The 274,930-nt window shown below is 39.6% G+C and overlaps 3 protein-coding genes across 8 annotated transcripts; 1 reads left to right on the forward strand and 2 right to left on the reverse strand.

Annotated features, from left to right (window-relative positions):
* The first annotated feature begins 26,373 nt into the window (after nucleotides 1-26,373).
* tle2b (TLE family member 2, transcriptional corepressor b) lies at nucleotides 26,374-155,617 on the forward strand. 4 transcript variants are annotated; one of them, XM_047374017.1, is made up of 20 exons: nucleotides 26,374-27,187; nucleotides 47,632-47,729; nucleotides 48,725-48,788; nucleotides 73,517-73,561; nucleotides 117,095-117,157; nucleotides 120,371-120,445; nucleotides 125,524-125,704; nucleotides 127,440-127,456; nucleotides 130,153-130,293; nucleotides 133,087-133,140; nucleotides 137,866-138,033; nucleotides 138,429-138,579; nucleotides 139,680-139,849; nucleotides 140,286-140,362; nucleotides 144,647-144,896; nucleotides 145,646-145,893; nucleotides 146,357-146,504; nucleotides 147,006-147,156; nucleotides 147,284-147,360; nucleotides 149,805-155,617. In XM_047374017.1, exons 1-20 carry the CDS (start codon nucleotides 27,164-27,166, stop codon nucleotides 149,910-149,912), a joined length of 2,310 nt encoding a protein of 769 aa, XP_047229973.1. In that variant the 5' UTR covers nucleotides 26,374-27,163; the 3' UTR covers nucleotides 149,913-155,617. The 4 variants fall into 4 exon arrangements, with proteins under 4 accessions (XP_047229973.1, XP_047229975.1, XP_047229974.1 ...); XM_047374019.1 differs by having other exon boundaries at nucleotides 139,749-139,849; XM_047374018.1 differs by having other exon boundaries at nucleotides 26,375-27,187; nucleotides 125,527-125,704.
* A 3,991-nt stretch (nucleotides 155,618-159,608) lies between these two features.
* On the reverse strand, nucleotides 159,609-210,800 carry tle2a (TLE family member 2, transcriptional corepressor a). The gene is made up of 20 exons (XM_047374873.1): nucleotides 210,160-210,800; nucleotides 193,497-193,663; nucleotides 178,844-178,907; nucleotides 175,452-175,496; nucleotides 173,437-173,499; nucleotides 172,370-172,474; nucleotides 171,644-171,866; nucleotides 171,265-171,281; nucleotides 169,450-169,545; nucleotides 168,954-168,998; nucleotides 167,845-168,006; nucleotides 166,016-166,142; nucleotides 164,998-165,197; nucleotides 164,566-164,642; nucleotides 163,139-163,388; nucleotides 162,795-163,042; nucleotides 161,218-161,365; nucleotides 160,977-161,127; nucleotides 160,692-160,768; nucleotides 159,609-160,580 (listed from the first exon to the last, which is right to left on the reverse strand). Exons 1-20 carry the CDS (start codon nucleotides 210,181-210,183, stop codon nucleotides 160,473-160,475), a joined length of 2,397 nt encoding a protein of 798 aa, XP_047230829.1. The 5' UTR covers nucleotides 210,184-210,800; the 3' UTR covers nucleotides 159,609-160,472.
* A 27,431-nt stretch (nucleotides 210,801-238,231) lies between these two features.
* Nucleotides 238,232-266,485, reverse strand: plpp2b (phospholipid phosphatase 2b). Of its 3 annotated transcripts, none has more exons than XM_047375730.1 (7): nucleotides 265,929-266,485; nucleotides 265,785-265,845; nucleotides 246,013-246,164; nucleotides 245,603-245,865; nucleotides 245,207-245,264; nucleotides 242,726-242,902; nucleotides 238,232-241,932 (listed from the first exon to the last, which is right to left on the reverse strand). In XM_047375730.1, exons 2-7 carry the CDS (start codon nucleotides 265,843-265,845, stop codon nucleotides 241,774-241,776), a joined length of 870 nt encoding a protein of 289 aa, XP_047231686.1. In that variant the 5' UTR covers nucleotides 265,929-266,485; the 3' UTR covers nucleotides 238,232-241,773. The 3 variants fall into 3 exon arrangements, with proteins under 3 accessions (XP_047231686.1, XP_047231685.1, XP_047231684.1); XM_047375729.1 differs by having other exon boundaries at nucleotides 265,785-265,848; XM_047375728.1 differs by having other exon boundaries at nucleotides 265,785-266,482.
* Nucleotides 266,486-274,930: the final 8,445 nt, after the last annotated feature.

Genomic DNA, 274,930 nt, shown 5'->3' on the forward strand with positions numbered 1-274,930 from the left:
TTTGCCAAGGTTCAAACGTTTCCCTGCTTCAACATACCTGATTTAAACTGAGGGAAATCAGCAGATTTTGGCAGAAATTGATGAGAAGCTCTTGTGATCATTCATTCATTTCCTATGACTTCATGGTTGGTAGTAGAGCCAGTTTTTAGTTGACTCGAGTGAAGAACCGGTTTGCTATTTTCCAAGCTGATGATCTAAAACCCAGCTCCAGACTCATGTTGCTTTTAGCGCTTCAAATATCATCAACCTTCGTTGTTAATGTCACCATATTGGTCATCAGGACATTTCTGTTAACAGTTTGCAGTGTCATGACCTCTTGATGTCAAAGGAAAAAGGTCTGCTGTCTTTAAACATGTGGAAATCATTGAGTGGAACAAGCGATGCCTCATATTTTAAATGTCCTAAAAGATCCTAAGGGTTTGGGACAAAAAGTCCCATGGAAGACCTTAAATAAATTCACATGTGCAGAGCTGGAGGATCCTGTGGGCTGTCTATTAAGACCTAGTTTGATCTTAGACTCAGAATGAAGTCTATATTAATAGTGACTGCAGCCTAATAACCCACAGGTGATATCAGAGAGAAGGGTTTGGAGAACAAAACGTCTTCTCCCTTAACACAAACTTGCCCCTTTGGACTTTGCAAGTGAGTCCCGAATATTAAAAGGTGACAGAAAGTTTTAGCTGGTGAGATTTTGTGGCAGGCATCTCTCTAGACAGAGTGTCCTAGTCTGTGTGGTGATGACTGGGTCTTTCAACAGACGATGGACCTCTACCAGGAGAAGAGCAGCCCTCTTTTGGATTACCTTTGGACCATACATTTTTGATCAGTATGAGTTCAAATGCAATCATGCATCAACGCTATCTGTTTTGTTTGTTGCTCCTATTTTGTTCTTTTCTCGCCCTGTCTCCGGTAGCGTGAAATGTGAATTCTTGTGACTGTTTCCCTGGTCATTTAACATTTTATACAGTACATCTTCAAAAGAGCTGCACAATATATCAAGTCAAATTAGATTTTGATCAAGCGTGCAGATAGCAATTAAAGGCCTTGCTATGATGCTGCAATTTCAGTAGCAGGTGAGCACCCAGTTTCATTTATCACTGCTGAGCAGAAAGCTGCTAAAGTAGGGACTTCCTTGACTTCAGTTACTCCAATATATGCCATTACTTTATCAATCTTCATGATATTTAAAAAAAGCTTTAAACATGCCTGCACTTATCGGCCCCATGCTAAAGTCTGTCCACCCTTTGTCGCAGGCCGCCAGGGATGCATAAATGTGTGATGGGTAGCCAGGCCTGGATTAAAGTTTGGATAAAACTTTATTCAGCAGCTGGCCTTGAACTCGAACATGTCTGCACGAGTCTCTTCTCTAACCAAACAAACTGAATCACAATTTTTGACCCAATGTTTGCTTAAAACTACCCAAATTGCTGTCCCAACAACAAAAACCCAGCATTAGGGTTAAATAAATAACTCTGAAGTTTTTAAGAGTACATCAACAAAAGTTTCATAACGAAAGTTTCATATTTCACTAGTTTTCTCTCTGGATAAAGCAAAGTCTAATAGCCAATATGATGGAGTGTCACATGACTTCCAGCTCCATTATGTAGATAAAAACAGATGGTGGTGCAAAGAAAGTGGAGAAAAAAGGGGAAGATTTTTTTTTTTTCTTTCAATTGAACGTTGTTCCAGCTGTTTAGCATCCTACAGGGAACATTCCCAGAGCTCCCAGTTGGCCACTAATCAACAGACATAAAAAACAATAAAAGTGAACAGGTGCTGGATAACAAATGGGAAAATAAAAATTAAAAAAATAGCGTACATTTCTTATAAAGGTCTTGCTGTATTTAATATGTCAGCAGAGTGAAACTGAAACAACCCGAAAACAAAGAGGAAGAGGGAGTTTGAGGAGGAGAGTTTCCAGCGGGTAAATGCTGGAACACGGTGCAAGCCTTGTTGATTTGATTAAATCTATTTCCGTTCTGTTTGCATTGGGCCTGGTTACTCAGCTATATTTGTGTAGTGCTGTCTGTTGAGTTTTAAAAGCAGATCTGTGGGGAACCAGGGGCCTGCCTGGGATTAGGCTGCAAAACACACTTTACCAAGAACATGCCAAGTTTAGTGAGAGATAAGCCTAGTTTGTTGTTTGTATGGTTTATTTATTGCTGCTAATAAAAAAATAATCCTCAAATCCCTTAGTTGGTCAGGATCTCAACGCTCAACAGTTTGGTATAAGAATAGCAGACTGTGATATAAATAATAAAATCTGACACTTTTTTTTCACAGATTATTGAAAGTGTTTTGTGCTCATTTAAACAGAATTAAAAAAGAAAATCTCAAAACTTTGTAAACTTTTAAAGGTAATTTTGCTTGCGGTTCTTAGATCTCAAGATAAGAGCACATTACTGCAGTGATTTCCTGCAAAATTTATAATGGAGAACTCAAAGCTCAAACCCTAAACCTAACATACAACCACAATTTTTACATTTTATTTTTAAACTCTCCTTTCATTCTAGTAATGGCTGGCAGATAGAACAAATGGTATTTACCCGGAATCGAGATATCTGCTGACACGGGTTCTTTTTTTAAAAAATTTGTTCCTCTTTAGGGCTTCCCGGCCGGGGGTCTTTCTGCATGCGTGGGTTCTCACCGGGTACTGTGGCTTCCTCCCACAGTCCAAAGACATGCCTGTTAGGTTAATTGGTCTCTCTAAATTGACCTTAGGTGTATGAGTGAGTGTGCGCATGGTTGTTTGTGTGTTGCCCTGCGATGGACTGTTGACCTGTCCAGGATGTGCCTCACCTCTCACCCATAGACTGCTGGAGATGGGCACCAGCTTCCCCATGACCCACTATGGAATAAGTGGTAGAAAATGACTGACTTGTTCCTCTTTACTTTCTTCTACAACTGCTGGTATTTGAGGTCACTTTCGGAAAAAAAATCAACCTCCAACCTTTGACATGAACAAAAATATCCTGGATTATCAGTAAAGAATTGGTCGGATTTTTAACATTTCAAACATCTCCAAAAGAGTTGCACAATATATCAAATCAATATAGTGACTCCAATGTCAATGTATGCATAACTGTGGTTGATTGGATTTTGTAGATTATGATAATGGTTTCTAATATCCAGATCTAATCTGCAAATTTTTCCAGCACAGTCCATGACGTAGGTTTTCTCAAGAAAAGGCTTTTAAAATGTATGTAACTGCCAAAAATAAATTGGGAAAACCTCGATGATAATGTCACTATTTTGTAGCTTCTTTTTGACCTTTGAGTTTACAAAGAAGTGAAGTTATATGAAAGCCCAACTGTGTGCATATATTTTTAGGCACATTTCAAACCAAACACATCCTTTCGTGAAATGCTGAAAAAGTTTAAAGAAAACATCGGCAACAGGAAGAGAATTGTCAACCTCCAAAACTCTGGTTCATACTGAATTACAATTTCCTGGATGTCTAAGAGTGCTACGTTTATCTATTCAAACAATTATATACAAGTATAAACAACACAGAAATGTCCAGAAGTCATAATGTTCAGGAAGGAGACGGGTTCTGTGTCCCAGAAATGAACCTGTTTTGGTTTAAAATATGTGACGTAACCCCAAAACAAAAGCAAAAGATCTTGTGAAGATGCTGACTGAAGCTGGTAAGAGACTGTTATTCACTGTGAAACAAATTGTGTACTAAGAGGGGCAAAAAGGCCAATCAGAGAGGAAGAAGCCATTACATGCAGGGCAACATATAAAGGGCATATAAGAGTTTGACTCAAGGACAAAGATCCATATTTTTGGAGACACGTCCTGTGATCTAACAAAATAAGAATGAAGCCATAATGACCATTGTTAAATTTGGAGGAAAAATGGGAACGCTTGTAAGCCTGAGAACATCATCCCAACCGTGAAGTAAAGGGATGTCAGCAACATGTTGTAGTGAGGGCTTTGCTGCTGGAGGGAATGATGAAATGTACAGAATGGATGGCATCATGAGGGAAGAACATTTTGTGGAAATGTTGCTGCATCAGAATCAGAATCAGAAAAGCTTTATTGCCAAGTCCGTTTTTGGACATACAAGGAATTTGTTTTGTCTGAAGACATCAGCCAGAAAGTTAAAGCTTGGGCACAAATGGATTGTTCAAATGAACCACAACCCTGAGTATACCGACCAATTAGTTTAAACTACGAACCTGACTCGGTTACAACAGTTCTGTCGGAAGGAATAGGCAGAGATTTTGGCAAACTATTGTTCGAAACTTGTGGAAGGAAAACGAAAATGCTTTATTCCAGTCATAGAGTTTAAAGGTAATGGTACAAAGGACTTAAAATGGGAAACGTTTAGTCTGATTTAATGTCAGTCAGTGAGAATAGAAAAGTTAACTTTTTCAGACAGATTATGTACATATCTGATATAAATTGTTCATGTGCTCCAAAACACATGAAGAAAAACATGAATACTTAAATGTAAGATATACTGTTTCAGTTTGCCTGTAAACAATGTATGGAGATAAAATATGCAACAGTTTCAACAGGAATGATGCATGCACTTTGTTGCAAAAGAATTAGTTTCTGTGTCAGCGTAACTGTCGATTTGCATCTATTGATATGAAACCTAACCAATTTAAAACTTTCAAGATTTTCTGCAGTGCAATGAAGGCACATTGCCTGTCTATAGATTTTCTGACAATGCTCTTTTTGAAGTATTTTATTCTTTCACCATCTCTGAACCTTTCCATCAACTGAACTGCTTGTGACAGTTTCTCACACTGCCAGTTTTGAGCAAAAAGGCTTTGAAAAACAATGGCCGGTACCTCTGTTTTCATGATATCTTGGGTAGGTCAGGAAGCCAGCTTGATGTAGCCAGGAAGATGCTCTACTGCATCTCAAGGTACAGACACATTTTCCTTTTAGACATTAATGGACAAAATCAACAAAATGTAAATACAATGAACCTCTAAATGTGCTTAAGCATGGTTGCTTCCATTAAGACACAGGATCTATCTATTGACATGAACATATTTATTCATGTTGAGACATCTCTCATTGGGTTAAAGGTCATTACACTAAACACAATCTTATTAAAATTCAGGTAACTTTCATATGTTTTCTATTCGCAGTGTTCAGTGAAAAAATATTTATGAGCATAAGTGACCAGAAAGACTCTCGGTTCCAAGTTTTTCTTAATGTGTTTTTGAACTGATGGAGTCAGCTTGTCCACAGTGAGTGTCTAGCATTCTGACTCAATGTCTGTTGACAGCTCGGGAACAGTGGGCCAGCCAGATCCAGTCCCAGGGGGGACGTTCACTCAGTCACAGGACAGACTGGCTCGATGCTCGCTCAATGTCACTTTGACATTTTCTCTCCCAGCGAACCTTGCTGTCGCAGAGGAAGATGTGTCATAAAAAGAAGGCAAATATTTCACAGTGCTTCTCTGTATTGTTCACGTACTGCAATGCATGAATATGATACAGGAAGAGGTTTTCCACTTCTGGAATTAATCATGATTCCAAGATGAATTTGTTTTGGTAAAACTCAAACGGCATCACATAAAGAAATTCGAGACATTGAGATCAATCAGTCTGCAAAGTGTTACAAAGCCACTTCTTAAGCTTTGGGACACCAGTGAACCACAGTGAGAGCCATTATCCACAAATAGAGAAACCACAGACCAGTGGTGAACCTTCCTGGGAATAGACGCCGACCAAAATAAAATGGTAAATGGCCTGCACTTGTATAGCGCTTTATCTAGTCAAAGGACTCCATAGCGCTTCACACTACAATCAGTCATCCACCTATTCACACACTGATTGTGTCAAGCTACATTGAAGCTGCAGCTGCCCTGGAGCAGACTGACAGAAGTGGGGCTGCCATACAATTGGCACCCCCGGGCCCTCTGACCACCATCAGCAGGCAAAGCGGGTGAGGTGTCTTGCCCAAGGACACAACGACTGAGACGGAGAGAGCAGGGGTTCAAACCAGCAACCCACCAGTTTAAGGATGAACCCTTACCACCTGAGCCACCATCGTTTAAAGGGTGCATCAGTTAAAGTTAGTGTTCCAGATCTAACGAAAAGAAAGAAACGGGTGTCCATAGGAGAGCTCCAAGGATAAAACTACTGCTGACCACAAAGGCCTGTTTCACAACAACAACAAAAAGAAGAAAACAACTTGATCTCATCTCATTGTTCACATCTGGAACAAAACTAACACAGCATTTAAAAAAGAAAATCATCATACGGCAGTCAAACCTGGTGGTCATAGTGTGACGGTCTGAAGCTGCTTTGCTTCTTGTGGACCTGATCAACTTGTTGTAATTGATGGAACCATGAATTGTGCTCTATAGCAAGAACTTCTGGAGGTGATTGTCCAGCCATCAGTTGACAATCTTAAGCTCAAGCTCTCCTGGGGTGGTGATCCAAAGCAAACCGGCATGTCCACCTCTGAATGGCTCAGAAACAAAAGGCGAAGCTTTTGGAGTGCCCTAGTCAAAGTATAGACTTAGATCAGATCAAGATGCTGTGGTCTGACCTTAAACAGACTGTTCATGCTGGCAAACCTTCCATTGCTGCTGAATTAACCCTCCCCCAGTCCCGGAGGGGTCGCTCGGATCCTGCCTGGCCCCTCGAGTTTTTCCCCGTCTTTTTCCTGGTTTTTGCACAGCCCGGGCTACAGGGAGCCCTCCACATCACGTTTCCGACCATTGCCCTAGATTTTTGATCCTGCCGGGGTCAGCGCGACCCCGCTGATGTTCCTTCTGGTGCCTCCCTTGACATCTGCCTCAGTCTGTACTAGTGCTTTGCCAGGACTGCGGGGGGTTAAGACAGTTCTGGTTGATTTGGATCACCTTTTCTCTAACAAAAGAATTCAACATTTGAAAACTGCTGTTTGTATTTATTGAGGTTATTTTTGTCTGATACCAAAAACTGTTTGATGAAACATTTAGGTGACAAAAAAGCATAAATACAAAATCTGTGCGTGTAAAATACTTTTTATGACACTGAACACTTCCTTTTATTCTACTTTTTTTTATTTTTGTGATATTGGATTTTAGACTATTTTCTTTCACTGATTTGTGTGGCTTCAGCAAAGACAATACAGATCAATAGCGTCTGTTTAAGACTCCAAAAACGTTTGGAAAACCTACAAAGCAAAATTAAATTAACTGCACATTTCCACCAAACTTCAGTCTCAGCCTCCAGCTGAAAAATGTAAATTTGGTTTATTAAGACCTGAAGGCTGAATGTAAAACTCATTGCTTCCTCTCAGTTCTCGGAAACACTTTGACTCCTTCATTTCCCCTCCATTATTTCCTTCATGCATCCTTTCCTCCCCTCTCACCTCAGATGAGGCCGTTCTTCCATCATTGTCCATATCAGGTCATATCTACCAGCTCCTGGTGATGCCATTTCCTAAATTCGCTGCAAGTCATCACAGACAGGATTGCCAAGGTAAGAGCAAATATTTTCTCTCAGCTAAATGGGAGATGGTGAGAGGTTTACTGAATCTCGGGTAGGTTTGTATGCAGCTCTGTCTGTGCAGGTTAATGTGACTGAGGTGATTCCTTGGCAGGTCAAACTGTGTGTGTGAGGGCATGTGAGAATGAGTGTTTGGGTCTCAGTCAAGGATAGGGTTAACATTGTGGATTGGGGTGGAAATCCCTTGTGAAATGCTTTTAGAGGCTGAACTTAATTGGCATGACAAGGCCCAGGCTGTGTGCCAAGCTCTGTTTGAGGGTGTGCATGTGTCTGTGTGTAGATATTTTATTATGTCTGTACATTTGCCTGCAGTGACACAAGGAAAGAATTTATGCTTGTGAGTGTGTGTGTGTGCGTGTGTGTTTGTGTGTGTGTGTGTTTGTGTGCCGATAAATGCAATGCAATAATTATATTTGTTCATTTATGCTTATGTTGTAGAGAGCCTATTCTAAAAAAACAAAAAATGGAAATAGCACGCAGTGTGAGGTCCATACGCATCCTAAGATATAAATAATACTTGACAAAACCAAAAAGTGAAAAAAAATCACTAATCAAATTCATTGAGCTAAGCTTTTACCCATTTAAAATGCTACTTTTCTAAGCTGGATGCAGAATGTGTCGACATCAAAAACCTTAATGCAAGAATAAAAAATATCTACATTTTGTTTTGACCTTTATGACTTCTGATTCAGAGGTAACTTACATGCACAGAAAGCCATATCCACCAATGATAACATTGCACTGGTTTGTCTTAGGTATAATTGAGCTATCTTGTGTAAAACAGCTTTTTCTAAACGAGCAAAGCAGTGGTGGCTGACCGAAAATAGTGGAAATAAAGTAGAAAATGGGGCTGTAATGAGAGCTCTGGCTCATATTCAGTTCTCTGTGAGGCTGTGGGTTTGTCACGCCGGTCACTGCCAGTTTCCATTACCTAGTGCAGAGTCCAAACCCGCTCCACTTGGGCTCGGAGTGTGCTGCTTTCTCAAATGATCTTGGCACGCTAATCTCTAGAACGCCTCACTCAACAAACACTGTGTCAGGGGAGGGGCTGCAAAGTAAGGGCTGTAATGTGATTTTTAGGGTCACTTTGCTCGTTCCATGGCTCGCTGGTTTTTTGTGGCTTTATCTCACATGCATTTGATCACAAACTCACATGGAAAACAATACAACATTACAAAAAAATTCTCAGTTTTTTACCTTGACATAACATGAGTGCTTTTTTGTCAAATCATTTTTAGCTGCTTTAACTGTGTGCAATGTTGTTAAACACTTCTAACGGCTGACCAAATGAGTAAACCAAAAACTGTTCCTCTAGATTTTGGTTCATTCAGGTATCTTTGATTATCATTCGGTGTTGCTGTCTGTCTTTTTTTTTTTAGATCAGACAGAAAGGACCAGAAATCATGGTGCATCCTCTCCAGGATACATTGTGAAGCCTCAGGATGGATAACCATAAGTAGCAACAGTATTGTATACCTAAAGTAGCAACAGCCTTTTTCAAACGTAGCAGCAAAAGGAAAACAAAAAGTAAGAAGATTCCGGTTTGGTCGATTATTTGCTTGTTTTAACAATTCTTAACAAGGCTTGTCATCACTGGAGGCAATCTCAATGCAGAGAATAGGGAGATACAATTCTGTATCTAGTTACAATCCCACATGTCTTATCTTTGGGCCAATCTCTATCCTTGATGATGAAATACTTGTCCCAAGAGCAGGGTGGATCATAGATGTTGTTTATTTCAGGGAGGCCAACACAACTATACTGGCTGAACTGCTTCAGATGCTGGTTAACGACTTGGTTGCCATTCCACACAGTGACCAAGCTAGTGACTAGCACACAATGCTTAACCTTAATCCACAGAAATGCTGCCAAATAATGCAGGACACTTATCTTTAAACTCATCTTACAAGCGTGCTGAGCAGTGCACTTGAAATCACATGAGAAGGAGGAGGTGCGCAGCTCTTGTGGTTCTGTCGGGTTATCCTCTGCACTACCAATTCCCCTGTTTGTTAAATAAAAAAATTATCGAAATGCCAAAACATACTTATTCAAAGTTCAATTATCAACAGCAGAATATATTGTTTTGCATTAGGAAACAGGATTTGGCAAGTTTTTCATGCTGCTCAACCCACACATTCATTTTCCTAACAAATGTGGCTCCATTTGAAGGCAAACAAGCAGGGTTTCTTGTGGTATAAGATTTAGTGTCAAGAAGCATTGTTTCAACAAAGAAATACATATTCTTATTTTTTGTGCCAGGACTATATTTTCAAGTGTAAGGTTGGGTCTAGCTTCTGATATAATGTGGATTCCATAAATGACTGAAAGAACAAGCATTTTAAAAGTATTTTTAGCTATCTGGGTTTGCTCTGTAACTGTCCCGCCACAGTATTACATATAAATCTTGCATTTCTATGGCGTAATAAGTTATGCAGCGTTACATAACTAGTGATCCAACATTCCCAGTCTACATGTCTGATATGTAGCGTATGTAATTTGGTCTCCTGTTAAATCAGACTGCTACACATTTGTTTGGACATGTTGCAAATATCTGGAACATTAATGTTATTTCTTATAGACCCCATACATCCAACACATTTGTGCCCCTGTTTAAATTTCATGGCAGACCCAATTATAACATAATAATATGTAACTTCATGCTATGTTATGCAGATGCGCTGTCTGCACTGATGAAGATACATTTACTTCACCCGCAGAAAGGCAGTTTGACCCATTTTCTAATTAATTTAGAAAATTGTTGATTGATAGCTCATAGACTGTGTGCAAAGCTTTGAACTTCCAACTCAAGATGTTGGTGAGGTTTTAGGTATGGAAAAAAAGAAGCGTACTATGAATTTATATTTCTCTCTTCATCCATAGACATACTTCATGTTTTTGACAGGACTAAATATTTTACCATATGTTCTTCTTTGTTACGTTTGGACAAACTGTACATAAAGATCCTTAAATGGGACATGTTAACTTACATGGCAAAATAACAGTCTGACTTACAGTGTGACATCGACTTTAAACTGACTGTGAAGTTTAACCATTCAGAACTATGAAGTGAGAAACTTCAGAAGGGGACATAGAAATACCTGTCTGTGTGACTTTCTGTTGAGCTTTCCCAGTTACAGTTTCCTGGTTTGGTTTCCAGGTCTAACACAGACTCTACAGTCTTTATTCTTTTGCATTTCAGTAATATCATACATTGTGCAAAGTTTGTGACACACTTTGTTGTTGGCAGGTTTTGTTTTAGGTTTGAAAACATTTTTTCTGGTTTAATTACAATATCATTTTATATGTCTGGTATGAAAAATTAGCATGTCTTTTCTGGTAAGACAACCTACGGAAAGTTGGTCTGTAGGGAGAGGGTTGAGTGTCCCTAAGTGCCCCACTGTTGCTACAGCAACCTGATTGATCTAATTATTTTGGAGGACGATTGGTCACACATTTTGATATAGAAATGTATATTAAATTTGCCTGATAATCTTTGATGAATACATGGAAGGGTAATTGTAATCAGTCTCAGCTGCCTTTTATTTTGTCTGTGTATGTTAGCAAGGTTTCAAAATAGTTTTCCAACATCTAACTGTTTTAATTTAAAGTCTTTTTAGTAAAAACAACCACACACATGCATTGTGTGCATGTGTGTGTGCATGTTTATGCAGTGCATGTAGGCTCTATAACCCCAGCTGAACAGCAAGATATCCCCAAGGATTCTCCAAACATGGCATCATGAATTTTTCAGCACTGACATCCACCATATGCAGCTTGGCCAACACACAAACACACACATCTCTCTTTTTATTCGGCATTCCTCACACACACATATGCATCTGCTCCCTCTTAGACCATCTCACCTCTCTGTGTGTTTCTGAACACTCTCAGGCATCTGGCCTGGAAAACCCATGCCAGCACATTTTACACTTACAGTACATAATGCTTTCTATTATCAAAATGTTTAAGGACTGGTACAAACTGGAGGAATATATGGAAAAAGAAAAAAAAAAAACAGGGTAGAACACACTCATCTTCCCATTTAACTAAAGCAACAAACCTTTTTTCTGGCCTGATGAAGCATGCAGAATTTCAAACAGAACTGAAAGTTGCATTAGAACTGGCAGATGGACAAATCAACAAGTCTTGACATTAGCAAAGGGAGGAGCTGCATGGTTTTGTTTTCCTGGTGTTACTGGAAGTAATCAAGAATAGATAACTGGAGAAACATGTGTCTCACACCCCAAACTCATCTTGTGTTATTGAACACACACTACAAGTCGGTCTAGTGGAGGATTTAACTCATTGGGGAGACATTTTAAAAACGTCATTACTTAATTAAAATGTGAATTAATTACAGTTATTTAAGAGGATTCATAACTGTTTGTTTTTCACTGTGCAAGTTATTTTGTGAAGTCGTATTAAGTCCCAGTATTGTTTTGGATTAAAATCAGTACACTATAGCAACTAACAACAGTTGTGATGTTTAACAGATGCAGTTAGCAGGTAAAGCTACATGGGGCTTTAAAATCTGACAACTCCGAAAATTCCCTTGGGGAAGCAGGGGTCTGAGGTGCTCATAAAGAGCTCCAGACACTTTCTTGTTGGCATTCCCACCATAAATAAGCTGAAATCATGTAATAGGGATCTGCCAGTTTTATTACAAATCAGAACCACAGTAACCCCCAATCCCCATATCTGCAATCATTGAATTCTGAGCAGCGCTCTGGACATTTTTCTGTATTGAAGGTATAGTTCAGAATTGTTGAAATGTAGAAATGTTTAAGGAGTATGAATACTTCTGCAAGGCACAAAGCTTTTCCTGCAAGCAATGAGAACACCTGTCCATGTAGTTATTATTTGTGGTCCTGTTTTCTTAAGGTCATAAACCAACTATTACATTGTGCTTCGTGTTTTTTCTCAGTCTTTGTCATGAGATGTCCGAATGTCACCTAAAAGTTGTTGAATTCATGCATGAGCATCGTAGTTTGCTGACTGCTCTGTTATGTGACATCAGCTAACATGACTGTCATGATCACTGGTAAAGATTAAATCCTTCATTTTTCTTCCTGTGACTTTAAAATAATTTCTTATGAGGAATGGTGAAAGTACAGTTTAATGACCCATTTTCTGTAGAAAATACGTGTGGTTATTTTCCGTTTATAGGATAACTTACTTGCCAATGTGGGATGCTGTGGCTGACCTCTCTCTACTTGTTTACATACTTTCAACTGTTACCACAAAACCTCACTCTGTTCAGACAAACATAGAAGGACAACATATAAACTCTTTTTATACACAGCCACACATATCGCATTTTATGAAACAATGTATTTACCTTTTAATCTGAGCCATGTGTGAATGACTGGACTTTGTGACCCCATATGGCCCTTATATATGAAGTCACAAAGTTTCTACAGGAACATTCATCTCATTCAGTGAAATTGCAATGTCAAGTTAACAGAATAAACAGAACAAATAACCTGTAAATCATTCACTTCCTCATCTTGTTGTCCTCTTACTTGTGACAAGACTTGGATTCTGAAGGATGAGCTAATTGTGCTCTATTGAATCCTTACTTCCGGTTGTTCGGATCTTACAGGATTACCTGTATTGCATTTAATTTTGTTTTGCTCTGCATATTAATATGTTTTTGTTCAAACACACAGAGAAGTTGAAACCTTTTGCTAGGGCCAAAATTAACCAGAACAATGAGCAGTAAGTCAAGAACATATCTTTAGGATCTGTTTGTAATGCTGAATTTATATAAAGAAGTTGAGTTACCCAGTCACAAACCTGCAACACCTTGCAATGAACACTTTAAAATTCCTTTTAAATGCCTGTTATGGTTTTATTTAAGATCCAATGTGCTTGACTGTTGAGCTAACACTATGTCATTGACGACATGCACACACATGTTCTTTCCTGCAGACAGCAGCAGGAAATACGCTGGATGAAGCTAATTATGGCACCGAGCGTTGCTGCACACCACCATCCAGGAAGTCAATGTGATCTTGCAAAAACATACACAATCACTCTCTGACAGGAACATACATTCACAAGCCTCCCACACATGTGTATCCACACAAAAAATAGCCAAATGTTTGCTCTACAAGTTCAGGAGACCACATGTGTTTGCAGGCACTTGGGGACCTTCAACACACCACAGGTACATACACATGGCAGTTTTATTCATCCCATGTGTGTGTGTGATGCTGCTTTCCGCCTTGTGTGTTGGAGTGTAAATAGGCATCTATTTATCTTGCATCAATCAGGCTGGAGTTTATCCAGACTCCAACATCACAGGCATCGGGTTTCTCCCAGCGCGGCGTCCTGTTACTAGGTGGATTTGTCAGTATGGATCTGTAGCTCATCTCACGGACGGACATCTCAGTTTTTAGGAGTCTCTGTGTGCATGAGAAAGAGAAAAAAAAGAGAGAGAGAAACAGAGAACATCACTTGTTGATAGATATCTGTACAGTTCTTTTAACTCATATCTTTTTTAAAAACAGACAGGAGAGCATCATATAAAAGTATCCATGGTGAACTTAAAGTCCATTCATGCTGTGATCGCTGTTTTCAAGCCGCTCCTCAGCATCTTCATCTGTCATGAAATCTACTCACTTCTGGAAACAGGCTTTCCAGTAGTGCAAGAGGAGGTATTTTGACCCATTACTTATAATAAATGATCAGTAAAGCAAAGTCAGTAAATCTACAGTTCTTTAGGTTGTCTGAAGATCTTTGAAAATTTCTGTTTGGAGTTTTTGCAGGTTTTTAATACCTTCTCTGTTCCATCCATGTACCTCATCCATCCATTCATCCATCCATCCATCCATCCATCCATCCATCCATCCATCCATCCATCCATCCATCCATCCATCCATCCATCCATCCATCCATCCATCCATCCATTCATCCATCCATCCATCCATCCATCCATCAAATTTGATTGTTTGCTAAGCTAAGCTACAACAGAGATTTTAGACATGCTGAAAAAGGTGAAATAAGCATGGCAATTTTCAGACAAAATATAAACGGCACTCGGGTGCCACTCCATGACATTTATGCTAATATCTATGACACAGCAATGAGCCCAGAAATTGTTAGTTAATCTCAGACTACAATATGAATATGCTCTTTCTGAAATGATGAATCCACTTGGAGGGACTTCTATACTGTGTATAGAACATTAAACTTTCAACCCAAAAGGGTCATGTAATCATTAGATATGGAAAAGGACTAGAAAAACAAGAAGGCAGAAAGAACAGCAAAAATGTACATATCCTGATAAATAGCACATTGCATCTTACACCATCAGTAAGCTTGAAATAAGGTTAAAGATCCATTCACAACATTAGCAGCAAAATAAAGAATACGGGTTGCACTTCCATTAGACAGCGAGAAAGTTAAAAGTTGTGATTTTTTAAAATCAGAGTTATGATTAAAATTAAAATAAAAAAACTAAAACTTTTGTCAAACAGCAAATATGTTTCAATTCTAACAGTTAAACAATATAATTTCCACTTCCACTTCGATTTCCAGAAGTTGCAATTAGGTAGTTTATGAACAAGGTGCCTCAGTCTGATGATCTAACAAAAGGAAATTTCTCATTGACAGCTACAAACATATCAAATTAAATATTTTAAAGAACACGGTGCAGAGACTTTGATGTCATGCAAAGCCACAAAGAAGTTGATACAGTATGCTCCTCAGTCAATAAACCAGAACAACAATAATAAATATGAGATTCAGTCACCCATCCAATTTCAAAAGAAGTTCAACTTGATCCAGGAGAGAAAATGAGGCTAGTTTCTTTATTTTCAGACTACCATGCAGGTGTTGCAGCCTCATAAATGTTTTGCTGTTGTATCAGAAAAGCATATCTGAACCCAACAATGGGTGATCTGGCTGATCCCCAGCAGGTATGTTTCCATCAGTACGTTTTTTTTAAATTATTTTTGTTCATGCATACTGCATTCCATCACCACACATTTATAAATATGACAGAATCCCTTTGAGAGGGAAAATGTAAAAAAATGTACCCTCTCCTTAAAGCTTTATGTCAGCCTTCCACATGAATAAAGACAGACACGGTGAATAAAATGGGAGTCAGCAGCTTTTTTATTTTTACTCTGCAGCAGCAAAGGTATAACACATCAGTAAGTGGATTCAAAATTCAGGCTGAGGAGACTTTTTCTTTTTTGAGACACGACACATATGACAGCAGCAACCCTTAAATGAGGAGCGTACAACAAGCAGAGAGCTCAGAGGAAAGGTGAGTATATATATATATGTATGTATATATATATATATATATACTGGTCCTTCTCAAAATATTAGCATATTGTGATAAAGTTCATTATTTTCCTTAATGTAATGATGAAAATTTAACATTCATATATTTTAGATTCATTGCACACTAACTGAAATATTTCAGGTCTTTTATTGTCTTAATACGGATGATTTTGGCATACAGCTCATGAAAACCCAAAATTCCTATCTCACAAAATTAGCATGTCATTAAAAGGGTCTCTAAACGAGTTATGAACCTAATCATCTGAATCAACGAGTTAACTCTAAACACCTGCAAAAGATTCCTGAGGCCTTTAAAACTCCCAGCCTGGTTCATCACTCAAAACCCCAATCATGGGTAAGACTGCCGACCTGACTGCTGTCCAGAAGGCCACTATTGACACCCTCAAGCAAGAGGGTAAGACACAGAAAGAAATTTCTGAACAAATAGGCTGTTCCCAGAGTGCTGTATCAAGGCACCTCAGTGGGAAGTCTGTGGGAAGGAAAACGTGTGGCAGAAAACGCTGCACAACGAGAAGAGGTGACCGGACCCTGAGGAAGATTGTGGAGAAGGGCCGATTCCAGACCTTGGGGGACCTGCGGAAGCAGTGGACTGAGTCTGGAGTAGAAACATCCAGAGCCACCGTGCACAGGCGTGTGCAGGAAGACTGGGGAGAAGGAAATGCCAAAATGCCAGAAGTCCAGTGTCAAGTACCCACAGTCAGTGATGGTCTGGGGTGCCGTGTCAGCTGCTGGTGTTGGTCCACTGTGTTGTATCAAGGGCAGGGTCAATGCAGCTAGCTATCAGGAGATTTTGGAGCACTTCATGCTTCCATCTGCTGAAAAGCTTTATGGAGATGAAGATTTCATTTTTCAGCACGACCTGGCACCTGCTCACAGTGCCAAAACCACTGGTAAATGGTTTACTGACCATGGTATCACTGTGCTCAATTGGCCTGCCAACTCTCCTGACCTGAACCCCATAGAGAATCTGTGGGATATTGTGAAGAGAACATTGAGAGACTCAAGACCCAACACTCTGGATGAGCTAAAGGCCGCTATCGAAGCATCCTGGGCCTCCATAAGACCTCAGCAGTGCCACAGGCTGATTGCCTCCATGCCACGCCGCATTGAAGCAGTCATTTCTGCAAAAGGATTCCCGACCAAGTATTGAGTGCATAACTGTACATGATTATTTGAAGGTTGACGTTTTTTGCATTAAAAACACTTTTCTTTTATTGGTCGGATGAAATATGCTAATTTTGTGAGATAGGAATTTTGGGTTTTCATGAGCTGTATGCCAAAATCATCTGTATTAAGACAATAAAAGACCTGAAATATTTCAGTTAGTGTGCAATGAATCTAAAATATATGAATGTTAAATTTTCATCATGACATTATGGAAAATAATGAACTTTATCACAATATGCTAATATTTCGAGAAGGACCTGTATATGTATGTATATATATATATATATATATATATATATATATATATATATATATATATATATATATATATATATATATATATGTGTGTGTGTGTGTGTGTTGCATGACAGCGGAGGCATGTCTGCTTCTGTTAGACTTTCTGTAGTAGAGCTGTTTGATTTAACATTATTTAAAATATAGTAATCAGATAAATGAAAGATTTTAAAAAGGAACAGAATAGCTCAAATATTCAAGTGAAAAGATCATGTGTAATAACTGACCTCCCTGCAGGTTCTGCCATTTTCTGTTCCAGGTGTGCTATTTTCAATTTGGCATGGAATTACTTCCTTTGATTTATCCATGTTTGAAGTGAAATAAAGAAAATTAGTTGGAAAAAATCCTCCTGTTTCTCAGAAGAGAAGAGTTTACCTGCTTTGTGTATGTGTAACTGTGTGTGTGTGTGTGTGTGTGTGTGTGTGTGTGGTGTGTGTCTGTGCAGTGGATATAGCGGGATTGAAATTAACGGCAGAATTTACTGAGCATTTATGTAGCGTGACTGACGGTGTGCGTGCATGCACGCGTGCGTGCGTGCTGAATAATTGGAACTTCAATCCCCACAATCCCCCACAGACTCCTCAGCTCTCATCCACCGCTCCTCGCCTACACTCATTTAACAAACCATCTCGGCTCTCGATTGGCCCGCGTTCCAAGTGACGTCAGGACCCAACGTGGGGTTTCCTCAAGGCGATTGGTTGGAAGGATGAAGTGGTTCCTCCAATCAGGACGCGCAGCGAAGCCCTCAGTCAGACGCGGGTTTTAAGGTGGAACTGAAGAGTTGTTGACGTGTTTCCTTACAGTCTAAATTGAGACGTGTAAGTGTTGAGTTTGATTTTCGCTCACTTTTATTGCATGTTGTTGATATTATTAGAAAACACAGCGCACGTGTTGTTAGCTACCTAACAGGCGACCCGATTAGAAAGTAAGTCTTTCTGTTTGGCAACATTTGTTGGTAAAACAGCCAATGAAAACAGCTGTTATTGGTTATGTTTAATTAATCTAATTTCATATTTTAACCAAATATTGGTGTTTAGATCGCAGGATCTTGTATGATTGTTGTCAGTAAGTGCAATACAGTAAGTAAATTTGAATGCTCTTACTCTCTTCAACATGCTTCATGAGTGTGTAATGTTTGGTTAGTTGCGGAATTTTTAGGTTTATTACCACTTGTCCAAATGTAATAAACGTCTGGTCCAGTTTTATTTAGCTTAAAAATATTTTTGTAATGAGTAAAATAGATTACAGAGAACTATAAGTTTTTGTTGCTTTCAGTTGATAAGCTAAAAAGTGAAATAATTGTTTCATTATGGGCCATTTTTGAAGGTGTTTTGCATCATCTAGTCTCTGTGGACAACGCACCACATTCTCTTTCAGTATTATAACCTGGAGTAAAAATCAGTTCTAGCTGTAAAATGATGCAGCCAAGTTCACTTTATCATTCCAGGAGGTAAAATGTTTTATGTGGGAACCCACCTGAATGCATCAAGTCTGACTTTGCAGCGAGGAGGGTTTGTGCTACTTAAGCAACATATACAGTAAAAACCTGCTGAATTTGCAGTTTTTAAAGAACTTTCTGCCCATCTTTGTTGTTTGCTCTTTACTGAGTAAAGAACAATACCAAGCAGATACCAGCTGGCTAATTAGTTGGGAAAACATTCTTGTTATGTCACTTGAAGCTTGTCAGCTGTAGCTTTAAAACATTACTTAAATTACTAAAATGTTGTTCTACATGAGACTGACCATTATTGTTCATATCGTTCTGATTCAGGCACCTCTGATCAAACCAGAATAACCTCCCGCTGGTAGATATTGTTCATTGGAGTCTCTTAAGTTGGTAAAAAAGATCCCTAAAGCAGTTGGTGCTTGATCGATGCAAAACGTCTTGTGGTAGTTCGCTTGTAGGGTGTTCAGAAAATAAATATATCTTAGCAAATAGAACATCTATATAAATGTTTATATATGAAATCTACGTTTATTTTAGACAAAAAAATTTGCCAGTGTTGCGTTCCACCTTTTTCCAATTTGGATGTTGATATTATCAACTCAGGCTCAATTATCTGACAGTTGTTGCTACGGATTCATGTCAAAGAGTAGAGCAGTATTGTTGGTGATTTTAGGAAATTTAATTCCAAGCTTTGAACCTGGGTCCTATCACAACTGATGGCTCTGTCTGAGTTTGTATGCCTGCCCATCTGCCTCTCTGAAACCCAGTGTAAAGAGTCGGGGGAACAATTACCTTCATAATCCATTCTAGACAATTAGATAATACTGATTAGTGAAAAGAGCTACATGGGGAATGGTGGCGGTGTTGGGGGTTTAGGAGCCATGAATGACTGTCTTTATTTTAAATATTTTAGACACACTCGGAGGAAAGACAAAAAGGAAAGTATGAAGAAAGCATGGCTGTCATTCATCATTGGGGAGGTGCAAATTTCCTCTCTACATTTTATGGCAATTTGCCAAGTGGTGTGTAATGTTTCTTTTGAGCGTTCACTGTTGCCTCCCAGCATGACGTCTCTTGGTTTGAATGTTGGCCGGCTTGTGCCTTTCTTTGTGAAGTTCGGTCTCCTGACTCTTTTCAGTGTCTAACCTCCAGCGCTGCAGGAACTACAAAAAAGGATGCTTGTTTTGTGTGTGAATAATTAGGATGGAAGGATATTTACACATGAACATTTTGGAAAGAATGCTGCTGTTGTTGAATGAAATTTTCACCTTTTTTATTCTGTGAATAATTTCCAAGAGAGCTTGTTACTGTCCTTTGGGACATTTCATTTCAATTCATTTCAATTCAATTCAATTCAGTTTTATTCCCAAGGCACTTCACAAAGAGTTTGGAATGGTGCTGTTATGATTTGGGTTTGTTTGGTTTTTTGGTTTTGGGTTTTTTCTTTATGTTTTTCACAGTTAAGGTTTTGAATCGTTCTTCTGTTTATTATTATTATTATTATTATTGTTAGATTTTTGAATCATGTTTCTGTTTGTTTTTTCTGGTCATGCTTTAGTTTTGTCGTCACGTTCATGTTTTGTCAAGTTTGGGTTTCGGATCTGGTTATATTTTTGTTTCATGTTTTTCTAGTTTCTGTTAGTTTGTGTTCAAGAGTCTCTGTTTTGCTCCAGCCACGTTTTGTTCTTCTGTCAATTAAGTTTTTTTGGATCACCTACACCTATTAATCTGTCTTCTTGTTTCACCTGGTCACGCTCCATAAATACACACCTGTTCAGTTATTCATCGCGGAATCATTTTCATATCATGCTCATGTTTAGTTCTCAGATTATGCTCATTTCTTGTTTTGTGGATCATGCCAAGCCTGTCCTGCTTGTCCGTTTATTGTTTTGTTCCTGCCTCTTCTGAGAGTGAGATTTGTTTTTTATTTTTATTAAATCGTTTTGCACTTACCGTCATGCTGCCTACTAGTCTGCATTCCGGGATCCTCTATCTCACAAGCCCTATAAGGTGCGGGGTTGTTGGGGAGGTTAGATTAAACTACTGAGTGTTAGAGTTTGGCTGTTTTAGAATGGGCTATGTGTAGGGGTACTAAGTAAAATAATAAACTGATAAAGTTTGTCCATCTAGGGCCCACTGGTGGCCATCCAACAGGAAGGGAGGAAGGCAGAGGTAAAAATAATTGGAGAGTGTTGTTTCCTGTTGCATTGTGTAATTTTAAAATGGGATACGTCAATTCAATCGAATCATACAAATTTCAAGTCAGGTTCATACATTCCAATTAATCCTAACTTGAACAGTGCAGTCAGATTCTGCTATTTATTCAAATGGGTTAAAAAGTGTTTCTATCTAAGGAAACCCAGCAGATTGCATCGAGTCAGTGACTTGTAGCAGTCACTCCTCCTGGATGAGCATGTAGAGACACCCCACAATTGTTTGTTTAATGATTTTTTTTTTTTTATTGTTCAACAGAGAATATATATCTTATAAATTTTGTTTTACTGGTGCACAATTTTGGTTAAGGTAAAACACAGCCCTCTCTGGCCATTAATGGTAATCCATCATTCAATTTCCAATTTATTTAGAGCCGGCCCAAGTTGGTGGGTGCAATAGAAGTAGATTGCAAGCAGGAAATCTCTTTTGCAGTTTATATTTTGAAGCAAGATAAACAGATTTATGGTTTATTTAAGGCTAACTGAGTGATTTAAGGCTAAGGCTGACTTTTGCCCATATGTAACCAGTCTCTGATTATATTGATGAACACCTGAAAAGCACAAGCCTGATTTTTATTTTTTTTTTAATCACAGCGTGCAGAGTTCTTCAATGCTTATGCACATGTATGTAAGTGTTGTCAACCAGTGCTGCAGGTAGTTTTTGTTAGTAAAATGTGTCATAAAACCTGACAACCACTCAAAAATGTTCTCCTATCATACTTAAAAATAAGACTCAGACAGTGCAAAGCTTAAAATATCCTAGAGCTGGATAGAGAATTGTGAGACAGACTTAATTTTTACATAAAATATCCTAGCATGTTAATATCACGATAAAATTTGCAATAAAACAAAATTGTGTTTCACTTGTTTCATAAATTGATGAAGTAGTGTTCAGACTTTGGTGATCAAACAGGTCTTTGGAGGGGAGCAGCTACTCTCACATCTTCTGACTAAACAGCAGGAGAAGTTGCCATTAGCAATCAAAAGGTGCTCCTTGGACAGCAATGTCTGTCTCCCAGAATGTATAGGAATGTTGGTGAAGGTGTTAGCTCAAGGTAGCTTACAAAATCAAGTGTGTAGGTGTTTTTGTTTCTTGACATTCTGATTCAATAGCCACACATACTGCTTTGATCTGCAGGATTGCAGATAAAGCAAAAGTAAAAAGGTTGAGAGTATATAAAGTGGTAGTAGACACAGAACATCTGCAACTGATGGTACACCCCTACCATCATGCAACATAAACAAATATTTCTTACCACTATCTGATTGTCAAACCCAATCAAAATTGTGTATTTAGATTTAAAGTGGCGACTAGATTCTTCAGAGATTCTTGAGAATGCAATTTGGCCAGAATCTATATGTTGGCAGTTTCAACCTCTGAGCTTCCTGCTGAACTTATAATCACCTGTTATGCAAATTGTATTTTATAATAACAGCTTCAAGTGTATTTTAGGTGTGGTGATGGCCGATAATGGCAACTGCAAAACAGTCTTGTTTATTTGAAGGTTACTGTTTGTTTTGTAAATGCTAGATACCAATCTTACTGACAGTTAACCCTTTAATGTCTGAATTTATGTCGTTTTTTTTAGTTTTTTTTTATGTTTTTGCTGTTGAGCAAATGCTGAAAAAGTTAGAACAATTTAACTTGAATATATCACACACAGTAGATGTACATTTAGGCTTGATATACTGATTTGGCTAAACAGGGTCTTCAAATTGAATTGCACCATAAGCTTCTGTGCAATCCATTTAGGTAAATCACCGGTGTATTTCAAATACAGTTTAGTTTTGTGAAATCAGAAACATTGTCATTCACACTCTGACTGCTAGATGACAGCAAAGTCCTTCCAGTATGATCCTTGGTATGTGTAGAATATGCATCAACAGTCATTTTGGCTTCATCAAGACCAGAATCCGTTTGAGGCCATTTCCCGACAATGGTCTAAAAGGGGTTAAAGGAAAACTGGTGAGTTTTGGGTTAAATTCAGAGGTTCCAGTGGCATTTGAATGCAGCATGAGAATGGTGGTTTGTTAAGGAGGTGAGAGAATACTGTCAGGCATCACACAGAACATGACCAACAGGCATTAGTGATATAAGCTCTTCAAAATATTTTCTACACCTCACATCTCTTTCCTTATTAGACTTGGTTGGTGCCACTTCTAAAACTGAGCTTTGAATTATGCGAGTCAAATTTCAAACAATTTAAAAACATGAAAGCACAAATGAAATTACCCTGCTTAAAAAAATAGAATATGAGTCTATTTCCTGTTATTTTACCACAAAAAGGTGAGCAATCATAATTAACACCAACATTCCTTCAGTAAACCAATAGCAATAATTTAAAACTCACTAAAACAAATTGTTTTATGAGTTGTTATTAAAGTTTGATTTTGAATATCAAAGCAACATATTTCCATAATTAGCGTGTTATGTAAAAGTATTTGCAAAACACCATCACTTTTACACACACAAGCTTAACATCAGAAATAATTGCAGAAACAAGACAGTGACTTTCAGGGTGGATTAGCATAAAGAAAAGGCATTAGGCTCTCCCAAAAGAAACTGTGGTGTTGGGTATAGGATGTCTGTAAATGTCCCTAATTGAGGCTTTGTAGCTGTCCTTTGCCTCACCCTCTTGTTATCAAATGTAGTTTCTGTCTTACTGGAAATCCTCCATGGACGCCATCACCGACTGTGCCTGAGTCTACGGTGTCAGATTAATGGCGGTCTGATCAAGTTCAAAGGCAGAGCTGCCCTGGATAAACTGATTATAACCAGTGCCAAAAGATGTCTGGGACAGCCCGGTGTACTGTATGAGGAAAGTCTTTAAATATCAGGTCTTAGTAGGTTCAGGTCATTTCTGGGTACTCCTGTAAATAACATTTGTTCCAGATCCAGCACTCAGAAGTAGACAGGCAGACACTTTTATCCTGCTGTGGCAGAGATATTTTTGGAGTCTTACGAGAGTAATCCTTGAGATACTCGACCTACTGATTCTGATTACATCCCTGGCAGTAAACAGGCATTGCTCAATTGCAGCACGTACAGTTATGAGAAATATTCCCTTACAAATACTTGGTTCTAAAAGTCATTTCTCTATCTACATTTGTTTCAGTGTTTGTGTTTGTTGGTGGCAGATTCCCTTGATAGATGTTGTTTCAAAAGACAGCTTAAAAAGGTATTTTTTGTAAATTAATTGCATTTTGAAGGTTTTCTTTACCCCGAAGAGAAGATTTTTTCAGCCTGACAAGAAAAATCAAGGTTGTACTAGACAGAAAAATAAAACACAAGTACAATAAGTAGTCATTTCACCACATATACACTACCAGTGAAATGTTTTAGAACGCCTTGCTCATTTAATGGTTTTCTTTATGTTTGTGACTATTTACATTGTACGTATATTCTCACTTAAGACATCAAAACAGTGAATGAACACATATGCAATAATGTAGCAAACGAAAGTCTCTAAAAGAACTTTAAATATGTTTTATATTTTAAATTCCTTAAAGTAGCCACCCTTTGCTGTAATGACTGAAATATTAACATCTGGCCGTCTCTCAATGAACCTCTGGGAAGTTCTTTCAAGACTCTTTGGAAACCATTTCAGGTGACCACCTCCTGAAGCTCACGGAAAGAATGCCAAGAGAGCAAAGCAGTAATCAGAGCAAAGGGTTATATTGAAGAATCTAAAATATAAAAATGTTTAGTTATTTCACACTTTTTGTTTATTACATAATTCCATGTGTATTCATTCACAGCTTTGTTGGCTTTGGTAAGAATCTAAAATTTAAATAGTCATGAAAATAAAGAGACCCATTAAGTGAGAAAGTGTATCTAAAACGTATGACCAGTGTGTACTTCAGATAGTAATAATATTTAGAACATAGCTTGTGTTGACATGTTTCTTTGCGTTTTTTGATGTGAATACTGTGAGTGTTGAACCAAGCTGTGCACACGATGCATGCATATCAATGAGGTTAAACACTGGCCTCATTATCATCAAGATGATGGGATGAAATGATGGTATCCATTCTGAAATAGTTCAATTGAAATGTGTCTGATTGCCAGTAGTAACAGGTTTAGTATCAGAGCCAGAGAAATGAAACAGAATTTCTCTCTCGTAAGCTTCAGAATCATAAAGGGATGGTATTACACTATGCTGGCTCTGGCTGTGTTGGATAATTTTCAGTGGAAGACTCAGGATTAGCTGCCAGCTGTCATGTAAACAGATAAAACTGATAACTCTTCCTGTTGGAGTTGTTGCTGTCAGTTCAAGACTTTGACATGTTTTGGTTGATGAACAAAAAAGTACTTCTTTTTTCCCCTTTCACTGTAATGAATGCTGGTGCCCTTGTCTTTCCTGTTTCTATTAATGCAGGAAAGAAGCATTTTATCTTACTCCTAAAGAAAAGCATCCACATCATGATGCTGCCTACACTATGTTTCTTTGTGGGGTTAGTATATAAATGGTACTATTTTTCTATCACATACATGGTTTTGCCTGCAAGCCAGACAGACATATTTTACTCTAAACTACTATTGCATACTCGTCTACATGCTTGTTGTGTCCCCTGCAGGATTTAAGGTTTCATTTCAGCTATGCCTGTCTTTTGGCCACTTTTCCATTAAGGTCAGATTTGTTGAGTGCATTATTTGAGCTTTGGATCTCTGCAGCTCCTCCAGAGTTGCTGTATGGCTGCCTCTCTGGTTTATTCTCTCCTTGCCTGGCTTGTTGTTTTAACACTTTAGTGTTTAATAATCAGGTAACGTAGGCAATGGACACAAGTGCACACATGAATTTTGACATTTTTATTTGTTAAAAAAAACAAACTATGTGCCAGTTTGTGTTGGTCTATCCATAAAGTCCAGATAAAAAACAATGACATTTGTGGTTCTGACATGACAAAATGTGAAAAAGTTCAGAGGCATGAATATTTTTGCAAGGCACTATATAACCAGATTCATTGTTTGAGAGATCATGTCACCAACAGTCTTTGGTGCAATCTTAATGTGTTTAAACTGGATTACTCTGCAATTAGGCATGATTGGATTACTCTCCGATTATCTCACACACATTTTCTTGCAAGGTGGGAACTGACTAATAAACTTATCACTCTGGCAGACTGATATATGTATGTGTGTGTGCTTGTGCTTCCTTAACTGTCATGAATTTGCATATGCATGTCTGAGCATTTGTGTGTTTGTATCTCGATCCATATCTGTTTGAGCCGGAGTCTTTGTGCTTGACTGATTGCTTTGTGTATCTGACCACAATTGAAAATGAATCCATCTCTCGCCTGCCTCTCTCTCCACCCTCTGTGTGTGTGTGTGTGTGTGTGCCTGTGTGTCTCTATCTGCTCAGTTCCACCTTAAGAGAAGCTTTAGCAGCCTGTCCTGTTTGTGTTGAAGCCAACAGGCACAATATATTACAGTCTAGGGCTTGCTGCTGAAAAGCCCGCTGGATCCTCCACTGACCTGCTGTTCTTTCCTGCTTTCCTCTTGCGTTTTTTTTTCCACATTTAGATTAAAAACAAAGCTCTCACTCTCTCCTCCCTACCCCACTCCTCCTACTCCTCCTCCTTCTTCCTCTCCTTATTTCTGCTGCAGCAGTCAAGGCTTTAGTGTGTCAGAGAGACAGGGTGAAGAGGAGGAAAAAGAAGAGAAGGGGACTATTTGGTAGAGCTGAGTGAGTGTTTATGTTTGTATGTTTCGCCATTGGACTGCTGGGTGAAAGGGCTCAAGGACAAGACACAAGAAGAGTAGGAAGAGGAAGAGGAGAAGAAGTATAAGAAGGGAGCTTGCAAGGACTGAATTCTCTGTGTCATATCAGTACGTGTGGACCTGGACTGATCCCAAGCTGAGAAAAAAGGGGGACTGACACCAAGACAACGAGGAGGAGTAGAGAAAGAGGAGGAGAAACTCTGACTTGGGTTTCACTAGGGAAAGGCGAAGGAGGAAGAAGGAGGCAAAGTCTAGTGCTTTCTTTTATCATGACCCTGTTGGATAAACGAGCCGACGGAGCGAGGTTTCATCTGTTGTGTGTCAGCGGGAATTTGCGTTAGAAGATAAGGACAGAGAGCAACAAGGAGGAGAGAACCCAGGGAAGGAGCAGGGACAGTACTTACTGAGTATCAGAGAGTCTGGGTTTGTGTGTCTGTGTGTGTGGTGGTGTAACCAGGTGGAAGGCAGAGGACTGGAGGGCCAGGGCAGTAACCTGGCCATCAAACGGACTGGAAGCCTCTCCTCTCCTGGGATCATGTACCCTCAGGGCAGGCATCCGGTAAGGTCACCCTCATGTCTCTATTTCCTGTCTGCTTTACTTTTTTGTGCGTCTCTCTCAGCTCCAATCTGTCTGTGGCTTTTAATTTGTCACATTCCCTTTATTACCCCACTCTGTTGTCCCACTTGGGTTTTAATGCTTCAACACTAATATCACCTCAGACCTTCCTTCTTAAAACTTTCTTGCAGTGTTTTCCTCCTTTTTTTTGAATTATTGACCTCTACATGTCTGCATCTCTTTGTAGTTCTGTTTGTTTCAGTCTGTCTCACTTGTGTAGTTAAGTTGACTGCATTGTAACAGGAGAAGAGAGACATGGGGTTTTTGCTCTAAGACTTTCCCCGATATGCACACACTCACACACACGACACCTCCTTCTCTGTCAGCTACAACCAGCTCCCTCAGAGATCCTGTTGATCATTGGCTGTATAGGTGGCATACAACTTAATCTACTCTTCTTGGGTTGCATCTGTATATACACGTGCTAATTATCGTTTATTGCTCTCTGTGTGTGTTTTAGTGTGCAAAAGTGTGTCTTGTGAGCATGCATGTAAGAGCAGATCTTGCTGGTAATGTATATGTGTATGTGTGAAAGCAAACACCAGGGCTGTTTAATCAGTTGGTCAGTTTTTTTCAATTGATTTCTATTATCTTTAGTGTTGCAAAATATTTCTAATCGCAGTCATCCCAATCAGCAATGGGTGCAATATTACAATTGTAAAGGACTGCTTGGATATTTGGTAGGCCGTTATATTTCCAGTGACGTGCATTAATGCTCGTCATTATTGTGCCAATTTTATATTTGTTCAGTCTGATGGACTTTCACTGCCCTTGATGGCCAACTGGTTAGGAAGGTAAAACAAAGATTACATTGAGGAGAATGTTGGTTTTTTTGTCAACCGACATTATCATTCCAATATGCAGTTGTTTTACTAATATTGTATAGCCCTAGTTTCCTTTATAGCATTACGAGTATCCAGTGCTTTGCAAAAGTGCTGTTACCCCTTGAACTTCAAGTATGTAATCATGTAGTGGAAGCTAAATGATACATGATTTTCAGATTTTCCACAAATAAAAGTATAAACTGTTGCATGCATTTGTATTTAGCCCCGTTAGTTAACACTTTGTAGAACCACCTGCAGTTACGGCTGAAAGTCTTTTGGGGTATGTCTCTAGCAGCTTTGTATATCTAGAGACTGGAATTACTCAAGATCAAGCCCAGTTAGATTGGATTCAGGTCTTATGTGAATATCAGTCTTCACATCATGACATAGACTCTCAGTTGGGTTTAAGTATGAACTTGGACTGGGCTATTATAATGCATGAATATGCTTTGATCTCAACTGCTGTAACTTTGGCTGTAAGTTTAGGATCTATTTCCTGCTGTCTTAAGTTATTTGCAGCCTCTATCAGGACTGCCATGAAGAGGAGTGTTCCTACAGCACGATGAGGCTTCCATGACGTTTTACAATAGACATGGTTTATTCAGGGTGGTGTGTGCAATGTGAGTTTTCTGCCTCACATTCACAAAAAGGCCAAAAAAGTAAATTTTGATCTCATCTCACCGAGGGCATATTCTTCTATAATTGATAAATCTCTTCTGGTAAACTGTAAAGTCTTACAGCTTCCATTTAACAACTTTGTTCTCCTTGCTAGTTTTCCATGAAGGCCAGATTGGTGGAGTGCACAACTTTTGCTCCTTGAGATACTGAAAGCTTGGGATATTGTTTTATAACCTAACCATGCTTTAACGTTCTTCACAACATAATCCATGACCTGCCTAGTGTGTTCCTTAGTCTTCATGCTGCTGTTTGTTGCATTTAATTTTATTTAGAGTTATCAGAGTTAGGGGTTAGAACATTTTCAGGACACTGCGCACGTACTTCCCCAGTGATACATCTTTAAAGTCCCTTCCCTTCTTCAACTTGACCCTGAAACAAAACAAAGCGTTTAATGTTACAAAATAATAAAGGTTACAACGGCTAAAAGGCACCGAAGAATGAATTACAGCTTAGACTGAGTCTAGCTTAGGCCAGTTGCTTCACAAAAGCCCTGATCTGGTTGCTATAATCAGATTTGGTTGTCAGTCTCTTTGTATCTGCTACAAATGGGTCATCGGCCACTTTGCCTCACAGCCAGCCAGCTATACTGTCAAACAGCGAACCAATAAGCCAGCCAGCAAGCTATCACATAGAATTATGAATGACATTTTTACAAGAGTAAGGCATGAGGAATCAATTATATGTACAGAGAGAATGCTAATAAGCCAGCTGCTGGAAAAGATGCAGAGAAACGGGTAGAGGTGGAAAACAAAGCAAGAAAGCGAAAGATGTAACAGCCAAGAAAAGAACCCCCAAAAAATAAAAGATGGGAAGAGTTTTTTAAAAGGTGGAAAGTGAAATGAAAATGAATGAAGAGACGTGTATGAACATTCCTCTGTTCTCTTTTAGAGGGGATATCAGAGAGCTTCCTGCTGAGATGCTCTGCGTTTACGATAAAATTCAGTGCCAGACCGAGCCAACTCCAACAGATCAATAGCCCCACATCTCTCTTTTACTATCTCTAGTTTGTATTTGTTCATACATTTTTTTTCTTCTATTTTCTACTTTTTCTGCAGTCGTCCTTGACCAGCAGAGCTTTCTTTCTTGTGCTGCTGTGTACTGTAATCTACAGATAAATATAAAGATGCACAGAACATGTTTGGAAAACCTTTGTCATACTTTTCTCATCTCTGTTTATTTACATATGTGTGTGTGCCTATGTATGTAGGTATACATGCAGTATATGAGCAATTTAAATCACTTTAAAACTATGGTCTCTAAGTTTTGGTTGCTTTCCACTTTTCTGATCCCTCTGTTATTTCATGCAGTCCCTGTTTTTCCTCAGGTAATTGTGTTAGATAATTAGAGGGTTAGGTGCAAACATTGAACCTGACCTCCCAGGATCCCCTTAATTCCCCTTAACATTTTAGCACTCTTTTTGCTTTTACTCATCCAAAAACCAACAGAACAATTCAATAACCCACTAAAATGACTTAAACCATCATACGACCACTGCACATGTTATATTACATATTATACACACACATTATAAGTCAGTCATAATTCCCAGTGACTGAGAACACAACTGTAAAACTTACCATTGGTTAAAGACATATATTAAATCAGTTTCAGTGAGAGCGGTGAGAACTTTGTAAAATATAAGTTTTATAGTTAAACTATGAGCCTCATATTTTAATTTTAAAGGTTGAATTACATTTAATGGTTTAAACAAACACATTGTCAATAGGTTTTATGTGTGGGTGTGATCTGAATTTGTCCTCATCAACACACACAGTTAAACTCTCATCCAGTCTTGTGCATCAACATGATGGTAGGATATCATGAATAGGTATTTATTAGATTAAGAAACTTGAACTGAACCTATCTCTCTCTGGTAACAATTAACATATTTCTATTTGGGAATAAACAGCTGATATAAAGTGAGATAATTCTTGGACAAATCTTAGCTCTTTTGTTGAAAATATTGCATTATTTCCACTGGGGTACAGACTATGTGTACTGTGCATTCTACACGCTTTTCCTCAAACTTCCATCTTTGTGGGAACCTATGGGTGATAAAATAACTAATTTCTTTTAAAATTACATAGCTACAAGCACAATATTTGAACACAAAATAGTTCTCATCAAGGTGAACTCCATCTACGGCGCCTGGGAACATGGGGAGATGACACGAGGGAAAACAAATATATAGCGTGCGCACGAAATACTAATTCGTTCCTACGAAATACTAATTTGTGCTCACGAAATATATATAACGTGTGCACGATATACCAAAACAGCGCATTTTCTCAAACATATGGAGGAACAGAACAACTGGATAGACAGGGATAGTCTGATTGAGTTTTATTTTAGGCTGGGGAGGAGCTACAAAGAGATTCTTAAAAGCCTGGCATCGCATAGATCACGGTCGCCGTCTTGAATACTACCAAAACACACAACCGCACGCACACTCTTCTTCACTCTCTGCACTCTTCTTCGTGGTCCCAGTCTGACAGCGCACAGCGCCACCGCACGTATGAACACATACACATTTACACACCCACCGTACACTGAGCTCCATCACTTATGAGTTACACAACTCCTGCAACACAGGTCACTTGATGCGTACTTTGTGGGAACGAATCAGTTCTTCGTGGGCACAAATTTGTATTTTGTGGGGACTAATTAGTATTTTGTGCGCACGCTATATATATTTTTTTCCCCATGTCAGTTCCCGGACGGCGTATCTATCCACTGAAATACTATCCAATTATTATTAACATTGGACTTTGTCAAAGTTATTATTTAGAGCCAACAATATGCCATGTTGTGTTGGGTTTCCTACAATCCCTAAACTCAGTTCTAGATTCGTTAAGCATTTCTCTGAAAAAAAAAAAAAAAGGTTTCTTCATTTTCTCAAAAATAGTAAAAAAAAACTTTGATTTTCTTGTGTACCCATTACTGTGTGTTTCCGTAAGGTATATTCTTACAATTCTCAACCAGTGACAGGACTATTAATATTGAAAGCTTATGGGGAGTTGTTCCTGCATGATTAGTTCTGTCTGCAGAACTAAATGGGAGCATTGAGTCCAGATCATGCCTTGTTAGTAGTGGAGTAGGCAAGAAGTACAACTGCAAAAAATATATAGTTGAAACCTTCCTCGCAATAGCAGTGTTTGCAATATTGCAGTTGCAAAAGCCTGCTTTAATACAGTATTTTAAGTGTTATGTCTTCGCACAGTGCATGCCAGTAATATTTTTGACCAGTTGGATGGTCTCTAATTGCCCTTGATAAACACCATATGTATATTTTTAGTGGCTGAGATTCTAAAGCTGATAGAAAATGGTAGGGAAATATTGATGATGGAAAAGAAAGAAAAGAGTATAGAAAATGGCAATAGTCAGCAATAACATAATAATTACTTGTTTTTTTTTTCTAGTATGTTGCAACCCTTGTAAGGAGCCTTGTTACATTGTGCATCTTCTAACTTTTTTAGTATACAGTCCAGATGCCAGATGACAACCCAGACGCCTTCAAATTGTGTAAGCAAAGGTTTTGTCAAGATGTGCCTAAATAAAAGCAGGATTTAGTTATATTTGAGTGCTTCCTTGTGAGAAGACTGGAGCAGAAATTGGTTCCCCAGGATTTTTTGTGGCGAGTGTTATCAGAACTTTGCTTAGAAGTTTGTAAATATTCATTGGGAACTTCACTTTGGTTCTTGTATGCATGTTTCATTTTGTAATTGTGCAGTATCTTTCAGTGCTGAAGATGTTTTAAAAAGTCTTTAATAATTTGGGTTTGGTTTATTTTTACTTTTTTGTGCAAACTGCTGAAAACAGGAACAGAAATCAGGTTTTGATGGACCTTCTTCTGGTTTGGACAATAGCAGCTTCTGACCTGCAGAGAGTACTAGGGTGTTTAGTTGTTCTAAAAGGACTTCTTCTTTTGGACTGACATCCTCTGTTGCATGACTATTTCTTTGGCTGTATTTCCAGGCTAGTTATCTTGGTGCAGAGTAAAGGTGTGACCTATCAGACACACCTCCTTCAATGATGTTTTGCACATGTTTGCAGCTATATTTCCTTAGGATAGCATGTGTGTGTGTGCAGCAGTAAAAGGTTTTGTGCGAGTTAACAAGAGTAGAAGGTGAACGGAAAGCAGCAGTGATTTGTGTGTATATGCACTGTGTGCCAACAACAACAATGATAAATAATGTCCTAATGTCCTGGATTGACCTCAGCTGTTGCTGTAAATGTACAAGCCTTGGATTGGCTGCCACACCCCAGCGAGAGCTAAATGTGTGTGTGTTGATGAGGACAAATTCAGATCACACCCACACATAAAACCTATTGACAATGTATGTGTTTAACCATTAAATGTAATTTAATACCTTTAAAATTAAGCAAACAAATACTTGGTTTATTTTGCTTCACTTTTAATTTGATATTTTATCTCACAAGTCTAGAAACATTTGGCTGTACGTCTGTATATTTTTATCTGTGCAGCAAAGTCTTTTTGTTTTATGTCATAGGCAGTTGCTATAGAAAAGTTCCTTCCCATGCAGTATTTTATTAGGATTTTATATCAATGACCAACAGAAAGCAAAACTGAAGAAAAACAATGCATGGTTTTCATTTTTTTTATAAATAAAAACCTGAAGTGTGGTGTGCATTTTTCTTAAGCCACTCTATGTCAATAATTTGCAGAAAAACTTCTTTTGGAGTATATATTGTCCATCTTCGCACATCTAGAGACTGAACTTCTTACCCTCATTCTTCTGTGTAAAAGAGCACAAACAAACAGATTAAATGCTGGATTTTGGTCTGGGTTTTGACTTGGTCATTCTAACACAAGAATATCCTGAGCTAAACCATCCCACGGGATCCCTCACTGTATGTTTAGCATCGTTCTGCTGAAAGGGAAACCTTTGCACTAGTCTCTAGTATTTTTGCAGCTTCTAAAGGGTTTTCATTCAGATTTGCCAACTATCTAGCTTAATCCATCTTCAAGTCATCTCTGACCAGCTTCCCTGTACCTTCTCAAGACAAGTATCCCCACAGCATGATTTTGCCATCACCATGTTTCAAAATGGGGATGGTGTTATGATGTGTAGTGTTATTTTATAATACACATGTAGACCTTAAGGTTCAATTTAGATCCCATCTGACCAGAGCACCTTTATCCAGATTTTTGCTGTTTCCCCTACATGGCCTGAGGCAAAATGCAAACAGCGCTTTCTCTCATCAATGCTTTCTTTTTGCCTCTTATTCATAACTAGTTTAATGAAGCACGGCTGTGAAAGGCAGCAAAATAACGACTGTCCCTTTCATTTAAGATGATGCAACCGGTAATTGCTAATGCTTTGAAGCAAGAGAAAATGAAAAAAAAAAAAGAAAATTAAATTGATGCCTTCCCAAACATACTTCGATTTTCACTTTTTTTTGAGTGTTATTTAACTACCGAAACAAAATAACTTGATGTAAGGAGGAAAAACAAGATGACAGTCTAAAGTAACAAAGACCAACAGATATGGGGTAAAGCTTACCAAATGGAAAATATTTGAAGACCAAGAACTGAGGCAAAGCATTAAAAACGAGCATTAAAGTTTGACTTTGACATGTTTATAAAATTGTTCATTTGGTGTGAGGTGTGACCCAGATTTTTTGTTGCAGAAATAGTATTTAACAGTTTTTTTTTACTGAGTTAGTTAAGCTACTTCTTGCTTACATATGTGTTAAGTTTTTGGGACAAGTCAATTAAAAGTGCCTTTTTCACTCTTACCGTACTTGTCTCTTTCTTCCTACAGCTGTTTCTTTTTTCACCAACATTTAAGGCCGTAATGAAAGCCATGTGCGGTAAACTGCACAGCACCTTGCTGTCACCTACCAGAGATGACATTCTCCCCTCCTACCCGTTGTCCTTGTCTTGTTTACATTTAATTTCACGGTGCATTTCAAAGGCAGCCCTTTTAGAGAGGCAAAAAGCCAAGAAACAACAATACAGCCGCTCTGGCCCACAGAACGGGCCAGAAATCACACAAACAACCAAGAAAGCGTAAGCTCTCTCTCTGATTAAAAACAGGCCATTTTTATGATCAAATCCTGTTTTCTGTTGTCCTTTCTTTGTTGTTAAAAGAAATGATCCGAGCAGGGCTTGGATGGAGTCCAGACTCTCAGTTGTTCCCAGATATGTTCTCCACGACTTGCTTGTGGCCTGAGCTGCAATGTGACTGGTTCTCTGACTGACTTATGGCTGACTAGGTAATTGGTAGATTGACTGTGTTAACTAATGGCATCCTTGCCTGACTTTTGGATTACTGGGTAGTTGGCGTGTTGGATGACTGAGCGTTGGTGTATATTTGCTCTTTGTCAGCAAAACGATAGAGCAGCAAACTGTAAATAGGTTTTGTTTGCTTGGATTGTGATAAGACCCATTTTTTCTTATCCAGGCTGTTGAATAGTTTGTGAAACTGCAGGGAAAGCCAACGTACAGCATTTTGGCTTCAGAAAATGTTGGCTGATAACTTGTATTCCCATTTGTCCCTTCTGCCTTTCTTCTGTCTATCAGAGTCTAAATCAATGAACTGTTGCTTACAGGTCCTTCTCAAAAAATTAGCATATTGTGATAAAGTTCATTATTTTCTATAATGTAATGATGAAAATTTAACATTCATATATTTTAGATTCATTGCACACTAACTGAAATATTTCAGGTCTTTTATTGTCTTAATATGGATGATTTTGGCATACAGCTCATGAAAACCCAAAATTCCTATCTCACAAAATTAGCATATCATTAAAAGGATCTCTAAACGAGTTATGAACCTAATCATCTGAATCAACGAGTTAACTCTAAACACCTGCAAAAGATTCCTGAGGGCTTTAAAACTCCCAGCCTGGTTCATCACTCAAAACCCCAATCATGGGTAAGACTGCCGACCTGACTGCTGTCCAGAAGGCCACTATTGACACCCTCAAGCAAGAGGGTAAGACACAGAAAGAAATTTCTGAACGAATAGGCTGTTCCCAGAGTGCTGTATCAAGGCACCTCAGTGGGAAGTCTGTGGGAAGGAAAAAGTGCGGCAGAAAACGCTGCACAACGAGAAGAGGTGACCGGACCCTGAGAAAGATTGTGGAGAAGGGCCGATTCCAGACCTTGGGGGACCTGCGGAAGCAGTGGACTGAGTCTGGAGTAGAAACATCCAGAGCCACCGTGCACAGGCGTGTGCAGGAAATGGGCTACAGGTGCCGCATTCCCCAGGTCAAGCCACTTTTGAACCAGAAACAGCGGCAGAAGCGCCTGACCTGGGCTACAGAGAAGCAACACTGGACTGTTGCTCAGTGGTCCAAAGTACTTTTTTCAGATGAAAGCAAATTCTGCATGTCATTCGGAAATCAAGGTGCCAGAGTCTGGAGGAAGACTGTGGAGAAGGAAATGCCAAAATGCCAGAAGTCCAGTGTCAAGTACCCACAGTCAGTGATGGTCTGGGGTGCTGTGTCAGCTGCTGGTGTTGGTCCACTGTGTTTTATCAAGGGCAGGGTCAATGCAGCTAGCTATCAGGAGATTTTGGAGCACTTCTTGCTTCCATCTGCTGAAAAGCTTTATGGAGATGAAGATTTCATTTTTCAGCACGACCTGGTACCTGCTCCCAGTGCCAAAACCACTGGTAAATGGTTTACTGACCATGGTATCACTGTGCTCAATTGGCCTACCAACTCTCCTGACCTGAACCCCATAGAGAATCTGTGGGATATTGTGAAGAGAACGTTGAGAGACTCAAGACCCAACACTCTGGATGAGCTAAAGGCCGCTATCGAAGCATCCTGGGCCTCCATAAGACCTCAGCAGTGCCACAGGCTGATTGCCTCCATGCCAAGCCGCATTGAAGCAGTCATTTCTGCAAAAGGATTCCCGACCAAGTATTGAGTGCATAACTGTACATGATTATTTGAAGGTTGACGTTTTTTGTATTAAAAACACTTTTCTTTTTTTGGTCGGATGAAATATGCTAATTTTGTGAGATAGGAATTTTGGGTTTTCATGAGCTGTATGCCAAAATCATCCGTATTAAGACAATAAAAGACCTGAAATATTTCAGTTAGTGTGCAATGAATCTAAAATATATGAATGTTAAATTTTCATCATGACATTATGGAAAATAATGAACTTTATCACAATATGCTAATATTTTGAGAAGGACCTGTATGTTCGTTACTGCACACTTCAACACACACACACACACACACACACACACACACACACATGTGCTCAAGGGCCACTGACACTCTTCTTCACTTGGCATTTTTTTACATCTTTTTTTCCTAAATATTTTACCATGCAATTATTATTTAATACGTTGAATCCAAATGTGTCCTGGCTTGTTTCAGAGAGATGCAAAGAGAGCAAAAGGGAAAAAGAGAATGTAGTGTGAAAGAAAAAAAAAAACAAGGTATAGCTGCAACAGAGAGGGCAGGAGACAGGGAAATAAATTTTTGTGGTTGTTTTGCCTGAGTGAATACATCCATGCACAGACATGTCATCTTATACCATGTGAATGCTAATGTGTTGGTAGAAAGCATGCCAGATTGGGCTAAGAGATTGACAGAGATGACGAACCGACAGATAGAATCATGTATTTTCCAATAACTCCCAGATGTGCATCTGTTTCACAGTTGCAGCCTCATTTCTGAAGCCATCGTCAGTCGTGGAAAAACTGGCGCCTGCTAAAGAAGAAGAGCTTCTTGAATGCAAGACACAAGTACAGATAGAAACAAAAGCCTAAATCAAAGACTGCTTCCACACTGGAATAAAGTAGGATAATCATTTTTAACTTCAGAGAGTTTTTACAGTTTTTAAAATTATTTATTTTTGTGATGATCTTTAAGGTCTTTAGGTCAGAAGTCCATCTTGCCATCACCCTAATCTTTAATATTAATATTAATTCCAGTAAGAACAAATTCAACTATAAAATTAAAAGATTACTTTAAACCTAAATCTAACAAGATGTATGAATCATTTTGTGCTCAGCTGTATATGTTGCAGACTTTGTAAGAGAAGGGCCTGATCTCCACAATCAAATGCTTTAGATCTGTGCTCATCAGTAACCTGTTGTTGTCTTCCTCCCCCACATCTTGCTCATAAATGCTGTTTTACTTGACTTCCATTATCTAGCTCTATTTAATCATGCTCTCATTCGTTCATAATATCTGATGAATGGGCCTTGCCAGCATGCATTCACATGCACTTGGAAATCTGACATTTACACACTTTACAGGTCTAGCCAGCAAAAAAAGCTAGTAAATGTAAAAAATCCTAAATTTAATGAACCTACAGCATCGCTTTTTCACAGAATATACTAAGTTGTAATGCAAATTGTAATCATGAATATTTTCATGTTTAATTTTAGGACACATTCCACTTTGTAACTTCAACTAAATAAAGTTACTTTTATTTTGTAATTGAATTATGTGACGCTGTTGGATGTAACTAGTTACTGGCAATTCTGGTGTTCACTCATGGATATACACATTCACACATACATGTACTTTCAACAGCCCTTTTATTAGATACATCTGTTTCTATTGGTTGGTAACACAAACAGTGAAGCAACCAAAAACATGGCAGCAACTCATTTTGTTTATGCATTTGGACAGAGTGAAGACAACTTCCTGAATTTAAAACCATTCATCAGAATGGGAAAGAAAGCTGATTTTAAGTGACTTTGAATGTGGGATAGTTACTGGTGCCAGACAGGCTATATTTCAGAAACTGCTAATCTGCTGAGATTTTCACACACAACCATCTCTTGGCTTTACTTAGAATAGCTTAAAAAAAAAAAAAAGAAAAATATACAGTTAGCGCTAGCTCTGTGGAAAAATCCTTGGTGATGTCTGAGAAAAATGGGCAGTCCAGTTTACGAGTATAAAAAGCCAACAGAAGCTCAGTTAACCAAACATTACAACCAATGTATACTAAATATGATCACAGAATTCACAACATATCAAACCTTGATACAGATAGACTATAAAAGCAGGGGGCCTTACCAGACCAAAAACCTGAGACCACTGGCTTTATCTGGGAAACATGGAATGTGGGATGGATACGAAGACTTGCAGGAAGGTGAAGACGAACAGCAGACGGACTAATCACCGTCTCAATCTTATAGGGACCAATGAAACGAGCCGAAAGCTTCCTAGACATGGATTTAAGGGGCACATCACGTACCAAACCTTTTGTCCAGGTCGATACGTCGGTGCAGGTCTGCGTTTGCGGTCAGCAAAACGCTTGTTTTGATCTGCAGTGCGATTGAGGCTCTGGACAGTTGAGTTCCAAATGGTCTTAGGGCGGCAGACATGTTGGTGGACGGATGACACAGTGATTTCTCTTTCATCAGCAGCAAACAAGGGTGGCTGATAGCCCAGTGAGGCCTCAAAAGACAAACGTCCAGTGGCAGAGGAGATGTGAGAATTTAAAGCATACTCTACCCAAGGTAGATATGCGCACCAGTCAGGAGGGTTAGTGGACGTGAGACATTGTAGGGTTGATTCTAGCTGCTGATTTAATCTTTCGGTCTGACCATTAGAAGTTAATGAAATCTTGGCTCCGAGAGCTAAACAAAACTGTTTCCAAACCTGCGAAATGAATTGTGGACTTCGGTCAGACAAAATGTCCTGTGGAATTCCATGGAGACGGAAAACGTGTTTATTGAGGAGTTTGGAGGTTTGAAGGGCTGAAGGAAGTTTTCTGAGAGGGATGAGATGGCAGGCTTTAGAAAAACAGTCTACAATAGTGAGAATAGTTGTCATACCAGAAGAGAGGCGAAGACCAGCAACAAAATCCAAAGCTATGTGAGACCAGGGATGACTTGGGATTCTTAGAGGTTGGAGAAGACCTGCAGGGGGCTGGTTACAAGACTTATTCCTAGCACAAGTAGCACAAGACTGAACAAATTCTTTCACATCTTTATGTAATGTTGGCCACCAAAACTGCAAGAGAACTTCTCCTTGAGGGTACAAAAACGCCGCTTCGGCTTCGGATGACCAGGAAAAGGAGATCTTAGAAGAAGTTAGAGCTGTTAGAGGTGCAGCAATGAGATTATAGTCCTCGATGAAACGTCTGTAAAAATTGGTGAATCCCAAAAAACGCTGCAAAGATTTGCGTGAGTCCGGCACTGGCCATTCTAGTACAGCTCTTATTTTCTCTGGATAAGAACGTACCTGTCCGCCCTCAAGGATGTAGCCCAGGAAGGTGACTGATGACTGGTGAAACTCACACTTCTCGGCTTCTCCAGGAGACGTTGAAGAACTTGGCGAACGTGTTTGCGATGCGCCTGCATATTCTTAGAGTAAATCAGAATATAATCTAAATATACGAAGACGGAAATGTTCAAAAAATCCCTGAGAACGTCGTTGACCAAAGCTTGAAAAACCGCAGGAGCATTACACAGTCTAAAAGGCATGACCAAATACTCGAAATGACCCAATGGCGTTTTAAAAGCCATCTTCCACTCATCACCCTGGCGGATCCTGACCAAGTGGTAAGCGTTACGAAGATCTAATTTAGAAAAAACCGTGGCACCATAAACGGGTTCAAAAGCAGATGTGATGAGGGGAAGTGGGTACTTATTCTTAATGGTGATCTGATTTAAACCCCTATCGTCTATACAGGGACGCAATGAACCATCCTTCTTCCCTACAAAAAAGAAACCTGCCCTTAGTGGTGATGAGGAAGGACGAATAATTCCTGCTGTTAAGGAATCATTGATATAGTCTTCCATAGATTTCTGCTCAGGACGTGAAATGTTGTAGAGTCTGCTAGAGGGCAAAGGTGCGCCGGGGAGAAGGTTAATTGCACAATCATAGGGTCTGTGAGGAGGTAATGATAGAGCCTTATTCTTGCTAAACACTCCCTTCAGGTCATGGTATTCTTGAGGTACATGAGTCAAATCAATTCCTTCGTCCTCACTGCTAGCCTGTGGGTGTAGATTTGGTGTGAACGCTGATCTTAGACAAGATGAATGGCAGTTAGCGGACCAGGACTCTATAAAACACCTTGACCAGTCTAGATGTGGATTATGTTGTAACCAGGGGAATCCTAAAACCAGAGAACCTTGAGATACTGGAAATACAAAAAATGATGTTTTTTCCCTATGATTGCCAGATAACAGTAGTTCCACTGGCTTGGTTCATTGTGTTATCTGTTGTAGTCTCTTCCCGTCTAAAGCTAACACTGAACGTGGTGATTCAAGGGATTCCACTTCTATTCCTGCCTGGTTTACCAAATCCAGATCTATGAGATTCTGTTTGCAGCTGGAGTCTATAAGTGCAGATACAGTCAATGTACGCTGATTCACTAAAAGAGTCGCAGGTAAGCTGAATCTGTGGGCTTTACTATTCTGAGCTTGGTCCACCAACCCCCCCCTTCAAAGCGGGTGGACCCTGTCTTTTAACAGCCCAGGGCAGGCAGGACAGGTTGCTACGAAATGATCTGCGGAACCACAGTAAAAACACTGCCTAGAAACTCTTCGTCTTTGTCTTTCTTCAAAAGATAAGCGGGTTCCTCCTAACAGCATGGGCTCAGGTTCGGTAGTTGATTGTTGTCATGAGGCCTTGATAGCAGATGGAGAAATACTCCTTAACTGGGGGTGAAAATATGACCTTTCTGCTTGCACTTTTTTTCTCTCTCTTATTCTGTTATCTATCCTGGTTGCTAATGAAATAACCTCATCTAAAGTAGGAGGCTCCTCTACCATAGTTAATTCATCCTTTAGAGGTTCGTCTAAGGCGTGCAAAAAGGTAGTTTTTAGAGCCTCATTATTCCAGCCAGATGTAGCTGCCAATGTACGGAATTCAATAGAAAACTCAGTAATGAGTCTGTGACGTTATTTTAAGGCCCTTAAACGTCGGCCAACACTGGATTTGTCTAATACAGTGAAAAAGTTTTTCTAAATTCTTTAACGAAGTCATCAAAAGTACAACCAAACTCCCTGCAATCAGGGAAATGGGCTTCAGCCCACTTCAAAGCTTTGCCGGTCAGTAATCCAATTATATATGATATCTTTACATTATCATGAGGCGAGAGTGTTCTGTCATTATGTTCGAAATAGCTTGGACACACATACAGAGAACACTCAGGATGAGGAAGTAAAATAAAGATTGTTTATTGAAGATATAGTCAGGAACGGAACAGACGAAATATCTCACTGTAAGGAGAGAAGTGAAGAGAATGGATGAGTACGGGTAACGGAGGGAAAACGAAACTAAGAGCAAATAGTTATCTTGATACTGAGATCGGCTTACTGAGTTATGATGGTCAGGTCGCCAGGGGGAATGAGATGCAGGATCCAGGTCTTTAGCAGGTATATCTGTAGAGAGTTCATTTGGTGCTGTTCTGTGGAGCTCAGGTTACAGTAAACAAGTTCGATGTGCGTTGGCTTACGTTGGGGTTGTGGACAGGGTACGCTTGTGGCTTGGCTCAGGAGACGAAGAGGACAGCGAATCCAATCGAAGATAGATCACAGGATAGGAATCCTCAGAACGAAGACAGGCTTGATCATCCACAGTAACTTTCAAAAACGTAGTCCAGAAAACTCAGTGACATAGATCCAAAGCTTAGGCTTTCAAAATCTGCAGAGCAGCAAAAACAAAGTTAAACGAGGTTGAAGTACGAAGCACGAAGCATAACTTGGAGTGTGGCTAGGGTTTGTACCACTGTGGCAAAACACTCTCACATTGAAGTGCTGGCAGCTTCCTGCTTAAGTACTCCTCCTGGCAATCAGTGGAATAAGTCGCACCTGTCACCCAGCACACTTGAGAGCTCCAGCACCACCTGAGAATGAACACATGTAGCAAGCACAAAAACACAAACACAAACTCAGATCCTGACACAGATAGGAAAAGGTTGTCAGATAAGTGATGATTTCAGCTGTGAGGTCAGAATTTGTTGTAAAAAAGATTAAAGCATGTATCCATTCTGCTGTGCATTAACGGTTCAGGCTGGCGGTGGCGGTGTAATGGTGTGGGGTATATTTTCAATGAACAGTACTAATTCAGCATTGTTTAAATGCCACAGCCTTTCTGAGTACTGTTACTGACCATGTCCATCCCTTTATGACCCCTTTTAGAAGTTCAGATGATCACAAACTGGTTTAGTGAACATAATAATGAGTTCACTGCACTTCAGTGGCCATCACAGTCACCGGAGGATTCTCATCATGGATGTGCAGGGCCACAAATTTGCATAACTGTGTGATGCTGTTGTGTCAATATGGACCAAAATCTGAGAAAAGTTTCTGACATCTTGCTGAATTTTTCTAAGGTAGTTCTGAGGGTAACAGAGATTCCAAACAAAGTAGCTAATGTGTGTACATACAACCTATGAAACATTAGGCAGAATAATTGTCTTTTTTGGACCTTAGTCAGTTAGGGCTGCAGTGAGGATGTCATATCTGCCACAATACAGGAGAGATGAAACACATTTATGATTCAACAACAAATGTTTGTTGTGGTGTACATATGGCTTTACTTGCTAATGCCTTAATCTTTGTAAACATACCTTCATATCTATGCACACATAGCTCTTGTATCAAGCTTATACTTGAATAGGTGCCCTTAATTATAAAAATAGCCTAATTTGACACCAACTCTCGATATAAGACTTTCTATCCTGGAAGACGGAGCTCAGAATGAGCAGGAAATATATTTCTTTCTTCCTGAGAACTGTCCAAGTTTTTTTTCTTGGATTTTTCATTTCCTTTTTGCACTCCCACAGCCTTATTGCTCCAGGGTCGATTAAACTTATTCAGAAAGGTGCAACTGAAAAATTTATTTGTCAAATTATTTTGTCCAGCAGATGAAAGGAATTAAAATCTTTCGACAGCTTGCACTGTGTATGGCGTGTTGACACCAATGGTTGCAAATCACAAATCTCTTGTATAATCCTGATCTGTGACTATAGGCTTTGTTATATGACTTAGTGCTGATGATGTAACCCACCAGCAATACTCTATATTCATGTGCATTCGCGTGGCTGGCGTTGGTAGGTGCGTGGCGGCAGATGGTTGGAACGGTATTACCACAGGCCGATGGACAGTGCACAGGGCGAGCTGGCTGTGTTGACTACAGCAAAGACACTCTCTGTCTGTTTCTCTCCTGCGCTCTCCATCCCCTCACCCTCTTCCTTCTGTGTCAGCCGAATGAATGGCTGGCTATCTTTCTTAGTCAGCAGCCAAACTACTCTTTCATCATCTGTCCTTCTGCTTGTGCATTCATTCCTCTGAAAGAATGTCAGACTGGTCCATCACTCCCTACATCCATCCCTTCATCTGACAGATGGGTATCTATCTCTTCTCTGACTTTTCCTCCCTTTCAATCCATCCCTGTACCCCCACCCCTCTGAGGTTTGTGTGTTTTTTGTGCGCTTAAAGAGTGAATGTGCATGTGCAGTGGTGCATGTTTGTTTGTTTTCCAATGTTCTTATGGCTGCATGTGTGTGTTTATATGTGCCAGATCAGTATCTATCCCCTCATCCCTCCCTCCTCCTCTTCCCGACTGAGTGTGTATATGTGTGTGTGTGTGTGGTGTGAATCAAGGTCAGTGGGGATCTGCTGGCAGACGCCAACCCTACACCCAACCCCAACCCACCCTGCCCCACCTTCACACACATAAACACACACACACACAGACAGAGGGTTTGTGTGCATTGTGTCCATCCAGCCATCTATATATCCCCGCTTTGCCTGCCTCAGCTCAGTTTAGCTCGGCTCTGCGGATTAATTACTGAGGAACCCGCCGCGTCTCTGACCTCCGCCATCAGACTAATTGAAATCTAATTGAATTGTGCTTGTTTCAACTAATGAAGCCCCACCACTGAAAGCGCCAATCTTTTAGCCTTAGCTGTAAACCGATAACCACCCAGATGCGGCATACTGACGGCATTGTCCGGCTCAGTTTGGGCAAATTATGAAATCATGGTGTATGTTACGTGTCTTGATTCGGATTTATCTGTGAAGTAAATGAGACATCATTAAGTTTTAATTTCTTGAGTTTTCTAAGGTTATTGGATAAGTTTGTAAGTTAAGGGAAAATAACAGTGTTTCAAGTCTGTAGATTACATGGGCAAAATTGTGTAATTTATGACCAGCTCCGATGCTCTTCTGCCAAATGCTTTCCTGTCAAAATGCTGCATTGTGAAAGCATCTTTGCTTGTCTCATATGGCATTATGCTATCTGTGGGGGTAGTTTGAAATTTAGTCCACCAGATGACTCACTTAAGCCTGTTTTTCTTTGGACAACCCTCAAGCCCCCCTCAGTGCTAAAGGTATTTATTAGCACCTCTTTTATTTTTATTTATTTGTACTTATTCATCCTCTATCTGTCTAAAGCAAAACAAAAACTTGAAAATAATTTAACATGTGTTTGGGATGTTTCTTGTATCGATTAACAGGTGGGAAATTATTTTTCCAAAGGGCCTCATGAATATCTACAATTATTTTTGAGGGCTGGATCATTAGCTGAACTAAGCTTTTTGGGATAAACCAACACTGGTGCACAGAGGAGGGTGCTAATAAATCTCCCAAAACAGAGAAGTAAAAAAAACAAAAACACAAAAAAACATTTGTTGAAAATAATAGCTGTGTATGGTTCCTTACTGCCTGAGACTTGTATGAAAATTTTAATATTTCTGTTTTTGTTCTCAATAAATACTTGGCTAAATATTGATATTTCATTAGAAAAAAATAATATCTATATCTATATATAGATATATATAAATTTAGGTGTTTGGTATGAAAAGGAACAAAACTGGGCACAAATTGGCATAGCTCGGACCACTAGGTGGCTGCAAACTGCTTCTAATATAATCATTCCTATGCCTAGAATATTGATCAACAGGAATTATTGGTATACATAAGCCACATCGACTATCAGGTGGTTTGATTCGAATTCAGGACAAAATTTGTGCCAAAGGTTAGCACCTTATGCATTCTTTTAAATCGAATTTCCTATTAATTAATGTGGGTCAGTAAAAGACCAATCTGTAAGATGTATTATATAATTCAATTCAGTTCAGTTTTATTTATATAGTGCCAATTCAAAACATGTCATCTCAAGGCACTTTACAAACTCAATTCAATTGAATCATACAGATTTCAAGTCGAATTATGAAGAGAAGCAATATAAGACAATTGAATTTACATTTTGAGCTCGATAAAATTATGTATACTTAGCGAGTTGTGCACTATACTGAGGAAATGATGTGAAAAACGACCAGCTTTCATCCATTTGTAAATCCCATTCAATGAATAATAGGGCTGCAAATTTTAAACATATATGGTCGCTGTGGTTTTACAATGAATATGGCAATGGACAGTTCTAAATAAAATATTTCTTGGCTCCTATACTGTAAGTGTCCTGAATTCAATGGTTTAGAAGCCAATGATGTATTTAGCCCATTGGAAGCATACTCACACCTGACACAGATGATCGGGACCAAGATGCCAAGGGTCACATAGGGAAACATCATAGGGAGGGAAGGGAGGAAAATGTGAATTAATTGCAATAATACAGACATTGCAATATTCAATAATAACATATCAAATGCATGATTTTCCATTTAGTTGTGGGCTGGTAACAGAGTACAACAAGTCTTTAAAATATTAGTAAATTTTGTTTCTCAACATTCCTGAAATTTAAAATCAGCGTAATAAAATATCAGATAATTTGCTGGACTGCAAAAGGTTACAGTACCCTTCCCTTTCTTACAAGAAACACAAAAATAGTGTGAAACTATGTTCTCTTGCTGGAATGGGTCTCTATTAGCACCTATCCCCCAATCTCAACATATCACACGGAGGCGCCCTTGCTGGTGTATAAAGAATGCAGTGTATTGATGCTCAATGCCAAGCAGCTAAAACCCCCATTTTTTGTTGATGTGCCATATGTGGTTGCATTCTAACTAGCAATAAAAAGAAAGCTAGGTTAGTTTTTTAACTTTCAAGTGATATTTATTAGAAAATGCTGCCTACGTTGCTTGTATTCCCGCTGCTGTAGTTTGCAGTGTTGGTCATTAGAACTGTCCAACCACTTAAGAGTTTAAAAGACATGCATAAACACATTAAACAAGCTTTAAAATGGTTACGACAGGGATGCAGACTGAATGCATGAAATTTGTAGACATCATGAAAGGCAATATTATAAATCTCAGGGGGAAGTGAAATTAACCAATCTGAAAGGGAAGGAAGAGAAAATAAACGACACAGAAACACCTCCTATGAAAACTACGTATTCTGCATACTTCAGCTCTATCTACAAAGAAAACAACTGCAGCATCAAAAGCAACATTGCTTGTGTTTCTCCAACATCATGGAGACTATAGAGGAGGTGGGATGCTATCAGCAGTGCTTTAGACAGACATGGATGGCAGGTGGTGGTAGACCTCCTGGGAGTTGCTTGTTTTGTTGGGTCTTCTTTAGCTTTTAGCAGGTGAGAGATGGTGCGGTGATTGTCTTGAGTCATTCATTTGATGTTTTTTTCCCTTCTCAGCTCCTGGTTGGCTTGAATACATTAGCGGCATGACAGAGTAGAGGGGATGCTAATGTTGAAGTGAAGGTGAAGAGGAGGAGAGGAAGAAAGGATAGAGGGAGTGGAGGGAAGGAGTCAGTCATTAGGGGAGGATGAGAGAGAGGCAGAGGACAAGGCTTTATGATGTGTGGGAAGAGGAAGTGACCTTCCCTCTCACTTTCATCTTGGCTCTTTTCTCTTCTTGCCACACAAGTGCACAAGCACACACTCAGCTTTACTCACCAACAGAACGTGAAGTGTGTGTTGCATTTTTTTTTACAAACACATACACATACACTCTCCGTATGTTTTTTATCCATTCTTTCTTTTTGTCTTTCACCTGTGCAGGTCCCCTTGCAGCCTGGCCAGTCTTTCAAGTTCACAGTCCTGGAAACTCTGGACAGAATCAAGGAGGAATTCCAGTTCCTCCAGGCTCAATATCACAGGTAAACAATGGCGAACATGCATACACATACTCAAATGGGTTTCTGGTCTTTAGCTAAGATAAACTTAGAATGAACCTGGCAAAATTATGTATTTATCAATGTACTTTACTGTTTTTAAGCTATACTCTGACATATCTGCACTGCAAAGTAGCAGCTTTTTAATCTCATTGTACATTTGTATAACGATAGTAAAGGTATTCTATTGAAATCAGCATATTGTAATTAAAGATTAACAAATAAAGATAAGAGCATGCCAGGAGTGTCCCCTTTATTAAGTGTGAACATAATTATCTAAAATTCATGCACACCTGTCTTCTTTGCATTTTTACTGCAAAAATATATCCTGCAAACTTTTAATAAAATTGGGTTTTTGATAGGTTGTCTGCACCTAACCAAATAGAACAGACCAATAAAAGCACAGTGAGTCCTTTGGGAGAGAGGATAGTCTCCATAGCTTCTATCATACAGGAATTTGTAGGAATGGAGATGCAAAAAGTACTCTGAGACATTTTAAACTAGACAATGCCTTTTTGTTTTAGGCATTATTCACAGTACACTGGAATGTTAAGCAAACAACTTTAAATAACTTTCCATTGCGTTTGCTACTATCTTTTGTCACAGCATAGAAATGTAAGCTGAATTACAATCAGTTTTTAAACACTCAAAACCGATTCATGTCTTGAAAACTGGTTGGACTTAATGAGCTTTGTGACACACAGAAAAAAAGAGAAGAACCGTTTTTTTGACTTTAATTTATTATTGACTTGCAGTGATTTTGAAACATTTGAAAGTAATACAGGCAATTATTCTGCAGCCACTGCTTTTGGGTTGATTACATAGCAGTGTACATATAATACAGAATTACACAACTTCTTTATCCAGAAGTCATTATTTGCTAACCTTAAGGAAACTTTAAATGGGAGAAACTCCTTCTGTGGAGTTTATTACAGGATAGAGAGAAACCGTGTAACTTGGATGTGTTGGTGTTTGTGCAGCCTGAAGCTGGAATGTGAGAAGCTGGCCAGTGAGAAGACGGAAATGCAGAGGCACTACATCATGGTGAGTCCTGCCTCATTTTTGGTGGACTTGTATAGGATTTGTTCGTTTGAAAATAATCTGAATTCCTCTGACAAAATTACAGACTAAACTTTTGTTAACTAACAGGGCTGATGATTTGGTTTTACTTTTCTTTGTTTGAAGCAGAAGCTGATTTGAATGACCACCTTAACTTCATTACACCTGCTTAAATAGCATTATCAATCCATGTAGCTTATAGTAAAGGCAATGCAGAGAGAGAGAGAGAGAGGGAGGTTGAAAAATGATACATTACAATGATAAGATATTTCATGTTTAAACTGATAAATTTATTGTTTTTTGTGTTGCATATATTCACTCATTTTCAATTTGATGCTTGCAACACATTCCAAAACAGCGGGTACAGGGGCATGTTCACCACAGTGTTGCATCACCTTATCTTTTAACAACACTCAGTATGGGTTTGGAAGGTGAGGGCACTAATTGTTGAAGCTAACTAGGTGGAAGTCTTTTCCCATTCTTGCTTGATAAACAGCTTCAGTTGCTCAGCAGTCCGGGGTCTCCGTTGTTGTATTTTGCGCTTCATAATGCGCCACACATTTTCAATGGGAGACAGGTCTGGACTGCAGGCAGGCCAGTCTAGTAGCTGCACTCTTTTACTACGAAGCCACGCTGTTGTAACACGTGCAGAATGTGGCTTGGCATTGTCTTGCTAAAATAAGCAGCAGTTCCTGGGTGTTGTTGATATATGGCTTTCGCTTTGCATGGCAGAGTTTTAACTTGCACTTGTAGATGGAGCGACGAACTGTGTTAACTGACAATGGTTTTCTGAAGTGTTCCTGAGCCCATGTGGCAACATCAGTTACAGAATGATGTCGGTTTTTAATGTAGTGCCTCAGGAGGGAGCGAAGGTCACAGGCATTCAGTGTTGGTTTTTGGCCTTCCCGCTTACACGCAGAGATTTCTCTAGATAGTCTGAATCTGTTGATAATATTATAGACTGTAGATGATGAAATCTCTAAATTGCTTGCAATTGTACGTTGAGAATCATTGTTCTTAAACTGTTGGACTATTTAATTAGGCAAATTTTCACAAAGTGATTAACCTTTCCCCATTCTTGCTTGAGAACAACTGACCCTTTTGGGGGTGTTCCTTTTACACCCAATCATGACACTCACCTGTTTCCAATTCACCAGTGGAATGTTCCAAACAGGTGTTTTTTGAGCATTCCTCAACCTTTCCAGTCTTCTGTTGCCCCTGTCCCAACTTTTTTGGATTATGTTGCAAGCAGCAAATTCAAAATGAGTGAATAATTGCAAAAAAAAAACAATACTTTTATCAGTTTGAACAATGAATATCTTGTCTTTGTAGAGTATTTAGTTGTATATTAGTTGAACAGGATTTGCAAATCACTGAGTTCTGTTTTTTATTAGCGTTTTACACAACGTCCCAAATCCACTAGAATTGGGGTTTTACTTTTTTCCAAAGGTTGTGGCTATGAACGTTTTTCATTCCCACTACTTGAATTACTCTAATTCTTCTCTCTATTTCGTATTTCTCATCACACTCATTCCTCCTTTAAACCTTTTATATACATATTTCAACCTGTGTCTGTGGCTCTTGTTTTTCTCTCCTGCACTGATAACCTGAGCCCCCTGTGTCGGTTCATCTAAGCGACTAAAGGCTCACTTCCTTCCTAAGCCTTCGTCTGTGGTACAAAACCCAGAACGAGCCAAGCAGAATACAATATGCACCATCTGCTAAGCTGCTCGCATTTCATAAACCTGGAAGAGAAGGCAGGATCAGGGCTGTAAGCTAGATAGACACACAGATGGATAGACAGAAAGAGGGAGATGCAGACAGGCACATAAGTAGAAGGACAGTGTGAGGAAAAAAGCAAGCAGACAGGAAAACGGGCAGTTAGACAAGTGATTTAGAGTCCCGCTGAGAAGCAGGAGATCAACTTATAAAATACACACGACACATGCACTGAAAAACCCAATGGTGTACATCTAAATAGAACATTGTAAGTCCATATAGGGTCTATCCCAGTGTAAAGTTTGAAAAAGCTTCTATAAAGGTAACTGCATGCTTTATTCCCACTATTAGGTCAAACAGAAAACACATTCTCTTTCAACAAATTGGTTTCTGCTGCTTTCTGCCAACATATTCCTGAATGTCATGAGCACTTTATAATACTGTACTTTATATATTTTAAATACCAGCTCATGGTGCATTCGTTCTCTTTCAGGTGACATGTTGAATTTATACCAATATGATTTCATTCAGCTCTCACATGCAAAGGTGTGTTACTATGCCAACACACGTCATGTAGCTGTGCACCTGACATAATTCATTACTGCAGACTTTAATACTCTCTATTTCCCCAGCCAAATACACACTTTTGTAATGTCTTACCTGTCTGACTTCCTGCTGGTGGAGCATCAGCTTTGCTCTGCAAAACCTGATTATATAACAGATTTTGTATATAATCCATTGCAAGTGATGTAAAATATGTTACAATAGCACAGTGATTACAATCAATGCTAACTGTGCACTCAAAGCAAAAATTACAAGACTGTGAAAAAAGTGATTTAGCAATCAAATAATTTTGTTATTTTAAATAAGTAACAGTCAAATTTCCTATTTGTTTTTATTATTTCCTCTTACTATTTACCACATACAGTGCCTTGAGAAAGTGCTCACCCCCCTTGAACTGGTCAACCTCTTGCCACATTTCAGGCTTCAAACATAAAGATATAAATTCAAATTTTTTGTGAAGAATCATCAACAAGTGGGACACAATTGTGAAGTGGAGGGAAAATTATTGGATGTGTCAAACCTTTTTAAGAAATAAAAAACTGAAAAGTGAGGCGTGCTATATTATTCGGCCCCTTTACTTTCAGTGCAGCAAACTCACTCCAGAAGTTCAGTGAGGATCTCTGAATGATCCAATGTTGTCCTAAATGACTGATAATGATAAATAGAATCCACCTGTGTGTAATCAAGTCTCCGTATAAATGCACCTGCTCTGTGATAGTCTCAGGGTTCTGTTCAAAGCGCAGAGAGCATCATGAAGACCAAGGAACACACCAGGCAGATCCGAGATACTGTTGTGGAGAAGTTTAAAGCCGGATTTGAATAGAAAAAGATTTCCCAAGCTTTAAACATCCCAAGGAGCACTGTGCAAGCAATCATATTGAAATGGAAGGAGTATCAGACCACTGCAAATCTACCAAGACCCGGCCGTCCCTGAAATTCTTGCCCGTTCTTCCTTGCAAAACAGCTGGAGCTCAGTGAGGTTGGATGGAGAGCGTTCGTGAACAGCAGTCTTCAGCTCTTTCCACAGATTCTCAATTGGATTCAGATCTGGACTTTGACTTGGCCATTTCAACACCTGGATACGTTTATTTGTGAACCATTCCATTGTAGATTTGGCTTTATGTTTTGGATCATTGTCTTGTTGGAAGATAAATCTCTGTCCCAGTCTCAGGTCTCTTGCAGACTCCAACAGGTTGTCTTCCAGAATGGTCCTGTATTTGGCCCCATCCATCTTCCCATCAATTTTGACCATCTTCTCTGTCCCTGCTGACGATAAGCAGGCCCAAACCATGATGCTGCCACCACCATGTTTGATAGTGGGGATGGTGTGTTCAGGGTGATTAGCTGTGTTGCTTTTACGCCAAACATATCGTTTTGCATTGTGGCCAAACAGTTTGATTTTGGTTTCATTTGACCAGAGCACCTTCTTCCACATGTTTGGTGTGTCTCCCAGGTGGCTTGTGACAAACTTTAAACAATACTTTTTATGGATATCTTTGAGAAATGGCTTTCTTCTTGCCACTCTTCCATAAAGGCCAGATTTGTGCAGTGTACGACTGATTGTTGTCCTATGGACAGACTCTCCCACCTCAGCTGTAGATCTCTGCAGTTCATCCAGAGTGATCATGGGCCTCTTGGCTGCATCTCTGATCAGTCTTCTCCTTGTTCGAGATGAGAGTTTAGAGGGACGGCCGGGTCTTGGTAGATTTGCAGTGATCTGATACTCCTTCCATTTCAATATGATTGCTTGCACAGTGCTCCTTGGGATGTTTAAAGCTTGGTAAATCTTTTTGTATCCAAATCCGGCTTTAAACGTCTCCACAACAGTATCTTGGACCTGCCTGGTGTGTTCCTTGGTCTTCATGATGCTCTCTGCGCTTTGAACACAACCCTGAGACTATCACAGTGCAGGTGCATTTATACGGAGACAAGTAGTCTAGACAATTCTTCATTGTAAATCATCACCTCTAATTATGTGTTAGAAAATGTTTCCTCTGTTTTTACATTCTCATGGGTGTCTGCTGTCTTCAAGTCAAACTGTTTATGATAACTTTTTAAAGGTCTTGGCCTATATCACCACTGCTCTGCTGGTAAATGTTGCATTTTTAGGTTTATTGCAGGGTTGTTATAGTTCCCCATGGCAGGAGGTCATTGAGCTGCAGATACTGATGATATATTCATGTAGGTTAGCATGGCAGATGTTTAGAACCCCAGGCTGTATTATGTGAACAAGGGCTCACTGTGGTGCAGTGGATGGTTAACACAGTGCTATGCTACCTCATAAGCATTGCTTCAAAATGAGAGGGAGGGAAAGAAAATGAGGGAGAGGAGAGGAGCTCAAAGGGAAAGATAGCTGCAGAGAAAGAAAAAAAAAACGGCTCAGAGAGTGTCAGACAGAAAAAGGGGAGCTTCTGAGGGACAGAGGGAAGGGTACAAAGGGAAGAGGACATAAAGAGAATAAAAAAGGAATGGGAGAGACTGATTGAGACGACTAAGATATATACAGGGAAGGAGTGAGAGTAAAAAATGCAGAGAAGGAATGAGAGAAAAGAAATAAAAAAGAGATACAAGGGGAAGGAGAGAGAAGATGGAGGGAGGGATAAAGGATTCTGCAGAAGGATGAAATGGAGAGATGCAACATGGAGAGGAAGAGAAAGAGATAGCAGTGTGCTAGTGTGAGGTTGCATGAACTAAAAGAAAGAAAGAGAGAGGGTGCATGCACAGACACGTAAATAATGTGAAGCAACAACAGACTCGCTGTGCCCACAGAGGAGATAACCCAGAAGGCTATATTTAGCTCGTTAGGGCTGTCATCCACTGAGGCCTGTTTCCACAGGCTGGGGGTCTGCTCACCACGCTGCACTGCTCCTGCTTTTACTATTCATCACTGCTAAGATGCTAAATATACTTGGCTGGAACATGGACACATGGTTTCAGATGGTGTTGTGCAGGTGATGCATATGAATGTTTTTATGTAAGCGTAATCAGCTAACACCCAGGATGATATGGCCATTAATAAATATACATCTTGCAAATAAAGTGGCTGACTATAATGAGATGCTTATATACAGCAACAAAGTTCAAAGAGACAGAATATCTGGATGATATGCATTAGTTTTGTTCCCTACCTACAGTTAGTGCTGTTTACTATCAGCTCTAACCATGATTGTTTCTGGCTGTACAGATCGGATCATGTCCTGTTGCTGTCCCCTGATTTCCTCTGGAAATGTTTCTACTCTTATACTCGTCACAAACAAAACAGTGTTTTAAACTAATTTGCTACAACATTTAAACCCTAAACATTTAAACAAGATGTTCCTTCAAGGAACCAAACAACTGGCAGGTTCAAAATTGGTTCTATTAAGCAAAATTTTAATTACTGTTTTGGTTACTCAAAGCAAAAGAGCCATCTTTATACATAATTGCATCACTAAAACATCTCCTCCATAAATATTTGATATTCTCACAGTTGTTTCCTGACTTTCTGTAGAAGTCTTTAGTTCTTGGAGAACTTTTTTCAACATAAATCTTAAAATGTATGTCCAGCTGGGGGCCAGCTGGGGACATTAAAGTCCTGGTAGTGTTTTAAATGAACGTTTATAAATCCAGTTCAAAACAACTGGTGTGAGTGCAACTATATGTAATTTATTGACCTACATTCACTGTATGGCAGCCAATGAGCTTGTGTTATTCTGGTGCTGATTTTATATATTTAAAAAAACAATATTGTTGAAGTTTACTGCTTTTATTGCTCTTTTTTCTGAACAAAGTCAGAATTGTTAAACATGGCAAAACATTTAGTTGGCCACAGCCCTTAAAAAAATCGCTTTTTTTGTAGTAACAACAAGATGGTATAAATTATCGGTTTGGTGGCAAAAAAGAAACCTCACCCGGTTATTCAGTGGCAAATTACTGGAAGGTTGCCTTAAAGTTTTGCTGCACTACATCTACTGATTTTTGTTAGATGCAAGTTTTCTGTTTTATTTCATATGTAGCAAAATGTTTAGACAACTATTTCTCACATTTGTGTTTGTGAGATCTGATAATTATTACTGGTAGTCAGTAGTCCTAAACATCTAGTAGACTTAATACTGTGCAGTTTGATTGCAAACAGAATACAGTATAACACAAATGCAACCATGTGTTGGACTGGCGATCTGTCAGGGTTGATAACTCCAGCTTGACTCTGAATGTGATGAAACAGCTACAGAAAACCAGTCATTGTTTTTTGTTAACAGTGTGGAGTTTTATTTATTTATTTATTTGCTAGATGTCAGTTTATTAGATACAGCTTGCTTGCGGTTTGTTTTCCTCACATCTTCTGCTATACTTCTGTATTTGGCTATGTGAACATTTTATACATTTCAAGCTTGAAATAAAATTGTCTGCTCAGATTTCTTCTTTTTGCTGTGTTACAGCAGTGCAACACCCCAGCCAGGTAAAGATGTAGTGCATTTTTGTTTCCTAAACTTTCACTCTGCACTTCTTTTGAGTAGCAGATATAATATATATATAGATTCTACCATTGCTATTGTAAAGAAACATATTTTTGGACAGTGGGGAAGTGGGTGCGAATGGTAGGGGTATTTGCTACAAACGGACACATGCATCAAGTCACATTGTGAGTGTCTGTGTCTACTTTTCCACTCTGGCTGTTATATTTATAATTCATGGCTCTCAGATTTCACTGCTCTTCTGGAATTCCACTGTGTAAATTTAAATAAGGCTGCATTGTAGCCTTGGCTAATGAGGCGGCGTAGATGTGTCGGTCACATGCCTACACAAAGTGCAAGACTTTTGCCTGGAGAGCTCTGTTCTGCCTGTGAGAGGTTGATTTCTAGAAAGATCAAATAGATAGGTTAGTTTAACCTCTACTTTTTTTTCTTCAACCTACTAAAAAGTGTTTTTGGGTCCTACAATCTACCAGTTCTTCATTAAGGTTTTAAGGAATTCTGAACTGTTCTGCAGCCCTCCTCTCATTCCTACCGTCAAACACAAGACTAAACTCCGAGGACAGGGATGACTGCCCCTTTAATATGGAGTAGGGGTTTCAGTGTTAATGAAAGACCAAGTTCCTGGCATGAGGCAAAATATTGTTGCATCTAATTTTAAAACAAAAATAAAATGAGAGTGAGACATGGTGTATTTATTTAAATTTCTTTATTTATTTAAATTGTGAGTCTCTTAAGTTGAGTTTAAATTCACAGTGAAGGAGTTACAGAACTGTATTATGTAGCTGGACATGAGGAATGTAATTATACAGTTTTTAATTTGTGCAGCTCTTCACCTTCCAGCTCTTTGTGAAACCGATTCAGAAAAACTAACACAAACTAAGCCATCGTTAGTTTTGCTACAGTTTTGTGTATTCTGATCTGTATACAGTATTTAATGACCAGTGACTGGTCATAAGGACTTTTGAAAGCAAAATACATGGCAATCAATTCAGAGAAGTTGGGCATTCATAGAAAGTATTTTGAGAAGGAATTAGTGGAACTTTAATTGATCATATTTGTGCTTTAGAACAGGGATAGTGATCCTGAGGACTCACTGATATTTCAGATATTTCCCTGTTTTAACATAACTGACACACAGTTTCATCACGCACCTAGATGTCATATACATTTGGGCTTTCAATAATGTTTTTGAACTCTTGTTTTTTATAATAACATCGTTGAATTTTAATAAAGACTGGATGCACAAGTTTGAATTTATTGTCGATTTTCTCTTATCCACCAATGGTCAAAATTATACATATAGGACTCAGTAATATTTAATTAAATGCTTCATTAGAAGTGGCAGAGGTTTATCTATTGACAGGCTTCTGGTGTTATTCTGGCTTTGATTTGACCACTTTTCTTATTAGGATTGGTAGAAACCTGGCCATGAGTTAGCTTTTAAACATCCTCCACAAATTTCGGGATTTTTGGAAGGCCAGTCCAAAAGCTTAACATTGGCCTGGTTTATTCATTCCAAAAGCAGTTTCTGTTTTTTTAAAGTCAATGTCCTGTTGGAACACATAATTGTGTCTAAGTTGTTCAGCTGTTCATTTGAAGTGAGGTTGAAGAACCTGAAGATATTCCTTCAAATTTCAGTCAAGCATAAATATTTTGATTTTGGAGTACAAGCTTCCTTTTTGGTTGGCACTTTATTGGTCCTCGGTGATGCAATACTTGCATAAATGTAGACTTTGGTTTTCCAGACCCTTCCAGACCCTTCCAGTTCATAGCAGTCTTGGTGGTTCCTGGGTTGTTCCTGAACATCCTAACCAATTACCTTTATTCTGAGGGTGACAGTTTGGGTGAGATTGTTGATACCTTGCTAGAATTGGGTTTTCCCACAGGACAAAGATCCCAAAGATCACATACATCAAAAATGGATTGAAATTGATAAAGAAGGATAATATTAAGCTTTTTGAACCGATTTACCAAATCCCCAAACTCTCTCCATTTAAAAATGTTGTAACCTATGTTTAAAAGGGAGGTCTCTGCTGGGAATCCAGGCCTACTTTAAGATCTCCCAGTTCTTGCAAAATGACTGGTCTAATATAAAGCAAAAAGCTTGTTGATGACTTCCAGAAGTGTGTGGTTTCTCTTCAACACACTAGAGAACATTTAACCATATTGGATGTGTTATTTGTACATATTTGAGCTTGTTTATATGATTTTAACAATGTGTAATTTAGAGATTAGAATCAACGATGAATTTAAACTCCGAATCATCATTCTGCTGTGGAAAATAAACTGCTCAAATGCAGCATGAAAATAATATGACTTTCATGCCCATATTGTGTGCATGTTAATGTTTGAACTATAAATGAGTGGGTTATCAACAATCGTTTCCAATAATTTATCATACTCTTTAGACATTTAAAGATAAGAGCCACTAAGTTAAAATTCATACTTGGGAAGCCATAATAAGACTCACAAAATCTTCTAACAACAGGACAAATGCTACTTATAATTATTATTTTTTACAGTAAAACAGTTTTTTTGATTTGGATTCCCTCCATAATTTACTTCTAAATAAAGAAGTAGTGTATTTTCTCAATGAGTATTATGTGTATCGGGATTTTATCACTGAGTCGTTGGTCATTTATTGAAACTGTGGGACCTTGTGTGTGTGTTTATGCTTTCTCTATGTCCGGCCCCTCAAGCAGGATGAAGGGTGTGTGTGTGTGTGTGTGTGTGTGTATGGATTAATGCAGTGCTCTCAGCCTCTTACTCCTCTCCCAGCTCATCTGTCTGATTCAGGCTGACACACTGTGTTCTCCTCTGCAACATTACAGTCACAGGCTGCTTAGGAAGGGGGGACGTTATATGGGGTGCAGCGGGGAGGGGTGGTAGTTGGAGAGAAAAAAACAGATGAAAGACGTATGAGAGAAGGGGGCACAATGGCAATGACGCAGACGGGAGAAAAATTATGAGAAAAAAATGAGGAGGAAAAATAGAAACCATAATACAGAAAAGACAAAAAGGGCATTTTTTTTTTGTTTCAGAGTAAATAATGCTTAGAAGATAGAGGATGAAATCAAAGTGATTTAAGATAGCTGGAAAGAAGACGTCAGAAGCTGACAAAGGCTTGCTTTTGCTGGGCTAAATATTGCTCTGCCATCCACTAGTGGGTGATGGTCCTGGGGATTAAAGTATGGCCAGATGTAGGGAAGGATTTAGCGGGTTTTAAGAGTCTTAAACCTGTCTGAACTGTCTGAAGGAGGAAAAACAAAGTGTCCATAAAGACAGTCTAGGTCTCCTGTAGGGAACATGCTATGAATGCAAGCATTCTCAAATTCAAGGTTGCCACTTTCTAGTTATTCTGCCCTACACTCACATAAAAGGGTTTGCAAGGAAAAACTTCGAAGGCTGAATGTCAGTGGATTCGGTCATCACCCACTGAAGAAGTCAGAGTCGGCCAAATGTAGGCTACAACACTTTTTGAAATTACACATTTTTTAAATTTTCTTCTTTTTACTTTATTTGCTTTATGTATTGTTATAATGAATGATGTCTATGTCAAAATGTTTTCATGTTTTGAAACAATGAGGAAAAGCTTAACTTCTAAGACCTAAATGCTTCAGATGCCTGTATGTGGTGATCAGCTCAAGGTATAGCACATCCAGTGTACCGTCTACTTACTCAGTGTATGTCCAGATTTGTCCAAAACAGTCTAATTAGTTGTCTTTTATGTGCTTCAGTATACAAACATTCTTTTAATGAGGTCATTTGGCTGAAGAAAAATTATATTTCATTGTATGGCTTTGGTATTTCCTGACAGCGGAGTTGTTCAACTTTAGTCATCATTTTTAGAGAACTTTCCACACATTATCTGTGATGTCTTGCACACAATGATCATTTTGTCCACAGTGACATTAGGCATTTGTCCATATACAGTGTCCCATACTAAATTAAATCAATGCGGTGTGTATTCTTAAAAACTCAATAGCTTTAAAGCGCAGTAACATACTACAATCCTTCAGTACATGGCCTGTGTTAGTATAGTCCCCCTAAATCACATTGTAGAATGTCTTTAGTGACACTGTGCAAAAAATAGCTCAACCTCAACATGCTACTCGAATCGGAGACTCACTCGGTTAAGAAAAGCTGCTTTAAGGTTTAGATAACATATTGCCGGAAAAATGTCTTTTAAATATTTGTTTGTTTTCTGGTGCTATAATGTTTTGACATATATCTGGCTCAGCACATACAGCTACAGTCCTTAGGTATCTAAAGTTTGAGGCTAAAGCTTGCATGGTTACTTTCTGTTTTAAAATGACTTGTTCATCATTCGACCCATAGCATCTTTCATTGTGGTTCCTCTTTATCCACAAAACGTGTTCTCCTCATTCATAATCGCACACATGAAAATAGGCAGGAACTTTTAAAAATTGGCTGTGAAATGCTTCTGTACAGCTAAACGTCTATGGGTGTGAGTGGATATGTATATCTTCCTCGCAGATTAATGAACATATAAATAATAGATTTGGTAGGTGGAAATACAGTATGATGCTGGGAATACTAACCTAGTCTAACCTAGTCAGAAACATTCAGTTAGACACAACCCAACCAAAAAGTGTTATCTCTACCACAAGTCTAGGAAATAAACGTTCTAGGAAAACATATTCCTTTTTCCCATCACTCTTTTTTTGATGATGATTGTTATGACCAGAAACTTACGCCATCAGAAACGGAATTTAAATTGCTTATACTGAATCTGTATTCACGTAACTTGAAATTAAATGCATTGGTTTGAAAATTAATTACACTAAATTGAAACTGAATTTATTTGTTTAAAACTGAATTTATTTGATTTCAAATGTCAAACATATCGATGGGAAATGCAGACCGATACCTGTCCCCGGTAGCAAAACGGTTACAGTTAGTCCAATATTTGTTTACATGACGCTTCTTATAGATGATCACTTGACTTGGTGACTGACATCCGCCAGCTCATGTAAAACACCTGAATTTTGGAAGTGAAACTGAATTATAGAACTGCAAGTGAAAGTAGTCAAGCTGAATTTTCAGTACAACAAAATAGAAGCATCTGAATTCAGTTTTAAATCTTTAAATAGATCTTCAATTTAGTGAAAGTTTTTTTTTTGAAACCACTGCATTTAATTTCAAATTATGTGAATATAGATTCAGTCAGAGCAATTCAAATTCAGTTTCTGATGACACAGGTTTTTGTCCATAGATCGTCTTTAAAAGATTAAAAAACTAAAATCCAATTTAAAAGGACATTATTGTGTTAAAATAATTACAGTATGTAAAGAACACAAGAGAATACTTACATTTTCCATCTAATCACTAATAATTGCAATGCTATTGAAAAGAAAGGTAGCAATAGTAATCATCATAAATAATCATTCTACATAAATATTATTCGATGAGCATTTCAAGCCTAGTTCGATTCACTAATTGATCAATGTAATAGTATAGTATCCCACTATGTTATTGTACTTTAAGTAACTCTCAGTTTGAAAAGTAGCCTAATTTCATTGACCCTTCGCATAGTCTGTGATCTAAAAATCAATCACAGCAGACTTCCCCTCCAGCTGATCCAATACAGGAATTAGAATTAGGAATGGAGATAGATATGAGCAGAATACACCCCATTTAACATTGGTTGTACAGTATGTGTCTGAGTGTGTGTGGGTGGGCAGATGAAAGAGACAACTTCACCCAAGAGACATCTATAAACAATGCTTTTGTTAAGGCTTAAACACTCATCCACACCCACCCACAGACTCCCACCCACATGCCTGTGTACACACAAACACACACTGTATGAATATGAACACGTTTGTAGGTACACACACGCACATATGTCCCATTTAGATAAATCACCTTGGATTAGGCCAACTTCCTAAAGCTTATTTTAAAGTCTTCCAGCATACTTTGCAGAATCTAAAGAAGGGGTGGGAAAAACGACCGAAAAGAGAGAGAAAAAGTCTGGCACCAATGCCTTACTCTCTCTCAACACCATGAAGGTGGAGCTGGGAGGGGAAGATGAAGAAGCACAAACTCCTGACGAATGAAAGAGTGGAAAGAAAGGAGAGAAACAGCAGATTGAAGGCAGAAACAGAACGAGAATAAGGAAAGGATGGCTTGTTGAGAGAGTTTCAGGAATGTTCTTTATCTGTTGTTCCTTGATGACGGCGCTGTGTTGTGTGTTATTAGTGGGTGGTGGTGTTAGATGGGAAGCATGCTGAAAGGCAGAATGCTGTGGAGCAGACACATTGCAACCTTGTCTATGTAAAGTAACCCGGCTGCTAGAATGACATTAGAAATAAAGTAAGGCAGAAGAAATTTAGCTGATAATGACTCCAAGGTAGATCTAAATTCATATTGTGCATTGGTAACAATTTAAAGCTCGAGAGACTTTACCCTGCTCCATTTCTTGCAAATTGAGTTGCATATGTTAGTCCTGTTAAAGCCTGGAAAAGCTTGGTGGCTATACAAGAAATTAATATTAGAAACGGCACAATCTTTGCTTTTGATAATAGACTATGACTTGCAAGTAAAATAACAAGAATAATTTATGAGTTAAGTTCAGCTTGAGGGTTTGGAAGAGTACTATTAGTAGAGTGTAATGTTGGAGTTGGTCTTACTTCGCTCCATCTTTCAAATTGTCCATGAGCATAATTTGTTCCTGCTGTAGAACTTAAATAGAATAACGTTTATTGTGATGAATTGTAGTTTTTAAAAATAAAATTATCTGCTTTTGCAGTGTGTTCAAGTTGGGTCTGATGCTCAGTTGTGCATAACCATGCTGAGTTGCTGGGCATGGATAAACAAACTATATATAATACTGGAACAGTTGAAGGTGGAAATAACGTCTTTCTAAAAATTTGATGGCAACTCATGAAACACATTTAGAATGCTTAAAATCAATGTGACATTTATATGTTTGAGCATTATTCTGAAAACATTTCAATATATGCAGTGTGTGAAAACATCTGGCTTCAGCTGTAGGTAACACTGCTACAGAACTTAATGCTTCTCAGACATCACAGCAATGACCTCATGTCTGATGCTATGCAATGCAACATTCTCCTGCACTGATAAAGATTCACTCACTTTAGCATGCCGAATGCTTGAAATGCATTCAGGGGCAGGGTGCTCTAATGTTTTTTTTGAGTGATTTACTCAATAATTGTTTGACCACTTGGAGGTGCTCATACGCTGTCTATAGGGCACTTAACTGGTGAGGCGCAGTGTGGAAGAACAAAAGAGCAGTGACATCACAGGAAAAGCAACTTGCTCTGTCCTGAACTGTAACACTCTAAATTTTACACCCTTTCTTCTATTAAACACGTAATACACAAAACGAGTGCACTTAGACAACACACATACTTTGTAGAGGGTACAGAACTTTATGTTTCACACAGTTTCCTTAATACCTTCACAATAAGACCCATGTAAAAACCAGTCTTTAGATACGCTAACAAATGTTTCAAGATAAGTGTCAGAGCTCCTATTATGAGATTAGTTTAAGATGAAAATTGCACTGCATCCTTTAATAGTTTAGTTATCAATTTTCATTTGAATATACTTCTGTAGACATGATTTAAATGATTATTAGTGTCGGGAGACAGTACACTCATACCACTCATTGTCCTTGGTTAGTGACATCAGCCATGTGGCTCAATGGCCCTCTGTCTGGCCTAACACACACCACACACAATATACACAGGGTTTCTTCAGCACATGTATCAGAAGCTTCAAATAGAGCATAGATTTTTCACCGAATCCTGAATGAGATCACTGTGACACAACAGAGGGATTATATAAGAGCAGCGAAAAGCAGGCCTTGGAGGTGTAATTAAACATTAGGGAAGCAAGAGGATATGAATGCATTAAAAGGTGACTGAAAAAGACAAAACACACTGTAGTGCTACAGTTAACTGTGCAGACAGAACTGTTATTAGTCATAGCACAAACTCCTGCAGCTGTTAATGTACCGTGATGTAATTTATGTCGTGCACCTGTTACTACAAGGACAATACGCTACTGTGGAGTAATATGCTTTTTCTTAGGTATGTTGGCTATGTCAATGGCTGAAAAAACGTTAAAAGCAAAAATATTTAGCCTGCACTGCAGTGTTGAAATACAAATTATTTTATAAAAAGGTTTTCAACTGTCTGTGTGTTTTAACAGCTTACCACAGTGTGTTGCTGCTGGCTTGCTACACAGAAGGAGCATAATACTACAATAGTCACTCTACTGCTGTCTGGCATACACCCACAGGACAACTGTTACTACATTTCACTTGCCTTATTTTCTCCCACTGCCCATTAAAAGGAATTCCTGCTTTTCCAGACTGGGAAAAACATTGCTATAAAGTTAATACAGCTGTTTGTAAAGACTGAGAAAGTCAGTGCTGTTTGCATTTTGAATTTTAAGTGTTGATCAGTGAAACAAAAACCTGGAAAAGACTATAAGTGCTTCATTGCTAAAACTTGCTTATAATATATCTTCAATATGCACATATACATGTTAAACAAATTCAAATTTTTTTTGTTACAAACGCAAAGGTGCATGCCATCTATTTTGCACATTATATTGCATTGTTGTAGATTATAATTTTAAATGACGTACTGTTTTGTCTTAGTATCAGTATCAATAATATTTAATTCATCCCAGAAAACAACTAATGAACCTTTTTGAATTATTTTGGATATTAATAAGGTGTAGTATTTTTCTCATTAGAATTATAAATATATATTTATGTTCAAAGAAAAATGCTAGAAAGTTGAAAATTGGTTATTGTTGAAACTATACCAGGAAGTGCCATTATTTTGAAGAATTTGGCAATATTTACAAAAAACGTTCTTTATGCTCTTAGTGAATAATCTAGCAAAACATTTGTCAATCAGTTAACTCAGGTGTACCAAAACTTTGCTCAGCACAATCCCCAGATGTTTTTATTGATCTTTTGACTCTTTAGGCCTATATCGATCCGGTGTTCACTGGTTGGGAACCCATAATGATACCCAAAATGATATATAACTGATATTAATATGGGTAGAGGTTGTTAATGACCAAATTAAATTTGAATAGAACAGGCGAAAATCTCTGGGGCTTTTCGATTTCCAAAGATGCTTTCTTGACCTGTTTCCTAACAGGAGCTGCAATCTCATCCTTGTAATCATGGAAATGACCGTGACCTCATTAGCTCCAAAGCTCATACCTTTACTAACCTTTGATTTATCTAAATTATTCACAAAGGGTAAGCTCCAAGTATCGTATTGTGATGCATTATTAGATAGGGTCAGCTGGAAGGCCAGCTTGGTCCTAGGATGCCCCCTCAACTCAGTGCAAGTGGTGGGAGAATTTAGCAAAAATAGCATCGCAGTTGCACAATGTCTCCCACCACATTCATGAAACTGTTGCAGAATTGGAGCGCCTCTTCAGTGAAAGACTGCAGCATCCTAGTTGCACAAAGGAGCGTAATCCCAGATCCTTCCTCCCAGCAGCTGTTAGACCTTAAAACCATCACTGCTGCCAACAAACTCAATAAGTGTTTATATCCATGCTGTCTTTGCATATTTTTCCTATTCCTTGTCAATAGGCTGTTGTTTTTTTATGCACAGTTATACATTCGTATTTTGTACATTTTCAAAATCACTGCACATTTCATTTAATCTATTTATGCATTTTTAAATAACTGTACAGTATTTTTTTCTTTTGCTGTAATTTTTTCCCTTACTGTAAAGTCTCTTATTCTTATGTTTTGTTTATTTGTATTTGTTTTACCTTTGTGTGTATCTGCTTGCTTCCATTTGCCTTTCACTTTGCTGCTGAAACTATTGAATGTCCCCACTGTGAGACAATAAAGGATATTTTTTTTATCTATTCTTCTATTTCTATTGTTAACAAAAATGTAAAACGAACCAGGAAATATGAAACTAAGGTGTCAGAGTTAATTTTGTTCTGATATTGTTCTAACCTGAAGTGATTTGATGCATAGTTCAGTTTAGGAGACATCAGTGTGACATTAGTACGAAGCTAACATAAATTCATTGTTATGAGACAATAATATTCCAAAGTGCCCCGACTTCAAAAACCACATTGTCGTGGGAGTATAAATGAATAAAGCTGCAGTTTGGGACTTACTTCAACCCTAGTTACATGAAATAAAGACTGATAACTTGAGTCAAGTCTTGAATCTTAATTTGTGCAACTGTGACTAAAGTCCAAGTCTCAAACTTAAGTACTTATCTCTCATAATAACTAGTGCAGTCGTGTGTCCTGGAAGAATACAGTAAGAAAACTGAAAACCCAAATATAGTTTTGTGTGTTTCTGTGTCCAAAAGCTGCATGAGGAGACATTAATTTTTCATCAAGCTTTGACAGCACAGAAAAACACCAACACCAGAGAGGAAGCACATACATTTTATATATGTTTATCTGTAGTGTCATAGCACCAGAGATTTGGTGTTTGACAGGTAGTTTGAGCCATAAAAAAATTAAAAAGCACAGAACACCGTGACCTGAGTTCTAATGCTCCTTTCCCACTGGCACTATTTAGCCTGGCTCCACTCCACTCGGCCAGCTTTGTGAGAGTTTCCATTACTGTTTTTTTTCGTACCATTACCTGCCTGTTTTTGGGGCTGAGTCTGGACTACATGTGATGTGAACAGACTGCTGTTCACTGATTGGCCATGGGACCAGGAGAAATGTAAACGTTTTTGGCGGTGTTGTGAAGGAGAAAGTTAATAAAACTCAAAAGCGACTACAATAATATGTAGGGCAATAATGGCAGGAGTGGGTCTAACCGAAATATAATTGTACTATTTACAAATCATAAACCATGCCTAAAGGTTGAAGGAGAAGAAAAAGAACATATCAGCTTACATGCAGACGGGGTTCTGTATTTAATAGCACCCTAAATCAGCTAATAAAACATAAAACCAGCTGTTCAGACGCACAAACATTTTCTCCAAAACACACAAAACAAAACCACCATGAAACAGTGTGTTCGGTTCGGATATTTATTGATGGTCCTTAAGCGAACACCGTCTGCAGCAGGAGGGAGCAGGCAGAGCAGCTGCCCGTAATTAGACTACCTTCATTGGGTCAAACGGGAGGAAGAATCCATGGAGCACAAAAATCCAGTATCCAACCTAAAACTAACTTCACTGCAGTCAAAAGTCTGCGGTTTTGTGCTTTGAAGTCATTGTCCTTGTTATGCAATGGCTGAGACAAAAACTTCCTCATAAAGCCCAAAATTGCAACTTCTTCAGGCAAACGTTGGAGCTTTATCAGTCCAGACAGCAGCGTCTCGCCTCTCTGCTTCAACCCCCTCCCATTAAAACCTCTGAGCCTTATTTTCAGTTCTGGCTGGACAATGGTTCAGATAATTATCCCAGTGGACTATTTTATATATGGAAAAAACATTTAAGACATTCTTGCATGTACAATAATACAAAAGTTTTTTTGTATTTCGTTTATTAATGTATTTATTTATTTATTGACCTATTTTGTATAGTTTCACATGGATTACTTTAATGTGATAATGTCACACAATACGTTAATAGCAGCACAGCACACTACACTGAGAGCTGGAGGTGGGGCTTTAAGCCATAGCTTTAGCCGTCAGTGGGTCAATGGAAACACAACAGGTTCTGTGCTGAGTGTTGTAGAACCGTGCCGCCGAACTAGGGCCAGTGGAAAAGGGGCATAAAAATACCACTCCTAAATTCAACCCCAGTAGGTAGTTCATAGACTTTAATTAATCTCATAATATAAATCTCCACTCTACGGTCACTGGATGTACAACTGAGTGTAAGCACCAAAAAATCTTTCGTTTATTGCATATATTATCAATGCTAAACAAAGATATAGCTAATGTTTAATATTTTCCTCCTACTCATAATGCCCTTTTACTTTGACAGGAAGAATTGGAGAGTAACAATGAAAATGAACTCAAGTAAAGCATGTTTAGAGAGTGTTTTGGCTCACAGAACTTTACAATTAGGTTGGTTGAAGATATTCTTCATCTTTTTTCCATTAGAGGTACATAAACAACTTAATGCAACAACTTAATGCTCACCCTCTACCGATGATCCACATAGCCCTGTCTTTTAGTGTTTAACCCTTTCTCTCTCCTAGACATGGAAATTGACTGAGCTTTTACTGTAACTAATTATATGTGCTCTCTTTCAGACTCTAACCTTGAAAACTGGCTCAGAGTTTATCTGTTCTTTCTTTCTAGGTGAAACGACTAAAGGAGCTACATCCATTAACATTTACTTTTCCTTCCCATAGAAAGTACTCCTGGATCAGTGCTTCATTGTTCTTTTTGTGTCTCTGCTCTGTTCTCTCAAACCCCCAGTCGGTCGTGGCAGATGGCCGCTCACACTGAGCCAGGTTCTGCTGGAGGTTTCTTCCTGTTAAAAGGGAGTTTTTCCTCTCCACTGTCGCTACATGCATGCTCAGTATGAGGGATTGTTGCAAAGTCAACGCCAGTGACTGTCCACTGTCTCTACATGCTCATCAAGGAGGAGCGAATGCTACAAGTCACTGACTGGATGCAATCTGCTGGGTTTCCTTAGATAGAAACACTTTTTATCCAATTTGAATAAAAAACTAACTCCGACTGCACTGTTCAATTGTTAGGATTAACTGGAATGTATGAACCTGACTGTTGTGAAGTGCCTTGAGACAACATGTGTTGTGAATTGGCGCTATATAAATAAAACTGAATTGAATTGAATTGAATAAATAAAAATAACTGGAAAATATAATGACAGAAGGTATTTTAATCAATCAGTTTTCCATCTTCAAGAAAAAGAAACTGCACAGAGGTATTGAAGGCTCCTCATCTGTTGCCTTATGATTTTGTCACTGAAATCTTCATTCCTCTGCTACATTTTGTTTCATAATGTTGTCACTGCTCGTGTGCAAAATCTGTGGCTGCCTGGGTAGTTTGTTTTATCTGGATTTTTCTTTGGTGAAAAATATCCATGGCTCCAGGAAACCCACTCAAAAGCTGCAGCGTGTGATTCTTGAATTAGTTTACAGAGTTTTGGAGAATGCTTTGCCTCATTAGGATCATTATTGCAACAATGAGCTGCTGAGCTATTCTTCATTCTGTCGGGGCTACATTTTTCTGCACTCCCACATGCTCTAAAGTGGAAAATGTGAAACAGTTAACAAGTTATTTTTATTATTAATGTACTTTTTTTTTTAAGTCTATGCATCCATAATACGTTTCTTGTGAATGAATGTGGCATATCTTGATTTTCTTTTGTGTTCTTCAGGTGATGCTGTGTTCTGTTGAGCCTGTTTTGTACATTACTGTTTACTCTAAATGATCCAACATAGTTTCTGCGTCGGCAAAACTTCTAGCTGCTTCTGCTTTATCTAAGTCCAGTTTATCTAAGAGACTCATCTTGATTTCTAATATTTTCCTTAAAGGGATGGTTTAGACTTTTGTTCTGTGAAGGTATTATCAGTCATAGTTCACAGATCTGGAATAGAAATATAACATATCACACTGAGTTTGTAGAAAATGAACTAGACAAAACCTCTGGTTCATTTGGATTGGGAAATTCAAAACAATTGAAATAACTGTTAGCCTTCCATAATCCTGGAAACCATTTTAAAATGTCTTCCCTTTTCTATACAAACTATCTACAATATGACATCTTGCTACTACAGGTAAGGGAACTATTACTTATTTTTAACTTCACAGTATTTTAAAAACCCAAAATATCCCTTCAACTACTTGATTATTATTAAACATACTTAGCATACTGTAGCATTACAAAGGAGAGTTGCTTAACTTAGCAGTACATGACTGTATTTGTATGTCTTTAAGCACCCAGTTTCAGAGAAAAGTCCCATAGATAAGAGTGATGCAACTATGGGTTGAAAAAGAGGGGACAGAAAACAGTGAAAAGCTCATTATTTGCAAGAAAGATGAGGATGGTATGGATAGGAGAACGTGAGGAAAATCCACAGGATGGAAAACTTGACAGCCCACACGAATGACAGACATTTGGTTTCAATGAAGCACAAAGCCAACAGGGTATAGGTTAGGGTCATGGTTTAAAAGAACTGCAATGTGGTTTCCCTTACTGGACAGAAACACTTTTGAATCCACACAGCATCTTCTCCAATTTATCCAGTCACACTGCTGTGTTTTCTGTGCTCTATAAAGATACACAGCTTAAGTTACAAAGCTCTAACATTTCCTTACTATGCATAGATATTTTAGCTTATGAAAAGGGATTATTAAAGTGGACAACTCAAAACATTCTATAGCATTAATATCACAGCTCTGGGATGCCATATACCCTAGAATTCTTTGTCCATTTGTCCTGCCTTGAATCAATTTTAGTTGACAGTGTTTCCGTAAACATCTCAGAAGTCATTTGTCAGCTACTGTTCTTTTTTCCAGCTGCTTTCCGAGTGCAAAAACTAAGTATCTTCTCCTAATCTACTCCCTAGGTTTTTGTGGTAAATGGAATTTGATAAAAGGGGAATACGTAGGTTAGACCTCTAAGATAACTGGAAATGAGTATCGGTGAAACCCTGGTTTGTGCATCTGTTGACACACTCTACTGTTGAGGTTTCGTGGGTTTTCAGTTTTACTGGTTATTCTTTTACTTATTTAATTTTATTATTTAGAAATGTAAGTAATTTCCTATTTAATGGAACTAATTTACAATCATTCTTCTGAATAAAATCAAAACATGTTTTTCTCCCATCTATAGACCTCTGAAATTATTTCCAATACACTATAACATGAATCATAAAGAGAAAGAGATGGTTAGTCAACTGTTCAATATAGTAGAAGAATATTTTATCAGTATTTCAAGACTTTCCATCCAACTGACATATTTCCAACATCCATAAAAGACTTGTGGAAGAGGCTACATAGAAAACAGTGTCTATTAAGGAAAACTGGGATTCAGAACTAGGCAAGGCAAGTTTATTTACAGTACATAGCACATTTCAGTAGCAAGACTATTCAAAGTGCTGTACATGAAAAAAAGAGACATAATAGGAAAAGTACGTTACAGTGGCATAAAGATAATTAAATAATTAATGAACACAAACAATTAAAGAGAATAAAAATTAATAATTAAAATGATAAGATGATAATAAAAAAGATAAAAAATAAAAAATGAATGATAAAATGATTGATAAGAAAATAAAAGAAATGTTGGACTGAAAACTTAACTAATAATGTTTAGATGGCAAAGGCTACTCTAAACAAATACGTTTTTAAACTTGATTTAAAGCAACTTAGGGTTTCAGTGCTTTTACAGTTTTCTGGCAGTTTATTCCAGATTAGTGGAGCATAAGAACTAAAAGCTGCTTCTCCATGTTTGGTTCTGGTTCTGGGTATGCAGAGTAGATTTGAGCCAGATGACCTGAGAGATCTGGCTGGTTGATACACTGACAACAAGTCTGTAATGTATTTTGGTGCTAAGCCATTCAGTGATTTATAGACTAACAGAAGTATTTTAAACTCTATTCTCTGAGCTACAGGGAGCCAGTGTAGGGACTTTAGAACCGGGGTGATGTGCTCCACTTTCTTACTTCTAGTGAGGATGCGGGCAGCAGCGTTCTGGATCAACTGCAGCTGTCTGATCGACTTTTTAGGCAGACCTGTGAAGACACTGTTGCAGTAATCAATTCTACTAAAGATGAATGCATGAATTAGTTTTTTAAGGTCCTGCTGAGACATTAGTTCTTTAAAACTAAATGCTATAGCAGGTAATGTATAGGGAGATCTCAGTGTAAACCATCACAATATAGTTCAAAATCCCTTTTGGAAATAATTAAATTGCACCTTCATCTAAAGATGGACTTGTGTCATTGCATATTTTGGAGTATTAACAGGTTGTACCATTTCAGTTTGTTGTAGTATGAGGTGTCTGCGACTATTGAATTGTATGTTTTGTTTTAAAAACCCCTCATCTTTATGTTTTTCTCATTTTTCTTATCTTCTTTCTCACTTCTAATATGCTTCCAAAGAATTATAGAAATTTTTCTGTTAATTAGAAATGTTCTTTTAAAATTCAAAAAGTAATAAAAATATGATTCGAATTACAGTAATTAAAGGTTGTTCTCAAGCACATTTCTTTCACAGACAGGATGGTTCAACACTATCCTTACCAGTTTTAATAATGTATAGGTCATATTTAAACATAATTTCCTTTGTCAATTAACTTTTCTCATGCTGACTGATAGTTTCACTCGTGCACTTAAAAGATAAACTACAGGATGTGTTAAAAAAATTAGACTGCATTCACTACAACAGTCAGGGTTGACTAACTTGTTGCCAGCTGAACCAACTCAATCACGGCAACATTTTCTAATTAGCTTAATCAAATCTGAGTGTTGCTTTTTGTGTTTATAGTTGTAGGCTCATAGTTCAGGGTTTTTCAGCGAACAATAAAATAACAGGTGTCCACACACTCCCTGACTCAGTTTTAATATATACTTGAGGGAAAATTGACATTGGCACTGAAGCAGTAAAATATGTTGGAGCATGTCTCAGCCTGAGGAGAAAACTAGAGATACAACAAATGAAAATGTATTGAGTCTCTTCAAAATCTTCCCTGAGTTCTGATCTGTATTTGTCCTCTTCTGTAATGTATATTTAGATTCATTGTTTAATTTGTTGTGTGCAAAAAACATTTACTCTATTTAATCTAAACCATGTGCAGTATATAGTCCTAATGTGTTGTCCTCAGTTTTGTAAATAGAAAGAATTTAAATTTAGATGAGAAGGTGCTCACGGATTGATTGAGATACAGAATGATTGCTAGTGAGTGAAACCAGACAGGAAGAAATATCCTGAAACCGGGAGTGAAAGACAAACCTAAAGGCTAAAAAGAAGAAGGAATGGAATAACTAGAAAAAATTAAAGGGAGGGGGGAGGACAGGCTGTCTGACATGCTCTGAAAGATAGAGATTGGAGTGTGAGGGAGGGACTGAATCAGGCGGGGAATAAATGAAGAGAAGGGAGCACTCAAGTGAAAATGAGCAGGAGAATACAGAGAGGGAGGAAGAGCCATGTCTCGCTCTCATCAGTCAGAGTGTTGCCCATCCTGTGGCAGAGGATGCCTCCATCACCATGACGGATCCTTGCTGTCCGTATTCTGCTTACCTCCAACAATATTACTGACGTACACAGAGAAACAGCACACAGGAAGGGACACACACAGTTAACTGCACTTGTGTCAAGAAGCACCCAGATTCACAGACAGATATTCTGACAGGAGAATTAGACCTTTGTCATGGATTTGTTGTTACTGACCTTAACTTAGACTATACTGAAGCTGAGTTCTAGTATAATCCTTCTGATGTTGTTTTTGCCAGCATAATAACATTACATTCAGCTTGTGGCTTGGATGCATTTTCTCTTTGTAGTGCTATAAATATCCATGCCCTGACTGTTGTTAGTGTGAAATAAGTTTAGGTGTGCCTGTGTTATACACACAGATGCAGGGATATCACATTGGTGCAAGCGTCCACAGAGTCTTATTATTCTGATACCGTGCATCATTATTCACTGGCACACCTACATCCATGCAAACATTGGGAAAAGCAGCATATAGCAACTGCACACTGTTGTGCTCATTTGACAGTTGTGCATAGGTCTAGTTTAACTGTAGAATTGTCCGACAAACACACACACGATGAAACGGTGATGCTACATAACTTATTCTAGGCATAAATGCCTCATTACTATGTCACACACACTTGTACTCGACACACACTCTTTCTGTGTGCATCTCAAATCTTTTCACTTGATTATTTTTGCTTTAGTTGAAACCACAGTGATAAATATCAGCATATGTGGCGATGCTGAGCAACAGATGTTCAACTGGAGATATTATGCAAAACTGAATGTCAATGTGTCATGAACTAAATGCTTTGTCATTTGTTTGCTTTTTGTCTCTGCAGTACTATGAAATGTCCTACGGTCTCAACATTGAGATGCACAAACAGGTAGGACAGATTGCTTTTACTATGTTTAGATGTGCTTGTGTTGACAGGTTGTTGCTGGGATACTTGGAGAATGTGTGCTTGAGTGTTAGTCCGTGTCTGGCTCTATGTGGATGCAGCTTTCATTGAACAGGAGAAGTTGTTTAATAACACTCATGGTGATGGTTAGAAATGGGCCAGTGTGAGGCTCTAATGGTAACAAAGTTATAGTTGCAAGATTAATAGAGTATTATTGTGATTATTTTTCTTACAGATTAGTCCCTGGTGTAAGACCTAAGATATACATGAAAAACATCAGCTACATTTAGACACAGTTCTAAAATTAAAGGGAGTCATTGGCTAATTTTTGAGAGCATCACTGTTTAAACACTCCATGTTGGGCACCATCCATGGTCATCTTTTTTATGGCTGTTTCAGCTCAGTTAGTCCAGAAGTAGCTCTAAAGATACACTGAAAATTGAACTTTATAGCCCTTTTGTCCTCTTCAAATGTGGTCTAAACCGACATTTAAAGTTGATCTTAGTTAACCTGTTTGTTGAACGACATTCAGTCATCAATAAACGGCTTTACAGTTAAGCCCAAAATCCTTCATACCTCTGGCAGATTTAGGCTTGAAGTTATTTTCATTCAGCCAAGAAGTTTGTTTCTGAAAGGAAATGAGACAAGTATCTATCAAAAGATAATAAAACAAGGTAAAAGAGTATACATTTTGATAAACCAGGGTATTTTAGTGATGATGTCAGCCTACCAGAAAGAGATTAAGGAAGTTAAGATAATTATATTTCATTTTGAAACCACCCAAAATCATTTCATGCATATATCACTTTAACAGTTATTCGTGTGGTCAGTATTTTAGAGCATTAATAGCTCACAGTATACGAATGTCCAAGGCTAAAAAATGACTGGGAAATGTTTAATTTCCCACTCTTTCCCTAAAAATGTGTTTTCTGAGGTGTTACTTTGATATAGAAGGTTTGAGAATCCCTGATCTACAGGATAATGCATTTAATAATGCTCATACAGCCATGCAAAGACTGCATGTACAGCTGAAGCAAGTAAAGGAAGGTCAATGTAAATTGTGTAACATTTCCACTTGTCCTTGCTGAGATCTGTTAGTCTTGAATGAAGACATTTGTCTCATAAGCAGTGTGTGCTCTCAGGTGCCCGCGGCTGCTTGTCAATCCCGATACTAATTGCTGTCTGGGTCACGCTACAGGAGAAGTAGACAGTCAAATTGCATACAGAGAGCGACAGGCAGACAGTCAGATAAATGTCGACGCAGAAGGACAAAAAGGCAGACGTGAAACCTGTTCTAGTTGATAGACCTTCCTGCAGATAGACAGAATCATTATCCAGTTGAATGGCATTTCCTTTAAGGTGACTGCCTGTGTCTTCCTCTGTCTCTCCCTTCCTCCCTCCCTTCCTCCCTCCCTCTCTATATCTATCCATCTGTCATGCTAACTGGCTCTCTGTGGTGGAGTCAGGCACTGTCATGGAGGACAAGACAAGAGGGGGTTTATTTTTCACTTTTACAATGAGCTCTTGGCATACACCTTCAGAAAATGGCTCATTGTTTGAAACCGTCTCTGAGACGCCTTCCAATAAAAGGTTCTGTGCTCTGCACTTTCACCTCATAATCATTCCCTCATTTAGCTATCGAGGTAATTATAGCACAGAGATGTCAAACATCAGATGTCTTTACAAACACAGAGTTCAGGCTGGGAGCATGCAGCTTCCTGTTGCTCTGGTGGTTTAAGTTGGCCTTTGGTTTGACTTTAAGTCGAGTTATCTGTCAAAGACCAGGCAATACACTGTGACAAATAATTCTTCATTTCTATATTTGCATTTGTGGTAAATTTGCAACTATGGATGGTTTCTTAAGTTGTATTTGTAAAACCATTAAGTTATCTGTGCTGAAAGGATTGAGAGATGTATTTTCACCTTTTGTCCAAAAGTTCCGACATTATTCAAAGTACAACTAATGGGAAACTTCTAAGGCAAAAATTGTCTGGTGGGAATTCAATTCTGAGTGCATTTTTAACAATAACTCCATGTCAATGTTTTGGAAAAGTGATAAATACATTTGATGCTAGATGCAAGCAGTCTAGTGGTTGACAGGCTGTGGTTGACAATGATGCAGGGAGATTCTAGGTTGCCATATATGCAGAAACCTTTCCACATTAAGTTTGCTTTTTCAGGTGCCCACAGTCCATGCTTTTTTATCTGCATCTAAAATGCATGTTTGCATGCCTTTTTAACTTGGTATTTAAATGGATGCTCCATTTCGCTCAATGACAGCTGCAAGAGGTGTTGTTACAGTGCATATATTATTAAAAGTAATTGGTTTTGTTTTTGAGACCATGTTTACAATTTGTGCTACTTTTTAAGGCCCTTTATGTTTGAAAATATATAAGTTCAGTTATCTGAAATCATGTCACACTTCAAGATCCAATTGGAACTATCTAACGTGTGGCCTCTATTTCCAACCCAGTTTGATATTAAATAACGCTCCACCAACTGCCAGACGTACAACATAGACCCTTTTCATTTTGCAAAAGATTTCTAATGTTTGCTCAAATAAGTAAACAAAAAAAAATGTTTTAGATGTGTGTGAAAACATATTGCCTCAGGCAGGCTAACACTCCAGTATCACCTTTCTACATGTGATACAAATGTTGCATGCATATTTTACTCTCCAGTTTATTTCTTTTGACATGTTGAAAAAGTCCTGCGGCATAAGTGTCACAGTCCTAAAATTATGTTAATACCGTAAATGTGCTTCACTGCTGTGGGATTTATCCCAGTGATACTAAAATGTTGCAGCAATGTCTTAATAATAGAATTACCTAATATTATGCTGGACTATGCAGACACTATGTCTTGGCTTAAAATGGTTAATGCTTAAAATGGCACCGATGCCTGGGTAGTCTGACCTATTTCCTGACAATTTCAGCTAATAATCATTTGACCACTTGGTAGGACTGAGGAGCATTGAACATTTATCCCCATATGGTCAGCTGACCCCAAAATAAACCAAGACAGTTGTGTCAAAGCAAAAGTAATTAACCCTGTCTTGACATCGTTAAATACTGTGAATTCTACACCTTTCTTCTGAAATACACAGACATTATACATAACATGGCAGCTAAAAAGCAATATACATTCTAACTAGACATGACAGGACTTGATGTTACTCAAAATGCGCCTCATTTCCTCACATTTAGACCCAAGTAATGTGTTTTCAACATACCAACATAAACTGCAAGAAAGGAAGCAGTGTTAAAGCAGCCTTAAGATTAAATTGGTGTTTCCTGTTAATAGTATAGAATTATGATCTATAAGGAAAGCATAATCTTCATAAAGAAGCATAATAAGAACACAAACTCTAAGAAGAGTGATTGTTTTGTTTTTATCTCTGGCCAAAGATTTTTTTGTTTTATTTAAATTTCCATATTATTTTACAAAAATACCAGAGAACATATGAAGACACATTTTCTCAGCTTGTGAAAAGGGGGAAAAATCCATCTTCTTTGAAGAAGATCATCTACAATAGATTTTACTGATGGTAAATGGCCTGAACTTGTGTAGCACTTTATCAAATCCCTAGAGACCCCAAAGTGCTTTACACTACAATTAATTCACCCATTCATACACTGACAGTGATGAGCTAAAATGTAGCCACAGCTGCCCTGGGGTGCACTGACAGATATTTATTGTGTTTTAAAAACTGAAATATTATCAAATGTTGTAATTTAGATTTGTCTAGATTCCAAAATCAAGTCCCAAACTCATGGATAGACTTGCCTTGCAAGCCTTGACCTCATGTTTGAATGGCTGCTTTGTTGCCAAACAAAATGTCAGCGTTGTAGTTTAGTCTGACTGACTCTGCAGGAAGGGATTAAAAGACACAGAGGGAGGAAGTTGGATGGCTGGCAAAAAAGCCAGGGAGAGCTGGCCAGTCAGCTCTTATTTCCAAAAAGAGGAAATGTACAACAGTGTTGGCTTTACCTCTTAGAGAGGGAGAGAGGGGAGGATGACAGAGGCAAGAAGGCCAAATAAGGGGTGTGTGGAAAATGGAGGGAACAGAAGGAGGAAAAATGAAGATAGAGAAAATGACATGAGTCCAAAGAGTTACAGTATATTCAGGCAAATAAGTGTTCACAAAAGAGAGAGAAAGAGAGAAGTAATACATCAATAGCTAATGAACAAGGATGCAAGAAGAGCCACCAGGGGGAATATGAGATCGAAAGAAAAGGTGGAAGAGTTATTGAAGCAAGGGGAAAAGAAAAAAAATGGACAAAATGGACAAAGTATCTTGAAGAGTATGTGTACTATAAGTAATACAGAAGAAACAAAAGTTGAAACTGAATATATATGAGACAGGGACATAAAGAATCTAATTTATTTATTCTAATCTAATTAATTTATGTTAAAAATAGAGGATAGATTAAAATTTGTATTTCTAGGCTATTTTATGTTCCTTCTTTCCTTCCTTGCTTCCATCCATTCTTCTTTTTTTGCAGGTTTTACATTTCAAGCCTGACCTCCAAGTGACCTACCATTATTTACACTTTAGGAAATGTATTTATGTATTTATACTTTGACGGAGATCTCTGGTAATTTAAGTAAATATAGAATTTGAACATGAGAAATATGTAGGAGCATTGATGAGATAACATAAGAGGTAATAAATTAAAATAAAACTAATAAAGAACTTCTAAGCAAATATAAAAAAGAAAGAACTATAGGCCAAAGAGGGGAAAAATCTGGACGATGGGAACGTACAGAAGAAGACGGTTAGTTTGATTTTAAAAAGAAGACTGATAACAGTAAAAGAGAAAATAGAGCATGGCAGAGAAAAATAGACTTATCCATGGAAGACAAACTGATAAAAGACAGCAGGGATGAGAAGGGAAATAGGAGAAAGAGATTAATTGAATGGATGAAAGAGGAGAGGGTAAACAGGAAGGATGGAGCTTTAGAAATGACAGAAAAAGATCTCATGGAACAGATGAAGCGGTGAAAAAGAGCTGGAGATGAAAATGAGTCAAGAAAAGAAAAGTAATAGAGGGGAAAAAGGGGGCAAGAAGCTGAAAGATAGACATACATAGAAAGACATCAAGGGAGGGAGGGGAGCTTTGAGCTGCCCAAGAAATAATGAATCATGAATAGATTGAACAGTATCTGCTCTTATTTCCTCTCCAGCTCCTTCGCCTCCCTCCCTCCAGCTTACTCTCAACATCCTGTTGAGATCACTGCCGGTAGCCTCCTCCTGCCCTCTCCCTTCTTTTCTCTAACACATGCTCTGTCATTATCAGTGGCAGGGCCATCTCATGACTCGGCATTAATTGAGCTGTAACAGTCGTCTGTCACCTTCCTACCCTTCCTTTGAGTTGCTTTTGATTATTTTCACTCTCCAACTCGGTCTCACTTTCTCTATTTTGGTCTTTAAATCCCCCCCCCCCCCATGCTCTTTATCTGCAGCCCTCATTTCTCTTTTTCACTTTCCTCTTCTCTTTGTCCCCGTCTGTTTGTGACGATTGTATCCAAACTGTACAAAGGCTCAAGGAAGATAGAATCTCCTCTGTTCTTTTCTAAGCTTTATGGATACAGTGACCTGCACACACACATATCACATTATCTCACTTGGTTCACTTCCATTATCATATCATAAATTCATATCCTTGCTGAATCCCCACAAGCAGCGAGGGAGGTTACAAGGACTTTTCACTGCTTTCTGTCATTGTTCAGTTTTCATTGACATAGCACCACTGTGGTGGTTATTCCCTGCATCCCTAGTGATGTGCATATGCACCACATGTATGTTCATTGACTTTATAATTCAGCTGTGGCTCTCAGCTGCTGGAGTTTACAGATGTGATAATGTGTTGTTGCTTTGAGGTGTGTGCTGATTAGATAGAAGCTTTTGTGTAGTCAGATAATTAATGCAGCAGGATGATAGGATGATGGCAAGGGGAGAGGCATGTGTCTTCTGGCAGGTATCAGCAAATAAGTGCAGACTGAGAAAACCTGAACACACAGAAGGAAGGAAGGCTAAAACTCAACCAGTAAGAGGAATATGAACCCTGGCATGGACAGGACAGCACCGTCTCTCCCTCATCATTTTTTAGTGAAAATATCGGTTTTTCTTTCATTGTTTAAAATCTTTCTAAGTTGCGTGTTATTTATTTTTGCATTGCAATATGCCAACATTTCATTGTGAAAAAAGCAGTAACATGGCGGATGATGAATAAATCTTTTGCATTCCGTACTTCTTATAGTTATTGTTTTTGGTAGTGTTATATACTTTAGGCCATGCTCATCAAGGTGTTACAGCATAACCGATCCGTACTCTCACCCCAGACTTATTTAGGCACACCTTGGTAGAACCAGGTTGGAGCTCCTTTTGCCTTCTGAAATGTCTTTATTCTTTATGACATAAATTTAACAAAGTGTTGTTAACAATCCTTAGTCCATATTTATGTAATAGCATCATGCAATTGTTGCAGTTTAATTTCCTGCATATCAGGGATGCAAATCGCATTCTGCAACACATCCCAAAGGTGCTCCATTGGATTGAGATAACCATAGAGGCCAACGGAGTACCATGAACTCATTGTCATGTTCAAGCAGTATAAGAGGATTTGAAGTTGTGTGACATAATGCATTACCCTCCTGGAAGTAGCTGTGAGGAAATGGGTACACTGGGCTCATAAAGTGTATGGACATGGTCAGCAACAATACTCATCTGCCGTGTTTAAACAATGTTAATACTCCTGTCACACTATTACATCACTTTTTCAATTCATTGGTTTCGGAAGACATTATGCCAAAAGAAAATGACACAATTTGGGCATAAAACTTTCAAAAGATTGCTCCACATGAGCAGCGCAGCTCTGAGACACCATGTGAACTCCATATACGCACTATTGTCACATCATGACTAAGAAACATACCCAGTCATAACACAGCAGGAAGATGAATTTAAACGCCATTAATCTTCAGCATACATTATTTTTCACAATGGGACTGCATCAAAAGCAACATATCTATAACAGGACCTGATGTCCTACAAAATCGCCTTAATTTCTTCACATTCAGACTCATTCATCTGGTTTGTTTGAAAACATAGCATCCATGGCAAGATAAAAAACCGTGTGGCAGCAGCTTTAGTTAGTGCTAGGGAGCCCAGAGAGTGCTAAGGAGATATCCCCCACACCTTTATACCACCACTACTACCCTGAACCGTCAAAACAAGGCTGGTTGGATCCATGCTTTTTTGTTTTTTAAGCTAGTTTCTGACCCAACCGTCTCAATGTTGCATCTGAAATCTAGACCCATTGGACCAGGTGACATGTTTATGTTCTATTATTGTCCAATTTAGGTGAGCCAGTGTGAATTGTAGCTTTGATTTCTTGTTCTTAGCGCACTAAAGTGGCACCATGAGATTTTCTGCTGCTGTACCCCATCTGTTATTCTGCATACCTTGGTTGTAACAAGTGGCTATTTGAGCTGCTGTTGCCTTTTCTGTCATCTCGAATCTTCTCCTCTGACCTCTAAAATCAACACGGCATTTTTGTCTACACAAGACAGATTGTATTTTAAACAATATGCAGCTGCAGATTCTCAAACCAACCCCAAGTACCTACTTTCTGAAGCCTTTTCCAGTTCATTTATAACATTCCATCTAATTGGTGGATGTGCTAACAAAAACTTGTCTCTTCTGGTGCAAGACTGCACTGAGGATAGAGAGTATTTTGTCTAATAAATTATAAATGTAGTTTGGGTTTAACATTGGGGGAATGGGTTAGGGTTAGGTGTATAGGCTAGGATTACGTCTGGGGTAAGGGTAAATCAGAGCAAATTATTTAAAGATTTTACAAACCACAAAAATGGCAGGAGTGTGGTGGGGCCTAAGAACACTGGAGCCTGAGAACCATATCTCAGGTGTAAAGATCTTATTCCTTGATAAGTTTATACCTATGGCAGATGTGAGAGGCTGCAGTAGACATAGCTGTTGGGTAATGAACTGCATTTACACTGTATTTGTTGATACAAAACAGCAGAGAATGAACTCAAATGCTCTAAGCTAATCTTGCATTGTATAGCTTTTCTTTCATTTACTAGTCCATAATTTCCCTTAAAAACTCAACTTTTTGTCCTGTACTTCAGCTTGTGGGCTTTGTATTACTAAGTCATAATAATTACTATGTTATGTGTGTTGAGATGTATACGTGGTTTGTTTAGAAATCAACATCTCAAACTTAAAAGTGGCAATTAAGCCTACATGATTGACTTTTTGGCACATGTTTTGAATGTGGTGTAGTACTGAGCTTTGACAGTAATTTCAGTTTTGTGGGAGGCTTTTTTATGTTAGAATATAATGCCAGTTTGGTGTGGTTAAAAGCTGGGTTCATGCAAGTTGACAAATTCAAAAGAATAGGACATTTTTAATGTACTTTTGTTTTGCATGTCAGTTAAATTACAAGTTAAAATATAAATTGAGGAAGAAAACTACAAAAATCTTTTTTCAGGATTTATTCTTTTCCAGATAGATGGCTGAAGATGCAAACTTAAAGTTTTTTGTTTTGTTAGATAAAATTGAAATTACAACTACATAGGTGCTTAAATTCCTGCTAAGACAGACGGTAATGAAATATAACATTGCGGAAAAGAACAAAGATGATACTAAAAACCTAAATGATAGTAGTCTTTGGTAAGTACATCAAAGAATCTTGTTCTGATTGTTATAAATCACAATACTTGCTAATAAATCATAAACTATGTGGAGTGGTTCCTATTTTTTTTATAGATTTATCTCTGTGCCTGAATGATTTCAGCAGTTGCAAAAGTTTACTTTTTTTTAGCTGTCTTCACCAATGATGTCCATTTCCAGTCTCCAAGGGTACACGTTCTGTATGTTTCAGATGTGTAGTTAAAGTAGCACAGGTGTTTTAAATCAATGAGTCTTTACCTGGCTTGTGCAGAACTTGATAACATGCAGTGGAGGTAATTCTGTCACCTGAATCAGCTTTGCAGGAGCAGGAACACACCCAAAATATGCTGGACACTGGACCTTGAAGACCAGGATTGGAAACTACTGAATTTTCAATCCCTTTCAGATCATAGTTTTCTAATACTCACAGAATCACAAACTCCCTCTTTCACTTTGTAATTAGCATTTCTGAAGTCAATCACGAGTCATCTCTGGGCTTTCATGTGCACTTTCAGAACATTTAGCTGGGATTACAGAACCAAAGGGGCAGCAACATGAGCTGTACCCAGTAATAGAGCATTATGTCACAGTCTTGATGCTGACTGTCCAAGATGCATTCAGTGCTTCAAATACAAGCAAAGTTACTGTGCACCATTCTCAACATTTTGTTGTTGCATCAGATACATTTATGTGGATTATGTACATTCAACCAGGACATGGCAATATTTGTATAAAAGGTAAGTAGACTTCTTTTCTCTCTTTAAGATAGAAGACGGGGTTGGGAGACTCTGGCTTATAGTAATGTGATTGTTCTAACTATAGTCTACTGATACTCCTGACCATTCAATATACAGTATATCCTAGATTAGTTGGACTCCAAAGGAACATGAAGTGGCAATGCTTTGTTTATACCCATGATTCCTGTGTAGCCACTGTCTTTCACTAAGTCACAATTGTTCCACGAAAATGGCTTTTATGGCTCTGTGACTTTCGGCGAAAGCAGATAAGAGGCAAAACAGCTGTAGGTCAACTTTGACCACCATTCTATCTTGAGACCTTTCAGACATTCGTGAGGCATGCAGAACACGCAAAGATCACAGATCGAAATAATTATTTACAGGGGCTTGTGTTATGATCAAGGCAAAGCTCATTATCTTAAAAGAAGTTCTCACTACAATTTTAGAATCCTTGGCTTAGGATGCATTTACACTGCTGGTCCGGGCCAGAGATTGGTAAAAGTCAGAAGATTCACACCTTCATTTGGCCCAGTTTGCTTTCACACAGAGAATTTTTTTGATTGGATTAAACAGTCATGAAGTTTCAATGGATTGTTTTAGGGGCAGTATTGCACTGATCAAGAAGAAAAAAGCACAAAAAAAAGTAAGTTGCTGGTTTGGTTTTCAAATTTAGCTGTGTACCTGTGCCACTTCACTACTCCACATACCCCCACAAGACATTTTCAAAGTCTTTCGTCTTTGGATTGGCACTCTTACATTGTTTTTCTTCTACTTGTATGCACTGCTCTTACCCTACATCTTCTCTTCCTAATTTTGGTACACTGACCTAGCATGCATTCTCACTGCAAGCAATCGGTCCAGGGTGAAACCGCGCCAAGACTGACAGATGTAACCGTGCCAGGGTACGGTTCTCTGGTCCGTTTCAGGCTCACACCAGTGATGCGCTCCAGATACCAAACTCTGTCACAGTACAAAGCATTAGAAAGTTAGATGTGAAAGCACGATTAGGTTTCATTTGCCACAAGGGTGTACACCGTGGAAAAAATATCAGTAAATTGTTTTTACAATAAAAAAAATATGTTATTATTTTTCCCTAAGTAGAAATATAGCCCTTAAATAAAAAAAACATTTTTAAACAGGTTTTGTGTAGATTTGAAATAGTCTCAGCCTGACACAGTTTTGCTAAACTCAAAAAAACTGTTATAAACCAGTGTTCCCCGACATACTTGAGTTGTGTCTCTGCTGCAGCACACTGCATGATTCAGTTGATTGAAATAGTCTCTCTCACACTATTTGAATCGAATTGAAGAGACGTACAACTTGCAGCATTCACTTGAACAATGTGCGTAAATTATGTGGTTGGGATTTCGTTTGTATCTGACTAAGCTATGTTGTGGTCCTCATGCAGGCTGTCTAAAAGCATTCAATGGTTTAAATACAAGAAACAAGGCTGTACACTACTGGCTCCACTGCCACGTGTCTATGCTTTGTATTATTACTATGTCACACTCGCTCCTCAATCCCATATTATACCTCACAGTTCACAGTGGATACAGGTTTGTTAATACAGATTTTTATTAATATTGGTGGGTCAACTTTAACCTCCCCATTCTTTGGCGTTTATTGTAGCTGATCGAGAGGCATAAACAACATGTTTAGATCACTGAACGAACGTATAACTTAAAAGGGGCTCCACCTTATCATGACATCAAGCAATGAAGAAACCTACTAATGACGCATTCATTTAAATCAGATGTGTTACAACAGAGAATTTACAAGGTATTTGCATTTTAAACCTTGTATTAAACTGTTTGTTTTTATGTAAGCATAACCCCAATTTGCGATAGACATTGCAAATTAGCTTAGGCTATAAATGTAACGTTTGGTAGATGTTGATACCGATCACTTGTCTATAAAAAATAGTAAAACGGCCATGCAAAGTTAAATGTGCTTCTTAGCCTTCCTGGACTGATTTCACAACCATGTTAAACAGTGAGAATATTGTGAAAGAGCACATCCCATTATTGCAATGTGCTCTAAGTTTAACAGTTGTTCTAGACCCAAAATTACATATAATTCATATGCTCTATAGATCCATTAATCTAGCTCTGCATATATACTTGCATATGTGCAGACACGTATATATTCAAATATAGTTAGTGTTGTTCACAGAGTATGGGCAGGATATTAAAGGAAGCTTTGTTTGACAGTCAGGATGCTCTGTAGCCAGATTGTTTCCCCCGTGGACTCCTGAGGACAGCTGGATGTCCTTCCTTCCTGTTCCCTCCTTTCATTTCATCACCACACATATGAGGATGAGGGTGTGTGAGTGCATGTGTGTGCGCCTCTGTTGGGCAGAAAAAACTGGGGTTAGCCCATACTGTGAATTAAAAGAATTCGAGGAAGAAAGTAAACTGAGAAATTAACAGAAATATTTGTTAAAACAGAAATAGGGAACCAAGCAAGAGTAAGAGTGCAAGCAGATGAAGAAGATCACATGAGAGGTTGTTTATCTAGTTGCATGGCAGAAAAACACTTGTGTGTGCAGGTGCTTATCCAAATGCCTGCCTAATTAGCCAGAACTGTCTGGCCTTTTTATGCATGTGTTTTTGTACGCAGGTGTGAGTGTGTTTGGAAGCATGGGTATGTTTGGCTAAAGTTGTGACCTCGGCATATGCAGGAGACATGCCTGCATTTTCAACTCACTGCTTTGCTTCATTAAAGGATTTGGCTTCTCTCTCTTTCTGGCTTTACTTTCCGACTCAAACCCTCTTTTTTTCCCATGTCCTCCATCACATTTTCTTTTGCTATTCTCACCAACCACTCTGTCAATAATCCTGTGGTTTTAGTTGGATGTTTTCTGTAACTAATTTTATTTAAGGGGAGGGATTAAGAGCATAGTGCACATTTGGGTCAACCAAAGCGGGCTTTGGAGAAGTCACAGCTCGTTAAATGTGTTTGCTTGTGTGTGTTTGCACTCTCTCTGATCAATGGTGTATGCAGTCCCTCTCTGCACATGTTGTAGCATCTGTGCTTTGTGTGTGTGTGTGTGTGTGTGAGGTGTGTGTGTGTGTGTGTGTGTGTGTGTGTGTGTGTGTGTGTGTGTGTAGCTTTGATGTCTCCCTCTCTCTTCAAACTCTAAGTAGCACACTTGTCTAAAACAGAGCTCAGTTGTGAATAATGGCCCGTAGAGGCAGAGAGTATGAATAGCATTGGTGAAACTTTTCTCAGAATTTTAGAAAATAAGTTAAGAAATATTAACCAAGGCAGAAGAAAGGGAAAGATGAGATGAGAAAAAAGGAAGTAATTAAATTCCCAGGGAACGCGTTTTTTTAGTTTAATAGCTTTTAACTCTGACAGAGGAGTACAGAATAGTTTCAGACTGTATTTATTGTTTTATCTGTTTGGCCCATGTGTATGTTTATATGTGTGTATGGAAAAATTCATCATCCTATTTGCAGATTACATTTATTGCCAAATGAAATAAGGAATGAAATGAAATAATAATCATCCAATACACAGTTTTGAGACTAAACAGTAATTAAATTTTCTGTTCATGGACTGCACTTTTTCATAATCATCAGGAAGACCACCATGATGCAAAATATGTATGATAGTATAAGGTCACGTAGACTTTTTTTATTGAGTTTAATTGTAAAACATGAATAGCGCAGAGCAAACTGAAGTCTAAACTCGTGCTTGGTGGAAATACTAAATACAATCCACTCTGCAGTGGAGTTTATTGCTCAACTAGTATGACCTACCATGAACTATCATGAATCATCAGAAGAAAAAGAATATTTCTAAGCCTAATATTAACTGTGTCATGAGTTTTTAAATGAGCATGCACATGTACGTCTAATGTATTGAGTCCTAAATTATACAATGTTGTGTTTATGATGTTTTAATTTTTTGTGCTTTTTGGTAGGGGTTTTATCATGTCATCTAAACAGGATTCATCTTTAGACAGGAAGTAAAGCAGACACAAGAGAGTTAGTCTGAATAGGTCTGACTGCTGCCTTCTGTAAAGCTGAAACCTATATATAAATAAAACATCTACAGGGGTTGGACAATGAAACTGAAACACCTGTCATTTTAGTGTGGGAGGTTTCATGGCTAAATTGGACTAGCCTGGTAGCCAGTCTTCATTGATTGCACATTGCACCAGTAAGAGCAGAGTGTGAAGGTTCAATTAGCAGGGTAAGAGCACAGTTTTGCTCAAGATATTGAAATGCACACAACATTATGGGTAACATACCAGAGTTCAAAAGAGGACAAATTGTTGGTGCAAGTCTTGCTGGCGCATCTGTGACCAAGACAGCAAGTCTTTGTGATGTATCAAGAGCCACGGTATCCAGGGTAATGTCAGCATACCACCAAGAAGGACGAACCACATCCAACAGGATTAACTGTGGACGCAAGAGGAAGCTGTCTGAAAGGGATGTTCGGGTGCTAACCAGGATTGTATCCAAAAAACATAAAACCACGGCTGCCCAAATCACGGCAGAATTAAATGTGCACCTCAACTCTCCTGTTTCCACCAGAACTGTCTGTCGGGAGCTCCACAGGGTCAATATACACGGCTGGGCTGCTATAGCCAAACCTTTGGTCACTCATGCCAATGCCAAACGTCGGTTTCAATGGTGCAAGGAGTGCAAATCTTGGGCTGTGGACAATGTGAAACATGTATTGTTCTCTTAGTCCACCTTTACTGTTTTCCCCACATCCAGGAGAGTTACGGTGTGGAAAAGCCCCAAAGAAGCGTACCACCCAGACTGTTGCATGCCCAGAGTGAAGCATGGGGGTGGATCAGTGATGGTTTGGGCTGCCATATCATGGCATTCCCTTGGCCCAATACTTGTGCTAGATGGGCGCGTCACTGCCAAAGACTACCGAACCATTCTTGAGGGCCATGTGCATCCTATGGTTCGAACATTGTATCCTGAAGGCGGTGCCGTGTATCAGGATGACAATGCACCAATACACACAGCAAGACTGGTGAAAGATTGGTTTGATGAACATGAAAGTGAAGTTGAACATCTCCCATGGCCTGCACAGCCACCAGATCTAAATATTATTGAGCCACTTTGGGGTGTTTTGGAGGAGCGAGTCAGGAAATGTTTTCCTCCACCAGTATCACGAAGTGACCTGGCCACTATCCTGCAAGAAGAATGGCTTAAAATCCCTCTGACCACTGTGCAGGACTTGTATATGTCACTCCCAAGACAAATTGACGCTGTATTGGCCGCAAAAGGAGGCCCTACACCATACTAATAAATTATTGTGGTTTAAAACCAGATGTTTCAGTTTCATTGTCCAACCCCTGCATATATGTCTGGTGACTGTACATTCTTACACTTCTGCAAAGCTCCTTTACATACAGTATGCTCCTTACTTGTAGACTGCCTTGGTATTAAACTCTCTGCTATATATGTGGAAAGTAAATGTTGCACCAAGCTCTAATTTTGCAGCAACTCTCTGGAAACAGAGGTAAAAAAGCACAGAAGAGCTCACCGTAGTTTTTCGTTTGTCAATCCTCTGGACCATCTTTATTAGGCTATTTTAATCTAAATTGACCTGTTAAATAAATTAAAGCATTCAGTTTTTAGGGTTTCATATTTTTTTATTTTATTCCTTCACTCTCAATATTCTAAACAACAGTGTGCCTGTAACATTAAAGCAGTAATTTGTAACAGTGCTGAACTGGACAATAATTTAGGCAAGCATAACCCCACCTTCAGTTCTGTTGACAATATGAGCAGCATAATATCACATTGATTTGCTCAGTTGTGTATTCTCGTGGATGATGTTGGAATTCTTTCTTATTGAAACACACTGTTCAGCCACTTCAGACGCTCTTGCTACTCATTATCTGCTTGCGTTGCAGAAAAATACATTTGAGGATGAAAAGCGTCAGTGCATACAGGCTGGAGAGCTGGCAAATGTCTAAGTAATGCTTTTGTGTATAAAATTATTACAGAGCTAAAAGTACAGAACACTATGCAGCTAGACAATGAACTGAGCCACAGGTTTAGTAATGCATATTTACATCCTTGTAGAGTACAGACCAAACGTTTGGACACACCTTCTCATTCAAAGAGTTTTCTTTATTTTCATGACTATGAATATTGTAGCTTCACACTGAAGGCATAAAAACTGTGTGAAACAACTGAAAATGTCATATTCTAGGTTCTTCAAAGTAGCCACCTTTTGCTTTGATTACTGCTCCGCACATTCTTGGCATTCTGTTGATGAGCTTCAAGAAGTAGTCACCTGAAATGGTTTTCCAACAGTCTTGAAGGAGTTCCTAAAGATGCTTAGCACTTGTTGGCCCTTTTGCCTTCACTCTGCAGTCCAGCTCACCCCAAACCATCTCAATTGGGTTCAGGTCCGGTGACTGTGGAGGCCAGGTCATATGGCGCAGCACCCGATCACTCTCCTTCTTGGTCAAATAGCCCTTACACAGCCTGGAGGTGTGTTTGGGGTCACCAGCCTTGTTAACAAAGCCCGGAAACCACCCTGACACTCTCCTTCCCCCCTCCCCCCTTTTTTTTGCTGACAGGACACTTGTAACTTGTAACTCTATGCGTTACATTAACGCTCAGCTTGGACTCCTGCTTTACTTGCACTGCCATACTTGCACAATGATCACCTGTTGTATTGCTCTTGCATCTTATACTGCTCTATACTTACTCTCACTCACTTAAAACTGTGCACATATATTTATATTATATTGTAGATATGTTTATACTGTTTAATGTGTATTGTATTGCACCAACTACGCCAAAACAAATTCCTTGTATGTCCAAAAACGTACTTGGCAATAAAGCTTTTCTGATTCTGATTCTGATTGTCCTGTTGGAAAATAAATGATGGTCCAACTAAACGCAAACTGGATGGAATAGCATGCCGCTGCAAGATGCTGTGGTAGCCATGCTAGTTCAGTATGCCTTCAATTTTGAATAAATCCCCAACAGTGTTACCAGCAAAGCACCCCCACACCATCATACCTCCTCCTCCATGCTTCATGGTGGGAACCAGGCATGTAGATTCCATCCGTTCACCTCTTCTGCGCTGCACAAAGACACAGTGGTTGGAACCAAAGATCTCAAACTTGGACTCATCAGACCAAAGCACAGATTTCCACTGGTCTAATGTCCATTCCTTGTGTTCTTTAGCTCAAACAAGTCTCTTCTGCTTGCTGCCTGTCCTGAGCAGTGGTTTCCTAGCAGCTATTTTACCATGAAGGCCTGATTCACACAGTCTCCTCTTAACAGTTGTTCTAGAGATGTGTCTGCTGCTAGAACTCTGTGTGGCATTGACCTGTTCTCTAATCTGAGCTGCTGTTAATCTGCGATTTCTGAGGCTGGTGACTCGGCTGAACTTATCGTCTGCAGCAGAGGTGACTCTTGGTCTTCCTTTCCTGGGGCGGTCCTCATGTGAGCCAGTTTTTTTGTAGCGCTTGATGGTTTTTGCGACTGCACTTGGGGACACTTTCAAAGTTTTCCAATTGTTCAGACTGACTGACCTTCATTTCTTAAAGTAATAATGGCCACTCATTTTTCTTTACTTAGCTGCTTTTTTCTTGCCATAATACAAATTCTAAGAGTCTATTCAGTAGGACTATCAGCTGTGTACTGTATCCACCTCCTGCACCACACAACTGATGGTCCCAACCCCATTTATAAGGCTTGAATCCCACTTCTTAAACCTCACAGGGCACACCTGTGAAGTGAAAACCATTTCAGTTGACTACCTCTTGAAGCTCATCAACAGAATACCAAGAGTGTGCAGAGCAGTAATCAAAGCAAAAGGTGGCTACTTTGAAGAACCTAGAATATAAGACATATTTTCAGTTGTTTCACACTGTTTTGTTCAGTATATAATTTCACATGTGTTAATTCATAGTTTTGATGCCTTCAGTGTGAAGCTACAATATTCATAGTCATGAAAATAAAGACAACTCTTTGAATGAGAAGGTGTGTCCAAACCTTTGGTCTGTACTGTATATCCACAGAATAAATTGATAAAATAAATGTTGGCATTTGTTTAAAAAAAAAAAGTGACTAGATATATGAAGTAATCCTTAAAATAAAACTCTTTGTAAGTATTGGATCCTCTGGATTAAAGTAGATCCTGTTAGATCAGGCAAATGCTGTATCAGATGTTTATTCATTTTTTTGTGGGACTATGCAGTCTGATGTATAAGAAATGAAGTTAAAGAAAGTTGAAACTTACAGTTGTGCTGCTTATTAGACGCATTTGAAGGCTCAAGTGTTACAGAAATGGTAACATTTTACCCTAACTGCAATTGCACTACAATAATGAATGCTGAAAAGCCATCTGGTTATATGGCTAAAGACAACTCTTTGAATGAGAAGGTGTGTCCAAACTTTTGGTCTGTACTGTATATTTGTGTCTGAATATGTTCAGTATCCACCTGTGACACCTATGTATGGACTAGGCATCTGTGTCCTTGAACTCACATACTGTATGTGTCTTTGTAAATGCATGTATGACTTTGTGTTTGGGAAACTATAAGTGAGCAGTATTTTATCGCTGTCATGTTGCCGATGCACTGGAGGTTGAATTGGTTTCTTTGTGTGTTTATGTGTCGGAAGTGTTCCTGTGCCCATCAGTTTCATTCTGTGTGTGTTGTCATCCCTGCTTTGTTTGGATGGATTTTTCTGTGTGCCCTTTTGCTTAGTGATGTGTGCGCAACTGTTTGTGGTCGCTTCCATGTGCATAGAGTGTAGTTGTTTAGCACAATGCTGGGTATGTCTGCATGTGTGACTTTGTGTGCTTCTGTATGAGTCTTTGTGCTTTGAATCTCTTCTTTCCTCTTTTTCTGTCTCTTTCCCTTCCTCTCTTTCCAGAATAGAGGGGCCATCAATCAGAGGCAAGGGGGATAGAGAAAGGGAGGGCGGTGGGAGGAGGAGGCTTGGAGTAGAGGAGTTGGTTCAGCGCCAGGAAAGAGAACCTGGCACACTGCCCAGAGAGTAGAGAGAGACAGAGAGAGAGAGAAGAGCTGAAAAGGGAAAATCAAGAGCAAGCAAGAGAAGAAAAAAGAGGTAGAGGGAGACTATTAGGAAGAGGAAGGAGAGATAGATGCAGTATGAAGCAAAGAGATATGGGAGAGAATAAGGAGGGCAGAGAGAGAGAGCGAGAGCAAAAGAATAAGACCAAATGCACCTAGGGAAAACATAGCGAAAGGACACAGAGTAAGAAAGACAGAGATACTGTGGAGGAGGAAACGAGCCAACAGAAAAAGCAGGAGGGATGATGGCATGGTTAAAAAAAGAGGAAGTTGGGAGGAGGAGGTGGTGGGTTTCTGAAAGAGAGGAAATTGGGAGGGTTATTCCCATTGAACAGCTCTGTGCCTGGACCCCAAATCAGAGGATGATTCGTATATCCCTGGGTGCAAATATTTACTTGAGACTGTTCACAGAGGGGATGACACTCTAAATAGTACTGAAGTGGCTAATGTGAAGTATGCACTAACAATGAAGACATGATGCATTGTATGATCTAGAATGAGAATGCCAAAAATCCATTCACAAGAGTGAATTAAAAAAATATCAAAAGTAATTTTTCAAATAAAGATTTTTTTATTTTGGAGTGTTTAAACTATCTCATTTAACCAAAAACTCAACAGAGGAAATTAGAAATATGTTCTATACTAATAGGAGAAGAAACTATTTTCTTAAATTATAATATTTTATTAAAAAGCCTTTTCTTTCTTTTAATAACTAAAACTCAACATAGAGGAGAGATCCATCCATCCAGTGTCTTCTGCTTATTTGAGATTGGTTAGTAGGGGCAACCGGTCCAGCAGGATTCCCCAGGAATTCTTCTTTCCAGCGACATCCTCCAGCTCATTCTGGGGCATCCCAAGGTGTTCCCAGGCCAGACAGGATATATAGTCTCTCCAACAAGTTAGTAAGTAAGTACGTAAACTTTATTTATATAGCAACTTTCACAGACATGGAAAGTCACAAAGTGCTTTACAAAAAAGGAACATAACAGTAATAAAAACAATATCAAATCAGTGAACAAATTTTAGCTAAAAGCCCGCCTGAATAAATATGTCTTGAGACTTTTTTTAAAAGAGTCAGTGGAGTCAGAGCAGCGCAGTGATAGAGGGAGAACATTCCAGAGCCTCGGGGCCACCACCTGAAATGCTCTATCACCACGGGTTTTAAAATAAGTTCTGGGTACCGTCAGCAGCATCTGATTAGAAGACCTCAAAGTCCTAGAAGGACAGAGAGGCTTCAAAAGGTCCACTATATATTTGGGAGCCTCACTATGAAGTGCCTTAAAAGATAAAATCAAAATTTTAAAATGAGTCCTAAAGTGCACAGGGAGTCAAGGCAGAAAGGCCAGAACAGGAGATATGTGAGCTGTCCTGTGGGTCTTAGTTAAAAGCCTGGCTGCAGCGTTTTGCACAAACTGAAGGCGAGTCATGAAGGATTTACTTAGACCCGCTAAAAGGCTGTTACAGTAGTCTAAACGAGAAGAAGTAAATGCATGGATAATCATTTCTAGCTCCTTCTGTGATTAAAAAGTTCCCAGCTTTGAAATATTCCTTAAATGGTAAAAACAGTTACGAACTAACAATTTACAATGACTGTCCAAAGACAATGAACTGTCAAAGACAACACCCAAATTTCTGAGACTATTTTTTACCGAAGGGTTTAAGAACGTAAGATGCTTCCTGATTTCAGTGATTTTACCATCAGGAGCAACGATAAGAGTCTCAGTCTTGTTTGCATTTAACTGCAGGTAGTTGTCATTCAGCCATATTTTGACAGACAGGCAGTAACGAGTTAAGTCAATTTATATAACTCAGAGGATCGAAACAAACAGTATATCTGAATATGATCAGCATACACATAGTATGAGACATTACTGTAGCATTTTAAAATAAAACCTAAAGGGCGTAAATACAAAAAAAGAGGAGTGGGCCCAAAACTGAACCTTGGTGTACCCCACAGCACAGCTGTGCAACATCGGAGTAAAAGTTATTCATAAAAACAGTAAAAGATCTTTCAGATAAATAAGAAATAAACCAATTTAAAACAGTGCCAGAAATACCAAAACAATCTCTCAGTCTGTTGATAAGAACAGTGTGATCCACAGAGTCAAAAGCTGAAGTCAGGTCCAGTAAAACCAACACAGTGTAGTTTCCGGAATCAGCTGCCATCAACACATAACTAGAAACGTTTAATAATGCTGTTTCTGTGGAGCGCAATCTGCGAAAACCAGACCCGAAAAATGTCCATAAAATAATTTTCCTCTAAAAAGGAATTCAATTGTTGTGCTACAACCTTCTCGAGGATCTTTGACATAAAAGGAAGTTTGGAGATAGGTCTATAGTTTTCAGGCAGAGAAGAATCCAAGTTAGGCTTTTTTAGCAGAGGACAGACAGCAGCACTTTTAAAACAGTGAGGTACAGATCCGGAACAAAGAGAGGAATTTATCAAGTTTACTACACTGGGACCAATGCAATTAAAAATATATTTAAAAAGAGATGTAGGGAGGACATCAAGCTCTGTGTCTACTCTGGTGCTCAGATGAGGGTCGGAACGTAGATGGACCGGTAAGTCGAGAGCATTGCTTTTTGACTTAGGTCTTTCTTCACCACAACTGACCGGAGCAGCACCTGCATTACTGTGGACAAAGCCCCCAATCCTCTGTCCATCTCCTGTTCCATCTTACTATCACTTGTGAACAAGAATCCAATTTACTTAAGCTCCTCTGCTTGTGGCAGAGACTGATCCCCAAGCCCAGAGCAGGCAGTCCAACATTTTTCGGTCGAGAACCATGGTCTCAGTCTTAGGGAGCTGAATCACATCCCAGCCACTTCACAACTAACAGAAAATTACTCCACTGCACGCTGGAGGTCATTGCCTAAAGAGGCCAACAGAACCACATCATCTGCGAACAGCAAAGATGAGAGCCTAAGGTTTTCATAACTGGACACCCTTCTCTCCACTACTATGCCTTGAAATCTATAATAAGGTGCAGCGCTGGCGGAGTCCAACACGCACTGGGAACAGCCTTGACCAAGAATGCAGACACAGCTCCTGCTTTGGGCCTACAAGGATTGGATAGCTTTTAAAAGTCACCCAGATACCCCAGACTCCTGCAGCACCCAACACAAAATACCTTTGGGGTACGGTCCTAGGCCTTGTCCAGATCCACAAAACACATGCGGACCAGAGAAGCATACTCCTATGAACACCTCAGCAAATCCACAAGGGTAAAGATCTGGTCCACTTTTTCACAGCCAAGACGAAGGCCACATTGCTCCTCCAGGATCTGAGGCTCTATTATGAGTTGGAGCCTCCTCTCCAGCACCCCAGAGTAGGCTTTTCCAGGTAGGCTGAGAAATGTGATCCCTCGATAATATGAACAGACTCTCCAGTCCTCTTTCATAAAAATCTTCTTCCACAACTGTGTTTTCCCAGTCTTCCATGTGACATTAAAGAAGCGTTTCAACCATGACAGCTCGAAAATGCCCAGAGCCTTCAGAGTCTCAGGCCGAATCTCATCAACACCTGGCGCTCCACCACCAGGGAGCTTTTTAACTACCTTGGCGACCTCTGCCACAATGATGGAATCACATTCTCCCAAGTCTTCAGGCTACTTCACACATTGAACAGGACCTGTTGGTGCGCTCCAACAGTGACATAATCGCGGTGCCTGGTTGTGCAACTCTGAATTTTTGTAACTTGGCGCGGAACGTGCACACCACACTCCGTTCAGAATCAACGAAGTTGAAGGTGCAAACGTTTCATGCAAAAATAAATCAGTTCTTCACGAATAGAAAGAAGAGAGTAACAGAAAAGAAAACAGCAAACAAAAAAGGCTAGAGAAATGCGAGTTACCAAGTTAGATTGTATGCATTAACAGTATTTAAAGTTTTTATAGCTCTTTTTTTGTTACGAGTCCAAAATTGTATTGAGGTACGGTTTTAGATCCTTTACAAAGAGGTCTAAAGGCGGTTTCCTCTTCAATGTTTTACTCTTATAAATCTGAAACTTTGCAAGAAACAGAATCACATTGATAAGAAATTTTTTCGATAGTGCACACAGCCATGTTAAGCCATCCTTCCACTGCCCAACGATGTCCTCAGTCTATTCTCACCCAGTACTTGTCAGCTGCTTCAGGAGTCCCCAAAGACAACGAAGCTCTAAAGGCCTGCTTCTTCAGCATAGCGGCTTTCATCACCAATCGTGTTCAACAGAAGGGTCCTCTGGTGCTAACAGGCACCAATAACCTTCAGGCCACAACTCCTTGAAGCTGCATCCGGAATGGAGGTCCTGAACATGGTCCATTCCAATTTCATATTTCCAACCTCCCTGAAGACATGAGAGAAATTCTCCCAGAAGTGTGAAATGAAGATCACTCGCAGTTTTCTCCTCCAGACATCCCAGCTACCCCTCACAACCCATTTAGGTTCCAGCAACCTCCCCTGCCACTACCAGGTGGTGATCGGTTCACGACTTTGCCCCTCTCTGTCCAAGACGTATCACTGCAGGTGTGATGATACGATTACAAAATTCATTATTGACCTTTGGCCCAAGGTGGCCACTTATGAACCACCTTGTGCTCTAACAGGGTGATTGTTATGGACATTCTGTGCCTCGCATAGAAATCCAACAACTAAACGCTGCCCTGGTTCATATCGGGGGAGGCCATTCTTCCTGATCACACCCCTCCAGGTAACACCATTATGGCCCACATGGCCATTGAAGTCAATCCTTCAGTAATGCTGCCAGGAAAAACGTGAAAAGAAAATCCTGTTTTTACAGTTGCTCTCTTCAGAAACATTACAAGTTTAAGGCTTTTAAGCATTGGCTTCCTCTTTTAAATAAATAAGGCAAAATAAGATTGTTCTATATAATGAAATGCAATGTGAAAAGATGGAACTGATAAATTATTTAAAAAAAACATTTTTTTTCTTTTTATTTGTGCCCCACAGAAGGCCCCAATTTGTTCTGATTGTTAAAGTAAATGGCACAGTTCAATCAGCTGGTCATTCTTTCTTTGAGGTGAAAGAAACCTGCCATTAAGAAAGCATTATTTAAATGTGAGGTAGGCAAAACAAGGCAATTTATGCAACACATTTTGGTGCACAAATACATCCATAAAAATTGTAACACAATGAAAGAGAGAAGGAAAAAACTAAAAATTATACTGCATTTGCCAATTACTGACAAATCAGGAAAATATGGCTTCTAAGGTTAGAATCAACCCCATTATTTTAACCAAACTTTATTTAGCATAGTGATGTCAAGGTAAAATTGATTTTGTCTGCAGTGCTTTGCTTTTTTAGTATAATTTTCTGGGTGTGGAATGTTTTCCTCTACGGCTGTCTGTTGTAGCTTGACTTCTCTGCATTTGTAGATTATATATTTTTTTCCTCAACCATTGTTCAGTCTTACTGCCAGCCTCCACCCAAGGATCCAGACCAGCAACTGCAAGCGATAGGTGCTGGAATAGGGACTAAATGTAAGTTAAAAGTGATGGCAGAGATTTTTGTTGCAAACAAACAGTTTGAGTAAACGGGCATCTCTGACATCCACACACACAGATAAAGCTGGCTCCCTCAGCTATAGTGGGACTCTGAGGCTGGCACAGCTGGCAGTGCCTGAGCACACTGGGCACCATCTTCCTCCTGCTGTGCCAATCTCGGCCCACGCTCATCACGTTCATATTTGCCGAGCTGCATTGGCAGGAAGAACGCGGTCACTGTTGCTCGCCGTCATGCTCTGATACCGAATACAATGCTGCACTTTAACAGAGAAGAGGCTTTCCTGTCTTTTAAGCTGAAGCTCATTTTAATACCAGGAGTGAAAAGCATACTCCTGAGTTGTATTTCATATCTTTATAGTACCTTTACCCCTATCACAGTATTAGGTATCTGCTTTGTTTTGATGTTGTAGGAAGTCACACTGCTTTAAGTATGTAATTTCCCCGCATCAGCTTTCTATGAATTTGAGGCTGTAGCATACAGAAGTTGATGTCCAGCCAGACTGCCATGCAATTTATGGACATGTTGAAAAATTCCACAGCATGAGCTTCACAGCTCTGAGATGCCATAAATATTCAAAATTTAGGTAAGTGGTGCTCAAATGTTGCAGAAATAATAAAATTTATTAATCTCATGCCACACTCTTCAGATGCTCTGTCTACAAAGAAGAATAATTACTTAAATCCACTTTTGACCAGACAGCAGCACGGCCTAGTTTCTAATTAATTTAGCTCATAACTATTTAATAATTTAGGGCTTTCATATAGCAATAAACTTTACGTTCAAGGCTCAACAAATGCAAAGTACCCTGTTGTGTCACAGATCAAATACAGTGAACTCTGGAGTAGTAGTGCAACTACAGACAAATCCTGTACATTTATTTAAATGTTGGCAAAATATGTTCACTAAATTCCATTCAACTTTCTGTATTAGCTGCTCACAGATTTCTCTGAGGTTTGAATTCCAGGAGGTTGAACTGATTTGGTATGTTGCCGAATCACGCAGACACCATTGAGTAACAAATCTTATACCTCTTGTTTTGATCAGCATCTGTGTCTCAGAAATTGATCCAGTCAAATAAAATATCCCATTATAAGAAAGAAAAGTCGCTCTCTGACCAGTTACTTTCACTTTTTTTACAGGATTGAAAAACTATGCAGAATTGTTGTTTATTTAAATGTTTTTGTTGTTTTTTTATTTTTGGGCTGCACGGTGGCACAGTTGGTAGCACTGTTGCCTTGCAGCAAGAAGGTCATGGGTTTGACTTCTGGCGGGGGGGTCCTTCTGCATGGAGTTTGCATGTTCTCCCCGTGCATGCGTGGGTTCTCACCGGGTACTCCGGCTTCCTCCACAGTCCAAAAACATGACTGTTAGGTTAACTGGTCTCTCTAAATTGCCCTTAAGTGTAAATGAGTGTGTGCGTGGTTAATTGTCCTCTCTGTGTATGTGTGTTGCCCTGCGATGGACTGGCGAGCTGTCCAGGGAGTAACCTGCCTCCCGCCCATAGACTGCTGGAGATAACCACCAGCTTCCTTTACCCCTATCACAGAAAATGACTAACTGACTGACTAATGTTTTATTTTACTGTTTGCACCCAATCTTAACTGTCTCGGCACCGCATGGCTCCACTGTGCTCCACCTCACTGTACTCGGCATCAGAAACCTGTTGGGTTTTCACTGACGACTGGAGGTGGGGCTTGAATCTCCACCTCCAGTCGTCAGCGTCATGTCCTGTGCAAAGTAAAATAAACACTGTCGCACATCATGTCCTCCTAAAATAGTGTAGTTGCAGGGTCCAGACCACCCTCCTGTCCACAACTCATGTGCTGATAGCCATAAGTGGCGTCCATGAGTTTGAGCCACCACCATGGCTTTCGTTTTGATTCAATCTGGCCATTGTGGTCCTTAATATTTATGTAGTCGCTTTTGAGTTTTTGGAGCTTTTCCTGACACTGTGGTGTGTGGTAAAATCCGTGGCTTGTCATTCTCTCTGCCACCTCGGCCAACACTTTCTCACGCCACTGACATACGGCTGAACACAAGTAGGGGTTTCTGCAGACGAAGTGGGCGTTTCGCAATCAGGGCGTTTCTCAACCACCAATCCGGATTGGACGAACGAAATCAAGCGCAAATCAAGCGCAGCACATGATTTGATGAGCATATGACTATGGGCGTAACTCAACCGCAACATATGATTGGACGATAACAAGAAGTAATTTTTTTTAATTGACGTTTGCCACTGGAGTTTATTTTCTACTTATAATCTTTGATAACCTCCTTTTTTCATCGAATCTGTTTGAATAAAATAAAATAAGAAAATAAACAAAAAGGTCTCTCTAGGGACTTGTTCAATTTTTTCCTAATTTCAGTAGTTTATTACCTGGCATCGGACTTTTATTTACAGTGCCTTGTGAAAGTACTCGGCCCCCTTGAACTGGTCAACCTCTTGCCACATTTCAAGCTTCAAACATAAAGATATAAACTTCTAATTTTTTATGAAGAATCAACAACAAGTGGGACACAATCATGAAGTGGAATGAAATTTATTGGATGTGTCAAACTTTTTTAACAAATAAAAAACTGAAAGGTGGGGAGTGCAATATTATTCGGCCCCCTTGCGGTAATACTTTGTAGCGCCACCCTTTGCTGCAATTACAGCAGCAAGTCGCTTGGGGTATGTCTCTATCAGTTTTGCACATCGAGAGACTGAAATTCTTGCCCATTCTTCCTTGCAAAACAGCTCAAGCTCAGTGAGGTTGGATGGAGCGTTCGTGAACAGCAGCCTTCAGCGCTTTCCACAGATTCTCGATTGGATTCAGGTCTGGACTTTGACTTGGCCATTTCAACACCTGGATACGTTTATTTGTGAACCATTCCATTGTAGATTTGGCTTTATGTTTTGGATCATTGTCTTGTTGGAAGATAAATCTCTGTCCCAGTCTCAGGTCTTTTGCAGACTCCAAAAGGTTGTCTTCCAGAATGGTCCCGCATTTGACACCATCCATCTTCCCATCAATTTTGACCATCTTCCCTGTCCCTGCTGACGAAAAGCAGGCTCAAACCATGATGTTGCCACCACCATGTTTGATAGTGGGGATGGTGTGTTCAGGGTGATGAGCTATGTTGATTTTACCCCAAACATATTGTTTTGCATTGTGGCCAAACAGTTTGATTTTGGTTTCATCTGACCAGAGCACCTTCTTCCACATGTTTGGTGTGTCTCCCAGGTGGCTTGTGGCAAACATTAAGCAAGACTTTTTATGGATATCTTTGAGAAATGGCTTTCTTCTTGCCACACTTCCATAAAGGCCAGATGTCTGCAGTGTACGACTGATTGTTGTCCTATGGACAGACTCTCCCACCTCAGCTGTAGATCTCTGCAGTTCATCCAGAGTGATCATGGGCCTCTTGGCTGCATCTCTGATCAGTCTTCTCCTTGTTTGAGATGAAAGTTTAGAGGGACGGCCGGGTCTTGGTAGATTTGCAGTGGTCTGATACTCCTTCCATTTCAATATGATTGCTTGCACAGTGCTCTTTGGGATGTTTAAAGCTTGGGAAATCTTTTTGTATCCAAATCCGGCTTTAAACGTCTCCACAACAGTATCTCGGACCTGCCTGGTGTGTTCCTTGGTCTTCATGATGCTCTCTGCCCTTTGAACAGAACCCTGAGACTATCACAGAGCAGGTGCATTTATACGGAGACTTGATTACACACAGGTGGATTCTATTTATCATCATCAGTCATTTGGGACAACATTGGATCATTCAGAGATCCTCACTGAACTTCTGGAGTGAGTTTGCTGCACTGAAAGTAAAGGGGCCGAATAATATTGCACGCCCCACTTTTCAGTTGTTTATTTGTTAAAAAAGTTTGACACATCCAATAAATTTCATTCCACTTCACGATTGTGTCCCACTTGTTGTTGATTCTTCACAAAAAATTTGAATTTTATATCTTTATGTTTGAAGCCGGAAATGTGGCAAGAGGTCGACCAGTTCAAGGGGGCCGAGTACTTTCACAAGGCACTGTATTTGCTTATTTTCATAAAGTTGATCTTTTAATAATCAATGGTATTGATTTATCAGAGATATTGTGAGGGCTAAAAGTACATATTGGGAAAAAATGATTGATACCCTGCTATTATTTTCTAAAAGAATATCCGTTTTGGGTTCGAAAATACTGTGAAACTCACAAAGGTAGTTTGAAACAGATCATAATGAAGACATAAAAATTTATCATTTAAAAAATAATAATTGTAATGAGAGTAGCTTGGAGGCAAAGGATGGTACCCATATTGTCTTGTTCAACCTTTTGAAGCAGTCACCTCTGATAAGTGATTACCCTCATTTTCAATTCCAATTCAATTCAAATTCAAAAATACTTTATTAATCCCAAAGGGTAATTAATTGTTATTGTAGCTCATATTATGCAGGTTTCTTCAAAGAGCTGCTGTAGATGCTGATGGCTGTGGGCAGGAAGGATCTCCTGTAGCGCTCCGTCTTACAGCAGATCTGAGGAAGCCTGACTGAAGACACTCTGTTGTTGTAGGACAGTCTCATGAAGAGGATGCTCAGGGTTCTTCATAATGTTCTTCATTTTATGAAGAATCCTTCTTTGCACAATAATCTCCAGAGGTTCTAGAGGAGTCCCCAGAACAGAACCAGCCTTCTTTATTAGCTTGTTGAGCTTTTTTAGGTCCCTGGCTCTGATGCTGCTTCCCCAGTAGATGATGGCAGAAGAGATCACACTCTCCACAACAGACTTATAGAAGATATGCAGCATCTTGCTGCAAACATGAGATTTCAGCACCTGGAGCAGGTATTTTGGCTCACATCTCATTAGTAAACTCTCAGGCTTGACAGGTCACTTCTTCCCACTCCATGTTTCAGCTAAAACACGAGAGTAAGTTTAGTTTTAGCTTTTTGTTCTGGGTAATTATCTTATAGAGGACTTATGACCTTTGACTGAGACCAGGCAGCACACTTCGCTTTATATGCCATGATCTTTTAGTGCACCCTTCACAGATTCAAGCCAACCTGTGCCAGATACATCCTACAAACCTATAACCATGAATATGAAAGAAAAAGCCTCCCCACCTAACTACACACACAACTCTGATTTTAACATTAGTCTACGATCTAATGCAAACAAGATGTGAATCAGTCTACATTTCTAAATTAGTCTGTAGTTGTCAAATATAAATATATATATTTACAAACAATCTGCATTTTCTTTAAAAGCTGTAAATCATGCTGTTTTGTTTTTATTGGTTGCTCTCACATTTTATTTGCTGTCAGTCCTATTATTCTTTCATTAGAATACATAACTATAAACCTCTTGTAAATTTTGATAACTGTGCATAAACTATGTAAAAAAACTTAATGTGAATCTGTTTTGTTCATTTATAATAAATGTTTTTCACACGCACTTACTTACTTCATAATGTACTTAGCTTTATGTCAGGGTAAAGGCAGATTATCTTTCAGATATGTCTTCTAACAGTAATAATGACCATGCAGAACTGCCTCTTAATGTGCCAAAAATAAATGTAGTGATAAAGCTATTTGCTCTACACTGAAAAACTGTAGTATATTATACACAAAGTCTAGAAATCATCACATTTCAACTAGTTGACAGCCCACATCAAGGGCAGCATTGAGAGACAACATGAGGTTAAAGATGGTCTTTATTTTACATCAAAAAAATTTGCATTTGGTGGTGGTGTACTTCTTAAGTATTGAACTTTTGAAGACATTATGTCCCACATATCTTAAAAGTCTAGCATCTGTTAAAAAAAAACCAACAACAACAACATAGTATCATTAGGGTGTTACTTCATGTGATGGAGGAAATTACAGTAGAAATCTGGGTAACTAACCTTGCATCCATGGTGCAGAAGTGGCCGCAGTACCCCAGAGTGCTGGGTTCCGAATAAAAGCCTCTCAGCTGTCCTTGTTTCTCATTGCCCCAGTAACCTGCACCACAATCTTTACATTTGGTTCCACAACTTAAGCAGTTTTATATGAGGTACGGCTTCCGGTACTCAGCCTGAAATTTTTTAGAGAACTTCTTCCTTCAATTGTAAATTGAAATAATTAAAAACACAACATTTTACAAAGTAGCACTTGCATGAGGACAAGGCCTATCCCTTTCCCAATGTATTCAACATGCAGTGCAAAAGTCCTTTGTGACAGAAAATTTCAATTAACGCCTGATGTTTAAAATGTAACTATAAATGAAGTAATTTGTGGATCCATGTAAAACAATTTAACTTTTTAATGTCGTGCAGCTAAGGCAAATGACTCATTTATTGTTTTATTACGTCTACAAAACCTCTGAAGTTATTAAAATTAAAATCAATTAAAATTAAAATCAACACTACACACATCTCCAAAATATATGACTAAATTTACAAAACTATGTTTAGTTAATACAAGAAATATATATATAAATTCAGTATTAATCCATCCGCAAAACGCAACATATCAGCCAAATTCATGTAGCTGAGCTACGTTATGCTACAAAACATTCTACACATAGGTGTATTTTTGCTATGGTGCCATGCTAGTAATATACCTCAACACAATGCATTAAGACGTTTATGGTCCATGTCTCTCCAATGTGTTAATTGTTTAAGTATAAATAACTTTGAAACTAGCATAACTAGTCTTTTTATTTTATTTTTTTCACTCTTCGACCTCACTGCTTCAATGTCGTTACGATCACGTTTGAAACATTAGTATGATAGATCACCTTTCTTCACTTACATTTTAAACCTGTACTTTTGACCTGTACTTTTTTTACCTACAAATTTGTACATGTAAGCTTCATAATACAAACTGACAACATTAAAAAAATTATTTCGAAAATGATCCTAGAGGCTATGTTGTCTGGGGCCTAAATGCCCCTGGTAGGGTCTCCCATGGCAAACAGGCTCTAGGTGATGGGTCAGACAAAGAGCGGTTCAAGAATCCCTCATGAGGACGAAAATATCGAGGCACGTGACGTCGCCCGGTACGGCGGAGCCGGGTCTCACCCCTGGAGCCAGGCCTGGGTTCGGAACTCGCCGGAGAGCGCCTGGTGGCCGGGTTGCTCCTTGCGGGACCCGGCCGGGCCAAGCCCGAACGAGAGACGCGAGGCCATCCCCCAGTGGGCCCACCACCTGCAGGGGTAACCGTGAGGGACCGGTGCAAAGAGGATTGGGCGGTGGACGAAGGTGGTGGACGAAGGTGGAGACCTCAGCGGCCCGATGCCCGGATCCTTAGGCTGGCTCTAGGGATGTGGAATGTCACCTCGCTGGGGGGGAAGGAGCCTGAGCTTGTGCGGGAGGTCGAGAGACATCGACTAGAAATAGTTGGGCTCGCCTCCACGCACAGCGTGGGCTCTGGAACCCATCTCCTTGAGAGGGGTTGGACTCTCTTCTACTCTGGAGTGGCCCACGGGAAGAGGCGGCGGGCTGGTGTGGGTTTGCTTGTTGCCCCCCAGCTCAGTCGTCTCGTGTTGGGGTTTACCCCAGTGGATGAGAGTGTTGTATCCCTGCGCCTCCGGGTTGGGAATAGGTTTCTGACTGTCGTCTCGGCCTACGGACGTCGTCTCGGCCTACGGGCCGAGCGGTAGTGTGGAGTACCCGGCCTTCTTGGTGTCCCTGTCGGGGGTGCTGGATAGTGCCCCTCCCGGGGACTCCATTATTCTGCTGGGGGACTTCAACGCCCACGTGGGAAACGACAGTAACACCTGGAGAGGCGTGATCGGGAGGAATGGCCTCCCCGATCTGAATCCGAGTGGTGTTTTGTTATTGGACTTCTGTGCTAGTCACGGATTGTCTATAATGAACACCATGTTCAAACATAAGGGTGTCCATCAGTGCACTTGGCACCAGGACACCCTAGGCAGGAGGTCGATGATCGACTTTGTTGAGACTTTGTGAGTTGGATCCGCTGGAGGAGGAGAAAGCCGGACAGACTTGGCAGGCCCAAACGCATAGTGAGGGTCTGCGGGGAATGCCTGGCGGAGCCCTTGGCCAGGGATGTATTCAACTCCCACCTCCAGGAGAGCTTTGACCAGATCCCGGGGAATGTTGGAGACATAGAGTCCGAGTGGACCATGTTCTTCGCATCTATTGTCGATGCTGCTGCCTGCAGCAGCGGCCGTAAGGTCTGCGATGCCTGTCGCGGCGGCAATCCCAGAACCCGGTGGTGGACACTGGCAGTAAGGGAAGCTGAAGAAGGAGTCCTATCGGCTGTGGTTGGCTTGTGGGACTCCTGAGGCGGCTGACGGGTACCGTGAGGCCAAGCGTGCTGCGGCCCAGGCGGTGGCGGAGGCAAAAACTCGGACCTGGGAGGAGTTCGGTGAGGCCATGGAGAAGGACTACCGGTTGGCCTCGAAGCGATTCTGGCACACCGTCCGGCGACTCAGGAGGGGGAAGCAGTGCTTCGCCAACACTGTTTATAGTGGGGGTGGGAGGCTGCTGACCTCCAATGAGGATATTATTGGGCGGTGGAAGGGGTACTTCGAGGATCTCCTCAATCCTGCCATCACGCATTCCGTGGTGGAAACAGAGGCTGGGGACTCTTTCATCACCCAGGCTGAAGTCACCGAGGTGGTTAAAAAGCTCCGCGGTGGCAAGGCTTCGGGGGTTGATGACATCCGCCCTGAGTACCTCAAATTTCTGGATGTTGTTGGGCTGTCATGGTTGACACGCCTCTTCAACATTGCGCGGCGGTCGGGCACAGTGCCTCTGGACTGGCAGACTGGGGTGGTGGTACCCCTTCATAAGAAGGGTGACCGGAGGGTATGTTCCAACTACAAGGGGATCACACTCCTCAGCCTCCCTGGTAAGGCCTACGCCAGGGTATTGGAGAGGACAGTCCGGCCGATAGTCGAACCTCGGCTTCAGGAGGAGCAGTGTGGTTTTTGTCCCGGCCGTGGAACACTGGACCAGCTCTACACCCTCTGCAGGGTGCTCGAGGGTTCATGGGAGTTTGCCCAACCGGTTCACATGTGTTTTGTGGACCTGGAGAAGGCATTCGACTGTGTCCCTCGTGATGCCCTGTGGGGGGTGCTCCAGGAGTTTGGAATCGGGGGCCCTTTATTAGGGGCCATCTGGTCTCTGTACAAGCGGAGCAGGAGTTTGGTCCGCATTGCCGGCACTAAGTCGGACCTGTTCCCGGTGCATGTTGGACTCCGGCAGGGCTGCCCTTTGTCACCGGTCCTGTTCATAACTTTTATGGACAGGATTTCTAGATGCAGCCAAGGGTCGGAGGGGGTGTGGTTTGGGGACCAGTGGATTTCGTCTCTTCTTTTTGCAGATGATGTGGTCCTGCTGGTCCCCTCTAGCCAAGACCTACAGCCTGCGCTGGGGCGGTTCGTAGCCGAGTGTGAAGCAGCTGGGATGAAGATCAGCTCCTCCAAGTCCGAGGCCATGGTACTCAACCGGAAAAGGGTGGCTTGTCCTCTTCAGGTTGGAGGGGAGTTCCTGCCTTAAGTGGAGGAGTTTAAGTAAAAATGGAGCGGGAGATCGACAGACGGATCGGTGCGGGGCACTGTGCCGGTCCGTTGTGGTGAAGAGAGAGCTGTGCCGAAAAGCAAAGCTCTCAATTTACCGGTCGGTCTACGTTCCTACCCTCACCTATGGCCATGAACTTTGGGTCATGACCGAAAGAACGAGATCCCGGATACAAGCAGCTGAAATGAGCTTCCTCCGTAGGGTGGCCGGGCACTCCCTTAGAGATAGGGTGAGGAGCTCGGCCATCCGGGAGGGGCTCAGAGTAGAGCGGCTGCTCCTCCACATCGAGAGGAGCCAGTTGAGGTGGCTCGGGCATCTATACCGGATGCCTCCTGGACGCCTTCCTCGGGAGGTGTTCCAGGCACGTCCCACCGGGAGGAGGCCCAGGGGACGGCCCAGGACACGCTGGAGGGACTATGTCTCTCGGCTGGCCTGGGAACGCCTTGGGCTCCACCCGGAGGAGCTGGAGGAGGTGTCTGGGGACGTCTGGGCGTCTCTGCTGAATCTGCTGCCCCTGCGACCCGGTCCCGGATAAGCCGAAGACGACGAGTACGAGTACGAATTAACTTAATGACTGATAATTGCGTTACCTTCATTCTGCGCTTCTCCGTACAACTTCATGCAGGTTAGCTCTCTGGTTAGCTCTGTATATATACCTCCGTGAAAAACAGAGGACATAAAGCCAACCAATCACTGTTTGTGATCACGGAAGGCCTATAGGTTGAGAAACGCCCACTTTTAGTCTGCAGAGACCCCTGTCTCATTGAACACGCTCATGGCCAATCAGTGAGCAGCAGTCTGTTCATGTCACATTTCGCCCTGCTCAGCCTCAATGGGGCCTGCTGACGAGCAGAGACCAAGAAAGCCAGTAATGGAAACGGTGGCAAAAAATGCTGATGGAGTGGGGCCGGCAAAAGTAGAGGCCGTGGAAAAGGGGGCATAAGAAAGTGGTTTTTGACAGCCTTTACAAAACAGGTAGAACCATTTTATACTTGCTGGTTACATTTAGAATTGCACTTATGCCACTAAGCCCAGCTCTTATTTCCTGAATGCTAGTGTAAAATCCTTTTCGGAGGCCATTTTTTCTCTTTTCTACATAATAAGCCGAAGAATTGTTTTTTTTCTTGAAAATCACTGACCTTTAGTTTTTATGTCTGAATAACATTACTTTTTGTCACAGCCAGCAATCATACCAAGCAATGTTTCTGCTCATAAAACACATACCACCATGTAATTAGGTTAAAGTGATTCACTACATCTTGTTCTCTGCAATTTACAATGTCCTACATTTGTTTTATTATTACCCAGTGTTCTCACATCCAGTTAATCTGTATTTGAGAACTCAAACAGCATGCTCACACAGGAACAATCCATCCCCTAACACAAACATACACTCCACACGTTCGTGCACTAATGTATCCTAGAAGTCTCCAGTAGACACGTTACTTCATGTTTCCTGTCATTATCAACTTGTGGGGAATTGTTTGAGGATCTAAAGTAGAGTCAATGGGAATGGAATTAAAAACTTATGAATACTGAAGTATGTTGTGTTTTTTATTAATTGAAAACAGTTAATTTTTGGTGGTAGCTCTAAGGCTGTGAGGTAAAGAGGACTGAAAGGACAGCGATGCTTCTTATTTCAATAAATAATGCTAATTTCTGTAATCATTTCTGACTTGACCTTAAGAATAAAATTACCAATCTATGTAAACACAATTTAATCCTCATATCCCACAGTTTAGGTCATGCATTAACTTTTTTAGTTTTGCTTTTTTGTTCTTTACTTCAGAGTTTGCAGGGAAATCTTTCTATCTACGATGTAGTTTACAGGTAGTTTTATATTCTTGCAACATCATATTCAAGGTTGCATGGGCCAGGAGAGGCAAAAGACACAACCGAAGTTATCTGTGAAAGGAAACCAGAGCTTCTAAAGAAGGTGCATGAACCACTTCATTAATCCTGAGAACGCCACTGTTGTAAGTAGTCTAGGAATTTAATCTGTTTATGTCTGGTTGCATTATTATGCTGCAACAAGGCTCTGTGATCATTTTAATTTTTTCCTCCCTTCTGATTATCAACCTGTCAGGGACCTGATGAGATGGCAAGCCTGTGCACGCTGACACTGTTTTACATGGAGCCTGTTTATGGAGGTTATTAAGAGCCAAATATTCACCACAGCCTCTCAGAAAGATCATATTTGCCTTCAACCTTTGGCTTGTTATTTCATTTTTGTTTTCTCCTTCCTTTCACCCATCTTCCCTTTATTTGTTTAAATTCTCAAATATCAAAAAAAAAAAAATATCTAGTTGAAAAGCTTTTCTTGCTCTCTCTCACCTATATTTGATCTGTTTCATGTTGAGCCTCTCTCTCACACTGTCACTATCCGTTTCCAGGCCAGCTGGCAGCATATATCTGCCCTCAGGTGTTTTATTGACGAGTTTCTCTCTCCTGCTTTGTACCTACCCATTCAGGCATCCCTCCATCCGGCCAATCTCTGCCAGTGCTCCCTGGTGGCTGTGCTTTGGCCGGCTGTGGAATGAAACTGTGATGTGTTGTTTCTGACACCTGCTTCAGCTCAGACTGACTCACCCCAACACAGAATATTTTTCTGTTTTTTTTGGCTGTTTTATACTTTCAATTGGCAGAAACAGTAACTCTGAAAAGAGCAGGTAGATTACAAACTGTATCTGATATGTGTTCTTGGATTCTATGAATATAAGAAAAATCATAAATAACCATAAGTATCAACCTTATATTCACAATTTCATTATATTATTGCTGGATATCTACTTATAAAATGTGATGATCTTTTTGGAGAAGACTGCAATAAAACTGATTTACATGATAAAAGTCAAACATACAAATCATTTGGCTTTTTTTGAAGAGAGTACTTGTATATTTCTATGTTTAAATGTCTCTAATTTGATTTGACAGCTCCAACTCTTCATCTGTTACCTTTTTTTTCCATCCAGATTTTTATTTTATTTATACAACCTTCATTTTACATGGCACAACCCATTAAGAACATCTTCTTATTGGCAAAATGTTACCAATGTATTAGGGAAGGGTACTCCAGAGCTGGAGTTTAGGGAACTCAAGTTACTGTAATTGGTAACACAATCTTGTATAGTTTTGTAGCACTTGTATTAGTGAGGGGCATATATCGATAAATGTTTATATTGATATATACACTGCTTAAAAAAATAAAGGAACTCTCAAATAACACATCCTAGATCTGAATGAATGAAATATTTTCATTGAATACTTTGTTCTGTACAAAGTTGAATGTGCTGACAACAAAATCACACAAAAATCATCAATGGAAATCAAATTTATTAACCAATGGAGGCCTGGATTTGGAGTCACACACAATATTAAAATGTAAAAACACACTACAGACTGATCCAACTTTGATGTAATGTCCTTAAAACAAGTCAAAATGAGGCTCAGTATTGTATGTGGCCTCCAAGTATGACCTCCCTACAACGCCTGGGCATGCTCCTGATGAGACTGCGGATGGCTTTCAAGGGATCTCTTCCCAGATCTGGACTTAAAGCATCTGCCAACTCCTGGACAGTCTGTGGAGCAACGTGACGTTGGTGGATGGAGCGAGACATGATGTCCCAGATGTGCTCAATCAGATTCACGTCTGGGGAACGGACGGGCCAGTCCATAGCTTCAATGTCTTCATCTTGCAGGAACTTCTGACACACTCCAGCCACATGAGGTCTAGCATTGTCCTGCATTAGGAGGAACCCAGGGCCAACCGCACCAGCATATGGTCTCACAAGGGGTCTGAGGATCTCATCTCTGTACCTAATGGCAGTCAGGCTACCTCTGGCGAGCACATGGAGGGCCCTGCGGCCCTCCAAAGAAATGCCACCCCACACCATTACTGACCTACTGCCAAACCGGTCATGCTGAAGGATGTTGCAGGCAGCAGATTGCTCTCCACGGTGTCTCCAGACTCTGTCACATCTGTCACATGTGCTCAGTGTGAATCTGCTTTCATCTGTGAAGAGCACAGGGCGCCAGTGGCGAATTTGCCAGTCCTGGTGTTCTCTGGCAAATGCCAAGCGTCCTGCACGGTGTTGGGCTGTGAGCACAACCCCCATTTGTGGACGTCGGGCCCTCATACCATCTCCATGGAGTCGGTTTTTAACCGTTTGTGCAGACACATGCACATTTGTGGCCTGCTGGAGGTCATTTTGCAGGGCTCTGGCAGTGCTCCTTATGTTCCTCCTTGCATAAAGGCAGAGGTAGCGGTCCTGCTGCTGGGTTGTTGCCCTCCTACGGCCTCCTCCATGTCTCCTGGTGTACTGGCCTGTCTCCTGGTAGCGCCTCCAGGCTCTGGACACTACGCTGACAGACACAGCAAACTTTGCCACAGCTCACATTGATGTGCCATCCTGGATGAGCTGCACTACCTGAGCCACTTGTGTGGGTTGTAGAGTCCGTCTCATGCTACCACGAGTGTGAAAGCACCACCAACATTCAAAAGAGACCAAAACATCAGCCAGAAAGCATAGGTACTGAGAAGTGGTCTGTGGTCCCCACCTGCAGAACCACTCCTTTATTGAGTGTCTTGCTAATCACCAAAGATTTCCCCCTGTTGTCTATTCCATTTGCACAACAACATGAGAAATTGATTGTCAGTCAGTGTTGCTTCCTAAGTGGACAGTTTAATTTAACAGAATTTTGATTTACTTGGAGTTATATTGTGTTGTTTAAGTGTTCCCTTTATTTATTTGAGCAGCATATATATCATATAAATTTTTATTTGTTTCACATTTCTGTGAAAACACTGTGAAATCATGGTATTTCCTGGGGAATACCATGAGAAGCTTATGCCTATGAGTATTGTCACCTTGTTTTATTTGCTACAGCAGTCTCAAAAGAGATTGAAGAGGCACAGGATACAGTATAGTCAAGCAGCTAGCACTTAAATGCATGAAGATGGTTGCTTTGGCTTAGGAGTAGTCAGGTGTCCCACATTGACAACGACCAGAGTAATCTATTCCCATCTTGTAAAGTATAATTCATAGTCTGCAAAGTTCCTCTTTCTCACTCTCACTTCCATCTTTGTGGTCAGACATGCTTTATTCTTGCTCTTTGTACAAATACACAGAAGAGCAGAGGGACAATCACCCACCTGCACATGCATATGCTGACATATGTCAGATGTGACAGAACAGAGTTGTGCTTTTGGTGACAGCTCCTTTCTGATGTCGAGATCAGTGAAACCGCCACTGACAGGTTGGCTGATTGTGTATGTGTTTCAGTCTTTTCGTGATGCCGTATCTGACCCTGTCACTTATTCGACTGCCCTCAGATGCTTCCTTTGCTGGCTTTCTGTATCCAACACACTCAAGTATTTGGAAGATGTTTTAGTGGAGAATGGAGAGATGACAGAGAAAAAATGCATCTTGGGTAGATGGAGGAAAAGTGTGACAGCAAAGTAAAAAGGAAAAAAAATATATAAGACTGACTGATGATGTGGAGGAAGAAAAGGGGCAAGTGAGGGAAAGGCTGGAAAAATTATACTGCAGAAAAAGAAAATGATACAGAAAAGTAGAAAGATGGGAGAAAAGCAGACAAAGCTTGCAAGCAACGTGGAGAGTAAAAAATGGGGAAGAGGGATGGGAGGAAGAGGATGAATAGGGTAATAATGGTTCAGTGCTAGAGCTGCTGTGGAGAAAGACAGAATGGCTGAGTGAAGAAGAGAACAAAATCAGGCCGAGGGCACTCAGACAGATAGAATTAGACACACCGCAGAGGTTTAGTGTGTGTGCGAGGCACAACCAGGGAGAGTGTGTTTGTATTTATGTGTTTCTGTGTGCTGTGATAAAATGAGTGCAGGCAGCTGGATTCGTAGGAGTGCAGTGCTTTTACCATGTGTGTAAATGGATAGAGGGAAGGATGGGCAATATGTCAAAAATGTTCTTATTAATGTTATTATTATTATTAGATTGTGCAGATTGTAATGCAGAGCCTTAGCTACTATGTTGGTAGACTGAGAAATCTGACAAGTTTCTAACACGTTAAACAGAAAGCAGACAATTCTGAAGCCCACCTATACGTCAAGCTAGATGTTAAACTATTTAGCATTGGCAGAAAGGCTGCATGAGGTCGAGGACTGCTTGTGTCCATAGGCACATTGAACATTGAAACAAGTGGAGCAGCTGCTCCCCCATTTATAAGGTTGGGGAGCAAACTTGTACTTTGATCCCCCATTTCTTGACCCAAAGAAATCTACTCAATTCCTGCATTCAGAAGAATTTATAAAGTATCTGTTGATACTCATTGGACTTTTTACCTAGCTAATTTAAAAAGAGCAATATTTAAATGATTGCCAATACCTGCATCTCTCTCGCTCTCTGTACCTCATGTAAAATACAGTAGAAATCTTTGCATGGCATTCCACTATTCAGGGGGATACTGCAGATTTCTCACAGCAACCAACTTGCAGCAGCAACATGCTAACACATGCCAGTGCCATGCAGTCTGTATCTGTTGCAATGAAATTCCCAACATTCATTGAAACAGCTCCCAAGTGTTAACTTTTAAACTAAAACTAGCTGTAAACCCTTTAAATAGGCTTACTACGCCCCTTAATTGCCTGATTTTTTTTTACAATTATATAAAAAGAAAATATTTAGGTTTTTGCTGTCAGAATTTAAATGAAGTTGAGATGGTTCATTTAAATATAGTACATAAAATGGATATTAATTTAATTATGAAAATGACAAACATAAGAACAATATCTACAAGGGACAGGATGAGAACATTGCTGATAGAGCAAAAACCTGCAAATAAATACTTTCACCAGGGGTCCATCCACCTATGTTGCTGCATGAGCTTGCTGGTCAGAGGTTTGTATGCATGGTGCACATACAAATCAAATTAAAATGATTTTTTTCAGAAGCGAGTGATTTTCTGGAGGCGAACTTGCAGAGGGGTTGGAGTTATACATTTTTTCCAAATGCACTCTCCAATTCCATGACATCAACAAGTGTGCAATTATTTTTGTGTGTCAATCAGTCAATCATATTCTACTGCTACTGTGTTATTTTTGACCAGGACATGTCATTTAAATCCTATATTAAACAGGTTTCTAGGATTTCCTTCTTTCATCTCCGGAACATTGCCAAAATTAGAAATATCCTATCCAGGAGTGATGCTGAAAAACTAGTCCATGCATTTGTTACTTCAAGGCTGGACTTTTGTAATTCGTTACTATCAGGATGTCCACAAAATGCAGTTAAAAGCCTTCAGCTGATTCAAAATACTGCAGCAAGAGTTCTGATGAAAATTAAAAAGAGAGATCATATTTCTCCTATTTTAGCTTCCCTTCATTGGCTCCCTGTTAAATCCAGAATAGAATTTAAAATTCTCCTCCTCACATATAAAGCCCTTAATGATCTAGCTCCATCATACATCAGAGATCTGATTGTTCCATATGTTCCTAACAGAGCACTTGGTTCTCAGACTGCAGGTTTACTGGTGGTTCCTAGAGTCTCTAGAAGTAGAATGGGAGGCAGATCCTTTAGTTATCAGGCTACTGTGGAACCAGCTCCCAGCTTTAGTCCGTGAGGCAGACACCCTGTCTACTTTTAAGGCTAGGCTTAAAACTTTCCTTTTTGATAAAGCTTATCGTTAGAGTGGCTTAGCTTATCAGGGAGGGAACCTTCCTCCCTCCCTGTTGGATGGAGTAAGGGGGAGTCAGGTTTGGCCTAAACCGGCTCAGTTATGGTTGAGGTGCAAACACACCCTCCATTTCTGCTACCTGTGTGACCCCTTCTCTCTTGCGATGGTTATAATCAGTGTGACAGAGAGAGGTACCACAATCCTTGTGGCTTTTAGTATAACAATGACCATCAGTGGGACCCTTTGTGAGGTTCCTTGAAACGACATTGTTGTAAATAAGCGCCATTTAATCTGAACTGAAACTATTAGTTATGCTGCTATAGGCTTAGGCTGCTGGAGGACATAACAACCACTTTCACCCTCTTCGCTACATTCTCACACTACTCTCCAATTTTGCATTATTTGCTGTTATTTCAGCTTTTAACCTTGTTCTCTCTATTGTCTTCCTAGAAGCTACACCTGGCCTGACTCTGTGTCTACCTGTGACACCTTTCTGCTGAAGGAGAATTGTCCGAGCTTCTGCTGGCAACAACTTAATGCTCACCCTCCACCAATGATCCACATGGCCCTGTCTTTCAGTGTTTAACCCTTTCTCTCTCCTAGACATGGCAATTGACTGAGCTTAACTGTAACAAACTGTATGTTCTCTCTTTCAGACTCTAACCTTGAAAACTGGCTCAGAGTTTATCTGTTCTTTCTCTCTAGGTGAAACGACTAAAGGAGCTACATCCATTAACATTTACTTTTCCTTCCCATTGAAAGTACTCCTGGATCAGTGCTTCTGTGTTCTTTTTGTGTCTCTGTTCTTTCTCTCAAACCCCCAGTCGGTCGTGGCAGATGGCCGCTCACACTGAGCCTGGTTCTGCTGGAGGTTTCTTCCTGTTAAAAGGGAGTTTTTCCTCTCCACTGTCGCTACATGCATGCTCAGTATGAGGGATTGCTGCAAAGTCAACGCCAGTGACTGTCCACTGTCTCTACATGCTCATCTGGGAGGAGGGAATGCTGCAAGTCACTGACTGGATGCAATCTGCTGGGTTTCCTTAGTTAGAAAAACTTTTTATCCAATTTGAATAAAAAGCTAACTCTGACTGCACTGTTCAATGGTTAGGATTAACTGGAATGTATGTACCTGACTGTTGTGAAGTGCCTTGAGACAACATGTGTTGTGAATTGGCGCTATATAAATAAAACTGAATTGAACTGCTTATTCCATAGTGGGTTGCAGGGGAGCTGGTGCCTATCTCCAGCAGTCTACGGGCAAGAGTTGAGGTACACCCTGGACAGGTCGCCAGTCCATCGCAGGGCAACACACAAACAACCAAGCACACACTCATTCATACACCTAAGGGCAATTTAGAGAGACCAATTAACCTAACAGGCATGTCTTTGGATTGTGGGAGGAAGCCAGAGTACCCGGTGAGAACCCACGCATGCACGGGGAGAACATGCAAACTCCATGCAGAAAGACCCCCGGCCGGGAATCGAACCCAGGACCTACTTGCTGCAAGGCAACAGCGCTACCAACTGCTCCACCCTATTTTTGTGGGTCTTATGGAAAAATATCTTCAAAAAGCATTCCTTTCACATTCATAAAATTCAAAATACAGTTACATTTAACATGTAATGCTTTTATCAGTTGAAATATCCCAGCATCACTGTCACTGCCTCCTGCTTGCATCTGCAGTGAAGTGTCTTAGACGACAATCAAAAGGCATGCTTTTTATTGCGGGTTAACTCAATATGGCTTTATTGCGAATTTCATTTTAAAATGTTAATACTAACCCCCTGAAATGTTGCTGTGGGATTCAATAAAATCCGAATACATATCAGCTAGTTTATGAAGCTGTAGCATGATGAGGAAAATAAATACATTAGATTATCTCTGCTTTGGTGGATCATCAAACCTCATCAAATCTTTTACAACCTAGTATTGTTATCCACCCCTAACTGAAAGGAAAGTAGCTAACTTTTTTTCAGCATTCTCCAACCAAGACAAAAAAGCACTTTTTAAAAAACTTTTAGGTAATGAACACAATAAATGGAAAGCTGTGTTGCTTTATTTTAACTACATGATGAGAAAGGAGTGATAAAAGGAGTGAGAGACAGAGGAAAGCTGAAGGAGATGGGACTCAAAAGGACTGCAAAAAGACCCGACAATGACAGGTGCTTTAATCTGGTGTCTATCTTGCTTCTTCATTCCAACACCCCCTTCTGTATTTTTCTCAGAGGTTTCCAATTCTGATACCTCATTAAGAACATGTGTGAATGCAACAAAAAGCTTAATGTGCTGTTGAGGTACATGGTTTGCTCTGTGTGTACTTTACACCTTTACAATATGTGACATGATTTTACATCCCCTTGTCTGTCTGTCTGTCTCTCTCTCCATCACAGGCAGAGATTGTCAAACGACTCAGTGCCATCTGTGCTCAGATCATCCCTTTCCTCTCTCAGGAGGTAAGTACTGCCAGACACACTTACAATCGGGCACACAAAATATGCCCACACAAAAAAGAAAACTTGACTATTTACACTTTAGGTCTGTCAGTGGCAAAGAAATGTAAAAAACATCTCTTTCACAACACGGCAAGTTAAAAGGTGAAGTGACTGAACACAAGTTGTAATTTGCCGCATATAGGTGTCAATTGATACATATCATATACTAATACTATATTAAAATACATGCATGGGTGCATATTGATAATAGCAGAGCTCATTAGCGTTGTCTTGTAAATTGTATCTAAAGGAAATAAATGTCACTTTTGTGATTAAAAGAAGAAGAAAATCAGTGCAACAATTCTCAACATTAGTTAAAGTATCAGGTAAACACAACAATTTGCCGTTTTTAAATGAAAAATCACATGTATTCTGTTAAATATTGTGCATGGGTTTGATGTTTAAAGATTAGCTATAATTAATCCTTGCTCACTTTTTTTGTTTTTGATCTTACACAACATGATTTTGAAACATGATTTAAAAAAGAAGTTGAATTTCTTTGGGATGTTTTTGTGTTAGACCAACACAAAGCAGAGCATAAATTTGAGGTGAAAGGTGAGTTTATTGAGCTTTGCTATCACTGCTTAATAAAAATATCTCTAGCATGATGCTGCTACCACCATATTTCACTGTGGGGATGGTGGTTTCTGGGTAATTTGCAGTATTAGCGTTTTGCATGTAGGGTAAAAAGTTCAATTCTGATTTCGTCTGACCAAAGAACCTTCTCCTACATTTTTGCTCTGTCCCCTACTTGGATTCTGGCGAACGGCATATCGGAGTCTGTCTTGCTTTCTTTAAATGTCAGCTTTCTTCTTGCCTCTTTTCCATAAAGGCCAGATTTGTGGAGTGCACAACAAATACTTGTCCTATTAACAGAGTTTCCTACCTGAGTGCTGAATCTTTGCTGCTCCTGCAGAGTTTACAGAGTTACCATGGGCTTCTTGGCTCTGTCTCTCGATAGGTTTGCAGATGTCGTATACTTTTTCCAATTTTTTGGATATGGATTGAGCAAAGCTCTGTGAGATGTTCAAAGTGTGGGACATTGCTTTAAACTTCTCCACAAATTTCTCTCTGACCTATTGGATGTGTGATATCCATGACTCTGCTCGCTCACTTATATTCTTTAAAAACCTTTCTGAGGCCTTCACAAAACCGCTTAAACTGTCTTATGACAGCAATTTGTTGCATTGGATTTTTTTTTTAACGGTGTCAGAGTAGAGGAGAGCTGAATACGCATGCATGTTGTGCTTTCAGGTTTTTATTTGTACAAACTAGTATATTTTTCTTTTCACATCACAACTATGAATTAATTTGCGCAGTCTGTAACATCTAAATTAAATACATTGTTGGTGGTTGTGATGTAAACATATGCCAAAAAGCTCAGGGGGTGTGAATACTTTCACAAGGCATTGTGTTTCTGCTTTCATCACAGTTTACTACTATGGCAGATGTCACATCCAATGCTTTTCATAATCAAAGGCACCATTTTTGAGCCGAAAGGACCACCATCAGTGATGCTTCATATGTGGCCCGCTGATGAAAATGCTACATCCAAGGGAAATGACTGAAAGCCTTGGCTTTGGAGTTAGCTATTAAGGTTTTTGTGACAAAGACATGCTGACATTTAGATTAATGTGTTGCTTTCAGAAAACTTACATTTTTGTGATCTGCAAACTGAATACAGTCATTTCTTAAATACTGCTTTCAGTTGTCTTGTTATTCACTCCTTCATGTGTGTTTTGATCACATTTATCACTTTACGGTATATGTGTGTGTAATGCTTTGATCGTGTGAGTGCATACAGGAAACCCTGCAGACTCCTCTGTTTATCTCCGAATCTGAGTGAGCTCTGATGAATGTGGTACCTGGGGACAGCAAGGTCAAAGCTCTGGCAGGTTGATCAATATTGAGACTGTGTGTCTCCGGGTGTGTATGTGAGAGCTTCAATACACACATATTTTTGTTTGCATTTGTATAACTGATAACATAGGGATGATGAGCAAACAGCTGAGATTTTAGTTGTTGTGGTTCTTACCTTGGGGGAGATCTGCCTGCAGTGTGTGCGCACATTTATGTTACACTTGTGTAAATTTTATTGTTTGTCTTTTGAGTAACCTTTGTGGTTTATTCTATACATTTTTGACCAATTTGTGTAAGAAGGTTTTACACCATTACTGTGCTTACAATATATTCAGTTCCTTGCAAAAGTGTTTACTCTTTTACTGCCAGAATTCAGTGTATTTGAATGTATTTTTTGCAAAAAACTAACACAAAGTGGAGGGGAAATTTTACAATCATTTTTTGTGCATGTATAATTTGTGGCATGCATTGGTATTCAGTCCTCCTCTATAGACTCTGATACCCCTAAATAAAATGCATTGTAACCAGATGCCTCCAAAATTCTTGGCAATAGTAAATATGAATTATTTACATGAACAAAGTTTTTTTTAAGACGTTAGAGGTTTGTTAAAGAACATTAGCGAGCAAACAGCATCATTAAGTCTAAGGAACATAAAAAAAGAGCAGCAAGAAGATAGCTATTGTTTAAAGAAGCCATGTAGGGTAGGAAAGACAGAAAACATGTGGAAGAATGTGCTCTGGTCAGATGAAACCAAAATGTACCTACATGCAAATGCTTTGAAAGCATTATGCTGTGGAAATGCATATTCTTTTCTTCTCACTGACACTCTCCATCCAGTCTGACTGAGCTTAATTCTGCTTTAAACGTCTCCACAACTTTATCCCTGACCTGTTTGATGTGTTCCTTGATCTTCATAATGTTTGTTCTCAAATCTCTGAGGCCTTTATAGATCAGGTATTAGATTGCACACAGGTGGAGTCTCCTTACTAATTAGATGACTTCTGAAGGCAATGTTTTGCATTGGGTCTTGTTTAAGGGTATCGAAGTAGAGGGAAACTGAATAGAAATAGAATAGAAAAAAAAAATTAAAACCATGTATTATTATCCTTCCAATTGAAACATATGGTCTATCACACAAGCTCTTAATAAATACAGTGAAGTTTGTGGTTGCAATGTGACATTTGAAAAAAAATATGAACAAGATATTTTTTTACAATCAACATTAGCTTAGAGCCTGTCTGTATGTGATATTAAATGTGTGTGTATTAACATGTTCTGCTTCAGTTATGCTCTTTGTGTATGTGTGTGTTTAGCACCAGCAACAGGTGGTCCAAGCAGTGGAGAGGGCCAAACAGGTCACCATGGCTGAACTAAATGCCATTATTGGGGTGAGTCACATCAATTCATCAATATAAAACTATATATACTCCTCATGTAATCAAAGATGAGCTGTGATGCATTTTTGCTGGTCTGTTATTTACAAAGAACGTTCAACAAATTATGAGAAAATCTGATCCTGATAAGGACTGAGGTATTGTCTCTTGTCCTGTGGTCACCAACATTCAAAGAAGTACAAAAAATAGAGCGTACATTCCTTAATGAGCTTATCTATCTGAATTGTTGCTAACATTTACAAAATTTTATGATACATAGTATAAATACTGGAGAATGTAGTGTACATGTGAACTTCCTGAGATGGATAAAGCAACTGTAGCTCAAACCTTAGGTGTTGCATTCCCACTAAAAGAACTTTATGCAGTCAGGCAGTGATAGAGAAAAAACACTGATGTGTATTTTTATTTGTTTACTGTTAAAATGCTTTTAAATGTTTTTTTCTTAGTAAAAAAAATACTATGATTGTATTTAAAATGTATTCAGTCAGTACAAATAATTTCAATCCGATTTGTACAAATTCTGTCTAAATATTGATTTAAAATTCATTTCAAAGATATTTTATAGGGATGTGTCGGACCTCTGTATGCTCCTTTGGTATCTTATTTTGAGTAGTAAACTACTTACAATACAGACCAAAAGTTTGGACACACCTTCTCATTTAAAGAGTTGTCTTTATTTTCATGACTATGAATATTGTAGCTTCACACTGAAGGCATCAAAACTATGAATTAACACATGTGGAATTATCTACTGAACAAAAAAGTGTGAAACAACTGAAAATATATCTTATATTCTAGGTTCTTCAAAGTAGCCACCTTTTGCTTTGATTACTGCTCCGCACACTCTTGGCATTCTGTTGATGAGCTTCAAGAGGTAGTCACCTGAAATGGTTTTCCAACAGTCTTGAAGGAGTTCCCAGAGATGCTTAGCACTTGTTGGCCATTTTGCCTTCACTCTGCGGTCCAGATCACCCCAAACCATCTCAATTGGGTTCAGGTCCGGTGACTGTGGAGGCCAGGTCATCTGGCGCAGCACCCGATCACTCTCCTTCTTGGTCAAATACCCTTACACAGCCTGGAAGTGTGTTTGGGGTCATTGTCCTGTTGAAAAATAAATGATGGTCCAACTAAACGCAAACCGGATGGAATAGCATGCCGCTGCAAGATGCTGTGGTAGCCATGCTGGTTCAGTATGCCTTCAATTTTGAATAAATCCCCAACAGTGTCACTAGCAAGGCACCCCCACACCATCACACCTCCTCCTCCATGCTTCACGGTGGGAACCAGGCATGTAGAGTCCATCCATTCACCTCTTCTGTGCCGCACAAAGACACAGTGGTTGGAACCAAAGATCTCAAACTTGGACTCATCAGACCAAAGCACAGATTTCCACTGGTCTAATGTCCATTCCTTGTGTTCTTTAGCCCAAACAAGTCTCTTCTGCTTGTTGCCTGTCCTCAGCAGTGGTTTTCTAGCAGCTATTTTACCATGAAGGCCTGATTCACACAGTCTCCTCTTAACAGTTGTTCTAGAGATGTGTCTGCTGCTAGAACTCTGTGTGGCATTGACATGTTCTCTAATCTGAGCTGCTGTTAACCTGCGATTTCTGAGGCTGGTGACTCGGATGAACTTATCGTCCGCAGCAGAGGTGACTCTTGGTCTTCCTTTCCTGGGGCGGTCCTCATGTGAGCCAGTTTCTTTGTAGCGCTTGATGGTTTTTGCGAATGCACTTAGGGACACTTTCAAATATTTCCTAATTGTTCGGACTGACTGACCTTCATTTCTTAAACTAATGATGGCCACTGGTTTTTCTTTACTTAGCTGCTTTTTTCTTGCCATAATACAAATTCTAAGAGTCTATTCAGTAGGACTATCAGCTGTGTACTGTATCCACCTCCTGCACCGCACAACTGATGGTCCCAACCTCATTTATAAGGCTTGAAATCCCATTTATTAAACCTCACAGGCACACCTGTGAAGTGAAAGCCATTTCAGGTGACTACCTCATCAACAGAATACCAAGAGTGTGCAGAGCAGTAATCAAAGCAAAAGGTGGCTACTTTGAAGAACCTAGAATATAATACATATTTTCAGTTGTTTCACACGTTTTTGTTCAGTATATAATTCCACATGTGTTAATTCATAGTTTTGATGCCTTCAGTGTGAAGCTACAATATTCATAGTCATGAAACTAAAGACAACTATTTGAATGAGAAGGTGTGTCCAAACCTTTGGTCTGTACTGTATATCCACAGAATAAATTGATAAAATAAATGTTGGCATTTGTTTAAAAAACAAAAGTGACTAGATATATGGAGTAACCCTTAAAATAAAACTCTTTGTAAGTATTGGATCCTCTGGATTAAAGTAGATCCTGTTAGATCAGGCAAATGCTGTATCAGATGTTTATTTTTTTGTGGGACTATGCAGTCTGATGTATAAGAAATGAAGTTAAAGAAAGTTGAAACTTACAGTTGTGCTGCTTATTAGACGCATTTGAAGGCTCGAGTGTTACAGAAATGGTAACATTTCACCCTAACTGCAATTGCACTACAATAATGAATGATGAAAAGCCATCTGGTTATATGGCTAGAAATTCAGATTAATGTTGGTCCTTTGTTTGCATTTACTTGCATATATTAAGACCAACTTTAAGAACTGCTTTTATTTTAAACAAATGATGTTAACCCCTTACTGGCTGAATTCATTTACAAAATACATAATAAATTAGGAATTTAATATGCACATTAGCTGAATTGTGCATAAATTGGCAAAACTCTTACCACTAGAGGGTAAATGGACTGAACTTATATAGCGCCTTTCCAATCATACTGGCCACTCAAAGCTCCTGACACTAGAGCCACATTCACCCAGATGCAGTCACTAACATGCACACATTCAGTAGGCAATTTGAGGTTAAGTGTCTTGCCCAGGGGCACATTGACATCGAATCCACAACCCTTGCAAGACGACCGCTCTTCTCAATGAGCCACAGATAGCAGCAAATGTGTTGAACATGCATCAACTGACATTAGTGGATTATATACCCCACCTTTAACAGTGTGGTGGATTGAAACAAATTTGCAACAATGGTCTATAAAGGTTTAAAAGGTTTTGTTTGGCGAAAAGAGGTTTAGCCATTGGGTCTGGAGTTGGAAAACGTAGACGAAATCATACCTCTTAGTCCATTTTACCCTTTGCTTAAAGGCAAATCAGGTCACGAGCTGAAAACAACCATGATGCTTGTTTTTACAACATGCAGTGTTGGGAGACTTGGTGTTTTCCCCTATTGCCTTCTCATCGGAGTAGGCAGTTGACATACCAAAGCACAGTATTACTACCACCTATGGAAAAATTTATTGAAAATGTCCATCAGTGCTCTGGTTTGACTGGTCCAATAATTTAAAAATGGGCACGTGGAAGTCAGCGAGGTGATTAGCATGTTGAGACCATTAGACCTCTCATCTTTCTGCTGCTTCACAGATGATAACCCTTACAATGGAAAGCTCCTACTCTAAAGTAGGAGTATGTACATGGAGTCAGCTGCAAGTTCAGATTTTTAGAGCTATTTAAAGGTTCCGAAAAGAAAAAAAAAATGTTATTCCTGATTTGGGGTTTCTTTTGTCTTCATGCAAGTTAATGAAAGTATTTAAGTATGAAAGTATTTAAATTCCTGCAAAGTGAGGAAGGCAAATGTTGAATGTGTAAACTAAAAAGCTGGACAGAGATTATTGTACTGCTGAGTGCTGCAAGCCTTTGATAGCATGCTGGTTGAAGAGAAAAAACAAGTAATTTTTGTCATACCAGTCAGCTAAAATGACATTAAATCTCATAAGAAGGAACAGTAATTGAACTAATGCCTCCTTTCAGTAGAACAAGAGTATTCACAACTCACTTATAGGTTTTTTTATTCAATTCTGCTTAACATTCACTGAAAGAACACAATTTTACAGAAAACATAGTAAATATTGTATTTACTCTCTGGAAAAAAGTCCACTATCCTGGTACAGTGGGACAAGGTCCGTATGGTGTATGGATGTGCTCATATAACTGCAGGGATGGTCCTGAGTGCTGCAGTAGATGGGGCTTTCTGCAGCTTGTCACAGCTCTGATCACATTACTGTCTACTTAAAGCCCCTTTGTTCCTCGCAGCTCTACAAACACTGCTGTCTCTAAAGTGTGTGTGCTCTAGTGTGTGTGTGTCTAATGTGCTGGATTGAGAAAACAACACATGAAAATGCGTTCTAATGCCCCCCTCAGGATAATAGCCTTGCTTTATCTGTAGCTGCTCCTTTGCTCTCCACTCTCTCTTCCATCGTCTTTTTTTTTGCCATCTGTGTTCATTTTCTGTCTGAATTTTCCCATCCAGTCCTCCACATAATCTTTGATCATTTTCTTCATCTTATTTTGACCATCTCCCCCTTTCTCCTCTCCCATCTTTTTCCTCTTATTTTTTGATCTTTGTGCTCTACACTTTTCCTTTTTTTCTGAACGCATTTAACTCTTCCCTTTTGTCCGTCTTCATTCTTCACTGCCTTTATGATTTCACTCTGTTTCACCTTGTTTGCTCTGAAACTCAAGTCTTTTCCTCCCTTTCTTATCCTCTCTGTTTTCCCCTGGGCCATTTTCCCCTATTCCCTCTCCTGTGTTTTCTTTTATAATAAATCCCATTGCTTCAATATCTTGCACTTCTTACCAAATGTTTCTTTTCTTTTTCTTTCTTTTGTCAGTTTTTGGTTTTTATGATTATTATTTGTTGTTTCCCTTTGTGTCCCTGATGTTCAACTTGGATCTCCTTTTATTTCCTTTTCTTGTTGTCCTAATCAACTCTTGACGCGCTAATCTCTTTCACATCGTGTGTACCCTCATCCTAATTTCCTCTCACGTCATAATTTAATCACATTCATCTTCTCCCTTTTCCACGTCCTCTAACTTATCCTGTTTCATTTTTTGTATCCTACTGTCTGCTGCCCTTATATGTTTAGCTCCTTTTCTCTTTTCAAGTCTGATTTTTCTAATCTCCTTTATATGTCGCTTCCCGTCCCTATTCTCTTCTTTCCCTGTGGCCACAGCAGCAGCAGCTCCAGCACCTGTCTCACCACGCCCCCGGCATCCCCCTGACGCCGCACCCATCAGGTTTGTCCTTGGGTGCGGGGAGCTCGGGGCTTCTGGCACTGACTGGGGCCCTTGGAGTCTCCGCCCACCTCGCTTCCAAAGATGAGCGAAACCATCTTGATCCAGAACATCTCAGAGGTAAAGAGCTGTACATTCTCTGCAAAACCCTAACCCTAAAGGTGGAGCAAAACAAAGCTGAACAATGATCCAAGTTTATTTTGCAACTGTAGTCAGGTGTGTGGGAAGGGAGGTTCTGTAACTAGAGAAAATGATGAAAACTGTTATTTGGTCAGGTAAGATTAAGATTGAGTTTTTTGGTAACAAAAACTATGATTCAAAGGATACATACGTTGAAAAGCCCCTCATTCCCACTATTAAGCATAGTAGAGGATCTGTGTTTTTGTGGGTCTGTTTTTCTTTCAAAGGCCCAGGGAACCTTTGTAGAGTGAGCCGATGGCACCATGAGCAAGACATTTTAAATAGAAATCTGATATTTTCTGCTAGAAACCTGAAAATGCATTGTCAGTGAGCCTATGACCTATAACATATGGTCAAATCAACACGGAAATAGTTCTACAGACACAAAATGGACTTTCTTCCATCTAAGTCCCCAGACCTAAGTCAAATGGAAGAGAAGAGAAACTGAAACTGTAAAATTTGGCAAAACTAAGAGTCTTGTCTTATTTACCAGTGTTGTTTGTATAGGTTGTAGGTTTTACAGTTGAACAGCTTCATATTAGAAGTCCAAAGAACCCCAAAAACATCAAGTACAATATTGTGTAAAATGGCAAAGTAAAAAAAGAAATCATGAAGGGATGTCAAAACATAGCTTTAAAAACTACACCAATCGATTTCTTTATCTGTTCTCAAATGCTTCCAATCTTGTCTGAAACAGAAATGATGCAACAGAGCGGTAAACATGTCTCTGTCCACAAGTCACAAGTGTGCTGTAGGGAAAAAAAAGATTAAATGAGCATATATTTTATGGACTAAACAAACTAAATGATTTGGAAATGGTTGTACACATCATAGCATCATTCTGACTCTGTGTATTTCTGTATTTACATTTTTAATTTTGTGTTGGGTAAATTACTTTTATTTCATACATAAAATGAAGGGAGAGATTTAAACACCCATAGCATTAAAAAGTAGATGGTTTTTATTTTTTCTGACAAGGTAAAATGCAAAACAGCATTCTACCTTTTCTACACGTTACAGTTTCTGACTGGCAGAATCTTTTTTTTTTTTTTTTACCTAGATGCTCACCTTTTGGACTGAATTTAAATTTGCCTGTTCAGATTTGTATCATAAACTGGACTGATGTATTCATGAAGCTTGTGTAGATGCATAAGAAATGCCTTTTCCTACTGAACTTTGGTTGACCCTAGATAGTATATCTTATCTTCGTGCTGAGTCTCAGGCATCGAGCCAAGAGAATTCCTCATGAATAAAAGTCCTAGTCAGAAAAAAAGGCACAAATCAGTAAAAAAGTAGAAATCAGCACTATGAAGATACCAGAATATTTCCATGTTGTCATGTTAAGCATTTGTATACTAACCTATGAATATTTATAGCTCTAGGTGTTAATGTTTTTATGTGAAAGAAAGAAAAAAGAAAAAGTGAAAGAGGCAGCTGGGCAAGCTGGTGAAGGTAGAGAACAGAGACAGGGAAAATCAGAGGGGAAAGGACAACGGTATCAGGCACAATACTGTATCTTTATTGTAGGGGAGAAGTTGTAGTTCATTCTAACCTTGGCTTCTTGTTGTTATTATTATTATCATCAGCACTGACGTCAAACATTCTCTCCTTTCTCTATAAATCTTATTTTCTCTGCAATGCTTTCTGCGCCTTCCCGCCCTCCGCTACGACCCAGAGGGAGCCCCCAGCAGGGTGAGTACTTCTACTTTCGGCTGTGTGTGTGTGTGTGTGTGTGTGTGTGTGTGTGTGTCTGCGTGTGTGTGTGTGTGTGTGTGTGTGCACATTGATGTAAGTGTACGCCCACGTTTCCCTCTGTGAGTGCTTGTGTGACAGTGATAAACTGAGGGAAATTGAGACACACTGTAAAATGGCCTCGAAAAAAAAAGGCAGAGTATGACTGGATCTGGTCCAGGAGTATCACAGCCTGACAGCAGTAAAATAGCTGCTCATCACTGAAAGCCTTGAGCTTCTCAAGGTTTTCGACATCAGACTAACACCGTAGCACTTCACATTTCTCTGAAAGGACTCAAACTACCAAATGGATGAATAGAGACCTGATTTTTTTTTTTTTCTCAGTGCTACATCTACTCCAGTTGATTTAGACAATTAACATAACTGTCTGTAAAAACTATCACTTAGAGATTTAACAACCAAGTGACATCCATTTCATTAAATGTTTCCCAACGCAACCCAGTCTGCAGTATCATTAGTTTACATTAAGAATAGAGTTAGACAACTGTCTTTCAGCTGTGAAGAGAAATCATTGTACCAGAAAACAAAGATTTATTTTACTATGAATGACAGCACTGACATCTCCAATATGATACAATATCCTCTCCAAACCTGCATGTTTAACGAGTTTTTCAAACTAAACTCGCTCTGTTCAAGAGCTGGTAGAGCAAAAGAGTACAAAGCAATGATAATAACATATACATTGTCAGTGAGAAGTTTAAATACACTCATCATGAGCAGGAATGGTCATAAAAACATCTGCAGTGAACTTCAAAACCAAGATCTGGGTGCAAACATTTGATGTTATTGTGGGATGAAAATTATGCATCCAAGATCTAATATATACATACACTTGCACACATGTACAATGTGCCACATGTGGGCAATTGGCCAAATGTGCTATTGCAAGTTCCAGAGAAACTACACACATTTGTAGCCATCAACAAGCTACTGTGTTAAGTCTGGTGGGTATTTAACTGCTCTTATTATCAGAAATTGAAAGTCTTGATTAAATTGATTGTTTTTCTTGTATAGGCTATGCTTTAAAGCATAGTTCAAACATTTTCAATTAGGTTTAGTTTGGGGCCATTCCATAAACCCAGCAGTAGCCTGTTTCATTCATTCTATTATCAGTTTTGGTGTTTTTGGGGACCTTTGTCCTGTTGGATTACCCGATTGTCTTTCGCCTGACCCAAACTGTCACCTTCAGATGAATGAAAATTGGTTAGGATGTTTAAAAATACCCAAGAGCCATTGGAAACTACTGCACCACCAGTGTCACTGTTCACAGTGAAACCATCAAGACAGACCTTCTTCGAAATGAACACCTTCAACCTCGATTAAGATGTGCAACATACCTAGGCGGATAAGTCAAATGTCTTCTGCAAAAAGGTTTTATGGTCAGAGATAACAAAGATTGAGCTATTTGGCCACTGTATGGTGGTGGTAACATCATGCTGAATTCTGTTTAGCTGCCAGGAGTAGTTGTGCATTGGACTAAGTGGATGGGAAAATGGAAATACCCTCAAACTGTCCGACTTCAGCTCAACAGCTTGATCATAGCTCAGTCAAAGCTGACAAAAGAACAGATCAAATTCGACCCAGAAGTAAAGACATTCATGCCCATGATGAGTGTATGTAAACTTTTGCTTGCACTGTATCATCAATAAATACAAATACTACAGCAAAAAAAGAGGGGAAATAAGTAGGATGAGAATTAAAACCAGCTTATCATTGTTCTGCTTTTTACTATGAAATAAATAATGATTTAAAAGAACAGCTGTTTTCACTTTCTCTCTCTGTAAGAGACAAACACGACAAAACCTCCGGCATAATTTAATTTCTAAACACAATATTGATTCTAAAGCACAGGGAAACTATAATTCTCATTAGTTTGGGCTGAACTTACTCAAGCATTGCAACATTTTAAAATATGAGCAGAGGGAAAAATGCACAACAGAAATGCTTGTCAATTAGCTTTTAAAGGTGCATGCCAATAAAATATGTTAGAATAGTAAATTAATTTAAGTTTTAGAAGCATCACTGAGTTTCATTGTGTTGTCACTTTGCTTCTCCACTCCTCTCCTGTGGACCCCTTCCTGTAGGGGCCTCTAAACCCTCAGTGTTCCTTTCCCTGCCACATGGGGGGCAGAGAATGACAAGTGGCCTTCACCGAAGCTCTTGTCCTTACCCACGTGTGCAAACTCAACACAATGGTTTGATCGAATTTCTTTAGAGCTGAGCAGCAGTGCAGGCTGCATTGTAAATATGCCTGCACAGCTTTATTACCCGATAATGAGAGTCATATTTTACACGAGGACTGGTGTGTCGAGGGGCAGAGCAGTAATTAGCTTTATAGGCTGTCCTGTGCGCTACTATGACTACGGCTATACCTGTGCTTGTGTCTGCATTTATTTCTTTCTTTCTCTGTGTGTGTGTGTGTGTGTGTGTGTCTCCCTAAGTGTTTCTCCACACCATTACCTGAATATCTGAGTTGGTGGGTGCGTACTCATGTTTTTATCATGCTTGGTTTTTAAAACATGATTGATTATTTCTTTGTTGATTTTTTACCTTTACCCATAGTTTCATTACCTGTACTTGCTTTTATTATGGACCATGATACTCACACCTTCCTTTGTTTCTCGGCCATTCTTCAGAGCAAGTCGGTGTCTTCAACAGACAGTCAGCCCACCGAGGAGCACCAAGGACCGTCAGGAGGATACTCCGCCTTGCAGGGTGGGGCGGAGGCCAAGAGGAGGCGCTGTGATGACAAAGAGCCACTCCCGACACACTCCTATGTATGTGTCTCTGTGTCTTTTGGCGCAATGTATTTGTACTTAAACTGTTTTCAAACTGTATCTTATCTTGTCATGAATCTAAATGAAGCACATTATGAAAAACATGTTTACTTATGATGCACCCCAGGTTGTAGTGTGTGTAATTGGTTGAGGAGATTAAAGTTCACAATGTTCTACTGCATCAGGACTGCACTACAGTCTCACTTTATTTTGATCCACACCTAATGATTGCCAATGCTCCATGTGCAGTCTAAGAGTGCCCCCAAGTGGTCAAATAAATATGATCTGAAATAATCAGAAAGTAGGTCGTGCTGCCAACAGTTGGAGCCACTGCAAGCATTTTTGATGCTGAGGTGAGTGAGTCTTGATTAGTGCAGACAGAGCTTTAATGTTATTACTGAGTCAATGATACATTATATAAAAAGTTTACTTTAAACCTAATTCTGCCAGGGGTTTGAATAATTTTGTGGCTTAACTGTAAATGCACAATCAGATGTCAGATGTCTTTTTGATGCTTTTTACTGGATATTTACCAAGAAAACTACCGAGAGATTTGAGGGGTGACCAGTAGAGTTTATTTTCACAGGAAAGCAAAAATTATTAAAAATAGGGTTACAAGTTTTAGCCATATAGCAATGGGCAGTATAAATGGTGCTTCAGAGTTGCAAATATTTAGAACAAAGAATCACTGTTAGTCTCATTTTCCTGGTAACTGAACTATGTAAGCTGTAGTATTACTTTGGAAGTTATGTACCCAAGGCAGAGTATCTTGCTAAGCCTCTGAAACACAAGGCAGGTATGCAGTCGTTTGACCTAGAGTTGTGGTATCAGAAGTTGGGATATCAAAGTCTTGAATTGGCAGAATCATCTGGAAGCCCCTGAAAAGTCAGAATTTAAATTATCTCAAAGGTTTCTGACCAATCCAAATCTGAAAATCTAATATGGCTGCCTTCACATAAAAGCAGCAATTGCTTCAGTGATAAACAATTTTTTTTGCATTTCTAATCTGCTTGAAAGGACGTTGGGACTGCTCTGACCTCAAATCAGGGCTATTGAACATGTTGGATTGTCTTGGCTCGATATCCCAGCATGTGGGGTGTTGGGCCAGGACAAACAAGCATACAGCCTGTTGTATGTGTGTATGTGTTGCCAATCAGGAAGCAAGTGCAATTAACCAGGGAAGTTCAATGAAATATCAGAACAGAGAACAATTTGAACGCTGTGTGTAACACTGTTTCCCGAGAAACGGCGTATCATAGTGTAGCAAGTAGAGCCCCTGCTTGCGGTGTCTCAACTACTTCAACCAACGCCTTTTCTTTTTTGTAATGTTTTTTCTTTGTTAAAATTAGTCCACTATCACTGTCACCATTCTTCCTCGTCAGTCCTGTTTATTTACTCGGAACTCACGTTTCATGTCAAGAGGTTTTGCAAGATTTCCCATCTGACATCTGAATGTTCGTGAGTAAAATCTGTTTGTGTGTGGTGTGTTGTGCTTGCTGTGTGGCTGTACACCACACACTGTAGGACCAAACCTGTTATATCAACAATTTTTTTATTGTCATGTGGGGCCTCTCAGGTTTTGAGAATCAACCGACAATTTTAAAAGGTTGTTGTGTGAACCAGGCATTAGGCGTTAATAATGCACAGCTAAATTGTTAAATGGACAGAAAATTGTTAAAATTAAATCCGTTTTTCTTGTTTACACCAAAACATTTTTTTGATATACTTGTTAAAAGAAAGCACACTCTCTGTTTTTGTGTGTGTGAGATGGTGTGGGCAACAGATTGCCCATGACACTACAGGCGACGGGGGGGTCGAGAGCCCATCGTCATTTAGAGCCGTGTTTGGTTTGGATGGGTCTGCTGGGGTGAAGCAAGCAGCCAGAGGGGATGTAATGCCAGGGAAGAGACAGCCAAGTCAGATAGCTATAATGAATTAGATGGTTGTGTGTTTGCAGTCTGGAAGATTGATTGACACAAGGAGTTTTTTGGGAGAAGACTGCCTCCAGGAAAATCAGTTCGGCATCAACAACAACCCAAATCTCTCCCATTAGTCCAGAGCATGAAACAAGCAGGAATAGTTTCAACTCTCCGAATGTTTTTCCTCTCTCTCTTTCTGTCTGTCAAGACATATTTTACAACTTATTTCTCTTGGTTTGCCTGTTGGGCCTCTTGATGTTTCTCAATTTCCTTAAAAATTAAAATTTTTCTGCCTTCTTACTTGTTTCTTTGTATCTCCTTCTACTTTCTTTTCCTCTTTTCCACCCTGTCCGTATGACCATCCTGCAGCTAATGTTTTTGTTCCAGGAATAGACTGAATGACTTGTCTTGTTTGGGCTCTGCATAATTAGCTACTGATGTCAATAGAAATATCAGACCATGATCACATCAAAGCGTTGTTGCCATGGTGACTAAGTGCCATCATTCTCACTCCAGAAAAAAAGAGAGATAAAGAGGGAGAGATGGCTGGACGAAAAGCAAAAAATGTGCCATGGATGGAGCAGAGCTAAAAGAGTATGTGTCTGCAGATTGTAAGAGATAAAAAAATAGTTTGTATAGGGAGGATGCTTGGTGAGAATATAAGGTAAAGTATCTCTGTGTTTAATGTTGCATGGAGGACAGACAGTGAGAGGAAGCAAAAAGCAGCCTGGGATATTGATTTATTGATCTGTGTGTGCACTTGAGCAACTGTGCATGTCTTTCTTTATTAAAGCTCTCTATTTACAAGTATGGTTTACTGAACCTTGGGTGTTGCAGAAAAATAAAATTTCTCATGTTGTCTTTCTATCTGCAGGACAGTGATGGAGACAAAAGTGAGGACAATCTTGTGGTGGACGTCTCCAATGAGGTAAGTTCCAGCTCTAAAATTGATAACCTCATGTTTACTGAGACTCTGCTCAGCATGATAAGCTCACTCTCCCCATTAGCTCTTTCAAGACTTGCAGAAAATTTTAGTTCATTGATTTTTTTCTCCCTAGTGCTCTCATAAGCCGTTTTTTGGCTGCAGCAGATGGTTGTTTTATGTGCAAAAACTTAATAGATTTTTTGTACCCGCGCAACACTGTTTGCCAGACATTCAGTCAGTGAATGTAACTGAGCATTTAGAAGCTTGTTAGTTCAATGTTTCTTGCAGGAACTGAGACTAAAACAAGTGAATCATATCAGGTAAAAGGTTAAAGATATTTCTAAATGTTTTTAAACATGAAAAGAAAAACAACATCAAAAATAATCATAGCTCCTAAAATGGATCATGCAGTATTTTTTGGCTGCCCTGACTTCGTTTTCAGTCCCAACATGCCAACACTTGTTTATTTTTGGTCTTATGTTAGATTCTAATTTTCAAAGAAACTAATTTTGGGGTTCCATTAAATGTAAGTCATAAAAAAATACAATTAATGCTTAAAAGTAAATGCTTGAAATATTTCTCTCTGTGTGCAATGCATGTATACAATATATGAGGTTCACTTTTTGAATTGAGCCACTGAAATGAATTAACTTTTTGATGATGTTCTAATTTATTGATATAGACCTCTACATGCACCCAGGTAGGATGTTAAACATTTACTGGATGCACATCACATTATAAATCTAGATTTATAACTAAAATGAAAGTATTTGATTTTCAGTTAGATGGCTGTAGTTATTCCTGTACGAAAGCACAGATATGTACATGATCATAATGAAGAAGATGATATTGTTCATATAATGACCTGGAATCAAATAACTATGTTATAAATTTAAAAGGATCTGTAATTATAGAAAAACTAACCTATAACATGGAAGCAACTTTCATTGAAAAAGATGATTAATTCACTTAACGGTAAACTCATTCAAAGAGTTCATAGTCTGATAACCCCATATACTGGTATTAAACTTGCTCATAAACAAACATTTTGTTTCAGTTGACCTCTGTATTCCACTTTTACTGAAAATGTTTATTAAAACTTGTTTCAGTAGAGATTTAGTATCTCTTCCCTCCCTTTAAGTCAGTTTACTTGGACAGCTGCAAGAAAATGTCCATCAGTATTGAAATCCCTTTAACCCTTCATAAAACTATTCACTATTCCTGCCATCTGGAAACAAACATTGTGGCTTTGCATCAAGAACAACCACAATGTGCACCAGCTTCATTTCTTAAGCAACAAGCCTGCTGAAGCTTCAATAAAGGAGTTTTTTTTTGTTTTATGATATGTTTCCTTGACACAAGAACTTGTTAAATAAATACTTGTAACCTTATCTCTTCATAGCTACATCCTTGTGCAATATCCACACATTCCTGAGGTAGGTAGATGACATTACTTAATTTCTCAAGAAGTTACATATGACAAGCTCTCTTTATCCAACTGAAGTTCTTTCAGCTGCATCTCACACACAAATAAATCATGAACATTAGGAGGACTGGTGCTGCAGATGTATCTACCACAGCTTGGAACCAGCCCCGTTTCCTGCCTACACTATTTTATTTTAACGTTTTTGTCTATATGTATGTTATATTTTCTGAATGAGTTAAATTTCAGAAATAGATGGGGAAGCACACATTTGAATTTAAGTTGAATATTCTAACTATTAACACATGGTTAAATATACACATTTATTTGATAAAACTTCTGTTAGCATGTTGCAGGGAACCCAGACCCTGTGATAGCAATAAGTGTCCTGGGTATTTGTCTATTTTTCTTATCAGAATTGGCAGAAACTTATTCAAATCTCCAGTCAGAATTATGTCATAAGCATATGTATGTGTACAAAACAGCATAATAAGCATTTATCTAAATAATAGCAACATATTTTCATAACTTTGACCCTCTGTTTATTAGAGAAAATCCACAATAAATCAAACTTGTGCACCCAATTCTTGTTTGCAAAATCTCTAAATATATAGGTTAAATTAATTTATAAAAAGAACAATTCAAATGCATCATTATTAACATAATGATGCATTTGCCCATGATGAATGTATCCAAAGTTCTGACTGGCGCTGTAAATATGCTTGCTGTATCAGAAGATCAGAAGTTGATATTTTTATGTATTTTCTCTTACAGGCGGAGATCATTATCTTGCACTTTGTCAAGCTATATGTCATATTTGTTCATTGAATTATTAATTTATAAAGTAAAAGTTGAAAATATGTTTTGCCAGGTTGTGACATTCAAAACCAAACAGCTAAACTTTTTCATCAAGGCTAGAAGATGCACAAGAATTTATAGTATTTTGAATAAACAATGAGTGTAGGATAGTTGCAGATAAGCCAACCAGATAATAATTTCATCCTTTCTGCTCACAGTTGTTAAAATGTACAGTTTTTGTTTCACCTGTCTTCCTGCTTTATTCTCTCTCTCTCTCTCTGTGTGTGTGTGTGTGTGTGTGTCTGGAGAATGTGAAAGGAGTCAGCAGGTACGCTGCTCGCTCAGCTGTCTGCTGCAGTTTCATTGTAAATAGGGAGAACTCTTGTGTAAGCTCATTATCAGCTGCCACTGTTCGTGCTCTGTGCTTGTGAAACATGTTCACGCACACATGCCCACACACAGACACAACACATACATTCACAAATACTTTCCCCATCGCCTCAAATCTATCTCCTCCGAGTGTATTTTTGTCCTCCGTCTGCACTCTCGAGGCTTCTGTTCTTCTCTCTTTCTGTTGTCTTCTTTTCTTTTCCTCCTTACCTCAGTGTTCCCCCTTCTCCTCTCATTAGATAACTACAGTCTGGTTAGTTTAATTTATGCAAAGCCATTTATGCCTCTGGAAAACTTTAGTTCTTCAAATACCTCACGCTGTGTACCAAAATATGTTTCATATAAGCCTTGTGTACCTTGATTTTGCTAACAAAAGCAGAACTGGTCTTTTGTGTGATTTAGGAAAGTGCTACAAAAGCAGGCAGGAAAATAATGCAACAAATATGTGGGTTATGGAACAAACAGGACAGACCTGTGTTTGCAGGACATCTTTGCAATATAGTGACCCTACATGCAAGTAAATGTGTCTGTGCTGATCAGTGTGACCCACTGTGAGAGATGTGCCTGCTCCAGCTCTCTGTTCTGGAGGAGCAGTGCTGGCTCAACAGTGGCTCTGGTGATGAAAGCATCTGTAACATACCACATTATGTCCATGTCCACATACTGCTGCATCGACACCAGTGACAGTCTCTGCTGTTTCGTATGATGCTCCCTGATCACCACTGCCTTTATGAGTCCCGGTACATACAGCATGACAACAGATCTTATACTGGCTCCACCGTGGTCAAATCAGTAGCAAAAAAAGAAATGGCAATATACGCAGCTAATTTTGACAGTTGATGAGGCGAGGTTTAATGGTGAACCTTTATTCCTCTCCACTATTATCAGATTTGGATATCATGTGGTGTTTTTGTTAGATTTAGGTAACTGTTAATTACCAATTGTTAACTAATTAATTTGGTTAAGCTGATTGTGATTAAATACTTTTCTTTTCCTAGATTCTCATTCATTAAGTATTTGTTGCATGAGTTACTCCATCTTACACAGGAAAAAGTTAGTATACCAGTGCATCTCAGTATATTCCAATATAACCCAAAATCTTGTTTCTCTGAAAATTTTTATAATAAAAATGACCAATATAATACAGAAATCTTTGTCCAAGATTGGTTTGATGAACATGAAAATTAAGTTGAACATCTCCCATCGCCTGCACAGTCACCAGATCTAAATATTATTGAGCCACTTTGGGGTGTTTTGGAGGAGCGAGTCAGGAAACGTTTTCCTCCACCAGTATCACGTAGTGACCTGGCCACTATCCTGCAAGAAGAATGGCTTAAAATCCCTCTGACCACTGTGCAGGACTTGTATATGTCATTCCCAAGACGTATTGATGCTGTATTGGCTGTAAAAGGAGGCCCTACACCATACTAATAAATTATTGTGGTCTAAAACCAGGTGTTTCAGTTTCATTGTCCAACCCCTGTATGTAAAACTGAATACCTGTAATAATTTAACTTTTAGATGATAAATTCTTGTAACTGTATCTGTAGCGTAACATTTTTTTTTTTTTTTTTCTGGTTTTATACAAAGCTGTCTTGAGAAAGATTTTGTACTTTTAAAAGGACCTCTAGTCTGTTGACTCCACAAACATCAAATGTTGCACTTTATAATGCCTTGTTAACACAACTTTTAAATTTGGCTTGTCTTGCATGGACTGGTAAAGTGATTGGAACCAAGTTATTTTTTTCTAAACATATTGGACCACTTTGCACTGCGTAAATTGGGCAGTTAAACTGCTGAGGTCACAGTGAGGAGAGTGAATTAGCTGTTGAACCACACCTACTTTTGCTGTCAGCACCAAGTGTAGGAATAGAAGACTAATGGTGAAATATAACAAGTGGCGACAAGATAGCTTGGATGACGCTGCCACAAAAAACTGTGTTAATCTATTATTGTCTTAGAAAAGTAAATCAGCTGGTTTTGTCTGCCTCATGTCCAGTACATTACTTTAAAATTGCAAGAAATTCAAGTCAATTAAAAAGGGCTTTTTCTTATGTAGAAACACATGTGAACTTTAAATGCTTTAAATGTTTTTGGTATCTTACTTTGTCATTTAGGAACCTAACTCTCCCACTGGCAGCCCGCCTCATTCACCCCATGGGAATGGGCTGGACCGGGCACCAACCCTAAGAAAAGAGCTGCCTGGCTCCTCGAGCACAGGTGAGGCACCTTCCACGCCAAACCCCCGCAGCCCCACCCCAGGAAAGGCCAAGGACCCTGCACAGGTAAGATAAAACTCTTTCGTTTTTTGCACTCAGCTGGTCTGCAAAAGTCTGTTATTATGCTAAAACAGTATATTCAGTACAACAGTTTTTTTACATAATAATGAAACACATAATTATCTCTTTTTGTCTTTAAAACAAATGTATTTCACGTAGTCCCCTTAGGTTCTTTATTATTATTTATTATACAATATTTAATGAAATTTGCTTTAACAATCCATAACTGTAATAGAGAAATTATTTCATGTTACTATCAACCACTATTGCAAAGCTTTTCCAATACATTCACAACAAAATCCAGATAAACTAATGAGTATATTTTTAAAGTGTTGTGCTAGGACAGCGTCAGCATTAAGGAAATATTTTGGTTATTTTTGCTGTGTTTGATGTCTCCACAGATGGATAAGTCTCAGTCTCCACTGTCCAAGTCTGGCACCCCATCCCCATCCCACCGTGAGGCTCTTACCCCAGGATCAACAGGAGCTCCAGGCCCCAGCACCTCCTGCCTTCGCCTGGTCAGCAAAGCAGCAACAAGTGCAGACCCACTTGGTGAGAATCACCAAGTAATATTATAAATATATATATTTTCATAAATGTAATATAACTAAAACTTTATAGATCCTTCAATTCAGCTGTTTTGCAATTTTGACCTGGACCCAGTCTGTCTGTGTCCTCCGTTCCCCTGTTATCCCTCAACATTTGTTCATTTTCATATTCATTTAGGATGTTGCTGTCACATTGCCATGCCTCATTAACTTATGTTTATTTATGCAATATTTGCCATTCTAATGTAGGCAACCAAGAAAAAAATAATAAGTTAGAGTTTTTAAAACCATGAGGACCCAATTTAAAATATCCAAAGTGACCTTTACTGTGAAGGTCTTTAGGAAGACATTAATTTGCTAATTACTCTTGCAGCCAACAGAGAAGACAGATGTTGCCCCTCTTCAATAACGTTGTCAGCTGTTACACAGTGCCTTGCAAAAGTATTTTCTTGGACTGGCCACACTTTGTCAAATGCAACCACAAACCTCAAGGTCTTTTATTGGTATTTATGGTAACAAAAAGAATTGCATGATTATGAAGTAGAAGGAAGATGATATAAGGTTTATAAAATGCTTGACAGATAAAAATCTGAAATTTGTGCCATGCTTTTGTATTCAGCCTCCTTTAATCAACACCTTGTGAACACAAATTTTATTGCTGCCCTGTTGGCTGTGTATCTTCATTTTCATGATGCTGTTTGTTCACTAATGTTGTCCAATAAACCGTGGAGGTCCTCACAAAACATCTGGTTTTATATTGAGATTAAGCTACACACAGGTGGACTCTTTTTACTAATCACGTGAATTTTGAAGACTGTTGGCTGCGCTGGATTTCAGAAGTACTAGAGTAAAGGTCTAAATATATATGAATGCCTCATTTGTCAAACTTGTATATTTTTAAAAATGTGTATAATTTCCCTTCCACTGCACAGGTATGTTTTCTGTTGGTCTAGCACTGAAATTGTTTGCCAGCACTGTATGAAGAACACCTAATAAATGAGGATGTATTCCAACTTCTCAGCTCCTCTGTGACTCTTGTGTTTGTGTGCTACATATGGTTCCCTGTCCCTTCAACTGCTCCCTCCTCTTTCCCTGCCTCCCCAGCTCTCCGCAGTCCCATGTCTGTGCCCCCCGGTTCATACCCGGCTCATTTTGGCGTCGTGTCCCACGCAGGATTGAACGGGGAGCTGGCAAGCCCAGGGGGATTCGGAGGAGCTCTGACTCTCTCTCCACAGATCAGTGCAGCAGCCAGCGCCTACTCTCGCAGCCCCATGGTGAGCAAAAAGCCCAGATTATCCTTCTCTGTCAAGGTTTGATTTATGGTTCAGATCCAGCCTCCCGACTGTCCCGTTGCTGTTGAAATATTTGATGAATTGGCTTTACATTGTCAGTATCAGTGCAGTGCATTCATTATATTCTCAAAGTTGTCATGTTTACACTGTCTAATCAAGTTTCATAGAGAGAAACAGTTGTAGGGAAGACAGAGTTTAGGGTTGGTGGCCCTTGGCAGAAGGTTTTGACTTTTAACATTCCTGCAAGTAATCCTTATCATGTCTGTCTGCTGTATCATGCTTCTGAGCACAAAGGAGCTCTAATCAGTCAGTTATCTTCTTGATTTGGTAACATTAATTAAATTTGACCAGTTCACATTCTGTCATTGTTTTGAAATCACTGTGGAAATTGCTTTTGTTCTCTTTTCCTTCCAACCAGGTGGCATATGACTCTCGATCTCACCTAAGAGCACCGGGGCTGTCCTCATCCCTCCCAGGTTCCTCTGGTGGCAAACCGTAAGTTTATGCTTACATGATTTACACGCTTAGATGTGATTTTTCTCCCTGTTTCTATGCAGCATCAACATCAACTCCTTCATGCCTGGGCGGACCAGGGTAAACACAAAACCACGATTCAGGATGTTTCAAATTCTATTTCTGAGACCTACTTTTATTTAACCTTTTAAGACTTGATGGCTCACTCTTCTCTATTTACCTTTTGGATTTTTTTTGGATTTGTCTTTAAAGCATGGGTCAATATGGGGTATAGCAAGTTTTAAAAAAGCAAAATGTTCTGTTGTACCTCTTCTACAGTATGGAGTCATTTTAATGAGATGGCAGTTAAAGTGACGAAGTGACCAGAGTTTTTATCCAGCTGTATGCAGTGCCAAGTGTGCCCCCCCAACACATTTTGCTGCACACTATCAATCAGGTTGCTGAAACAAAAATACATATTAACCCACATAAAACCGCTGCAGTGTTTTGTTAAGGGGACAAAACACTGCAGCGGTTCTCAGCGGATCTCTGCCCTCCTGCTGTCATTCGAACATGTTAAAGTTTAGCTTAGCCAACGTCCTGGATAGTTGATATGTTAGCAACACAGAGACAGTCTAGGGTCAAGCTTTAACAGATCTCAATGGGAAAAAAGCTAATTCAAAGAAAGACATTGCGGATTTGTCTTATTAAACGTTCTCTCTTCGGGTAGGGTAAGGAACAGCAGCCATTGAAATTTAATTTGGTAAGATTACGTTTTCTTTGTATCAAAATGTTTCATTAGGTGTTTTTAATGGTATGGTTTTATGCCATTAGGGCTGAATACTTAATTACTATGTGGCGAAATAATGGCATGATGCTGAAAGCACAATAATGCTCAAGGTGCTTCTCCACAGCAACCTAGGCTATTAATAGAGGTTAATTTTATCTGTAAGCATGATTTACCTAATAATGAATGACAAAATACTCCATAAACTTTACTTTTAGGACATAACATTAATGTGCCACATCAATACCTTTGTAAATGCTCAAGCCAGAAACATGTTAGCTGTTAACATGACTAGCTTGCTACAATGAACATTTTGTTGTTCTCCGCCTCACTGTGGCAGTATTTACCCATCCAAACCGAACATACATGACACTGTCAGTACTTTAACAAACTTTCATCCTGGGAGATTTGTAAGATGAGGGATTCTCTGCAAGATATACATCACCAAACTGGAGCTCTGAGAAAGACGTTACCACTTTCAGGAATGCAAATAAAGTAGCCTGGACGGTATGTAGATCACTTAAATTTGTTGTTTGTCCTTCATTTTTCTTCCTTGAAAAGGTGGTTAAAGTAGTCTTGGCTTGATCTGGGTGGAGAAATGACACAGTTTCCTGCTGCTATACCACCTGTCCACTATTGGCTGCCAAGATAAAACAATTGTTTTGTCCACTAGGACAGCGAACCGCCCACATGACAAAAAACTTTGAATTAAGGTTCAGTAACACCGTTTTAAAACATATGCTGGCAAAAGGCATAGGCTGGTATGACATGGTATGTAAAACATTGTATGAAAATACCGGGGGGGCTGCAAATCTCTAGTGGTCATTGGGCGAGAGGCAGGGTACACCCTGACAGGTTACCAGTCCATCACAGGGCAACACAGAGACACACAGGACAAACAATTATGCATGCCCAATCTCATACCTTAGGGAAATTTAGAGTAACCAATTAACCTAATAGTCATGTGTTTTGGACTGTGGGAGGAACCTGGGGTACCTGGAGAGAAACCATCATGGATGGGGAGAACATGTAAACTCAGTCTGGAATTTGAATCCAGGACCTTATAACTAACTGCAAGGCAACAGTGCTACCAATCTCAGCCCTGGAATATATCTAAGCAGCTGAATTTGTCTTTCTTGTAACCAAGGTAAAATTGTAAAGGCCATCTTTCAACCAGCTGACCAGGGCAGTGGTTGTACTACACTGAGGTCTGTCTTTGGCAACTCAATATACGGACAGCAGAAATGGTATGGTGTAAAGTTTTTGTGGTTCTGACACAAATTTTTAAAACCTTGGTGTACTTTGATACCAGTAACCGGCCCAAGCCTAGATGGCAAGCATATCTTTAAAGCAGTTAGTTAGCCTGAGTTAATATAAGCCCATTGTGTTACTCCATGACGAGTAAAATGATAAAATTTTAGGCAGACCCCCTGCCTGCACTTAGGATCTCAGAGGAAGATGTGAATAGGCTCTTTCAGTGCTGGAAAAAAAAGAAGTGCCTCAGGACCTGATAATGTCTCCCCATCATGCCTGAAAGTCTGCGTCAACCAACTGGCGCCCATCTTCACTGAGATCTTCAACAAGTCACAGGAGCTGTGTGAGGTTCCCCACTGCTTCAAATGCTCCACCATCAGCCCAGTTCCCAAGAAACCCACCATCAATGGATTAAATGACTACAGGCCTGTCGCCCTGACGTCTGTGGTCATGAAATCCTTTGAGCGACTGGTGTTGAAGGACTGGCAGCAACAGGTGAGGCTGGGGAGCACACAAAAACCATCAGCACTGGCGGCCCCCAGGGGTGTGTTCTCTCCCCACTCCTCCACACAAATGACTGCACCTCAGCCGACCCATCTGTGAAACTCCTGAAGTTTGCAGATGACACCACTGTTATTGGACTGATCCAGGACAGTGATGAGTCTGCTTAAAGACAGGAGGTGGATCGGCAGGACACTGGTGTGGTCAGAACCACCCCGAACTTAATCCACTCAAGACTGTGGAAATGATGGTGGACTTTCAGGGAACACCACCCCCACATACCCCCCTCATTAGCCTTACCAACACTGTGTCTGCTGTGGACCACTTCCGGTTCCTAGGAACCAACATTTCTCGAAACCTGAGATGGTCCTCACACATAGACACTGTTCGGAAGAAGGCCCAGCAGAGACTGTATTTCCTGAGGCAACTCAAGAAGTACAACCTTCCACAGGAGCTGTTGGTGATCTTCTACACTGCCATAATTCAGTCTGTCCTGTCTTCATCCATCTCAGTGTGGTTTGACTCATCCACAGAACAAGGACAGGTCCAGACTGCAACGAACAATCAGGGCTGCAAAGAGAATCATCAGGGCTGACCTTCCCTCTATCCAGGACTTATACAGGTCTAGGGTCAGGAAAAAAGCTGCTAAAATGTCTGCAGACCCCACACACCCTGCACACAGACTGTTTATGCTTTTACCTCCTGTTCAGCGCTACAGAGCACTGTCTGCTAAAACCAGCCGCCACAGAGACGTTTTCTTCCTCCAGGCTGTTTCTCTGATGAACACTTTGACAGAGTTCCAGAATAACACCATGCATACTTGGACTGATCTTACGCTATATCCTATTGTAAAGTCAATTGTGTATATATGTAGATTTAAAAAGATATTCTTTATTATTGAGAGCAAAGTGTACCGGTGTCAACTTCCTTGTTTGTCTATACAAACCTGGCAATAAAGGTGAAACTCATTCTGAGTAGTTGTAGTTGAAAGCAAATCTATATTTAGCAAGTGTTTATTCTATAGTTTTTCAAAGGTGTATGCATAAAAATCCAAATAACAGAAAATAAATTTTATAGAAAGGAGACCCACACATCTTTAGTGCTATTTTTAATAGTTTTAAAAGCTTTTTGAAAAAGGGGCCTGTGGTCTTCATGATGTAAATACACAATGAATCAAAATTTTCCATTGTAAAAGTCAAATTTGTCCCTGTATGTAGTATGCATTAAAATAATTATAATAATTTTTTTTTTTTTACTTACAACTGGCTATAACCAAGTTACCCGTTATCCCACCTCTAAAAACACTCCAGAAGATCTTCAGTGCTCACACACATTTACCATTTTTATGTTGTTTTGGCAGACACAGCTATTGTGATGTTGTTCTTGTGTCTTGCCGAACAGCAATTCATTGTCGTGCTGCTTATTTGAAGTCATAAAACAGGCCTGGCTTCCAGCCGCTATACTATTGATTGGCCATTAGCGGTACCACATGGCCTCTCCGCCTAATACAATCTGCCATTATGCGTTTGCGCCCACAGCTGCTGTGAGCTCAGTAATTACCCCAGATTTAAGTGAATATAGCAGAGTTTACAACTTTCAGACCACAATGTGAGCTTTGTGTGTTCTTATTGAGTTTTATGTATTTAATTGTTGCTCTTTGCTTTCACCTGCCCATTGATTGGTTGATTCAATCTAGTTTCTGAGTGCATTTTACACTACTGTCATTTTTTTGTCCATTTCATTTTAAAGAATCGGTTTTGATCATTTTCCTTTCTCCTTCCCAGCGCCTACTCGTTTCACGTGAGCGCTGATGGCCAGATGCAGCCGGTGCCGTTCCCCCCGGATGCCCTGCTTGGCCCAGGGATCCCGCGTCATGCCCGTCAGATCCACACACTGAGCCACGGAGAGGTGGTGTGTGCTGTCACAATCAGCACCTCCACACGCCACGTCTACACCGGAGGCAAGGGCTGCGTCAAGGTGTGGGACATCAGCCAGCCGGGCAGCAAGAGCCCCATGGCCCAGCTGGACTGCCTGGTGAGACATGACAGACAAGGGGCAAACTGGAATGACATATTTTAAAAAATTATCTTCAGCTTGATAACAATCTTCAAAAAGTTTCTGAATTCTTGAAGCAAAAACATAACAGAAACAAGTAAAAGAACAACTTATTTCTAAGTAACATAATAATAATTACATTTCTGGTCTCGTAATAGAGCTGGACCAAGCAAAACTTACCCCATCATGTGCATTACAGCATGGTGTAAAGGTACTTTGTACTTTAGACTCCCTCCTTGACAGCAATTTACAGAAAATTTTAAATCAGGTCAAACTCAGTTCATGTAGCACAGAGGATCAGATTTAGATGTTTTATTTGAGAAGCTATGTTTGTGATAGTGGCATTGCTAATACAGTGTTTTAATTATGTTTCTTACGTTAAATGGTAATTTGACACAGGGAAGCATATTCCAGCACAAAAACAAGACCCTCCCCTTCTGTGCGTTTTACAAAAAAACGAGTTAGATACTGTCATAACTTGTAATTTGCAAAGCCCTGAAAGAAAATCTGCCATTTTCCAGTATAAATGATGATAAATTATTACATTCAACACTCTGTGATTGTTTTTAAATTGTGTTGAGGTGAAAAATAATCCAAAACATGACAGAACTATTTTATAAACCAATTGAAAAATTCTTATTTTGTAAACCATCCCTAAAAGAGCATCCTCCAAGAATTACTTCTGTGCTAGGTGTTGTAACCTTTTTTTCTTTATCTTGGCAAAGCAGAACAGGGATAACTACATCCGCTCCTGTAAAATCCTCCCCGACGGTCGAACCCTGATCGTTGGAGGCGAGGCCAGCACGCTGTCGATCTGGGATTTGGCCACGCCGACTCCCCGCATCAAGGCGGAGCTGACGTCGTCTGCACCAGCTTGCTATGCCCTGGCCATTTCCCCTGACAATAAGGTCTGCTTCTCCTGCTGCAGCGACGGCAACATCGTTGTCTGGGACCTGCACAACCAAACATTAGTGAGGTAAGTTTAAAAATTGATAAAATACTTCAGTTTGCTCTGTTGTTGAATGTCATGGAAAATGGAGAAGGGTAAGAAAACAACATGGATGGAATGAAGATAATCAATAAGTAATGTAGTAAGGGAAGGGAAAAGATAAGGATAAACTTGCCATAAGGGGTATAACAAGATTAAAACAGCCAGCTTTGGCATGACAGGAGAACACGAAACGCAGGGGGAAGGGGGAGGAAAGGTGCTGAGTTAAGGCTCACGAGGACTGCCAGCAAAAAAAGGATCATGAGTGGGTGGGCTCAGGGCAGTAAATGCCGCAGGGAGAGAGGGAATAAAATATATTCATTCTGACACCTTTAGCAGAGGAGAAGCAAAGACACACAACTTAGGCAGAGTCTGCAGGATTTGAGTATTTGCAGGTATGCGTGTGTGTTTTTTCTGTTCTCTGAAGCTCTCATGTGTGTCTTCTTGGCAGGCAGTTCCAGGGCCACACAGATGGAGCCAGCTGCATCGATATCTCCAATGATGGCACCAAGCTCTGGACAGGAGGGCTGGACAACACGGTCCGCTGTTGGGACCTCCGAGAAGGCCGGCAGCTACAGCAGCATGACTTCACCTCACAGGTAAATAACAATGTAGCTTACAAATATAAACAGTGGACACATATGAATACACCAGAATACATCACACACAGCAATGCCAAAGTTATTTATCACAGGTTTTTAAATTAACATTTTGAAGCTGTCGTTTATTTTGTAATCTGTTGCCCACGGACTGGTAAGGAGTAAATCAGAACTTTTTGATTACCACGGCGCATCCCATCAATTGACTTGCATCGATTTGTGCACTTAACACATATTGCAACAGGCTAACATGTACCAAGACAGGACAGAGTAATGAACCTCAGCCATCTACAAAAGAAAACACAATAAAAAAATAATATACTCATTTCACATCTTAGGTTTAAACACATCTTTTATTTTTCTACATTATTACAACAGTGATTTGCTATTCTTTTTTTATTATTAACATTACCTTTTCCCTCCTCACCCACCATTCAAATTACTTTTGCACTTTTATCTTCTCCTTCTATACTCTTTCCATCTCCATTTCCTGTTTTCCAGATCTTTTCCCTGGGGTACTGCCCCACAGGCGAGTGGCTGGCGGTAGGGATGGAGAGCAGCAATGTGGAAGTCCTGCATGTCTCCAAACCTGACAAGTACCAGCTGCACCTCCACGAGAGCTGCGTCCTCTCTCTCAAGTTTGCATACTGTGGTGCGCACAATAACACGTGCATTTTTATGTGATGCTGCATTTATGCAACCTTGTAGGTCCGAAAGAGCAGCTTGGACATCAGTCCTCTCTTGGTAACATGCTGTGCTGTGTGTGTTTGTTATTTCAGGAAAGTGGTTTGTCAGCACAGGAAAAGACAATCTGTTGAATGCATGGAGGACACCATATGGAGCAAGCATTTTCCAGGTGAGAGATCTGTGGCTGTTTTTTGATCTTTACAAGTTAGATACAAAAAAGTATATATTATTCAGTATATCCAAATTTATGTGCACCTTTGGACCCAGAATTCGGTTTTTGATTTAGAAAAGGTTTATATTTTTAGATTGCTGTTGACACACATATGCACGCACTTTTGTATTCAGACCCCAAAGCAAAAGAGGGATGGATAATCATCCCAAAAACAATTGTCATCAGAGTTGACTTATGGAGGTTTATCAGGGGGTGCAAACCTGAACACACACACTCTCACACACAAACAACAACAACCCAATGTCATATTTCCACTTTGTCCAGGTGCTCCATTCTAAAATATGGTGAATCATGCATATCCAGAGATGCAGTATTTTTAGATGAGCCCGTACATCTGGGTGTGAATGAAACGAGAGAAGATCAATTTAAGCGGTGTTTGTGTGTGTTCAGCAGTGTGGCTGTCATATTTGTGTAATCTACCGTGGACAGCAGGGTTGGCGGCTCCTGTCTCTCTCTGTGGACTGAGAAGAGAAGGCAGGCGATCTTGCTTTTTTGTCCAAATGCCAAACAGCCCCCTCCTTTCAGCATGTTATACAGAGCTACTCTCTCCTCCCCCTTCTTCTTCCTTCTTAATGCCATCTATTTCTGTTTCTGTCTTCTCATTTCTCTTTAAAGACACACTCGTCTTCTGGTTGTACTTTTTAACTTTCTTTTAAATATTTTTCCTTTAGGTTTTTTAAATAAATGTCTTCTTTCATCCCTTTTTTCATTTCCTCCTCAGTTTTGGCAACACAACAAGTCTCTCAAAAAGTACACATTATCAACCCTCTAAATATCTTTGTCGTGCTGCAAAATTATGTTTTGCTTTTTGATTTTAGAGATTGTAACAGTGTTGTGTAAAAAATGGAAGAAGCCTTCTAGTTTGGAAAGTGAAGCCAAGAAGCAAAAAGCTGCATTTATTATGCAAGCCAGCGGGGGGAGTGACTTCTGTTCCCGTGCAGAATGCCTAAGAGACTGAATGCAGCAAAAAGGCTTACTTTGTGATCAGTACCGCAGGGTGTGCATTTAGTTACGATAACTTTGGTTTCAAGTGCTGCAATGAAAGTGTTAATGTCATTGTGGTAATGTAATCTTTCATATAGATTCTCCGTCTTTAGCCGCCTCCCCTTACGTAGAGAATAAAAAGTTGGTCTATAGTAGCAAACAAATAAAGAGGGTTATTCTCCAGAGCATTGTATGCAGGGAAAATGTGACCAAATGTAAACTTTTAAATTCTGTGTGGCGAAAAACTTTGTGAACTGCCCCTAAACATAGCATCCCCATGGTGACACATGGTAGTGGTAGCATTATGCTTTGGGTATGTTTTACTTCAGCGAGGACAGGGAAGTTGGTCCTAGTTATTGGGAATATTTATGGAACTAAATACGAGGCAAACCTATAAGAAAACTGGTTAGACGTATAAGCCTGTAAGAGCAGAAGGTGTATTTTATAAAGTGGTGACTATTGGGGCTGAATACGTGTGAGCTAAACTTATTCTTTCCTTTGGTCATCAGGGTTATGTGATCCTTTTTTCTAATGAGTATTCATTCTTTAGCTTTTTATTAGCATCAGTGGTCAGAAATCAATTTCTGCCTCATGGGTTTGTTTGTAAATGATTTAATCTTTTGTCATTTTTTGTGTTAGTTTACTAAAACTTTATTTAATTTGATGGAAAAAAAATCATTTAACACATTCCTAGAAACACAGGTCCTCACTTTTGTTTCTAAAAATAGGTACGCTAGTATTGTCTCATTTTAACAACTTTTAGAAAAATTGGTGACCTAGGTCTAATGTTTATTTTTTATTATTTTCTCTTTGCTTCGGTTTGCTGTGAGTACATTTCTTCCTTCTGGACTTTCATTTTTCCACCTCCTGCTGTCTTGATCTAATATGAGGAATCCTTTGTAAGATGGCCTCTCCCTGTACACTGATGATTGACAGCCTCACTGTTCATGTAGCAGAAGAGGGTGGAGGAGTTTAGGGAGTCAACAGGAGCGAGAGAGAAAGAGGAGGACAATCTGAGATGAATAGGAGAATGAATGATGATGGAGCAGTTTTAGATCATCTGAAACAAGGGGCACTTACTTTCTGACATGGATGTAGAAAAAGGAAGCAATGTGTGTTTTGCCAGTTCATGGAAACAATTAGACTTTTTGTGATACGTCAACCTGCGCTTAGAGAGGCAGCATTTCACTGGGAAGGAGAAAAATTAACAGATGAATAAGTCAGCATCCTGGAGCTGCAAAGTTTGTCTGTTTGGAGATAATTGCCAACGGTTTTGAAATGCAAATATGTCTTGTGTGATGGAGGATTAACTGATGAGTCATTTGTTATTCTTTCCTAACATTCCTCTCCTTTTTTGTTTCTCTCCATCTGTCACCATCCTTCTCAACCACTTGCAGTCCAAGGAGTCCTCGTCTGTGCTGAGCTGCGACGTCTCTCCAGACGACAAGTACATAGTGACGGGCTCTGGGGACAAGAAGGCCACTGTGTACGAAGTGGTTTATTAAGGAATAGGAGGACATGGGAGACAACAGGATGGAGGGTTTTGTTTAATTTTTTTCTTTTTTTGAGGAACTTATGCATCCACTTCACCTGATCCTCTACATTATCAACACCACCACCCTCGCCTTCATCTTCTTGAATCATCAACCCTAAAATTTCATCACTGCCCTCTTGTTTTGCTGTAATATAAGCTGCTGTAGTTGTTCCCAAATGTACCCACACCCTCCCCTTCCTCCACCCAGTTTACGCTCATTGAATGTGGCATGATAGCAGAGAGAGACAGAGAGAGGCAGAATAAGAAACAGCAAGATAAGGAAGACAAAGGGAAGAGGGTGGTGGAGTGTAAAGATAAAGTTGTGATGAGAAAAGGGGGAAAAACGAGTAGAGAGAGCGATAGTGCGGAAGGAGGAGAAATTAAATGGGGGGTGGTGGGGGAAGGTATGGTAATCAGGGCTGTTTCCTGATTAAGAGCTCAGTGGAAGGGAGGCCCCCAGAGGAGGTGCGGAGCGGCACTGTGGGAGCGGCAGCCAGGAGCACTGATACCACACAATCGATTCATTAGCCAGACAGTGGAGGCCTTAATGAGGCTGACGCTGAAGCTCTATCTCCCCAGCGAGAGGTGTCAGGAGCCGGGGAACGATGACGCTGCAAGATGCTTCAGATTTCCACATAAACTGACATGAAAACCCGCTCAGAAGCACAGAGCCGAGAGTACAAACACTCCGTTACATCCCCCCGCGTCTTGAGGTAAACGTGAGACGGGAAGGAAACACACACAACACACCGAGCACCCAATTAAACATTCATCCCAGCGCCTTCCCGTCTTTCTGCCAAATATCTATTTTATTTTGGTCTGACAAAAGCTGCAGCCTAATGAGCAGGGGAGTCGATGGGATTCTCCCAGGGCCCGGAGACACAAACGGAGAACATCAGCCGATCCGTTGCCTCCAATTCCTCCGGATTGTTCTCCTGACATCCAGCGCCGCACTCACTCTCATTAAAAGGCGCTGTCAGCTAGATGAAGTAGCAGCACACCAAGCTCACTGTGAGGCACACTAGAGGGCAAATTAGCACCATGCGATTACACCATCATCAGTAGCTAACTAAGCAGTGACTAATCCAATTCCTTTCAAATTTTATGCAACTAGTTGCAGTTTTCATTTCCACACCAGTCTCCATCTCCATCTCTGCATACCTGCTCTGTCTAAATCTTGTTATATAAGCTGTTGATTTGATTAAATTATAAGAAAAACACCTTAATGGCATTCAAAAATCTAAATGACTGCACCACTCTCATGTCTGTAAACTAAGTGTCAAGTTGGCTAAGACTGAAAAAAGAGGGGGACTAAGCAGCTGTTTGTTATCTGAGTGCAGCACACTGTGTCCAACAAGTGCTCCTAAGATCACCAATTAAAACGCTGTATCTTGTTTGTTTGATCCTTGGAAATGCCAGAGTGTGAAAATAAATTGCCAGTTTTACATGGTCTGAAACAGTTGCCGTGGCAACAGGTGGCATTGCAGGAAGTTTGTGAATGTGTCCGAGCAATAAGTCGGCACAAAAAGACCTCCGCGCGTCGCTTTTTAAACAGATTTAAGATGCTGCCGATTACTGCAGCCGTAATAAAATTGTTCCCTTGTTCACCCATAAGTTCAATATTTTCAAGATAAAGGTAGCTGTTCAATATGTTCAGACCTACTCAAATGACATTATATCACATATTTATGCACTATATTCCCATTTAATTTCCACACCAATAAACACCAGAGCCTAAATCTGAGGTCATGGGCAGCGTGATTTTGTTGTTTGCAATTATAATCAACATAATCTTTCTTCATAACACAGACACTGGAAATGAGAACAAATAGCACCCTCCACATTTATTGGCACCCCGGTAATGATGTGGTAAAAGCCTTTAAAAAATCTTCTTTTTTTAATCACAGCAACCTATTAGAATTTGCTTCAAATTATTACTTTTAATTAGAGTTATTTTCATCCAATATAGATCAAATAGAATCTCACCTTGATAATTGATTGTTTTTTATTAAATCTCAGAATAAAATATAAAAATGCTCTTAAAGAATTGGCAATCCTATTATCAATAAAAGTACTGCATCATGTTTCAAGGTATAATTTTGTGCCTCAAAGTTATTCAAGGTGTTTAGAGATTTCAATTTATATAAATGCATGTTTCCCTGGGGTATAGATATGATGTGACACATAGGCTCAGTTTTCTTAACCAATCTTGTCTTACCCAATTTGAAGAAATTGGGTAAGACAAGAGAACATGATGTCTAAGTGAAGCAGATGTGTGCTGATCTTCAGAAGTCACAAATGACAGCAAGAAAAAAACTACTAACCTCAACTTGTCCACATTAAGTCAGAACAATACCTAAAAAAGTTTAAAACAACTGGAACTTTGGCAGAAGACCAATGATTAACTGACCACGCATGGAGGGGGATGGTCAGTGGGTAAATCTTGGTCACTGTTAGAAAACTGCTGAGAATTCTTTAAAGGGAAAATGAAATCAAATTTGAAGAAACTGCATGAATATCATTTAGTGTAAAAATTCTACGAAACATTCCAGAGACACATTTTAAGGACCTAAAACGTGTATAACTTGTTTGAGCAGTTTTGTCAATAACTGCCTAAATGGGATGATTATGGGGGACGGAGTTGCTTTCCTGGATTGATGACGTTACTGGTGCCGACACCAGCTCCAAAGGAACACTGAAGAACCAAAAGCACTCTTACTTTCCAGTTGTTTATTAGTAAAAACAGAAGAAGCCTTTTTGGAATACCACCAGAAGACTTCACATTAATGTTGGCTTGAATTTGAAAGGCTCCTATTCCAAATGGTTGCTGCATAACCACAGGTAATTCTCACGTTGGAGCTTACATATCCAAATCTGTGGAAGTATTTTTATCCTTCGGGAAGTTGAAAAATTAAACTCCACTAATATTATCTGGCCATTCAACAATTAATTGCAACATATTGAACCATGTTGCCCCTGCAGTCATCCACTCGCTGTTGAATGGCTGTATGCCACTTATCCTTGCTACTGATTATGTCACACATCCGTGCGGTTAACGAAAATGCAGAAAACACAGAGAGAACTTTTTCAATATTTAATTCTTAAAATCAAGTTAGTACAATTTGTTTTATTTGATAAATTTAGAACAAGCATATTTAATGTTTTTCTTTGAACTAATGTTAGCTTTAAAATACTTTCCATTTCCCTTTTAATGCGAAATGATGCTACTGCAGTAAAAGATGAGTTTATTCCAAGATCTTTTAATCATCGTTTCCAGAAGTGTCAGTAAGTGTGGAAGGTGATGTTAATCACATATTAGTCATATTTTTGGCATGCATCGTAATTTATATTTTATCAATTACCCATGTAATAGATAAAATATACCTACCTCAGAAAAAAAAACTGTTGATTGGTCTCACTTTTTATGCTGCGGTTCGCAACATAACTTTAACCTCTAATGCTGTTTAGATTTGACAACTAATGATTTAAATATGCCTTCAGTACACATTTTCTTCATAGCCTCTAAAAGCCTATGGCTCAAACTGAAGGGAAGATAAATCACTTCACAATTTAGACATTTTGAAGTATTTCTGCGCTTGGGATGTTGAGTATTTTTAAGAAGCCTAAAATTCCCAATTATTAGCAGCCTGAGCTTATAAAGCGCGTTAGCACTGGCACGCTTCATCAGCCCAGGCTGCAGTCCATTAATGTATTTTCTGTAGAAAAAGCCTCAGTTGTACTTTACTTTTTGTGTGCCACCACACATTTCTAGAGCATGACAAATTGGAGTTGAAATTTTTAAGTCCTCTACAAAATGCTGGAGTAAATGATTTAGCAATTTAATCACAGCTTTGTGGAACTTTCGGAGACTATATTTCGGGGCTGTTCAGTCTAGTGGTGCGTTTGATTTGTACTCAGAAGAAACTTTTTGGATTTATGATGGTTTGTACTTCATTAAATTAGTGGCACACAGTACTATACAATCTCTTTCTTTAGGATTTCTATGCATATTATATTAAATTGTATTGCTAATAGTACTAAGTTCTGTCATTGACCACAACAATTAACAATTCCCACTAGTTGTGAGACTTGCAAACACTCAACTTTAGTGTGACGTCATTTTCAGTCCCATGTTCAGACTTCTAAGGCAAATTGAAAGCGGCAGAAGACATTTGGTGTAAAATCTTGCTCTACATACTTTTCACATGTGGACAACACAATTTTAAGAACGTTGAGGCGTGAAAAGACAAAACAGAACTAAGTTGCAAACATTTGTGTTTTCAAACCAACTAGGAGGGACTCAACCACTGCTTTTTTGGCCTCTGGAAAACCGTTTTGAATGGGTCAGGAGTTTTAGTTTTGATTTCACCAATAAAACTGAGGGCTGATGTTTGAACAGGGGCATAGGCTAGTTTTGATTTGTTTTCAGAATGCGCTAAAAGCTAACCACATTTATCTTACAAACTAGTATGGTAATAACGTTTACATCCAAGTATTGAAAATAATTCATTTGAAGATTTTTTTTTACTTTTCAAACCTCATATTCTAAATCAAGAAGAAAACTATGTCAGAGCTCTCTGCTTCTGTGGAGCACATGAAAAAAAAAAAAGACACATTTCAATTTCTTCTATTAATTCACTCCATTTCATGATTTTTATGACTAGTGATTGCTTGTCCTATATGATACTATGTTTATGTACTCGGGTTTCCTGTGGCTTGTTTGGGGCTCAGGGGGAATCCATACGCATGGAGATAGAAAATCAAGGGAAAACAGGAGGGATCAATGGCTATTTTTCTGTTTTTTTCATGCTTGTCAGACAGAGGGTGTACAGTATCAGCAATCCTGTATATAAAAAACATACCAAGAACTCCACTGTTTGCTGTTAATACTTTATTCTCCCTTTGCAAAAGTGGTAATAAGCGTACTTGAGTCTGTTTTTTAGCCCTTATGTTGTTTTCAACTCCTACTTCTGTTGGTTCTCATCTATATTCCGCAGGCACTAAAGATTAGCTATGGAGGAGGCTCCACTTTCACTGCATGCTTGTTGCACTAAAGCTCATCTGCTCAAAATAAAAATCATATTTTATACAGTGGGGATCCTTAATGATCCTCGTTTCAGAAAAGAATGAATGGCAGTATGCAATTTTGTTTACCTGTATTCAATGTTAGCAAGATTTATCTGTTTTGCAGCTGCAGTCCTGAAGCAGAATATAAGAATCATGAGGGCCTTCTGCAATGGCTGACGTACCAGCAGAGTCAGAGATGCTCTGTACAACTTCCTGCCTTGGCCTGCCTCTTTTTTTCTTCTTCTGTCCAACAGCCCCAGGTAGCCATAAATGATTCTCACATACACGAGCTTGTATACTACTCAAAACAATGCTGTATAATGGCTATGCATATGGTGGTTTAGCGTCAGTATTTGGGACATTGTATTTGATACTCCTTTTGAATTAACATTTCCCTGCCCTTCCTGTGCTTCTGTTCCTACAATGTAAAAAAAACAAAAACCTTTGATCGTTTTGTTTTCTTGCTCATGTTAACTTTTCTGTTTTGGAAAGCCAAGGAACCTTTTTTTTTTTTAAATGCACTGTGTCTTCCCCTCCTGATGCGTTTTTTTCCCCTTGTGCTGTACAACAAATGCTATCTGTGAAGAATAAACCAAACTTGTGCTCATCCTTCCAGGTGTCAAAATCTTTCCATTTTACCATATGAATAGCAGACTATATTGGTTAGTAGCACATTAGCATGTAAACATGTTAGTCAGCAGTTCTAGTTTTACACATATTCTTTATGTAGAATTTCTTTAATCATTGCTCACATGGAGGATGCAAGAATTTGTTTTCTATGTAGCCTCACCTTTTAGATCTGGTTCATCATTGTGCCTTAATTATTCACAGTCTAGTCACTCAAAGGTTAATTACTTGCATTTTTACAAAAATAATGAAAAACATTTGTGAGATAACATCTGCTTGTGGCAGAAACACAGTTTGAACAATATTATTTATAAACTGGCAAATACAGTCAATAATATAATTTGCTTATCTTATAGTGAAATTTGCTTGTTTCACACAGGTGAATATTCTTTTAGCCTATTATTATTTTGGTCCCAAAATGAGTTTTTCTTTATTGTTTTTAGAAGTTGATTCAGTGTTTAAAAAAGATGAGATAATTGCTGGTATATGATCCCAGTATCAGTTTAAGTACAGAGAAGTCATTTTAGACATATTCCTCTGTTGTTACTTGATTACATACCTTCTTCTTAGCATTTTAAATAAAATTGTGGCCAAAAGATTTAAGACAGCCAGAAATCTTGTTTTTTTACAAATGTTATTGCTTCGGTTCAAATTACATTGAGTCTAGGCTGCTGTGAAGAGTGATCAAATTCAACATAATTAATACCAGGGTTAATAAAAGTTAAAAAAAATAAATCTACTTAACACATTTGCATTTCCAGTTGGAAATTAGACAAAAACGTTCCCAGAAGTCAGTATTACAACTAAGAAATTTAGAGCTTGCCAAACAGCCCCAAGTTTTGTTTCTAGTATTGCTGCCACTTACTTGAAATGTTGTTAAAGTAGCTGGTATTCCCTCTTCTTTAACACGTCTGATGGTTTGTGTCTCATTAAAGCAGTGACATACATAGTGCTGTAAAATATTTATTTGTGAATATGTTCCTTTAGTTTTTAAGAACATAAAAATTGAAATGATGAGCCTTACCGTGGGGAACCATCATTCTGAAGGCGAAGCCTCCTGGGACCATTTGTGTGTGGGGTTGCCTCTCATCCAACACTGTCAAGAATAAAGAATGGGGTCAAAACATCCTCCACAAGCAGCTTTGTCCAACAAACCAAGAGCGGTTTGCTGATGAACAATGTTCTTCCAGGACGATGGAGCATCTTGATAAAAAAGACATAACTAATAAAGGAATAACTAATAGGCTCAGGGATCAAAACAGAAAGATAGATCTTTGAAATGTATTTTATTTAACCTTTGTTTATCATGAAAACACTTAGCAAAACGATCAGATGACACTGAAGCAGTAAGGCTTGTAATAAAAACTTCATTTGTCTCAAAACCTTTGACCATAGAAATTGTGCCGCTGTTGGTCTGTGATTGGTTGAATTTTGGGTTCATTATTTCATGTATGTTAAAAAATTTTAACATTGAACTTTATTATATCATCAAAACTTCTTTCATAAAGATTTAACAACACAGATGCAGTAAAGGTTATAAAAACATTTCCCTCAGTTGTAAAACTTTCTGCCCTATAAATTGTGCCAGTGCTTGTCTGTGATTGGTTGAACTGCAAGTTTGCCTTCTCTGCTTGTTTGAGTGTTGTTACTAAATGAATAAGCCGGCCCCTCTGAACCAATCAGCCTTTCCTCAGCTCCCCTGGCTGATCATCCGCAGCTGCTTAAACCTCCAAGCAAACGATTATTCCTGATGGCTGAGATTCAGCGTGAGCAGCTTGCTTTTAGCTATTTTTTTTCCTCAAAGTATTGTTTGTTCAGAGTTTCACTTTAATCTTTGGGTCATATGAGGCAGATAACAACACTTCTGACATTCTGTTGAGAGACATTTCTATGGGTTATGGTCATTGTCCTGTTTGTAAAACTTTCCAAGCTCCAAGTTTGAAGGAATACCAGATTTAGTTAACACTTAGAAAGTTTGGAGGTTCCTCACCAACCTCATATCCAACATGGCTGCTGGCCTTTTAAATGGTCAATGATTAATTTGAACAGTACCCATATCTCCTGACTAAACAGAACAATCAGCAGTTACTAATGACGATCTGTAACTGGAACACCATCACAAATACTCCACAATATGTCATAAGTGGATGTTTCAGAGCAGAATGTGACCTGAATGAAAAACCAACAAATGTTTTACTGCTTAAATATTTAGCAGTCCTAGTGATATTTTTGAAATTTCACAAACATTTAGCACCCATTTTTCCAGTTTCCCTGAAACTTTTGTCAGACCCAAGAAACTTTAACTGTTCCTCGTTTCCAGGAGAACGTTTGGTGTGGAAAATGTCCAGCTGAGCCACAGAAACTAAGTCTCCAAGGTGCTATTTTGATAAATATCCCTAAATTGAATTTTTTTCTCAAGGATTGTAGTCAGCATTTCACAAACATCAAGTAAATCAGATAGTGGAGCTCATTTACATTTGGAGAATTGTAAAAAGATCCTCCTATGTTGGGTTGACTTAAAAATAAACAAACGAAAACAACAAAAATTAAACACTCAGCAAATATTTAAAGAGTGTGCAGTTTAACTGATAAACCGCATATGAACTCCTTCTTGGAGAAATCCTTTGGCATGATCAAGTAGGAGCAACCATACAGGCAGTTTCAGATCAGAGGCATAAATAAAGCATAAAGCACCCCATGCAGTATATTTTTAAAAAAGACAAACCGAAGCCCCAAGGCTGACTGTGACTGGGGGTATTCCAACAGGTTAGTTTAATTCAGTGATTTAAATCTCAAACAAAAGATAAATTAGGATAATAAATCCTCTCGCTGCATGCACTCAATATGTATCGACACCCCAGGTAGAAATGTGTCAAATAAATCTTTTATTGCAGCAGGAGCAGTTGAGGCAAAAATCACACATACTGTACCTCTGGAAGATTTGTGTAAAATTATTTTGTTTCTGATAGGAAATGAGACGGGCATCTCTCAAAAGATAAAATAATATTAAAGACGAATCAGTTTTTAGTTTATCTGTTTTATTCAAAAGGTGTCGTGTCGAAAGATTCATACCTTTTTCAATAATCAGGGGAGATCTTTTATTGCTATTACAGCCCTCAAACCCTCATCATTGCTGACCTCTCGATAGACCGACTTGCATCTTTTGGATGCATCCATGGTCCAATTCATCTGAATCCGATATCTAATTTACTTCCTTAGCATACAGCCTGGTTATAGTTTTACTGCAATGACAGAAGAATTTATTGATATACATCTTTACTGGTGGTGCCACTAAACTCCACTTTTCTGTGTTCTCCCTTTACACATTTGTTCCAGTTTTCTATATTGCCAATTCACTACAAATGTCATCTCAAGCACCATGTCAACAAAACATTCTCCACAATCACTGAAGATCGTCCTCTTGAGCATTATTGTAACGGGTTCAGATCGCTGTCTCGCTGATACAAAGCTTCCTGTGAAACTTTGATATCTTACTGCATCGCTATGAACGATAGATGGTTCATGCTGTGCGTTTAAATCCCAAGACAACTTTTTTCCGCTCCGCCTCATCTCTGATCCTCCAGACAATCGAGAAACTTAGTGATCCCTCAGAATGAGAGAAATGCAGGCATCATAGAGGAGAAGAGGCTGCTTGCGCTCACCTTTCACAGCCTTCATTTCTCATCTAAATATTTCTAAGATGTTTCTGACACCGTGCTGTGAAAACATGTTGTTCTGGCTGTTAGGGTTTGAACAAATGCTTCCAATTTTTGTTTTCTCTGCACAGTTTGAAACATCCAAATGAACCCTGCTAAAAGCCTGGCTAGGGAAACTTGCGCTGGACTGTGATCATGTTCATTTCTTCCATCTCACACACACACACTCGGGTCAAGAAAACCATAACAGGACACTGCTAGTTTTTAAAAACAGACGGTGCTCTCAGTGCAACATCAAGTCATACATGACAATCATCTTTGCCTTTAGAGACCTTTATTTACATGTTCATATATAGCAAGGTTCAGGGTTCAGAATGGTAGCTATGAAAATACCGGTCGGTCTGTCTGTATGTGCCATAACAAATACAACAGAAGAACATGAAATACTGAGTTAAAGAAGACGTGTTTATCCTGAAACACAAGAGAACGTGTTGTTTGAGCTGACTTCAGAGTTTTTGTCTTGTGTTTGAGGTTGTTTTCCCCCATTTTTAAGCAAATGATACCAACTAAGCCCTGTTCTGTCACATATGCACAACAAATGTTACAATCATGATGCTGAAATTAAAAAGAAGGAAAACAAGAGCATCTGGAACCTCAGTAGACCACCCCCACATCTGCCAAGCAGGATGGTTTGCTGTGTGCCGAACAGAACCCACAACAGGCGGAACGGGGCCAGGATGAATCAGGCTTGGACTTGCACAGCAGCACATCAGGAGAGCTCTAGTTAAACCTCCTCGATTCAAATCAGTTCAACTGTTTGCAATTAATCCAAAAGGTAAAAAAAGAGATGTTTTCTAATTTCTTTTGCACTAAAGAGGTTTTCTTTTGTTTAAAAAAAAAGAAACAAAAACGAAAAGTTCTTTGGAGGAATCCCACATTAGCGCAGCTATAGACTAACCAGCTTTCTCAGAGCATTTAACACCAAAGTTTATTTTCCAGAGATGTGACTTGGCGTCTCCTTGCTTCCCTCTCGCTCATTTCTCACAAACGCGGACAAAACAACGAGTTGAGTGTCTCTTTCCTCCCACCCACCGCCGACACTCTGTACAGTCACTGGTGCAGGAAGGAGCCTCGGCTTGGCCCCTGGGATTTTTAGCTTTCAGTAAGGAGCCAATCAGCGATCAGTAGATTACTTCATAGACTGTGGCCTTTTTGTCCCCAGAGCCCGTGACGATGAACTGGTCATCAGGTGAGATGTCGCAGCTGAGAACTGACGAAGACTCCTTAGACTGTGCAGAGAGACAGAGAGGAAGCTGTTTAACCATCTACCAGACTCGAGTTTGCTGCCGTTATTCAGGTCAGATCTATTGTGTGTCCTGTGCAAATAAAGATGAGTCTACCTGGAATATGCTGGATCCGTAGGGTGTCCGCCATGCATTCAGGAGGTTATCTTTCCCTGTGCTCACAAACCATTTACCTACAGGACAAAACACACACTGCTGTCAGCAGATAAAGCCTCCTGGGAGGTGAGATATGAAGCAGCAGCTATTGGAAACGAGAAATGAGGATGGTTCTGAACAAAGACTTAAATTTATTTGACCTCCATTTGAATAAATACCCTGAAGTAGTGCTACACAATCAAACAATGCAGGTTTTCAGCATGTAGGAATGATATGTGTGCATACCGCAGTAGGCGAACTTGAGGGAGAGGACGCAGCTCTCGTGGAGGTGCAGCTGGTACTTGTCGGGTTTGGAGACATGCAGGACTTCCACATTGCTGCTCTCCATCCCCACAGCCAGCCACTCGCCTGTTGGACAGTAGCCCAGGGAGAAGATCTGGGACAGACAGGAATGATGAAAAAATCATTTTAAAAAGTTTTTTTTCCAGGCTGCTAAACCTCAGATATGAGAGTCCTTAATGTGTACCTGTGAGGTGAAGTCGTGCTGCTGCAGCTGCCGTCCCTCCCGCAGGTCCCAGCAGCGGACCGTGTTGTCCAGCCCTCCGGTCCAGAGCTTGGTGCCGTCGTTGGAGATGTCGATGCAGCTGGCCCCGTCCGTGTGGCCCTGGAACTGCCTGCAGGAAGAAATACAGAAAACCATCAGATACGGGGCTTTTCCACCAAAGTGGTTAAAGTGCAACACTGGGTCAGGAGCTCGAAAAACTTTTTAAAGTTTCCATAAAAAAAATAAATAATTTAAATCACAGAAAAAACGCTTTTTTTCCACATATAGCAGCACCATGGCCTCAGGTCAGTAAGTCACTTTGACCATTTATTTCAATAAATGTTTGATCCACCATTTGTTGTTGTCTCTCTGTAGTGCATGGAGACAGTTTATCTACACAAATTACTGTGTTTTCTCCTGGCTGGAAACACATACAATCACATTAAAGAAAATGTATTAATGACAGTGGTTGTGAACACTCCTCACACTTCTGACCAGAATTTCACCGCTGATCAGTAAATATGCGCAGGGAGCGAGTAATACTAAATATTCCAAAAAGCATTTGTAAACACCAACTAATGATATGACAGTAAGGATTGATGATCTGGTGTAAAACTTGTATTAGTTTTTGTGGAATTTGTTGCCCCAACGATAAAAGTTCTTATTGATCACACTATTTCTAGCAACACATCTGTCACTGAATACAGCCCTACAAACATAAATGTTATAATAATAAAAAAAATATTTTACCACAAACAGCACAATAGTTTCATTCAATCAGATTTTCAAATATTTGATGCTCTCATGGAACCAACAGTGTAAAAACCAGAATAAAAAGTTTAATAGATATTTCCTAAAGTTTTAATGCAGTGACAGAGAAATATTGTAAATATTCTTAATACCCATTTCTACTCATAGATTTGTGGAATAGCTAACCTATTATTCCTTTCATGTATGAGATCCTGTTAAATCTTGCGCTGTCAGCTTTTTAGATACGAGACAATATCAGGTTATCTTTCCTGAAGCTTGTCAGTATATAAACCTAAATGAAGGGTCCTAGGAGAGTGTGTCCTGAAGCTTTCCTGTCTGTTTTTATGAGAAACAGATGTGATTAGCTGGTACAGCACTGAATCTAGAAGCTCAGGATAAACAACTGAATAAAGGATCCAAATGTCTCTTACAAATGATTTTAGGACCTGCCTGCTCTGGAAATGTGGTGACAGAGGATTTAAAAGTGCTGTGATGATGTGGGGAAGGAAACTTTAGTTTGATTCTCAAGGAGCATTTACTCTTGCTCTTAAGGGTAAAGACCCTTTAATAACTTGGCAACAACTGTCCAAATTACACTTTATAGAGCGAAACACAACCTGTGTTCAAAACTACAGATGCTACTTTCCATCTACCTTTTCCAACAGAACTGATTCTGGCATAACTACTTCTTCCCCCTTCACCAGCACCAATTTACTAAAAACTAATCTGGCTATTTCCTTTGTTTCCATCTGCTCTCCTCATCTGACTGAAGGAAACTATTTAAGACTGGTCTGCGTTTCTCCTCTTACCTGACCAATGTTTGGTTGTGCAGGTCCCAGACGACGATGTTGCCGTCGCTGCAGCAGGAGAAGCAGACCTTGTTGTCGGGGGAGATGGCCAGAGCGTAGCAGGCGGGCGCGGACGACGTCAGCTCCGCCTTGATGCGCGGGGTGGGCGTGGCCAAATCCCAGATCGATAGCGTGCTGGCCTCGCCTCCAACGATCAGGGTCCGACCGTCTGACAGAAGCTTGCAGGAGCGGATGTAGTTATCCCTGTTCTGGTTGGACACAGAGGATTTATTTTGTAGTAATTTAGTGATGCAATAATAAAAGATGCTAGTACATTTGGCTTCCACTTTGCCGTAATGTCTCACCAGGCAGTCCAGCTGGGCCATGGGGCTCTTGCTGCCCGGCTGGCTGATGTCCCACACCTTGACGCAGCCCTTGCCTCCGGTGTAGACGTGGCGTGTGGAGGTGCTGATTGTGACGGCGCACACCACCTCTCCGTGGCTCAGTGTGTGGATCTGACGAGCGTGACGCGGGATCCCCGGGCCCAGCAGGGCGTCCGGGGGGAACGGCACCGGCTGCATCTGGCCATCAGCGCTCACGTGAAACGAGTAGGCGCTGGGAAGGAGAAAGGGAAGAACGGAGGAGAGACGCAGTTAAAATGAGCAGCAAGCAAAACGTCTTATTACAATTCCTTTTGTCACATTATAACCACAGACAATTTACTTTATTGGGATTTATGCAACCAACACAAATTAGTGCACCATGATGAAGTAGAAAGAAAATGACATGTGGTTTGTAAAGTACCTCACAAATATAATTTGAAAAGTGCAACATGCATTTATATTTAGTCCCCAGGTTAATATGAAAAAACCCTTTCTGCTGCAATGACATGGCCAAGCCTTCTGTGATACATCTCTACCAGACTGACACATAGGGAGGCAGAAATGTTTGCCCAAACTTCTATCCAAAATACCTCAAACTTAATCTGTGAAAACCTGTGAAGATACACAATTCAAATCTTGCCATAGTTGGACACAAATATATGTATGGTTTAATCCAAGCCCTCCTGTTATAGCTTTGGCATTATGTTTAGGGCCATTGTCCTGCTGAGAGGTGAGCTTCAGCTACGGCTTCAAATCGTTTCAACTTCTAACAGTTTTTCTTCCAGCTCCATCCATCTTCCCATCAACACTGACCAGCGTCTCTGTCCTTGTGGAAGAACAGCATTTCCAATGCATCACGCTGGCGATGACATGTTTTACAATGAGGATGCTGAGTTCATTGTGTGGTTGTATTTATACAGATATTAAATTCTACATAGGTGGAGTCTATTTACAAATCAACGGACTTCTGAAATCAACTCATTGCACTGGATTTTATTTATAGGTATCAAAGTTAGGGGGGCAAAATATAATTCATCATGCATCATTTTCCTTCCAAATGTGAAAATGTCAAGGGGCATGAACACCTGTGCAAGGAACTGCATTTGGTATTTTGTTAAACTTTGCAGTGAACAAGAAAACATAATTATCAACTTGAATGTGTACCATTTGGAGACACTGCAAACTTATCTTATTTCAAAGGAAAACCAGAGAGCTTTTCAGTATTCTGCCTGTCCTGCTTTGTATGCATCTTATACCCAGAGGAGGACAAATCCAACAAATAACTGAGACCAAAAATAAGAGCAACAAACCAAACCTGAACACAGACCTGAGAATTTATGCTGAACCGATGGGGTAGGAAAGCTTTTTAGACCAGGAACAATTTTAATAATTAGGAACAGGAAACTCACGGTTTTCCGGAGGCTGACTGCAGGCTGGCAGGAAGCCCAGGGACCCTCATATGTGGGTGCGGAGACTCATAGCCCACCTGGAGGAAATAAGATATCTCAGAAACAAAATAAGGCCTAAGGAAAGACTAATACAAAAGTGGTTCATAAAGAGGAGAGTTAGCTCATTAAAACTGATAATAAAGTGACAGTATCTGGATAAAACTATATGGATAAAGCAAAATAACAAAAAAGCAAAGATGTTTTTAAAGGCCAAGGTCACAGACTGTCAGATTCTTAAAGATAAATCACACTGCAGCTGCTTTCCTTCAAAACACTTGTGTTTTTTCCATAAATATCCAGATTTTTTGCCCTTTCCGACAGCTTTATATGCTGAGGCACCACATATGACAGTGACACTGCAAAGACAAATTATCTGCAGAGCGCCAGCCTCACCACAGGGGACCGTCCGTAGCCTGCAGCAGCTGCAGCCGCTGCTGCCGCCGCAGCTCCGTTCATCTGGGGGGAGACCAAGTGAAGGCCGGCACCGTAGCCTGCAGCCCCGGGCAGATCTCCGTTCACCCCTGGAGGAGGCAGGCCAAAAGCCCCCGGAGGGTAGGCCCCCTGCACCGCCAGGGGATTCCTCAGACCCAGAGCTGGGAGAAAAAGAAAAAGAAAAGAGTGTTCATTGTTTTGGAAAACACAAATTCCTGATTGAAGCAAACAATTCACTAAATCAGTAATTCAGGATGCTTCTGTTTAATTTTGTCGTAGGCAGGAATATGATACAACATCTATTAAAATGAACCTTTCAGACAGCTGTGACTGACGAGCTGTCAACAAGCTGCAAAAAACAAAAACAAAAAAAGTAAAGCTAGTCAGAAGCTGCAGGACTGGACCTCTACTGACCCCTGCTGGCCATCCTACCATCCTGCAGTGAGGCTGCAGTATGTGTGTATCTGCATTCTGTATGTCCTCTGTCTGCACATGTAGGTGCATTGTGTATATATGCTTGCTCACAAGCATAATAGACTGTGTGAAATTGGGGCAGGCGCTAACAGGTGATGAAAAAAGACAGAAAGAGATACACTGGAATATAGTTGAAGGTTCATTATAAAGCTGCTCACAGTCACAGTCCATCACCTCTCCTAATCTTTCCATTTAAAAAGTGAAGCATGCTGAATATTTCTACCTTCAGCTGCCTATTAAGTCCAGATGGTGGTCGGTGGTGGGGAGCAGGTTGACACTCATACCAACTACTGCAGCCCAGCTTTGATTGACACTGCATGAAACAGGGTCGCTAGAGGCTTAAACATCCCTCGCTGCACAAGTGTATTCCTGTTTTTTTAAATCGACCCACTATTGTGCAGATTGTTTTCTGAGAGTTTGCAGTGATAGTGGACGTCACTATAATTACAGGCCTACAGTTAGCATTAAAGCACTGAGGTTCTGCTAAGCTCAGAGACATTCTTACCAAGAGGATCTACACCGGGCTTTCCTGGCACAGGTCTGAACTGTGGCGGGCCACTTGGTCCTGGGGTGTTTGACTCCTGAGACATGGGGGTTCCCGGCTTCATACCTGGAGTGCTGGATTTCTCTCTCTGGAGTAGGGGAACAATAGAGAGATAAAGGCAGAGAAGGACGTTGAAGAGGTGCTGGAAACATTTACTGGCACCAGAAAGATAAAGATTTCTTAAAATAATTTTTTTTTAAAATCTGCTATTATTGCAGCAGCATCATCTATCACTATTTAGTGAGTAGATTTATTCAGTGGAGAAAAAGATCTGTTTACTGTTTAACAAAATCACAGGTGGCTAAATATTGGCAGTCAAAAACACACACTAATACTGAATTATTGGCAGGTACTGTAAGTTGGAATTGTCTTGGAAAAAGGGGGCAAAAGCACTCACTGAGCTTTTTTTGATAATTATACAGCTATGACATCTAGATAAATCAAATACAGAAAAAATACTGAAAAAGCACATAAAATTTGTTGGCCATGCTGTGTTGTTATCATGCCAAGATTGTATATTCATGTGAGATATAGAATTAACTACACCATTGATCAAGGATATCTGCAGGACAAATGGCCATTGCCCACCATGACTGCTCTTTCTTGGGACCAGGACTGAATCTTTGGCCTTAAAACTTGCTGTAAGTACATGCTTATCATAACCTGTCACAATAAATTAGAAAGGGGCATGATTAATCACCAGGCAAAATTTTAAATATGAGCACTTAATGATTGATATATGTATTTATTTGTTTATGTATTTATATTTTGGTGACAGCAGCTCAATAAAAACTCATTTTGAAAATTAAAGTTTTTTTTATCTCAGTCAAAGGAGTGGGAAATAAAATCTAAATAAATCCTGGTCATAATTATTCAAAATAAACATTAAAACATTTTCTAAAATGTATTTAAAAAGTTAAGAATTTCTAATTAGTAATTCATGACTTTAATTTTTCCTGGTGTTAAAATATAACATGACACAGACCATATAATCCCATTACTACAAACACTAGGCAAGAAAAAAAAAATCTCTAAAAGGAGTCATCAAGTATCCATGGCAACAATGCGATGCCATCTACATGTCCAGCGGTCGTTTGGAATCCATGTAAGAAAATCACAAGAATAAACCAGTTTAAACTTGTTAGCTTAAAAGTCGCTCTGAGCTACGTGCTTTGGTTAAATGGGACCAACATCAAGCTTTTCAGTAAGAAGAACTACGAGCTGTTAAGTACGGTGGAGGATCTGTGATGCTGTGGACCTTTTGTCTTCCAAAAGCAGTGAGTGCCTTGTTAAGCTTGCATGGCATTATGGACTTTCTGAAACACCGGGACATTTTAATTTTAAACCTGGTGGCCTCCAACGGAATAAATGTACACAAATTAAAGGCTGGATTCTTCATAATTTTATTAGTGTGAGATAGTTCTGCTGAAATAAAAAGATGAATTTAATTTACGCTTTTATGGCTTTGTACATCAAAGTAAAATGCAGAGAGGGAGATAAAGAGAATAAGGGCCAAAAGCCACAACTACTTCAACAGTAAAAGACAGAAAGCAGATGAGCTGCAAAATAACTCATGAAAATAAAGTGACAACACAATCGCTGAGGACTGACTGTGTAGCGCAACAACTGTGAGACAAACTACTGATCCTGAACAAAATGGCAAAATACAGTATGACAGCATGAAAAACTGATGTGCTCAGAGGAAAAGGTTTCACGTGTAGCTGAACATGTAAATGTGATATTAAAGAGGAGCATAGAGATATGTTTGACAGCGCGTTATTTCAATCTACCTGTGGGGGCTCTTTGCCTCGAGAGGGGGAGGTAGCGCTGCTTGATGATGCCAGGGAGGTGGGGCTGGCCTGTGGGGGCCCCTCCTTCCGGGATGGGGGAATCTTGTCTAAACCATTCTCCCTTGACGAGTAGGACTGCACGCTGCGGGGGGAGGATGGGTCCTGAATGTAAAATGCAAATGTTTATTAAACATTACAAAAAGAAAAAAAAGCCATGGCTATCATTTCATTTTTTAACATGATATTTCACATTTGTCCAGCTTTAAAATTGTTCCACACTGTCTTATTGTTGGTTTGGGTTATTCCAATGATCTACAAATCAAAGTCCAGTTAGAGTAAAGTAAAAACCAAATGATGGAGCTTAAGTTTCAGTTTTCCTTTCTACAATATTCAGATTTAAACCTCAGGACCTTGATTGCAGCCACTAAAATGCTTCCTTGAGAAGAAAAAAAATAATACATAAAAAATTTGAATGAGATTCTTTCCTCTACTGAAGCCTTATTTATAGATTTATGACTTTTCTAAAGCATAAAGCAGCTGTAAATCTTAGTTTCACTGGAAACTAATTTGTATAAGTTACCGCACAAATATTATTAATAACCTGGACTCAAATTTTGAACTGTACTGTAGCACAGACACCTTAAAGACATGTCTTTGACAACATCTGCCTTTCAGCTCTGTTTATAAAAATCCTGCAGCCACAGACCCCGCTTATTATTTAAAACTTTTTTCTGTTTGGAAACTAAACAAAAAAAAGTCTGAAAAATATCTAACATTTTTTCCATATCTATCCAGATCTGGAAAATTGCCAAACAAATCCTTCTTTTCCAGACATTTTAAGGCTTTTCCGCAAATGTCAAGACTATAAGTTTTAGCATTGTATGTGCATGCATTTTTTTAACAATGCGACAGCTTGAACTCCGGTTCTCCGGTTCAGATTGTGCACCTGTGTGTTCGTGGATGTGTTTGCAGCTAAATGAGGTCAGGCAGCGGGTGGGGGTTGGGGTGGATTCGTTATTTCTATTCATGTGATTCTGCTGGCTATGTTTACATGGCGCATGCTGATGAAAGCGGTCAAGTGATGCAAACAGAAGCCGGCGGCTGCCTACCTCATCCACCACCAAATTATCATCGCTCTTATCCGCATCGCTGCCCTGCGAGAGAAAAGGGAATAAAAAAATTAAAAAAAAGAAACACACCCCTGCTCAGTTACCTGCTGCATACAGAGGACATATCAACAAACAAACCTGACAGAGTGTAAAGGTGTGCAACTAACATTACAAATGGTAATGGACCCTTACCCCATTTTAACTGTGGGAAGTAAAACAGGTCTCAAATAAACTTTCTACTTTCTAGCACAATAAAGTACAGAAACTGAGCCTCCATCGGCTTTATATATCTGATCTTCCACAGTTACTCCAAGAATACAGTACTGAATATAGTCAGGACTGTAAATATTTCAGAAAGGAGGGCAGTTCCCTAAAGTCTGGTGGTCTTCCACTGCACAAAGACACCTTCTCTTTTATCCGAATCATATTGGAGGAGTTGGGTGAAACTTTCCTGCAGTTACTCAAACATTTAAGAGTGTTATGGATGTGTCCTCACATAGTCCGTCATGAACTCCTTCTCTTCAGCTTTCCTCTTCTTGCCGTTGCTCAGGTAGTCTGTTGGACGACTCTTATCCCCGTTGGACAGGGAGCTCTGCGGATAGAGGGGTTAAATCAGGGGACCCGGGCAAAGCGGCAAAAAGAGTAAGAATTGGTACACGTGAGGATAAAGCAAGAAGAGGGGAAATTAGAGAGAGGAGGAGATGAAGGGAGGAAGTACAGAGGAGTAGAGGAAAGGGCGTGAGGTGGAAATGGAGGAAGAGGGTGATAATGAGGTGAGGGGGAGTGCATAAATCATGTCAGGCTTATGAGCTGCAGAGATGAATGTGAAAGAATATCAGGATGCATCGACTGGCCGATCCACAGAGGGAAGCAGCTGGAGGCAGAGTTTTCCTAAAGCCAGTGAAGAAGACAGGAGAGGCTGGAGAGAGCTCAAATCAAAGCTGAAAACAAATGTGTGCACATTGTGGAATAACATCTAGCCAAATTTGTACTTATTATTTTTATCTTAATTTTATCTCATCTTATTTTCATCTATTTTTTAATTCACCTGTACAGTACCTTGATTGCCTTTTGTTTGTTATAATTAAATAAAATATTAAATAAAGAGGAACTGCTCAAAGATTTAAGGCACTGTTAAACATACAAATGTATGCTTTTGGTTTTTGACCTAATTTGACTAGTTTTAAAATACTTTTACTCTGATTTTTACAGATTCAACTTTTGTTTCTTTAAACAAAACTGAACCTTTGAAGCTGCTTAGCATTTAACTGCTCAACCACACACAAGGGATTCTGTATACAAAGATAGAAATGTAAAAAAGTCTGTTTTAATAGCTACAATTAATGCGCTAAGGAAAAAGACAAATTTGACTTTGAAATAATTGGATGATAATAAATGCTTATTCAGATGGACTAAAATAGTCCCTGTAGTTCCTGAAAACATCTTGTAATGAAAAAAAAAAAATCATTTACCACACCATCCCCACTTTGGTGGTGGCAGCATCATGCTGGGAGGTTATTTTTCTTCAGCAGGGACAGAGAAGCTGGACAGAGTTGATGGGAAGAAGGCTGAAACTAGATACAGGGATCTAAATTAAGAAAAATAGTTAGAGGCTGCAAAGGACTTTGGGCTGGGGTGCAGATTCATTTTTTTCCCTCAGGGTGACAACTCTAACCAAACTGCCAGAGCTGCAATAAAATGATTTAGATCAAAGCATGTTTATTTGTTAGAATGACCTAGTCAAAATCTAGAGCTATATCAGATTGTGGATCTATGACAACCTGAAAATTGATGTTCAGACATGTGCTGCATTCTTTTTTGAAGAAGCTTCAGCTATTTCGTTAAGAAGAATGGGCCAAAAAAAAATCACTAAATGTGCTAAGCTGGTAGAGGCATTTCCCAAAAGACAAAAGGCTGCTGTAATTGGAGGAAAAAGTGGTTCTGACTCAGGGAGCCAAAAAAGTAGAAAATTATTCACCATCCTTTCGCTATCTAATTATTCCAACAATTGTGCTCTGCTTTGTGTTAATATGACATAAAATCCTAATAAAATGCACTGAATTTGTAGTTGTAACGTGACAAAATGTGGAAAGGTTCAAGTTTAGGTCACTGATTTAGAGATTAAATCTGTAGCTCTGCATTTGTACCCTTTAGTTTGACATTTCTAAAGATATAACCAGGCATAATTTGTGGAAAGAAATTTCTTATCCAGATTTGGATCTCCACAATGAAAGACGGGGGAACAAAAAGGTGGGCAAGTATGATTTTGCTTGATATAAGTGATCAATAGTGAGGTATAATTTGCACTCACTGGTCCGGGTTCCCGGTCTGTCGAGCCGAGGAATAAAATGTCCAACACATTCAGGAAGCGTGCAGCAAGGGCAAGGACAAAGAAATACACATAATCACAAAGTTATTCACCATAACTTCATACCATGATGACAATGTGAAGAAGTATCCCTAAGGAGTATTATTACCAGCTACTGTGTCTATGTCCTGACAAAGCTCCAAAGGAAAAATCAATCTTCAGAATCCACCATGCCAGGATTTAATGCTTACTTTCCTCCTACATCAGCATTGTGTTTTTCTTCAAAAATGCTGTCTGACTCATGCCTGAACACTGAACTCATCCACACACTAAGCTCTGCAAAACAAGAATGAAAGAATGTCACACGTCATTTGAACCTCACCTCTGTGGTGCTCTGCTGCAGCAGCCGAGGCTGCCGCGGCTGCGGCCGCCTCAAGGTGCGCCCTTTCATCTTTGGCAGCAAGTTGGGCCCCCAAAGCCCCGGACAGGGCGAGCAGGCCGGACCCTCCGCCGAGCGCCAGGCTTGGATGGGGCAGTCCTGATGGGTGTGGGCCGACTGACAAACCCTGGGCATGCTGGGAGAGGTGCTGAGCCTGAAGCTGCTGCTGTAGACGGGAACATAAATACAAGCCCAGAGAGCAAGAGAAAGAAAAGAGGAAAGAAACTTGGGTGATTTACAAGGAGTGAAGGAAGTGGTTTCACTGGAAGTAATTAAGAAGAAAAGAAGGAAGAAGGAGGAGGGAACTAATTGCTGCGATGTGCACGTATAGAAAAATGCCAAGGTCAATGCAGTGGCACAATTAAAAGCCCTGGGGTGAAAATTTTAATTAAAAAGAAAATACTAATTTAAGCTTTGAAACAATAAAAAGAAAAGTTTCAATGTTTGCAAAAACACAAGCAAACATTTAAATCTGACTGTCATTTTGGGAGCATTCAAGTTTCTTGAACTGATGCTCGAATAAGATGTGAAATCAAATCTTAATATTTGAAAAATAATAACGAGCTGATAAAGTCAGCACATTTTAGAAAGGCCAAAAAGATAGCTTACGCTACAAAAAAGGAAAAGAAAAAGGAGGAAAAATAAAATATGGGAGTATAAGGTACACACGCTCTGAGGCAGAGGGGGGAGCCCACGTACCCCTATCGAAGCATTTAGCTCCCCCATGGTCACCTGTTTGGCGCGCTCCATGGCCTGGACCACCTGCTGCTGGTGCTGTGAAACAAACCATCAAGAAATCAATTTACTATCATACTGTTAACGTTTAATTTAAAAACAGTTGCATCTATACAAATTTAAATATTACCAAATGATCATTTATTTCAGAAGTCCAATTCACAACGTTTAATGGTTTCAGCCTTTAATTTGATACATTTGATTATTATGGCTTACAGTGTAATTAAAACCCAAAATGCGCTTTCTAGGAAAAATATCACGACACCCAAACAATTAAAAACTGAGATTTTAACACAGAAAACCTATGACCATCTTAGGTTCTACATAATCATGGAAGCTGGCTGTTCACAGAGACCATTAGGCAGGCATATTTATGGAAAGTTAGGTGGAAGGAAAAAAAATGGCAACTGGGATACCCATTTGAAGGATTGTGAAGCAAAGCACATTCAAGAGTTATGGGTAGATTCACAAGGTGTGGACAGAAGCTGGAGTCCGTTCTTCAGCAATGCATTCATGCAAAAAGGACCCCCATCCATGTATTGTGCACATATATTGTACAGTACATGGATTTACTTTGGTGTAGACCAACATTTCTGTACAATAAGCCCTTTTTAATGCTCTTAAGTATAATTCTAATTCTGTGTGAAAGTAAAATGTATTTGCTTTAAACCATAATCTTCAAAATCAACAGAAACAAATGTTGGAAATGCATACTGAATTCTTGAACCTTCAAATTTGTTGAGATGCGCCTCTATGAGCACATGACATCTTGGACAATTTGTGTAGACTGAAAAACTTTGATTAGCATCTTTTTTATTTGTGGAAAAATATTGCTCTTTATTCATATTGAATGTATGCAGCCCTTCGTGCTGTCCATCTGAAGCTCTGTGTGTGAGAGATATATTGATAAATGTGTGCATGGACACTTGTTCTGTGTGGGTTCCTGTCACAAAGTAGAGAGAACTGAAGACAGAGAGTGTGTGCGTGTGCATGTGTCCCACCTCCTGCGACAGGAAGGGGATGAGCTGAGCGCAGATCACGTTCAAGCGCTTGGCAATCTCTGTCTGAAAGAGGGGAAAAAATAAAAATATACTGTCACTTTGATGAATAAACACACAAACAATAACACAGCCAAGATTGAGCATGAACACAAAGAAAACACACACACACTTGTGAAGGTTACACGTACACACACAGTTTTGGCCTGCTTCTCACAGGGCCAGAGTGGTAAATATTTCAGCTGCTTACATCTGGTCCATGCAAATGGAAACTGCCAGAGAGTTTGGCTAAAATATTCATGGACAGCATCTGCTGTGGCCGCAACCGGCCCACACAGTTTGTGTGTTTGTGCGTGTGTGCAAAGACAAGAAAAGACACAACAAACCCTATCTTGTGTGTGGTGTATCTTCGCATGTCTGTTCTGTCTGTGCGTGTTTGTATTTATGCATGCATGGTGAGTGTGTGTTCCCTGTTTGGGGGGGTGAGGGGTCGCCTGCCTGGTTACGCTCTAATACCCCGCCAACAGCAAACTTTTCCTCCATCTTCTCTCTATCCAGCTCCATTTAATCGCTCTTTCCATCCATTCTTTCTTACCATTAGGACGGTAATCAGTATGACGTGCACTGTGGTGTTATTTCTAACGCACACAAACATGTTCGTGGCTGGTCCAACGAGGCCATTAGGGCCAGTAATGACATGCATGCAGAGATCATGACAGCATCATTATGGCTGCAGGCTGTTTATCTTGTTGACAGTTACACTTTGAAGTGTGTGTTTGTGTGTGAAAGAATCCACGTGCATGTCAGGATCTTTGTGTGCATGCGCATTTCCACCTCCACACAAACACTCAATCATTCCCCTCTCTCTTAAGTGATTTATTGATGCCGGACTGAACTTCCACCCATCTTTTTTCCTTAGGCTTCCTCTCTTGTTTCTCTGACTAGCCTCATCTCTCCCCATTCCACTCCCAACCCTTGCCCTCCTTCCATCTATCCTCTGAATCCATCACCCCCACCCCCAGGGAGACACAATGATTTCTTGTTAGAGAACTTCAGCTACTAAATGACATCTTCAGGAGAGAGGAAGAAAAGGAGAGAATATGAGCAATTTACAGGAGGAGAATAAGAGGGCAGGATGAAATAGGAGAGGGGAAATGAAAAGAGGGGGCGGAGAAGAAAAAAAAAAAGAGGAGGAAAAAGGGCACACTGGGTTGAGGAAATGAGTGCCGATACAGGACGGATACAGGATGGAAGGAAGAAATTGAGAAATAAGAAACAGAAGGAAGGCAAAGGAGGAAAAGAAATTGAGAAATAAGAAACAGAAGGAAGGCAAAGGAGGAAAAGAAATTGAGACTTGGTGGAGATGGGAGGAGGGGAAAGGCGGCAGCGGCAACGCATCAAAACCGGAGCGATTGAGATGGTGAAATGAAGAAAGCGAGTGGAGAAAGATAGAGAGTAGACAGCAGGAAGGCAGTGACCTGATTTAAAGTGAAATTCAGCATGGACTGAATGCCTACGAAGGAGGCCAGGGTGGAGGAGGGGGCGCAGACACATAGGAGACGGAGAAAGGAGGAGAGACATACACAGTGTAAATAAAAAAAGAGATTAAGAAATAATAGTATTAAAAAACAGATGCAGAAAGACCAAAAACAGAGTGGAAGAAAAAATAACAGTGTAGGAATGAGAGGGATGGGGGGGATGGAGGGAGGGAGGGAGAAACAAACAGGGATTAATGATGGGCAGGAGGGAAGGGCAGAGCGCTCATCTATCTGAGATGGAGAAATGAATTCTGTTTGTGGATCTTATTAACGCCTCCGCAGCACAAACATTGCTAGAAGTCCATCAGAAGATTGAAATTAGCAGTGGAAAAAGAAAAAAATACACTTTTGTTTTTTGGAAACAAGAATTACATGGAGCTGAGAAGAACGTTCGGTCAAAGGATGCAGGAAGCAAGAAAGTAACAAAGCTTTAGGATAAACATAACAAAGCAAAGAGCAGTAGACCGGGAGTTGACTCACCTGTTTGTGCATTTCAATGTTAAGGCCGTAGGACATTTCATAATACTGAAACAAAAGGAAAGGAACAATTAATAATCGCAGATTAATCACAAAGAAAGAATATGACAAACATATATAAAGGTCTGCTGCTATATTTGTTGCAGAATAAAAACAGATGCTGAGTACCAAAACAGGACATCAAAAAGGTCTGCAGATGTTTCTGCAACATTGGCAGACTACTATATTAACTAAGTTACTCAAACAACAAGTCAGAGATCCAAGTTGCTTTTTGTGATATTTTACTGGATACAAATTCTCCATGAGCATTATAGTGTCGCATAACAGACACAAGAGGGCAGAGATTAAGGAAATCAAATAATGTTGGGCTTTAAAAACCTTCCCGCCAGCACACTTTTAGATTTTAACCCAGAAAACCGCTTCGCAGTAAAATATCCAAGTACACATAAAATGACGAGATATTCAACACAAAGAGAGATTTTATGTTTTGCACAAGTCTGCCTAAAATGATTTGCTCCAAAAACGCTTCAAATAGAACTATAGAAGAAATGTATAGTTTTTAATTGTCCATCTTCATACCCTTGCTGCCAGTGTCGTCCAACGGCAGTTCAACCATGTGCACTCTGAAGTGCCGCATGTCCCTAAAAGCACACAGCTATTAATTTTACCTCGACTGGTGAAAAGTCAGAGGCACTGAAACGACTCCGAGACACGTTAACCAAAGCCACACGCAGGGAAATTGTCGCTGGACGAACTACAGCAATAATCAGTTCTAATGTGAGCTGTTTGACCACTGGTTTTATCTTAAAGCACAAGGAGCTGCGAGACATGCAGAATGAGATGAATGCCATGGAGACAGCTGAGGATGCCTTTCTTCCCTTTAGAGATGGACAAAAAGGAGAACATTTTAAAGTCAGATGCCTTGAAAAGTGACAGGCTGACATTTGCTTTTCAGTGTGGCTGGTAGTGGGGAGAGGAGATTGGCAGTCGAGCAGCCAAAACAGGCTGGCAGGCTGGAAGAGGAGATGGCAGGGGTCCTCTGTCTCCAGATATCTTTCCTGGCAGTTAGCATCCATATGTGTGTGAGTGCAGGTGTGTGTGTTTATGTTTCAAGCGCAAGTCTACAACTGTGTGGGCGAGTGCACCTAGAGTATGTGCTTTGCGTGGTTTGGTGTGAGTATGTTTTAAACCAAGCCATGTGAGCGCACACTCCTCTGTCTCTGTGTGTTTGCCTCTAAGCCTTTATAAAAGATGCCTTCCCTGGCAGCTCCGCCTACTAGCTCTTTGCCAAGTTTTGCCTGTTGCTTAGCAACATCCAAACCACCCCAAATCATCAGCCGGCAAAGAACAGCCGATGCCAGCTACCATCTCCTCCCCCTCACAAGTTTAGATTCTGTGCCAAGATCCTACATAGCTGTTTTTTTTTTGGAACGGCAGGTTCTGGGAAGCTCACACTCTGTCAGCTGAGCTGGTTCCTGGCTCAGATCACAGGTAAATTGAGACTGGGGGGTAAGGGGCTCCTTTGTTTATCCAGAAAAATAATCTGCTGGCTGAGTACATGTCAGATTTTTTTCAGACTTTTGAGCCATTTCACTCTACGATTTAATGACATTGTCCTGGAAAACGTATCAGCTCTATAATTAGCTCTAGGCCCAATTTAAGCAAAGATGCAAATCAACCGTAGTGATAAAATAAATAATCTATAACATAGTAAACAGAAATAAAGTAAAAATGACAAAAAAATGTGAAATTGTGTTACATTCTGGTATAATTAGGTAAAGCATCACCGTTATTAAAGTGCAATGTAATTAAGGATAGACACCTGTAGCCGTTTATTGCTTTAGTGGAGTACTTTGAAAAAATAAAAAATAAAAATCAACAGAAGGGCTTTTTGTTTCTGATTTCCAATATTCAAAAATAGGAATGTTTTTGCTTTACCGCTTCGAAAAACTGGGCTGCAAACCCGATGTGAGACATGCATGAACACAATGAAATTGGATTGTTTAAAACTTTGTACGGTTCTGGTGCCATTGCTCCAGTTCCCAACTTATTTTTCGTACGCTAGTAAGGTTAACACACTTTGAGCAACTAATCCATGCTGACATCACAGATCACTTGGCACCCAAGATCAAACTGTGATGATATTATGGTTCTAAACGTGTGTGATGACTCGCCATGACACTAGGACTGCACAATGAAAAGGAAAACATGACATTTTTATACTATTGAGTATTGCTATGATGAGATTCATTGCGATGAACCAACATTTTCCTTGTTGCTCTTTTTAAAAACATCATTATGATCTCTGTACTGCTCTCCTAAAAAAAAAAAAAAAACTTTACATTCTAGATCACAAATATCTATAATATGGGGGTGACATACAGGACAGTGAAATTCCATCCAAGGAATTTCACTGTCAATACTATTGGCAGGAAGAGTTATAATGAATGGCTGCTACATCAACAAGTGTGGGCATCTTAAGTTAAATACATTGGTAACCGATGGTATTTGGTTAATTTGATAATCTTTAAAAAGAGACTTGTAAGCCCAGTTGAGCCCGGTTCAGTTTATTATGTTATGTATTAACACTGAGTCAGTTAAAAGAAATATAATAAAGGCAGAAGCGGAATCAGCTACATTTCCCTTAATGGACTCTTAAAAATTTCTCCTCATCATGTGCATTGATATTAAGCACATCAACTATTCTCAGCAAATAAACGAATCAACATACAATATGTACTTCGATGCACTTTTTATAGTATAAGAAAAAGATATTAGACATTGGTTTTGATGCATAGATGGGGGTAATCTTTCCATATCAACCTGTAGTACCAGTGTCTCTTGTGTGCTATAGTCCTTCCAGCTAAAAGGGCTCAAAATCTGAACTGACATGTCAGACCTGGTGCTTCTATTCTCTTGATTGATTAGAAGCTGAAAAGCTTGGAAACATTCTTAACAGAGTATGGCATTCAAGCGGTCCTTGGATATTGCAGTATTTAAGACCTATACATCGTAATGACGATTGTGATTCAATACAATGTGCAGCTCTAGACGGGACTATTTCTAACACCCCCCCCCCCCCCCCCCCCATTTTTAAAAGGCCTAAATCTATTAAAAAATGGATTCCATTCATTCCCTAATAAACAGTATTTGCAATAATCTCTTGAAAAGATGTAAAGTCTCTCTAAAGGTGGGCTCATAACTTTTACTTGAAACTGATGACTTATGAGCAGACACAAAATAAACATTTGCGTGTGCTGGCATTATTCTGAAATTTGAAATATCAATGTTATTTTTGTGAGTGTTGTATGGGAGCTGTAAGCAGAAGAAATGGATTCATGTGACTTGGTGCTGCATTTGCTTTTGGAAGAGGCATTTGCATTAGTGCGTCTCACCATAACGTAGTGTCTTTGGATCTCGGTCTTCTCCGTGGCCAGTTTCTCACACTCCAGTTTCAAACTACAACAGAGGAGAACAGAAAACAAACTGTTTGGCATATCATCCTCCAAATAAAAATACACAATGCAATTAGCAACATAACAAATTACTCCTTCAACACTCTTCTCATCCCCTCCCCTTTCCACTTCTGTCCCCTCATCGCTCACTGAGGAGGAGGGAGCAGGGTGACTCAAGTGCTGACAGCCCATTATCACCTCAGAGCAGAGCAGAAATAGACAAAGTCACGCTTGGAGCCTGAAACCCAGCCAAGACTGCAGGGAGGCACATCCAAGGTGTCTCTTCCCTCCTTGCCCTTCCTCTCTCTCTCTTTCTGGACAACTTTCAGAACATCCATGGACCTTCTTTCTCATTTGTCTACTTTAGTAATCATCTGCAAACCCTTCTCTCTTTGTGTGTGTCCATTTGCTCCTCAGCAATTTTGATCAAGATGCAGCTTCAGCTTTAGGTGGTGTGAAAAATCAAATAAGAGACAAATCTGTCCATTCTCTTACCTTGCACCCATACGTTTCCTTGCTGTCCTACAAAAACTAGACATATTTGGAGTGTTTTCAGGTCCAGAACCATAAATTAATTCCTAAATGCATTCACCCCGACTCTGCGCTCCATCCCAAGCAAGCAAGTACATTTGGGCCCTTGGCAGTTTACACCAACTTGTTTGCGGGTAGCACATAGATTGATTAGATGGGGACGAGTGGTGGTGGGGGGGTTAAGGGGTGGTTGTTGTTGTGGTGAGGTGGGACACTGGAGGTGGGAGGAAGGAGGGTTGTTTGGTGGGAGAAAATTAGAATATGATTAATACCGCAACATTACCCCCAACCGCAACAGGTAATGGTGTCCCCGTCTGCTCCCCTCCTCCAATGCCGTGTGCACACACACTCATAATTGACTCATTTATCATTGCCAGCCAGTCGAGCAGACAAGGGAGGTGAGGGAGAGAAGCAGGACGAGAAGTAAGGAGGAGGTGGTGGAAGAAATGTAGCGAGGATTAAACCCCACACCCACTCTCGAGATTTTATTACAGTGGAATTGGTTCTCGGCAGGATTTGCTCACAGTTGGGCTGAGAAGTGGTGCAACTGTTTGTGTAAAGCTACCAGTTTTACTTTTATCACATTAATGCTGGAAAAGCTTTGAATAGTGCCCCAACTACCCACACTGGGCATCCATTGCTCTACATTTAAAAGGGTGCAGTTAATAGATGTATTTGGGAGGACAATTTACTGATGTTACACATTTTTTAGTACACCTTTAATTTTTTCACTAATATATTTCATCCAAAATAAAATTCTTAATAGATTTTTTTTAAGCAAATGAAAATAAAATAAATACATATAAAGTGATGCGCCAAGGAAGGACCTGACGACTGTAATCTGCCAGTTCCTGAACTTGCTCAACCTGCACTGCTGACCAGTCATTGAATTTCCAATCAGTGAACACTGACAGATCACATTTATGACAACATTATGTGGAGTGAATGGTATTACAGAGTAAACAAGTAAAAACAAGCAATTTTCCTGCATCGGTGAGGTGATTAAAATGAAGACAAAGAATGCAAAGAGTAGAAAACTATTTAAGAATGAAACTGTTTTCTATTCAATGTTGAGACGTGTGTGTGATTAACTCAGAGAGAACGAGGCGTTGGCAGACAACAGGAAGACTAAACGAAAGGCAAACCCTTATTCCAATATTTTTTTTAACAGTAAAATTCTAAATCACAAGTTTATCATAATTCCTGTACATAAAAGCACAGATCTTTAAATAAAATAAAATTACTGACCACTTAGACTAAAATACATTGCTAATTCTATATTTTGATGTTCGCATTAATATTAGTCGTAATATTTTTGATTGTTCCATTACCGGCACACTCAGAATATCTTCCTCGTTACTTTATATCTGCCAAGCGCAAACACACAATGCACCCTGCATTCAGATGTTTTTACAAGCTGAGAGGATACTCTAGGCTGTTTTGGTTCGTTTTAAAATGTAATATTTCAAGTTCAAACTGCTTTAAGTAAAGGTCTGCTATATTACGCTGTAAAATAGATAAATCCCTGTATTTTAGACCGTTCTACCAAGTAAAGCGACCCTGAATTCAATGGTGATAGTACAACAATTCTGACCAGCTGGTAACATGTTAGACAGACCAGATGATTCTGAACAGTGCAAACGTCCAGCTAAATGTTTACTTGGTTAGCAGAGGTCACTAGGCAGCTAATAGCTGGAGGAGAGGAGTGCTTTGTAGCTTCCCTCTAGATGTAGTCGGGGCACAATTATTCCAAATAGTCTTGCTTGTGCAGTTATAAAGTTATAAATATAAAGATATATCTACATTTAACACCAGGCACTGTATGGTCATTAAAATATCTTCGCTGTACCTTCACTGCCCTCTTCTTGTTTTTCTGTAGCAACAAACCTGGGAACATGAATGTGGACAATCAATAAAATGCAGTCACTGAATATGGTTTTAATGATAATATTTTGTACTACTACTAATAATAATAATAATTAAACCTGATAATTTCATCCATCCTATGTAAAAACTAGTTTATGAAGCTAAAGGAAAAGGAGGAAAATGAAATTAGTGTGAGCAGCGGTATAGTACTAAAACGCATAGAATGTGCCTTACAGATGATTGCTGAGACAACACTTTATATTACCCACACCTAAGCCCAAACATATCACAGCAAGGATGATCTGTTTTCTCCATTCTGTCTGGTGTGGAAGCAGCGGTATTTGGAAATGCTGGCATCCTGTTTTTGGAAATCTCAAATATACAGCAAGGATCTACACTACTGGTGAAAGGTTTTAGATACACTTTCTCACTTAATGAATCTCTATATTTTCATGACCATTGAAATTGTAGATAAGGCAATAAAGCTATGAATGAACAAACATGGAATTATGTAGTAAGCAAAAAGTGTAAAATAACTAAACATGTTTATATTTTAGATTACAAAATACCCACCCTTTGCTTTGATGACTGCTTTGCTGCTGAAAGTCACTAATGATATTCTTGAGAGTGTTCGGTCTTGAGTCTCAACGTTCTCTTCACAATATCCCACAGATTCTCTATGGGGTTCAGGTCAGGAGAGTTGGCAGGCCAATTGAGCACAGTGATACCATGGTCAGTAAACCATTTACCAGTGGTTTTGGCACTGTGAGCAGGTGCCAGGTCGTGCTGAAAAATGAAATCTTCATCTCCATAAAGCTTTTCAGCAGATGGAAGCATGAAGTGCTCCAAAATCTCCTGATAGCTAGCTGCATTGACCCTGCCCTTGATAAAACACAGTGGACCAACACCAGCAGCTGACACGGCACCCCAGACCATCACTGACTGTGGGTACTTGACACTGGACTTCTGGCATTTTGGCATTTCCTTCTCCCCAGTCTTCCTCCAGACTCTGGCATCTTGATTTCCGAAGGACATGCAGAATTTGCTTTCATCCGAAAAAAGTACTTTGGACCACTGAGCAACAGTCCAGTGCTGCTTCTCTGTAGCCCAGGTCAGGTGCTTCTGCCGCTGTTTCTGGTTCAAAAGTGGCTTGACCTGGGAAATGCGGCACCTGTAGCCCATTTCCTGCACACGCCTGTGCACGGTGGCTCTGGATGTTTCTACTCCAGACTCAGTCCACTGCTTCCGCAGGTCCCCCAAGGTCTGGAATCGGCCCTTCTCCACAATCTTCCTCAGGGTCCGGTCACCTCTTCTCGTTGTGCAGCGTTTTCTGCCACACTTTTTCCTTCCCACAGACTTCCCACTGAGGTGCCTTGATACAGCACTCTGGGAACAGCCTATTCGTTCAGAAATTTCTTTCTGTGTCTTACCCTCTTGCTTGAGGGTGTCAATAGTGGCCTTCTGGACAGCAGTCAGGTCGGCAGTCTTACCCATGATTGGGGTTTTGAGTGATGAACCAGGCTGGGAGTTTTAAAGGCCTCAGGAATCTTTTGCAGGTGTTTAGAGTTAACTCGTTGATTCAGATGATTAGGTTCATAGCTCGTTTAGAGACCCTTTTAATGATATGCTAATGTTGTGAGATAAGAATTTTGGGTTTTCATGAGCTGTATGCCAAAATCATCCATATTAAGACAATAAAAGACCTGAAATATTTCAGTTAGTGTGCAATGAATCTAAAATATATGAATGTTACATTTTCATCATTACATTATGGAAAATAATGAACTTTATCACAATATGCTAATATTTTGAGAAGGACCTGTATGTACCCGACTTTGTGAAGTGCCTTGAGACGACGTGTTGTGAATTGGCGCTATATAAATAAACTGAATTGAATTTGCCATCTTGGCATTCTCTCCATGAGCTTCATCAGGTGGTGACCTGAAATGGTTTTCCAGTCTTGAAAGAACTTACCAGAGGTTCATTCAGAGACGGCTAAAGGTTGATAATTTAGTCATTATAGTAAACGGTGGCTGCTTTAAGGAACCTAAAATATCAAACATATTTAAAAGTTCTTTTACAAATTTTTGTTTGCTACATAATTGCATATGTGTTCATTCACTGTTTTGATGCCTTCAGTTCAGTGAGAATCTATGTACCGTATTTTCCGCACTATAAGGCGCACCGGATTATAAGGCGCACCTTCAATGAATGGCCTATTTTAGAACTTTTTTCATATATAGGGCGCACCGGATTATAAGGCGCATAGAATAGAAGCTACTGCAGTCAAACGTTTGACTGGGTTTGCGTTATGCATCCACTAGATGGAGCTGTGCTAAAGAGAATGTCAACAAAACAGATATGTCAGTCAGTCAAACTTTATTAATACACTACAAACCAGCGTTCTGATAACTCCATTCACTCTCATGGTAAGGTCTCCTCTACATAGAATTCTATTGAATAGAGCCGGCCGCACGTTAGGAATGCATTGGAGTCTATGAAGTTGAAGTTGAAATCAAACGTTAGTCAAAACGTGAAAGGGAACTTTTCCCTGATTCAGTAAACACGTAAAAGAAACAGTTTGATGCACTAAATCAAACGTTAGTACTGTTAACCTTTCCTGTTTCTGTCCCCTGACCGTAGTCTGATGACACAGGGGAGACGCTTTCTCCAGGGCCAAAGTTACTAGTTTCCTCGGGGTTAACTCCCTCACTGATACGTTGCTGAGTTGAGCATGAAGAAACAGCATCAAAACACTGAGTTGTTGACGAGATTCGGGGTTCTTTTTAATGACTTTGCAGCACGTAAAAACACAGGGCTTACAGACTCATACACCGCTGCTCCGGTCGCCGTCTCTACCCACCCCACACACACAATAATACAGACGTCACTCCTTCACTCTTGATTCTCAGCTACGGCAGCACACAGCGCCACCTCTGTCCGGAGGAGTAATGTCAACATCTTCCATACACACACACGAAACATACACCCCACACACTGAGCTTCTAATCACATATAGTTCAGGCAATTCCTGCAACAGTACATTCAAACGTTATACACACACAAGTGGTGTTGGACTAGGAGTAAGCACAGTACAGGTGTTTACCGCTATTACTTCGGCGACGCCCCTGACTACGGTAGCCGTAATGCTGCAAGCGGTGTGGCTTTGTAGTTTACCAGTCGTACTGAAACATTTTTGACAGAGCGCCGTGTACAACCAGTATGGATCAACCAATTAACCAATTGATCCATATATAAGGCGCTCCGGATTACAAGGCGCACTGTCATTTTTTGAAAAAATTAAAGGTTTTTAAGTGCGCCTTATAGTGCGGAAAATACGGTACAACATAAATGGTCATAAACATAAAGAAAACCATTAAATTAGAAGGGTGTTCTAAAACTTTTGACTGGTAGTGTACATTCTCAAGAACATGCACATACACAGAGGCTGCCATTTTCTTTGTAATGCTATCTGTGAATATAAAAAGGTGCTGAACCCACTTTTAAATGTCATTACCCACTTGATTCAGCAGGTTTAGTTTTTGGCTACTAAATCTCAACATGGGTCCTATAAAAATAATGCCTCTTTACAACTGTAAAACCTGTCTTTGGCACATGACAACAGATTGAAAAAAAGCTGCACAGCTAATGTATGGACATCCACACACAGACTGACAGCTCTTCTGCTTACAAAAAGACCTGCAGGTTGCACCAAGAAAGCAATAACCTTTCCTCACAAAATGGACTTCAAGGAATGGAATTACAGTGAGTGTGTAACCATTATGCGACTGTGGGAGCACAAAGGAGTTAGATGGGGGGAGTAAATGAGGGAGAGAGGGGAGTAGAGAGGCGAGTAGGAAGTAGGCATTTCTTGTTGGAATGATTGCCTGTAATAATTAGTCTTTGGCAGAGCACCGTTCACTGAGAGGAGGGAGAGAAGTTCCAGAGGACAGACAAAGACGGTGAATAAGGGAGGAAACTAGAGTGAATGAGCGAGCAGGAGGAAGACACGAGAGCAGATATGACACGAGCAAGTGTGTGTGTGCGCGCGCTATAGTGAGCTTGGATCCTCCAATCTTTCACTGGCGGTGACAGGAGATAAGATGATCAGCTGAATGTGCGACAAATCTGCAGGCTGCCAGCCTTTGGACAGCTCTGTTAGTATAGCACAGCGACCACACACACAACATGGGGGCATCAACACATGCACATGGATAAGCACACAGAGGTACAGGCAGCGTATATACACAAGCACATAGAAACTGTGCAAACATTAGCATATATTTAGTATATAGAGAAACACACACTCATACAGACCTGCTAAATAAACAGCAGAGAACACCCACATGGAATAATGATAGCCTGCAGACAGAAGCATCTAATTCTGCTCCTTGTAGAAATTTAGACAATTTTCTCAGTTGCAGCATTTGAAACGGTGCATTTGGTAGAAACATATCCAGTGCCACTAAAGTTCAAAATAATATTGATTTTATTTCCAAAAATGCTTTTTCTGTGTGAACAATGTTTGTCAGGCCTAAATAATTAGAGACTGCAGAGGAAGACAGGGGCGTGTAAGCATTGTTGAAAGTCAGGACCACCTAACCCAAGACCAGGGCATACCGAGACAAGACCAAGATTGTCAGATCATTTTCAAGACCTGGTTGCACTGGTGTACTTAACTTTTGAGTCAGGTGCACTGCCACAACATATTGATGAAACCAAACTTGTACGTGAGCAGACCCTCAACTAATACTCTCAACTGGTCTTGTGAGCAAAAAACAGCACAAACGTCCAGTCCAGCACATTAGAGAGCAAAACAAGACAGAGTAAAAGGCCGAAGAGGTTCCACACTGAAGATGTTTCAAACATAATTAAACTATAAAATATTCCTTCTTGGGCTGCATGGTGGTGCAATTATTATCGCTTCCTCCCATCCAAACACTCATAGAGTTGAAGTCCCAGCAGGTGCTTTTCTGTATGGAGCTTGCACGTTCTCCCTGTGCAGGTGTAGGTTTTCTCCAGGTACTCTTTTTCTTCCGGAAATCAAAAGAAAGAATGATAAGTCAAATAAAACTGCCCATAAGTAAGGCTGGTATGAATGGCGGTTTGCCTCCTTTGTCAAATGTTTCAGCCCTGTGATGGACTGGCGACCAGTCCACAGGAAGTATGAGCCAGTTGGAGATTCCCACAGTATAATAACCTTGATCTAACTGATTTAATTTAAAAACAGAAAAGCAGTAATTATTCATACTCCCACTTAAATATATTAATTGCAGGTCTGTTATTCATTACATTAATTTATTATTTTGATTTTTATCATTTTGGGTAAAAATATAGGAATAACATCTGCTAAATTCAGTAACTGCAACAGCTCTTTAAAAAGTAATACTGGGAGACATCAAGCTTAGCTGGTTTGTTAGTTGTAATATTTGCTCACGTAGCCAACCTGCAATGTTCTGCTCAACACACATCCCTCCTTCATTTGTTCATTAAAAGTGACAAGTGGCGCTCTTCTCGGTTTCACACCTGGACCAGAAGAATTTTTAAAAGACCATAATTGTCTCTCTTGTAAATGAGGTGAAAGTACTCTACGTGGCCATCCAGTGGCTCCAGGATGTTCTCTGGCGTTACATCAAAAGAACTGTATAGCCTATAAACAATTTAGCGGGTGTGAAACTGTAACTCTTTAAAAACTTTGGTATACCTCGTTACCACCTGGCCGATGCCTAGTCCAGGATGTACCACATCTTTCACCCGCTTACCTGTGGAGATACACATTGGAGGCCTTTAATTCTCCAAAATGTGTGTGGGTTTCTCCGGGTACCCTGGGTTTCCCTCAGTTGAAAGCATAAATACTGGGTAAACTGGCGGTGTAGACTGACATTGATCAACCTGTCCACTTGGCTGCAATAGCCTCCAGTGAGTTGTTTGCTGGGACAGGTTTCAGCCCTCAGCTTGTCCCTAAACAGGACAAAACATATGGAAACAATAGATGGAAAGGAGCTGGGTGTCAGTCCTATAATCTTTAGACAAGAGTTTGATCTTAAAACCTGGCACAATATAAGTATTTCTTAGTATTTCAACAGGCACCACAGAATTGTGTAGGAGTCTTTAGACGTTTTCATGGCACAATCTGTGCTTTTTGTGTACAAACTGGACTGCGGCTTCAGCACTAAATAAGAATCCCCAGATGTTCAGTATTAAAAGCTGGCAACAAATGTACAGTTAGCCAATTAAACACAGAAAAAGAAGAAATGCTGTTTTTATCCTGTTTTAAAAAGAGAAAAGACAATTAAACAAGAATCTGTGGGTATTGAGAACAAAATGGCAAAACATGAGGTCTGGAGCTAAAAATCTGTTTACTCAGGACTAGGCATGGACCAGTAAGAGATTCTAACAATATGTTAACCTTGAATAAAAACACCATGGGTTCTAAAACAAGATTATATACCATGATCTAATGGATTTATTAAAATCCGCTAGCTAGCCAGCCTGTAGCTTGCCAAATGTAGTTTTACAACAGAAGCCCCCTTTCAACACTTCAAGGTGGCATTAAGGCATCTTTTTGGAATGATGCGGCGAGGGGGTTTAAGTTATTTTGTTGACCTGCATCAGTTGACATTTATAGGGGAAAGCCGGCTTTGCAGGTCGAGGAAGTGATGAAGTCATGATGGGGTTTGTGCGACCAGCCCGCTGCTCTACAATCATTTTTGACTGAACGAATAAGGCGAGATATAGAAAGTCGACCACTTGCACAGATAACAATAGGATTGCAACATTGAGTACATCCACCATTATTGTTTGAAAAAGAATACGGGGAGACTTTAGAAAGATGTTACGTGTAGTGCTGACGTCCTGCGATGGCAGTCATTTCTGAGCTCACAGTTATTCGGAATATACCTATAATTTATAAGTGGCCGGTTGGTGGCAGCTCATCTGTGCGAGCTTATGACACATTTTATAAAAAAAAGAGGTTAGTGTTACCCAAGAGTGATGGTTGATGTTCCTTAAATTTCCATGAAATGACTGACTGTGGTTGTCATGACCAGAAATATTTACAAACAACCAGAACACAACAACTTCCTTTCAGCCAGCTGACCAGCAGAACACAGCACCATGTGGGGGTATGGGATGCATGCTCCATACAGAGAGAGAAGTCTGGTCACTCCATCACATTAAAGAGGACCTTAAAAGTGCAGAAATAGGATGACAGGAAGATTCAGATGTTTTGAAACCTTAACTTTTGATGACTCGGTATGATCGGTATCTGGCCCATGCCTCGTCAAGACAATACATTGTTTACTATTGGTCTGGTAAAATGATTGGAATCTGATGAACAGTGTCTGTGTTTTAATGTCAATGACAGTGTACCTGTATAAGTTGGTAACTGCATCAATAATGGATCATTTTAGTTTTATTGTTTGTTCTGTCTTTTGTACCGCAGCTCTTGAGATGTGTTTTGAGCACCTCTTTGTCAGGTCATCTTTGCAAAAGACAACTTGATCTCGATGAGACTTTGCTTCGTTAAATAAAGCAGATAATCGAGCAGATAAATTAAACTGAATAAAAATTATTCAGCATATAAAAATAAAAAAAGGAAACTTTAAACTCTTTGAAGCTGAGATTGACCTGTTTACACCTTGATGCCATTTAAGTTTAGTTACTTTTACATTTATTTATTTTTTATTTTTGTTGGCACTGATAAAAAATAACTCTGGTTATCAATTAACATGATCTTAAAATGACAAAGTGCATCAGTTGTTACAGCTGCAATATAGTATTTGGGCAGAGACGAGTGGAGGGGCTCTTTAGTGGTGAGTGGCATCATATTAGAGGTAAGTGGAGAGCCTATCTGACTCTACAAAGCACACACACAAAATAATGCTCACAGTCACCAAGAACAACCTGTTTGTGTGTTTGCAGAGACCGAAAATTACACTAATGAGAGCTCTGTCAGCAGCTCCTCCCGCTTCCCTTCAGATTGCTGATTACAGCCTGTTTGAATAGTTAAAACACACAACCACACACATACCTCCACATACAGGAGTAGCTGGCCCACCATTGACCCTTTAATTAACTCTTCCCTGTCTTTAGCCTAGTTGGATATTTTCTTCCCATCGTTGGTAAACTGAAATTTAGAATTTCACCCTCCGACATAAAGCTTACCACACACAGCCAGTTACAGACAAAAATCAAAGTTGCAACCCATCAAGAATGATCCTCCCTGTCTCTCTCCTACTGTCTAATCCAACATCTATCAGAATACAAACACTTGCCCCTGAAGCAAATAAACACACAACCAAGCACTGCCATTTCAGGACAATATCTATTTGTGTGTGGAGATAATTGGAGGAGTCTGAGTACATGCATTAGACTGGAAGTGTGTCTGAATAGATCACTGCGTCTATTTGTGTGGGCATTGGGGTCATGTTTTGCCTGCGGGGTGAATTGTGTCAATGTGGGTCTGATTACATGAAGGTGCAGTCTGCAATCAGAGATGTGGCTCTGTGCTACAACCTGTTGGATTACACAAGGCTACAGCTAATCCTGCCAACTGCTGCTGGTCTTTTCCAAAACTGGAGCCAAACTGAACTCCATATACTCATGGTCAGCTAGATAATATACATCCAACGGCTTCTCAGAGTTGCACTATTATGGAAAAAATCGAGGGGTTTTATTGCGCCACTTGGCGTGTTAAATAATGACTTTTTTTTTTTTTTTTTACATAATGGATGTTTTATGACCTCTGAGCAGCAGGTGGCCAGAGAGATGTTGGCATGCATGACTGGGCTACTGGGTGATTGAGCACACAAGCATAAAAGCTCCTCAATTTGCATTAAGTGACGCAATATAACCATAGCTGAGTCTTCCAGCATCTAATTAATGACAAGTAGAAAATTTGGCATAAACTTTAAAATCACTGAACGATCAAAAAAAGGAAACATATTGATAAGGCAATATCTGATTTTAGATACAGCTTTATCCAAGCTGCACTGTTGGATGAAACAATTTAGTATTAATTGTGTGAAATTTAAAGTACAAGGTTCTAGAAATGCTCCAAGAAATCATATAGTGCCCAGGATCGGATAATTTTCAGCCTGACCAGTGCCCATTGGTGACATATTTGATCAGTGAGTGCACCAAGTACAAGCAGGGAAAAAAATCAGCACAACGCTCTTCATTGTTGAGGTTGTTACTGCATGTAGAGAAGTTAAAATGAGCTATTTTTGGTATTAGTGAGTTCAGGGACACATATAGGGAAGGTGAAGCTGTTGTTTTGTTTTTGACCGGCTACTCGGCAATATCTAACTCTATTCCAGCCAGATAAAGTAGCAGTTCTGGTAGCTAAATTTTTTTATTTGAGCATTGAAACTGTGACTCTGCTGCATGACCAGAAGAGGCTTAGGTCTTAAGAACTAGACATGCTTGCAAAAAATGACTAAAACTGTAAAATGTACAGAAGGGTCGAAATGCACCGAAGTCTAGCTCACTGCTGTATCAGGCTGAACAAACAGTCAACATGCAGAAAATACAAACACCACTGGCTTCTCTGGGCCCGCGCTCATTTGAAATGGACTGACGCAAAGTGGAAAAGTGTCCTGTGGTCTGACGAGTCCACATTTCAAATTGTTTTTGGAAATCATGGACGTTGTGTCCTCCGGGCCAAAGAGGAAAAGGACTGTCTGGATTGTTATCAGCGCAAAGTTCAAAAGCCAGCATCTCTGATGGTATGGGGGTGTGTTAGTGCCCATGGCATAGGTAACTAGCACATTCGTGAAAGCACCAATAGTGCTGAAAGGTACATACAGGTTTTGGAGCAACATATGCCGATTAAAGCGATGTCTTTTTCAGGGACGCTCTTGCTTACTTTAACAAAACACTGCCAGGCCACATTCTGCAAGTGTTACAACAGCATAGATTCGTAATAAAAGGATGTGGGTATTAGACTGGCCTGCCTGCAGTCCAGACCTGTCTCCCACTGAAAATGTGTGACGCTATGTGAAGCGCAAAATATGACAATGGAAACCCTCTCGACTGTTGAGCAACTAAAGTTGTACAGGAGAGGGTTCCTCCTACAAAGCTTCAACAATTAGTGTCCTCAGTTCCCAAACGCTTATCGAGTGCTGTAAAAAGCAAAGGTGTTGAAACATAATGGTAAACATGCCCCGGTACCAGCTTTTCAGGAACTTTTGTTTTTGGTTTTCTTTTGGTTTTTGTGTGCAAAAAAAAAAAAAAGTTTATGACTCTAAACACTAAGTATCTCATCTTTGTAGTGTATTCAATTGCATATAGGTTGAACACGATTTGCCAATCGTTGTATTCTGTGTTTATTTACATTTTACATGTGTCCCAACTTTATTGGAATTTTGGTTGTATTTCCAGTCCAATCAAACTTTATTTATATAGCACTTTAAAAACAAACATCTAGACTTGAGTGCTGTACAGATTAAAAGCAAATATAACAGACATTTATAGCTCTTGAAGAGAAATGTGAATTGGCTAAAAAGTAGCATTGGCATGTCCATGCTTTCCAAGAAACACGTATTGGTCTTCATCCATAAACTTCTGATTGGGTAATCTTGAAAAGATGCTATGCAATAAAAGTATTTTACTGTTCAGAATCTACAAATCCACTATGATAACATTAAGTGAATTAATTACACAAGAGGGTTTTTAAACTATTTGATGTGACAATATAACCCAGGAAATTAGAAATAGATTTTCTTTAAACTTAACTTTCATCCTAATTTTATGTAGCACTATACTATCTGCTTTGTCAAATAAAACCAGAGCAGCAACCTAAATTTAGTCTTGCCTGATGCTTAGTCATCCTGTTTAACAAGCAAAAACTCATCTCTCAGAAAAAAATAAATCAACTGACCCAACAGATTTTTTTTTTTTAAGCCACATAAAACCTCTTCCAATATTTGTTGGTATTGTTAGGTTTAGAGGTTCAATCATACTGTTTCATACAAAAAACAATTCTTCTCCTGACTTTAGCCCATTTTCAAGTAGAAATACTAAAGTGGTCAGCCTTTAAATATGGAACCTGGGAAAGGGACAGAAACTGACAAATTAATGGCAGACAGAAAGATGGGCAAGCAAACTAACAGATGGACATTTGGACCAAATGATGGATGGGCAAAAGGATGGATGGGTGAAGGGACGGATGGATGAGAGGACTGATGGATAAATGGGTGGATAAGTGAATGGATAAACAGATACAGATTGATAAGACTTTTTGAAAAGTGAAGAAGCTAAAACCATCCTGTAATAATGAAATGTTGAAAAGACATAACAGTCCTGCCAATTGCATCAGTTACTTTTGTTAACCCTGTCTGGCTTTTTTTTTTTTTTTTACATATCTGTGAAAATCAGAGTCAGCAGGGCAGACCTAAAAGTCTAGTCTAAAACTAGAAATTGGTACTGGCTAGGAAAAGCCTGACTGGTACATCTCCAACAGGCACAGTAGATTTTGTGAGAGGACGGACTAGGTCCTGGACTCTGGGTTTTGTGGAGTTTGACACTTGAGCTTGTGAAGAGCAGAGAAGAGAGAGAAATAGGAGCACACACAAACACACACATTTGTTTGAACAGGACAACGGCAGCCATGGGGGATACAGGGTTTTTTTGTGGACACCGGGTGGGTTCACAAAAGAAGTTTGAAGTGGGATAGAAAGGGATTCTGGTCACCTAAAATCAAAGCAGGACAAGAGGAAATAAGTCAGAGGGTGGGGACCCTGTAAAGATGTGCCAAGAGAACAGAGTGGGGGGCTGAAGCTACATAAGCAACCCAAATCCTCACATTCAAAAGCTGTCAGTGCACATTCCTGCACATCAAGTAAACCATACAGTCAGTATATATCTAAAACAAACACAGGGTTATGTGAAAGCAGGGTGTGAGACCCAATAGTATGTAGCAAAACCATAAAGTACAACTTGAACCAACTTTTTGAATGGTATATTGATGCCAAGTCATCAAGCAACACAAATGCATAGAAATGTCTATCAAACATGTTTTCTCCCCATCTGTACCACGAGGAGTAGTGGAGTAAGATTATTTTTGCTCACATTCCAGAGTTGCAATTCACATCCCACCTGCAAGGTGTACTGCACAAACACTCTTTTCCATTCAGCAAACCAAGCACAACAGTACAGTGTTTTTCCACAAGCCTTCGACTTGCTACACACCAACCTGTGATACTGTGTCTGTAGGAACTGAAACTCCTCCTTGATGCGGTCCAGAGTTTCTGGATAGGTTAGTTTCAGCGACTGGGGAGTTCCTGAGGCAGCTGCTGCTGCTGCCGCCGCTGCAGCCACCACCACTGAGGCTGAAGACCCCGGGGGTGCCTGAAGAGGCGCCTGAAAGTAAAACAAAAATCCAATTTATAGTTGTTAATGAGAACAGCGTGTGCATTTATAAGCGCAGGACAGTTGCCAAAAGGGAGTCATTGTTGGCGTCAGAACTCCAAATCCAAATCACAAGTGGCAATAAAACAGTCCCATTTAACTTTAAAAAAGAGCCAATATCTGCAACAAAAATTTCTTTTAAACATCCACAGGAAGGCAGAAAATGTGCATGTCAACAATGTCTATGCTAATAATCAGCATGAGAGTGACGGTCTAATCTAGAAATGTCATTTCCCACAGAGGCAGACTTGGATAGGATGCATGTATGGACTTTCCCGCCAAACAGACCTTGTTCATATGTCAAAATAGTGAAGCAGAATGCCGTTTATTTGTTTGGTTTGGGGGAAGGGTTTTGATAAGCAAAGGGGAAAAAAAGCACCTAATCACTGCTAAAGACCCAGCCCCCAAACCCCTGTAGATAGTCTCTCTTCTCTGCGGGGTGCACAGCAATTAGGAACATACTACTGTAGGGGTAATGCTGCAAGACAGGCAGACAAAAGGGAGCTGCGAGACGGTCTAAGAGGGTGGTCGGGGCTGTCTGTCTGTCTCTGTGTCAAAATAAGGTGAGAGCAGAAGCAGACAGTTTCTGGGACAGCTGGCTCACAAGCTTCACGATGACATGTAACCCAGGTGGTGACGTTCATTTTTACTCAATGGATTCTATTCAGATTTATCTGACATTAATACAATGCTAAGAATTAAAAGGTATATCAAGAAATTTCCTTAGTTTGGGATATTTTCAAGAAATCCAAAAGTCTCTGTAAAGCTTATAGTGGACACCATTTAAACAACAAATTAAATGTAGCTATTGTGTCACTTCCGACACATCACATTAAAGAGTATTGCCGATGTGTTGAATTATATGCAATGTCCAAATTAATTTCAAGACCAACAGCACTAACGATGCCAATTTCTCTTCAGATGTGCAGCATTTGATCACACATTTACAACCTGTATGTGGAGTAGACAACGCTACTTCTCAGCAGTTTAATTTCTTCAATTCAAGCAGACGGAGACAACGTCATTAAAAGAGTCCAACTTATTTTTCTTCTACATGCATTCCTAACTGGTAGTCATCTAGATTCATCTGGCTGCCAGGGGATTAGTTTCAAATATTCTCATCTTTTTGCAAGCAAAAAGGAAATTAGAAAATACTCAGCATTTTATTCCAGTTTGTAGGGAAATTTAATTCCGTATTTGTCAAACCAATACATGTAAAATATATTTATTTATGTGCTTTGTTTCTCTTTAGCATATATCTTCCATTCTTCCCACATTTTACATTTGGTATTCTTTCCTTAGAAGCAAGTGGATAATAGTTCACAATACCCTTTTAAAAGTATTCAGTAGACAAATTTAGCCTATGCAGGTTTTGACAAGTTCCAGTTTCCAAACAATTTTCTGCTTATTCTTCCTATGCTTTAGAGGCCTTTTAACAAAGAAAGTGTTTTATTGGCTGACGTTTTTCCTCTTATATGGAGCAGAAAGTATTGCTGTGCAGGCCTTCAGAAACTTAATTGCTGCACACTTCCAGTCAGCTGGCTGAAAGAAGGCTAATCGGTTTTTCTCATACTTGTCAGACCTTTTTCTCAAACCTGTCTCTAAAGACAGGTCAGCACTTACTCTGCAAACAGAGAAAAAGGTTCTTTCCCTCGAAGTGGAAGAGAAGTAGTATTAACTTCTTACTGGCCAGGCCATTTCATACGTTGCAAGTGCAGAGCTCCTTGGAGGTCCTCGTAGGTCCCACCCACTGCAGGATTTGTCAGTGTGGTAAACACACCTTCAAATTTCTGACCAGTATTTGTTGGAAACCACTGAGTTAATGCTGGTATGACTGCACAATGCATGTGAATGTGAACAGAACTTTTGATAATAGAGCTATACTATACTATACTAAGATTTAGGTTGATTAGGCATAATATGTACCCCATTTGTAATATAAACACGCATTTTTGTTGAAAGAAAAATAGTAAGATGGGTTAACGTCTGGAAATTTCTCATTTCCGAAGGAGTCAGACAAATAGTGCTATTCTAAGAACTGTTTGTGCCTCAGACTTGGTTTACAACAGTGATTACATGTGTTGGAGTAAGTGAGCTGGAGTCCAACTCACTCACCATCCAGTGAACTAGACTGGGTTTAGAGGCTAGTCTCCTTACGGAATGGGAGGACTGTAAAACTATTAAAAAACAGTGTTCTAAATCTACATTTTGAACGCTGGTTGTCAAGTTTAAGCAGTAACCATGTTCTGAGGTGCCTGATGAATTACAAAATAAAGAACAAGGTGTAGCAGACAGAACAAAAGAGAGCATTTAGAATTTCTAAAGTAGCAAAAATGAAGTGCTTTAATTTTGAAGAGCTAGACATATTGTTTGTAATATCTATAACCTAACAGCAAGAAAAACAAAAAGGATATAGGAAAATACTTTTTATTTGTTCTCAAATGACTTTAAGTTATTACAGAGTTTAGTTTAAGATATATCTGGCTTGGTCAATATTATGAAGTGGCAGCTGACACAAACAGATTATTCAGAGCCATTAATATCCTGAAGCCAGCAAATATCCCTGGTAAATAAATCAAACTCAGCCTTTCACAAGACAGAGGATAATCTTTCAAAATTCCAGTCTGTCTTACATACTGGTTTACTTTCTCCGATAAATATGAGATAAAGATTATTCACGAGACATGAGTCTAAGATGGAGAGTCCAAGCAAGCTTTCAAGCCTTTGAAGCATGATTCAGTTCGACTGGGCGAGGAATGCCGAAAAATGTCATGCTTTTTGTTTTGGTTCATTTCCACAATGCAGTTTTGAAATGGAGCAAACTGCAAGACGATGTCATGCAGTTGTTACAGTTGCTCATATTGGGCGCCATCATAAGAAGCTGCCAATTTATCTCTTTGGTTTACTTTGGTCTGCTGGACGGTCTGTTTGCCTTCCCACTGTAAGCAAACCACATCATGACTCACTTACAGGTAATCCAAGGCCACACTATAATGGAAAATCATGCAATGAATAGATTAGTGGTAAATATTGCAAGATGATAAATGTAATAAATTCATGTTTTTACTCACTTCTGTCTTTCGCATACGTGTATCCAGCACTCATGAGAAAGGAACCAATGGACAATGAGTAGGGAGGAGAATTTAAAGATAGAAAATTGAAGACTGGTGAAAAGTAAAAATGACCAGATGATTATGGCACAATTTCAAAAAAATATTCAGGTGAGGATAATCTATAATCTATTCAGAAAGCAGAAAGAGAAGGCTAAATCAATGGACAAAAAAGCTAGTAGAAGACGGGCAGTGGCCTCATTGTTCCTCTTTCTTTCTAACAAGCTGCTCTCAATCGGTCTGTCAGATCCCCACCAAAACCGTGAGCATGCGCGCGCGCGCACACACACACACACACACACACACACACACACACACACACACACACACACACACAGAGACACGGATAATTGATAAACCCAAGCTTTCTTAGTCTTGCTAACACATCTGCGCACCTCCTTTCCTAAAAGAAAACATGATAAAACACACAAACTCCTTTCATTTTTTTCAGACTGAGAGCAATTTATATTCCATGGGGAATATAAGAAGAGCACCAGCGTTTTTGCTGTCTCTGTACCTTATGTATTTTAGCATTTTTATTAAATTGTTTTTCTTCCTACTTTTTTTTTTTTTATACAGAGAGCAGGTTTTCCAAGTGAGATATTAAACATAAATATGTTCCTTCTCCAAAATTAGGAGTGTGGATGGATGGATGGATACATACATTCATATGTGTGTGTCCTTGTAATTGTTGGTGAGTGAGAACCATTTTCATATTTTTTTAATCGCAAAGTGAGGACATTTTGAAAAAATGAGACATTTTCCTGGTCCTCACTTTTCCAAATTCCATTCTTGGGACAAGGGTTAGGTTTAGGACTAGGTTATGAATTGAGTTATGGTTAGGGTTGGGTATGAACTGGTTAGGGATAGTGTTAGGGTCAGGGTTAGGCACCAAAAATCAAGAAAAATGAATGGAAGTCAGTGGAAATAACTGAAGTCCTTGCCAGCTTGAGAACAAACAACAGAAAAACCATTTGCCTGCGAAGAAAGCTCACCTAGATGGACAATTACTGTTGCACAAATACAAGCTAGGTCTTTTTGCTGCTCCTAAACCTGTAAATTAAGCTCCAGGGTACCTTTTTGATTTTTGACCAAAAAAAAAAAGTTTAGAAATCGTCCAATTTAGATCAGAACATGTTCACATGCACCTCTTTAGTTTATGCTGCTCAAAGAAGCTAACCAAGGAGGTTAGAGTCCAAGTTTATGTTACAGCCTGCATGCGTAACTATGCTTCACATGCAGGTTGTTATCAAGTCTGTCCATGTACACAAACACTCCACTGCTCTCCCCTATACAGACCAAAATTTGTTCCTTCCATGGGCTCCTCTCACCACAAAAAGATCAACATGAATTCACTTTACTACTTTCACTGTGACTCAGTATGATTCCTATGACCTTAAACTGGGATTGTGCTGGTAACGGTATCAAACATTTAAGATTTAAACACAAATAGTTTAAAAACGGAAAAATATTCTTACAATACCATGCATATGGTTGAAAGGCCTTATTGAGATGCCAGACAACTTGTTACAGTGGCCAGTTTCCTCTACCTATATGAAGCATAGAGTAATGCAGTGCGACCCTCCCCCACCTCTTGCTGCAAAGTGACTATTTAAAGGAGAGAAACCCATCCCTCTTAGGGTAATAATTCTAAAATACAGTTGTCAAGCTTTCTGATCTGATATTCAGAGTCAGTAACCAGCTAGTATCAGCTTGTGTTATTCTATAAAGAGCAGAATGGTGAAAGGGTATAATAATCTGCACAATAGGAAAGTTTACTTAAAAAATATTACTAAATTCATTAGGCATCAATTCAGTTTCACCTTGACCTATGACTCAAGACCATAATATACATGTTTTAACATCATTATAACCAATAATATTAAATTAATAAAGATAATTTGATCATGTTATAAATTTTTACAGTAAGCTTTTGGGTAGATATAATAGTGCAAAGGTCCTGAGGGTTAATATACTGTGAAAATCATGTTAGCTCATGCCTGCTTTTGCCTATCTTTTCAAGCTCAAAGCTCTATTTTTGAGAACATTAAAAGATGCTTCAGAGAATTCACAACAAATTATCTCACAACAACAGTAGCTTTTACGTAATATTGATAAAAGCAGTGGAAGTGTAAACCAGGGCCAAGTGTTTCCGTTGTCCCTTTTAAAGGCTAAACTGGTCTTCTCTGAGTGGGACATGTAGACGTTTGGGTCAACAACCATTGCTTAAATAAGTGTGAGAGAGAACAGATGGGTTAGTTTACTTGCGAGTTGAAACAGAGACACTGGGCCAAATAAAACAAAAGCAAACATAAACTATATTAGTTTTGGCCACAATACATCTTGGAGAAAAATTACAGGAGTAGAAAAATTGAACTGGCAGCTTTAGAATGAGGGTAATGTGCAAACAGAAAACCAACAATGTATAAAGTGATGAAGAGGTAATGGAGCACACAAAGCTAGCAACATTACCATGTAAGTCTCTGGAAAATTGAAGAATTAAAGAGGAAATACTAGGCCACCAGACTTCATAATTCCAAGACGATGTTTTGAACTGTCTGGCCAACACGTTTAATCTTCAGACTGGTTAGAGCTAGTATGAACAATTTACTGATAAAAATGAGTTTTTGGAAATTGTGAGCAAACTATCTGGTGTAGACGGGATCCTGAAATGGTTTTACTGTTATCACATTGACAGGCTATGCCGTACAATAATCCACGGCCCTGTGATACTTCCCATACATGCTTATGTTTACTTGAAAAAGATTTAATTGTGCCTGCTTTTCAGAGTTCACATAGGTCAGAATATGCACATGCAATAAAATGGATTTCAAGTTGAAAGTTGTCTGTTGTGCAACCTTCTTAGAGTGTATTCAAATATGATTGAAAACAAAGATTCAAACATTTTCAACAATCTGAACACATGCAAAAAAATCTGACATAAAGGGAGCATTAACAGCGTGACATTCCCTGAATGAAATCTGTGTTGTTTTCATTTAAGTTCCCTCTGACTGCACCAAACCACCATGAGCTCACATCCTTGATTTAAACCCCCACCCTTAAAACATGTGCACACACACCCACACATACTCACTGCTGGCATTAAGAGGATCTGTGCATGATGCAGTTTTCCACAAGTATTTACAAGCAGACATGCCCATAGTGTTCATCTGTCAGCAAGTCCTGCTATCCAGTTTCATTATGAAAAAAGGAGCCACTGTTTTGATTTATTGCAGCCATTATTTTGTTTATTTAAAAGCACCTTTTGCAGATTAAAATTCATAGGATAGTTATTAAAGACAGTGCCAGAGGCAATCGACTTTTTTTGGTTCCAAAGTCTAAACATGCCACTGATCTATTGCCCCTCAAATAGTACCACTTTCTAGCTATAAATGGAAGAGATAAAATAACAGAAAGAAATGAAAGAAACATTTGGGCACCGAGATCTTTTTCCAGCATATGTGTTGTTCAGTGTCCAATTACAGCTTCTTCTTGATCACCTCCCGTATTTCAGCATGAAAGACTGAAACAGGAAAAACTAAAGGTTGGTAAAAGATGAGCAGGGAGCAAGATGCTGGGTGAGTGACAAGCTGTCCAAGCACGAATTTGATTTTTAGTCTTTAAATAGCGCACAAGATTTTCTCATATTAAGAGCAGAATACTTCTGAGAGACCAGATTAGCTAGATTAGACAGATTACATAACAATTACAGTTAATGCAGTGGTTTATAAAGAAACAACTGTTATGCAGGACGATGTACGCGAACCAAAGATTGTCGAAGGCTGATGATATTGCATAGGGGATAAAGGTCCAGAAGGAACAGGCAAACCCCACATGTTGAGGCATTCTTAGAGGTGGAGTAACAGAAATCGTATGCCGTCTCATTTGTTGCCGTTTTAATTTTCAAAACCAGGCTCTCCAGGCATGGCTTGAATTATAAGACATCTATAACACTGCTGCCTTTTCCTGATCAGGTTCATCTCTTGGTTAACAAAATGGGTTGTTTAAAGCTGTAAATACACTTTAAGCAGGGGTGCCTACAGGTAAAACAAGGTTGTGCTTTTGTTTTTAAGTGGCTCAACAGGAACATCTGACTTCAAAATAAAGCTGGGTGCAGTAGCACTGCTGAAAGCTACCATTTTACCATGCAGACAATGATACTGTGGTTCTGCTGCATTACCAGTAGAATCTAAAACCCTCAGAACTAGAGATGTACTTAAAAAATGAACTGGTAATCAAAATCAGATGATCTTTTAGCTTGATTTACCCAGATCAGTCGAGAACTTAAAAGACCTAAGACTTATCAAGGCCTTCATCTGATCAATGAATGCACCATACAAAAGCACTACCGTGTTGCACCAACAATAACACTGTGGAAGTGGTGTGGAAGACCTTAGAGCAAAGACGGCTAACAGTCATTTTCAGTATTAGCGGTGCGTTAAAAATGATTGCATCAGAGAAATCTCAAAAGCTGTAATAAGCCAACGGTTTACAATTAGTAAGGCTGACATCACTCATCACTGACATAAAATACAAAGAGAGTTCAAAATTCGAGCTCAAAAATGATTGTATCTTTGTTTTAATTCAGTAAAACCCTAAATAAAAAAAATGAATGAGTGAAAAATATTTTGGATGCGGTTAGTTATAGTTCCCCTAAATCTCTTAAAATCTGTATTGGCAGGTTCAAGCTTTACAAAAACTAGAGAGTGCAAATGGGCAAATTGCAAAATTGATCACACCTTAGAAAGGAAACAGTAAGGACAAAACTCCAAAAAATAAGGAGTGCAACAGTGTTGATATTAGAACCTATTCAACTATTATATAGTTTAACTTAAATTATGACTATTACATGCTCTTTATGATCTTAGCCGAGAGATTTTTTTTTATTTTGTGCTTCAGATTAAATTACGGTAGTAAAATGAAGCTTCCTGTGAAAGGCCATCAAACATTGGAACTATCTTTTAATTTTCCATAATTTAGAAAGAGATGTTCTAATTAAAGCCAAATACAAAGCAAAAATCAGGCTGAATGGTCAATATGCTATTTGTAAAGACTGAAAAGGATAAAGTTTTCTCATACAATTTTCTCAAAGAAGATTTTACTACAAATCAAAAAAAGTTAGACAACATCAACCAAGGCACTGCTGTGGGTCAAAAGGATCAGCAAGATTTATTATAGAAGTTATATACCTCAGTCTTTACCTAAAGCAGTAAGTCAATTGGCTGGTCCTTCAAGCCAAGCCTCTAACGCTGCCAAATTCATGTCTGTTTCCTTTGACTGGACCGAATTTTCGTCTCACTCAGCTGAACAGACGATTTGATGCGGTCTCCCTTCAGATGGCTCAACCCATTAGTCCGGCCACTAATTACACTGCTTACCCACAGAATCGAACATCAGAATAAACACCCACCAAGCTCCCCCTCTCTCCCATTTTCATCAGACAATCAACGAGGATGCAGTGACAAAAGGTCTGACTCAGAATAGCATCTCTGAATGTGTGTGTAAAAAACAAATGTGTGAAAAATAAGATTTATGCACATAAACCCTTTACTCAGACCATATAACTTATCTTTCCTTAGAAGGTATTACAGTCTTGCCTCAAATTATACAAACATGACTGTTATTCAGTGCCAGTCATTTGTATTGTTAAACCAGCACACACACTCATACACAAACCTCTCAGGTCTCCACATCCCCCACCTTATATCAAGTAGCCATCAGCTTGGCCTGCTGCCGAAGAAATTTGCCGGTAATCTCCCAATGATTACTTCACATAGAGGGTCTGCAAGGCACCTGTTTTATTAATGCCACACATCTCTTTCAGCAGCCCCCCCGCCGTCCCCTCATCTTCTTCCTCCCGCACGCCTCGTTATTCAAATTTCCCTGCTGTCAGTCCACATTAGCAAGGCACTACGATTTGTCGGCTGCATTAATTGCTGGAGCTGCCTTCTCTTGTTAGGCAACACCCCCTTAGCTCGTTTGTTCTCTTCCACCGAGGCGCACTTCTGCTGCAGCTTGTGTAAACCTTCAGATTCTTTTCCTTCATTTCCCTTGGCCTTTTCTTTCCCTCTCCCTAATTGCTGGCTGACCGATGTGGGCAGGCCGCTGATCGATAACTGCACTCTCACCACTGGCCAACAGTGGGGATAAAGAGCTAAAAGCATGCGAGGACCATGAGAGGTGAGGCTTGATTTCTGCTGGCACCAATGTTTGTGATTCATATTGGTCACTTAAAGTCACAATGCCTCCCCTGACTGATCTGACCTGACTTCATCAATCAAAAGATTTGATGTCTGAAGAGGATATTAAAGTTTTATTTGTAGTACAGCTGCAAAATGTATTGAATTGCAATGCTAATCACTAAAAGGAATATGTGCAGCATTGCAACTACAAGGGATTGTCTGTATGCAATATTTGGTAACCTGACTTGCTAAATTGACTTTCACTTTCTTTGATGGCCACACAATATAGATTTTAGTGGACAGGATGCTCACAGGTAGGGTGTGGTGGTGAGAAAAATTACCATAAATTCCGGACTATAAGCCGCTACTTTTTTCCCACACTTTGAACACTGCGGCCTCTACAACGGTGCAACTAATGCATGTTTTTTTTTTCATGCCGCCAAAAACATTTTGCCTGGTAACAGTAGACCAATCAAATTGATGAGTAGTTCAAAGAGGTCCAATGAATTTGTGCGATAAATCAAGAGCACTTTCACAATTCAATTACCGGTTTTGTAAATCAGTAATTTATATTCACCCTCATCAACATGGAAAATCACCAACAGGTTTCGAAAGGCTGGACTGCTGTGTGATTAAGGGGATCGGATGCGCTCAAGTGAGAGCGTCAACAAAGAGGCTGAAGTGAGTGACGAGATCCTGAGGCCGTTCAATTTGGACACTGAAGAACAGGACTTTAATGGTTTCAGTTCGCAGGAAGAAGATGAAGGAGGCGATCAATGACTTTTGACCTGGTAGGCTGCAGTGTAAATCAGTTAGGAGATATTAGAATGCTGTTACTGTTCAGTAAAAAAGCATTAGCAACGAAATTTGTGTGTTACTGATGACGTACGTATATTTAAAAAGGTAGCAGTGTTTGCCACTGTTCGAAAAAAAGCATTTGCAATATGCATTTGTTTATATTACCATATGGATTAAGTTAAAAGTAAAAAATTCCTCACATATAATATCGTTCTGTGCAAATCATATTACAACGTGGGACACCCATGGCTTAAAATCCGGTGCGGCCTGTACAAGTACAAAATTGGTTTTCTTTCTAAAATTAGAGCATGCGGCTTTTAATCGGGTGTGCTCTGTGGTCCAGAATTTACGGTAAGTTTAATTACAACCACTAGTCATCAGAATATTCAATACTATTGCAATCGTGTGGTTTTACAATATCGTGCACACCTAATTCCTATGTCTTCCTTTAATGAACAAAAAAAAATATAAGAAGTTAGAAGGGACGGCAAACTATTGTACTGCTTTTCGTTATCAGGAAAACAAATTATTGTTATAAGTGCAATTTATCATTATAACATTAACCTAGGGCTGCACGGTGGCGCAGTTGGTAGCACTGTTGCCTTGTAGCAAGAAGGTCCTGGGTTTGATTCCTGGCCTGGGGTCTTTCTGCATTGAGTTTGCATGTTCTCCACGTGCATGTGTGGGTTCTCACCAGGTACTCTGGCTTCCTCCCACAGTCCAAAGACATGCCTGTTAGGTTAATTGGTAACTCTAAATTGCCCTTAGGTGTATGAATGAGTGTGTTGCCCTGCAATGGACTGGCAACCTGTCCAGAGTGTACCCTGCCTCTCGCCCATAGACTGCTGGAGATAGGCACCAGCTCCCCTGTGACCCACTATGGAATAAGCGGTAGAAAATGACTGACTGACATTAACCTATAGTGATATTTATAAACTGCAAAAACTAACAGTAAACAAGTAATTTGGGTCCATATTGCCAATCCTTAGCCCAGTACCTTAGCATTAACATTTGAACTAAAAATGTAAATGACATGCACCAATCAGACTTTTTACTTGCCAGTTCAGATTTTCTTTGAAGTCTGATCCCGTTTCAATTCTTGCAAATTCTAATTATCTTTTTTAATGGACTATAAAACATAAAAACTAACGTCACGTTGCACCCCAGACTGTCCAGGAGTTGGTGGATGCTTTAGTCCAGGTCTGGAAGGAGATCCCTCAGGAAACCATCCACCATCTCATCAGGAGCATGTCCAGGCGTTGTAGGGAGTTCATACAGGTACGTGGAGGCCACACACAATACTGAGCCTCATTTTGACTTGTTTTAAGGACATTACATCAAAGTTGGATCAGCCTCTAATGTGTTTTTCCACTTTAATATTGTGTGTGATTCCAAATCCAGGTTAATAAATTTGATTTCCATGTGATTTTGTTGTCAGCACATTCAACTTAGTACAGAACAAAGTATTCAATGAGAAGATTTCATTCATTTAGATCTAGGATGTGTTATTTGAGTGTTCCCTTTATTGTTTTGAGCAGTGTAACATTTTATATATAAATATATATATATATATATATATATATACATACACACACACAAGTAGATATTAGTTTGCATCAGCATCTACGGTCTAAAAGCACTTTGTTTAAACACAGTATGCTGTGGATTAACTGATTCTGCTTTGTTCCAGAAGATTGGCAGATCTGGAATATGTAGTAGCAAAACATTTCAAGACTGTAAAGCATTTGTAAAAAGTTGGGAAAATTAACAATTGTTGATCCATTTCTCCGTATCTGTGTAAATAGGCCTCAAACTCCTTGTGAATTAAATACAAACTAAAGTCTGGCCTTTTCTTTTTTTTAGCTCGTTCACACATTGATACCACTTACGCACTTTCGAGTGTATAGTGGGAGCTTGTTACAGCAGCATATTGCACTCAACTGTGCAATGTCACTTGGTGATGGTGGGGAAAATTGCAGGGTCAAGCGACCTGCTTAAAGTCACTTATTTAACACGGCATAACATTATGAAGAGTAGAGTCAAATCAATGAAAGATCTTCTGGGAAAAAGGACCATTTGATATAGTTGTACAGTTTCAGACAATTATTGTTGGCAGCAATAACACACTAGAGGATGAAAACAGCATTGCTTCAACAATGAGTTCATAAGTTATTTTTTTTTGTTTAGGTGAATCGGTTTAAGTGCACTTTCTCCTCTGAACTTGGATAAATTATGTACATGCGCACCATAAAATTCTCAAATTTTTAAAGTACGTCTGTTTTAACTTGTCGGAAAAAAATGCAATTACGCCACAAGTGTAAATAATGATTTTCATTCTTTAGATACTTAGCTTCTACATATTAATAATCACCTTAAATAGCATGTGTAGAGCTTCATGTCATTGGGGTGGCACTAGCTGGAGGTTACAACAAAATAAAAATCTCACCATGATCTTTCCAAACTAGTAGAACAAACTAAAACCAAAGCATGCGAAAGGGCATAGTTTACAACTAATGTTTGGGTTGTTCCTTTACAGCTTCAACATACATTTCTGGATATGAAGAAGGGCGGCATGATATCAGGAAAACATGTAATTGTGATACCATTTCTGAAAATTTGATAAATTAAATGACGTATTTTTAACCTTTTACCCCCTCTTTCTTCATGAATTTTGTCATAAGGTTTAGCATCTCAGCCACTGAAAATATACATAATGTGTGGGCATCAAGAGCAATTAAAGTCCATCCAACTGGCCAAATATACCATTTGCAGAATTTGTATGTATGGTACTTACAACTTGCATTCCAGCAGGTTTTTGCAATTACTATTTTGCAGATACCAATAATGCAATGAAAACTGTATTCAATGCTATATTGGAATGGGTTTATTGTAAGGTAATAAATACTTTAACAGTCTTTAATGAAAACTTAAAACTACACTTAGAATTGTGATGTATAGCTTAATCTTCCATTTCAAAATAGTTTTCCATTCCATGTGGATTTTAAGGTAAATGCTTATGAGGTGTTAGGAGATACTGCTATTTGGGTCACCACACTAACACAAAACGTATGTGTTTCTGCTTTGCTATTTAATTCTGTCAGCATTTGTCTGAAAAAGCCAAAGAATCTAAACCAGCAAGTCATGCCAGCCACATCCTGTACCCAATCCGTGCTCATCTACTGCTTCTGGCGTCAGACTGAATCCCAAAGTCATCTGAGAAAATACAAGGATATAAAGAATTCTTTCATGGTGCCCCTGAGCCTTTGGTGCCATGTATTATTTATCGTTACCAGACAAGCAATATGCGTATTGGAAAAATTAAAGAGTTACATTTTCTCTCCCTTACACAGATGAGTACTTACTCTCTAAAAAAGATTCAACAAAACAGCGTTCCAATAAAATATATCACGTTTCAATCCAACACACAAAAAAATTCTGTAAGAGGTTCAGTTGTGTGGAGCTATAAAGATTAAGGTTAAATTACATCCAGTTGGGTGTGACCACAAAGTCTCTTTGTGTGTTTAAAAAAATGCAACTAAAGACCAGATTAAGAATAAACCAATACACTGCTGTAATTTGATTGAAGATTCTAGAACATATGTGCTAAATATTTATGTAGTGCATGGGTCCGGTTCTTTGAACCATTTAAACAACCAGTGATGACAGGTTGCTGCCACCCTTGCATTTGCAGAAATTAAACAGTTTGCTGGGTTGAGTGGCCCTTGACTGCGTGGCACAGACGACAGCTGATGACGGCCAGAGCACGTGTTGGCGTCGTGATCTGGGGCGAGCTGATTCAAAACGTGGGGGCCGCTGGTCAGATCGTCCCACCCAGACCCGCCGCAGTCTGCTCCGCTCACCCCGGGATGCCCGCCCATACATTAAGATGTGGTTTGGAGCTCTCACAGGAACACGGCGTGGAGAGGTTGGATGAGAGGGATCAGGTTTACAGTGCAAACCACAGACCCACAGTCCGCCTCCTGTGCTGCCTTCCTGCACTTAGCTGCACTAAATACACAGCTGCTGGTGTGTGCACGAGTGCGTCGTTACTGTATGTGCTGTATAGTTGGATTGTTTTGGGGGGGGCTTTTGTTCATAAGAATAATTTCTTATGAACAAAGCATCTTACTTGTTTCATGTAGCATGAAACACATATTTAAAGTTAAGTCACAATGAGCCTGTAGTGATTTCAGTACACCAGCATGAAACTCAAAACACTGCTGGGGGTGGGGTGGCATGGCTGAGGGATGCAGAAGAGGGTTAGGCAAATGAGCAGGTCTTAATTGATACTTCTCACAGTCAGAGGACCAGTGTTTATGTATTTGAGTCTGTTCAAAAACCTCTTCACCCAAACTCCACTAAAGCAAATTAAGGCCACTGCAGCATGAAATTTGCTCTCCATCTTAAAACAACATGCAGATTTCATATATTTGTTAACTTTTAGAGCCATATATTACCAGCTCTTAAATAGCGCTGTGTGGGTTTAAATCAGATCAGGTTTCACATTAGATGAGGAGATCATTTAAGGGAGGCAACAAGGCACCGGCTGCATTTCCTGTATTAAAGTCAACCATGGTTTTAAAACCACAAAAAATGTCCCTTCATAGGAATCCTATAGTTTAATGTGCTTATATTCCACTGCAGTTTCCTTTGCTTTTATGGAGTACAGAGTAACACGATGCTCTCACTTCCCCACATGTTGCTGCACACTGCTGTTCAGGTGTCTGAAAGAAAAACCTACAAGACCTTTCCGTCAATCACAAGACAGCACATTTAGTTGTTTAATAACATTTCTGGCATCTCGTGGTACTCTTTATAATTTTGCGCTCTTTTAAAACTACAGTTGGTAAGCCACAAGTTTTTCTGCTAAGCAGCAGAGCACAGGCTAGCTACTTGAGCAGAGAACCTGACAAACTGAACAGCTTTTATCAGTTTGTTAGACTCTCCGCATATTACATATTAAAAATGAGCTGGAAACAGAGATCCGCCAAGTATTCAGCTGGCGGCTGGAATTGGCCCATTTTTGGCCTGACTGGCTCCCAACAGTTTTTTCCAAAACTCAAAACTCTGATCTTTTTATGATCACTGAATGCACCACACTTTCAGGTTGAGCTGAAAACAGCCATTGGTGTAGATGTTGTTAATGATGCTGAAGACAGTTTAAAATGTCAACTCTAATCATTTTGGACTTGTTTTTAAATTTTAGTAAAACCCATATCACAGAAGCTCTCACACACTGCATGGTCCTAAAATATATGAGTGATCATGACTGAAAAGCTACAGAAAAAAAAATATATATATATATATATATATATATATATATTTTGAGTGCTGTTTCCAGTTCTAAAAGAGAAACCAGAATTTGATAAAATAAAGTCAAATCAAAACTTTACAACAAAAATTAGGAACAAAAATCTGCCTGAAAAATCATTGCATCTTGAAATATGCAGTGCTATAAGCATGTTTACTTGAAAACTTTAAAGTTAGCAGGTAAGCCTTTGCTTAAGCATATCAAAAGTTATTTTGGCAGCATTATGATTAATTCATGGCTTTCTGTATGTGAAATGAAACATTTTTATGTTAATACTGCAAGGTCATGCAGCTGCACGGTGGTGCAGTTGGTAGCACTGTTGCCTTGCAGCAAGAAGGTCCTGGGTTCGATTCCCAGCCGGGGGTCTTTCTGCATGGAGTTTGCATGTTCTCCCCAATGTGTGTTGCCCTGCGATGGACTGGCGACTTGTCCAGGGTGTACCCTGCCTCTTGCCCATAGACTGCTGGAGATAGGCACCAGCTCCCCTGCAACCCACTTTGGAATAAGTGGTAGAAAATGACTGACTGACTGCAAGGTCTTTAAATTTATTTATCTTTGTATGTTGAGACAAGTTAAATTCACTTCTTCTCACAACTCCTGATGAGGAGAGAAACATACATGCACTTCATCCTAACTGTACAACAGTGTGCAGATAGACAGTAGGAGGCAGCACGTTTCTGACCTGCTGCTGGCCTCCAACAATCATGAGATCTACACACAAAGACAGTCAGGAAAGTTGGACATTGTTTGAGGGGGTGGGGGGTGTTTCTCTCGCAAAACCACACTGACAATCTACCTGGCCTCCATGAGCAAACATTATTTCCACTTAGAAAATGAGCAGATAAGTCAATGTTTTAAGTTTAGCCTAATACTTTTTTTTTTTCATAAAATAGATTTGAAATATATAATGAGGAAGAAAGAGTCAAGCAGTTTCTACTTTCTATGAGTCTCAGTAAGGTTTGAGAAACACCTATAGTGTTATGTAAATGTGCTGTATTTTCAGCCTGAAAGACGTATGGACTGGAACATAGGAGCTAGCCTACTTACCGGTGGTCGGTTTTGAGGAAACATTGTAGCCGCCGACTTGCGTCTCTCCTGGTGCGTGTTTTTTTTTTTTTTTTTTTTTTTTTTTTAATTCCTCCTTCCTATTTTGTCTCCGTCTTCGGACTGAAATCTTCGTCGATAAATACAACAGCAAGCCAATGTACTGCTGTGGCTCTCAGAGAGGCATCTGGCCGGGTTTCAGAGATAATGGCAGAGCTAGTCTCGACTCGTTCCTTCTCCTGCTCAAGACTCCTTTGTTCTGGGTTATATCTCCAGCCCCACGCCACGCCACGCCGCGCCGCGCTCAACGCGCAGTACAGGACCGGGGGAGAGGAGAGAAACCCGGACACAGGGAACTCTCTTCCCAAGTCCTCAACTCCGCTTCCAACGATTCGGTGTTTTCTAATTGTCTCCTTCTTCGATATGTGTTTCTCCGTCTGAAACGTAAAGGCCAGAATGAGGAGGTGGTGTTGGGGGAGGAAGAAGAGGATGCGGTTATAGCTTGTGGCTTCGTAGACGGACACACCACCAACTCACTCAATACAGCCGCAGCCTCTTTTGTCTCCCTCTCTGGCCTGCACTCTTTTCACGCAATCTTCCCAGTGCCTCCACTTCTCCCACTCCCCCTACTCTATTCTGCTCTGATCCCAGCCTCCATGGGACCTTGGATTTCAGTTGTCTTTTTTTTTTTTATAGATCAGGAAACCTTAAAATGCTTCTCCTCATACCCTTCTGTGATATGTTTTATAAAAACCTATCATCTTTTCATGATTTTGGTAGTACTTAACAGCAAAGGTAATTCACCAGAGCACTTAAATGTCGTTTTTCTTCAAATGGCCTGGTGATGTTTGGAGAGAAAGAAAGTGTCTGGTCTTGTTAGTGTTACTACCAGGTTCAGCCCTCATACGAATATATAATTGAAAATATATCCGTTCATATGCGACATTTCAATAAAATAAAAATGACCGAAATTCCTTATAAAGAATGGATTGAAAGGAATTGTTCGGGTGATTGAATGAAATCTCCACGTGGGGCTCGGACTCGGCACGGTAAACACTGGCGGTAGCGAGCCAATGAGCGTCGAGAGCCCCCACGTGGGGTTAAGGTGACCGTTCGTTGATTGGACAGCATAGCCAGCACGATGGTTCAGCCCGTCAATCAAGGAGAAGCTACAACAGCTCTGTGAGGTTAACCCTTTCATGGATGCTTGGAGTGATTGAAAATGCGAGTAGGACGTTGTGTGGTTGATGTATCAAGATTCTGTGGTTTCCCCTTATTTCTCTCCACAAACCCGGCGATGCATTTAAGAACACCCTCAAATATATTCCCCAATTTATGGAGATAAATTGACTTTGCAGTAACGTGCTTTACTCTTTGACACTGACAAAACAAACGGTTAGAATTTAACAACAACAAAAAAGATGTAACACTTTGCATACCCTTTTGGGGTTGATTTTAATCTGCATGTCCATGTAGGAATAATGTTTTTTGTTTTGTTTTTGTTTATTACTTAAAACAAAACAAAGTTGGTTAAATTCTAATACTATCGTCACACCTTTCCATATCTGTCTTTTTTTCAAGGATGTATAAAGACAACGTGCCACAGGAAAAAACACTTCACCATCACCTTACTCACCTAAGACCGTAAAATACTTGATTTGATCACCAGATAAGACAGGCTGCAACCGATTTTTTTTTTTTTGGACATGTCAAAAATTTGCTTCTCACACACCATGTATACCACACATGTGTACGACTGTTACAGAACTGACACAACTGTGAGTTAAATATACTGCAATTACCTGATGATAGATCTACTTCTTCTCAAACCACACTATGCAGATGTTTCCCTCACCTCAGCAAACCAGATGCCTGGAACAAAAATGTAACTGATAGCATGAACTACTTTCCAAAATTTCATCCCCAAATGGTTAACTGTTTAGATGGATGATCCCTAAATATGAAAATGAAAAAAACCCACACACATTTTATTTCAACAGTATGATAAAGTCATGGTAAAAGTAACACACCCTGTCCTGACACAACAGAACTCTATACATTTCTTCCCCTTACCTCAATCACATCACACTAATGTACACGATTTAGAACAGGAACACATCAAAGCAACACACCTACTTCCAAAGCATGACAGGACTCACTGTTCCACAAAATCTCCTTACTTTCTTATCAATTAGACCCACAAAGTTAAATAATTTTCAACACACCAGCATACAGTGTCTTACGAAAGTATTTGGCCCCCTTGAACTGGTCAACCTCTTGCCACATTTCAGGCTTCAAACATAAAGATATAAAATTCAAATTTTTTGTGAAGAATCAACAACAAGTGGGACACAATCGTGAAGTGGAATGAAATTTATTGGACTTGTTTAGCAAATAAAAAACTGAAAAGTGGGGCGTGCAATATATTCGGCTCCCTTGCGTTAATACTTTGTAGCGCCACCCTTTGCTGCAATTACAGCTGCAAGTCTCTTGGGGTTTGTCTCTATCAGTTTTGCACATCGAGAGACTGAAATTCTTGCCCATTCTTCCTTGCAAAACAGCTCGAGCTCAGTGAGGTTGGATGGAGAGCGTTCGTGAACAGCAGTCTTCAGCTCTTTCCACAGATTCTCGATTGGATTCAGGTCTGGACTTTGACTTGGCCATTCCAACACCTGGATACGTTTATTTGTGAACTATTCCATTGTAGATTTGGCTTTATGTTTTGGATCATTGTCTTGTTGGAAGACAAATCTCTGTCCCAGTCTCAGGTCTCTTGCAGACTCCAATAGGTTTTCTTCCAGAATGGTCCTGTATTTGGCCCCATCCATCTTCCCATCAATTTTGACCATCTTCTCTGTCCCTGCTGACGAAAAGCAGGCCCAAACCATGATGCTGCCACCACCATGTTTGACAGTGGGGATGGTGTGTTCAGGGTGATGAGCTGTGTTGCTTTTACGCCAAACATATCGTTTTGCATTGTGGCCAAACAGTTTGATTTTGATTTCATCTGACCAGAGCACCTTCTTCCACATGTTTGGTGTGTCTCCCAGGTGGTTTGTGGCAAACTTTAAACAAGACTTTTTATGGATATCTTTGAGAAATGGCTTTCTTCTTGCCACTCTTCCATAAAGGCCAGATTTGTGCAGTGTACGACTGATTGTTGTCCTATGGACAGACTCTCTCACCTCAGCTGTAGATCTCTGCAGTTCATCCAGAGTGATCATGGGCCTCTTGGCTGCATCTCTGATCAGTCTTCTTCTTGTTTGAGATGAAAGTTTAGAGGGACGGCTGGGTCTTGGTAGATTTGTAGAGGTCTGATACTCCTTCCATTTCAATATGATTGCTTGCACAGTGCTCCTTAGGATGTTTAAAGCTTGGGAAATCTTTTTCTTTTCAAATCCGGCTTTAAACTTCTCCACAACAGTATCTCGGACCTGCCTGGTGTGTTCCTTGGTCTTCATGATGCTCTCTGCGCTTTGAACATAACCCTGAGACTATCACAGAGCAGGTGCATTTATACGGAGACTTGATTACACACAGGTGGATTCTATTTATCATCATCAGTCATTTGGGACAACATTGGATCATTCAGAGATCCTCACTGAACTTCTGGAGTGAGTTTGCTGCACTGAAAGTAAAGGGGCTGAATAATATTGCACGCCCCACTTTTCAGTTTTTTATTTATTAAAAACGTTTGACACATCCAATAAATTTCATTCCACTTCATGATTGTGTCCCACTGTTGTTGATTCTTCACAAAAGATTAGAATTTTGTATCTTTATGTTTGAAGCCTGAAATGTGGCAAGAGGTTGACCAGTTCAAGGGGGGCGAGTACTTTCGCAAGGCACTGTATTTGCCAAAGTAGGAAATGGTGTGACAGCAGCTTAATTGATCATTAAGATCATTTGGTTTGTGCCGAGCAATGTGCTCAAATTCGTTTGTGTTTAATGCATAAAAATAGTGAAATAGCAAAACGTATTTTATATCTATTTTAACAAGGTGTTATGTAAACCTTCTTCCTTGCAACCAAGGTTGAGTTGTTTGGCAACATCGTCAGCAGCTTGCTAGCAAGTTGGGGTGTAGCATTCTCACTGTTGGTCAACCAGCTAAAACTGGATACAAACTTAAATTTTTGCTCTGACACAGAATCTTGGTGAACCAAAGGTCAAGCCAGTTATTTACTAATTTGATATATTCAATCAAAATACAACCCACCAAAACCTTCTGTTCTTTGATGAAAAATGCATTCAACAAATAACATGACTGACTGAACCAGCATCTTCGTTTAAATTCTAATCAAATGCTTTGATAAGATGATGTTAAAGTTGTTAGAATTAAACTATTTTTGAAATTTACATTCAAAAAACGTGATATACTTGATTACATTTGAATTAGTTTTAATGATATATTATATTAATATTTTACAACCTCCAAAATAATTTTTATAGTGCAGTGAGGTAATAATATTATCACCTCAGGAAGCTGACCAATCCTAAGAAGTGCCAAACAAACTAAATAGGATCTGAATTAAGCACCAGAGGCACTTTAGATATAATGATTCAATATTTGCAAGGGTACATACAGTTTGTGCATACTGTTAGAAAAAGAGCACTATTTAAGAAGAAAAAGGTAGGAAACTGTGAAAAAAATTGGTATTCTGGTGGCACGACCCCTTTAGCTGGGCTCATAATTAGAGAAAGAGATATTGAAAAAGCAATTTCTGACAGTGGAAATCACAACCTGCCAGAGGTGGAGTTGGAAAATATAGATGGGTGTGTGCGTATTTGTGTGAGAATATGTGTATGTAGGAGAGAGAGAGAGAGAGAGAGAGAGAGGCAAGAGGGGGAGGGAGGTAGGGAGGAGGAAGAGAATAAAGGATGAAGGACGGCAGGGGGGATGCTGAGAGAGACGAGCCGGTGGGAGGGTTAGTAGATTGAACGAGAGCGGGAGTGCACACGGGTGATGGGAAAAAAAATGTGTGTGTGTCTGTGTTGAGCAGACAAGTGAGGGAATGAAAACGAGAAAAAGAAAGGGAATGGAGGAAGAGTAGAGAAAGAGAGGAAGAGGGAGAGAAAGAAAGACTTTATTGCCATTTTTCCCATGAATTTTAATGCACAGTGCTCGCCTCCCTCCAGCTTTCTGGGATCACATTTATTAGAAAAAAACTGATGAGGAATGCAGTGCTTTTCAGTCTGCTGCTGCACAGCGGGATGCTTCACGCTGTGTGTGTCTTTTGTGTGTTGTTGTTGGTGCTGAGATTTGCAGGATGTATGAGTCTCCACTGCATGGTGCAAGGGTGGGGGTACAATAATATAGATGATAGAAAATGATAAGTGAAGGGCACATATTATTGCTATTGGCAGGTCAGATGAAGGAGTATTCCAGGTATGTGTGTGTGTGTGCACGTGCTTTGGCTGAACTCCAGTGATTGAACACACTACAGTTCCCTTCGCCCTTTAGCAGCTCAGAGCAACGGGACATAAAAATGGCCCTTGATGGGACATTGTAAATCTGCAAGACATTTTTTTTTTCAGCTTATTTGTGTGAGGATATTAAGAGATTAGTTTGTCAAACATAAATACAGTGAGTCTAAGCAAACATGTTACCTTCTAAAAAGCAGAGTGCAATAGAAGTAAGGGAAATGCCTATAAAAGCCAATACCCTAGTCCTACATTCAGTGGTCAAGCAGCATGTAAAGGTTGAGCAGTATAGATTAAGTGATGAAAACAGGGACTTTAAAAAAAATAAAAAACCTCAGATGAAGTATCAGGCTGGAACTGATATTGGGGATAATTGTTGACCCAATATTATCAAAACAGGTGAACTGGCCCACCAGTTTATTTCCTTTAACTCATGACTGTACCTCAGTCCTTGGCACAGATGTCCTGGGTTTGAGTCCCGACCCTGAATCGGCAATAACTTTCCTGCATGTCTTCTCCCTCTCTCTTCCCCATCTTAAGATTGTCCACTTTGAAATAGAGGCCAAAGTGCCAAAAAACAAAATCATGGTATTTGTCCCCTAGTGGATTTGTCAACTGTAACCTCCTGCAGGACTTGTTTTACTGTGGATAATGACACCGTGACATGCCTCCATGTATCTCAAATGTTTGAACTAAACTAACAGAAGACAAACAAGACACCTGGGCTTTCCCAAATCTTGGTGTAAATATCTAACTTTAAAGAAAGCAAAAGAAAATTCTCCATCTGTATATAAATATATAAATAAAATTAAAAAATAAATATATATATATATATATTGGCCAGGGATGTATTCAACTCCCACCTCCGGGCGAGCTTTGACCAGATTCCGGGGGATGTTGGAGACATAGAATCCGAGTGGACCATGTTCTCCGTATCTATTGTCGATGCCGTAAGGTCTGCGGTGCCTGTCGGCAATCCCTGAACCCGGTGGTGGACATCGGCAGTAAGGGACGCCGTCAAGCTGAAGAAGGAGTCCATCGGCTGTGGTTGGCTTGCGGGACTCCTGAGGCGGCTGACGGGTACTGTGAGGCCAAGCGTGCTGCGTTCCGGGCAGTGGCAGAGGCAAAAACTCGGGCCTGGGAGGAGTTCGGTGAGACCATGGAGAAGGACTACCGGTTGGCCTCGAAGCAATTCTGGCAAACCGTCCGCTGCCTCAGGAGGGGGAAGCAGTGCTTTCCCAACAATGGGAGGCTGCTGACCTCGACTGGGGACATTATTGGGCGGTGGAAGGAGCACTTCGAGGATCTCCTCAATCCTGCCATCACGCATTCGCTGGTGGAAACAGAGGTTGAGGACTCGGGGTTGGACTCTTTCATCACCCAGGCAGAAGTCACCGAGGTGGTTAAAAAGCTCCGCGGTGGCAGGGCTTCGGGGGTGGATGAGATCCGCCCTGTGTACCTCAAGTCTCTGGATGTTGTGGGGCTGTCATGGTTGACACGCCTCTTCAACATTGCGTGGCGGTCGGCGACAGTGCCTCTGGACTGAGAGACTGCGGTGGTGGTCCCCCTACATAAGAAGGGTGACCGGAGGGTGTGTTCCAACTACAGGGGGATCACACTCCTCAGCCTCCCTGGTAAGGCCTACGCCAGGGTATTGGAGAGGAGAGTCCGGCCGATAGTCGAACCTCGGCTTCAGGAGGAGCAGTGTGGTTTTTGTACCGGCCATGGAACCCTGGACCAGCTCTATACCCTCTACAGGGTACTCGAGGGTTCATGGGAGTTTGCCCAACCAGTCTACATGTGTTTTGTGAACCTGGAGAAGGCATTCGACTGTGTCCTTCGTAATTCCCTGTGGGGGGTGCTCCAGGAGTATGGAGTCGGGGGCCCTTTATTAGGGGCCATCTGGTCTCTGTACAAGCGGAGCAGGAGTTTGGTTCGCATTGCTGGCACTAAGTCGGACCTGTGCCCAGTGCATGTTGGACTCCGGCAGGGCTGCCCTTTGTCACCGGTCCTGTTCATAACTTTTATGGACAGGATTTCTAGGTGCAGCCAAGGGCCGGAGGGGGTGTGGTTTGGGGACCAGAGGATTTCGTCTCTTCTTTTTGCAGAAGACGTGGTCCTGCTGGCTCCCTCTAGCCAAGACCTACAGCATGCGCTGGGGCGGTTCGCAGCCGAGTGTGAAGCGGCTGGGATGAGGATCAGCTCCTCCAAGTCCGAGGCCATGGTTCTCGACCAGAAAAGGGTGATTTTTCCTCTTCAGGTTAGAGGGGAGTTCCTGCCTCAAGTGGAGGAGTTTAAGTATCTCGGGGTTTTGTTCACGAGTGAGGGAAGAATAGAGCGGGAGATTGACAGATGGATCGGAGCAGCTGCCGCAATAATGCTGACGCTGTGCCGGTCCGTTGTGGTGAAGAGAGAGCTGAGCCGAAAAGCGAAGCTCTCGATTTACCGGTCGGTCTACGTTCCTACCCTCACCTATGGCCATGAACTTTGGGTCATGACCGAAAGAACGAGATCCCAGATACAAGCGGCTGAAATGAGCTTCCTCCGTAGGGTGGCCGGGCACTCCCTTAGAGATAAGGTGAGGAGCTCAGAGTAGAGCCGCTGCTCCTCCGCATTGAGAGGAGCCAGTTGAGGTGGCTCGGGCATCTATACCGGATGCCTCCTGGACACCTTCCTCGGAGGGTGTTCCAGATATGTCCCACCGGGGGAAGGCCAGGGGACGGCCCCGGACACGCTGGAGGGACTATGTCTCTCAGCTGGCCTGGGAGCGCCTTGGGCTCCCCCCGGAGGAGCTGGATGAGGTGTCTGGGGAGAGGGACGTCTGGGTGTCTCTGCTGAGTCTGCTGCCCCTGCAACCCGGTCCCGGATATAGATAGATAGATAGATAGATAGATAGATAGATAGATAGATAGATAGATAGATAGATAGATAGATAGATAGATAGATAGATAGATAGATAGATAGATAGATAGATAGATAGATAGATAGATAGATAGATAGATAGATAGATAGATAGATAGATAGATAGATAGATAGATAGATAGATAGATAGATAGATAGATAGATAGATAGATAGATAGATAGATAGATAGATAGATAGATAGATAGATAGATAGATAGATAGATAGATAGATAGATAGATAGATAGATAGATAGATAGATAGATAGTAAAGAGAATTGTCTTAGCTGACTCCTCAGGTAAGATATATAATTTACATTAACTGGAATCTGTCAGACAATAACATTTAAACCAGCCTATTGCGGTTCCCTTGATCCCCACAAAATGTTTAAAACTTTTTTAGAGAATACGGTGATCGACTGGATGGATCAAATGCAGCACTAAGATCTAACAGGACAAGTACAGACCCAATTTCATTATCTGAGGCCATGAGAATATCATTAGTGACTTTCACTAGGGCTGCTTCAGTGCTATGATGCGCACAGAACCCTGACTGAAACTCTTCAAACTGGTCATTACTCTTAACTGTTTTCAGAGGTTAAAATATTGTTATCGACATGTTAATAAACAAAAATATAAACAAAACAATCATGGTAAAAATAGCAAAAGATAAAGAACATTTGGCGGACCTCTCTACTTTTTATAAAATGTAGTTGCTGGTAAGACACTCAGCTTATTTAAGGGGGAAAAGTGAGTTTCCAGCATATAAACCTATCACATGATACATCACTGGAAAGCAGGCTGTCTTCTATAAACTTATATAAGACTTATAGATAAATGCAGCCAAGTATCATCAGCTGTCTGAATGCCGTCTGATAATTTTACCAAGCGGAAGCATAGATGGATAGATGGATAGATAGATAGATAGATAGATAGATAGATAGATAGATAGATAGATAGATAGATAGATAGATAGATAGATAGATAGATAGATAGATAGATAGATAGATAGATAGATAGATAGATAGATAGATAGATAGATAGATAGATAGATAGATAGATAGATAGATAGATAGATAGATAGATAGATAGATAGATAGATAGATAGATAGATAGATAGATAGATAGATAGATAGATAGATAGATAGATAGATAGATAGATAGATAGATAGATAGATAGATAGATAGATAGATAGATAGATAGCCTAAAATATTTATTGTCAGGAATTGTAACTGTTGTAACTGTATATATATATGTATATAAACTACACTTTCTCAAACCTCAAGAAACTTTATATCAATATTATTTGAAATGTTTAAACACATTATGGATAAATATAAGCCTAACTAATACAGATGTAAGTCTCATGGCCAGGAAGATTATTTAATAGAAGACATAATTTCAATCCTTATCTGATCAAGTTTGAACAATGCAGAACACGCCCTTAATTAAACCTCCCAAAGGGACTCCTGCTTTTTTTAATGGAATAACTCTCTATATTGCAGTTGAATTTAAAAGCTTAGACATCATCTTAGGTATAAGCAATAATGATAAATTCAGTTCTCTCTTTAATTTCTCCTATTCTTGTCCCGTTTCATCATGTCACATGTGAATTGCTTGGATAGACTAAATCCCTCTATACAATCATAAATGAAACATGGAAATGTTTTTTATTCCTTCCTTATGAAGATGTATGCTATTTATTCTTGAGAGAAAACACTATTATCTAGAATTTTGTTGGAAGATACAACAGACTTCAAACTGCATATCTATATTCTATAATGCAGGATACATAGCATGTTCTTCTTTAAGACAATCTAACGAGACTTTGTTTATCTGTTTTTTATCTGCTTTTAACATTAATGCCAACTATGTTAGTTATCGACGTGTAGTTATGTTTTTTGGTTTCTATTTGTGTGTCTCTGGTTTTCTGTGATATTTTTTGATTGTAATGCCTGTGTGGTAATCGGACCAGCAGACTAAGCTCTGTCTCTTGTTCACTGTGACCTTGATCTCCCCTCTGTAGAGTGGAAAGGGACTCTGAAGACCCAGATCTGGTTTCTCTCCGTCCATGTTCTGTGCCCAAGTTTGCATTTGGCTGAAGGCACTTCACTGTGCTTCCCCAATCAAGAGGCCCAGCAACAGGAACCAGATCCAGGAGAAGGGCCTCTAGGACGCATCTATATTCCACCCACCATCAGAGCACTTCTAATCAATTGGGCTCACTCATCCAAGTTCTCAGGTCACCCTGGTTCCAGTCACACCATTGCCTTTATCCACTGTTATTTCTGGTGACCAACTCTAAGTAAGGATGTGGTAGAGTATGTGGTGGCCAGCTCCACGTTTGCTCGCAACAAAAACTCCCATAAACATCCTGCTGGTCTGTAACAACCTTTCTCTATCCCCAGTTGACCTTGGTCTCACATTGCTCTGGACTTTGTTACAGGTTTGCCACTATCCAATAATAAAACAGTCATACTCTCCATCATTGACCATTTCTCCAAAGCCAGCCATTTGATAGCTTTCACCAACGCCATCTGCTGCTGTTACTGCCAAACTGCTCATTAACCATGTTTTCAAGATCCATGGACTCCCTAGTGAGATTGTGTCTGATCGAGGACCCCAGTTCATCTTCGGTGCACAGTCCAAACTCTCTTCTGGTTTTCATCGCCAAACTAACAGTCAGTGTGAACGTTTAAACCAGGAAATGTAAAACACACTCGGATGTCTCTCCACCAATAATCCCACTTCCTGGTGTCACCATCTCATTTGGGCTGAGTATGCTCATAATTCTCACGTCTCTGCAACATCTGGTCTAGCTCCGTTTGAATCCTCTTTAGGTTATCAAGAATCACTCGTATCCTCATCCGTCCCAGTCTGTTCTGCCTTTCGTCCATAACCATCTACTCCGTTGCTGTCGAATCTGGAATCAAAACAGCTCTTCAACATTCATCCAACCATAATAAGAACTACGCTGACCAGAACCCCAGCTCCCATTTACTCACCTGGACAGGAAGTTTGGCTGTCTTCTTAGACCTTTCCTCTGAAGGCTTACTCCAGAAAACTGTCACCCAGATTCCTCGGCCTATTCAAAATCGAATCCATCAGGCCTACCTCTGTCCCTCTCAAACTACTTTTTCACCTCCACGTTCACCCTACCTTTCACGTTTCCCAAATCAAGCCAGTCCAGACCAGTTCTTTGTAAGGAGGATTGTAAACTCACCTGAGTGGTTAATCAGACCAGCAGACTAAGCTCTATCTCTTGTTCTGTGTGACTTTGTTTCTTACTCAAATTTGCTCTCTCCTCTGTAGAGTGGAAAGGAGCTCCAAAGATCCAGTCCTGGTTTCTCTTCGTCCATGTTCCGAGCTCGAGTTTGCATGTGGCTGAAGGCACTTCACTGAGCTTCCCCAACCAAGAGTCTCCTTCAGGTCCCTGGAACCTGCGGAAACAAAGAAGGCAATAACCTTCCCTCAGGATCAGCTGCCTGCAAGACTCCTGCCTGTCCACACCCCAACTTCACATACACCACCTGGAAGGAAACCCAAAAAAACAATCACCACCTCACCCCAACCTTCACCTGTCAAACTCAGCCTCTGTGGAGTCTCTTACCTTCCCCTGGAATCTATACTTCTGCCTAACAGTAAGACTTGTCCTCGAACATTTCTAGTCGCACAATTCCTCCAGCCGACTGTACTCACTTACCTTTCTTCCTCAGTGCACCGACCAGTAGAACTCGTATTCCCTGATGACCCAGTTACATTTTCCTGTTAATCAATAAACCAGTTAAACTCTGCCTCCGTAATTGTTGCTCACACTAGAGTCACCAGGGGCCTCATGTACTAAGCGTACTTACGCACCAAAACCTTTCGCCGCAATGTTGTACGCAAAACTCGGCATGTACTAAAATAAATGCTGTGTAAAAGCATGCGGAGATCCATGCAAATTTTTGACCTGCTGTGAAAAGGTGCTGCAGCCACGCAAACTTTTTCAGTCGACAATAATAAAGTACAGAGAACCAAAACTCGCCTAAATACACTGAAATATAACTCCATTCAGTTTTATTTAATACATGGAGCGTCAAACCTGATGTTTTTTCATGAGTTTGAGGTTTTATGGTTTATACCCGAGTGATGAAAATTAATCACATTTGGCCTTATACGATAACGTAACACATCTCAGAAAAAGATGGAAACAACCTCAGTCAAATAAAAACTGTAAAACATCCTCCATTTCTGTCACCTGTAAATGGAAATGCGCATCAGTCTGACCGCCAAGGAGTATAAAACACATATGAATCATCTCAGGGGCACTTTCATTCTCCGTGTGATCAACAGATGAATTTCTAACAAGTCAGGTTTAATGATTCCTGAATTCTCCTCCTCACATATAAAGTCCTTAATGATTTAGCTCCATCATACATCAGAGATCTGATTGTTCCATATGTTCCTAACAGAGCACTTCATTCTCAGACTGCAGGTCTACTGGTGGTTCCTAGAGTCTCTAGAAGTAGAATGGGAGGCAGATCCTTTAGTTATCAGGCTCCTCTCTTTTGGAACCAACTTCCAGTTTTAGTCCGTGAGGCAGACACCCTGTCTACTTTTAAGTCCAGGCTTAAGACTTTCCTTTTTGATAAAGCTTATAGATAGAGTGGCTTAGGTTATCCTGAGGTATCTTATGCTGCTATAGGCTTAGGGTGCTGGAGGACATAATGACCACTTTCACTCTCTCTACTACATTCTCATACTACTCTCCATACTACTCTTCAATTTTGTATAATTTGCTGTTATTTCAGCTTTTAACTTTATGTTCTCTCTCTTTTCTCTTTCTAGAAGCTATGTCTGGCCTGACTCTGTGTCTACCTTTGACACCTCCCTGGAGGGGGGCATTGGCCAAGCTTCTGCTGGCAACAACGTAATGCTCACCCTCTACCGATGATCCACATGGCCCTGTCTTCCAGTGTTTAACCCTTTCTCTCTCCTAGATATAGCAATTGACTGAACTTTTACTGTAACTAACTCTATGTGCTCTCTTTCAGGCTCTAACCTTGAAAACTGGCTGAGTTTATCTGTTCTTTCTTTCTAGGTGAAACAACTAAAGGAGCTACATCCATTAACATTTACTTTTCCTTCCCATAGAAAGTACTCCTGGATCAGTGCTTCTGTGTTCTTTTTCTGTCTCTGCTCTTTTCTCTCAAACCGCCAGTCGGTCGTGGCAGATGTCCGCTCACGCTGAGCCTGGTTCTGCTGGAGGTTTCTTCCTGTTAAAAGGGAGTTTTTCCTCTCCACTGTCGCTACATGCATGCTCAGTATGAGGGATTGCTGCAAAGTCAACACCTCTGACTGTCCCTTGTCGCTACATGCTCATACAGGAGGAGTGAATGCTTCAAGTCTCTGACTCCATGCAATCTGCTGGGTTTCCTTAGAAAGACGTTTTAACCAATTTGAATAAATAACTGACTGCACTGTTCGATAGTTAGGATTAATTGGAACGTATGAACCTGACTTGAAATCTGTATGATTCAATTGAATTGACTCAACCCATTTTAAAGTTACCCACCTTTCACACAATGCAACAGGAAACAACTCGCCAATTATTTTTACCTCTGCCTTCCTCCCTCCCTGTTGGATGGAGTAAGGGGGAGTCAGGTTTAGCCTAAACCAGCTCAGTTATGGTTGAGGTGCAAACACACCCTCCATTTATGCTACCTGTGCAACCCCTTCTCTTTTCCAATGGTTATAATCAGTCTGACTGAGAGAGGTATCCCCAATCCTTGTGGGTTTTAGTGTAACAATGGCCACCAGTGGGCTCTAGATGGACAAACTTTATCAGTTTATTATTTTACCTTGTACCCCTACACATAGCTCATTCTAAAATGGCCAAACACTTAGTAGTTTAATCTAACCTCCCCAACAACCCCGCACCATTCCAAACCCTTTGTGAAATACCTTGAGGCGACATGTGTTGTGAATTGGCGCTATATAAATAAAACTGAATTGAATTGAATAGACAATCACACGTCAATAAATAGCTGCATAAATTTGCTCGTAATTGTGGAACGATGGCAGCTTTGGCTAAGCTAAAGGACATATGTTTAGAAGCTCTGCATGGAGCTGGCCTCAGTGTTACATAGAGAAACCAGGAGGAACCGTGGGTCGCCGGTGCAAGTTCATGTTCTCACTACGCCGCAGTCCTTTCAACCGGAGCTTTTCAGAGGGAGATGACTGGTAGGTCGGGTCATCCATGAGCCGGGCCATGCCAGCCATTTGGGACAGCCACATCTGCATGTCGCACAGATATATAAAGTTCCATTTAACTGTGGCTCTAATTTGAAGCAAGGAGCTGATTTCTAAATGTAATCAGAGCTATGGACCGCACCCATGCCGCTATAAGGGCCCCCTCTGTACGTGAATATACTTTTGTGAATAAAAGGGAATGTCATTCAATATATGTACAACTCATTTATGATGCGAAAATGTGTCTCACAATTGCAATGGCCTCCTCAACTCAAATTCCTTCATACAGGTTTGAGTCGCTGATGTCAATCAAGTAGTTGGTTTGCTGTAATTCATCGCGAACATCTCTCATGGTGTGTAGACAGTCTCTCTTAGCCTTTTTCTGCCAAAAGGAACCTGTTTGGACTGTCACAGCAACGTTGTCATGGTTAGTTGGACAAGTGATGGATGCTTTCCGGTTATTTATACTACTTATACTTGCAGTATACTACTTATACTGCATATGTTTTTATGGGCGGAGACCGGGTGGTCCAAGCACCTCGTGCAGCTACGCCAAAGTCACCGCAAATTGGGATGTCTGAAGGCTACGTGGGCTATGTTTACGCACGGTTTCGTACATCTGGATTTTTTCTGTGCTGCCCAAGTTTCCAAATTTCTCCCTACTGCAAACTTTTATATATGTATATAAGCGGCACACTGTTTTGGTTTGCCATTATGACACTAATATGATAGGGACAAATGAGGATCTTTAAATACACTAAACTAAACTTTGTAGAATGTAACTAATCAGACAGTGTGAAGTGAGGGTAAGTCAGAGGCACAAAGTTCCCTTTTGAGTACATGGGAAGAAAAATAATGAGCTGGGGAAAAAATAAGAGAAATTCCTAGTAAAATAAAGATAAACAACTGAAAAGAGCGAGTAATAAAGCAGCATACATAAAACAAAGAGATTAATTCATTCATCTTCTATACCGCTTATTCCATAGTGGGTCACGGGAGAGCTGGTGCCTATCTCCAGCAGTCTACGGGCGAGAGGCGGGGTACACCCTGGACAGGTCGCCAATCCATTGCAAGGCAACACAGAAGCATACAGGACAAAAAACCATGCACACACTCATTCACACCTAAGGGCAATTTAGCAAGTCCAATTTACCTAACAGTCATGTTTTTGGATTGTGTGAGGAAGCCAGAGTACCTGGAGAGAACCCACACATGCACAGGGAGAACATGCAAACTCCATGCAGAAAGACCCCCGGCTGGGAGTCGAACCCAGAACCTCGTTGCTGTAGGGCAACAGTGCTACCAACTGCACCACCGTCCAACCACCAGTGTTTCTTACAGCTCTGTCATTTATCCAAGACAAATGTACAGACATACAAGTAAATGGAATAGTATGTGTGTAAATACACTCATTGTGTGTAAAGTTCTTTGATTAGCTTTCACGGAAAGCAAGTTTGACCTATTTTCTGATTAATTGAGTTAATAATTATTTGACCACTTGAAGACACTCAGATTGTGTATGGTGCATTGAACTTTAAATCCAAGATCGTCAACCGATCGTAAAACAGGAGTGTAACTAGCAAAAAGTAAAATTACACATTCCATATTCAGTTGCACACTGTTTGTTTTGCACCATTCATTCCAATATTCCTGCAATAAAAAAATAGAAACCTCTACATATTGTATATACAGTACATGACTTATAGACCTTATGGATGTAACAGGACTAGATGTTTTACAAATTCTGCATAACTTTTTCACGTTTAGATTCACATGAAACACATTTTTAGATATGCCATCAAACGTGGCAAGATAAGAAAGTGTCCTACAAAGCTGTCAGTATCTATGTTGCAAGTGACCATGTTTATGTATGTGTAATTTTCTATTAGAAAAAAAGCCTGGAGGACAGAGCATGTTACATTGCAGAGTATTCCTGCGGCATTTCTTCACCCAATGACACTTTTAAACATGCGTCAACAGTGGTGACTGCAGATCTAAAGATAATGAGAACTTTTTTTGTCAGATTTAAAAAAAATGAAAACATAGTGTTGGTCACAGATGAAAAGCTGCTGGTTTAGATCAAAAACTTTTATGGTTCCACCTTTTTTATGTTCTTGACCTCTTTCCAGTCTGCCGGGTGCCATCAGGTTTAAGGCTGAGAGTGGTTCCTGACTAGTAGGGGGCTGAGTGACAAGAAGACAATGCCACAGTGTTTTCACAATGACCGTCCCACCTCATCTTCAACCCCTCTCTCCCTTGCCTCCACCCCCTCCTCCTCTGTTCCTCATCAGACAAGCTGGGTGTCAGCACAGAGACGGCACTGTGATTTATTGGTCTGTGCTCCTCAGGGACCCCACCTCCCAGCACTCACACTCATCCACACACAATCTCAGCCCCCCTCTCCCCCTTTTCCTCACGCTCCCTCTTCCACCCTCAATTTTTCCCACCCACCCCCGACTCTTATGTCCCCCCCACCCCCCAATCCATTCTCTCCCCTTCTGTCCTCTACTGCTGCATGGTCCCTGAGGGAAAAGAAGAGGTAATGACCCACATCAGCAGCAGCTATTCTCACATGTACACACCCACACACCTCATCCACCCCCCCACCCCCCAGCAGGCAGATACAAATAAATATCCTATGTGACACACATACGCACACGTACGCTCACATAAAACAGGCGCTGACACATTTACGCCCGCAGGTATGTGTATCTCAGGAATTCCATCGCTGTGCCGTAACATTATTGTGTTCCTGCTCAGAACTCCTCTGCAGTCTTTTGACCTGCAAATCATGACACAGGCTATTGATAGTAAGTCTATTTAACAATGTTTGCCTTTGTACAGTAATTTCATCCCAATCTTTTGTAGACCGTGGAAGATGGAATGCAGCCTTTCAATTTTTCACTGTAATTTTTTCAATCTGAAAAATTAAGAGCTTTAAAATTATCCAGAGCAAAGTGGAATAAGATTATCTGACTGTTAGCTTGCTCAGTATACTTGCCCATTGTATCATACAATTCCTTTGAACAGGTGACCATTTGGAAATAAAACTTCATATGTGATGGTAAACTCCCTGCAGAAGATCATCAGGAGGGTTTACATTCTCTTTTTTTTGCTGACTATTTTTAAATGGCTGAGTGAGAGAAGCATTGTTTCAAATGGGGATTTTGAATGCAGGCAGCGAATCCGCACTGACGGCAGAGTGAAGAGGTTAAATTTGAGCATTGACTTGCAAATGCTACTGACAGCACTCTGTGTGTGCTGTCAGTCATTCACACACAGCAGAGTGATGCTCTTCTGCTAGAAGTGTGCTGCAGGTCTCGACTTTGCCTGAGTGCTGGCAGAGTGTTTACCGACCTATTACTGGAATGGGCTATTTAGTATTTTTTATATAAAAAGGAAGAAAACTTAGCTAATATCTTTTAAAAAAATTCTACTTTCTTTAAAAAAAACTGTAATAACATCAATTAATAACATTTATAGGACACATAATCTTGTTGAAGAACAATTATTAAGTATATTATATAGTTTTGCTTTGTGGATAAACTCCAACTTGAAACTTCAGATTGGCTGCTGTATGGTTAAGGATTTTCTCAGTTTTTTGTCAAGAATATACAGTCAGCAATGTGGAACACTGCATTTTGCTGACACCTGCTGCCCAATAGGGGAATTGCAACAGTCATTGTCATGGTACACAGCACATCTTTATTGGTCACAATAATACAATGTAAATTAATGTTCTCAGCACAACTTACATACATTTGCTCACATGCATGGTGATATTTGGTGTTTAAACTGTTCAAACTTAAAATAAACGGGTAGATGAATTTAGGATTTCATTCATTAGGAAGGTATTTTAATTTAACAAAATGTTTTTTTCTTTTGCTTTTGTTTCCACTATAGTTAAATAACTTGAAATGATAAAAACACTATTTCCCACAAATAACTTCTCCAGTTCATATTGAGAGAGGATGATGCAGTAAATGCTCTTGTATATTTGTCATGTTTGATGTTTCATTTACCACATGGTGTCAGTATTACACTGTAATCACCAAACTTAATATTCGTTATTTATAACCGTGTCCCTCATTAACTAGATAACTAGATTTGACACCCCATTTCTACTTTCTGCTATATTAAAGTTGACCAATTAATAATGTAAAGACTTTACGGAATAATTTGTTTAAGTATGGACAATAATTTGAGAATTAGATTATAATATAAGGCAAAGCAAGGGAAATTTATTTATATGCTACCATTCATACACAGGATATTACAAAGTGATTTAAACGAAAACAAAGTAAGTAAGGCAATGAAAACATGAAATCCAATAAAACTAAATAACCAGTAATTTTCAAATTACAACAAATAATAAGAAAAGACATCATAGAAATTAATCTGTTTAAAATTTATTGTAAGGCAGCAGTAAACAATAATGTTTGCAGTCCTGGCTTAAAGGAGTTTGCAGTTCCCATCTCAGGTTTTCAGAGAATCTTTTTCAAAGCTGAGAAACATAAAAACTAAATGCTTCCTACCTTTGTTTAGTTCTGGTCCTGGAAGAACACTTAAACAGCTATCTGATGTTTAAGTGTTCATCAGAATCCTCAGCCTTACTCCTTGTTGGAGATCTCAAGAAATCCTCTGATCCCCGTCTGGACTCTGGATTCATTCCATGCAGCGGGCCGCCCTGGATAACTCTCTGTCTGGTTAAGCGAACCCTGTCCACCCTCCTACGGTTCCTCCTGGATCATCAAGAAGCCCCAATGGAATCAGCACTACCTCACTGTCCCAGACTCGCAACCATCTCCCCCCTGGCAGATCGCCCCACCCGAATAGTAAGCCTAACCACAGAATTGGCAAGTCTGTATCCTGATCTGAACTCACCTTGTTGTTTTCCCTTCCAGTCAGACGGCCTTCCTGGAAACTTCGCTCCTTGTACATTTCACAAATTGCTAATATATTCTTTAAATGTTTCTCTGTTTGAGTGTTCTCTGCATGTGGGTCAAATCGGCCTTAAAAACAATGACACCAAGAGATTCAGAATCTGAATCTTAGGTGCCAAACTAGTATTAAAACAAACAGAACATACTAAAGTCCAGTGGAGTGATGCTGTCTTTTGTTCTGGCTCCAATTTAAAGTCATGTTGCAGACGAGAGGTGATATTGGCTGATGCCATAATTAAGGGAAGAGCAATGATCTAACCTTAATGATGTTTGAAGGTTCATGGCATTGATGGAAAAGATAGAGTTGATGTTACACAAATGTGTCGGAACAGTCTAACGGATCTTCTTTTCATAGAGTTCATCTTTTCATTGAGTTCATCTTTTCATTGTCTTCTGGTATATGTTGAAAGGACAAATAATAGGGGCTTAGAAAGTTTACAGAAGTGTTTGGAAGATAAAAATGCTGCACTTTAGACTTACTGTCATTTAACAGTTACTTTCTATCTAGTATTTCTTCTCGATAACACACTTCAGGATCAATACAACAATTGTGGAATCCTCAGCATGGATGGGAATATAAATCAGAATGATGCCTGCCGGGAGTGAAAAGACATGCTCCATTTGCAACAACTGTATCCCAAGGGAAGCATATACAATGTAAACAAAACTGGCCCCTAAAAGGATCCTTGAGGAAGGCTAATGAGGAAACAAAATTTCCCAATTTATTGGAGAAAGACCTCTCTGATTTATAAGAATTTTAGGTTTAACCAATGCAAGAGCTGCACTGATGTCAAAAATAATTAAACAAACACATTTTAACTGTCCAAAACCAACAACAGATCATTAGAGACTTTAAGGTGATATCACTGCAACATTACATGTGTCGACAAATGTTGCGCTAGACCTATCTGTTTCCATTCTCTATAAATTAACACCATAGCTCTGTACAATCTACATCAGGTTGCTGAAACAGAACATATTCCATCCTTGGCAGGTGAGATGGGTGGTCTTTGCACACAAACTTTATATTATTCCACTGTATGCCATATTTCCAAAGCTATTACATAGAAACATAGCCACACCTTTCCTGATTATTTTTATTGGGAATTAATAACTAGAAGCTGAATTTATGTGTACTTCCTGTTACAGTGAGATCATTCCAATTTGTAATAGGACTTGGGACTGTTCCCCCCAAAAAAGCCTCTGTCACACACACTGATGTTTGTTTACTTCTCTGTGTCATGCCTATTCCACAGGAGACGGGACATTTGCCCCCTGCCCATAAATCTTTAATGTCTTGCATGACTTGCACAGTTGAATGAAACTTCATACAGCTCTCTGGCAAAATGAATGTGTGTGTGAGAGAGAGTCTGTGTACAAATAAATATATAAATCCTAGTTCAGGATCACTGTTGCAAGTAGTGAGGATGGCTAGCAGCCAGCTGCTTCTATGCTTCCTATGCTCAACCTAAAACAAATGCACCATTATCCCCCCTGTAGCTAAGCTGCAGCGCACTGAGCTGCTGCCCTCAGACAAGCTGGAAATCCAACAGAACTCAAGAGAATCCCTACTTCACTATCTTCTTCTTGTATTTTCCTAAGGTGAAAGCAAACCATCTGCAATTTACTGATGCTGCGGTTTAATGACTGATGTTTGGACAAGCGTATCAAAGACAGGAGTTAAGTCCTTATTATCAATCCTCATTATCAATAATGTAGCAGTCATCACATCACCTTCATCATATGTCTTGCATTGTGTCTCTCTAATTTAAGACAATATAATTATAGTTGTCACCAACCAATCACTGCTAATTAACTACAGATGCAGAGTAACTCTGGTGTTGCATTCTTAATTATGAATAAAAAAAAAAAATTCCCCTGTGGCATAGTGAAAACAAGAGTGTGTGATTAATACTGATGTCAAATAAAAAAAAAATGCACATCATGATATATAGCTAATAGTCATTTTAGACTGCCAGAGGACTTGATGACCATGTTCCTCACTCTGCTGTACACATTTATTACTGTAATTATCTTTTTGCTATCTCTCTGAATTTATTTTTTTTCTTTCCACATGGACGGTATACCTGGCTCACTGCTTCTGTGTCCGACTAGATTATCAGACTGTATGATTGGTTTAAATTAAATTTGCAACCAACTGTATTTGACATAATTAGATTATTTTTTTATCTTGTAAAGTGCCTTGGAATGACATATGTGATGAAGTGGTGCTTTATAAATATCACAGTGATGTTAAAAAGTGTTCACTTAGTTACAGTTTTGTTCTGCGTTTGCTTTCTTTACACATAAATGTTTAAGATCACCAAACAAATGTCAGACGAAGATAACTTGAGTAAAATACAAAAACACAGTTTTCAAATGAAGTCAGATGAATTCAATCAGCCTGAAAAGAGATACAAAGCTATTTCTGGTGCTTCCAGTGAACCACAGTGTGAGTCATTATCTACAAAAGGTGAAATCATAGAACATTGGTGAACCTCCCCAGGAGTGGCTGACCTGTCAAGATAACAAGATGAGAGCTCATTGACGACTCGTTTTGGAGGTCACAAAAGAACCCAGAACAACATCTTAAGCATTGCAGAAACCATTGGCCACCAAAAACAGCATAAAGGCATTACAATTCTTGACTTTTCCCAAGAATCTTGGGAAGGCATTCAGTGAACTGACGAAACAAAAGCAAAACGTTTTAGAAAATGAGCGTTCTGTTACATCTGTAGAAAAACTAGCAAAGCAAATCAGAAAAAGAACATCATACCTACAATAAAGTCATGTGTGATGGTCGCGGCTGCTTTGCTGCTTCAGGACCTGGACAACTTGCCATAATTAATAGAACCTTGAATTCTACTCTCTGGCAAAAAATCCTTAAGGAGAATGATTGCACATCCGCCAGTGACCTTCAGCTCAAGCAGGCCAGCAGGACGATGATTCGAAGCACCCCAGCATGTCCACCTCTGAATACTTCAAAACAAACAAAACTAACAAAAAATACTTTCTGAAGGTTTTGGTTTGATTGTAATGTGAGCGAGATTCTGTCGTGTGACCTTAAGCAGGCCGTTTATGCCAAAAAAATAAGTCAAGTGTGGCTGAATTAAAACAATTCTGGAAAGAAGAGAGGGACAACATTTCTCCACATACCAATAATCCAATATTTCATGGTAGTTGTAGATAACCAGGGTGGCAGAACCTATGATTAGTTCAATTTAATTCAGTTTTATTTATATAGCGCCAATTCATAACAAATGTCATCTCAAAGCACTTTACAAAGTCAATTTAGTTGAATCATACAGATTTCAAGTCGGGTACATACATTCCAATTAATCCTAACTATCAAACAGTGCAGTCGGATTCAGTTTATTATTCAAATGGGTTAAAAGATTTTCTATCTAAGGAAACCCAGCAGATTGCATCGAGTCAGTGACGTGCAGCATTCACTTCTCCTGGATGAGCATGAAGGGACAGTGGAAAGAAAATTCCTTTTACTCCCTAAAACTAATTACTTTTTCACATAAGTTGTTTTGCATAACTTAGATAAAATCATCATTTAAAAAAAAGTTTTTTGATTTAACTCAGGTTGTCCTTGTCTGAGTTTGTTTGAGAATTTGGTTGCAGATTTTTGTCCACAGCACTTTAACTGGATTGAACTGAACTAAACTTGATGCATTTGGTCACAATTCTTGCCATTTTAAAGGCCAGCAGCAGCAGCAGATGGGAATAAAAACCAAAGTTATTTGAAAATAAATGACTTTGGTGAGTTTATCACAAAATGACATTAAACGTAATGTTGCAGGAACAGGCTTTCTGTTTTCAGTTTAGTAAATCTTATTTATGACAACTCATGGTGAAAACATTCTCAAATAATATATGATAATACTTCAACATGAGCAGAAAAGTCCAAAATACTGTAGTAAAACAAAACTATAAATGTTTAGATTTAAAAATAATTTTTATAAATTTTATGAGGATGAAGCAGCCATTTAAATAGAGATTCATGGAATAATACAGTCTTTATTTACTATTGAACATGCATTTAGCTGGACATGCTTTCTTACTAGCAACAGGTGTTTAACACGTTTTATTCAGCTGCAAAAAGCCTAATAAAATGGTTCCTAAAAAAGTTGGTCTTTGGTTCCAATCCCAGTTGGGAGCTTTCCGGATTGAGTTTGTATGTTCTCCCAGTGCATGCATGGAGAAACTCTAATTTACTCCAATGGCACAAAAGCATAAATGAGCTAATTTGCATTCCCTTTAGGTGTGAGTGTGCACATGAAAGGTTGTGTATCTCCAAGGTGCCCTTGGGTTAACCTTTCTACAATCTACTAAGGATTGAGGATCTACCCTGCCTCCAGTAACCACTGGAGGTGGAACTAGCCCCCTGTCAAAAACAGATATGTGAAAAATCTAATGATTGACATTTCCGAGTAAGCATCCTCACCTTTCGCATATCTCTACACACAATAAATAATGTCTCTTTTTGCAGTTTCCTGTTAATATTTCTTAGGAGACTGAGGACAGTGGGTGTTTTGGGTTAAAACTGATAATAAAAGTAGTATTAATTAAAGGCAGTCTGTAGCACAATATGTCTCACAGGGTTTATCCACACAAAGTTGAAACCTTTGATCATTAAATAATTCCTGCTGCACTGAGGGTTCAGGGCTGACTCAGATTACTGTAAACCTTGTGGGATTAATTATGAAATAGCTTTTACATTGTTATTTTAAGCTGTAGAAGGATGTGGCTGCAGCTGATGAACCCCCACATTAATATTAGGCTATGTGCACATAGAACAGAAAAGGGTTAATTAATAGGGCTCTTGGCAGAAGCAAGACTTTGGCTTTGACAGAGGATGACTTACTGTTTGGAAGAGGGAAAAACAACACAGACTATAGTTGCTCATTTCTGGAGGCATTTTAATTGCTACAGTGGCGAGCCAAGCTAAAAATGTCTCTGCTGGCTTTCAGCATGAGAACATAACAAGAACTTCTCTCTGTCATCTCCACGATTCATAGCTGGACAAAATTGAAAATTGTCAAAATACTTTGGTATGCATAACCAATGCTGCTCTACAAACTGCAGCTTGTCACTTCTAATCAGTTGCGAAGACTCAAAAATACAGGATTAGGGGGAAGCAGTTCTCCAGGGTGTAGACGTGACCACCCGCATGAGAGTGGGTCCAGATGACTCCATAGTTTCTCCTATGATGTGCTGAAAATTTTGTGTTAACAGTTCCAGCTCATTGGAGAATTAAAAAATAGTTTAGTTTAACACGTGCAAGAACAAGAGGCTCCAATTGATCAACTTTGAATCGGGTAAACCTCTTCAGTCTGTCCTAATTTCTGTCTCAGTTTTGTACCTTCTGCAGCTTAATTGCTTTTATCTTCACATCCAATGCGATTTCAAAAATATTGGCAAACCTGCTGAATGTAAGTTTTGACTCATTCTTGTTACTCTAAACTAACAAAAACTCAGAATTTACCTTTATTTTATTCAATTTTAAGAACTTATTTGTCTACACACACGGTCAGAGTGACTAAGTAAGATTAATGCTGAGGAAAAAAACAAATAATTTCTGTGTCCAGTCATTAGATTCCCTTTTAAAACCATGGGTCCACTAAATAAAAGGACAATGGCTAAAGTGAGCTGAGCATATAAAGTAAACCGCCGCATCAAACTGCTGCCAGGCGAGTTTTTTTCTGTGATGCTTTACTGCTTCCAGTGCTGAGGTTTCACCCGAACCACTCATTTTAAGAACCACTTCTTCTGAGACTCACAGTCATTCACAGAAATACATCCTGGTGGAAACAAACCATTCATGAATTTTATGATGGTTTCTAAGGAATTATCCTTTTGATATTTATATTTTCATTATTGTTTGTAGATTTGAGGTTGGAAACGGCCTTTAAAGTAGCACAACAAGATTTCTTTTTCTCCTTGACTTTAAAGCCATGAGATCTCACTACACTCTTATAAAAATACAAAAACTATTATTAGCCATGCCTATGAACAATCATATATATATATATATATATATATATATATAAGTTAAATAGCTTCATGTTGGAAATGTATAAACAATATGATCTAGTTGATGAACAAAACATAAATTAAAAATGTTTAATGGGAAAGGTTTTTCTAATTCCCATTTTAGTTCAAGGACATGTGGTGGTCATTTCTTCATAATTTTGCCATGTGCCAACCACACACCTCAATGTATTTCATTGGATATATAAGGAAAATAAAATTTTTTACAAATAAAAACAAAATGTGCAGTGCATTTGTGTTTAGCCCCTCTAAGTGAATACTCTATTAAGCTACTTTTCACTGTGATTACAGCTAGAAGTCTTTTGTCTGGACAAAGAGGTGTTTGCGCATTCTTCAATAGCTCAAACTTGGTCATATCAGATGGAGAGCATTTGTGAACATCAGTTTTGACTGGGCAAATATTACATAAATATGCTTTGATCCAGAGTGAGATGTATTTTTAAAAAGTTGTTTGTAAAAAATGGTGAAAAGCATGGATCATTTTTGTCTTTTGGTCTATCACACACAGTGGCCCTCAAATGTATGCACACTCTTGTGAAAAGTTATGGTGTGGGGAAACCTGACTGGCCAGCACAGAGTCCTGACCTGAACCATCTTCTACACATTTGGGATGAATTAGAGCAGCGGCTGCAATTTAGGCACTCCTAAACCTTATGGATGATCTTTACAGAATAGTTAAAGTTGCTGTTACTGGCAATGGAGGGTCCATCAATAAATTGGACCTTATAAATTAAGAGACAGACAAATACTTTTGGTAATATAGTGTAAATCTGGCACAAAAGCAACATTGAACCTTACCAAAAGAACAAAAAGTCTGGTTGGGACAAACCTTCTATTGCTGTGAAGAAATATACAATAGTGCAGTGTCCAGAACCTCACTGCTGAGGTTACAGCTCTAAGTTGTAATGCTTATACCACAAAATGTTTTCAACATCCAAAATATCCGTGCCAGTCTCGTTAAGCTGCAGACCACCCTGTGTCTGCTAGTGTCTGCTAGCTGCATAGATAGATGTTGGAGTATTATTTGGTAAAAGCTAAGTGTCGTACACCATCAAAATACAAATGTAATACACAGTAGCATTCCTGGGCATAATAATTCTATGATAAAACAAGCTGTGACAAGAGGTACATAAAACTCCACAGGTCCTCCCTTTGAAATGTGAATTTAGAATCACCCGTTACAAAATGCATGCCTTAGAAAGCTGGGGTTTCTTCTCTAGGATGTATTAGTTTCTCACATCAAAGATGAAAATAATGTCCAGCCATAGCAAACCATCTGCCTCATTAAGATCTCAATTAATTTGATGGGAGAAGACCCACTTTAGATGGAGCTTCGGAATCAGCTCAGTCATCACAGCAAACACATTTCATCATGCAATGAGGCACAGTTTCCTATAGGCATTATGCGTAATACAGAGAGGGAGTGTGATGCATCTCTAACAAGATTAACGAGACAGTTAAGACTCGTAAACTGTAAATCACCGAGCAGCAGAAAAGCTAAATATGTCAGGAAAATACCTTAAAATTTTCCATTGATCATTTGTTTTGACATCATGTTAAAAATCATGCCCCATGCACACTGTGTGTTCATGGAATGCCAGCAAGTGATATTGTTTTAAATGAGGGATGACAGTGGTTTTCAGTACTGCCGCCAACAATGTTCCCACAAACCTCTCTGCGGGTCCAGTGTTTATTTCGTTCTAAATACACATGTTTATTTTTGGGCTTGTTCCATGTTCCAGTCCCACGAAGGCAGCCAGAGAAACCTTGAGCAGTCCTTCCTCAAGCTAAAGCACTCAGTTTTAATTATTCCTGCTGCACAAATAACAAGAAAAACATACTTTTCATATGCAAGAAAGTCATTGCATAAATCAAGAGCATGCCAGGATTTTTCCAGAGGTTAAAAATGCTGAATCTTGCAGCAGTGTAGTACAAGTCAAACCACGTTACACTTTACACTGCAATCTGACTCTGGTCTTATGCAACCATCAAAACAGATAGATTGTTTTTTTTTGGCAGTGAAAAAGTATCTGGACATAAAAAGTCATATTTTGGTGGGAGATTTGTCATATGCATAAAGTAGCCCGGACAAAATGGCCCAAGTAATTGCAAACAAAAGGTTTAAATTCTATTGTTTGTCATGTTTTTGACATTTTTTTAAATCTGCAAAATAACAAATAACAAAATAGTAATTTCTGGTCATATATGACCAGAGCACCTCCTTCTGCATCATTGTTGGCTTGTGGCAAGCTGCAAATGGAACTTCATTCAGCAACAGTTTTCTTCTCTGTATTCTTCCATAAAGGCCAGAATTATAGCAGTTACAACTAATAGTTGATGTGTTCACATCATGTTCTGCATATCTCTTCTGTTGCATCACTGCAATCAGGAACACAACATCAGGAACACAACATGCATGCCTGAAGACCTTTACCTCCTGGTGGAGCAATAACAGTTTATCCAAACTTCTTGTGTATTTCCATCTGAATACATTTTTACAAATGAGAAAAGCATGCATTTTAGGGTGGGATATATCTTTATTTAAAATTCTCCAGGTTGAAGACTATAGATATCTATAGGCTACACCAAAGCAGACATAATATAAACCACAGCTATAAAACTGACATACGTTTTAAGGTACTGAATGTTTAAGTACGGATAAAACAAGGTACTTTAACCGGTTAAAACCCTTGGATTGTATGTACATCATTGTCTATATGTGTGCTGTTTGTGTTGCTGTGTAATATGCATGTTAGAAACAAGAAAGGGCAGAACCAAGCTCCACAACCAATTTCTGTTGTTGCCTGTCGAATGTTTAAAGGCTCATGCTGTTTGGTTTAGCCCCCTCCCACTGAGAGTCCCAGCACAGCTTCCAGGCCCCAGCATCAATCTTATGCTCCGCATGTACATCGAGAGTCAGAATTCAGATCGCAAAGTCACGTCATAGTCAACTGTGACTAATTATAATTAGCTTGGTCAATAAGCTCAAAAAACAATGCATTTCCTCTCATTTTGTACATTCAAACACTGTAGCAACACATTCAAAAAGAGATTGTACATCATTGCCTGTGTGACAGATTTAATGTGTTGAAAACTGATGCAAATAAGCATTTCGTTATTACAGCTATCACTGCCATATATGTACGGCAGCCATATTGGATTTTGAGGTCAGGACTAGCGAGAAATCTCTTACTTTCCAAGTCCGTATTCTGAATTCAGAGTATTCCAGTTGATAATTTCAACTTGGATTTGAGTCAGTTTGGGCTTTGGAGTCCAAATTAAAGCTGGCCCATAATATCAGTGGTCTGTCTAATCTACTTTCAATACAGCTGTGATCTTCACAAAAAACTTGGTCCAAAACTGTATTCAAAACCTTAAAATGAAGAAGAGAAATTGAGCTTATGGCTGCAGGAAATTTGAGCAGAGCAGTGTTACCAGCTTTCAAAACCCAGTTATCACTAAAACAACAACAGTCGTTCTGAAGACCAATTGCAGCACGTGCCCTAGACCTGATACTGAATCTGTTTGCTTGGCAAAAACAATAAACAAGCCTGACTGGCATAAACACTATTCTGGAATTAGAATTACACCAACATAAAGGTGCACAAGCAAACATTTATATATATATATATACTCACAATCATCCTTTATAAAGAATCGTAGCATTAGTAGATACAGTATTTGTGGCTCATAGTGGCAAGCAGAGGTGATTGCACAACAAACATAGCTGGCCTTTCCAGCTTTATACAAAGTGAATAGAAATTTTATATTTAGAATAAACAGCCTTTTAAAATAGCTGTCTTGTCCTTCTTTGGCTATCTTTTAGATAAACAATACACTAAAACAAATTAAGAAAGAAAAAAAAAAGTTGGTGGTCAAGTTTTCAACCTTGTCTGAGGCAATATAGTGGTAGCAGTGTGATGAGTCAAGTCGCGCTTAATAAAAGCTGTCAGCATCAATTATTTTTACCTTGGCAGTCCATTTTGTCCCACAGGGGGAAATGATCCATAACCTTTATTAATTCAAAGGACTAATTTTAGTAAAGCATGTCTATTGTTAAAGGGAGTAAAGGATGCCTATAGGTAAGCTCATTAATTTAGAATATGATTACACAAAGTGACATATCTCAAGCCTGTATTTCTGTTAGTTTTGATGATTATGGCTAACAGCTCCTGAAAAAATACAAATCTGTCTCCCAGAAAATTTTAATATTACTTAAGACCATTAAAAAAGATTTTAAATGCAGAATGGTTATGTTCAGGTCATGTTGTGGCCTGCACAATCATGGGAAATACCGCTGACTTGACACAAACATCCTCAACAAGGAGAGTAAGTCACAAAGAGTTATTGCTAAAGAAGCTGTCTGTTCAGAGTGCTGTATACAAACATATTATTAGAAAGTTGAGTGGAAGGAAAAAGGGTGCATGAGTCCTCTTTACCAGGAAAGTTTAGGGCGCTTCATGTTTGTCTCTACTGATATGCTTTATAGAGATTGGGATTTGATTTCTGAGCAAGACATACCCCCTACTCAAACAGCCAGAAAAACCAAAACATTCTTCAGTGACCATGGTATTACTAAGTTGGATTGGCCAGCAAAAATGTGCCTAACCAAAACCCTAGAGAGAATACACAAAGGATGGTCAAGAGGAAGATCGAGACACCAGATTCAACAATGCAGACGAGCTGAAGGCCGCAGTTAAAGCATCCTGGGCTTCCTTGACATCTCAGCACCTTCATGCCACGCTTTATTGATGCAATAATTCCTGCAAAGGAAGCCCTGACCAAAGTGCATATGCTGTACAGTATGTAGACATGTTTTTCAGTGCACCAAACATTTTGGGTTTTCATTAGCCATAAGTCATAATCATTAAACCTAGCAGAAATAAATGCTTTAAGCATTTCACTGTGTGTAATGAATCCACATGTTTCATTTGATTAATTCCTTAATTACTTAAATATCTAATGATCTAGGAAATTCTAATTCATTGAGATTCACCTGTAAGCTTTAAAGTGTGTCTGTTCTTCAAGGGTATAGTTTAATGTCAGATAGGCACAGGTGAGAAGAATGTCATTGAAGTTAATCCTTGTGCCTAACAGATATTCTTAGTACAGCTGGTCTTGGAATTTATTGAGTTGTTACTCAGTATTGTTTTGTGAACTTTAACACAGTTTACCACCTATCCGATGGCACAGTGGTTGAGTTGATACATAGCTCCATCTACAGCAAGCTTTAATTAGCCAGCAGCTGACATTTTAACTTGTGCAACATTTGTCAGGTCTAGTGAGCAGTTTAAGGTGCACAAAACAATTCTGCCCAAACCGCATCTTTACCGATGTCCATAGCTGAGTAGCTTTAACTAACTCTGTCGCTAACAAGTCAGATCTTTACAAACTATTAAAAAAAGCTTCAATACGCTAAATTTCTAATGGTCAAATGAAAAATAAATCGAGCTGAATAATCTAGTTATAAAGAGATCTCCTTTTTTGGTTGTTAAAATTGCATTTCAGCCACATGTACAAGCCTATGAAATAAAGCATGTCTTAAAAAAAAAATAGTACGCTTGTTGGATACAAGTGAACAAAATGTAGAATTTGTTTCCTCACAAGCTGGCAACAAAAAAAGAAGGACATCAAACTTTCATTGGCAAGGTTGCAAAAAGACGCACACTGTTAGTCTTTATCTGCTTGGTGTAATGTGTTTGCAAAGATATGAGCTACAATTATTCTGTATGGTTACATTGCAATATAGCTTTGTTTCAGAGAGTTTAGTGTCCCTCACTTAAAGCAACCTTGTACAAGAGAGTCAGAGGTCATTGTGTTAGGGGTAGTGCATCCCACCCCCCCGGTCAGTCCAGTGGAGCAGATGTGAGTGGTCGAAAAGGGAGTAAAGGAGCTGATGAGCTCATAAAGTCATACAAATGTAACAGTTCCAGAACAGGTATTAAGACTTGAACTAAAAGCGGCAGACTGCACAAACTGAGTTGTAGCTCCTGCGTCCAAACCTATTGCACAGGTTGGGGTGTCTGCAGGCTACAAACCAAGAGAGGCGACGCCTCTCATCACAAGGGTGCAGAGTTGTTGCGGTAGGCATAATGGTTGCCATGCTCAGCATCTGCAATCTGTAGGCTTGGTTTCCTCTCCGGCTCCTCGCTGTTCTGCACATCTGGCCTCTTGTAACATGGATGGCGCTCCTTGAAGAAATCGGACACAAAGCGAACCTGCAGGGGAGTGGGGAAAGTAGAACAGTAAGACAGTTGGTCACTTAGGTGAGGAGAAACAGAGGATGTAAAAAGGTATGGCTGAAAATTGACATTAAATCTGTCTGGAGGTGTTTATGCACAGTAGCTAAATGACACAACAACACTTCTACGGACTTACATCTGAGAAGAACACACAGAGAGCAGGGTAACCTCTGTAGGCTATAAAACACTGTCTCACAGGGTCTCTTTTTGCACACAGGGCAGTTAAGGCCAGACACATGCATGGAGGTTCCAATTAATGAAATATGTGTACACTCTGCCACTGCAGAATTTCAACAAGTCAACAACCGCCAAGAAAAGTAGCTCAGCTGAATGAAGCAAACATAATGAACATATTGGCAGGGAATCATGACACACTATGCTAATATTTTATGCTTCTTCAGCTTCCAAGTTATTGTTGAAATTCAATAAAGCCTAAAAATGCTTCATCAGTGATTTTCTGCACTGGTAGGAGTATCATTACCAGTAAGAGTTCCATTAAGCATTTCACCATGTTTAGATTTCCAATCAAATATTCCCCACTGTGGTAAGATTCAACGTTAGGATGTCATTGCGTGAGGTTGACGTTACCTCAAAAGCGACAAAATGTCAAAACGTGAGCATGTTTCAAGTTACTTAGCATTCTGCACAGGATCATAGACACCCCAGACTGCTTTCAGCTGAGTTATTGCTGGCCTTTTGGGAAGTCTGGCATAGCATTCGTGAACTGTTACTGTGTTTGCCTTAACAAGACGTCGTCTAGGAGGCTCACATTGAGTACGGCAACCAGAGCTCCCTGCAGCAGCCCCACCAGCACGTCGCTCCAGTGGTGCTTGTAATCGGAGACTCGGGTGTAGCCCACATACACCGCGAAGGCCACCAGGAAGAACTGAATGGTTGGCCGCAGAAGTCTGGCCCACTTAGCCACAAGTCTGGCCTGCACGTAAAGCTGTGATAGGAGATTAAATGGGAGAAAAATGAGCAGTTAGAAAATCTGAACAACCAGGAGGACATCACAATAAACTGCTTGGTTATTTATTTTAGTTTGCTGAGATTTCAGCAACTCACATCAACTCAGTGACCAGGGGCTGGCCAACTCCAGTGCTCAAGGATGGCATTCTGCAAGTTTTAGATCTGACCCTGCTTCAACAGAGCTGAATAAATGGCTGGACTCTACAGCATGTTAACTTCTGTAGATGCCATGTAATTAACTATTTATTTGATTCAGATATATTTGCCCAGGGGAATATCTAAAAACCATGCAGGACATCAGTTCTTGAGGACTGGAATTAGCCACCCCTGATATAGATGTGTGCAGTGGCGGTTCTAGCATTAATGACACCCCAGGCGAACCTGTCCCGCTGCACCACCTCACTCCCACCCCATAAGGATTTATAACATTTCTTTGTTTGTTGTTTTTTTCTTGCTTTGCTTATTGTCATTTTTTTCTTTTTTGTGCTGGACGGCAGCCTGCCAATAGGACTGGAGACTGAAATTAGCCACCTGGCTATGATCTAACAGATTTCGATGCTAATGTTTATTAATATGCATTGCCCAATTTATAAAATAAATTGATACATTTCCCTCAAACACCTGGCACTTTCTTAACATCCAACTGGGGTTCCAGCACCAAACTGGGGTATGCCTAGTTCCCAAATTTACGGGACATACAATCAAGAGATAGATATCACATTTGCACCACATTTAACCAATCCAACTGCTGGTGCCACCATTAAGATGCTGCCCTGGGTTGTGACCCATATTGCCCAAACCAAGGACTACCACAAGAATAACCCCTACATCTTTAATGTTATGCTACTATTGATTTGTTTTACATTTCCACATTGTCTTCAAAATATCCTTTACTCTAGTTTTCAAGTGGCTGTAATCTGGGCGCAAAGACCTGTAACAAAAAGGTAAAATATGTGAAAAATGTCTGTGTGCCTACTTTAAAACTAAAATAGATTCAAACACCAAAAAACATGTTGAACACAGCTATAATTTATATCATCTATGGCTGAATAAACCAGTAAGTGCCCAGCTTTTTTGCGGGGAAACTGTAGACGCCAAAATATATATGAACCTGGCAGCTGCATAAAGTTTCTTCTCAGCTGCTGTTGAAGGTGCAATAACTGGCATCACACTAGCATCCCCCTGCCACACAGTTCACTGTAGCCCACTTCACACTGTAGAACACTTTTTAAAACACAGCCACAGGAGACAAATCTGAAGTAACTGCTTAGCTCTGCTCTGTCTGTCAGTTCTTCAGGTTTTGCTTGGTTAAAATAGCACGAACCAAAGCTGTCCTTTCGTTAGAAAAATGTCCGACTAACATCCGGCACTGCTTGAAACCCACTGCCAAGCATAGATTGTGATAGTGTTAAAAACGGCCTCAAGGCTTACAGTGTAAAGCAAAATTAGTTTAAAAAATGGTTGCATACATGTCGGCAGCAGCCTCTTCCTGCTATATTTTTTGTTCCTCTTGCTGCAATGGAGATTTTATTTTTAGGTTTGTGATAAGGATTATTAAGGCCTTCAATTAATATGGAGAATAGTGGACAGCTTGCCATTGGGTGGCTGCAAGTAAACCGGCAGCATGTTCTCCCACAAGTAACTGACTGCTGTGTTTTTGTTTTTGACATTTCAGCACTAATGTGTCTTCGTTTACAACCCAATGCAGAAGTGAAAGTAGTGGACACTATTTCCACTCATTTAACAGTTGGAACATGGAAACTAAACATAGACTGGTGGATGCACATTGTTGGCCAAGGAGTTACACTGACTTTTTAGGCAACTGCTCCTGCTGCTCTCCTAAGTGGAGTTTGATCTTTTAAGATCTGAAAGCTGAAAGAGGAGTCTACTTCAACAACATCTTCCAACCAAAAGATCTAATTTGGATTAATTTGGATTTTAATATGAATGAAATAACAAAAAATTAACTGTCAACCTTAACAAATGGATGGTCATAAAAAACTGTACACAGGACATCCTAAGAAACTAAATTATGCAGATGCATCATGATCATTTTCATCATACTCCACATTCCTCCTTATGAACCCTTGCCTTTTTTGCATTTCCAATAGTTTAAACTGGCTCTATGGACCTGATCCACTGTTTAACAATTAGCCCTTGATAACAGATCCGCAAACACATGCATCTGCACACAGTAATCCCTGATCTAAACGCAAATGTTTGCAATCTTACATCACAGAGACGTGCTTGCATTGTTTTTTAAAAACTCAGTTGCACTTACCGCCAGGAACAGCATGCAGTACATTCCAAAGGAGGAGTGTCCAGAGTAAAAAGATAATCTATAAAGAACAGAGAGAAAATTAAATTCACCTTCTAGAGAGTTTATTTAGTTTAAAGTTATTAAACAACATGGAGCCTTGATATATTGTTAGGCTTAGAAGGATTGAGTTTGACATTGAACCCTGGATAACAAAGCACATGTACAGGGTAAATATGCCTGTCTGTCAATATGTTTGTTTCTGCTGATAAGATGGGAGTTGGGAACCAAAGAGCCTTCATTTTAAGGCCAATTTGGAACCTGTTGTTTCAGGCATTTTTTAACTCTTAGAATGAAGCAGTATTGTTTATTACCTCATCCCAATGATGATAAAAATTGCCCTCAGAGTTTTTCTCCTACCTTGACTCTGCGACATCATGTAACTGGCCAGTGCAGTTGAGTTCCAGCATGTATCCTGTACAGACTTTCGGAGCGCAGATGGCCATGAAGCTCGGCCTTGGGCGGCCGATTGTGAACTTTGCAATGTCCGTGAGCGACTGACTGACAGTCGCTCCAAACAAAAAGGTTCCCACCACCTTGTAGAGTGCTGCTACATACTGGTTAAAGCCTGAATTTGAGTAAATCATCTTTTTGTAAACGAGATAAGCTTCTCCTGAACAGATCTGAGGAAAGAAACATTTTTTGTTCCATTAGAACAAAATATTTTTTATATTCACACCATTTCCTTAACACAACATGTGCAGATATGTAATCCTCACCAAATGTTAAGTGACTTGTTTAGTCAGCTCATTCTTTGAGGAAAAACTTACAATGACAACACTGCAGCAGATGGTGACAGCTGCCATCATACTGTGGGTGATGGTGTCTGGTTTGATGGGGTACATGATGCTCTCATCATCACAATAAATCCCTCGTTGATAAGGCTTAAACCTAATGGTCAAAATGATGGAGGGCAGGGATGCTGTAATGAAAACAAGACAACAGAACAGCAAACTAAGTAAGAATACTTAACATATTTGGAAAAATAGTTATTTGTGACATAAAAACAGGTCTGGTCAGATGTTTACACACTCATCATGTACATGGCCCACATATTAATTATCATGCCTTCATGATAAACTGTTCTTTTTCCAGGGTGGAGATTTCCCCATTCCTCTTGACAGAAATGGTAAATTTTATTTAAACTAAGAACACTGTACCAGCTCCCAAGCATGGAGGTTGTATTATCACGCTGTGTCTGCTATGCTGCAAACTGCTGTGGTACAAGAGAAAATAATAATGAAAAAAGATTAAATCAACAATAAGCTAGATGGTTTTGGCATCACCCAATTAGGTGTTCCAAAACTCAACAATCCCAAATTAGGCTTCTGGAATGGCCAAGGCCTCAACCTTTCGGTGAATTTATGACTACACTTAAAAGCAAGGTCCATACCAGAAAACCTACTAATCCAAAATGAAGTCTATCAAACTGCCAAGTACAGAGATCTAAAAACCATTCACAATCATGACAGAAGCTCGATGATGGCTACAAAAATATGGGATTTCTCTGCAAGTAGGTCAAGGACCTAGCCAAAGATTAGTGAGGGTGTATATAAACATTTGAGCCTGTGTGTTTAATTTTGATTCTGGGTGGATTAGAGAAAACCAACAATAACTTGAAACTTGCACTCAATTACTTTTTTTTGACAATTATCAGTCATACAAAAAAAAGCTGAAAGAGATATGAAATAAAACCATTAAAAAGCCTCAAATCAATTACATTCATTGAGATGACGAGTGTATTTAAACATTCGGATGGAGCTGTATTAGTGTTTGTACATGAAAAGCAGGGCAGACTTTAACAGACCTTAAATAAATAAAAAAACTTTGGAAAAAGCTTTTCATATTATTTTTTGTATAGGCTTTCTCTGACAGAACTTCACTTTCTAAGCTGGGTGAACAAAAATATTTATTAAAGGCTATCAAACATTCCTTCTAGCAAGGCTTTAGCTTTTGAAATCAATCAATGGAATTTCATACTAAGGAATGTTAAAAATAAACAGAGGGAAAAATATTCCTACAAATAGTTGGGTGTATGAGTGAACTGTAGGGGAAAAAAGAAATTATGCAAAACAAACTGTGCTGAAAAGCCCACAAACTCCAACATTTCCGAATGCTTCAGCTGCGTCTAAAAATAAAACAAAGTAGCAAGTGGAAGCCGAGAGAAAGCATGACGTCCTTGAGTTGTTTGGAAACATCCGCCCACAAAATACACATTAGCCTTTTCCAGCTTTAAAGCACATCCTTGTCTGTCTTTTCACCATCACAATCTGTTACAGCTGCTGGGAATTATAACTGCCCCTGTCTAATGCTGTATCCCTTTTAAATGCTACAAAAGGGAGTTGTGGAATTGTTTGGCAAGAGGAGGGTACCAGAAGTATGTGGGTCAAAAGTTTCAATCTCAACAACACCAAAGCCTGAAATCATTTATCCAACCTTGGGCTCTTTGGAAGCAGAAATGTTTTTGTACTTTATCTCAACAGCGTCGGTGTATGCATTCTTGGTTTTAAATGATCTCCATTGGAAAAAGAGACAAATTCAGGCTGTGGTACTTGGTTATTTTTATTTTTGATCTGCATTAGATTAGTTAGAGGGAATCATTAGAGGGACAAACCAAGTCTTAACCCTGGAAAGGAATGCAACTCTAAACTCTAAATCTGATATCTACCACCAAGGTAGTCTTGGGACCACGGTGGAAATACTAGGCAGCTGCATATTAAATGCAAGAAAAACAGCAACGAAGAAGCCCTTGGTAAACTGGGGAAGTGCACTTGCCAATGGTATTATGTCCCTGTGTAAATTAGTTGAATGTACTCCTCCCATTTGTTAGAAAAATGTCTGCAGCTGACATAATACCAGAGGGCCTTCCAGTGAGGCTGGCTGATTAGAGACTCTAAGGAGCTGAAAGGAAAATACACAACTGGAAGGTGGATAACCATTACTCAAAAGGTGAAGCCTTCGGTGTTTAATTCCACTTCAAATGATGGATGGATGAACACTCCTTTAAAGATAATAATAAAAGGTAATAGTTTTTATGATAACAGAGACTTCATTTTTAGGTAGAGGATCTTTGAATGGCACAGTACACAAACCTATTAAACTCTATAATATGGCCATTCAAAAATGCAACATTTATATTGAGCACCACAACAAACGACTGCAAAAGCAAGAATTATGTTGTGGAAAAAGTGGAAAAAGTTAGCACTCTGTAATATCTCTAAACTGCCAAAAGCAAATCGGGGAAAGCACAAGTTGTGTAACAGGCTACTGGAAGGAAACTGGAGTTCATTTGCCGCTCATTTTATTGCACTGCAACATACCAGTCACTTTACTGGCTAAACCTGTTCAATTGCTTGTTAACGCAAACTGAATCAACCACGCGTATGGCAGATCAAACCAAACATCAGAATGGGGAAGAAAGGGGTGTCTAGTCGATGCCAGATTGGCAGGTCTGACCATTTCATAAACTGCTGATCCAGGATTTTGATGAATAAACCATCTTTTGGTTTTATGGAATGGTCTGAAAAGAGAAAATATCTGTCGAGTGGCAGTTGGACGAACAAAAATATCAGATGTCAGAGGAAAATAGACAGACTGGTTCAAGTTAACATAAGACAAGGTAGCTCAAATAACCACTCGTAATACCAGGGAATGCACAATGCCATCTCTAAATGCCCAAAAGGTCCAACCTTTAAACAAATGGGCTACAGCAGCAGAGAACACACCAGGTGCAGGTCCTGTCCTCAAATGAAATCTGAGGCTAGAACTTGTCCAGGATAACCAAAATTACAGATTGGAAAAACATTTCCTGGGCTGATGAGTCTTGACTTCAGATGCAGCATTCAGACTGTAGGGTCAGAATTTGTTGTAAACAACATGGAAGCATTGATCCAAACTACCTCGTATCAGAGGTTCAGGCAGCTGGTGGTGTCATTATTGTGTATAATTTAAACACCACAGCCAACCTGAATATTGTTGCTGACCATGTACATCAAATTATGACCACAGTGTACCCATCTTCTGATGGTTCATTCCAAATCAGAGCGAGGAACTAGAACATCTTAAGTCGGAGCTCCCTTAACCAACCCTGACTTCCAAACCCAAACTGGTTGCCACATAATAAAGAAACAGTGATAGTTGCAGTAATAGACAGCTTGTTTGCACTTGTGAGCAAATCCAACCAGTTTTCCAGCTTACCACTGAAACACAATTAAGTTGTGTATGATGTCATTTAAAGTTGAATTTCCCTCACATTTAATGGAATACAACACAAGTAGTATATACTGTAGGTAACTATCTTTGCATACCAGACACTTTGTGAAAGCAATGAGTATGTACTGTTTATTCAAATTTATATATAAAGAAAATAAGCAGCAACATAATACAGTAGAATTCAGGACTTAAGTTGAGCAACTTAATTTTGCTCATTTTCTTTATTTAAAGACAGTTTAATGTTACTCTGTAGTTCTTCGTCTTTGCAATAAGAAAACTAAATATTGTTTTGAAACTGTAAATAGTGTAAACAGTAAAAGTAAGAGTTTTGTTAAATTCAGTCATGCAATAGGGTAGACATTTATGGGTTTATACTTAAACTTTCACATTTTAGAAGAAAATTTAATATGTAAAATAGGTGAAATGTTAAATTGAACATGTGTGATAAATCCAACAGTACATTGCAATTTACTTTGAAAATTATAAAACTGACCCATTAAACTGTTAAACTGTTTCAATTCAAATAATCATGGACTCAAGCTGTATGTATATAAAAAAAATTAAAAAGCTAGTGAGGATTTCACACAATATAACAGTTTAAGATATGCATTTTGTGTTTAGAAAATTTAGAAGAGTACAAGGTTGAAACATGGCTCACAGTTTAAATCCTAATTTATAATGGGCCTTCAATATGTTTAAGGGGTGATTTGTCCCATCAGGACTAGTCACATTTCTTTCCACTTAAAAGTGAGACAAATTCATATCTCTTTGTTTTTTTTTATATTTCTTTGCACACACTCATTTACGTTGTTGTGAATGAGTGTGTGTATGGTTGTTTGTCCTGTATGCCTCTGTGTTGCCCTGCGATGGATTGGCAACCTGTCCAAGGTGTACCCCTCCTCTCGCCCGTAGACTGCTGGAGATAGACACCAGCTCCCCCGTGACCTACTATGGAATAAGTGGTATAGAAGATGAATGAATGATTGAATCTCTTTATATGCATGGTGCTTTATCACTTGCTCTTTTCATTTTTTAAAATCTTTATTTTACTTGGAATTTCTCTTATTTTTTCCCCAGTTCATTGTTTTTCTTTTCCCCTGATTAGATACTATTTAACCTCAAGAACAACTGTTTTCAAATCTGATAAATGTGGTTTTAAATCTTATCTCTCAAATTATTCAATCTGCGGAGGAAGCAGGCATTTAAAAGGTAAGATGTCTAGAATTACTTGTACATCTTAAATGAGTCAATATACAATAGTAATTAACAACAGTTAGCTGGGGGTGTTATATCAGCATCGTGCCATAGCGTTTGGATATTTCAACCAGTGCATTTATTGAGTGAACACCTGGACACTTTGAACACAGTTATAGGCTTTAAAGGACCAGCTGCCATTTGAACAGGTGAAATGTTCAGGCCCAGCTTACAGAGCAGGACCTACACATTGCAACCCAAATGTGAATGCAAATAAAGAATGACTGCACACATTTTAAACTGTATCATTTCCACAACAGATGAACACCACATAGAGGTCCTTCTCAAAATATTAGCATATTGTGATAAAGTTAATTATTTTCCATAATGTCATGATGAAAATTTAACATTCATATATTTTAGAGTCATTGCACACTAACTGAAATATTTCAGGTCTTTTATTGTCTTAATACGGATGATTTTGGCATACAGCTCATGAAAACCCAAAATTCCTATCTCACAAAATTAGCATATTTCATCCGACCAATAAAAGAAAAGTGTTTTTAATACAAAAAACGTCAACCTTCAAATAATCATGTACAGTTATGCACTCAATACTTGGTCGGGAATCCTTTTGCAGAAATGACTGCTTCAATGCGGCGTGGCATGGAGGCAATCAGCCTGTGGCACTGCTGAGGTCTTATGGAGGCCCAGGATGCTTCGATAGCGGCCTTTAGCTCATCCAGAGTGTTGGGTCTTGAGTCTCTCAACGTTCTCTTCACAATATCCCACAGATTCTCTATGGGGTTCAGGTCAGGAGAGTTGGCAGGCCAATTGAGCAGAGTGATACCATGGTCAGTAAACCATTTACCAGTGGTTTTGGCACTGGGAGCAGGTACCAGGTCGTGCTGAAAAATGAAATCTTCATCTCCATAAAGCTTTTCAGCAGATGGAAGCATGAAGTGCTCCAAAATCTCCTGATAGCTAGCTGCATTGACCCTGCCCTTGATAAAACACAGTGGACCAACACCAGCAGCTGACACGACACCCCAGACCATCACTGACTGTGGGTACTTGACACTGGACTTCTGGCATTTTGGCATTTCCTTCTCCCCAGTCTTCCTCCAGACTCTGGCACCTTAATTTCCGAATGACAGGCAGAATTTGCTTTCATCCGAAAAAAGTACTTTGGACCACTGAGCAACAGTCCAGTGCTGCTTCTCTGTAGCCCAGGTCAGGCGCTTCTGCCGCTATTTCTGGTTCAAAAGTGGCTTGACCTGGGGAATGCAGCACCTGTAGCCCATTTCCTGCACACGCCTGTGCACGGTGGCTCTGGATGTTTCTACTCCAGACTCAGTCCACTGCTTCCGCAGGTCCCCCAAGGTCTGGAATCGGCCCTTCTCCACAATCTTCCTCAGGGTCCGGTCACCTCTTCTCGTTGTGCAGCATTTTCTGCCACACCTTTTCCTTCCCACAGACTTCCCACTGAGGTGCCTTGATACAGCACTCTGGGAACAGCCTATTCGTTCAGACATTTCTTTCTGTGTCTTACCCTCTTGCTTGAGGGTGTCAATAGTGGCCTTCTGGACAGCAGTCAGGTCGGCAGTCTTACCCATGATTGGGGTTTTGAGTGATGAACCAGGCTGGGAGTTTTAAAGGCCTCAGGAATCTTTTGCAGGTGTTTAGAGTTAACTCGTTGATTCAGATGATTAGGTTCATAGCTCGTTTAGAGACCCTGTTAATGATATGCTAATTTTGTGAGATAGGAATTTTGGGTTTTCATGAGCTGTATGCCAAAATCATCCGTATTAAGACAATAAAAGACCTGAAATATTTCAGTTAGTGTGCAATGAATCTAAAATATATGAATGTTAAATTTTCATCATGACATTATGGAAAATAATTAACTTTATCACAATATGCTAATATTTTGAGAAGGACCTGTAGAACTGCTTGGACTGAAACACAATGTAAGCTTATATATTTACAGTGCAAATGCATACACACCAAAGACACATTTGTCAGCTTGGATAACTGACCAGTGAGATAACAAATTTAGCTGATGTTACAGTGGCTAAGAAGGTAATGCAAACCTAATGTTATGGACAATAATGACCGAAAAGAGAGTAAGTAGTGAGTAAAATGTGGGTCCATTGGATCGGATACTGGCATTGCAATATATAGAAATAATATGGCAGTTGCTTTTCTACTAATATTGGAAACCTCTACAATAAATGTGTAATGGTCCAATTGTTCTAATCCGTCTTGCATGTAGTTAAAATAAAATAAATGAATAATCTGAAAAAAACATCTCATCTAACAAGACTTTAATTGTTCTCATATACTACGTTTGGTATGGCATCAGTTTACTTTAAACTGGGGTCCGAGGAGGGAAAACAACAGCCCCATGATCTGTTGCTTTTTAATGTTTTGTGCTGTAAAAAAATAAAAAGAAGCTATTATCTGCTTTAGAAACAAGATTTACTGTAAATATATTTTATATTTATTCGTTAAAATAGCAGTCACTTAAGATATGTTTTGCCCATTAATTACTTTCAAATGAATTTGTCAAGTTTTAGAAAATTAGATAATTCAATTACTGCAAATCTTACAAATACCATGATTGACATATTTAGTAAAAAACAAAAAGGCCATATACTGAAGCTCTAGTTTGACACAGCTTTCTAGTTTCCATTTCCACCCTACATGAGATGAACATAGTCATTGTTTGCCAACATGCCAACAGCACAAGTCACTCTCTCACACCATCAAGACGGGCGCAGCAGAATACAGAAGAAGCTTTGTGCTGCCAAAAAGACAAACAACAATTCCTTAAATGAATAAAAGGCACAGATGTGTAACTGAACCTTGGAGCAGCTGAGGTTATAGACGAGATAAACAAGTAATATACTCATCCAACATCTGTATATCTCTGCATGTTCCACCCTAACGCTGCTTAGGTTTGCAGTTGGAGCCAAGAGGAACAAGGGCTGGGATTGGAACACAGGCATTTCTTGTTATGAAGCATCACTGATAACCACCAAACCACCGCTTCATCCTTTTATAACATATGCCAGAAAACAAATAAAAAACATTTCTAAGCCATAAATTATTCACGGAACCTACATGTAGCCTGCATGAATTTAATCCAATTGTATTTACTTCTGGCAACCAACATGTATTCATGTTTTTCTACCAAACACCGGTTCTTGCAAAGGGCTGTGGCTGGTTTGGCAGCATCGACCACCTACAGCGATACGAGGACTGGTACCTGGCTTGCACATTTGCCATCCATGTTGGGATGTGGAACTGTGGAGTTATAAACTTCACATATTTTCCTTCTAGAACCAGTAAATGCTGTTTGCAACAACCACTTCCCACCGCTCAGTCTAGTCTGCAGTATTCAACTAACATCCTGTTGCAGGTACAGCAGGAGGGCACCTTGATGTAAATTTTACTGATGTGGCTTTTGGAAGGTACCTCGTGCATTTGCATCCTGCGGCCTTGTTCCAGCTGGAAGGATCAGAGCAAGCTGTAGAGAAAATTATCTCATTTTCTTTCAGAAAGTCAGTAGGTTTACACCAGATGTAGATGAGATACAGTATATTCCAAAGAATTATGTCATGACAGTTTCTGTGAGGATCTACCTTTAAAGTATTTTAATATAATGGGCAGTGTTCAGGGATGAATACAGCGCCCTCTATATTTGGTACCCCTGATAAACAAGAATAATCAGCTTTAAAATAAATACAGCTGAGCTGAGAATCCACATTTGTTGTTAAGGCAGGTGATGAGGACATTTGAGGCACACTGTGGCAGGAAAAAACGTTTCCGATTGACATACATCGTTACGTTAGCCAACACCAATTTTTTATACAGTGTGGGATATTTACATTCACATAATAAAATCAAGCTGAAACTGGAAAGTACACCAAAAATATTTGCCTACATATTAACTCAGCAAGTTTTTAAAGTTTATGTAAGAGTGAGCCGCATAAGCAAAGTCAATGCGAGTGTTTGTTTAATTAACACAGCATAGTAAATGGCACCATGAAGCTGGAGAAAGACAGATATTTTAGGCACCAAAGTATAGTTACTTCAGACTTCAAATGCATGCAGTCTGAAGCCATTTATCACTTTAAGGCAAGAAAAAGTGAAATGCTTCAAAGACTGGAACCAGTCGTCACAGAAATATGCTACCTTTTTCTACTGAACAACCTCACAAAAGTCTAAATAACATTCGCGTGTGTATTTTCCTAGTAAGTGATATGCTAATGGTTGTTATGGTTTCCTTAATGCTTATTAAATCCTTTTACCAAAACATAGATTTTGCCAGTTCCCCACACAGTGTATAGACTGAGTGTAGTCAAGACACCTGGTTTTTAAAGACCCCTCCCGGGCTTGTTAAAAAATGATTAACTTTTCATTCTTGCTTTTGTACATTAGGCACCTCCACATCACACTTCAGCTTGTAAGTCATAAATTACAAGTTTGGCTCTAATAAACAAGGCTGAGCTAAAATGATGTAAAGTCTGAGACTGCTGGTGTGGTAAGCCCTGAAGGTGTGTATGTGTAGCGCGTCTCAAGAGCACAGGACCCGGTGGATAATATCTGAATAAATACAAACAAGGCAGTCTCTTGAAAAGCAGACATACAAAGATCGCAGACCAAAATACACCCACTGGCACACAAAATAGCCCTCCATCACACCTCGAGGCAATCCCACAACCAAAACATACATTTCTAAAGGGCTGCCTCAGTTTAAAAAACAATTCTGTCTGAGTCAGACTAAACTTAGACACCTACTCCAGATTTTTCTTTAATACTTACATGGAGGTGCAGAGGGCGGAGGCCTTTATTCAAGACATGGGAGAATCTTCTCTTTGAACACCTGCTTTTAAAAACTGGACTGTGGACAGAAAGCGGATCTACAGGATAATAGCTTAAGAACTTCAATGAGAGCCTGTTTGAAGTGGCAGGATGAAACCCTCTTGGATTTAAGAAGCCACCCTTGAAAGATTTAGGGTCTCTTTTTCAAAAAAACCATGTCTTCTTGTTCAGATGGCTGTAGATTACAGTCCATCCAAAGTGACATCTTGGTGTTGCTCCAAGATTAAATAGTCATCTGTTTACCATGAAGGTATAAAAAGTGGTAATGTAGATTAGGGTAAACTTAAAAGGGGAGTGTGTGAGATTATTATAAGTAATCTGTGAGATTTTTCAAAGTAATAGTCCCCTTACCTGCACAAGCAGGATCATATGTTGCCATGAGTCTGTAGAAAATTGAATAAATCCTCAGAGAGGTTGGTGGCTAATATCTAATAAAATGGGAACCTTTTTGGCTGATTTTTACAACTCAAACTAAACATGTTCATATCGCTATATTAGTGGCTAATAAATGTCTACACTTTACAACATCGACGTTACTGTGAAAAGTTAAATTGTCAGAGGCCGTCAGTTGTATCAGTTTGCCTGATCATCACTCCACCGGGAAAATCTCCAAAACAACTACAGTACCGAGAAATGAACAGGAACCTGAACACAAATGAAAGTCTGTCACAAAATCTAAACTTTTACTCCACTCTTGGTGGAAATAGAGCGGACTGACAAACAACAACTCATGAGGTAGACTGACAGCCGGCACTGTCAACCAGCAACTTGCACAGCAACATGGACATAATCTTTTGAATGACACCTAAAGAAAAAATGGTCTATTAAACAGATGCGTGAGGTCAGACACTGATGTTGGAGGAGAAGGTGCAGTTGTGTAATATCTGCTAATATAGTGTTGTATCACAGAGATATGAACAAGACAAGTTTGAGTTGTTTTAGACTGCAAAAACTGTTGCCCTACCTGTAGTAGAAAGAGTTTGTATCACAGTTTGTTTGTAGAAAAGTAAATAAATCGTCACAGTGGTAGGAGGTTAACGTGCTAGTCAGACAGACCTGTTTTAGATGATTTTTGCAACTTAAAACAGCTCAAGCTGAAAAAATTAATATGTAGTATTGTATTTGTGGCCTTGTTAGCCTTAATTTCACATTAGGTTGTTGTTAACTTTCTCATTTTTATTACTTTGTTTACAAAACAGAAAAGCAACAATTGTGTCAACTGCTGCAAATGGTTGCGAAGTATTACCATGTTGATTATGACAGTTATCTATAACATCTATAGGTACTCAAATTTTGATACAAAGACTAATAGCCATTCAATTAGTCTGGTTATTTGCTTGTATAGCCAAATTTGTTCTGGGAATAATTCTAAACAGCAAAATTAGCCAGAGAAAAGGCCAACTGCCGTCTTTCAGCCAGATGAAGTGCAATGCACAGCAATAGGTTGGGGAGGGGGAGCAGTCACTCTGGCGTCATCCCTGGCAGTTCAATAAAATAACTTTAAACCATATAAATTGCATAACAGCAAATGGTAACTTAAAATAACATAGCTCCACACTCACTTAAAAAAACCCATCCCTCTAGAATTATATTGAGCTGAGCTTCACAGCGGTCAACATAAATGAAACACACAAACAATAACTTTAGGAGCTGAAAAGGACCTTGCTTTCCCTTTCATACTTTCAACAAAGACCAAATTATGCTTTCTGCTTTTTCTGCTGTTGTAAATATAGCTGCCTCATTGGATGCTGCTTTATTTAGCTGGCAGATTTGCAATTACCTAGGACCACAATCGCACTGTGAGGTGAACTTGAGGCTTCGCACATCCCTCTCTGTTTATTTGTCCGTCATCTCCTTTCTTGTCCTTGTTATGTGTACTTTACTACCTTCCTTTCAGAAAACAGAAAGGGGGACACCTTAAGTCAAGCTGCCCTCTTCATTTTTAAAGTTAATCTAGAAGTTTATAGCTACTAACACATGGTCCACTGATATAAGCAACTGCACCTGCATGACTGTGTGTTAGGCCAATTACGTTTCTTAGTTTAAGGAACCTACTCATTTTGCCTAGTTTCAACGTGTGTGTGTGTGGGGTGGGGGGTGGGGGGGTGGGGGTGTGTGTGTCTAAGTCTCTCCTTCAGGGTCACAGCTGGAACATTTGCCTCTTGATCTAATTCCTTCCACTCTCATTTCCTGCCGCTAAATGAGTTTCCTCTTTCTGGATTTTGTTTTCCTTCAGGGTTTTTTTCTTTTGTTTCCTCTTAGTTGGTGAATTTTACTCCTTCTCATGTTAAACCATCTCTTCTCTCTTCCCTTCTCATTGTCCCTCCCAGATTCCTCAGCGTAACCTTTTTGTTATTTGACTCCCATAAAGGACTGAGTGAGGCGTGTTTTTTCCTTGCAGCCACATAGTTTCTATTCTTTTCTCTGTTTTGCATATTCCTCGCAACGGAAACAAATCATGATTAAAGCATCAGGTGATGTTAGAAGTCAACTTGTGGTCAGAAAACAACTAAACCCTCCATCTCTCGATCAAGCTGGACTGACTCATATGGAAGGTATGTGCTGAGTCTACAACCTCTGTCGGTGTTGGCTTCTGAAATTCCAGTTTGAACGAGGAACGCCCAGCTTCACCAGTAACACCAAATCCTGCTGCCCCTGTGGACCATTCTTTGTTTTTAATCCCTGTGTTTTGCTCCGTCCATCATTTACGCATGCTTTGCTGCAAGCAGAGCAGAAGGAGAGACAGCGCTATGGGCGAGGCGGGGAGACCAGTGTGAGAGAAGCTAAATCTGGGATAGCAATCAAAGAGTCTGGCTTTGGAAGGGATCAAAGAAGTAGGCCACACAGGTTTGAACCTAAACCAGAGAGGTCTGCAGAATGGGTTTTGAGTCACTCTGATGTGTGAAAGTATACTGAATAAACTGACCTCGTCTAAAAGTTTATGAAAAATACTGTTGACTACCAAGGTATAACAGCATTCTTCCTTTTTACTGGAGTAAAGGCATATGTAAAAAAACAAAAAGTTGAGTTTTTCCTCAGGTATAACTCATTACTCTATCCCTATAGTTGTGATACAAAAAATGTCCATCAGTGCACAGCAAATTATTTTCACTACATTGAAAATTGCTTTCCAACAGAAGAGAGGACTGAAGAGATCAGCTGTGGACAGGGTTGTATTTTTTGCTAAAAATGTCAGAAAATGAGGAGAAATGTTCCTGATAGTGTATCTTGAAAAGCAAAGAAATCTGCTGACAATGATCAATAATCAGTATAAATAAAAAAACAACTTGTAACTTTTAGGCAAACTACTAATAAAATATTTTTTATATTCTACCATCAGGTTTAATTAATCTACAAAGGTGAAAATAAATTGACACCGACACTACAAGGCAACCAGACCCACTATATCGTTTGCCTAAGCTGCCAGGATAGTTGACAGAATAACAGACTATGGCTTCACCATAACACTAACTGGATTCAAATTCAAAACGTTTCATACATTTTCACAAACTTTTTTGAAAATCTGTAACAACTTTTAGACATTTGCACAGTTATAAAGAGCTGTCTGCCTGAGATGAGGAGCAAATGGGGCAGATTAACCAGCCAGCCCTGCAGAACAAAAAAGAGATCAGGGAGGATCCATGACTACAAGAGTACCAGCAAAAACTCAAATAGAAGGAAAATAAAGAGACAAGAGAAGCTGAATTTTAAACAAACAGATTTTTCTCCCTGAACCTAAACATTTAGACACAGCCAGCATGATGTCGCAAACTGACTTTCTGACTCTGGTTTTACCAGGTTGAGTTCGGCACTTTAGACTCTTAACCAATATCTGGATATAATTTAGAAGGGCTGAATTTTTAAAGGCCTGTTGTTTATCAGCTTGTAAACACATAACCCCGCTAAACCCCTACAGCATCTTACAGCTTTCCTGAGCACAAGGCTTTGGTCCTGAGATGTTCAGTTGGCAGTCCCACTCAGAGACTTTATTTTAGTAATATTTTAGTGGCAAATAGATAAAAATAGAAATCCTGAGTGTGTTCTTACTTTTCGTTTAACTGGTTTTACAATTTAAGTAGCCACAACAACAACCTTACATTTGTAAAACTCAGGCTTGCTGCAGTCTAGCAGCCAAACACAAACTATAGCAGAAACGACTTGCGTTCTCTATGGGGAGAAATATGTTGTTTTTGCGGTGTGGTACAGTGAAGGACATTGTTTCTTCAGCATCTGCAATACTCTTTATCATTATATGGCTTATTAAAACATGTAGGCCAGTTAAAATTATTAGAATAACTGCTGTAAATGTCTGAAGGTTTAAGCAAGTTTATATTAGATATACTGACAGGTTTAAAAGAAAAAAGATTTTAAACATTAGAATTAAATTACATGTAATAAAAAAAACTTTTCACTGGTGTTTCTTTATTTAAATATTCCACAGTTCTTCATTTTGTAGGTGTCTGCTAATTATAAAAGAATTACATTAACATTGCTTGGTGTGTTTAATGTTGGTTGCTTGCATGCTTGTTTTTTTATTTTCAGTACTTTATGTAACATTTGATTATACAGGTCCTTCTCAAAATATTAGCATATTGTGATAAAGTTCATTATTTTCCATAATGTAATGATGGAAATTTAACATTCATATATTTAAGATTCATTGCACACTAACTGAAATATTTCACGTCTTTTATTGTCTTAATACGGATGATTTTGGCATACAGCTCATGAAAACCCAAAATTCCTATCTCACAAAATTAGCATATTTTATCCGACCAATAAAAGAAAAGTGTTTTTAATACAAAAAACATCAACCTTCAAATAATCATGTACAGTTATGCACTCAATACTTGGTCGGGAATCCTTTTGCAGAAATGACTGCTTCAATGCGGCGTGGCATGGAGGCAATCAGCCTGTGGCACTGCTGAGGTCTTATGGAGGCCCAGGATGCTTCGATAGCGGCCTTTAGCTCATCCAGAGTGTTGGGTCTTGAGTCTCTCAACGTTCTCTTCACAATATCCCACAGATTCTCTATGGGGTTCAGGTCAGGAGAGTTGGCAGGCCAATTGAGCAGAGTGATACCATGGTCAGTAAACCATTTACCAGTGGTTTTGGCACTGTGAGCAGGTACCAGGTCGTGCTGAAAAATGAAATCTTCATCTCCATAAAGCTTTTCAGCAGATGGAAGCATGAAGTGCTCCAAAATCTCCTGATAGCTAGCTGCATTGACCCTGCCCTTGATAAAACACAGTGGACCAACACCAGCAGCTGACACGGCACCCCAGACCATCACTGACTGTGGGTACTTGACACTGGACTTCTGGCATTTTGGCATTTCCTTCTCCCCAGTCTTCCTCCAGACTCTGGCACCTTGATTTCCGAATGACATGCAGAATTTGCTTTCATCCGAAAAAAGTACTTTGGACCACTGAGCAACAGTCCAGTGCTGCTTCTCTGTAGCCCAGGTCAGGTGCTTCTGCCGCTGTTTCTGGTTCAAAAGTGGCTTGACCTGGGGAATGCGGCACCTGTAGCCCATTTCCTGCACACGCCTGTGCACGGTGGCTCTGGATGTTTCTACTCCAGACTCAGTCCACTGCTTCCGCAGGTCCCCCAAGGTCTGGAATCGGCCCTTCTCCACAATCTTCCTCAGGGTCCGGTCACCTCTTCCTGTTGTGCAGCGTTTTCTGCCACACTTTTTCCTTCCCACAGACTTCCCACTGTGGTGCTTTGATACAGCACTCTGGGAACAGCCTATTCGTTCAGAAATTTCTTTCTGTGTCTTACCCTCTTGCTTGAGGGTGTCAATAGTGGCCTTCTGGACAGCAGTCAGGTCGGCAGTCTTACCCATGATTGGGGTTTTGAGTGATGAACCAGGCTGGGAGTTTTAAAGGCCTCAGGAATCTTTTGCAGGTGTTTAGAGTTAACTCGTTGATTCAGATGATTAGGTTCATAGCTCGTTTAGAGACCCTTTTAATGATATGCTAATTTTGTGAGATAGGAATTTTGGGTTTTCATGAGCTGTATGCCAAAATCATCCGTATTAAGACAATAAAAGACCTGAAATATTTCAGTTAGTGTGCAATGAATCTAAAATATATGCATGTTAAATTTTCATCATGACATTATGGAAAATAATGAACTTTATCACAATATGCAAATATTTTGAGAAGGACCTGTATATAATCTGCAACACACAAAGTCTGAAGTCTGATACCTGAGCAAACAGATATTTTGTGTTTTTATCCATTTTACCACAAACTGACCATAACTTGTCACACATTCACAATGCTCTATTGAGTACAGTCTATCTTAAAATCATTGGGTAGAGGTTTGATAGAAAGCTAAGTTAGAGCTGAAGTAGGGTTTACCGCCAGTTTTTATATTTCATACCATCCGATCTGAATGTTGTTTAAATAAAATATCTTACAAGGACCTCTGACCCCTATGCTTCTTTATATACAACAGAAAAATAGCTTTATTTTTTTCTACAGGATCTTTGCTTGTTTGTCAAAGGTCCAGTTTCCATGACTACTGGTCCTATGAGGAAAACTATTCCCATCACAAATCCTCGCTGCCTTTTCTCTGAGAACATAGGACAATCAGTCTTCCCAAAAAAGCCACGAGAGGCCTTGCTTCCTGAGAGACGCAGAAACACAGTTTCACCATCGAATCCTTACATGAGCAACAAGAAAATAATAACACTTTTAACAAAATAACACTCTCAAATAAAGCTCTATTGTTGAAATTAGCATATGTGTCTTTAACAAACACAAAAGTAAGGTTTATAATTCTTTCATTTTGTGAAAAGAGGTGTCCAAATAACAAAAAATAGAAAAGCTTGAAGGTAAAGGTTTGTTACATTATATTTAATGGAGCAACAAAGCTGTACACATGGAAACACAAAGGAATGCATGTGGGAAGTGGCCCAGAGGCGATCTGATCTCCCACTAATGGGAGTATCTTGTACAATGCTCTTTACTTGCAGCTAAATGATCCACTTTGGAGCTGCAGAGGCTGAGTCATGCAGCAATTAAGAGTAGAAAAGGCTTCTCTGACTCCTCTACCTGTAGCCTCCACTGCACCTATAGGAAGCTGTTGGCAGGGAGAGGTTAGAGCTCATCTGTCTTCCATGTGCTGTGGGCCAACAACCTCCGTGTATTTTTGCTGAGTATACACTCACACAGACCCAGGACATGAGAGGGCGAGGGTAAATATGCCAAAGGATGAATGAAAGGAAGGACCACTGAATGACAACTTCAAAACAAACCTCTCAACAAATCCCCAACTCTATCTCAGAACTAAGCTTCTGTTTATGTTAAAGGTTAGCCTAATTACAAGCACTGTCATGCAATTACTACACGGCAGGGGCAACCACACATAAGTTTGAGGTCAGCTCGGCGATTACTTAGGTGGGTGACGTGGGTGGCAAGAGGAAAGCAGGATGAAAAAAAAGGGTGGGATGCAATGAGCCAGACTGGGCCGTCCGACCCAACCCAGGCGCTAATACCGGACATGTGCTTAGAAAACATCTGTGGTTCCAACCACTTAACTTCCACTCCTGGAAACCGTTTTAAAAGTTATGAATGTGGAGCATCAACAATCAGTATCTGACCTGCAGAAGACAGCAGTCTGGATGACTGCATGAGGTGAAAAACGTGTTCCGTAACAAATTGTCTTAGCCTCATTTGAACAAGGAAGCTAACTGATTGGAAAACTACCACAGCATAAAAGAACAATCCCTTAAACCACTTTTTAATTTTTTTTCACCGCTTTACTTTGAACTCACATAGTTTCTCTTCTACCTTGACCTCAACACCTAAGCTTTGCAGAACATTACGGACCAACAAGACTTAAAAAAAACCAAATAACATGTTATGTCAATAACTAAAGTTGATGGTGGTGGAAATGATTATGACATAGCATTGGTATGGGCTGCTATAAACCTTTGGCACTGAGATTGTTTAAAGATGGCAGAAATTCACACTTAACTTAGTCAGAGTTCCCTGTTGCATTCAATTGGTCCTCAGATACTGAAATTTCCAAGTTTTAAGTTGGGTAGTCCAACAAAATGTCAGCCTCAGAAAGCCCGGGGCCGTAGCAGCCCTGAGTTCACCACTAAATATGGCTGCTGTGCAAGTAAGAATGCGAAGACAGCTGTCAGAATAAGCTGTTTATCTGCCCTCCTAATAGTTTGCATCTCATGAAACTAGTGGCACACATAGTGTGTAACCTCTAAGCATTTTAATTTCAAAACGTCATGCTTTTTCAGACTAATGTTTCGAGATACATTTTAAAGTTATTCGATCAACCTTTGATCCATTCAATATGCATGCATTAAAATGTTTGGTGCGAATTCATTGGATGCTTATTTGTTTGCTTCTATTGTGCCTAAGAAGGTGCACGGACTTCCATTCAAATCTGCTTTCGACCAGTAGGAGCATGGATGTCACACAACAGCCAAGTATCCAGATGTTTGAATTCCTCTATGTCCAAAGTAGAAATAACCACTGAAGCAATCGGCCTAAAAAGATAATTTGTAGTGCTTTGTCAGACTTGAGAACAGCACAAAAATAAACTCCATAGTTTGTTTTAGACAATTCTGGACTGTGAAGGAATCCAGTCTCTTGACGAACTTGCTCTTTCAGTGCTTGAATCCATAAATTGGAGATAAAAACAATGCTCTCCACTGATATCCCTCATTGTATTTAGCTCCACAACAATTAGCAAATCACGCTGGATTCTGATTTGTAACTAGGATATGCCCAACTCTAGTATGATCTTTAGAGTGGATCAAAGGAAATCATGATATTAGTGACTTCCAAGTGAAATAAGAACATAATTAACCATCATTAGCTAAACTGCGGTGTAAACGCAAAGCTGTGAGATGGAAGAAAGATCAGTGACCAAAATTTATTCTGATCTTGATTCCAAATGCAGACTTTATGAAACAGAAGCGTAATAGAACTGTTTTTATTAATGTATGTAGAAACAGAAGTAAGTAAACTGAGAGCTTATGCAGCAACAAAGAGCTTCATATAGGTCCAGCTGTAAAAATTTATGGGACCATACCTATGTGCATTGGTTTTAAAAACAATTATGTGTCACTTTGGTGGTATTTGGATAATTTATTTTCTGAGTTGGTACAGAAAAGAAAAAAAACTGACTGCTCATCAATGCTCTGCAGAACACTGATAAAAAAAACTGAACAAAAACAGTACATCCCTCATTCAAAAATGATCCTTGCGGAGCAGCAAAAAATAAAAAAATAAAAAATTTATAGTACAGAGGAATTAACCTCTTTTTCCATCTTAAATGTTTATTTACATTGTAAAAGGCTTATCTTGATCTGCCTGGGGGCTCTTAGGACTTACTTGAGTGGAAATCACAAATTCAATTTACGTATGATTATGCAATTTCAGTTTATTTTTAAATATTTCTTACCTCTTGGTTTACAAAATGTAAGGTGATTTTAATTTTTTTTTTATCCCCTGGTTCTTTGCTTCAGAGCATGAAGTCTTGGCATCGTTTTCTATGTCTTAAGATTTGTTTAAAAAAAAAAATACTGTTTATAGATATTTTTTTCAATTTCTTTGAAATTATGTGGGCAAATATTACTCCTATAAACATCATGATTGCCTTCATGTTTTAAAACGGAGTTCCATCCGTTAAAGGGGAAAAGACAAATCCAAAAAAGTCTTTTGACTTCTGCAGCTCTTGTTCCTTTCAAATGACTTGTGTCTGCAGTTTGACCCAAAAACAGTCATGCGTGAGGCTCCAGTGGAATCCACAAACACTCAACAGTGATTGGCTTAGCATTCTTTAAGCGATTTTTGGCAGACACATTATTTAGGAAAATAGGGAATACGCGGTGCGCGCACATGCAAATCAAGTTTCCATAAACAAACACTGAGGTTCCTGCGGCTCTGTGAAGTTTGGGGGAAGTTTTATTACAGCCTGAACAATATACCAGCAGAGATCTGCAGGAATTCACTCACATCGTTCACTTAAAACAAAGTTTGCTTGATTTTCATTTGATAGTTTACTAATAACACCAGTTTAAACACGCGTTTCTGCTGATGCAATGTGTGCAGAACCCAAACATGCTGAATTATTAGAAAGAATCTGCATTCAAGTAAAGATCTGACTCGCTGAAAATACGTGCTGGCAGCACTGAAGCACAAATCTCGGATAAAATCAGTTAAGACAAGAGTGTCGCGATGTTTACCAATTTGTCTCCATAACTTACCAACCAGAACGCAGACCACGTCCATCGCCACGAACAGCCTCTTCTTCATCAAATCCGACATCTTCTTTTTGTTCATTAAAAAATTTAATCAGAAAAATATCTATTTGTTCAAAGGAGTAAACAATGGCATTTGTGTGCTCTCACTTTGAAATGAAATCTATTCAAATAATCTTGCAGAACTGGTTCTTCCGGTATCCTCCTCTTCGCCACTACCTGTGTTGGCACTGACAGCAGAGGTGACTAATTCTTCTGATTCTCTCACAGCGTGTTTCTGAGCGGCAGATTCGTAGCAGGGTTTCAGAAATCCAGCGACCCTGAGAGCGCATTACTGCTCTGAGAAAACCACTCGATGCAGCAACAGAGAGCCTCCAAATTCCTCAGCTCTGGAAGCGTCCCGAGTGAGAACCCAGTCTAGAGTCTCGGCTCACACCACCGATCTGCCTCTGGTCCCTCCTCCTGACTTCCTCCTCTGGCTCCTCTTTGACTAACCCTACTGATCGTGGCCAGCTTTTTACGCCTTTTACGCAAAGCTACCCAGACAGCGCAGGAAAGGTTTCGCAGCTTTTCTCTCTTCTGCGGTTAAGAATGTAAAGTCGAGAGTGTTAAAAGAAAGCGGAGGGGATTCCTGAGAGCTGTCAAATGCATTCAAATAGTTGTCAAGAGAGAGAATATCCATATTCCGAGGCAGGGACGTGCACCGATAGACACAAGGTGGTGCTAGAACACTTGCCCTTTTATCCTATAGACAAAAAAGTGCCCTCCTAAAATGTTTTTTTTTTTTTTTTTTACAGTGTATAGTGTGGGGCACAAGGTAAAATTTCTGAATTTAAAGGCCTGCAATACCATTGCCCCACGTTTTACATTTTGTAAATGGATTGCGAGCAGAGCGGAGAGGTGGACATGCGCTGGTGAAGCTTACCTCTTCTCTTCTCCTCTGCCGGAACTTTTTGAATTTGATTAAAGTAGTACCTTTCTCAGATTCTGATAGAACTAAACAGGCTGTGGCTTTAATTGAGTCATGTTTTTTTTTTAATCTTCTATAAAATCATTATAGAAATTTGATAAACTTCACCTAAAGAATGAAAATACTGCAAGTGAAATTGGAAAAGTGTGGTGTGCATTTGTATTCAGGCCCCTTTGCCCTGATTCATCTGAATAAAACTGAATTCAGGAGTGACCTTATTAGTAAACAGACTCCCAATGTGTGTTTAATGTAATTCAGTATAAATTTAGCCGTCCTGTAAGACCTCAGAGGTTGGCTGGAGAACATAAGTGAACCAACAGCCTCATGAAGACCAAGGAGCACATCCAGCAGGTCAGGAGAAAAACTGTGGAGACATTTAAAGCAGGGGTAAGTAATAAAACAATTTCAAAGTTTTAACATCTCACAGAGCTCTTCCATACTTCTTTCCACCTGCTGAGACATCTCTCTCCACTTAAACTGACAGGCCCGACAAGGATGGATTTAGAGAAGCAGCCAAGAGGAAGCTTTTCTTTAGCATGCACAGGGAAGCCAGTAAATTGATTTAAATACATGGCACTACTGGTAAAAAACCTGTTAGATTAAGGTTACAAAAGACTGGGCGGAGGTTCACCCTCCCGCAGAACAATGACCCTAAACATACAGCCACAGGTACAATGAAATAATTTAGGTCAATACATATACATGTGCTTGGATTGGCCAATCAAAGTCTAGACTTAAATCAAATTGAGAATCTGTCGCAAGATATGAAACTGATTGTTTACAACCACTTTCCATCCATTCTGACTGAGCATAATCAATTCCACAAGGAAGAATAGGTCAAATTTCAGTCTTTAGATGTGTGTAGCTGGTAGAAGACTTGCAGCTGTCATTGCAGTTGACATTTAGATTTTTATAAAAAAAAAACAAACAAACAAACAAACAAAAAACTATAATAAACATCCTGTACAGTTTTCCTTCCATTTTACAGATATGCACTACAGTCACATAAAAACATAAAAAAATACATAAATGGAAGTTAAGGTTGTAACATGACCAAATCGGAGAAGAAAAATTCAACAGGCATAAACACTTTGGCAAAGTGCCGATTCAAACAAAATTAAAAGACATTTCCATCCCAACATAAAAGGTATTCTCAAATAGCCTGCTGATCAAATAGCCTGCAGACTGAGAATTAACTGTTTGCATAACTTAACAGCAGCATGACTCAAGCCCTCAGTGACCCTTGGCCTCTTTAGGCATTGCCCCTAGCAGTAACACTCAATACAAGTCTGTCATTTGCTTGTTGCATCAAGCCATGTGTGTAATACCTTGACTCATTGATGTACATTTACACATAATTCTGTTTGCATGAAAAACACAATTTTGACCCCCCTCAAGTAAATTACTTTAGCGCTGTGGAGTTACGTAGATAATCTTCCACGCATGTGTGCTCTGAATTGCAGCCTTTATTTGACATTTGCACATATGCATAATGAGTTAAATTACATAGAATCGGACTGTATGAAGCACTGTGAGGGTGCAGATTTCATATGATGGACGAATGAGATTAAACTGTAACATTTACCGGGGAATAAAGGAGGAAAATAATTTAGTTTAAACTGAGCCTTCTCTGCCCCCTTCAGGTTGTTTCTATCATAGATGCCTTGCATCTATATCACATTGCAGACATTTCAAATCCCTTTATGAGTAACTGCTATAGCAGTACTTACTCAGCAGCTATTGTTGAGTAATAACTTGTAATTAATTGGCCCATTCAGTAATTTGTTCTTCAAGGACCTATCAGCTCCCCGTCTAAAGTATTAATCTGGGACATACTAGAAAAAAACACTGGAAAAGAATTGTTGCTTTGCTTTCATTAAATCTTTTAAAAAGCAGCAAAACAATTTTTTCGACTTATTTTGTTTGCCGTTATGAGTAGTTTTGTTTTTAGCCTCCATTTATTGTGTATGCAATTCTTCTGCCTTTTTGTCTCGAATATGCCTGTTCTTTGTTTCTTTTTTGTTTTTTCACTTCTACAAAGCACTTTGTGGTTTTGCCTGTGGAAGGTACATATAAATAAACTTTACTTAAAGTGCCATGAAAAAGTATTTTCCCCCTTAGAGATTGCTCTCTTTCTGCTTTATGTCACACTTAAACGTATAACATCATCAAACAAATTTTAATATCAGATATTATGACCTGAGTAAAAAGCTGTCAAGTGATGACCTGATTTATTGAAAGAAAATTGACATTTAAACCAAACGGGCCTTAATTGACAAAGTAATCACCACCCTTGGCAGCAACATGTGCCATCAACATGTTACAGCAAATCTTTTACATCACTGTGGAAAGAATTTGATCAACTATTTCCTGGTAGAATTGTTTTAATTCAGCTGTTTTCAAGTATTAACGGTTAGGGAAATGCCAACGAATTTCAGATTTAGGATCTGACTTTGACTAGGCCATTCCTAAACCTTCATTTTGTCCTTAATGAGCCATTAATAGTTGTACCTGCTGGTGTTCTTTGAATCATTACCATGCTGCATGACCCGAGTGTGCTACAACTTAAGGATCTTAACCTGAAGGTCAGATATTGTTTTTCTGCAGAATTCATTGATTCAATCAATTAGGGCAAGTCATCCATGTCCCAAAGCAGCAAAGATATTTCCAGACCACCACACTACCACTGCCTTGTTTGACTGCTGCTATGATGTTTTTTTTCTAAAATGCTGTGTTAGTTTTACCACAGTACCGGGATGCACATATTTTAAAATGTTCCACTTTTGTCTCATCAGTTCACAGAATATTTCCCCAAACATTTCAGGGATCATCATGATGTTTTTATGCAAATGTTGGATGGACCTATGTGTTCCTTTTGGTCAGCTTTGGTATTGGCCTTGGAGCTCTCTTGTAGATGCCATTGTTGCTCAGTCTCTTTCTAATTCTTTAATCATGAACATTGACCTTAACTGAGGCAAGTGAGGCCTGCTGTGCTATGGATGTTGTTCTGGCTTTTGTGAACTTTTGCGTTAAGTCATTAATGCACTATTTGGAACAATTTTGGTAGGCCAGTCACTCTTGGGAAGGTTCGCCACTGTTCCATGTTTCCTCCATTTGTGGATAATGGCTATCACTGTGGCTCACTGAAGTCCCACAGCCTCAGAAATGGCTTTTTAACCCTTTCAATAATGATAAATGTCAATGACTTTGCTATTCATCTGTTCATGAGCTTCTTTCAATAGGGTCATGTTGTGTTGTTTGAAATCGTATAGCCTACTTCGTGCTGTCAGACAGGTTTTGTTTAAATTATTTATCTCAAAGGTATGTTTGTAATCAGGCCTTGGTTTAGCTAGTGAAATGAAACTCAGCTTTCCAATTTAACAATGATGTCTGTTTCACACAGCATCACATTTGTTTTTCTTTAAATAAAATCATTATTTAAAAACAGTTTGATCTGAAACACTTGGGTGTGACGGCAAAATCAAAAACAGAATAAATCTGTGTGGCAGCTGATGCCTGACAAGCCAGGAACCTTGAACCAACTACTAATAGCGCTTCACTTTTTAATGGATTTAAAATAAGATGTAACCTTTTTTATTGTTAAACAGTCCTCTTAATCCTTTAGAGTATAAGTTAATTTAGATGTTCAAGTTCCTGATGCTCTCTCACATTACCAGTTGTCCTTGTTCACTCTGGTTGAATATCCAGTTTACTAGGCTGTATAGGGAAGTGGAGCTGACATAATCATTAGGCACTGAACCTCCTTCTGTTTTTATTTTTGAGAAACAAAGCAGTTTTTGTGATAGTAGCCACTAAGATGCCCTCAGGGGATTTTGCTCCCCCTAAACAAACAGGTGCTATGACTTTCTTTATGCTCTGCAAAAACTGTCAAGCTTAATTGTGAATTCTGAACCTTAGAAATGAACGGTCTTCCTGTATCATGTGATTAAAGAAAATTAAACAATGAACTGTGCCATCCACTGGTTGTGACTTTATGGCATAATGTTTTCTCTCCCTCCCTCCCTGCTGATCCCTGCTTCTGCTTTTTGTCTGTATTTTTCTCAGAGCCTCGCTTTGCATATCCTCCAAACTTTTAAATTATGGATTTGGTCAGCTGGACTCTCAACGTAATTGATCAAGTTTTTTCGACGGGAAGACAGGGTAAGAGACCCTCTTGACCAGACGGGACGTTCTTCTCTGGATACACAATGGATTCTTGGCAGCAGTGGAAGATTGTGTGCCTGACTACGATGTCGGTCGAGAACGTAGAAGATATGTACATATTTGAACTTTTGATAACAGGATTTCTGCTTTTTGGAGTTGGTGGTTACCTGGCTTATCGAGTGATTCGCAAAACGCAGGCGGCTGTTCAAAGCGTTCCAAAGCTGCCTGCGATGTTGGATGGAGTCTGCAGAGCGATCAACACAGACTGAAATGTTAAGAGAGCAGAATCGCAAGCTGGACACGATTCTTGAACAGAATCGCAGCCTGGCAGCGGTTGGACTCAGAGGTTAAAGGATATAATCTTGGAGAAGTTGTACGCTCCAGATCTGCGGAAAGTACCAGAAATTTGGCTATTTGGATTCGCAATTGAGACATATAAGTAAAACTCTTAAGGTAGTTGGAAATTCACAACTGCCTGAACCACAACATTTATTGTTTTTCTAAATCTGGCGCCCCAATGTGGCCATGGCAACTTCTGCTAACTGGCTATCAACAAAATATCTCCTGGATGTTATATAAACACGATGCTCTTCCCCAGCACTCCCCTACCAGCTGTGTGCTGATAGGACTATGCGGCCAATTGATAAAACTTCCACCTCTCTTCTCAAGGAGAATGGCGCTTCTATCATTGTTGACAGTCTAATTCTTGCAAACACACTCAGACTTACATTCGCACCCTCAAGATTCCACCGTAGCCTTGCTGAATCTTTACTTATGTATGTGTTGCTTACCCCTGCTGAGGTCTTTTGTACTATTTCAGTCTCTATTCTGCTAAGAATACAGTCTGAAATATGATTTTTTTCCCTCCTATCGTACTTTACCTAAATGTGTGATTTCATTACTTTTCATAGATTTTCAGATTTCTCAGAAGGATTACCAGCAAAAGCCAATTATTATTAGTATTTCATTACTTTTTCATTGATTTTTAGTTTTATCAGAAGGATTACCAGTGAAAACCAAATATTATTAGTAATTTGGACTTTAGTTGCTCTTACACCAATGGCCCAGCTTTCTTAATTAGACTACAATGGACTGTTATTACTTAGTTCAACTTCAGTACCAGTAAAAGCAATATATTATTAGCACCTGAAAATGTGGATTAAGGCTGTTTTGTACCAGTGACTCAGCTTCCCTAGTTAGAATTCAGTGGAATGATGAGACTATTAGATTTCTCAGAAGGATTCATAGATTTGTAGATTTCTTAGGATTGTAGTATCATTTGATTTGTTTTTCTGTGTCTGTATCTGTGTTTATTTTCTTTGTGATTGTATTGTAATTGTATGTACAGCACTTTGAGTGTCTCGTTACTGAAAAGGCGCTATATAAATAAACTTACTTTGCCTTACTTACCTATGTGTTTTTTTTTTAAACAATAAAACCAGTTATTTTACATGATTTATTAAATTAAGTACAATCTAGATCGAGAGCTAATGAAAAATAAATGTAGTCTGTTAATTCACATTTCCAAATTAATTATATATTAAGCTTAGCTGAACTCAGAACTCAACTTTTTTTTTGTTTTTACTCCTACGGCTGTTAAACATAGATTATTCTCTGAGAAGGGCTCTGAGATTTGAAGTCTGGAGCAAGTTGCAGCACATTCCTGCACACTATCTGTAAAAGTTGACGCCACAAAATGAGTTAATGTGTCACTATGACTTGCAGTCCACTCAGACACATCCTGAAGCAGTTGTGATTGTGCAATGCTGAAACAAATGCTGTTTAATTTGATCAAATATGTTACCATAAAGAACATAATAAAAACTGATAACTATGTCTAATTTGTACAGGTCCTTCTCAAAATATTAGCATATTGTGATAAAGTTCATTATTTTCTATAATGTAATGATGAAAATTTAACATTCATATATTTTACATTCATTGCACACTAACTGAAATATTTCAGGTCTTTTATTGTCTTAATACGGATGATTGTGGCATACAGTTCATGAAAACCCAAAATTCCTATCTCACAAAATTAACATATTTCATCCGACCAATAAAAGAAAAGTGTTTTTAATACAAAAAACGTCAACCTTCAAATAATCATGTACAGTTATGCACTCAATACTTGGTCGGGAATCCTTTTGCAGAAATGACTGCTTCAATGCGGCGTGGCATGGAGGCAATCAGCCTGTGGCACTGCTGAGGTCTTATGGAAGCCCAGGATGCTTCGATAGCGGCCTTTAGCTCATCCAGAGTGTTGGGTCTTGAGTCTCTCAACGTTCTCTTCACAATATCCCACAGATTCTCTATGGGGTTCAGGTCAGGAGAGTTGGCAGGCCAATTGAGCACAGTGATACCATGGTCAGTAAACCATTTACCAGTGGTTTTGGCACTGTGAGCAGGTGCCAGGTTGTGCTGAAAAATGAAATCTTCATCTCCATAAAGCTTTTCAGCAGATGGAAGCATGAAGTGCTCCAAAATCTCCTGATAGCTAGCTGCATTGACCCTGCCCTTGATAAAACACAGTGGACCAACACCAGCAGCTGACACGGCACCCCAGACCATCACTGACTGTGGGTACTTGACACTGGACTTCTGGCATTTTGGCATTTCCTTCTCCCCAGTCTTCCTCCAGACTCTGGCACCTTGATTTCCGAATGACATGCAGAATTTGCTTTCATCCGAAAAAAGTACTTTGGACCACTGAGCAACAGTCCAGTGCTGCTTCTCTGTAGCCCAGGTCAGGTGCTTCTGCCGCTGTTTCTGGTTCAAAAGTGGCTTGACCTGGGGAATGCGGCACCTGTAGCCCATCTCCTGCACACGCCTGTGCACGGTGGCTCCGGATGTTTCTACTCCAGACTCAGTCCACTGGTTCCGCAGGTCCCTCAAGGTCTGGAATCGGCCTTTCTCCACAATCTTCCTCAGGGTCCGGTCACCTCTTCTCATTGTGCAGCGTTTTCTGCCACACTTTTTCCTTCCCACAGACTTCCCACTGAGGTGCCTTGATACAGCACTCTGGGAACAGCCTATTCGTTCAGAAATTTCTTTCTGTGTCTTACCCTCTTGCTTGAGGGTGTCAATAGTGGTCTTCTGGACAGCAGTCAGGTCGGCAGTCTTACCCATGATTGGGGTTTTGAGTGATGAACCAGGCTGGGAGTTTTAAAGGCCTCAGGAATCTTTTGCAGGTGTTTAGAGTTAACTCGTTGATTCAGATGATTAGGTTCATAGCTTGTTTAGAGACCCTTTTAATGATATGCTAATTTTGTGAGATAGGAATTTTGGGTTTTCATGAGCTGTATGCAAAAATCATCCGTATTAAGACAATAAAAGACTTGAAATATTTCAGTTAGTGTGCAATGAATCTAAAATATATGAATGTTACATTTTCATCATGACATTATGGAAAATAATTAACTTTATCACAATATGCTAATATTTTGAGAAGGACCTGTATATCAAGCAGGTAAAACCATTAATATGTTGCAAGGGGAAATCAGACATGGGCTGTGTTACCCATTCCTCTCCTTTTATCTGTACCAAGCTCTGCATCGAGGCCAATACAACTGAAGAAATTAATTTTATGGTTACTTTTTACCCTATTGTAAAATGTAAAATCATGAATATAACTGTGATTAATTTTATGTATGGCTGAGATCAAATTCACTTTGCAAACCCAGACCTACAGTACAGACCAAAAGTTTGGACACACCTTCTTATTCAAAGAGTTGTCTTTATTTTCATGACTATGAATATTGTAGCTTTACACTGAAGGCATCAAAACTATGAATTAACATGTGGAATTATATACTGAACAAAAAAGTGTGAAACAACTGAAAATATGTCTTATATTCTAGGTTCTTCAAAGTAGCCACCTTTTGCTTTGATTACTGCTCCGCACACTCTTGGTATTCTGTTGATGAGCTTCAAGAGGTAGTCACCTGAAATGGTTTTCCAACAGTCTTGAAAGAGTTCCCAGAGATGCTTAGCACTTGTTGGCCCTTTTGCCTTCACT

The sequence above is a fragment of the Girardinichthys multiradiatus genome, chromosome 9 (assembly GCF_021462225.1).
Source record: "Girardinichthys multiradiatus isolate DD_20200921_A chromosome 9, DD_fGirMul_XY1, whole genome shotgun sequence".
NCBI classification, from domain to species: domain Eukaryota; kingdom Metazoa; phylum Chordata; class Actinopteri; order Cyprinodontiformes; family Goodeidae; genus Girardinichthys; species Girardinichthys multiradiatus.

Coding starts and splice junctions, on each gene's coding strand:
- tle2b (XM_047374017.1), top strand. CDS start 27,164: ATGTACCCTCAGGGCAGGCATCCG. Junction 48,789..73,516: donor TGCAGAGGCACTACATCATG/GTGAGTCCTGCC, acceptor TTGTCTCTGCAG/TACTATGAAATGTCCTACGG. Junction 147,157..147,283: donor TCTCAAGTTTGCATACTGTG/GTGCGCACAATA, acceptor TTGTTATTTCAG/GAAAGTGGTTTGTCAGCACA.
- tle2a (XM_047374873.1), bottom strand. CDS start 210,183: ATGTTTCCTCAAAACCGACCACCG. Junction 175,497..178,843: donor TCCAAAGACACTACGTTATG/GTGAGACGCACT, acceptor CTTTTGTTTCAG/TATTATGAAATGTCCTACGG. Junction 168,007..168,953: donor ATAATTTGGTGGTGGATGAG/GTAGGCAGCCGC, acceptor TTTTACATTCAG/GACCCATCCTCCCCCCGCAG.
- plpp2b (XM_047375728.1), bottom strand. CDS start 265,860: ATGAACAAAAAGAAGATGTCGGATTTGATGAAGAAGAGGCTGTTCGTG. Junction 245,265..245,602: donor CATGATGTCGCAGAGTCAAG/GTAGGAGAAAAA, acceptor TGTTCTTTATAG/ATTATCTTTTTACTCTGGAC. Junction 241,933..242,725: donor CTCTGGTTGCCGTACTCAAT/GTGAGCCTCCTA, acceptor ACTCCCCTGCAG/GTTCGCTTTGTGTCCGATTT.